Source organism: Corvus moneduloides, chromosome 2 (assembly GCF_009650955.1).
Source record: "Corvus moneduloides isolate bCorMon1 chromosome 2, bCorMon1.pri, whole genome shotgun sequence".
Classification (NCBI taxonomy): domain Eukaryota; kingdom Metazoa; phylum Chordata; class Aves; order Passeriformes; family Corvidae; genus Corvus; species Corvus moneduloides.
This window is the reverse complement of record NC_045477.1, coordinates 19,210,704-19,499,061: the sequence shown is the minus strand read 5'-3', so window position 1 is coordinate 19,499,061 and position 288,358 is coordinate 19,210,704. Positions and strand designations below refer to the sequence as shown.

At 42.3% G+C, this 288,358-nt stretch overlaps 2 protein-coding genes across 27 annotated transcripts; one reads left to right on the top strand and one right to left on the bottom strand.

Annotated features, from left to right (window-relative positions):
- Window positions 1-81,506: 81,506 nt before the first annotated feature.
- BBX (BBX high mobility group box domain containing) lies at window positions 81,507-234,664 on the top strand. Of its 21 annotated transcripts, none has more exons than XM_032098353.1 (18): window positions 81,937-82,038; window positions 85,300-85,372; window positions 98,595-98,651; window positions 159,563-159,733; window positions 161,244-161,486; window positions 167,892-168,090; window positions 173,482-173,549; window positions 179,751-179,831; window positions 182,056-182,136; window positions 187,558-187,638; window positions 191,022-191,102; window positions 193,239-194,154; window positions 195,043-195,172; window positions 198,355-198,503; window positions 205,601-205,687; window positions 212,740-212,937; window positions 213,620-213,812; window positions 216,493-234,664. In XM_032098353.1, exons 4-18 carry the CDS (start codon window positions 159,572-159,574, stop codon window positions 216,578-216,580), a joined length of 2,757 nt encoding a protein of 918 aa, XP_031954244.1. In that variant the 5' UTR covers window positions 81,937-82,038; window positions 85,300-85,372; window positions 98,595-98,651; window positions 159,563-159,571; the 3' UTR covers window positions 216,581-234,664. The 21 variants fall into 21 exon arrangements, with proteins under 21 accessions (XP_031954236.1, XP_031954244.1, XP_031954242.1 ...); XM_032098351.1 differs by having other exon boundaries at window positions 98,562-98,651; XM_032098352.1 differs by lacking the exon at window positions 81,937-82,038 and adding an exon at window positions 82,527-82,602 and having other exon boundaries at window positions 98,562-98,651.
- Window positions 234,665-250,980: 16,316 nt separating this feature from the next.
- CD47 (CD47 molecule) lies at window positions 250,981-272,867 on the bottom strand. Of its 6 annotated transcripts, XM_032098357.1 has the most exons (12): window positions 272,475-272,593; window positions 267,515-267,865; window positions 266,177-266,215; window positions 263,892-263,981; window positions 262,156-262,257; window positions 261,677-261,769; window positions 261,067-261,162; window positions 259,981-260,073; window positions 258,282-258,313; window positions 255,950-255,974; window positions 255,245-255,272; window positions 250,981-253,339 (listed from the first exon to the last, which is right to left on the bottom strand). In XM_032098357.1, exons 1-11 carry the CDS (start codon window positions 272,518-272,520, stop codon window positions 255,247-255,249), a joined length of 993 nt encoding a protein of 330 aa, XP_031954248.1. In that variant the 5' UTR covers window positions 272,521-272,593; the 3' UTR covers window positions 250,981-253,339; window positions 255,245-255,246. The 6 variants fall into 6 exon arrangements, with proteins under 6 accessions (XP_031954248.1, XP_031954251.1, XP_031954252.1 ...); XM_032098360.1 differs by lacking the exon at window positions 255,950-255,974 and having other exon boundaries at window positions 272,475-272,867; XM_032098361.1 differs by lacking the exon at window positions 266,177-266,215 and having other exon boundaries at window positions 272,475-272,867.
- Window positions 272,868-288,358: the final 15,491 nt, after the last annotated feature.

Here is a 288,358-nt window from a genome sequence, read left to right as displayed (position 1 = left end):
GTCATCCACTTTTTTTTTGAAAACTCTGCCTACATTTGAACTATTCATTTAAGACTCATTCTGACTGTAGACAAAATGTACACTGATTTATTTTTCTTTAGTCAGCCTGTTCCATAATCAAATTCATATTGCTCCATTTTTAAGCCTTTCAAGCAAAATATAGAGAGTACATGAGGTTCATCAGTAGTATTCCCAAAGATTCAAGATCCTTCCAACAGATCAGTGAATATCTGAGTGACTTATGAAAAGGGAAAATATGGTTATAAGACCATTGCAACTTATTGGAGTTTTATTCTTTAGGACTGAGAGTTGACTGAATAATGAGTCAGTCATAAAGTTTGTGGCCTGTGCTAAAATCAGACAGGGATGAGTTGCCTGCTCTAATGTGCTCATTAGGGACAGAGTAAGTACATCCTGGTATGCTTGAATAGAACAATTATTTTCCACTGCAATTGAAATGAATTATCAAATGCCAAGTGAAGAGCTCTGTTCTGAGTCATCATTCATCAGGAAAGATTTGTTCACAGCATTATAAAAGCTTGCAAGATCAAACATTTATATAGGACTGCATTATTCGTGCCAGCAATCAACACTTGCAGCACTTTCACATACCTAAATGAAGTCTACTTTCATCTATCCTGCCAGCATTTGGAATATGCTTCAAATTATTGTTATCAAGACATAAGTATGGTACCGTTGCATTCACAGGTATTTACTTCACCTTTTTTGAATTTTCCTGAGTGGCAAAGTTGTGAAAAAAGAGTGGACTTGGCAGCGTGCATCCACTGGAAACCTCAGCCAATGCACCCCAAGGAACCCAGACAGGAACCCATGTCCAAGACACCATCTACAGCCAACTGCAGACCTATTTGTGGTAGGCTAGGAAATCCCAAGGAACTAAAAACCATCTGCTTCTGTTCAAAGGTTAAAGTGGCCTTGCCCATCCCTTAAAGGTTGCAGGGCAAGCTGTAGTATGTGTGGCGTTGGAAAACAAAATTAAACTTACGCTCCTACAAGGCCCTTATTTTCAAAAGACAAAAAGAAACAGCAAAAGCAGGCTAAAAGTGAATCATATCAAATTTACCATAATTCTACTGGATTCCTTCTCATTTAGCTGAAGACAAAGTTGATACTACTGCTGAACTTATAAGCTTTTTAAAGTAAATTATGTTGAAAGATAAGAAGCTATGTAAAGTAAAATTTAAAAAAAAAGAAAAGAGGGTTACATTATACTAATAGAAGTAAATCCTGGGAATTAACATGCACAGTTTAAAATTTTATCAAGTACAAATAATCCAACTTGTTAATTCATTTCTTCTAGGCAAAAAATTGCAATTAAACCAAAATTATCTCCTTGGTACATAGTGGATACACTACCAGAACTAAACTGGTGGATCACTTTGCACCATTTTTTGCATGTGAGGCACTCACAGGTTTGCACTACCCAGGAAGCAGCTTTGACTGAGACACTGTTCTATGCCTAGTAAATAAACCTTACATTAAAAGCATGTACATATGCTACGGTTTTGCTACTAATGCTTTCAAGTCACATACCCAATGGTTACCTGCTTCAGGCAAATCCAGGCAGGCACTCAAGAGCCTTCTAATCAATCTGGGCAACACCTAAAGTGGCCTCTCACATTTTGGTGCCGTGTGGTCATCCTGTGAGCCTCAACCCTCTCCTGTGAGTCTGGTGGAATGCTTTGCCTCCAGCTCTTGCACTGCCCTGAGAGTCCTCTTGCTGCCTCAGGCTATTCTTGGATTTTCCACCATAACATGGCCACTTTTTTCATGCTTTGCCTTACACTGCCTTAAATGCTGTTTCACTGGCTGGTTCACACTCACTTTTGTGGTGCCCTTGTACTTGCCCCAGAATTTTTCTTTGAAATGAAAGACTCAGTGTCTGAGCATTGGTTTGTTGCTACAAATCTCCATTTAGAAAACAGTTTTGAGGTAAAATTTGTCCGTTCCCCACAGCTGTGGGTCCCCCACTTAGCATGCTGGCATGCTCTACCCAAGGGGCTCTCTCAGCTCTGCTCTAACATGGTGAAATGAGGGAGAGCAGAAATGGGTAAGGAAAAGAAAAGCATCAAGTTTCCTTCCTTGTTTTGTAATTATTTTCCTAACTTCCTATCACCCATTCTACTAAGGGTTCGTTCTCAGCAGAAAAGCATGAATCTTTCAAAATACCCTGGAATTTAAAGACGATAATGAATAAATAAATACATGAAAATGGTTAAGGTGAGAAGGCAGTTTCAGAAATTTTGGAGAGAAAATGAAGGAGAGTAAGTGGGTAAGGGACTAAGGAAGCATTTCCCCCCCAAACCCCTTTCCTGTCCTGCCTCCTCCTCTGGATGCTGTTCGTGGGAATGGGAATCCCACGGCTTAAAATGGTCGTGATCCTGATATAGCGCCAGATGTTTCGGTCGAAAACTAAAGCTATGTTCTGGGCGGCCAATACGTCCCCAGCTGCTGGAGTCAGGCACGGCACGTCCAGGAGGAAGCCGCTCCCGCAGCTCGCCGGGGCCGGGCGGACGCTGCAGCCCCACGCCAGGCCCCGCGCCTCAGCACGGAGCCGGCGCCATGCGCGGGGGGACGCTGCCACCTGCCGGGCGCGGCCGGGATTGCAGCGCTCTCGGCTGCCGGGACTCGGGGCCGGCCCCGAGCGCCAGGAGACATTTGCTGGAGGGTTACTGGGCAGGGATTTCAGGGACCAAGGTGGGAGTCCCTTGTGGGGGCATTCCTGCGAGGGAAAAGAGCTAAGCCCACATCCGACACAGTGGGATGCCGCTGTTGAATCGTAGAATGGTTTGCACTGAAGGGTGCATTGAAGATCGTCTAGTTCCAGCCCCCTGCCGTGGGCAGGAGTACCTGCCACCAGACCAGGTTGTTTATAGTCTCCTCTAGCTCGGACTTGAACACTTCCAAGGATGGCATAGCCACAACTTTTCTGGGCAACATTTTCCAGTGTCTCCCGACCCTCAGAATAAAGAATTTCTTCCTAATATCTAATCTAAACCTATTCTCTTTCCATTTGAAGCCTTACCCCTTGTTCTATCACTGCATGCCCTTCTCCAGATGCCTTGTAGCTTCCATTCCTACCTTCCAGGTCCTAGAAGGCTGCCCAGCTACTCTTTCTCTATGTGCAAAGGAAATACTGTAACGTCACTTTGATAAAAGTCAAACAGAAAAACCAATCTGTTCACCTCCTTATCCATCCCTAAGCCCTTGGCTTCATCTCAGGGACAGCTGAGGTCATGGAGTGCCCACAGCCCTCCCACCCCAACCACATGGAATTCCCAGCACACTCCTAGTGCCTAAGAATGTTTTGCCAATCCCTGTAATGTCTAGTGTCCACAGCAGGAGCTGGGGTTTTGCTTGGGATCTTCTACCCTTAGGAAAAATTGAGATAAACATTTAACGTATTTTCTGTTTCCATCCGGAATTAAAAAGTGACAGAGAATAATTGTTAGCTGGAGCAAATGTAACCTATCCAAGTTGTTGGAGGAGGGAAAGTAATACCACACTGCTCAATATTTTTACAGATGGAAGAAAAATTTAAAAGGTGCTTTAAGGTGATAGGTAGAGCACTGTGCATGGCAAGCTGTTGTCTGGCTTAAACCCCTGTACACAAAAATTGCTTTGACAAACAATGCTTCTTAGGAACTGACTGCAACACATCTCTCCTCATCAAAGTCACCAGCGCTTCTATTGGTACTTCTCAGAACAAGCATCAAAGCTAAAGGACTGTATATGATGTTAAGTAGTTCAATATTGGATATAAAACAGTGGTGCGGGCGCTGGGAAAAAAATGCAGCTTATTTGAAGAGTTGTATGAGCTGAGGGAAGTCATGGGCAATCGAGTGGGGGAGAATTTAATATTTAACTTTCTCATCTGCAGTATTTAATCACTTGATATAATACACAAGTCCTTGATCTTTGATATTTGGAGTACCACATAGATTTTCTGAAGCATTCATTTGCATCCAAAGGAATGTTAGGTAGAAAGGATCCATTGGTTATTCTCTGGCTAAATGAAATGCTGGAGGAAAACTCCAATAAAATAATGTAACTACACTACACAATACAGCTATTTTCTAGTATTTGAACTCCAGGCACTTTTATGTGCTTATACAACTACTGATAATCCATTCAAAGTGAATCTGCAGAATGAAGTCACAATATTCAAAATCAGCATCTTCTGTGCATTTGCTATGAATGCTAAAATTGATAGTGATCTTCAGTGCTGCTGTCTAACTTAAGCCCTGCAAGATTTGTGTTTTCACCAATTTGTTGGCTTAGCATGAGGTGTGTTTTCATGGCAGATACAGATTTATTTAGAGGAAACAGACACCTGAACTGTCAATTTATTTATATACTTTGCTGGTTTCCAAGTGCTATTGAGCTGGCATTTTTTCCCCAGAGCATTTCTTACACTAAACAAGCCTTTTTGTGCCTCGCTTCTGCCTAGGTCTGAGATACAGACAGACCACAAACCCTCACCCTCAGCAGTTACACACATCTGTGAACCAAAGAGAGTTGAAAACTCATGTGGGTATTTGGAAGACTCAAGTCTTGTTCTCCAGACTGTGCCAGGACATAGATGGAGAGAGGAATGTAGGACACCGGTGAAAAGCTGGGGTAGGTGACACGAAGCCAGTTCTCATTCTGCACTATAACCCTGTCAATGCCAGGAGCATGAGGCTGTTATTCCTGTCTGTCCTGAGACAGGGAGACATCTGCCCCTGACAAGGAGGAGGTTGTGGGTACTCTCTAACCTAAGCACTGGAAAAGGAGAGCTACTTCTTATTCAACCTTAAGTCTAAGAGGGTCAGATAAATGGTGGAAAGGAGTCTTTCACAATGCAATTCTTAGTCTGGATCAACAAAGCTCCATCCAAGTTCATTAATATTGCTGCTCCTGGGGGCTGGCAGCAGTGTGTTGGGAGGGGAGAGGCTTTCTGGTTGGAGTTATAAAGAATAAATGGTCTCAGTGTCAATCTATCCCCAGTTTAAAATCAATGAACAGGATGCAGGCCAGGGGGCTAAAAATACCATGAGTAGGAGCAGGACAGGCAGAACAAGCACAGCTCATCTCAGGCCATCCTGCTACCTTGAAAATAAGTGATTCTTCCTGTTGCAATTGTTTTAGGCATGAAGGAACCCTCCATCCCCTTAACACTATTCTGACGCTTTCTTTCCTGTGCATTTTTTGGTTCTCTGGTGATCTTTGACTCAGCAGCTGCTTTAAGCTCTTTGTAGATATCTTTGCCACAGTCACTCCTTCAGACTTCTTGCTCAGCACTGACATTAGCAGAGGACGTATAAAAGTTACTGCGTATCTTCTGAACCTTCCCCATAGAGAGCTGACCCTGCCCAAGGGTAGGAGTTGAACTGTGTGCGCCTTGGGTTGGTGGTACTCTGTGTCCCACGTGCCTTTGCAGCACAGTCAGACAATCTCATTTCTTTCAGATGAAGAGCATTAGGCCATTCCCACAGAAACATGTAAGACAGAAACTGCAGTTCATAGGGATGCTGGGTGCCAGCTCAAAGAGTTGCAGAACCAGAACCTGTCATGTTTAGATGAAGGAGATATCCTTTAAAAAATGTGAGGAATTGCAAGAAATCCTTCACTCAGTACCACCATGTTTCTCAGCATTTTCAGCTAAGGCTTGATTTCTTTCAGCTTAGTCAAACATGGAGTACATAAATCTGAACACCTTTTCCAGGAAGATAACAAAATGTGCAAACTCATAACTGAGATAGTAAGAATGCCTAGCTCAACTATTATGCAGATAAGAAAGCAGGCATCAGTGAAAATCCATTTCATTCTGATAATTAGATCCTGCTGACATTTTCTGTGGGAGTAAGTTGAGGAGAGCCAGTGATTCTAGCTGTTGTTCCGATACCAAGGAGGAATATGAAGTAATTGCAGCTTGCCATAAAGAAAGCTGGCATGGAGCAATGCCTATTTTAGTCATGACTTTATTTTCCAAAAGACCGTGAAGATTAACTTTATCACTGGTAAAAATCATTCTTCTTTAGATTAACCTAATGGCTTTGGGGGAGCCATGTTGTTGCACTAGATAATCAAGCTACATGGTACACCAAAACCAGGTCATAACAAATTTCAGTAAGCCAGAGGGGAATGGGGAGCTCTGGTGGGCCAGTTTAGTGTTTTTAAGTGGCAGGTTAGGGAGGCTGGAAGAGTGGTGGGTAGTGCTGGGTAGGTTTGCCAGGGGGCCATGTGTTCATGAGACACAGATTTCCCCTGCAAATTTGACAAAGACCTGTCTGCAACAGGAGCATTGCTACAGCTTTCAATCAGTGCAGCCTACAGTGGTGTCTCTCCAAGGACAGAATGACACTGGGACAATCACTCTCACAGTATTAGTTTTCCATATGACCAGGATATTGTCTGGTGGTTGCTGCACACAACTGACTGCCAGGACCCCTGGCCCCCAGGCTTGTCCTTCACTCACTAGCTTGGCACACCACTTTCTCAACTCTGCTTTCTTTCTACAAGGAAAAGTTATACAAAAAGTTGTGAAACTTGTTATTTATAAGCTACTTGAGATCCACATGCAAAGACTCTTCCCAGGAGCAAGGTTCTTGTTCAAAACCCTAAATGTATTGTAGATATTGTGCAGGGTGCTGCTTTTTTTTTTTTGTGAAGCCATCAAAACAAACACCGTAAACACTACACTATTCCTTGTAATACCTTAGTCAGATAGTGTAAAATTGGGTCCATGTTTAACTTGTTTGGGGTAGGAGCTTTCAGCAGCAGGAATCTGCTGGGAGTCTTTGCAAATCTGTGCAAGGACAATGCACAGAAAGTAGTTGGTGAATTAGGCTGGTAAATTAGGAAGTAGCTATTATTTTCTTCATGTAGTTGCTAACAAAGATATGTCTTGTCGGTCCCAGATGCAATAACATTTGTCTCTGCAACTGTATTCCAACAGCAGAATTGTGGCACAAATCTTTTTTTCTTTTCTGTCTACGTATTAGAGAGCTGGCAACAAACAAAGGTGTTGGGGGAATATGTAGCTTCACACAAAGAGCTAGGGTACACATCGGGAGAGAGGAAGAAGGCATCATCAAGGATACTCTCAGACTTTTCCGTGCTGGAGCATCAGAGATGCTACTGGCCAACTTCAAGCCAAGCCATGGCTGGGCTGGAAGGCCTCCAGAGTTCAGGAACAGACCCTGGATCTCCCAGAAGGATCCTGCATTCTCCCAAAATAATTAAACTTCAGCATGAAGACTGCTTCAAAGTGCTGGGAAAACTGAGGCAGAAATACAACTTTTTGCTTTATTGTTCTAATCATTTCTGTATTTTATTAATTGTGCTGCTAAATAAAGAACAACTGTGATTTTAAAAATTCCATCCCTTCCCAATAAGCATTGGGATAATCAAAAGTTATCTAGCATAATTTGAAAACAAGTTTAAAATGTGCCAGTCTCTTTTTATGTCCCAAGTCCCAGGCACGGATTTTGACACACTTTCCAGCTCTCTTAAATGAAGCACACTCAAATAGAAGAATTTCTTGAAAATTTAACTTAGTATTCTTGCTGTTTAACTCCTTGGAGAGATCACTTCATTATAGTGCTGGTCCTTTTCTATGAGAACACTGACTGTGCTTGCAGAAAATCTTTAACTGGTTTTATTTGCAATGTTAAATCACTGAAGGGAAAGTTAAATACAGAAAGAAAAATTTGTGTGCGCAGCATTCTAAGGCATGTCTGCAACAGACAACCTCTGCTTTTTTTTTCATCTGCCTGTAAATTTTTGAAGGTGGAATATTACTCTTGGGCCTCTGAAAAACTGTGTTTCACAGATGCAAGAAAATGTTTCTAGAAGATTCACCATCACCTACACATTAACTCTTCACCTTGCATAGTAAACTTTAGAAGCATATTTTCATCTTTTTCATGCTAAGTTTTCTGAATAAAATAGCAGTACATCAAATTCCTTTGATTTGTAGCTTGTATATTTTGTAAACAGCTTTGCCACAAAATATCTGACAACACTAAGGTAACAGGACGTTCTTTTCAAAGTCCCTAGGCTTACAGTCTTTGCTATTATTTACACATACCAGCTCTGAAATACTGCAATTAGTAGGATGAATTTTGGAGGAATACATCCAGAGGAACAATCAAGGCTGATTGTCTTGAAAGATGCAAAAGCTATTAGCGATCCCATGAAGTATTAGGAATGTTGATCCTGCTTCACTAAACAGCTTGGCATTTCCAGCTCTTGCTTTTCACTGACAAGGCTATCAGAAATGGCACATTTGTCCCATATAATTGAAAAATAGCTATCTGCCTTCTCAGAACTTCCTTTCATTTAGGTTTGGTGTGAGATATGCAAAGCATATTTATGCCTGGTATATTGGAATGTTAAATTCAATTTTCTAATGTCTGCCACTAGCTTGGGGGAAAATAACACACAAGTTCTTTCATGTACCCTGGGGACCATCAAGGAAAAACAACAGTCCCAGAAATCACTTATGCTGCTGTGTTTTCAGGGCATTGGGGTTAAGAGGTATCTGTGTCCCAAAAAAACCAATTACAAACACACTTTGAGACAGTCAGCTCCTGTAAATGCTTCAAAAGACAGTTGCATGAATTTTCAAAGGTAAATTTATGCAGATATTTTATATGCCTATCCTGTTTTTACCTCAGGTGTGAGTCATGGCCACACTGTTCAGCTTTTTGGCTAAGTTTCTGATGTGCTGCATCAGATCACTACATGCAAATATAGGCATCTGCAAAGGGTGTTAAAATTGTGAGGCTCTAACTCCCTGTAATCAGCATGGGGCCCAAGGCCCCATCTCAAGCTGGCACAAAACACTTGAAGGAACAATTTTATTTCTATCATTCACCACTCTACCACATCAGTGGGACCGGTTGCAAATTCAGGACAGAAAGAAAAGAGGACTGGAGCCCCATGGGAATACCCACATCTGTGATTCTAGTGCCAAGCAGATTCATCAGCTCAAACAGATGCTCAATTTGGGGTTATTTTTTACAACATGCTCTTGAAGGTAACTGACTTGTTTGTGACAGAGCCCTATGGCATTGAGCCATGGATCGCAGGCACTGCTCTTCATCATCCCTTCAGAAGGGCTTTTGCACCTCTCCAGGTAGAGATGAGCTTTCTGTCTCCACATACAGCATCTTCCCTAAACAATCAGGCAGAGGAGTCGGCATCCGTTGTTGTGTTTGAGAGATGGTGAATCACTGCAGGGGGAAGGCAGGAGACGTTGCCAGTTCGGCACTGCAGGCTTGTGGCAGGACGCGGAGAAAGAGAAAACTGGGATGCGAAAGGGAAAAATAAAACAATTTTCTTGCATGTGGAGAAGAATTCTTCCCCTCTGCCCAAATCTACCATCACAGTGTAAACCCATCTGAGACTCACTGCCACCCATTCTACCACACAGCAGCATGTCAGAAGACCCCAGAGCAGTTTCAGCAGTGTCAGTGAGGAGGCAGCTACAACTGTCCCTGTGTTCCGAGGGGCCTTGGGAACACATGGTTGCCCTTGCCTTTGGTCCTCACCTTCTTGTCTCTCCCCTCCTGATCCATGCCTTGGTGGCCTTGGTGGCACTTAGCAGCTACAAAATAATACTGGAGGGTGATAGAAGTTGGCTGCTGTGACAGACCCCTTTAAAATGAGGATATTTAGAAGAAGACATTCTGTTTCTTTTTGGAAACCTTTTTCCAGCTGCCAGGACATTTTTTTCGATGTACTTGGCAGTGTTTGAGGATGAGAAATTTATGAAATCAGCTGCTTCCTGCTGGTATAAATGACAGCAAATCTCTATGGAGGAAAACGGCACACAAGTTAGGCTCACTAGTGGGGCCAACTCATCAAGTACTAGGTTTTTGGGGACATTTTTTCCTCTGAGCTGTTCTGCTCTAATGAATGCCATGACACGACCTCAGACATCCCTGTCTCCTTTTCTCCTATTTTACCTCATATTTGCTGTGCACCCTCACCACTGCACGCATTCAAAGTCATTCATGTACATCCATCCAAAGAGATCCATAGGAGCTGTGCATCCAGCCCATGAGGTACTCAGGTGGCCTGAAAATCCAACCCAGCTGTGCAATAGCCTCTATGAAGCCTTGAAGGATGTGTCTTCAAGGTCAGACCCATCACCTGCAAGCACAGCCACAAACACAGCCCTGTCACTGGTTCCTATGAGCATGGCACCACTGTGCACACACAGGCAGTATGATTCTGGGGCAGAAAGTCGTAGGGCCTCTCAAACGTAGCCTGAACCTAGCCCTTAGCTTTTCCACTGCACCATTTTTTCCCATATTGCATGGTACATAGTGCAGGAGGAGCAATCAAGGTATGACAACGTAGCTAAGTGGAGTGCAGATCTGATGATCTCCATCATCAGATGCTGAGATACAATTTTTTTAAAAATCATGCTTTTAAGGTTCTTTAGAACTCACAGTAGTCTTTTTCTGGTTATTATGCTGATGCAAAAATGATGTGAAATAGGCTGTTGTTTCACAGTGATATTAAATAGGATCCTGTATGTACCCCAGAGAATCCTGAGTGCAGACAGAAAAAAAGCAGCACAAAGAGAAATGTGACTTTCCAACCTAGCAGTTAGGATATTCAGATGAAAAGGGAGATGTTTTGCCTGCTTGGTTTTGCTCCCAACACCGTGTCTGTAGTTTGCACAAGTATTGAATGAATGAAAAAGCTTCTACTGGAGCCTGGATCACACAATTTGTGAAGAGGGTTGGACCCACACCTGTTCTTCCACCACTGTCTTCACAGCTACCACTTGAAAGGGAGTGAGTAAATCCCCCGTCATCCCAGCTACCTTTGACTTGACATCCCCAAACTCACATACTGACCCTTTTACTTTACTTTAACTGTCTGATCTTTCAAGGAAGAGGTTCCAGGGGAGGATCTGGTCTACCAAGCTTGGTTAACACTGCAGTCACACCACTCAGTCAAGGCAGAAGCCAAACTGGGTTGCCCCAGGCAACAGTGATAAAAGGAATTTAGTATAAAAGGAGTGATGATGGCCTGTAGTGCTGCCTAGGATGGAGTAAAATCTACCTAAGGATATATTAAAATATAGCCAAAAATAATATAGGCTTCTCCTTTCTCTTCTCCTTGAATGCTTTCAGGTAGTTAAAGTAATGTGTTTGAGGGAGCTAGAGATTCTGTAATAGGTTAGTGTTTAGGGACTATAACTTGAGAACAGAAGTAATAAAGTGGGGAAAGGGATCCTTAAACAGAAAAGAGGTTTGAGATTATTAGCAAACAGCATAGTGACACACAGGGGCTGGGAAGGAGCTATCTGATTGCAGTCACTATTCTGCACTTGAGGTCATACCTGTTGCTTCAAAAATGGCCCACAGAGGAGCCACAGGACCCACTACCACTGGGTTCCCAAGTCTAGAGATTTTCTCTCTTCCTTTAATTTAAATAGCCACTGTGCCTGTCAAATCTCCAGCTCATACGGTTCATTGCACACCACCACCATCTTCTTTCTGTAAAATACAAAACTGCTTACCGATGGTGATTTTCACTTAAAAAGCAATTAAGACTCTCTTTTTTCACCTTGCTTATTGCTAACTACTAAGCTAGCCTAATTCTACAATAATGTAACCCCTGATGATCTTCTACATCATTAAAAATATATGCTTGGTCCCTTCTGAATGTGCACCATGTCATCTTAAAGAAGGATGAAAGATCTTGATTATTTTTCCCCTGTGGTGTCAAGTCCTGTTTATAGATTTGTCTTGTATATTCCTGCAAGCTCCTCTTCAAATCCAGCAATGAAGAACAGCACATGCTCTCCTTATTTCAGCACCCAGATCTGCTTGCCAGGCCTAATGCTACACAAGAGATGGGAGATGATCTCCCTCAAGACATCCAGCCTCCCATTTCCTGAAGTTGGGCTCTCCCTTTCGCAGGGAAGGAGGGGGAAAGTGTCATTTAACAACATGGGAGGAAAATAGAGCCTTAGCAGCCCACAGTAACCTTCAGTAATTATATCAGTTACCCGACACCGACTTCTCGCACTACTACAGGAAAATTTTTGCAGGCTATAAAGAAAATTGCTTGCCTATACCAATGGTTTTTGCTGTATCAAGATAACCCACTGGGCGTCTGCAAACCTTGATGCCGTCACAAAAGTCTCATATGTGTGCAGAACTGACTTAGTGGCTTCAGCTGGTTTATTTATTCCTCAGAAAAGGAAGGCTTTTAGCTAATAAAAGTGGGGAGGGGCAAAGGACTTTGAAGGCATCGAAGAGGAGGAAAGTAGAGAGCGTTGCTCTTTACTGGTCCTATCTCCAGTGAGACAAATATGCTCTTTATCAAATACACTCAGTAAAAGATTTCTTCCAGAAATTATAAGAGCATGCAAGTTGCTACTTGATATTTTACACCTAGAAATGTGAGTATTTGCATGAAAGTAGATGTGTCATATGAGTTATCCCAATAAAGGAAAAGTATTGTTCAGCTTAATGAAAAGCAAGCATAAAAGATAACATAAAAGAATAAACCACTGCTCACTTATCGTTCCCTGCCCTGGAGAGGCCATGGCTGCAGACTCTTTCCCTGCTGTCTATTGCCTATTTTAGAAGGGGCAATTTGCAACCTAGAAACAGATGTTCTGAGTGAAGAGACAAGATGCTGAAAAGCTGAGGCTGGAGTTTTTTCTTTGGTCATGAGGCTGTGAAAGGGACTCTTTCTGCTTTGCAGAATTTTGCCCATTTTCAGATGAAAAGTTGAAGAGATTTTGCACCAGTCTATGAAACAGTAAAAGGTTTCCAACTAAAAGGCAAGGAAGAATATAAGGTACCTTGTATGAACCATACAAATGAAGTATGTTGCAGAATTAGCAGTAGCACTGTCAAACCAAGACCACAGAGACAACACAGATCACAGCTGTTTACCTATGCCACAGGACCTGCCCCTAAATGTTTATAAAAACAGTTTTTATTCTCCTTTACAGAAGTTGCCAGGTTAAGTTCTAATTAAGCTTTTGCCTTTCGAAGTTTTTTTCTGCATGACCTAATGACATTCTTAAACACTTCCTGAATTGCTTGCCCCCTTTTCCAAAGGTGATACACCTTCTTTTTTACCTGAGTTCCTACAAAAGCTCCCTGGTCCCTACAAAAGCCCAGCAGCCTGGTCATCTTCCCTGCTGGCTCATCTTTCAGCACATAGGAACAGTCTGCTCCTGTGCCTTCAAGAGTTCTTTCTTGAAGCACGCCCATCCTTCCTGGACTCCTTTGTTTTTAAGGGCTGTTTCCCAAGGTACTCTCTGAATAAATCTCTTGAACAGGCCGAAGTCTGCCTTCCAGAAGTCCAGTGTGGAAGTTTTATTGATGGCCCTCCTTGCTTCACCAAATATTGAGAACTCTATAATTTCATGATCACTGTGCTCCAGACAGCCTCCAACCACCACATCTCCCACCAGCCCTTTTTTGTTTGCAAACAGCAGGTCTAGCAGAGCCTCACCCCTGGCAGGCTTGCTCACCAGCTGTGACAAGAAGTTGTCCTCCATAAACTCTAAGAACCTCCTAGACTGCCTCTTCTCTGCTGTGCTGAGTTCCCAGCAGATATCTGGGAGGTTAAAGTCACCTACAAGAACAAGGGCTGGTGATCTTGAAACGTCCTCCAGCTTCTTATAGAATAATACATCCACCTCTTCATCCTGGTTGGGTGGTCTATAACAGAATCCCACCAGGGTGTCAGCCTTGTTGGCCTTCCCCCAGGTCCTTACCCGTAGGCACTCAACCTTATCATCACTGACCTCAAGTTATACAGTGTCAAGAGACTCCCTGATATACAGAGCCACCCCTCCACCTTTTCTCCCTCTCCTGTCTCTTCTGAAGAGCTTGTAGGCAACCATTGTAGCATTTCAGTCACGTGAGTCATCCCACCACGTTTCCGTGATGGTGATTGTGCCATGGCTTTCCCTCTGTACAGCGCCTTCCAGCTCCTCCTGTGTGTTACCCACGCTGTGTGCATCAGTGTACATGCACTTCAGCTGGGCTGCTGATTTCACCCCTGACTTAACCATCCTTGGGCTCATCTCTGGAGGGCCTGGTTTCATCTCTTTCCCCCTTCAAACCTAGTTTAAAGCCCTCTCAATCAGCCCTGCCAACTCAGGGGTGAGAATCCTTTTGCCCTTGCTAGAGAGATGAAGCCCATCAGACTCTAGCAGGTCTGGTGCCATAAAAATTTCCCCATGTTAAAAAAAACCCAAAAATTGTGCTGATGGCACCAATCCTTAAGGCACTTATTGATTACATGGGTTTTCCCATTCCTTTCATTATTTATTCCTGCTACTGAAGGAAATTAGCAGAACACCAGGTGTTTAGGGGACAGGGAAGTTGGAAGATAAACTGATTTTTCATATGACATATTTTACATGCAGTCCATCAATCTTCTAAAAAAGCTTTTTGATTTTGGACTGAGGTTTTCCTTGTCACTTATTTCAGTCTGTCTTTGCTAACAGTGGTTTGATGTGATCAGTCTCTGTCATGTTTCTGGACAGGTTGACTCAGCTTCCTCAGAAGAAATACACAATTTAAAGAAGGAGGGAAGGAAGACCATCCTCTCTGCCTCCATCATGCATCTGAAGACCCAGAACAGACTCTGACATTACCTGCTGATGTCAGTTTCTGATGCTGCAGTGCATTTTTCCAACAGGCTGATTATAAACTCTGTAGCAAGGTTCCCTTTCTTAGAACTAGAAGTCATATTTCATTTCTCAGAAGTCATATCCTCTCAGAAGATCAGAAGAGGATTTGACTCTCAGGCTTTACTCTCACTTTTAGCTTTTGACCACCATCAAAAACAGGATGCAACATGAAAAGTATTGTCATTTAAATCAAAGGACTGTTTGTTACAATGAAGCAGAAACAATACATCAAGAACAACTAATGCCTATGCCTCAACAGCATTGTTCTCCATGCAGAGTTTTTATTTATTCAGCAATGCTTGCAATTACCAAAGAGAGATCTGCAGTTCACTTTATAACCCTGCCATTAGTTCCTAGTCCTATGCAGCTATTACTCTCCATACCCCGGGTTTCCAATGCACGCTGCCTGCTGAGCTTGCGAGGAGGCTGAGATGGTGTGTCCTGCTCTCTGCTTTCTTCCCAGGTTTGGTGATCATGCTTTTGAGATGAAAGCATTTGATGTATCTGAGATGCAGCCTCTGCTCATCCATTCATCTTTGGCAGCTGCAGTACCATTTGTGTTCTTGGGTCCATGTTTCCAATTTATCTTCGTTTCCAGAGCAAACAAGTCTCATTCTTAGTGCTTCTTGTCAGGTGATTTGGTAATGCCTCTGCTCTCTACATATTCTGTGCCTGCGTTCTTTTTTTTTTCTTTATTTTTAATATATATTACCTTTTGAGTTTTCTTCATTCAGTGTTTGTCACTGTTAATGGTGTGTTCAATGGCTAGAGCCTCATTTTACCCATTAGATCTCCCCTTTGATAGGGTCTCTCTGATCTTATTCCACTCTCCAGTGGAATAACCTCTTTACTGTTATTTGGGGATCATATTGATAAAAAGATACCATTATCAGATGCGGCACTGTACACATCTTTTCATTTCCTGACACCAGCATTTCTGTTGCTGTCATTTTCCTTCCTTGTGCATGTAAAAGACTCATAGGATTTTTTTCAAGTGTTAATTTTATGGCTCTCCTGTCCTCCCATGCATCTCCCTGTGAAGCCAATCACACTGGGTAGGTAACTGCTCCCCTGCTCCATGTACACACTTGTCCCTTCCTTCCTTTGATTGTCTCTGCACTAGTTTCTTTGTGCATTTTGCACTAAAGTCAAAGCTATCAGACACCCAAAATTATCCATAGATCGTGAGGATCTCCAGAGTGATATGCTGCGTATTCAGGCCACATGGTATGCAATGCATGCAGCATTAGGGACTCAGCTTCAAGGGAACACAAGGTCAGCTTGCTCAGAGGTTATTCAGCACAATTTTGTACTCACCCTCTTCATGCTTGACACTCATTTTCTGAAAGCTCAGACCATGGACTCTAAACCAGATTTGAACTCCAAACTGTTTTTAATGCTTAACATGTTCATCTTTTAGTGTCCATACAGATCAATCGTAAAATGGCCAAAGAGCCTGTAAAACATCTGCAGTTTTAGAAAATAAGCATAAAGCCAGAGTGCTTCAGAACAATTTTTCTTCAGCCTTACAGTAAAGCTGCAGTAAAGTCTGTCAATAAAAAAACAAATGTTCATTTTATTTGTTTTACACTAAATTCATTCTTTGTAAACAGCTAAAGTTCTTAACAGTGTTTCACTGGAATCTAAAGATTTCCCCTCTCCTCTCCTCCCCGTGTCCTTTAAAAATACCTGCACCTTTAAAAATCAGATGGCAAACGTAGGGACACCAGGGAGAGCACTGGCCCACTTTGCTGCTGGCTTCCTTTCGGCTCCCACTGACGCAGGTAGCCCTCCCTCATATTTCTCTAAGGTTATTTTCTCCCATATTTGCTCTATTTCTCCTCCTCATTCCCAGGGGTGTCTCAGGAAGCCCCTTGCCTGGAAAGAGCTGGTTTGGTGTCAGGTGAGTAGTGGGTGAGTTCTGTTTTGCTTTGGGAGGGAAGTGATGGATTCCCTGTGAATCAATGGCACATGTCCCTGCCCAGGCCACTGAGGGGATGTTTGTAGCAAGGGGCCAAACATGAACCAAGGGCTTCCCCTTTAGCAAGGCGAGGCTGTACAAAGCACTAAGGTTTTATGCAAAAGAGGAAAAGTCTGCAAGGATGGGCTGATTTAACAGAGCAGCCCAAACCATCTGAGAAGTAGGATGAAACACCTTTAAAATTCAGGGTGAGTAATTTGTTAACGACTTGATCATGGCTAGAAAGATGAGCAGAAAAGAGACAAGGAGCTTAAATCACTTAAAGATCAAATGATTTTTTCTAGAAGTGTGGTGCAAAACTTTTCCTGTCAAGGTCATGCAAAAATACAAGGCTTGAAAGACTGGTTGGTGAGCAATCTGGTGAGCAATCTGGTGAGCAATCTGGAGAAACTAAAGTTTTGCTTCTGGAGAACTTCATAAGGAAAAACATGTCAACCAGGCACATCACTTTTTAAAAAATCAAATTCAGCTGGAAAAGCAAAGCACTCTCACAGTTTGTCCCTTGCTAGATTCCAATAAAATCCCTGGCACAACTGGGGCTTGATGTTGTGTCTTGCAACAGCAACAGTGCTGTCCCAGTGTGAGCTTGTTGTGCCGACTGAGGGGGCTGGCAGAACATGGGCAAACACAGCCAAAGCCAGTTAAAAGGCAAAGGTGAATGAAGCAGTGAATTAAGTTCTGAACATCTGTTATCCAATGTATAAATATGTTTCCGTGTATAATAAGAATGAAATTAAGATGCCAGCAGAGTTTTACTTTACTTTTCCTGGCTTTGATTTGTTTGGGTTTTTTTTTTTTTGAGACGAGAGGAGCATAACTATCCCTTTACAAGGTGTTTGCAAAGTTACTCAACTTTCTCCTAATAGTAAGTCATGATACTGATGCCACCTATTCCCAACAATCCGTTACATCTGGAAAACTTTTCCTTTTAATGTGGTAGATTTCTGCTATAGAAACTCCAGCTGGCTAAGGACATCACATTATGCTTTGTAGCGGGCTGGATGCATCACCCCTAGAGGGAAGCAGCACCCCGCGCCCATTTTTGCCGCGCTCGTTGTCGGCTAATCCCATTCTCAGAGGTCCGGGCCCGGCTGCCCCGGCTGGGGACGCCCAGCCCCGGCTGTGTGGCTGCTGCTGGGGGCGGCTGCGGTCCGGGGAGGCGCTGGGCAGCTTTCCCTCGGCGGGGGCTCGGCGCTGGAGGACGGACAGCAGGGCCGAGAGCGCTGCAGAAATGCTCGCTGGTGGCCGGGGAGGGATCGGCGGGGCCAGCGAAGCCTCCTCGGCCGCTGCCGAGCCCCGACCCCGCAGGGAGGCGAGGGGAGCCCGAGCCTGCCGGGGACGGGAGGGCCGGAGGGCTGGTGGAACGGGGGAGGATGCGGATGTCCCCCCTTATTTCGTACCTACTTCTCGGCATGCAGCTCGCCTCTCAGCCTCCTTGCTCTCTCTGCTACTGTGCTGGCATGCAGGCTTTCTGGAGCTGCGCTTGACAAAGGAAGGCGCTGTTGGAAGTGTTTGTAATTCCAGGTGTCTTGAGCTGTTGCGTCCCCACCACGTAAGGGAAAGCCCTTCTGCGCTGCATAATTTTAAGGCTGTAGATAATCCCATTCCCTTCCGAAGGCAGAAAAATCAACCCTTAACTGAGGTATCCATCCTCAGGCTGTTTGCTTGTAGAATCAGCTGGGCAACAGAGATCACATTAATAAGTCTTCCTGTGTTCGTTACAGAGCATATTTTTAAATTCAATTACTGCAATACACCTTCCAAAAGAGCATAGCCCGTCTCTCTGTTAGTGAGACTTTTATTGTCATTCTGTGAATTGCTGGAATTTTGCCTTTGCTTTTTCCTAGCTACCTGATTGTGGTTCAGTTTGAAATGCCTCTAACATCTTTTTCCAGACAGATTTTCAGCCGGAGATTCTCTTTCAATTTTCTTTTTTTTTTTCTTTCTTTTTTTTTTTTTTTTTTTATCATTGAAACACCTCTTAAGTGGAGGAAATATGGGAAGGGAAACAGAAAAAAAAATTTTGGTTTGCTTGAGGCAAGCCAGAATCTTGCTCTTTTTTGGAGTTTGCAAACTGGAATTTTCACAGACATGTCCCATTTTCTCATGCATCTTCCTTTAGGAAATTAATATGCAGAGAAGTTTAGGAAAAGTTTAGGGAAATAAGAGCAAGAGGGAGGACATTATCCTGTGCCTTTTCAGGCTTCAGTATTGATGGAGGGAATAATTCCCCATTAATTAGATGTTTACAAGTTGTTTAGTTCAAGGACATGGAAATTATCGTATACATCACTTGTTATTGTACTTACTTCCTGACTGGATAACTGAAAAAGGAAATTCAGCTGTGCTGAACGGCATGTGTTACTGATAACACAGAAGAAGAACAAACTTCACAGAACGACCCTAAACAATTATATGCCTATGTTGCTTAAAGGTAACCAGATATTGCTGGTAGACATGCTGTGTTAGCAGTGATAAAAGCCTGAAGATACAAAAAAGGCAAGTTTGGTAAGTAGAGGTATGTAGTAGACGTATATATAATATGCTCTATAAGATTAACTCATAAAACAGGAAAGTTTTTGGAGCTCACAGGCACTCACACAGAGAGTCTATAAGCATATCTTTGCTTTTGCTGTGCGAGCTGTCACATATGGACCACATGCTTTTTAAAGGAGTTTGCCATTAATGCTGCAACATCCCAGCTGCCGGTGGTGTAACTTGTGTGGAGTTCACTGTAGCGGAAAGTGGGAGCTCCCAGGTTGCTGCAGCTTACTGGAGGTGTTTGTGCAGCTGGGAGCTGCGTGCTTTGCCCATCTTGGCCTGAACATGCACATCTCCTAATCCTGAAAACCAGGCTCTTCCCCTTCAGCCAGTATTGCTCTTAGGAAGGCCTGCAGTCAATTCACAATCCAACGCCTGCATCCAGTTTGGCTTCCCCGATGAAAGACTGAGAGCAGAAATTATGCCTTCCTGTTATGGCGCTTTTATAAATATTCTCTGTTAAATTTTTACCCGCACAACTTTGTCATCCACTTGGATTTGGATTTATATTACTGGAAGTTGGTTTTGCCTTTTGCACACCAATGCACAAACCTATTTTTGGCAGATTCATTAAAATGACTGAGGAGAGAAAAAGGAGGAAAAACACTTTGATACCATCCAATACTCAAAGAGGACAACTGGATATTTTTGTTTTAAGAACTTGTATAATTCTACCTTTATGGTCCCTGTTCAATGGCCTTTGGAGTGGGTAGTGTTCTTTAAATCAAGCTCTAAGGCTACATAGGCTTTTAAAAAGCAACTCCACACATTACTGTAGTTTGGGATAGAGACTCCTCTTTTCCAAGCTAACTTGCTGAATGCATCTTCTCTTTGTATTAATAAAGATATATGGGAAGACAGGAAAGCAAGCTCCCTGTTTCATGCTAGGAGTTGTGACATTCGCAGGCTGCACATGCTCCTCTAGGAAGCCTGCCGCTGCTTTTCCTAGCTGTGGGAAAAAATTGGAGGCCATAAGTTGATTCTATTTTTGTTCAAACAGCCTGTGGAAAGCAAAATAGAGTCTCCTGTGAAAACACAGTTCTTCCAAAGCCTTCTGAGCCTGCCAGTGACTATGGTGCAGTGTCACACAGCCAGCCTTCCTCGCTTCTTCCTGTGAGAATTTACATAGGTGAACAGCAATGCTGCTCCTTAGGGGCCCGTTTCTCACACAGACTGGTAAGTAGAACTCCACAGAGGTGACATTTATAGCTCTGTGTTTCAGCAGTGGGGGAGAAGGTTGTGGTCATGATGCTGATGCTTATTGTTGCATGCTTTCTGCTTTCTGCTGGCCAGTCATCAAGTGTTCCCTGAACAAAATTGTTCAGACCTGTCTCATTAAAACGCTTTCCTCTAAAATGGACAGGGGTTGTCGCCAGGTTTTTGTAGCCTCATCATAACCCTGGAATCCCCCATAGACTGCAGACACTTTCAGACCAAGAAACAACAGCTGAAACAACACCTCACTTTCAGTCAAAGTTGTAGACCAGAAGCAATTTCATTCACGTTTCCCAGGTTTAAATTAATGGGCTGCCCTTTACCTGTCAAAGTGAGATTTTGAGCTACTGCTTGTCCTTGCTCAAAACACACATTGGAGCAAGACCCAGCACCTGCAGTCAGACAGAGACATTTGTCCAACTATCCTGAGAGGTTATGCAAACCAATATGCTGACCATACTTTATGTCATGCTAAACCATGACAGAGTGTCATAGCTAAATATCTAATTTCATTTTCTTTAATCACTCTTGTTCCTTTAAGTGTAGATTCCCAGGAACAGCAGATAATAATTTTGCTTCTCTCCTGGCACTAAGTTAAAGTAAGACCTCAACAGCACACGGTCAAAACAAGAATGATTTCATAAGTCAAATACATGCAGTGCAGTGCTTCAAACTAGCACTTCTCTCCTTTGCTCACCAGCTTGCTTCTCTGTGTTACAAGACCTGGGCATACCCCAGAAAGTCCCAGGTTTCTTGTAGAAACTCACAAGTCTGCATTATTTTTTCAGTCACTAGCTTTTTCAAATGTAGATGCTGTAGTATTTTGACACACCAGACAGAATTAGTAGCAAAGGGCAGAGTAGTCCCTTGCAGTTATGGACAAAAACCTCTGTAATGCCCTTCCCAGAGTATCAGATTACATCTTCACAGCAACTAGCAGCAGAGAGCAAAGAAAGTTAGGTATCTTCCAGTTCCTGGTCTAGGCACAGCTATGGATCACAGGTATCTATTTGTCCTCATCTCTGCAGCTTAAGCGGCTCTTTCCCTTTTTCCTTTCTCTACAGCAATCAAGCTATTCTCTTCCACTTTGCTAAAGTGGCCAAATCCTTCCATCCTTCTTCATATCTGCAGGACAAATATCATTGCTCTTCTCTGAGATAGTGGCTGCAAATGATATTTTGGATCCATCTTTCCTAAGATTCAGGGTTTCAAATCCATAAAGTCTTACCAGAGGTACACCGGCAGCTGACTCGAGGACAGTGCTTTCTGACCAGAGAGGGTTAATCATCGACAGTATCCAGATGGTTTGTGACTGGGCCTGGTGATGATGCATATACTTGGGGAATTTCCAGGTTTTGTTCATGATTCATTCAGCTTTGACTTCCCTGGCTGAAAAGGGAAGATCTCACAAAACACAGTAATAGTTTGCATTATAGAGCTTTTCACACACAGCTTTGTATGAACTGAACTGGAGATTTTGAGGTGACTCTTTCATGGCAAGGTTGTGGTATTACATCATGAGGCTGGATATGTACAGTTTTCCTCTTCTGTTGTGTACAAGCACAGTCTCCCAGGGACTTATTTTAAAGGTTTTTTTAATCTGTCTCCAAAACCATTTACAGTGGGAGAGGCCTTAACTACCCTTCCAGTCTGCCGTTCTGCGTGTCTCCCTGCTTTAATAATGACAGTAATGCAAACTGTCACTCTCCTTTTATTCCAAAGGCAGCTGACTTTTTACAGCCTGACATTGGGCTGGCATCTTAGAATATAACTACAGTCATTCAAATAAGTGATAAGAAATGCAGGAGAGCATCCTTTTAGCACAAAGAATATAGGCATTTACTGTTGGCACTTCAGTGATAATGAGATGCACCTTGTCAGTGTGTTGTGTGAGCATCTGCATCATCCTTAAGATGTTGATCCCACTTCATCTAACTTCAGGTCCCACTGCAGCTAACTGCCAAGAGTATGTTTTCATTAGAGGATGTGGTAGCAGTTTCAAGGTCAAATTATGCATATTGCTCACAATCTCTGTGCCTGATATACTCTGAAGAGATTTATGTAATAGGTTGGGCTTTGTTCTTCTGCTTATGGAGCAGAAACTTGCAGAACCTTCCAAGATGCTGCTTATCAAGAATGTGCTCAGCAATGTGAGCATTGCAGCACTGCTGGCAGCCATGCATATTTAGCACAGGCTGGTACCCACCCGTGATTTCTTCTCGTCTGACCTCACTACACTCACACTCCCTGCCTTCCATTGTGGGCTGATGGCTGCTTTAAACTCCCACAAGCTCCTGCCCCTCCAGACATCCCCTGCTTTCACCTCTGGGATGCTGGGCGCTGGGGACATGGTCTCTGGTGGTCCCAGTGCAGTAAATCCCCCCCAACACCTGCCAACATCCCGGCCGCAGACTGCATCCCCAGACAGCATCCCCTGCTCTCCACCTGTGCCTGTGGGAATGCTCAGCTTGTATGGGGCAGCAGGAAAGCCTCCTGAGAGCTGTAGTACAGCCTGTGTTCTTCCCAATCACAGAAGCCTGTTGCATGTCCTTTCTGTGGAAAGCCCCTTAACCAGTGAATGATCTTCCCCATCATTTAGTCTAGCCTGCAATACTCTGCTGAAAAGGCAGATCCATTTCTCCACTGTGCCATTCCCTCCTTTTTCCAATGACTCATCCTTACTGTGATTCCTTTGAGAAGCAAGCTGATACCATCAATTAAAAAGAGAAAAAAAGAAACGCAAAAAGAAAACAAAACAGTCTTTCCAGCTTCTCAGCTACTTCCTTTGTATTTCGAACTGCAGGCTCTCCGAGACATCTCATTTTGTGTGCTGAACTGCATCAAGCACTGGTGCCTCTTTCCCAATGATCTATAGAGAAATTAATTTGGATCAGTGTGGTGTTCTGTGGATGGCTACAACTTAAATTTCAGAGAAATGTGTGGCAGTAAGGATAGAGTTGTGTTTTACACACTCTAGAGATGTAGAATTATTTCTTTACAGCATCCTGAGTATCTCAGGATGTGCTGCTGAGTGATGTAGCTTTCTGGCTCCTAAGATAAAGATGCTCTTTCACAGATATGATGTTTGAATATTGTAGTGATTCAACATTTTGGGAGTTTGGAAAATGTGTCATTCGGATTTAATTCTGTATTGATATCAAACCACAGACCTAGATAAGAAAGAGATTTGAAGTAAGAAAAATAAGGCAGAGCATATCAGAAGTTGAGGCCAATTCACACAAACCTTATAAGACTTAGAGGGAGAAAGCAAAAATACCAATCCCATATTTCCTAGAATTTTTTGATAAATCTGTAAAGATTTTTAAGCCATAAAGGACTTGCTGTCAAACTTCTGACACTTTGAAGATTTCTTTTCATGAAATGGCAAACTTTTTGTGCCGTCTGCTTACAGTGTCACAATGAGGACACATTCAAGTAAAGGGAAATAGGAGAGTTGGTTCTTCAACTTTGGAGTCTTTCTAAGTTTCTGGGGATTCAAAGCAGACAATCAAGTAGTTCCCTCTGCTGAAGTAGCCTTGGCCACCTGGAATTTATCCTGCAACAGTGTGACATCGCTCTGAATTACTTTGGTAATCCAATAAATGTGAATTCAACCCTGGGGAAATAAAGCTGTGCAAAAATGTAATTATAGGTTTATAAAAATCATACTTTTCTGATATTGCATTGGTTTCCCAAGAGAAATATATTACCCTGGGGATTGAAATGGGCGTGTATTTGTTTCATCTGTCATTACAATACATGTAATCTACTGCCAATTCTACCTACAAGTACAAGATGCAAGACTCTGAGGTCCTTTTACCGTAACAGCTCCAGTGAAATTAGAGTACTTATGTCAAAAAAAATCTGCATGGCTTTAGATGAGTATTGGAGCCCTTCAAACAATTTTGTTTTAGTATTATTTCCACTCTTTACTTTACACACACTTCACCTTTTCATAGAGATGTGTTGGCTGCAGTGGACCTACACCAATGTACGCTAGCTAAGGGTCAGAATACGTGTGTTTAAAACTGTCAAAAAGCCCTTGAGAGGATCATGTCATCAGGAATATGCTTTCATGGGGTAAGGACTGCTCTTCACCATTCCAATAAAGCAATACAAATCAAAATCCTTCAACCACCCTGACAAACCTTGACACAATTACTGCCATCATCCCAACTGCTTGGAGGCAGACCTTGAGATTGAAGAGGCACTCTTGTTCCATGATGGCATTCACTTGCCCTATCCTTCAGCAGTGGAGATAGATCAGCAACCTTCTCCTGTGGGAATTGCTATGGTGATTCCTCCAAAAACATGCTTGGTTTGAAAACGAATCAGGATTTTTCAAAAAAGATGTTTTCCTTTGGAAAATGTTGATATTCTACCCGTGACCAAGAGATGAAAATCACTCCTGTCTCCAGCACCTTTTTCCACCCCAAAAGTCTGAGTTTAGATAGCTTGCAGGTTAAGGTGTTTGAGAATTGAGACACTCGAGTGAGCATCTCTGCTCTGTGACAGCAGCCAACCTGTTCGTGGTTGTTTGAGCATGAGTGAGTCTCACTTTCTGCTGTTCTGTGTACCAAAATACTAAAGTCTACTTCATTCAGTCATGGAATGGAAAATGGTTGAACTCTTCTGTCTTGGGTGTGCTTTTTCCCCTGTGAGGAGCAGCGAGATCTGACTGCGGTACCACCGCAGGGTGGCTCCTCTGAACTGACCAAGGGCTCTTCTGTGAAAACATATTTAATGAAGGTTGGTAAAAGCTGAGAAAGAGGGAAGAACAAGGCAGAGGAGTAACAGGTACTGCATGACAGAGCTGGTAACATCCCCCAAAAGTGACTGTGGCCTGTGGTTAATCCATGACAGAGCAGATCCTGTAGCCCATGAAGGACCCTGTTGGAGGATAAAAAAAGCAAAAGGAAGGAGCAGCCAAAGAAAAGAGTGAGAAACACAGAATAGCAGAAAGAAACTATTGTGCTCAGACCCACAGCTCCTGTATTGCCTCATGAAAGGGAGTGAGTGCAACCTGCAGCAATAACAAGGGGAGTGGAGACAAGAGAGGAAAGAGAAGAGGTGTCTGGAGTGAAGGTGACTGGGAAAGCAAAGGAAAAGCCTTTCCCCTAAGTATTGAAATGTTTGTCTGCTTTGTTTCCAGTACCTGGATAAGCAATTAAATGTTTATGTTAATTGGCAATAAATTAATTTCACAAGTCCTGCTTCTTTTGCCTCTAAGAGTAATTGCAGGCAAATATGAGTGTCTTTATATATAAATACCTGTCTTTACCTCAACCCACACATTTTATCACTCTCATTCTTCCTGTTCTCTCCCTGCTGGGGAGGGTGAGCAAGTGGCTGCTGATTTGTTTGGCTGAGGTCAACCCACCACATCTCCCAAATATTTGTAGCATGAGAAAAACAATTCCTGTCCTCTTTGACAGGTGCAGTAACGGGTGGGGATTATGAAAGATGTGAAGAGGCTGCCTGAAACAGCTTTGAAGTCTCAAAATCAGGTTTTTACAGATCTGTAAGTGAACTATCTGCTAGGAATGTCATTCTAACCTGGGTGAGTAGGTGATAGATGAGGTGATCCTATTTCCTATGATCATATGACCTGTGGTGCTTTAATGCTCTGGCTACCACAGATCTGATCATTGAAAAATGGCAAATGAAAGTCATCTACCTTCACATTTTAAAACACACGCAAATGGATAATTATGCTTTTATCATGAATAATCTCCTTCAAAAATTATTTTATTTCATTATGCCTCATATAAGAAGAATTCAAGGGTGATTAACTAGCAGTGGAGCAAAGTTACTTCTAATCTCTTGGGAATATTGGTGCATATCTTATCTCACCATGCCATCAGCAGCAATTCAGACACACCACGTGGGCAAGTGCTTCCTGGAGTGCCAGCAGGAGTTATCCAGGCTGGGAGAATTCAGGCAGAAGTCCAAGGATGGTACTGAGGAAAGGGAACTACAACTTGTTTGTTTGTTTTTGTTTGTTTGTGTCATTCCTAAAGGTAGTAAATTTGCCATCCAAGAGAAGAGGATTGTTAGTTATTTCTGTTGTCTAGCCAGAATGTTACATACTTTTACTCCAAGTTAGTGTGAATGAGGAAATTCAGTTTCTAAAAAACCATGCCACATGTGGCCTCCCAGCAAAGTCTGTTGCTCCTTATAGCCTGGATCACATCACTGGAATGAGGTCACCCCAGACCTAATGTGCTGTGGTCCTGATGTACAAGTGTAAATCTGTGGTGCTAAAAACCACTAATAATGATCTTTAAAGAAAAAAAAAAAACTGGTTGTCTTTTTCCAAATAAGCAGTGCAAAGAAAATCAGTACAAATTGAAAATTACTTTCTTTGTATTTTTCCTACAGTCAGCAAGAAATTCTCAAAAATATCCACTGGAGGAGGTAGGAGGATAGGAAGTATTCAGTAATTTATTTGGTCTACAGTGGTTTTTATCACAATACTTCACTCTCATCCTTGCACAGAGAGCATCAGCCAACCGTTGGAAACCCATGCTGCTCCTCAGAGTCCTACACACATGGGTTTGCAGCTGAGCAAAGGAGAATAGCTCTGTCACAGATTAACCTCTCTGTCAGCTTATTATTTAGAGCACTTCTCCATACTGTGCCAGTCTTAGGCCACAAAAAGATCTTCTTCCTTGGGTTCTTCACCCCACAGAAATCGTTATCTTAAAATGCTCCCACCTCATTTAACAGTAATTACTGCTAATATACTTCCATAGCAAAATATTGTAATGTAAATTTTGCTTGACTACTTCATGCACAGGGATTTGCAAGTGTTACTGGAAGTGTTGCTGTGGGAATCCACATTGCGCTGTGAAAGTAACATCCTACACTTTATCTATAATAAAGCAAAAGGGCTCCTGAGACCTTCCACCTTATCCTCCATCCATGCCCAGCCTTGAAAAACCTGGGTAAACCACAGCATGTAACTGAATCAGTCAAAAATGGGATTTGTGCCGGAAAGCAGTGGCAAGACCTCTGGAGGGAGCCCCTTCATTTGTGTTGAAAAGATCGCATATGTAAAGCAGAAAGTCCTGGAGTCCAGCAAGTGCCATGCTGATCTCCTGCTGCTTTAAATTGTTTGCAGACTAACAAAGCTCAGCACAGCTCTGAACAAAAATGTATCTTTGGTGCTATTGCAACTCACAACTCAACACTTTTTCCCATCCTGATGGATTCCCTGTGTCCTGTCCTGGGACTGCAGGAGCCCCGAGGGGTATGGGATGTGAACAAGCGCACTCCGGCCAGGTCTGTGACACCGCAGCACCGTGTGTGACTGCTGTGGGTGTGGGCTGGTGACAAGCACAAGCACAAGGCATGTCCAAGCCCCATGGTCCAGCAGAGGTCCCAGGCTGGCACCATGTGCCCCTGTCCTGTGCTGGAATAGGGCCGGCCAAGCTCCATGTGCTCCAAGCAGGGCAGTACTCTGGCTTTGCCTTTGGCTTCGAACACACCCTCAAGGAGGAAAATGCCCTTCATTTTTTTTCCAAATGAGATTGGCTGCAAAAAGCATCACATGAGAGACGAAGGCAGCAGGGAGAGGGGAAAGTGTTTTATCACTGTTTTCACTCCTGAGGTCAGGGAGTTGCTGTTTTGCCTTCTTCTCCCTGAGGAACATTTCGCCATTGCCCAGGTGCACTTTGAAGAAAAGGGCCAAAGCAGCAGCAAGACAAGGTATCAGCTCCAGACACACTGCAAGGTATGGTAAGCCCCATTTAAGTGAAGGGAGGCCTCTTGCCATGTCGCTGAGATCTATAATGCCCAGACATTAGGTCATCCTGGCCTTTCTTAAGAAAAAGCATGTGTTCAAAGAAAGCAGATTGTCTTGGCTGTCAGTTCCTGAATTAGTCCCTATTAAGTATTTCCTATCTGAATTTGGCTATCCCAGCCAAACCCTGCTTGGATGACTGACATTTTTATAAGAGACTAGCAAATAGCAGATGACAAATGACTTACATCTCCTGTAGATTTATGAAGCTTTGGATTTATAAGCATTTTCATGACTATGCCACAGCTATTTAAATGTTTGCAAACAAAGAGAAACAGAAGTTTCCAAGCAGAAAAGACCTAAGTATTAGTTCATTATTCCAGAAACTGGAGTTTTACTATGGAACCAGCTCCAGCACTTGACCTGTCTTTTACCCTTTACTCCATCCTGTCACTCTTTTGTTTTCATTGCCCGCTTCTCATTATTTATCTTCTTCCTTGCCCATGTGCTCTCACCACTATGATTTTTAACCAAAGTATGCAGAGATTTTTTCATGTTATGTTGATTTCTCAGATATTCAGAAAGCTTAAGGATACCGGTTTTTTAACACTTTGAATATGAAAGCAATCAATTCATTTACAGGCTGTGACTTGCAATGAAATGCAAGTATTTCACTTTCCATGGGAGTTTGCACTCCCTCCTCCCTGAGCTTTACTGATAACCATATGCTCATACAGAAAACAATGAGATTATTCCATTTACTCAGATGCTGAGCTGCAACCAGAATGAAGTATTGCTCAGTATCCAGAGTCCAGAAGATACCTTCCCACTGCTACTTCTTCTTGAACACTGTTAGACTTTCCAAAGTCACCACTGCCACCCAAGCCTCCTCTTTTGCACAGCTCAGTATTTCCCCTTGCCAAATCCATTGCATGTTCACTACAAAGCGCCCTTGGCTGGCCAGTTTTAAGTTTTGGACAAATGAGTAGGCTCAGTGTGGTGGCACAAAAGGTGCCAGCTGAGGTTGACTCTCCTGAATGTAAAGCTTTAAGTGTAGTGCTGCAGCAGCAGTCATGGCCTATTTCCACTCAAGCACAAACCTCCCATAACCTTCCTTTCTTAAGTTCCTTGCTCACTTAATTACAGCTGTAAGCCTCTCTTTACCTTGTCCCTCTGCTAATCTAATTCACTGCAACCTCTTCGAAATGAGGTGGTTGGCTTCATCATTGAAATTCATGAGTGAACTTTTAATCTCATTTAGTTGTCAAAATAGGAGGGCAGAGGAGCCAGCGTGGAAATTCTCAAGTCCTGATAAAACATTATTGCAGCTCATTGCTCAGTTGTAGAGAGCATCAGAGTATTTTATGAGGTGCCCCTGAGGTATACCAGCCTTTTCTGCCCCAGGACTCTGCCCTCACTAAGCAGAGAGACTGTGCTCCCAGTACAGACCAGGTCTTTTCATGGGCTTTATTGGACCCCCTATTGGTTATAGTCACTAATACCTGAGTAATATCTCAGATTAACATCTGGCAGGATCATCTTTAGCCACATGATTTCTTGGGAATACATTTCAACCCAAAGCAAACATGTTCCCCTCTTCAGACAGCTGCAAGTCTCTGTTTGAATGCCCTGAGAGAAGAAGGGGTTGAAATTGTTGGACACGGGTTTATTCTGGGTGAGCAGTTCTGTAGTTTTCTCTCACACAGTGCTGGCTGGGAACCACCTTCTCACTCAGCCATGTAAGACAGAGCCTGAAGGGGGTTGCTGCAGAAAGGTAAAGCGTTCATTCTACTACAAGTGGAAGAAGTCACCAGGGACCTTGCTGCTGGAGCCTGATCTGCCCACTGCTGTATTTTAGAGTTGCTCTGTTCAGCTGCAAACAAGCACCATGATGCTGAGGAATCTGCATCCTGGCAACTCAGTGAGTGCCACATTAGCAGCACTTTCCACTCAGAGCTCCACATCACCTCCAGAATTACACCTCCAAAGATCAGTACCACCTAAAATAAGTTTTTCAGAAGGTCTTTCTGAAGAGAGGAATGCCTGTCTTTTGGAACTATTCCATATATACACACTAGAAGCAAGCAATGAGTTACTGAAGTGCACGCTTTGTGCACATACACATACGCATTGTAAAGAGATTTTTGTTTTAAAACCGCAGTAAGGCACAATTGCCAACATATACACTAAAGGCAAGGACCTATATTAGGCAGGGGAGCCAGAGCAGACACCTGCAGGGAAACATCGCTCTCTCATTTGAGTAAGAGAGTCTGCTGATTCCTGAAAGCAGCTTTCTCGCTCCTCTAACACAAAATTTTCTGTCTTTAAAGGCAATCCACGAGGATTTGCTGAAAGGAAAAAAATGTGAGGGACGCATTCCTCCTGCAGCAATGCTGCTGAAGCCTAATAACCTTAACCGACCTTAGGTGTCTCCATGTTCCAGCTCCGCTCTCAGCTCATTCTGCAAGAGCTACTTAACCTAACTACAGAGGAGAAGACACCTCAAGACTGGCGTGCGAGGAAGTGGGGGAGGGTGGACAACGTATGGTTTTGCCATGCGTCCTCAGGCATGGTTTGTAGAGGACGAAAAACATTCCTCCCTGCTTTAAAAAAGGATAAGCTCCGCCTATGCGAGCACGGGAGAGCCAAGCCGGGAAAGCCGCGTCCCGCCGAGCGGCTGGGCTGCGCTCCGCGGCAGGCTGCGCTCCGCATCGCCCAGGGCTCTGGCGCTGCCGTGGCCTCACTGGGGACAAATTCTGTGCCACATGTAGGTCTGCCTCTGCGAGCGCTGCACCGGCCCCTGCTCCTCCTGCGGGTGAAGTCTGAAGGCAAACCGTGAGAACGAGTAGAGGATCGCTGTGAATTTCCTACACGGAGATCTTGGCAGTAGGAGCGCTGGGCTGGAGGCAGTGTGGCAGCTGTGGAAAACAGTAAATGATTAAGAGAAGAGTGAGCACTTTTGTCTTTAATTCTTGCAACAGAAAAATGGGAGAGCATCTGTGAAATGAGCCTGGCAAAGCTTTCTTTCCTGTTTTTTCTTGATTTGCCTATGGGACACCGTGAGAGCTGGAGATAGGATGAAATAAAGTAGTTCAGTAGTGCTTCAGGAAACTTTTGCTACATAAGAAAAGAAAAAATATACATAAAAAGAGGCAAATCCCTTCTGAAGTCATATACTTTCCTGTAACTTTCAGTCATTGTAAAGAAAGTTCTTCAAATGGCAACTTAAGCAAAAGGAATAATTCTCCACAATAGATTATATTGACACCTTTTTCTGAAATGTTTATTTTAGTCATTCAGGGAAAAATATAATAAATAGAGGAGCAGTAAGAGTCTGTATGATAGTAGCACTATCCAGACATTTCTGAAAGCAGATCATTGGTAAATGGTACAAAAATGATCACTGAGATCTAAGCCAGGCTGACGGGCTGTTTTCTGACCAGACGCATACATTAATTTGCATTCCTGCCTTTTGCAGGAGGATAGTGGTGAACTACTTCAGCCACTGCTGCCTGCAGTTTTGAGCATTACAGGAAGGCAGAAGAATGTTTTTTCTGTTGGAAGATGAATGGAGTGTAACGAGAGCTGCAAATAGTTTTTCATGGTGACACACAGAGCAAATCATCAGCAGGAATCCTGCCGCTTTGCCAGGCAGAGAGGAGCTGTGCAGTGCTCAGTGGGAATAGCAGTGCTGCTCTCCCACCCTGCTGTTGTGCTGCCTCAGGTCCCCAGCACGGCAGAGAAGACAGGCTTGCCCCTTCTCTGCCCCCTGTCTGGTGCCACAGGCTCCAGAGAGCCATGGGGACAGAGTAAGGACACGACAACTCTCCAGACCTCTGCACATTCTCACTTGTAGCCGAACCAAGTCTCCCAAGCATTCCTTTGTGAAATGGACATTTTTCAGGAGGTGGTTTTCAGAACGTCTCTGCTTTTCAGCTGAAGTGCTGCATGCCATCTCCCATGCACCATCCTCCTGCCCCAGGCAGTCCTGCCCGGGGAGTCCCACATGTGATACACCCTTTCCTGCTGAAACCTGGAAGGCATTGCAGCATACTGCACTGACAAAAAACTTTGGCTTCAATAAACCTGCAAACTGTGACACATTTGCATTTCAACAAAAGAGTCCTAGCTAGCTGTAACCCCAAACAGAGGTGTGATTTTCAGGCCCAGTACAGTACAAATAATAAAAACAACAGCATGTCTGATTGTTATATAGCAGAGTGGAAAGGACAGCAAGAATGCAGCTGTTAATAAAGTGAGTCCTGACCACACCACAGAGTGCTGAACAATGAGACTTGACTGCATTCCCAAAAAATTGCAAAGCAATGCCTATAGGAAGCTTTACAGTAATTCCCCTGGGACAGCATCTCTTCCACAACATCTGCCTTTCAGATCTGGCCCATCACCAACCTCTGGATGATGTGTGTAAACCACCAAATATGCAGAATGGGATTTTTGAAGCAAGCAGTAAGCAACGGGTTTGTGTAGGGGTGAATTCCATTCTAACTTAACTCTTCCAAGTTGATTTGATCTGAAAAACCCTACAGGCATGAAAGCAGGTCCGGGAAAACCCCCAGGTCTTGGCACAGCACTTCTGTCACTGCTGTCAGCAGCCCCGAGGATTCAAGGACATCTCTGCAGGGTGGGAAGTCCAGAAGAGATGTGGACTCTGAAATTACGTATAACTAGAAGAAAGAATCAAATAAAGGGAAAAATCTATCTCCTCTTTAGTTTGGCAGTTTAAATGGTACAGAATCACTCCAGCCACAAAAGGGAAATAGCACCAATCATGTCAGATTTGCTACTGGTAAGTGTATTCCACCATCTGCAATCCTTCTCCTTCAGACAGACAATTGTGGAGATCCATTCTCCCATCCGCATTTCAAACCCTGACTTCTGCAGGTGCGGCTGTGCCCCACTCGTAACCCTCTCAGTGCCGCCCGCGCTTTTCGTCTGAGGCTTTTACTGAGATCCCGCCAACCACGGGCTCTTGTCTAAGCATGCCCGCTCCGAGCGGGGTGCGAGGCAGCCCCGGCGAGGTTCGTGACTCGGAGCGGGATCCCATTCCCAGAAGCGGGAGCTCTCCGGCGGGGCGCGCGGGAGGCGCGGGGGGCGCAGCGCCGCGCCCGCTCTGCCCTCTGGCGGCCGCCGCGGCACCTGCAGGGCTCGGCTGCGCGTTCACGGCCGGGGGCGGGGCAGCGCCGCTGCCCGGAGCGCGCACGGGCAGCGGGGGGACGAACCTCGAACCGGGGAGTGAAAGTGCCGCTGCCTGAGTAACTACCCTCTGGGTTTGGTTTGGTTTATTGCAAAGCAAAATATATTTAAAAAAAAAAAAAAAAAACCAAACAAACAAAAGAGGAAATTTTTTTCTGTGAACTCTAAAAGTAAAGTCTTTTGCCTTCAAAACAAATTGAGATAACACAAATTTATATATTTAAAAAAAAAAAAAAAAAGAACCAACCAAAACACAATTTAACTTCTTAAAAGCCTTTTTTAGTCTTTGGTTGGGGTTTCTTTGTGGGGACTTTGTTTGTTTGTTTGTTTTTATGTGGAATAACTTGAAAGTGTAATTTGAGCTTTTTCTAGCTTGGTTGAGGAAGTATTGTCCCATCTTACCTGGAAATGCCCCAAATGGTTCTGTTACATACACTTACAAAAATTCACATTTGTCCAAAAACTTTCACAGAATCGCAGAATTTTTAGTGTTGGAAGGAACCTCTGGAAATCTTCCAGTCCACCTCCCCCTAGAGCAGATTGCACAGGAACTTGTCTAGGTGGGTTTTGAATGTCTCCAGACAGGGAGGCTCAATGACCTCCTCGAGCAGCCTGTTCCAGTGCTCTGCCCCTCTCAACATAAAGAAGTTCCTCCTCACGTTAAGGTGAAACTTCTTGTGTTTCAGTTTATGGCCATTGCTCCTTGTCCTGTCACTGGGCACCATTCAAAAGAGTCTGGCACCACCCTTCTGACACCTTTGAGATATTTGTATGTGTTATTAAGATCCCCTCTCAGTCTTCCCTTCTCCGGACTAAACAGCCCCAGCTCCCACAGTCTCTCCTCATAAGAGATGCTCCAGACCCCAGATCATCTTTGTGGCCTCCACTGGACCCTCTGCAGTGCTCCTTGTCTGTCTTGTCCTAAGGAGCTCAGAACTGGGCACAGCACTCCAGCTGTGGCCTCACCAGGGCTGAGTAGAGGGGCGGGATCCCCTCCCTCGACCTTCTGGCTTTCACCAACTTTCAGAAGGCAGCAAATAAACAAAGCTTTGGTTGGGCAGGCAGAGATTCATAGGGAGGTTTCTTAAGGTTGTTCTATAGAAAAAGTGTCCTTAGAGGAAGGGAGCTCTGCCCTGCCATCATTGTCCCTCTTTGATTGCACTCAGTATTACATTTGGAGTGAAATTACCAAGCATAGGAGACTAGAGATTAACCATCCCCCCCCAAAAAATTTTAAAATTTCGAGAATATTTTAGAAAGAAAAAAGAGAGGTATAAGAACTACAGATAAGGGGACTATGCTTGAGTTTTCCCAAGAAACTTCGCTGCTTCAGGAACATGGCACAGGAAAGAGAGAGGATCTCTATGGGGCGAAGTGCACTTGTCCCTCCTAAAGGTAAAGAGGTTTTTTCCATGATCCAGAGAAGCTCACAGTTAATGCTGTTAAAATATCCTAAGCTCTGCGCTCAACAGTATCCACATGCCAGGCTGCTCTACAGGTTGTTGATGTTAATACATATGATCCCATCTGACTGAATGAGTTGTTTCTCAATTTGAAGCAGCAGACCAACTTCGTTGCACTGAAACACATGCATACTAGACTGATTAGATACAGCTGAAATTTCAATAATGTGTCTAATGGACCTCAGTGTAGCTTTCTTAGTGAGAGTTTCCAGAGAACTTCAAGCAATTTAATTGATTACACTTTCTTAATGTTATTAACTAATAGTTTCTGCTTATAAAAACTGCAAGGTAAAATGTCTGAGACACTATCTCAATCTTGGAATCAAGCTAGAAGGATAAGGATTTTTGTGGCACAGTTACAAAATACTGGAAAAGTGAAGTGCACTAACTTCTTTTTCTACAAATATAAAGTAGGGTAGTTTTTCACTGGAAAGCATCGATTGCTTCCAAATAAATAGATGTAAGTAACAACAATGGACACCAGGCACCCACCAAAGCCTCTGTCACTCCCCTCTGCAACTGGGCAGGGGAGAGAAAATATAATACAAGGTTCATAGGTTGAGATAAGGACAGTGAGAGATCACTCACCAAATCAATTGAGGCAAAACAAACTCAGCTTGGGGATATTAATTGAATTTATTACCAACAAAATCAGAGCAGGATAATGAGAAGCGAAATAAATCTTAAAAACAGTTTCCTCCCACCCCTCCCTCCTTCCCAGCTCTAGCTCCTCCCCACCAGCGGCACACGGAGACACAGGGAAACGCAGAGGGACACAGGGAGACACAGGGAGGCGCAGGAGTGTGGGTTATGGTTAGTTCATCACATGTTTCTGCTGCTGCTCAGGGAATTGAGTCCTTTCCCTGCTCCAGGCAGTCCCTCTCACAGTCAACAGTCCTCCCCGAACTGCTGCAGTGTGGGTCACTCTTCCACGGGGTGCAATCCTTCAGGCACAGCCTGCTCCAGGTTGGGTCCCCCACACGGTCACAAGTCCTACCAGGAAACCTGCTCCGCTGTGGGTTCCTCTCTTCACAGGCCTGCAGGTCCCTGCCAGGACCCTGTTCTGGCCTGGGGCTCCCACGCGGTCACAGCCTCCTCTAGGCATGCACCTGCTCTGGCCTGGGTCTCCTCCATGGGCTGCAGGTGGATCTCTGCATCCCTGTGCATCTCCGTGGGCTGCAGGGCACAGCTGCCTCACCATGGTCTGCACCACGGGCTGCAGGAGAATCCCAGCTCTGGTGCCTGGAGCACCTCCTGTCCCTCCTTCTCCACCAGCCTTGGGATCTGCAGAGTTGTTCCTCTCACATATTCTCATTTTGCTCTTTCCTGGTCACAGTTACTTCTGTGCAACAACTTTCTTTTCTTCCTTTGCGATCTGTTATCACAGAGGTGTTGCCACCACTTCTAATCGGCCCAGCCTTGGCCAGTGGCAAGTCTGACTCAGCCAGCAGGGACTGGCTCTGCTGGACATGCAAGAAGCTTCTGGCAGCTTGTCACAGAAGCCACCCCTGTAGCCCCACCACTACCAAAACCCAGGCCATGCAAACCCAATACAAACGTAAATGCAGAAATTACTGGGGTGCTTTGGACCAAATCTCTTGCTTACTTGTGGAATCATCCTCTGACTTTTCTGAACTGCTTGAAATTCTGGCAGGTCTGTTCCAGGCCAAATGACCATAGAATCTTTTAATAAATAAACAAACAGCCCTGCATTTTGTCAGATTCAGGGCTGCAGGAATACAGCCTTGGCTTTCTAGAAGCCTGTTGGATAATGCTTGGCTGTGAAAAGGAAACTGAGCAAAGAGTGTGTCTATTATATGGAGTTTCCTTTGATTCGTTGTGCTTGAATAAAGGAATTATTATTTTTCTTCTGAAGGAGGAACAAAAACTGGGTAAGAGGCAAGTGGAGGTGCTTCCTGGATAATCAAGCCCTCCTTTTGTCCTTTCCAGCAGCATTTTATTTTCAATGCCTGTTCTGCACAATCTGTAAAAGGCCTAGCATTCTAACAATGCCGTGTCCTCATTGAGGCTGGCCTGGAGCGGACCTCTATTTACCAAACATAAAGATGCTAATTATTTTGTGTATAGGCCTTAACATGATTACAGAGAGCATGGACACTGGTTGTTGTTATAGCAATCTGAATTAAATTATGCTCGTGCCAGCATAATTAGGATTCCCCCCATCACTTTATTGGGCTGTTTTTTTAACATGGCATGGTAAAAACAATGACATAGTAAAAACAATGACAATTTCACTTTTGCACCACCTAAAGCATGCAGGCAGAGAGACTGAGAAAAGCAATGAGGTATCTTGATCAAACCCTGGCAAGGGAGGTGGTCAGGGTTTTATGCAAAGCCCAAAGATGTCTTTCCTGCCCCTCTGAGCATTTCAATAAAAACTCATTTAAAAAAAAAATGGAACTGGAGTTATAAAAAACAAACTTAGGCCAGGCCTTCCCTGTTAAATTCCTTGTTTTCCACCCTGCATTTGCGTGATGGGAACAATTGCAGCATTCAAGCCCTGCAGCACAGTGAGGTAATGGAGTTACAAGGCTGGGCCACGGGAGCATGTCGGGGGGCACGGGTTGCCCAGGCTCCATCGGGCCCCGAGGTGGGGGAAGCCGAGGTGGGCGGTGGGTGGCGTGGCCTTTTGGGAAGCAAGGCAGAGAGATGAATGCAGCAGGAGGCCAGGCTGGTGCCTTGGCCAGCTCTGGTCCCGCCATGGCCAGAGGGCCTCAGGGCCTTCACCTGAGGCAGGACATCCGAGGAAGCACAGCAAGGCTCCAAGCCCCTGCCCACACCCCTCAACAGCACCCATCCTGCACCTGCCAACAGGACAGGTCTCGTCTGCTGCTGTCACCATCTCTGGGGCCACAACTCCCTCTGCCTCCATCCTGGGAAATCATGCTGCGCTGGCTGCAGCTGTATCACACAGCTTTGGGAACAGCTGACGGTGAAAGAGCATCTCCTGCCTCCTTTCTGCTGATCCAGAGGACACTTTGTCGAAGCGTCCTGAGGGCCAGGCTACTGATGCTGATGCAGTCAGGAGGAAAAAGATGTTCGTTTCTCACAGGAGCTACAACTCCAGCATGAGTAACTCGGACATGCGGTTTGGCTTCTAAAGGAGATGTTAGTCCATCAGAGTCTGGGTCTTGTGGTGGCAGCAGAGATGCAAGTGATGTGTTTAAAGGCTGTGTGGTTGCTTCCACGGCAGAAAATCACTGTGGCAGATACTTGGTGGGATGCTCCGCTTCCAGAAACACAAATGCACCAGAGTCTGGGAAAAAGTATCATAGCCTATGGGATGACACACACATATTTTGTATTACACAAGTTCTTAAAGAATTTATGAAACCAGGGATTGTAGTTTGCTTTCATTTCCAGCACTTTGCATAATTTGATTTCCTGAATATCTTGTGAAGGCAGAAACAAGCAATAAGGTCAAGCTAATATACAGACAAGTGGAACACATCTACTAGATACCTTCCAAGAATCCACTTGGAAAGTTTCTGAATATATGACCCTGTTAGACAGGGCTTATGTTCGCTAGGATCACAGTGAGCCCCGAATGTGAGAGAGGCTGTGAGGGAACCAGTTCACAGGGGAATTCCCATGCAGCAGAGCTCACTGATCTAAATGGTCTGACACTGTCTCCAAAACTGTGAAAGACTGTGATAACAGCAGAGCATCAAATACCAGCTTCCTTGGTTCTCACTACATTCCATCCCCCCTCATGAACAGTAAAATGAATAAGGAAATATGACCTTAAAGGCTGGTGCTTTGAAGCATGTATTTACATCATACAATTGCTGTATAATCACCAGCAGTAATTGCCATAAGAATCAAGTACTGTGGGAGAAGAACTTTGCTATCAGTAAGTAATTCCTTTTGGTGGGATTTGGTAGGCTTAATCAAGTCTTATCATAACTGCCCACCTGATGGCTCATGTTAGATTTTGCTCCTACTTCAGAGCACTGCTGGGACAATGCCAGTGGGGAAATGCTCAGGGGCCTTATTCAGATCTTGTATGGCTTCAGTGTTCAGTGGAAAGCAAGAGCTGGGGAAGACTTTTCTTAGAAATGGGATCACCACCCAATACATTCATGTTGTCAGTAAACATCCTCATCTGTCCAGCTCTGTTTATTTTCTCCACGGTGACCTGTCTTGCTACAGATTGCATCCATTGCAGGCTGGAGTGACAGACCTGCTCACAGGAGGCTGCCCCATTGTGTGGGAAGCCCACACACCCTATGAGAATCTCAGCAGCACCACCAAAAATTATTTTACCCTTCCCGGTATAACACTAACTCTGGTGTTTCCCACCACCCTGTGTGTGTAGCTTTATTCTCCTAGCAGTCCAAGGAAAGTTTCTCCATGACCCAAGCAGGCCCAAGATCCAGACTGCCAGGGCTTTGCCTCCTCTGGATGATGAGTCCTCTCCAGCTCCAGGCAACAGGATCTTTTGGCCCCTGGCTCCTGTACTTGAAGGAGCCAGTCGAGAGGTGCTTCCCAGCCTCTCACTTAGGAGCAGGGAGGAAGAAGGTGGATGGGGGTGGAGGAATGCACATTGTGGGACTAGCTTTACACTGGCAGCCAAGCTACAGTTACCCCCTTCTAAGGCAACAACCTCAGATTGTGGCCAATGTCAGCCCTGTACTCCAGCAGCAGGACCCAGTCATGAAAGCTGATGATGCAGATTAATGATCATAGCAACTGGAGGGGAGACAATAACTATTCGTGCAAATAAATTTTGGTAGATTGTTTTTCTATGTGGCACCTGAAACAGAAGTGCCTTCCTTCCCTCCCTCCCAGCAGCACTATTTCTTCCATACAGCTGCATTCCAGGCAAAGCATCTGGGACATGGGTTCACCTGCAATGGGTGTCTCAGCACAGCAAGGCAGGGGAGATCTTCTTGCTGTCAGCAGTCACAGTGACTGCATTTTATCTAGATTCAGTCTATGGATCTTAATATAGATCTTTGTTCCATGAGACTGAGTACTGTTTCTATGAAAGCACTGCCTTTTGGAACAAGTTTCAATGTTTCAATGAGTTCATTATAGGAGCACTCATCAAATGGAGGGGTGGAGGGTGCTGGGTGGGGACAAGCTATTTTAGAAATTTTAAATGAACTCATATTTAGCATAAAGCAGCCTTATAAGCACCTTCAGACTTAAAAACAAAAAGAAATAAAAGCAAAGACTCAGGCTTTGATAAAAAACAAATGCATATCTTTATGTGATGTATGTCAGTTCCCTGTGCCTCTCAAAGACAACTCAGCATAAACCCACCATGTGAACTTATGAAACAGCTTATAAACTAAGCTGATACTTTAGGTCCTGGACTAAATGCAAGTAGTTTACTAAATGATGTCACACAGAAATATTGGGGGGCCACACATAAGAGTCTAGCTTCATTTTCACATCAGCAGGGCGTTTCGTCTGAAGCAAAGGAACAAAACCAGTTCGTGATTTCTGCAAAGGGCTCCTGATAGTAGAGCACTCTGAATGCCATTAGTGTAAGTATCGCTGGTTGTTTTGAACTGACTTAACTTCCACTGTTTCTTCCTGAAATAGGGGAGAATTATTTACTTATAACTCTTGTGCCGGCATGCAGAGGCTGTACCGAGGAGGCAGCGAGACCGGGAACTGAAATGAGAGATACTCTCAGCTGTGAATTTCTCTCCCCACTAGATGGCCCATATCCCTACCCATGAGCCGGGGAAAGGAAGATTTCTTCCTCGCATGTAATGCTAGCTACAGAGCGATCCCTCGCCGGCAGACAGGCTCTGCAAGCTGACAAACCTACTGCCCTACCCCGGCATCGCTGAGGGCTCCGTTTTGGAAATCCCATTCTCTGTATCTAGGTGGAGAGGAATGGCTCCCGAGCCCTACTGTACATTCCATTTCACATACAACTCTCCACTGGTGAACCAGTGCCAAATCTGATGGTGTTTTTCCAGAAAACTGTATTTGGAAACTCAGATCCTGAATTTAAGGCGACTCCCCTGTTTCTACTGCACACAGATATTTCACCCACACGTTGATATTTCCCTAGCCATTACACAGGGACATTTACCCAGTGTTAAGCAGGTCTGACACTGGCAACAGAAAGTAGGGTACATCCCCTTTTATATCTGTGTACTCACACTCTTCAATACCTAACTCCCTCCATGCATTGAGGAGGAAAAAACTACCTCCTCCCAAAAAATCTCCAGCTACATTTTTCTCTGAAGAGAAAAATAATATATGTAAGTTCCTCTTTGTGCCCCAATCAGGCCAGGAAATAAAACAGCCCATTGTAAACATATTTACTTACAGTTACAGAGCAGGAAGGACTGGCATATTTCAGTATGTATAATTTGTTCAGAAATGAGGACCTTTGATATAAAAAATGGGAGCAAACTAGCACGGCAGCAAAATCAACATTTGTTTAAGCTCAAGGAATTCGGATCCAGGTAACTAAGAATATCCCCACCCCAAATCCAGATACTTCATGCTAAGAACGGAATCAGATGCACAGTGAGGGAAAAACTCTTCTGTTACAGATTTTATGACATGACCATCTCATTGCATTACATCTGCACCACTTTTAACTATATGTCAAAATCATATAGCCTAAGGAACCCATGTCCTTATGGTGAAGGCATAAAATATACATACACATTATTAAAGTTGCATTAGCTTTGTTCATTCTGCAACGCAAGGCCTTGGAGGCATTGTTGCCTTGAAGAGCAAAACACCAGTTTTGGTAGTTAGGAGAATAAATACTAATCCCTTCTCTGATATCCACCTAGCTTGAAACTTCAGTTATGTCACTTGTGCTGCAATTTCCTTCCTTGTGAAGTACGAAGGAAATAGTGTTGTGTTTGCCTTGCAGGACTATCTTGGAATGGCTAAAAGTTGAACTCTGCTTTAAATGCATAGGGTACTGCTACTTAATAGCTCAGTATTGTTAAAACCCACTTCTTTTTCAAGAACTCTGAGGTCTCTTTAGTGATTCATCTGGTTTTCCCTTGGTCACCCTTATGACAGGCTGTGAAGATGTTCCCAGCGGAGAGAAGGAAGGGACACTGAATGGCAGAGTGCACAGCATGCTGCCTTTCAGAGGGACACCACAGCTGCCCATGTAGAACTGCCTGGTGATGCATCCAGCCTAGCACATATCTCCCACGGCGGCCCCTGCCATGTGATCTGGAGAAAACAGTAGACATTCCCCCACAATTCAATCCATCAGGTGGTCTTTATTATACTACAGAACAAGCTCTGCATTCCTGACTGCCTCTGTCACTCATGCCAAGGAAGAGGATTAGTGAGCCCTGTAATGACCAGAATACAAATGGTACTAGCAGATATCAATCTTTCTCCTTTCTGTACTATCCACATTTGTACACTAGCACAGACCAAGACTGGTTATGAAACTTCCCAGAAGTCCTAACAAAAAGTACCAAAATCCTCATGCAAAGATTGCACTATCAATGTAATGTGCTCCTATCTCCCCTTGGTGCTCTGGAATGCTGTTTCCCTCTCTTGTTGGGGTGGTTATATGCCATTGTCTTGCCTCCCTCAACCATTCTGTCAGACACAGCACTACTGTACTCATGACCCCCAAGGAAGAATTATAGCCATCTCCAGACACCACGTGTCCAGAGCATTTTACCCTGACCTTTGTTACAGAACCTCTGTATCTCAAGATACTGAAGACATGAACATCTCAGGTCCATTCAATACAGGCAGCCCTAGAGTGGATGTGTCCAACCATGGCTAGTCCATGGAACACCTTGAAATTCTTGGGTCTTAGGAATAAAGGGTTGCACTAATCCGATAGACAATAGAAATACAGTGTATAACATGTAAGCAGTCTGCTGCTGACCAGAGCACAGGGAGCCTGAATGACAGGTAAAACCTCATCAGAGCTGATGTAGGGCTGCAGCCTTTCTCCCTTTCCAATATATGTGAGAGAGATCTCTTTTTTTTTTCAGTAATTAGAAGCAAGGCCTTAAAATATAAAGCATTCGGTGTAATACAACTGCAGTACCGATGTCAGATGTGCTTAACCCAGAGCATGGACAAAGAAAGAAAGAGCACATTGCACATGAATAATAGCTGGTCTCTGTGAAATCATATGACCATTCAGTTGGTGGATTAACAATTTTAGCAGCTGTTGCCACCAAACTGACTGTCCTGAGGGAAAGCACAAAAGAAAAGTTTCCCTCCCCACCCTCCTGAGACACCCTCTGCAACAGAGTCCTTAGTATCAAATAATGCATTGAACTAGTACTGCAATGTTGAATTTTTTGATGTCTCCCACACAGCAAACAATCCTCTGAGCCACCAAAGTTTGGTCACTGAAGAAGTCCAGTGTAAGATAATACAGATGTACTCATTAGGACGAATGACTGACACAATTGAATTCCACTTTCCCATCATGCTAGGCTGTTGAAATTTGATAGAATCATACATTAGTAATGGAACTGCATATAAGCACTTAGAGGAGAAATAAATTTCATCTTTGATTTTTCTTTCTAAAATAGCCAGAAGATTTAAATCTGGTCTCAAACACTGATATTCCCTTTAAGCTGAGATTTTGAAATTCATTCTGGTCCTCTATGGAAAAACACAAACTTCAAACTTTAGTATTTCTGTCATGGAAAGGTCATCACTCTAATGTTTTATCATTGTATTTCATTTTCCAGCCATGGGACATGTAGGACATGAAACTTCTGACTTGGAGAAAGTAGGGTCTGTTGAAGTCACTTGTTCAGTTTTTTAAGCTTTAGGCAAGACACCTCTCAAAATGGAGCAAGTGCATTGTAGACATTGATGCTGATTGTCTCTGTGAGCTAACAGGTCAGCTGTGATCCATCAATAAAGCCTTGAGGTCTGTACAAAGAGGATCCAGATTTTGGATGAATCTGAGCACACAGATACAGGAACTTCCACGGTAAATAAGAGTGTGACAGGTATGTTAATGTACCTATTTTGTTTCTCCTTAGTAACACTACTTAATGTGCTAGGACTCAGAGCCTGAAATTTATTTAGCTGTCTAATGAAGAGTAAAATCATTGGAAGAAAAATGTCTTAAAGTGCCATGGAATGTGCTTTAGGTGTCATATTTCCACAGAAATTTCAACTTGCCAAATATCAGATTACTGACACTTCTTTCTCTCTGAAAAGCACACCATGACTTTTTCCAATCCTCTAAGAAGAAGAGTTTCCATGTTCAGAAGCAAGAATCTCAAGTCTGCTATTGCTGATAACTTTCCAGGACAGGTGCTCAGAGCAATGGCAGGCAGTTATGGGTCTGCGCTTGGGCGTAAGTGCTTAAGTCTCTCCTGTAGTTAAGTCTCTTCCTAAGCCAGCCTGTGATGTGCCAATCAGAGGACAAGTCAGAGCTGATGGGATGTCTCTGCAATGGTGAGGAACAGCGCAGTGATTGTGAAGGCAGTTTAGGTCAATGATCATGAAATTCTGCCCCCCAAAAGGACATACAGGTTATCTATATAAATCTTTAAAGCCCTCATAAGCATTAAATTTAAAATTATCAACTATGAGATTAATGCTTTGCTCTCAAAGAAGAGAACACACTGCTTCTGAGCAGGAGCTGTAGGCAAGCCTCAAACCATCTTTTTCCAATGAGTCACAACAAAGCGGGTCATTAAAGTTTTGCTTCCCCTTCCTCAAGTGTCCACCTGACAAAACTCTATTTCCAGGACAGAGAAGCTAAAAGACCAGAGGAATGCAAGCATCCAACATCACCCATGTTCTACATGTTCTTGGACAGAATAGAAAAAAATGAGATGAGTCTGAATGCCTTTAAGGAACTGGTGCTTCATTTAGAAGTTTGAGACGCTTTGAAATATAACTGAGGTGAGCTTCCTCAGCACACCTTGACAGAAAGCTGTTGCTTCTCTCCTACCTACCACATTAATTCTGAGCAGGAGCTAGATTGGCATAGGTTGGAAAAACGACAGGTGTTGAAGAAAAAGCTGGGATGATGAACATCCTCTTCAGCAGAAACTATGAAGCACTTTTCTAATCCTGGCGGACATTCTCTGTAGGCTCCCTAAAATATCCCCCCTGAAAAGATCAAAATATTATTTGCTCTTGCAACAGCTCCTTCACAAAGTGTAACATAATGCCTGGCTTTCCTCTAAATTCTCTCTATGTGTCTGTCCTTTGACTGGGTGCTTCTCTGATCAGAGCATGATTGGCACAGTTCTAACATGTACTTGTGATTAATTAATTGTAATCAAAGAGAGACCTGTAGGCACAGACAGGTTGCTTTCGTCCGTGGAGAAAACGCTGCCTTTCTCATACCCCATATCTGCAAAGGAAACAAGAGCCCTAAACACCACCCATTGTCATCAATCTGTTGGAACATTTACATTCAGGGGCTAAATGATGGGAAAAACAGCAACATGTCTTACCCAAGGGCTCCAGGTAAACTTCCATCCCCATGAGTTCACGAGGCCATTCAATGTCCAGAAGACATTCATGTCTCAGCTACTGGAGATAACTCCTGGTGAGTTCATTCCTGCCCATGGACAGCACAAACCTAGTCCTCCCATGGAGTAACCAAGAGCCCTACAGCAATTTCTGCCTCCCAAGAAACCCTCTGCAATCAAAGCACTCTCCTCCCTAACAACCTCTCAACATGAAATGCAAAAGCCAAACTCTAGAGGAAAGGAACAAAAGGAAGGAGGCTGAGGGGGTGAGCCTAGAGGAGATTCCTCCATCTATCCATTTCCACACCTATGTTACCACAGCCTGCATCACATGAGAAACTTTGTCTGGGTATGAAACCAAACCTTCTCTTGGAAGGTTTCTGGTGCAACAGTGCACTCTGACCAAATCACAGAATCACAGAATTACAGAACAGCCCAGGTTGGAAAGGACCTTGAAAGGTCATCTGGGCCAATCTTTTAAGGGAAAGGGAGCATAAATAGGATTATCTAGCACCCTGAGCTATCACATCTTGAAAAACTCCAGTGATGGGGGCTCTACCACATTCTTGAAGAGACTAGTCTTCTTAGATGTTTATGTTCCTTAGAAGCCACCTGGTTCTGAGGCAAATCAACAGAAAAAAGAGCCATCCTCCTGCCGATTGCGGCAAAGAGTTTGACAAGACAGCAGGTATAAGTAGCTACTCATGTGAAAACAAAAACAACTGATCTATGACCAAAACCAGCCTGCATGACTTGGACATGTGAGGCATGTTAATATGACACACTCAGATGTGTACCTTTTCTGCCCTTAGTGAGTGCCGAGTGTAACAGAGGATATTTTCAACCCCTCAAGAATCCAGTTTCTTCCAGAAGAAACAGTATTAACATGCTGAAAGGGTGATGACTAATGCTGGACAAATTAATTTTGTTGCAACATTTGTTTTATGAAAAGCCTTAAATGAACCTGTTTATTTTATTTCCAGAAAGCGTTGCTCTTTACTGATGACTGACTTTTACTGATGGCTTCCTTAGAAACCCACAAATGATTGGTTTGGGGGTTGTCAATGTGGCTATTTGCAGGTGATGAAGAAAGGAAGTAAATAAAAATATGATTTGACATTTCATTAGTAATGCTAGAGATGGCTGTGCACGGAACAGAGGCAATGAATATTGCACCTGCTGGAGTGCAAGCAATAAAGGCAAATTCATAGCCTGCTCTGACCTCTAACCTTCATTACCCAGAACAATATGCCATTCCCTGTATCCAAAATCATACTATGCTTGTGATAGCAGCAACCAGTGGCTGGATTTACATCTACCCAGCCAGAGTTAAATTGCTATGATTCAGCTATCTCCTTCCTTTCTCTCTTGAACATAACCTGTCTTCTAGCTAGACTGCTGCCTTTCCAGTTGGGAATAAGCCACTGTTTTAAAGAAAAAGAACTGTGTGGGTGGAATGAAATACTTGCAGGATACAGTGCTCTGCCATTTAGATTTTTTTCCCCTAATAAAGAGAGGGTGCAAAAAGGCGCCGGAATCTAAAGCACAAACCCAAGTGTGCAACTGCATCTTTGAGCTTCTTTCTTGATCATTTAGCTAACCAGATAAAAAGAGACTGAAATTTCAAGACTAACTACAAGAAATCTATGGTGACTAGTTTAAATATTTTAATGATAACAAAGATTAAGAGTAAAGTGATATTCCTCTATAAAGACTGCGGCAATTCATGCAGTTTACAGGGGTATAAAGAAGATGAGACTTTGACCCTGTATGAACACATAATCAATCAGTGAGCTACCCTGTGAACAAAAACCCATTTCCTTGTACTTGATACTTGAAGACATTATGAGAAAATGATATGTTTTGTATAAAACAGAGTGCAAAGGCTTGTGCCTGGAAGGAAAGGTTACATGCACAGCCCATTATTAAGAAAAACCTTATTTTTCTGCTGGTCATCTAGTTCTTAACTCCAAAATAAGAGAATCTATTAAACATTGTTAGTTTTCTGTCTGGTGGAGGTGATAAAAATTCTTTCCCAGCTCCATTCTTGCACAAGGCATCCACATTTGGCTCTAACAGGACCAATGGTCAATCTCAGTGAGAAGTGCAATAGGACAAGCTGGCATGTGGAGTTCACCAATAGTGAACCTTCCTCATTTCTTCTGGCAGAGAAAGCTGAGCTCAGCCAAGTAACACAGTCTCCCTGCCCCACAAACCATCACAGCTGGAAATATATCCTCATGGAAAGTATAAAGGTGTTCATGAAATGGCTGAGGCTTTGTAATAGATCTGAGCTTATCTCAACTAAGGAAACAAGCTTTATGTTTGTGCAAATCTAGAGAGAGAGATACACAGAGAATACACTTATACGCTTATCTATGTATACATAAGGATATATATAAAGATATAAAATACACAAACATGATATATCCTTCTTTGGCAGTGGGCTACAAAATATTTACTCCCATCTCCCTTTGGAGAGCTGTCCAGTCTCTGACAACATCTGCTTTCTGGATTAGTCGTCTCTCTTCCTCTTTTGGCCCCCTCCTTCCAAAGAACAAATTACTTATACTGGTTTATGCCTGGATTAATTAATGCCTCATTCCAGCGTGGATGAAAGCCAGTTCTCTCATTGACTTGGTTGTTCACACGCACACAAACACCTTCACAGGACACAATTCAATGGCATCCGGGAAACTTGTTTTAAGGCATGCCCTGATGGTGATGACGAGAAAATGAAACAGTCCTTCACTGGAAGCTAGTGAGGAGTAACTGTGCTGGTGGAAACACTGCCTAGGTGCTGCATGAATTTCACAGTCCTTCCTAGAGGCTCAGGCAATGCTCAAAGCATTTGGCACAAGTTTTACTACCTGGCCATGAATTCAGATCCAAAGTTATTCTATTGGTATCTCGCTTCCAGCTTAACCTTGCTCTCAGCTTAACCTTGCTGTGAGGAACAGAGAGCTACCAGCAGGGATCAGTAAGGCTGCACTTAGGGTACCTGGTAGTACAGCATTTATGGCGCTCATCAGATGGGTGAGACACACAAACAAATTCACTCAGGTAGAAAGAGGAGTTGAACCACTGTCCCTGTAGGTAGGTACAAGCTGTGACCACCGAGCTCTAAGATGTACCAGCAATAGTCTCACCGCCCTTCCAGACTCTCTGCTGCATGACAGATGGTCAGTGAGACATGTTAAGTTGTTATGAACAATGGGTTTGACAGTAAATAAAACATACCTGTGGAAAAATAGTGCTCAGCTGTACTCCAGTGCCATTTAGCTGTTTATGAAAATGTTGGCCCAACCCAAAAGAAGCCCTTATCAGGTTTCAGTATAAAACAGAAACAGAAAGATAAATAAAGAAAATGAAACCTTTCTGAAATGATTTATCGTTATTAAAGCATTAAGAGGGCAAGGGGCAGGTGGGGCATTGAAAAGAAAGGAAGAAGTGTCACAATCACCTAGAAAAGTGAACTAAACAGTCCATCTTACTCTCAGATCTGTGCAGAAATCAGTCTGAGAAGGATGGTTTCTGATCCCTTCTGAATCACACCTTCACTCTACAAGGCAGTAACAGAGACAGTACCTAGTCTTACATATCACTGAAAATATGCAGCAGTTGAAGTACAGGACTCATCCTTTGAATGACTTACTCAAATATGGAATCAGGAGTTCACAATTTGTTCTCACAAGAGGGAAAGGGAAGCAGCGACCATGTTCTTGTTTTGTCCAGTTAAAATCAAAACTTTCTGTGGCACTGAATAATCTGAGAACCACAGGCTTAGGCTGCAATGTCAATCAAAACATGGTCAAGATGGCAAGCACGGAGTCTGAGGACTGCACATAAGCATGTGTTTACAACCAAAAATGCACCTGTGCTGCTGCATTCACCCAGGCTAATGTCCTTTGAAGTGCTTCTTTGAACCATAGTGACTGGATGTGGGCCCAGAGAGAAAAAAATTCTTGGCTCCAGTGAGCTTTGCAACCTGCTCACAGGTGTATAAATCTCAAGGCACCTCATCTAATTACAGTTTCAAGCAAAATATTGGAGGAAGTAGTTGTAAAAAAAAATGTTGCCATCATTCCTGCCACATAGATATTTATGATCTCATTTCTGTCTGCAGGGTCAACACTTCCACCTAGAGGTGGTTTTCCATAAGAATGTCAAATTTATGTTGACGCTTTTGTAGAACCACTCTGCAGAAATGAATGAGCCAGAGACTAGAGAAAGCTCATGCTTGCAGCCAATTATTCCTGTTTGGCAGGACTCCTTCCTTCTGTTTTTAAGTTGTGGCCTATCATTTCCCTGTGATTCACTCACACTTCAGTGCTAACCCAATGTAGAGATCCAGTGCAAAGCTCAGAATACTGCAGTGGGTGAAGCCAGCTGGCAGTTCAGAGGAGCTAAAATCTGACCTGTTTACTCTTAAACTGTTTCTTCCCTGGGTTGCTGGAGGGCTAGATACAAGGTAAAGCGAGCTTTCTCACTGTTTTATTGATGATCACACCTAAAGTCTCTTCTTGGAGAGGATGAAATCTTCCTTCCTGCCCAGTTGGAGACATCTGCAAGACTTCATCCTTAAAGCACACTTCAGAAGTGTTGCATGGGGCCCTCTACACAGAAGTGAATTCTACAGAGCAGTGGCACATCGATTCCTTTAGCACATGCATGTTGTCTCTGAAAATCCAGCTATATGTTCTTATGGCAGAAATTATCAGTTAGCATAACATTTTTGCATTATGTGCTTTCATGAGCATATCTTGTACATTGTTATAACTTTAAGAATATTCAGATACAGTTTTTCTAATTGTTGACAGCAGAAGAATTGTTCACATTTATTTCATCTTTGTGACTTAATACAAAGGCAAGGGGTCAGAGTATTTGTTTTAAAAATAGCAAATTACTTTCAGCTTTAAGCTTTTTTTAAACAATTGGCATTTTATTATTCTGAATTGTGAAAACCTCAACAACAACACTGTTCTTGGAATACCAGGAAAGCTATGTCTGTCAAAACCAGTGCTGTCCAGACCATGAGTCCAAATCGCCATCTCACTGAAATCAGTTGTACAATTTAACTTCAGAGAAGCTGAAAACTTATTACCAACTATAATTACTCAGAAACTGGAAGAAGCCCCACCTTCACAGGGGCTTTCTACAGAAAGGGTTTTTCAGAATTTAACGGAATGTAAGTTTTCTGAACAGTCTTGATGGGAAACAGCCTGCTTTGACATCTCCATGTTTACACTGCCATTCTTTTTTATTTGAATGTATTTTATAAAACAAGTTGGGTACCTAAAATTCATACATTTTAGAAACTTATAAATAAACAGCTTGTTGGGTCTTTAGATGTGGTTTGTTTTCTTATGTTTTGGGGCTTTTTTTCAGAACTGCTGTTCAGTCAGCAGCTATGTGCTGAGGGGGTTAGAGAGCTGTAGCATGCCAAACAGTTCCCACCAGGCTTCCTGCTTGTGCTGGGCACAGCACAGGTGCCTTTCCCTCACCAGGACCTGGAGTCATGGCCAGATCACACTCCACAGATGTTCCCCCAAGCCAGCATCTTGCTGCCGACCGTGGAGCACTGCCCCTGGGGCTCACAGAAGCTCCCGTGCCATGTTTCAAAGTTGGTGTTGGTTTTTCTTCTGGTTTTCTGAAGGGAGACGCACAAAGAACACAGGCACTCAGCATCCTGACATCCTAGCTGTTAGAACCAGGATAACTGTTGCTTCTACCTTTCAGAAACCCCATGAAGACGCACCAGGGCTGTTAAAGTCTGGCTGAGGTCTGAAACTTGCTGACATGCAACATCCAGAAAGCACAACACAGAAACAAGCGAGATCTCTATCACAGAAATTAAGCTTTTGTCTTGTTGTCTGAGTCCATGAGGCCTGTACTCTGACAGCTGTGCAGAGATGGAACCACCACCCAGGACCTAGACTTCTACAGGAGTGGAGAGGGGAACTTTCTTATTCTAGCTGTGTAACCTGTCTCGGGAAGAAAAGCACGATCACATGGGGAAAAAAGTTGCTACTATGTTTGGGTTTTTTTAATGTTCTGTTATGCACAAAGTTAATAGTTACCACCTAGGTCCACATGTTATGTTTGATAGTAGGGGGAGTGTGAATGAGGAAGATTAAGGGTTGTAGAAACACAGTTGTGCAACTATTCAGCTGATTTATATGAATGTCCTGGTGGTTTTACCCATGCTTCTTCCTTTTTGTCTTTTTTTTGAGAAAATATGTTGGATGCAATCCTGGTCTCTCTGAGATGAATGGAAAAGAACATTGACTCACTTTGTGTGGGCACTGTGGAAGAAAGTGGTGGGATTTTTTTCAGGGAGAACTTAAATAACAGGCTGGATGGACCAGCGTAGTGAAAGACGACCGAGACTGCTGTGCAAAAGTGGTTGGCGGTGTTGTGATTTTTTTTAAAGAAACTAGGGCAGAAAAAATATTGTAGGTGGCTTGATACTTCATTGGGGGCTGGGGATGGCAGGGTGAGCACAGCCATTTTGGAAAGCTGAGCAAATAGGACAGCGTCATTGAGTAATGTGCTGAGCTAGGAATACGAGGAGCTACATTTCATTCCCACTTTTAGTGGCAAAGGCAAGTTCGTGCCAGGCAAAACAATTTACCTGTGTTGCCTTCTCCAAGTCCCTTTTCCATGGCTGTTCCTCAGGACTGCCCTGCAGGGCAAAGCAACATTTCTGACTCTGTATTTCTCAAAGTAGAGTTTAGCAAGAAAACCCTAAATTGTTCAGACTCTGTCCACCTTTCCAGCAGCCACCCTGATGCTGGTGCTTTCACCTCCCTGCTCAACGATGTGGCTCTACCCGTGGCAGCATTGTGCACTCAGGGATCGTGACTTTGCTCCTGGAAGCGTTGACTTGGAGAAGACCTCAACAATTGCCTGGAGCAAAGCTTTTTATGTGCACTTCTGGCAAATCCATCTGATGTATTAGCTGTCCAGTTCTCAGACTCTCCTGTTGTAATATAAGCAGTAAATAATGAATACAAATGGCAGACATTCACTATGGCTAAATGCTATCCAGACCATAAAACTCGAACAGAAACAACAAAGAAATGTTCCACTTCATAATTACAACTGGAAATATTTCAGGCATTTGAAGTGTGAAGTAATATTAATAAAAAGAGAAAGTGCACTCAGAAGCCTAAAAATAAATAAATATTTACTTGAAAAGTGATAATTTCATAAATTATGTTCACAGTCTCTTCAAAAGAGGCTGAGTATTTACTGGTTAAGCCAGAGACCTGTGACTTGGCCGTGGGCAAAACTGCTGAGTAGGTGATGTGCTGCAGGCAATTCATACTTTGCTCTTAGTCCCAGTTTTAGGACACAATGATGCCTGCAAGCCATTGCCTCAGAACAACTTCTTTGCACCAACATTATTCAGCCTTTTGACCTGAACAGACCAAATCTCCCTCTTCCATCAAATAAGCAGAAATTTCTGTCCAGTTTTCCTGACCCCGTGCTTTCCCAACACTTGAGGAGCATGTCATACAGCCCCAACAAATAACTTGGCATAGCTCCACAGTCAGCCATATGAGTAAGGGAACACCTCTGTTTTGGTCACTTAACATATCTGTGTCTTGTTAGTATAGTTTCAGGTCCCTGAGAAAGAAGGGAGCAGGAAGAAAGCTGAGAGATACCAAACCTCTGAGCTTTGTTGAACAAACATTGTTTGCTCCCTCTCTATGTTTGACAGGCTTCAGCAAAAATCAGGAGCAAACAGTGGACCGGGTTATAGCTTGTGACAGGGCTGAACTCTACCTACTGGAAATTACTACATTTTTTTACAATACATGTTGCGGCAATTTATTGGTACCCCATATTTGATCCATGCATTTTTCATGGCCACAATAACAGTTACAAACTTGTAACTTTTTTTTTTTTTTTTTTTGGTCAGAGCATTGTATTGGGTTTGCAGGGCAATGTTCTGGTAGAGGGGGAGTTACAGGGTGACTTGTGTGAAAAGATGCCAGAAGCTTCCCCAGGCCTGACAGTGCCAATGCCAGATGGCTACAGGACAGGTCCACCACTGGCCAAGGCCGACCCCATCAGCCATGGTGGTAGAGCCTCTGGGATAATGCATTTAAGAAGGGAGAGAAAAAAGCCTGGACAACAGCAGCCAAGGAGTGAGAACGTGTGATGAAAACTGCTCTGCAGACACCAAGGTCAGTGCAGAAGGAGGGGGAGGAGGTGCTCCAGGTGCCAGAGCAGAGATTCCCCTGCAGCCCTTGGTGCAGCCCATGGTGGAGCAAGATGTCTCCCTGCAGCCCATGGAGGATCCCGTGGCCCAAAGGAGGCTGTGACAGCACTGAAGCAGGCTCTGGGCAGGACCAGTGAACCTGTGTTGAGAGGAGCTGTGACCATGCTGGAGCAGGTTTGTGGGCAGGGCTTGTGACCCTGTGGCAGACTCACACTGGAGCAGCTTGTTCCTGAAGGACAGTAACCTCTGGAACGGACACATGCTGAAGCAGTTCATGATGAACTGCAGTCCTCAGGGAGGACTTATGTTGGAGAAGTTTGTGGGGGATATCTCCTGCTGGAGGGATCCCACAGCAGAGTAGTGGAAGACTGTGAGGAGTTCTCCACCTGAGGAGGAAGAAGCAGCAGAGACAACATGGGATGAACTGACCACAGCCCCCAATTTCCCTGCATCTCTGAGAGGGGAAAGGTGTAGAAATCAAGAGTGAAGTTGAGGCTGGGAAGAAGGGAGGGGTAGGGGGAAGGTGTCTTAACATTTGGTTTTATTTTCCCCAAGTCAAGTCTGTTTTGCCCACGATGGTAAGAGGTGAGTGATCTCCCCCTGTCCTTATCTTGACCCATGAGCCTTTCCTTTTATTTTCCCTCCCCTGTCCAGGAGGGAAGTGATAGTGCTCTGGTGGGCATCTGGCATCCAGCCAGGGTTAATCCCACACACACATAATAGAACCAACACTATCCACCCGTGAGTGACACCAGCAGAGTCTTGCTATCTTAACCGCAATAACACCAGAGATCTCTTTCGCTGGATAGGTCAGCAGTCACATCTCTTCAATTCCTACCACAGACTAGGGTATGATCAATTTATTCAGGTTCCAGCAAGTCATCTTCCCAGGAATAGTAGATATTTGTCATCACAACAGAAGAAATGTAATTCCTTCATCCCAGAAGATAGGCCAGCCTGTGTCTTAGAGATTAGTGCTATGATGATCTCTACACTTTAATATGAACCAAGATATCATGTCCATCCTGAAAATATATAAATAAGATGTAGGAAAAGATCCTTAGCAGCTTTGAGCATTGTAGCTTTGTCGATTCCTGTGAGCTATATTAATTTGCATGAAATGTAGGTCCAGGCCTGAAATTCCCAGTGAATCCTTCTCAGATGGAGAACAGAAAAAATGAAGAAAACACAAGAGGAAACACGGCTGATCTAGTCCTTCAAACTGAGTACTTAGCAAGATTACAGAGACATAAAACAGAGAGGAAAACATGGATCTTGTTTCTCATTGTGTGTATTCTTTTCTTGGGATTATTTTTTATTTTCTCCATTTGGGTTAGGCACAGATGCATAGGATGTAGGTCATATCTTTAAGGCTTCCTCTGATTCTGCATCTAATAATGCTTATCAGTTGCTGATTTAAAAGGGGCAAAAGTCATCAAGTAATTGATGCCTTATCTGCAAGAAATGATACTTGATAGTAAGTATCTGAGCAACACAAAAACAATTATTATTTTCAGTAACTTTTAGCTAAAGAACAATGCAATCTAATTTCTAGTGATAAAACCTCAAAACTCAACTGTTTTCTTCATTTTTAATAATTTACAGCCTTTCCCCAGTAGAAAGCTATATGTGGTGATCAGAGTGGCCGTTAAATGAGATGAGGGGAACTTTCTGACAATCTTAATTAATTGTCCCTTGCGCATTGGTCTGTGCCTAATACGAGCTTGTGGTGGCCTCGTGAACAAGGATGATGAAAAATACAGTAAAACAATCACTGATGCTGATAAACCTAGTCTGTTTTCTGAAGCTGTTCTTCCTCCTTCCCTGAAGAGCCAGATCAAATTTTCTGGATTCCAGCTAGAGATTTGAGTCTGAGGAACAGAGAACACAGAACCACTGTGGACACCAAATCCCATCCACCGAAACCACAGACAGCCGTTCTTCTGTCGTCACTGGCTGCTTATCCCACATTCTCAGTATGCCTTGCTTTTCCATCTACCCACTGGAAATCTTTGATTTACAAATGCTCTAGAAGATGCCCAAATCTTGAAAGTGTTCTACCATAGTTCAGTGGTGAATCATGGAAAAGGCTGGTAAGAAATAATTTTTGAATAAAGGTTAACATCATCATTTTTCTGTAAGAAGCTTTGTGATGATAACATGGAGGGTGGTTGCCCTTGCCCATCTTCCCTGAGTCCTCAGTAGTGACAGCTGTAAATCAGAAAGAGCAATTTCGAAGAGGAGGTGCCACCATTTCTCCTCTTTTTCTCCTTGAAAGCAACAAATGACAGATCTGACTTGCCTTTTCCTAGAGAGGTGAATGGCATGATTTCTTGTGTAAATGAGGAAACCTTGGTAGTCTAAACCACAGTTGTAGCAGCTAATGTTTGAAAAGTCAAACAAATTGAGTAGTCTCACTCTCAATAAAAATAAATTATCTAAAACTGTAGCCAAATCATGAAGAAAAGAGTACTCTGGGAAAATGGGTGTCAATAAAAAAAGCCATTCTGGAATTATGAAATTCATTGAGAGGTTTTATAGAGAAGAACACACAGTAAACAGCAATCGGTCCAAACTGAAACACAAATTAAGACTGAGTTAATTATTTTCTGAAAGAAAATCTATTGTGAGTACTTTTACTTTTTGGGGGAAAACAAGTTAAATGTCTTAAGATAAATTCAAGCTTCCCTGTACTTTTATGTTACATGACATCTGTGCAGATGGTCTGAAGGCATTTAAAAACAATCCAGTAGTTTGCATTAATATTTTCAGAATCCTGCTAAGGCTGTTATCTATGAGATAGTAAATTGCAGGACAGTTCCTTAATTAATAACCCATTTCTTTTTTCAGACTTTGGGCCAAATTCAGTGGTGAACTCTATGACCCTGTCACACATACATCAACAGCCGCTCGCCAGTCTCCCTTCCAAAGGGACCTCCCTGGTGCCACCACCCCAAGAGAAGCAAAACCACTTTTGGAAAATAAATGACTAAAGAACCAATGTCAAGGCAAAACTTGACCATGGAGGATTTACACAGATCAAAAACTGTACCTCCACTGACTTCAGAACATTTTAAATCCATCTAGCTGTGGGGTGGTTTAACTTGCATTGGATCAGCTGAAAACACTCTGTGGATTCAGTAGAGAAGCAAAATTTTGTCCAAAAAGATCAAATTCAAACTTTAGTTAATTCTTGCCAAAAACACTAACAAGGTGAAAGTATGGCTGCAGGTATGAAGGAATGTATGGGCATGAACTAAATTAGGGAGATGCTTGTTTTGTAGTCTTTTACTAACACTGTTCTTCTGTCTCCTTAGTACGTCCTCATTTTGTACAGTCAGATGGTCCAAGATGCAATGCCTTGCAACTTATGTGTTTTTTCTGCCTAATCTGTGATCAACCGGATAATGTCTTCAGTTACCTGTCTCAACATTTCTTGCCTATATTTGATTGCTTTCCTTGCCCCCAGATTTTCTCTCTGAATCTCCTTGTACTTAAGCACACTGTGAGTCTGAACTGACACCCACTCCGTGTATCTTCAAAGGCCTACAAGGTACGGATACCTACATCTAGACTAGTTTTCCTTTACAGTCAGCAGAAGGAATCAGGCACTTACAGGACGTGATTTATATCACATATTTTAGACCTACAGTAAATGCAATTAATCACAGCCTCAATGTGCCTATTTTGCCTTCTGTGGCCTCAGAGGAAGCCTGGAATGACTTGTTAAGCTGTGGATATCCGCAGTTGAGATATCTACACCTACATAGATATCTATATAATATTAGATAGATCCTATCTTAAATTGATAGCCTTGTCATAACAGCAGTGTAGCTTTCCAGAAATTTTTTTATTCATCCCCAAATATTCTTCACTGTTAAGAGGAACATGTATTTTTTGATGGTTTGAGGTATTTTTGGAATTGCTTCTTACATGTGCTTTTCCTTTTTCCCTTTTATCCTTTTTCATTCTTCCTCTTAGTAATGTTGCTAAACAATAAATTGAAAAGAAAGAGCAAAAGCAAATCTCCATCTTCTACCAAGGATCTGATGATGGGTTAGTCAGACAAATGCTGGGTTGGATTTGTATACTAGGTGCAAGGAATTTTGCTGGAAAGTTGGTTTTCCATTCTAAAATACAACTGTTCTTTAATAATTCCTAGCCTTTTTAGAACGAGAAGGTGGGCCTGTGTTTTCCTGTGATTCACCATTTTTTAAATCCTGAATTTCTTTTTGGCACACTCCAATTTAGCAAAATTTTCTGTTTATCTGTAGCTTCATAACAATTTTCTGGGGCAGAGCTCATAGAGTCATGGACACACTCCATAGTTCAATACTTGTGTTTTACAGTATCCAAACTGAATTGATGATGGAGTCCAAGGAGTCTACAAAGAAGATGGGAGGAGAGTTCAGCAACACCATGAGGGGAATAGCCAGTTGTTTCAAAGAGCAGATTGGAGACTCCTCCCCTTGCCACTCAGACATGCTATTAGAAGGCAGAAGGAATACACGAAGTAAATCAAATCATCAGCGTTGCAATGTCAAGGAAATGTCCAGTGGAATAAGAAATAAGGGAGATATACTCACCTGCTTACATTGGATTTGGTCAGAAAAAAGTATACCAAAGATCTCTAATGCAAAACTGCAGATACTCAGTGCAAAAGCTACCTCTATCTCAGCACATTTCTAGTGAGAGCTAGAAATCCATCAAAGGCATAGACAGAAAACAAATAACTTCAAAAGCAAATTTCTCAGAGAAAATACTGTGTATTAGATATACTGAATTTCTAACAAATGCCAGAGCAGAGAGCTCCACAGGCTCTTAGGTCATCCAGAAAAAAAGGAGAGAGAAATAACTGGAGAGCATACTCAGAATGAATCTGTAGCATGTCTCAAGGCAGCAGGATCTCCAAGTTAGCTTCAGAAAGCCTCCACTGAGCAGCATATAAAGGGGGCTGTGGCATTTAACTACTGTGAGGACACACAGAGGGCAATCCAGGGGAGACAGGCAGATCCCTCTCTTGTGTCAGGGTGATGGAGGAAGGACACTGATTCAGCCTGAAAAAATCATAATCAGAGAGCAGGATGACAGCCATGGTAATCCCAAACTCCTGCAAGATCTCCCTTTTGCCATCTCCCATGGAGGTCTAAGTAGTCCATGAACAGCACAACAGAGCCAAGAACCACTACACAGTTTATACCTTACCTAAGCCATCTAAACAGTATTTAGCTAGAGATAAGGTGAGCAGAAGAAAGTTGGGTTTTTGCCCTGTGTTCTTTAGACTAATGCATTATATAACTTCTCTTGTTCAGCATAGCAAATTTAGGCTTGTAGGGGGCATGCACTGAGAGAAACATAAAACTTAGGAGTGTGTTTAAACCAAAGGTCAGTGCTGGCATGGAAACAGATGGTCCAAAACTAGCTATGAGTAAGCTGACAACAGACAGTTTCTACCTCCTGCATCAGAGAGGCTCTGGAGCAACCTTCCAGAAGGAAGATGAGGGAAGGAAAACTCTCTGGTAAAGTGCTGCATTTATAAAAGAGATAGTTTGCCCATGATAGAAGAGAGCTGAACACAAGGATTTTTATGCAAAGCAAGGTGATGAATACATCCCTTAAACCCAAATGATGGCTTTTGTTTATTACAGCCTTCAGAGTACTTTCCCATTGTCAATCACTGCTTCCAGCAAATCCTTGTAAAAAATTATCACAGACACAGTAAATGTGGGAGGAGAGGAAAAAAGACAGCATGGGACAGGGTGGGGAGGATGTGCATGCACTCTGACTGAATGCTGCACTCCTAGCTCCAAACTATCTGAAGGAAAAAAATATATATATCAACTTGTGAAAGCAGCAGGACAGCAGCACCCATGGGATCGAGTGCTGGCCTAGCTCCAAGGAGAGCAGCGTGCAGTTCAGGTCTTGGCATGCTGGATGACCTTTACTGAATCCCTTTATCTACTGAGGTTCCCCATCAGCAGTGATCATCAGTGCTGATGATTACAGCCCCTTTCCTCAAGGGCTTTGAAATTTACAAATTTAGATTACTGCATGAAATAGATCTTGTCACTTTGCCACAGATTTAGTGACAGGAGGTTTCATTGTAAACTTTATCCAGTACGATACTGTAAACTCTGATTTCTACATGAAAAGCAGGATCTTGGATATGTTTTTAAAACTGTTTAAGAAGTAAACACTTAAAATGTCTTTTTAAATATCAGCCTTGGCTAATAAAAAAAAAAAAGCAAATTGTAATCTAAATTAGGAGCAAAATTGCTCAGGAATTCTGAAGTGTAAGTATAAATAGAAAAATGGCAAAATATTTTGCCTTGTATTTTTAAGTCTCTACAAATATGTTACCAATATTTTTGAGAATGTACTGACTATCATTGGGGTTAAGACTCCCACAATGTCCTTTTAGTAAAGGAAGTTTTGGTTTCAGCTGACTCTAGTCTGATTTAGCACCCAAGAGAAAACTAATCATGGTGGTTCACCTTACTTAATTTTTCTTTAAAGGGCTACCGAGAGCCCATACACAAGGGAAAATATTAAGATTTCTAGACTGACATTAACTGTCACACTATATAGACAAGGTACTGCAATTCCTGTCTCTGGGCATTTCCTTTGTATATTTTCTCTCTTCATCTTGTCCAAATACCCTTGCCCCCAACAGAGAGCAAGATGCAACCATTAGAAAATACTCACACAAGGAACAACTGGGCTACTCACACTTCCCAGGGAAAGTGCACCCATTAGAACTGCATAATTTTCCAAAGGCTGAGCCAGTGGTTGGGATTATAGCTCTGAAGGTGGCTTCTCTCTCCATTTACCTTACCTTTTGTCCCATGTGTTTAAGGCTGAGCTTGCACTCACTGCAATGGGCTTTGTTTTGTAGGAACTTAAGGGCTACGTTACTTACTAAAAATAAAGCTGACCTGGCACTACTGGTGAGCATATTAATCACCTAAATTTGTTTTGGCACATGCCTTGTTTTTGGGATGAGGAAAACATGGTGTGAATTTGACTTTGTTTCATTGCATTACTGAATGACTGCATTTCTTCTTGGCAGGTTTTACCCCAACTGAATTATTTTCTCTAACTGCTTTTGTTATAAAACCACTTTCTTCTTGTTGAAGAAACAATAAAATGATGAAAAGATGCCAACCCAGAATAAAATGTTTTGAGTGAGGTCATATGAAATATATTTTTAATATAGTTCTCTTTGAGATTTTGTTAGGATTTTTGGGGTTTTTTTGAATGACAAATTAATGCAGCATCAGTCAGTTGTAAGACTCTGCTCCCACTCCCTGCATGGGACTGCAGACCAATGCAATCAGACCTGTGGCATTTTATACACACTTCTGTTTGAACAAATACAACTAGAGGGCAGAGCAAGATACAAGGCAATGCCCTATCAGGCCTTTTGTCTTTATGGGTGATATCTGTGCACTGCCTATACAATTTGGGCAGGAGTCCAGCAGCAAGAGTTGACACAGCTGGCCTCTAGAGGTAGTCTTGCTTTTCCGTAGTGTAAACTACGATAAGGTCTATATTGTAAACCTATGTGGAGACTGAAACAGATTATCACCATGTATTTGGGAATTAAAACTGACACCAGTGTAATTCCTGCTATTTGCTGCACTGAGTAGATTTAGATACGGCTGAGAACATGGCCTGGCATTATTTCCTGCCTGGGAATTTCCTATTTGTTTATCTCTTTATGCCTTCAGAGAGAGCCTAGAGCATATTAAGAGGTTTGATAGATACCAGCAATAACAGGTTTCACTTATAGTAGTTTACAGGTTCTAAACAAGCTTCTGCCAATAAATTCCATCAATTGATCCTAACCTCCTAAAGCAAAATTCACTGCCGAAACCAAAATGTTTTATTTTTTTCTTGCACTCTTAGTTGACTTTTTTCCAACTTCTGGCCCTTGCTTTTAAAAAACAAGAACATGTGTATGGTGGAAAATGCACCAGAGGCGCATTTTTGGTTGACATGAAAGAGCTACATCATCTTGAGCTGCAGACACACAATTTAATTCATAAAATGCACAAGTAATTATGTGGCAAAATTACACAGTCTATCCAGGTAATTGCAGGTGAAATTAGGCATGGTGTCATGTGCTAATGAGGATTACAGCTACACTGAAAATTTTGTGTGTATGATTGCATTGATTAAGATATTTTAAATCTGCTCTTAATAGTAAGGATTATTCAATTGTCTGGTCTAAACTACTCCCAGCAGGGCAAAAGTCTACCATCACAGAAGTTTAGCACAAGGCCTTTTCATCACTGATATTTTTCAAGCAGAAATTAAATGCAGGCTCTTTCTCCTTCCACTGTTGGTCCTTTCACTCTGTAAAAAGCTGCCTAGCAATGATCCATTTCTCTTGTGCCAGTGGAAATCAGGGATAAACAGGAGAAATCAGGAAAATTGCTGAGGTCCTGCTGCCACTGTCATGTGTCAATAGGCTGTGTACAGAATGGTAGATAAAGCGTGTCATGTACAAACTGGGTGTTTAGTGCTGACATATCAGAGTGGCATACAGATGGTTATCCTATTGCCTCAGGGAGGGAGCAGGAGGAAGGCCTGGTAGACCTGCCCGGGTATGGTTTTGCTCCTTGGGGTGATGGAGGGTATGTTCAACATCTCTCAGAAAGCTGTTGCCTGCGTTTTTTCAGTCTATTGTGGAGTCCCAAGGGTTGGTTTGAGGCTAGGTACTCTGCATAAATCCTGCAGAGGCCACTGTCCCTGAAGAACCTGCAATATGCCCTGCTTCCCGCTGGCTGGGGTCTCTTGCACCAGATCTCAGGGGCCTTTCCCCCTCCATCAGTCCCCAGGCAGGAGTTGCATCACCACCCATGCGTGACAGCAGCTCTCCTCCACGCTCACCCGCCCGCCTGTCTTCCCTGCACTCTGTCACCAAGCACTGGAAAGCAGGGGAGGGTCCACAGCAACAGCAAGGAACGGTCAAGTGACCCTTCTTGCATCCAGTATTACCCATCCTTATCTGTCTGTTATCCCTGTCTGTGGATATGGCAAGGCTGGATAGTCCAGAGAGTGGGTGGAGGGAGGTGTGCCTGACCACAGAAATCAAAGACACGTTAAAGGCTCATTTACAAGGAAGGTGAGATCATACTGGAAGACAGCACCTGGCCTTTCCTGCAAGTTTATAATATTAACATCTGCTAACATTAAAAAAATACACCATTAGGAAAATTATTTCACCAACACTGTCTCACAGTAGTCTTTTCTTTCACTGAAAAGGATACATTAGCAGCAAAATCTTCTGCTGCTGTTTTCCCACTGGCTACAGCAATACTGGAATCAAGCCTAAATGTGAATATAATTGAGAACTCTTTTGAATAAAATTATCTCATTCAGACATACTGGTTCTAGGAAGCCAGGCTAATGTAATCATTACAGTGGGAGTCTAGAAGTCCAGGACTGCTTACTTCTCCTCCTGATTTGCCTACTGACTTGTTTTATGACTTTAGAAGCAACTTAACTTTTCTGTGATTCATCTCCTTCAGCTGGAAGATAGATATGATAATGTTTGTTTATTTCAATTAAGTCTTGAGTGGTTTAAAAGGGATTAATTAACCTCCATCAGACAACTTTGAAAGGTACTAATTCATAGTGTTAATAATACCACAATAACCCTAAAAATGAGGAGGGGGAGGACATTTTAGAAGTTGCAGAGCTTTAAGTTTAGAGGTGCTGTGAATAGGAAGAACAGAGTATTTTGGTGAGTGGGAATAGAGAAACTACTGCCATCTAGTCCACTCTTGAGCAAGACATGTTAGATTTTGTGCATTTATTTATCAATGAACCACATGTCTTCTGATTACCCCTTGGGTGCTAATTCATTCTATTTAGTTGGGGAATGTTTACATCTGTTCTCATAAAATCCCATTCATACCTTTCACTATTTCAATTGAATTATCCTGGCTCAAACTTGGGTATACAATCTAGAGTTAATACTTCCAAGAGTATCTTACACTGTTAATACATCCAATGCACAGTGCTTGGGATAACACCACCTAGAAATAGCATTAGATTTGCAGCATACACCCAGCCAGCGTGGTTTTCTTCCCAGTACAGATTTGCATTTTGGGGGCTGAAAGTCTGAGCTGATAGTCTAAGTGACCTGAAGCAAATCACTACAATTTCTCTGGAGACAATTGAAATAGATCCCTTCAGAATAGCCAAGGCTCTAGTCATGCTATAATAATTAAGAGCTGTGTCCATGTCAAAAAATGTACAATCTGAGTCTGTACTTACTTGTGTATTTTTAACCAAACAATTTAGAGCTAAACCCAGTCCTTACATACAGCTGTGAATAAGCACCTGAGGGCAGAGTTGATTCTTGTCATCATAAATGTCATCGGTCTTTCTCTGTAGCTTCCAGTGGAAAGCATAAATCTGAGGGGCCTAAGGCTACAAGGTCCATCTCTTTCCATGAGTAGGTGGGGACCAAATGGTGCTCCAGAGGTAGAGTTTGTGAGTCCTGATGTGTGTCACCAAGTTACCATGTAAGTTCGCCAGTGTTTTCTGAGGATGTTTAGGCAAGCAAGTCATTGCATTTACCAGCTCTATCCATAATGACTAGTGCCTTGATTCAGTCCTGTTTGGAATAGAAGCAAATACACAGCAACACTAAAAATTATCACCACTGTCCATGCAGCTGACCACTTTCACCCCATGCCATCGATAAGTTGAACTGAGTGGCAGCTCACTTATCAGTCCTTAACCATGGAAAGATTGTTTGTCTCTGTCATAGTGTTGAACACCTTCTACATAATAGTTCCTTTCCCTGTGGAGGAGCTATTCCTCTCCAAATATTAATTTATTACAATTAGACTCTCTCGGTCCCCAAATACACCACTTGGTCTCATATGTATGCAGCTTCCACACTTCTCCTTGGTGGATTTATTACGAATGCAATATTGGTATTTTCGTCTTCACAGCCAAGTAGCTGTTTCTAAGTATTGCTCCTAGGAAACCTGTGGTAATGTTTCAATGTCACCTAAGAGGCCAAGTTCCACTTTTAATGGTGAGCAAAGTGACCATGTCTCTGGCTGAAGCAGAGCACTGACAGCCAGATGGCTGTTTCAGCCCAGCATTATGGAAGTGCAGAGAACTCCCATCTTTTGGTCACACTGGGCTGCCTGAAGAGAAACTCATGTTCACAGAGCCTTCTGGATATCTCCTACCTCATCTGCATTCATTCAGTATCCCTATGGCAACTACAGCAGCAATTGCTCACTTAGAATAGTGATCTTAGGACAGTGTTATATCATTCCTTCTTTTAACTGATTTAGCAACTGAAAATAAAAGAAAACAGCCAAAGAGCATCCATGACCCTGTAGGTCTATGGAGACAACATATAACTACTTAACAGGGCCAGAGGATGTCCAAGCTGCTTAGAACAACTGGACTCAGCAAAAAGCTACAGCCTTCCTCTTTGGCAGCACAGCACTTTTCCTTGGCACTAATTAGAATGATGACAGGGGAAATAGCCCTTAAATAAGGAAGAAACCTCAAAAGTTACATTTAGGAGAGGAGTAGCTTTTTTTTAGGTCAGTGCTTCTGAGTTGTCTAATTTGTAGCATCACTCTCTTGAAAGGTTTTTGCACCTGTGAACAGAAATTCTTTATCATGGACTCTAAATGGTAACAAAAATTATACCGTGAAGGGCTCAGTCAGTATTGGGACATATTTCTCTGCTCCGTCTTATTATTGATTAGAATCCATATCAATGTGGTGTCTCTGGTTTCATCCAGCTACTGCAGCAGCATTAGACTGTCTGTGCACCGATACCTACAGGATATTCTTCTTGTCTCCATCTGCAGACATTTCATGGAAAATGTCTGCTAAAATTTTCAGGTTTGCATGCTTTGCAGAGGTTTATGATGCTTCATTTTGAAAATTCATAGCTCAGTGTCAGCAAAGGTGAAGTCAATCAGACCGTTTCAAGGCCCTTACACCACTTTAAATCCAATTTAATGATGTCAAGATATTTTAGTGATGTACAATACTTGTGCTGGGCCCTCTTTTGTTCTTTAAGAGCAGATATAAAAACATGTCTACATTTTTGAGGTCACTCCCAAACTGGGTTATTCTATGATTTTGATTTTTTCTAGGTACAATTTTCCAAATTGGTCTCACTTGGATTGGCACATTTGAATTGCACTCCAGTCTGCCCAGCTTTCAAAGTGAGTACTACAACATGTGAACATGCAGCAGGTCACAAAATTGTAAGCTTACCTTAAAGGCTAGAAGATTTTAAACAGCAATATATCTATTCCAGAGAAATTATGGCTTTATGCAACAATGACCTTTAAGAGCAAATTTGGCCGTAAGTTTCTAAAATACTGACTGGTGTAGGACTAAGAAATGAATTAAAGTTTCTATGTTTAGCTCCTATCAAAGCTTCATGGGAAAATTTAACTTCACACAAGTGAGACAGTGGTCCTGACAACACGGTCAGAGACAAGCCGGGGAAAGACTTCTTCTTTATAAAAAAGGTTTTGCATTGGTTTGTTTGGTTTTTTTTATCTGAGTGAGAGCAAAAAACAAGGTGAAAATTTCATTGCAAGTTATATCTGTATTTAGAAATACAAAAATAACCAAAGAACACCATCCTCATGCACTCTTACTTTGAGCATACCATGTGTTCTTCCATATTAAAAACGAATTAGAGGAACCTCCTGTGTATGTTTGTATACATCTAATCACACAAATCTTTAAAACACTACTGAAATAAAACATTTGAGGATGAAATGTGTCCCCACTAAAGCCATAGGCTTAACACCAACCTCAACATATCCATCCTTGCCTGTAATTATGTCTTGAGACTGAAACCTCTAACTTCAGGGAACTAACTGGAAAAGCTATATTTGCTGCCAGTGGAACCAGTCTCTCTCCTCCTAGTTTATTATGGATGGTTCTTCCCATAAAGAGCAAGAGAAATTGTAGAAGGCAGGAATAGAAATCAAATTTTTCATTGGTAAATGGGAAATCTGGCTGGCAAAAACATTCAGGTATACCAAGATGAAAATCTGAAGATAAAACTTGGAGTGAGACTACTGGAAATACAAAGTTTGAATGATTCAGAAGTGAAAAATGTTGACAATTGTAACTATTTCACACATTAACTCTCATTATTTCTTTAGTTATAAGTAAACATTAAAAGTTACAATAGAGAAATACATGCTTTTACAAGTTTATTCTTCGATATATATTTCTGATTAATTTCCTTTTCCATACTCTGTTAAACATTGTATTTCCATACAAGCCACAAAAATCAAAAAAGAGAAAATAAACATATATGGAGATGTACATACTTCTAAAATAAACATATGTTTAATTAAATTGTTATTTTGCAATGAGGTCAGTTTTCTGCTTCAGAAGCTTTCCTGAAAAATATATTTGTGTGGATGAATCATTTTGAGATTCAACAGTCAGTGAAGTTGACAGACTCTTTTCATATGAAATATTACACAACCTTATGAACATCAAAATTATATGGCAGGAACTGTTCTGTTGAGCACTACATTCACTTTCCCAGGATCAGATCAATACATTTTCTGTCAAAGAAAAGAAATCTGCAAAAAACAACAGGAAGTTTTTTGCAATAAAAGGTTATTTTTTATACAGCTAACAGTATAATTCTACAGCAATACAGATAGACTTTTTAACACGGTTTCTGGTTGAAGTAAACTGAGGAGGTACTAAACAGATTTCCTGCACATATTCACAGCATCAGACCCTTCTTGCAAAAGCTTGTGGACATGCTTAACTTTTCACAGAGGTGTGTTTATTTCAATGTTAGGTCTCCACCTGCAACGTGCGCACACAGGTTAAATCTTTCCAAAATCAACCACACAGGGTCTTTGGTTCTGATCATACAGGCAACTGCATAAGCTCATCCCTGTAACTGGCTAAATCCCATTTACAACACGTGAAAGGCTTGTCTTCACAAACAGCTCTCAAGGTCTGGCCAAACTCTCGAAACATTCTACCTATCCATAGCTTTTCGGGGGGTATAATTAAAAACTGCCTTATTCAATCTCAGCAGATCTATCCACAGTTACAGAATTGTTTTTAAAGACTTTTTATGTGTCAGCTGCAGCTCTCTATGCATAAGTCAGGTGGAAGCTTCTGAGTAGCTTTCAAAGAATGTCAAGACCTCTTTCTGTATGATATGATGCAAAAAGATAAAAGAAAGGGTTGGTATTTCTTTGCTTTTTCAGAAATTAGAATTATCACTTGAAGGACCAGTTGCTATTTGCTGACTTTAGTTTGATAGACCTTTATTCCCATTCTCTGGCAGTCAATATCCCACTGTATCAGTAAAAATAATTGGTATCCTGTGTTAGATTAAGCATAATTGCATTGTATTGATGGTTACAATGATTGTAACAGGGTGAGGAAATAAAATAGTTGTTGAATTGGGTCTTGGGTCAAAGAATGTGTTTGAACTGTACAAACTAGATTATTTGAGGCAGTCATCCTTGTATGCCTGATTTAAATCCGGTAGATAGAAATTTAAATACGGTAGGCAGAAAATTAGCATTTTTTAGGTTCCCTGTTCTTCTAAATCTTCATCCAGGAAAGCTAAGTGGAACTGTGACACCAATCACTTCAGGCACACACATAACTCTGAAAAAAGACACTCTCATCAGATTCTGTATGTAGACAGTAAGGGGAGCTGAGCAACCAGCAAAAGAAATCCAGAGTGGGTCCAGGTCCACAGGCAGCCTGTAGGTCACTTCACCACTTACAGAAGGAGCTGAAGAATATCCAGCCTAAACTGAATCACCACCTAATTTTACTTGTTCTAGGCCTTATAATCTATTGTTTACATATTCGAAAGACTTACCACTTAACAAAGAGAGCTACAATGCAACTTAATCTCCCCATTCACAAACCTTTTGGTTATGAGCCTATACACAGACCCAGTTAGTCATTCATAGATTCTCCTTGAAAAACTGTGCCCAAAGTTCTACATTTTTAATCCGAATTAGAGCACATAACGGGATAACAATGCCTTTGTTTGTCCTTCACCTCTTGCAAGATGCTTAAGATGCCTCATGGCTGCTTCTTTTAACAGGTACTCAGGGAAAGCCATGGAGTGAGTACTTGTGAAGCAAGCCCAGAAGATGGCAATAGCTGCAGCGCCAGTCGTCTCAAGGGGGAGTTGCACACGAAGCCAAGATCGGAGCTTCCAATGCCCTCCTCCACTCTGGTGGTGCTTACAAGGACATTGAGGCTCTGGGAGGGTGCCTAGCCTTGCTTCCTGATGAGCTGTCATCAGCTATACCACTTTCCATGAGATAACCCCAACATCAGTATCTGCTGCTGTCCATGTCTGAATACCAGCTTGCTCCTCTGCCTAGGAGTAAATTTCCCTGACAGGAAGGACCAGTTGTCGGGACTGAAGGCTGGTTTTCTGAACTTCTGCCAACGCCAGAATTTTTTCAGTTTCTTAGCTACCATGCAGACTCCCTGGAGATTGGGGAAAGGTACATTCCTTTTTCTTCTCAGAGGTCATAGGAGTCCATACCTTCAGTAATGTCACAGTCATCTACAAAACCATTCTAGTGTCTGGGGGATGCAGGCCATGGTGTGAGAGTCTCCATCCTCCACTGGCTCACACTCTTCTTGGGTTATTGCAAGAAAGAGAGAAGCAAAGAAACCAATCCCTGGGATTTGCCCCCTGTGGGGACATCAGGAAAGCCATAGTTCACCTCGGGCATCCTTGGACAAGTTGCAGCCATCAGTCTGCAGTACTGTTTCATATCAGCCCACATACAGATGAAGACTGGCTCTGGTAGAGACAACTATCCCCACCTTGAGGATTTAAGTGGTCCTGTGTTTGTTCCTGGAGTGCCAACAACAGTGAATGTTTGTGTTCAATTTCAACTCAAATTCTTTTCAAAGATTTCTTTTTGCAGAACTGTGAGGCTTCAAATTTTCTTTGTCTCCAGCCAAGAGAGAATGTAAAATGGCCTCAACAGGTGCAACAAAGAAGCACTTCAGAATCCATTCATAACCCAACAGACACAAAGTAAATGTATTCAATAAATATTTTATTTTGACACATAGTACATATTTGCACTTTAAGAAAATACTATAGCCAAAGGGATGCTTACAAAGACATTGTTAAAAAAAAAAAAAAAAAAGCATGAAATTATAATTTTCCTGAACAGAAATATTTTTGTACTTAGAAGAACTTTTATATTATTCATTGAGTACCATTTATGTGCTCTGTACTGCTGAGAATATAAAGCCAGCCCTGGGATAAATATTTTCAGAGTCATCCAAGTGATTTGGAGACTAAGACCGACTGTAGTTATTAGGTGCTTTTGATGGTGTTACCTGCCCTGTGCAGTCTACAGGGCTCCCTATCTAAACCCTTGAGGTCACTGAGAGACTTTCTGTTTACTTCAAACACTCAGTGTCAGGTCTGCAAGGTGATGTAAGCTCTCTACAAGGAGATGGGAACCTTTCTGGAACAACAGATTGCTTTGGACTATGAGAGGTCATTTACTGAGAATAATATCAAATATTTTAAAGTAGGCGACACACTGCTAAAACTCAAACAGCTGAGGGAGTAGTACTAGCACAGTACTACTTTCCAGTGACAATTAAGAAGAAAACCTACAAAACCAACACACCACTTTGCTTCACAGTACTGCAAACTGCAGTCTTCACTCACACTTTATCCATGGAAACCTCAAGTAATCTTTGGCAAACCTTCAGCATCCCATCAAGATTAGCAAGGAAAAGAAAATTACTCACCTTGCTCTCTTCTGTCTATTCAAATTTAAAAGAATGAGGGACACCTTTTGTTATGAAACCCAATCTTGTGGGGACTCCAAGCTGGAGAGCACGAGTGCCTGAAAATATCAGAAAACTGTGGCTTAGCAAGAGAAACAGGGAGTAAGCAAAGGAGCCATTCTGTTGATTCTGGAAGGAGTTGCAAAAGTTCCCCTGACTTCAGCTGGGCATCAGCCAGGCCCACTGGGCATAAAACTTCTATCTTCCACACACAATACTGACAGGGGTCCTACAGACAGAATTTAATTGACTGTGGCACACAGACACCACCAAAAATTGTTTCTTTGTGGTAGAGTTTACCCGCGTGTAAAAAGTCAGCACAAACAGGACTATGTGGGACTTGGATGGTACATAAACCTTGTTTTGTTCCTCTGCATAACTGAATTCCATCCTTGGAGAATAAGCTAGGAAGTCTGCTTCTTGATGGTTAGTTTTCTGTTACAATACATGATGGATGACTGTTTTTAAAATATTTGCAAAAGCATGTATGTATTATACTAAAGAAAGGTGTTAGTTTGATAGCATTGGGGAATGAAACCTTAGATGTAGCCAGAGGTAAGAAATAATCCTTTAATACTTCCATAAAATCCCTGGCTGAAACAAAGACACAGTAGCATCCTATGCCTTCCTCAGTCCCCAACCCTATAACTGTTTCCTAACAGCTTTTTACAGAGCCTAATAACAGAGGGCAAAGATCAACAGGATGCTATTATCAAGCACCATGTGTTGTGAAAGGCTAAATGCTGAAACAGTCTGTGCTAGCATCCTTGTTGTATTATCTCTGAATCCATGGATAGTGAGAAAATGAGGGCTTCTTAAAGAACACCTGAAGAAATTGACCTTCATCTTATTATTATGCTAAAATACTACATCATACATAAGAGTCCAAAAGTGGTCTAGAACAGTTGCCATATTGAAACTTCTGAATATTGTAGGATATCATTTCCCTCCTTTTTCACACATACACACATTCCTGTTCAGCGTAAAATTGACTAGCTAGCAATACACAAAATTTCTCAAAGCACACAGAAGTTTTGCAAAAGAAATTAGTTCCATCGTCAACACATGTATTTGGTTACTGCCACAAGAAAGCAGGCTACCCCTACAGATCTCTGTGCCGGGATGACAATCTGACAAAATCACACTCTGCACTTTCTTCAGTGTCATTGTAAAAGCTCTGAATAAACCTGGAGAACAAGAGGTCAAAGCAATATTTTAAATGAGAGGTTGTATTCTAACAAAAACAGCAACAAGATTTCACTAGCTAGGCCTTTTCTTGGGAAGGTGATGAACAGTAACAGGGAAGGTAGCAACCACACAATTTTCTAGCCAAAATCTAATACTACCCTTACAGAAAGTGCATCATTATTCATGGTAACAGGAAAATGCCTGAAAAGTTTTTAGGCCTTTTCATTAAACCATCACAGTTGAGTAGATAAAAATGACTTTTGAGGAAAGATTCTCTATCTATTACTGGCCCTAAATCATAACAGAGTATAAATGTGAACAAACTCATTTTTCCTTGATTTAAAGTGCTGCAGAGGCTGTGTCCAGCATAAAGAGAGATTCTGAAATATGAAAAGCAGTAAAATAAACAAGTGGGAACAACAATGGGCAATTTCCACCCAAGTGTGAGCAGGGTAAAAAACCATTGCAGAGAAAAGATAGAAAGGGAAGTGAAGGTGGTGAAAACACATGAAACAGAGTGTGCCCCATACTCCTACTTGAATGTGTCTTGGAGGACAAGGGGCATTCCAGCCTTTCCTACCGTGATGGAATAACTCAGCAGAAAACACAACATATCAACAGTCAGCAAGACTTTTTCCCTCAGGGGGCAATGCTCATGCTCAGAAATCAAACCAAGTTAATACAGAGGAAACACTTGCAAAAGAAGAACTAAAAAAATCCCTAGCATAGAACTATCTACTTCAATAACAGAGTTTTGACGTATGGTGGCCCTTGCATTCTCATTTTCCTAAAAGATACTTTCTTATAGGACTACAGACAGACTCGGCCTAACCTGAGCATTGAAGGAGAGGTCTTGTTCTCTAGCCATTCTGCTAGCAAGGGCCATGGAAGCCCACAGCCTCCCAGGTATATGCTGTCTCCTGATGCTGAACCGTTTAGAAGCACTGACGTTCAAAGTAGCTCAGTGAGGCACCTGTGGAAAGAGGCTCTTCCATCTAGCACTGTTTCGAGGCCATTGCTGCCAGTTCACTTGGATTGGCAATACTTCATTCGAGAACTTATTATTGTAAAACATCTCAAATTATTAAACTAGCAGATAGCTGAAGAGATTATTGTCCTAGCTCCCAGTAAGTTTTTTCCCAATCATAACTGATGTCCAATAGTTTCAGTCCACATTTCTGTTTCTGTACACCATATGTTAATGGTGTCTTTGTTTTCCCTGCCCCATTTCAGAAACATGATAAAACATTCTGGAAATGGGTTTGCCAATTAAATGTTTGAATCCTTAGGGACATATTTTGTTTTAATCATGCACTTTCCTATGTTGAAAGGCACAAAGTTAGGAAAAACTGTTGTATTTTGCTCATGTTTGTCCTTGTGTACATGGGATGAACCCCACAAACATGCTGGATGAATGTATGTTTTGTGTAACTGAACTTACCCCTGGCAATAACCTGTATTTAGGCTTGCATGCTTACCCCATTTCCATGTATTTAGCTCTTTCTGCTTGTAAACTTGTGTGTACAATGGAGTTCAGTCCACTATTCACTCTGTAAGTATATCAACAAGCAGGTGGAACTGTGAGGACCTTTTTTGTGTTGGTGGGCATTTACTTAGGTCATTTTACCTGCTGAGAAAGTGCTTGCCAACATGTATTACAGCTCCACAATCCAGCCTCACATAATCAGGTTCTGCCTGTATGAGGTTAGAGGCCTCCACAATGAAGCATTTCCATTCCCTGAAAAACAGCTGCATGTGGAATCAAGCAAGCAGATATTTTTACCCATACAATTTTCCTCTTGCCAGACAGCTGCTTGGGTTTTATTTGCTTTTGGTTTGTTTGCATATTTGTTTGTTTGTTTTTATGAGAATGTCCATAAGGAAATGTCATTTACACTTAATGTTTTTATTTACTTATTTTGATAGCAAATTTAAACAATTCAATGAAGATAAAGGTTCTACTTGATACATGTTGCATAAGAAATATGAAAAGTTTCTAATGAAATGTATTCATTTGAAATTGGAAGGTGAAGGGGTTCCTGTCAAGTAAAATACTAGGAGGATTTGTCCTTAAGGAAATACTTCCTACAGCAGTTAACGCTCTGTGTGGTAAGGAAAGGAAACAGAAGAAGGTGCATGGTCACAGCTTCTGCTCCACTCATCCACACACACCTGTTACACCTGCATGTGTGGATACAAAGATGCTGAGCTCTAAATTACACCCGTGCCGGACCAAGGGCAGAGTTTGAGGGCCGGCCTGCATTGATTGACATGGATGTGATCCTTTCCAATAACTTTGTCGGGGTTTAGTACAGCCCTCTTCTTAGAATGGGTTCACAGAGCATTGCTACTTTGTGTTTCAGTTTGTGGGGGCAGCCAGGGAGAGGCTTCACCTTTTTGGACAATTAATTCAACATCTTATTTCAGGCTTATCCGTGAAATAGTGAAAGCACAGAGAGCATTGCATACACACTCAGAAGCACAATGAGAAAAATATAAATAAAAATTATCATAAACTTAAAGCTATATAAGTAAATGTTACACAAACTAAATCCCTCAATTCTTTCCATTAACAAAAATTTGGTATGTAGCACTGGCTGAATGAGAAGTCTCAGACCAGGTCTTCTGTCTAGCTGTTGCCATCTGTATTGCAAAATAAGAGAACCTGGCAAATATTTATAAACTCATGATAGCAGGAGAATATTCTGTGGTAGTGAATGAGCTCTATCACTGCTTTTCACACTGTCAGGATTTTGCTCACTGACTGTAAAGTTTTGAAGCAAGAAATGTATCACAACACAAAGCTCCAGTGTCAAAAGAAAGACGAAGAAGTGACAGACCTTTGAAGCCAAAGTCACTTGTTTCTGGGCAGGTCTTCTTGGAAGAACCAAGATCATGCACAGGTTTAAGCTTGCATGCATGAACAGCTCCCTCAAAATCAACAGAAGATATATAAACCTCCCTTTACCTGGGACCTAGGTTTGGATGTAAGGAGCTCTAGTACTTTTCAAAATAAGGCTTTAATATGTGCAGAAAAAGTGGAGTGGAAGCAACAGTCAGCTGGAAATTTAAAAATGAAGGGGAAATAATTATTAATCTGAGCACTGCTGAGCATGCATGACTTGAGTTCTTCTCAGTAGGACTTCAACAGAGCGACAGATTTAAGGTTTCTTTATGAACACCCAGTTCATCACAGACTGTAATTCTCACCACAGATCTCTGCATGCCTTCTACAAGGGAAATTTTCAGTTTGAAAAAAATGCAGACATAGCTATGCAAACCACTGACTTTTCAAATTGCTGGAAGTTAAAAAAAAAAAAAAAAAGGCAACAGATCGCTTGTATTAACCTGCACTGATTATGTTTCAAAAACTTTTGTTGAAGAAAATTGACATTGAAGGCCAGGAAAGTGCACTAAAAATGCTATGTTTCAGGTGGGAGCATTTTTAAGGATTTTTTTTTTTTTTGTAATTTGAAACATGGAAATGCTTAATTTCGAAAGCATTTGAAAATTTAAACTTTTTCATGCAAATATAGGCACTTCTACCTTCCCTTCACAGACATAAATATAAACCCCAAACCAGCAATTGACAAAACTCATAATTCGAAAAGAAATGGCCTAGAATTATCAAACTGATTTTTTGCTGATGGAGTTAAAATATGGATCAGCTCTACCACTTACCTTTTACAAAATTTTAAGGAGACACAGCATTACAACCAGTGATGTTGATGTAACTTCTAGTGATACAGAGATTTCAACACGAATAAATGCTTAAGCTAGAGCTGCAGACAATCAGAACAAGAGAAATGCACACCCACCATGGGTGTTTGAGGGCTAAACCAAGCAGGGCTGGCAGACAGACAATGTGGAATTTGCCTGCTTTCTAGAGTAAAGTATCTTCCTTGCTGCAGCACTTGGCACTAGGGGAAGCCACGAGAACCTGCTGACTTCAGGGAAAAGCCCCATTAAGAAGGCATGCAGGAAGGCACACCATATATTTTCAAAAGAGCTAGTTCTTACAGGCTGGCCTGCCAACGATTCTCATGTTGGAACAGGGAGGAGCAGGAGAAAGTGCCCTTCTTAAGTTTCACCTTCTTCTCCATTTGAACCTAGTGGGACAGAAACAATGCAATGTTCTGATTTAATTTCCTCTCACAAGGCCTCTCACCTGGATGCACTGAAGCAGTGCGCAGCCTTGCTCCTGCAAGAATATTTATAGTAGGTGCCATTAGTCCAAGACATGAATTTTTATTCCTTCTTTTTCTTTTTTTTTCCTCCTAGAAGGCCTCAAGATCCATCCAGTTTTGCTCCCCACCCTACATCTTCCTTTAAAGCCAATAATTTTAATTTCAAAAGCAATGCTTCCAAAAGGAAAGGCTAGACGTGGTCCTTTGCCTTTGTGTTCCACTGGATTGGGTGCTTTTAGTCTCTTTGACAGGAGTTGAGCCAGGACTTCTTTACTGTGTCCACTGTCTTCACTGTGTCACATAGCCACCACCTGAAGGAGTAAAATTCCGTTCTCTGCCTCTTTGAAGCCTCTCCCTTGCAGAGATGAACAAGAACTCTAATGTTACATCTGCAGTGCTCTGTATTTCCCTAGATATAACAAGTTAAGAGAAAAATACCTTGTCTTTGAGTAGTACAATGACTAATGTATGCTCTTGTTATTTAGGGTCAAATGGTCACTTGCTTTGTTTACTTTACAAATGGTAGCAGCGCTGTGCGGCCAAAAAAGTGTGCTGTGGTCTCAGAATGAACATAACTCCAGGCGTGGCAGTGGGACAGTGAGACGCATCTGGGAAGCTCACCAAGCTGCGAGGATTCTTGCTCAGACCTAATGGGTGCTCCTCTTTTACTTGAGTCACTGCAGGCACTTGTCACTTGTCAAGCACAGACTCAACAACATCCTCTTCAGCTAAGCAGTGGCCCTACCAGTCTAAGAACTTTTTGCTCCCTGATTGTCCTTGTTCTTCTAGAAAGAAGTAAATACATATTTGTGAGGTAGCTTCGAAGTCTCTGGAGTGGTATTCTGGAGGCTGAAGAAAGACTAGAACAGAGCTGTAGTTTCTTTAAAGCACCATGAACATTTATAGAAAAGGAAAAACAAGCAAATAAGCAAACGAAAAAAAAAAAAAGCTTGAATAATACCAGAAACAGAGATAGGAAAAAAAGACCCTTGGGTGGAGGAGGAAGAAACCTACTTGATAACATTAAAATGTAATAAGGGGCAAACAACCTAAAATTGAAATATGAGTTCCAATTACATTTTATGCTTAAAGCAGTTAGATATTATTGCAGTTTACATGAGAGTTAAAGCAGAATTGTAAAAATTGGAAGTGTGGCATTGAGGGAAAGCTCCTATGCTTTGGCCCAGCTTTTAACAGGGACTTTGTCAGTAAGTGAAGGAATCCCAAGTTACTGGATGTGAATGACAAACCCACTGCTTTCGTCTGTCATTGGCTATGGAAACTGATTTGCTTGCACTAGACTAACTCAAAGAGCTACACAACATCAGGCAAGCAGGTCTGACCTGATTTACATATTTTGTGTACTGCAGTATACTTGTACAAAGACAAGAAAAACCTACTAAGTTTAGAGATTAGCAGACAATTGCTTCACTATTCTCAACATTATATACTTCATGTACACTAGTATAGTTAGTTACATATTAGTTTAACGTATACCTAAATGTCTTGCAGAGTCAGACGGAGTTTTTTACAGCGGTGATAGACTCAAATGGATGTGGATGTTCAGGCTAACCTATTACTCACTTCTGAAATAGGAAAAAATGGTAAAGAGCAACAGAGAAAGAAATGGATGGAGAAATGCACTGGAAGTTAGGAGCCCAGATTTGATTTTTGACTTTGCTGCTTCCATACTGTGAGACTCCTGGCAGGTCATTTCACCTGACTGTTCCCCTTCCTAGGCTCTTGTCTAACTTGTCAAATGAAAGTGCTAGCACTTTGGCCAGAGGTTACTTGTAGGATCTAATGTTCTTAATGTCTGGTTCTGTTACAGGGTTGCAGTTACTAATGCTCCACTAGCACAATGAGGCATTAAAAAAAAAAAAAAAGGAAAAACAGTTGATAGGAGACAGTAGGGATGAGATTATTAGATGCACCGGTATAGAAAAAGAAAACTCAGAAGCAGAATCTCAAAATTATGAAGAAAATACCCAGATTATTTTAATGTTGTGAAAGAACAGGAGTAAGGAATAGGAACAAAGAAATATAGTCAGAGTATAAATGTGCCCTCCTACAGAGAAACCAACAGAACAAGTTGGCCCTTTCTTTGACTTCTACAAACTTCTGTTGAGTTCTCAAGAAACTGAAAGTGGAGCTGAGGTGGGAACAATAACTTCCTAGAAGTGTGGTTCTTGAAGAATGGCTATCCTGCACTGATCCTGCAGCTCTGTTCCTACTCTGCAGCGAATATTCTGCAGCTTTAGTTCAGCTAAAATGCCTCCTCCCTTCACTGCTTGCACATAAATTGCTATTAATGTTACCATGTTATACAAGTGCATTGGGGAGGAAAATAGGCCCACTAATGCATTGTCCTGCTCCAGTGTTTTTTAACCTGGAGGATGCCACGCTATTCCATGGACTGTGCGTGGGCACAGGCCACAGGAAAAAAGCAACAGAGGCGGGACATGCTCCATAAGGCTGCATCTGCCTCACCCTTTCTACCCCATGCTTCTCCTCAGGCTGTGTGCAAAGCTTAATGCAGATAAAGCATATGCTCCCAGAGTTGCCTTATGGCCTTCCTTCCCTGCTCACATGACAACCGTCACTTGTAGTCAGCCATGGTAGCAGCTCAAATGGATCCAGGGCCTGCAGGCTCAGGCTGCAGCTGCCTGGTCCAAGCTTCCTTTTTATAATCTGAATACATTTACAATGGCCATGGAAGCACACATCTACCTCAGCCCGGAAGAGCTACCAGTGGACAGGTCAGCTCCAGAGGCGGCAGGTAACTTCTGCCCTAGACAGGAGGAGAAAAGAAGATGGTAATTAAGGATCCAACTCAGCCTCCTCCCCAACATTACTGAGCTCCACGGCAGGCCCCAAGAGAAGGGAGTAAAAAAAAAAAAAATCTCCATTACTATTATTTATACCAATGCTACTATTTTTCCCATTACTATTAAATAAGAACAAAGATAATGGAAATATTGTTGCCCTCTTGACAGAGCATAGACATGTGGCTGCTTATGTCTTTTATGTTGTGCCATGGATTAATTAGGAGGGGACGTGCAGTTGGGAGGGAGATACTCCACCGCCAGTTGAGTGCAAAGCAGGCAAACCCAGATGAACTCACACAAATGCCACGGATGTGCAACTTGGAAGCCCCAAATCCCACTGCGTACGCAACTGAGCAAACGCTTTATCTGAGCTGAACTGCACCGACTTCAGTGCAGGCTGGCTGTGCACAGCAGCACACAGGAACCTGCCACAAGGTAGGGTCAGGCCGTCACTCTCAAAAACTAATACCAGTTACACACAAATGACAGAAAAGTCCCATCTGATGTCACAAGTTTTTGCAGAAATATCTAGAAATGCAACTTGTGTGTAGTTCTAAAATAATAATCAGCAAGCAACTTAAAAAATTTCAGCACTTCTTGTCTTGCTTTCTTTGAAAAATTCCTCACAGGCACTTGCTAATACCTTAAAACTCTTGGTAACAGTGGCTAATGAAAGCCAGAAATATCTCCAAGTGGGCATGCAAAGAGATTAATTTGCTTGGAATCATATACAGAAAAATGGAAACCCAGAAATATTTACTATCCTCTCCCTCTCTCCTTCATGACCTCAGTGTTTGCAAAAGGTCCTGGATTGACAACCCAAGAAAATGCAGTTCTCTCTTTCACTATAGGCAAAATAAATCAAAGGCAGTGGAAATGCAAGCATTCTATTTTCTGAACATACCAGCATACCTCAGCTTACTCATCTCTCTTAAAGGGTGAAAAAATCCTTGTGCTTCTACACGCCTAATAGGTGGCTTGCCTTGCAACCAACTCACAAGCCATTTGTAACTGTACGAAGCAGACACAAAACCCAATTGTTCAATTGTTCTACTCAGGAGCACTGTATTTTCATTTTGTACAGCTGCAAAAAACTACATTACACACAAGGTGCCCTAATCTTGGCCTCTTTTCTGAAGTGGCCAGCAAAGGTATCAAGTGTAATAGAGGGATCTGTTAACAAAATGAAATAACCTTTAAAATGAAGTTCATGTATACTATCGAGTGTCTACATAACTTATATTGCTCAGTAATTACCTGATTTGACAGGATTTTGGCAATGAAGAGGTATGAGAGGCTCCATGGTGTGGTGTTATTACTATGGGTAAAAGAATCAAAGAAACAAGGCACTAATAGCACTAATACTGACATGTAAGAAACTGTACCATGTAAATTTTAACTGTCTGGATTAGGCCTCTTACTCTTAACCAGCAACTGCTTATGCATACTGAAAAGATGCTGCTTACCCACTACTGCAAAGCACTTCACAATCTAGAAACGATAGGAGGAAGCTCTGCCTAAAAATTAGGCCAAACTTTTCAAATGTGACTAATGAAATGTGTGTGCCTTCAATTGCCAGTGTCCCAGCCTCTGACACCTGACATGCACCTGACTTCTAGTGGATAGATGGTCAGCTCTGCCTTCTTAGCAATGAAAATGAAATAATCAAGTAGAACGCATTAATTACAAGAATATGTTTATGCTGTTATTTTTGTATTATTCAGGCACTGACAAACCCACCCTGCTTACAACAAACAAGAGGGTGAGGCAATTACAATACTTTTCTCACATTGTAAGAAAAAATGTGCAGGCTAATTTAAAATGCTTTCTCAGAAACATGGATACAATTTAGTTTTCTTATATAAGCTTGTACTTTACTGCACTGTATTATTCAGACATAAGAAGTATTATTTCATGGTTATTTAACATAATTCTGCCATACTGAAAAAAGGGGGTGGGGAATGAAAGAAGAGTAGACAAGCCATGGGAAGATGCTGAAATTAACCATATCACAATGGAAAGAAGCTCAGGACTGAGAACATATGGAATAAACTCTGCAACATCCTTGGATGTGAAAAGCCATCGTGAAACACAAACATTGCTCTCTTACTGGAAAAACAAAAAAAGTACATTTCCATTTTTTTTAAACTATTATTTCTTCAGACCTTTTTTTTTTAATGACAATTGCTGACTGGAAGTCAGCGTCCCACCTAGAGACACTGCCACACAAAATATTAGTTCTTCCTGACCCTAAGAATAAATGCCACGTGTCTTCTGCTTAAAAACCATCAAGGTCCCATGTTGCATATATTCAAGCCCTTGCGAACATTAATACACAGGGTCAGTGTACATCACACTGTGTTTGATTTCTGTAGTGGAAGGGAGCTTCTCCCAAAAAGTTAGACTACATTTCCAACACCCGTCAGCACAATCGCCAGGCAGCCACGCAAAAGCTGTTGGCCTCACACAGTCGCTTTGTGCCTATCAGCCCGTGAGCCACAGAAATTCTCAAATGAATTTCACATCCATGTGTTTGGTACGGTCCGCGAGGTGCAGGGCAGAGGACCGGCCGGACACGGAGCGTGGCGCAGACCCCAGCGTTATACTCGGCTAGTTCTGCCAGCCGAGCTGTCTTTACGGGAAGCCGATGTGAAGCCGGCCGTGCTGTCGATGCTGGCCCGGTGAGGGCCTCTCCGCCACGCCTGGGCGAGGATTCCTACGGCAGCGGGCACCGCCCGGAGCTCCTGCGCATCCCCGCGCGGCGCCGCTGCCCGAGCCCCCCTCTCCCGCTCAGGGGGCAGCGCCGGCCCGGCCCGTCCGCCCGCGGGGGTGGCTCCCCGTGTTTACTGCCCCAGCAGGGGCTGCGCGGATGCGCTGTTGCCTCCCGCAACTTCTGGCTCGCCGTGCTGTGGCCTCTGAATGAAACCCGCCCAACTCGGCCGAGTAAGTTATCGGGGGGATGCTCGGGGTGTGCCGGGCCGGGCCGGGCCAAGCCGAGCCCGCACCCCCCTGCCCCGCGGCGCTGCCCAGGGCAGGCGTAGTTTACTCTCGCGGCGCTGCCCGGGCGGCCAATGGACAGCGGCTGCCGGCGCTGTGGTCGGCACGGCTCCGCGCTGCCCCGGGCAGCCCCCGCTCCCTGCCCCACTCCGGCACCGCCGCCGGGGGCTCCGCGAACCCTGCGAGGGGCAGCGCGGCGATCTTTGTGTGAGTGTGTGCGGGGAGTGTGTGCGCCGGCAGCTCCCTCGCGGGCCGCGGGTGTAACGGCAACGCTGAGTGGCCGGCGGGCCCGTCGCTCAGCGCGCCGGCCAATGGCGGGGCGTCTTATATCGCGGGGAGTGTTGTGGCGCTGCCCGGGTTGCATGGCTCTGTGTGGAGCCGCGTTCCGCGGGCGCCGAGGCGGAGGGGCTGCGCTGCGAGCCGCGTCCGGCCCAGCGGCGCGGTGCGCACCCCGCCGAGGTGAGTGCCCCCTCCCGCCGACCCGCATCGGGCGGGCGGAGATGAGCAGCGGCAGGCAGGGAGGGAGACAGAGAGCGAGAGAGATAGGGAAAGGGGTGCCCTCGCCCCACACTTTACCCTCCGCGCCCCAGCGACGGGGCAGCCCCCCGCGCCCCTCCTGCGGCTCTGGCGGACGAGGAGGTGCGGAGCTTCCCCTGCCCGGCGCGGCGGCTGCCGCGGCTCCCAGTCACTTTTCCTCCCTCTTGCCAGCCCTGCCTTCGTTTTGAAAGTTTGGGCAGCGGAGGACGGGTGGGTTGGTGTCGCCAGCCCTCCTCCCGGCCGGGAGGGCAGGGGTGACTTGGGGGTGTTTGACGGGGAGGGGGCCAAGTGGATCGCGGAACAGCGCAGGGCATTTAAAACACCAGCGAGCCGAGCCCGAGAGGCGGCGGGGGTAGGCCAGCCAGTGCCAGGCTGCGTTTGAAACCAGGCACCTCTCGCCGCCACAGAGAGAGGCAAGAGCAGCGGCGGAGAGAGGAAGGGGAAGGAGGGCGAGGAGGAGGAGGGATGGCCACCGGCCGCCGCTCGGTGCGTGCCTCCGGGGGGACTTGACAGGGAAATCGCGGCAGACAGAAACGAAACTTCATCCCGAGGGGCGGCGAGGCGCGGGGGAGAGTGCGCGGATCGGTATCGGCTGCCGCCGGCCTGGGGGGCTCCGCGCCGCCGCCGCCGCGAGAAAGGGCGGGGGGGCATATAAAACCAGAGAGGGGGAAGCAGCCGATCCAGCGGCCGCACGGGGAGCAGGAGGAAAAACCCCGGCGCCGACCCCGACAACAACAGCGGCGGCCGGGCTCGGCCGGAGAGTTGGGCTGTGCGTTTTCCGGTAGTCATCGGCGATGCACCCGGGGCGGCGGCGGCCCCGGTGGGCAGCGGGGGGGCGGGCGGCCGGCCCTGCCGGAGTTTCGCGTGGATGCGGGATTATGTTGTGTCAATAAGTTTAAGGTGGAGAGGGAGAAAGGGAGGGAGGAAGGCGGGCGGGGGCCGGGGGGAGGCGGTGGCAGGCCTCGGCCGCGCGAAGTCCTATTTCTGAAGGTAAGTTGTGACATTGGGTGGTCGCGATGACAGAAAACTTGGCGAGGGGCGCCTTGGGGAGGGGGCGGCCGCCTCGGGGGGGGCCTCTCCCGGCCGCCGGGAGCCGGATGGGTGCTCGGCTGTTATTTGCTGCTGCGAGATCGGGTCGCTGGTAAATTACAGAAAGCAGCCCTCCTCCTCCTCCTCCCCCCGCTCCCCGCCAGGCGCTTCGCTCTTCCTCCTCTCGGGTTTATTTGCAATGTATGAAACTTGCATGGCTGTGAGGAGAGCCGATCCAGTGTGGGTTTGCGAGGAGGAGGAGGAGGACGGGGAAGGAAGGGTTGGAGGCAGGGGAAAAGGAGGCAGTCGCGTTAATCCCGGGCGCCGCACGGCAGCAGGTTTGCGTTAGGAATATCGGTGGCAGCCCGCTGCCGCCGCTGAATGAGGAAGGTAAAACGAAGCGATGCGAGAGCCGCCGAGGCGACATGCACGGCGGCGGGGCGAGAGGCACCGGCAGGCGGCTGCCCGCCCCCTCCCTCCCTGCCTGCTGCCTCCTCCCTCCCTCCCCGCCGGGGCGGGGAAGGACCGTGCCCGGGTCTCCCCCGCTCGCCGCCAGCCGAGCTGGGGGGCCGCGGGGCTTTAACCGTGTGCGGGGCGGATTCGCCACTTTTTCCGGGGAAGGCCCGCGGTTAAAAGTTTTCTGCGGAGGTGAGTATGTGCGGGGAGGCCGGGGCGCCGCCAGGCCGGCGGTGGTCACTCGGGCCTGGGGCGCCGAAACCATTGCCCGTCCTGCTGGTGACACGTCCAAGTCCCGCAGCCCGGCGGGGCGGCGGAGGGGCCCGGCTCGGCCGCCGGGGCAGGGACGGGGTGCCGGTCTCCATGTGGGCTCTCCCGGCGGTGGCACCTCCTCCCCGGTGGCAGCGGCGGCGGCAGCAGCGGGATCATCGCCCGGGCCCGCGGGGAGGAGGAGGGGAGCAGCAGGGAGGTGTTTGCTGCCAGCCTGCCTCGCCGGAGCCCGCCGGGGAGGGCAGCTGGGAGGGCCGGGGAGCCCCCCGCGCCCCCTCTCCGCGCCGCCGCCCCTTCCCTGCGCGCCCGCCCGCCCCCAAAGGTGTTGTGCAGACTTTTCCCCCGGGAGGGTGAGATTTATGCGCTGCATTATTGCTCCTCTCCTCCCCCCTCAAAGCAAGATGGACTCTCTCTTCTCTCTCTCTCACTCACTCTCTCCCTCTCTCTCGTTCTCTCCCCCTCTCCCTGTGTCTTGTCAGCCTTCAAGATCGACATTTTGTAACTAGGATGCAAACTTGATGGTGACCGGGGGCGGGGGGCGCGGTGGGGGAGACGGGAAAACCCTGGGTCACGGCGGTCTTTCTCCATATTTAATACCTTTTCTTTCCACCCCACCCCGGAGCCCGGATTCCGGTGGCCCTACACTTTGCACGGGCGGGGGTGGGCGGAGGGCGGGCGGCGGCTGCGAGCGCCGCTCCCCCCGCGGCGGCCGGGGGTCGCTCCCCGCGGGCTGCGGTGGCGGAGGGGCGGCTGGGCGGCCGCAGCGCTCCGGGCGGCTCGGCCGGGCTCTGCCGGGGGGCAGCGGGCATTACCTGAAACTGTGCTCCAGCCTTGCAGCCTTCGTCCGTCGCTCTGTCTGTCTCTCTTCCCGGGTGGATCTCGTACTTGCGGTCTGGCGGCTTATTCTTGTTGTTAATTTTTGCGTTGTTTGGCTTGTCCACGCGCGGGGATTGATCGCTCACTTGTGTAAGTTCCCGGGGGTTATTGTTATGTATGCCTCCTTGCAGATGGTGGTCAACTTTCTGTCTTTTATTTTGATAATACATGCAAGTATTACTGTGTGTCCATGTAAATAATTACGTGATGCATCCCTGTGTGTATGTATATGTGTCTGTGCACGCTCATAAACATGCATCCGTGTGAGAGAGACAGACAGAGGAAAAATTACCCACCCTGCTGATGCACACTCAGATTATTTGCTCCATTTGCCCCCTCCTAATGCCCTTTAAAGACACGGTGCAGCTTTTGTTTGCTCCTTACGGTTTCCTGTGGCTGTCATCTCGTTTTAATGACAACTTAGCTGAGGTGGGGGTGAGGAGGAAGCAAGTTTCAAGTTTTGGGATCTCTCCTCTTGTTGGTGATGTGGTGAGTTGCAATATTGTAAAATCATGGTGTGCTGATGATGTGCCTTTATTTGATACTTTATAGGTCACTATCACATGACAAAGGGTTTGAGACAGCTTCATCTTCGTCTGTCTGTAATTTCCATTTACCTTCCTGGGTAAGTATGTAAACTGTACACATGGAAAAAGAACTTGGTTCTTGTTGATAAGACAGTGTTTCTCGTGCTGCCACTTTTTATGAGGAAGATGCTTGTTCTGGTTTTAGTACTTCAGAAGACATGTCTTCTCCAGGTGCTAATACTAGAATACAATGTTTGTATGTAGAGGTGCATCCAAATAACCTGGGAGTTAAGAGGCTGTGCATATTCAGAGCTCTCTTCACTTATTTTTTTTTCTTGTGTTTTTCTTTCCCTTAAAACTTTGTAAAGATAATCAGCTGACTGACTTAGGGCAAAAGTTTTAAACCAGAGTAACATTAGAATATGCAAAGTGCAACACACAGGTCAAAAATTTAATGAGCGTGTAAAGCCCTTTTAAAATTCAGTGGTAGAAAACTATGAGAATAAAAACTGAATAGGTAATTAGAAAACTCTGGAGGTCAAGAATCAGTGAGAAGTTTAGCAGAACTGTAATGCCGCTGCAACAGGAGTTCGTTCACTTTTAACATGTAAACTGAGAGCTAATTAGAATTCCATCCATGCTCTTTCTGTGTTACTGTTTTTTCTTTTGGCATTGATGAATGCAGATACCAATCAATTTGGAAGATGTGTCTTTGTGGCTAATTTACTGGTATTCCTAAGATTTCAGGTACACAACAATGGTTTTTTTTAATCTGCATGCTGGGAAAAGTTATGATAACTTTTGAAGGGTTTGACACCTTTTAAGCTGAAGTGATAGTTTAAAGAAGAGGTTCTAAATTTTTGGGGTCACATTCATAGATGACATAAAATGAGTGGCACTTGGAGCACTTCTCATACGATTGCTCGTGGTGTCACTGACCTGCGTTTCGCCCAAAATAGGAAGTGGGAGGTAGCATTTCTTTTTGGCACTATTCTGTACATAATTAAAAACAAGACAACACAAGTATTTGGGGTAAGCTTAGTACTCATAAATGCAAATGATCAGTAACATACTCTTGACCTTTTGCAGGCAGTGTATAGCAGACTTAAGATAGATGATGGTTCCAAACATGCTGACTCGAAGGGGGCTGTTGGGAGCAGCTGTTCTGGTGTGATGCTATGACCACAGAGCTAGTGTTAAGGCTGGGATAACCACAGTGGGCAGTTGGTTTGAAGGGAGTATTCTACTGTTCTCCAGTTCCTGCAGATTTACACCCAAATTTCAGGTTTTTGGATTTTGTGTGCAGTGTGATTGGTATGTGTAGGTGTCAGAGTATATACACCAAGTTCAATTACTGAAATTCTTCATGACAGGCTAGTTGCATAGAAGAATATTGCTTTTGGTTTTATGGCATTACTGACAAGGATCGTGTTCTGTGAAGAGTAATTGGTGCAATAATTTTTTCCAAGTGAAAACAGGTTTGGAAATTCAAAACTGGCAGATAGGGTTCAAAATGTTGATCAGGGCTGAATACAAATGTACTGATTTCTGAATTTAATTTTCTGTTTTCGGGTAAGAGTCAGATGAGAGTTCTGCAAGTGCTAAGGACATTTTCTTTATTTCGAGTAATAGTAAAGGATACTGAGCAAGAATAGCTCAGAGACCTTGACTCAGGTCTTGAGTCACTATCTGGTTTTTACTTTTGTTCTGAAGTCTTTTGGATGCACAGAATGTTGATCTGGCAGTGAAGTGGTGATCCTAATCTTCCCACACTTGGAGAGGAGCGGACCTTGGTTTTGTGCATAGTGCTAAATGTATGTCAAGCCTGATGTTGAACTGGCTTGAACAAAGAAAAGGGTAGGGTATCTTTTTTACAAAAAATGTGTAATAGGAGTTTTAGAGGAGAAGAAGAAATGCATTTCCTTGTAGCTTAAAAAAAAGGCAATAAAAATAATGTGCCTAGTTAAGGTGAGAATAGAGATTTCATTAGATTTTTCCATGACTTGAAATCTCCATTTGCTTTAGGGAGCTTTTATTTTGGTAAAAGGGAAGATTTCTTTTATTACACAGTTATCACTAAAGTAGCTGTTCATGAATGGATTTTAGTAATTCAGTCTTGATGTACAGGAGTTCTGGTCTTGCTTGGTGAGTGCCAGTGCAGGGCTGGTGTGTCACAAGATAGAAGGTGATGAGCTGCTTTAGCAAGGGGTCTTGTGGATGCTTCAAAAACTGGCCCATGCTCTCAAAAGTTTTTTGCGCACTACTGTCCCTCTTGGCACAGCAAGCTGATAAGCCATGTCAAGCAGGCACGTAATTTAGCAGAAACGTAGCTGGTTTCTGTGTGGAGGTAAACTCAGAATAGTTAAGAAGCTTGAACTTGACACTTTGGAGTTTTTTGGGGGCTACTTGCTGTAAGCCCATTGCCTGCAAAACTTCCATTGGCTTCAGCAGGAGGTTTATTTAGGAAAGGAGTGTAGGAGTGATGGTGAGAGGAATTTGTCCGTGTTTATTTTTCCCTTAAAGGAAGAAAACCTTTCTCTTTTATAGCTGTTGTGTGAATAATTAAAGATATTAAATGTCAGTTTTCCACATAAAATATCAGAGGTAATCACGCAATTATTTTATAACTAATATTTTTCCTGTTCATCCAGAATGCTCTTAATACACTTTGTTCATAAATTAGTGGTTCCATAGCTGGTGATCCTGTAAGCATGTGAATATCTTGAAGCAGATGACAAGTCTTGTTAAAATCACTGATACGATTGCTCACATTCAGAGCTGAAAGTTTTTCCAGGTTGCTGCCGCTTGTGGTCTGTGGGCTGAGGAAGCACAGCGCCTCTGGAGCTCATGAACATGGCGTTAGGCAGGGCAGTCTTCCAGCAGAGAGCTGGGGAAAGAGTGGTGTGAAGAGAGGAGATCTTGACCAAGTGAGCTGGTATGAGTTGCTCTTCCACCACGTGTGGTGGTGGAAAAAGTGCAGGTAAGGTAGATGAGGCCTGTGGTGTGCAAGGCTCTGCTGTGGTGTGAAGTTTGTAAATGTACCTGCAATGAAATGTGGACACCTGTAGTGTTCAGATCCCCCTCTTTATCTGAAGGCAGCTCCTTGGTGGAGGAAGATACTATAAATTAAAATTGGAACCGAACTGAAACACTGATTTTTGAGTGTGTTGCAGGCTGTCTCTGAGCTCTGGCAAGTGATGTAGTCAAAACCAGAGGCGCTTTCCAAATTTTGGACCCAAGTCGGACTTCCTGTGCCTTGTTGTGGGGGATGGCCTGCTGTGGCCACCGGTGGAATCAGCAGCACTGCTATGGCCTGCTGGTGGCTTCCAAGGTCTTTACCTTTGGAAGCATAGCCATATGTCCCTTTGTCAGAGTGACAGTACTTCCCTGTATCATTAAATCATATGGCGCCCATATATTGGGACAGTTTTCATGAGTGATTTAAGTTTTTCAAAGCAGTATAGATACTGTTGCGCCTTACTGTAAACTTACTAATAATTTATGTTTTCATTATTACTTAGGGGTCTATAAAGATGGAACAAACTTCTAATCATATGTATTTCAAAATACTCTTGAGTAGAAATAGGTAGAAGTCATCCTGCTGACTTCTGTCGTATTATTTCTTTTCCTTCTCCCTTTCCTGGGGTATTACTTCCAGAAGCTTTTTCGTTTTGTTTAATGTCAAAAGATTATTAGGGCTTACTTCCTTTTTATTATTTTGTTCTGTTGTTTTAAGATCAGTAATGATACAGTGTGTCTGTCTGAAAGCAGTGGGATGAGTGTGGTACTGGTGGACATGGGAATTTCACAAAAGACTCCCTAGAGCTGTCACCCTTCTTGATAGTTTCAGAAGGGGTAAGATCTGAACCAGCATAAGGATTACTCTGACTTTAAGAATGGCTTGATGGGCTGCTGTTCTGTATTGCTTGAAAAAGTAAAAAGCACATACTGTCCTCGCAATAATAGTGATATTATTAATAATTGGCAGTTGTAGGCCTTGCCTTATTTATGTGCTTCTGTCCTGTCTGGTGAAGTACACAAGCCGTGCTGTAATCACACACCTCAAGATCAGGAACAATCATTTTTTTCCCCTGTTTTAGGCATCTGAGATAAAACGCTGTGAAGGAGCGTAGGCTTGCCTGCAGTCACTTAGCAGGTTAGCATTAGGAGGGAATGGAATAAAATCTACATCTGACTCCTTAGTTTTGTGTCCTTTCCTTCGGTGTGTGCTACTGCTCTGAAGCTTTCTTAGTAAGAGCCTGTCTTGAGATGTGAGTAGTCTCACTGAATTCTGTGCCACTTGGACATCTTTTGCTAATACTCCACTTTCATTCATAATGGTGCTTCAAACAAAAAAAATCCCACCTTCAGAATGTTGTGATGTTACTGACTTTGGTTGTATTTATTGACAAGACGGTGTAAAGTATGAGGAGAGCTTACTTAAGAGGTTTTGCCAGTAAACACGGTATTTAAATTGCTGTTTATGGCAGTATTTATTACCCTTATTTATTTAATACTAACTTCGTAAAGTTAATGCAAGGAATAAAATGATTCTTCATAGCGAGGTTTTTAAAATGTGATTCATGTGAAATAGTTCCTCACAATTAAATTATTTTTTCGTATTCATAATCTAATGCAAAATTACAACTGATTTTCTTATAAAACATGGAATGGAGCGAAGCAACTACTTTGTTACTCTGGCAGTATTGTGATGAATAGGGTAACTTGCTTACTGAACTTTAATTTCTAGGGCCAGTAAACATATGTAAGATTTTCAGATTTGCTGTTTACTGGTGTTTTGTTACTTAAAGTAAAAATTTGATGTAAAAATCGGAGTCGTATTTGAGGAGTAAAGCACACTTGGCTTAATGCCTGGGTGTAGACCTATTAATAGTATTCTCACAATGGTAGCAGCATTTTATTATTTCTAATATTTATAAATTTGATTACGTGAAAGATGAATCAACAAAGAGGAAGAGCATGGTTTTGACACTTTCAGTGTTTGTACTTTTTCCTTTATAGCACACAAATGCATAATGTAATAGCAAGTCCTTATGAGCGTGGACAATTCAGCATGTGAAAATAAGCTAGCTTCAGGCATATCTGAGTACAAAGAAACCTAGTACAACCAAATTTCAATTTTTAGCAAGGGGAGGAAAAGTTAACAGGATTTTATGAGAGTACACTAAGAAAATCAGTTGCTTAGGAAGCATGGAATTTTTATTGTCAGAAATCTTCCACGTGGGTGTCTCTATATAAGAGATTTTATAAAATGTAGCAAATGCTGAAAGTAAGAAGCAGCATTTTATTGACCCTTAATGTCACAGAGCCTCATTCAGCAAAGATAAAAATAATTCAGTGGACTTGCACAACATGGGATCTAGGGAACTTAATGCAAGTGGAATCTGTCTTGACAAGAAGCTTATCAAGTCCTGTCTACACCTTCCCTTTTTGCGGGAAAGTAGGAAGGTGTCTTCCCTCTGGCTGTGTGGTGTTTTGTTTGGGGTTTTATGATATTTTCTTTCTGAAAGGCATTATGTGTGTAGCAAATTGTCTGCTTTGAGACATTGTGGAGCCCCCCTGTGTTCCTGGCTGTGGGATCCCTCTCCCCTTAAACAGGTATAGCAACAGGAAGATTTCTGCCACCTGCGCTCCAGGGAGGGGCTTCATCCTGTGCTTCTGAAACCCAGAGGTCCCCGTGACAGGGTCAGGCACACGCATTAAAGGCCTGCTCTGCAGGATTCAACTGAGGAGGTCCTGTGCTACTGGTGAGCTGGGTGAAGGATTGGTGACTGTACTGTGCTGCTGAGTGTCAGGCAGTGCTTCAGTGCTTGATGGCTTTCAACCAATACCTTTCACTTCTTTCCCCAATATGTTTTTTCTGCTGGCTACATAAGGACTTCTAAACTTAAGCCTTGTTAGAAGTTGTCCGTCTTTCTGTTTTGAGTATTTGTTTTTCATTTGTACTCATGCCTTGCACAGATAAGAGTTACCCAGCAATGGCAGTGGGGAAAGCATGTCACACAGTAATAGTTAGGATTGTCTCTCTGGCAGTAGAATAGTGCATTTTCCCTCCGCAGCCTGTGTGTTCTTCTATGCAACAAATAATTCTGAGTTTTTGTTTTTGTATGCGAGAGAATGCATTGTTTCGTGGCTGTCAAAGCAATATTTAAGAGTGACTTCATGAGAAATTTGGAGGCGAAGCTGGACAGAGAAATCATTAGGTGAGAATGGAAGGGGAGTGAGGGAGGACTTGATTTCTTACCTCATTTCATCCTCTTCAGTGTGAAGTAACTCTGTTAAAATTACTGCAGCTGAAACATTATTTTCAGCAATAAAATCTGGCCGTGAAAGTTGGAAGGAACTGAGGTTTTCTTTGTCAGGTTGATGAAAAAGCCATTTTTGTGGTTGGCCGTGTTTGGGTTTGCTTTCCCTAAGTGGTGGTCTTTGAGCCACATCCTGCCTACAGTGAACTGAAGTTAGCAACATCATGCTGACTTACGGGGTGAAGTACAGGTACATCAATTTGTCTTGACCTAATGGCTGAAGAGCCCAATCCTGCAGTTACAGCTGTGCAGGTGGATTCCTGAACAAAACGCCAGAACCAGACCTGCATCAGCAATGTGCACCCGTTTGCAGGTTTGCTGGCTGAAGTTCCTGGTGGCCTGTAATTCCTCAGGAAAGCTGCAAGTTTCACATTTTTCTTAATTACTGATGTGCAGATAGTCCTGCCAGTGTCGTGCACCTGTTGTACTCAGTGTCCAGCTCACAAGCTTACAGGCCATCCCTGACCTGATGGTGAGCCATGGAGGAAGAGCAGGGAATAGAGAGAGACATTGCTGAACCATGCCGAGTTCCTGTAAGTGAGAAGAGGGTGGAAGAGCGTGAAGTGTGAGAATGCCATTTGGTAGATGATAAGTCTTCTGGCACGTAAGCCATTTTGTTCAAGTATGTTTTGCTTCCCAAGTTGGCTGTCTGGCTAGGGAAAGAAAGCATTCTGATGTACTGCGAAGTGATGGTCAGAGATGATAGATTTGGAAAGAAGTAGCATTTACACAGCCACTGTGTTGGTAAATCTGGCTTCAGGTGTTCTTTCTCTTTGCAAAAGGTTTCTTTATATCCGAATTTCATGTTGAATAGTGTAAACTTCCTGCCTGGCTCATTTCTAATCAGTGAGTGCTCCATGCCACAAACTTGTGAGTTTCAGGGTTTAGCTCTTGTTTGAAAATGTGTGTAATTCTTTTTCTTTTTTAAGTTTCTTTATTTGTATTCCCTTTAATTTGTTTGAGATGCTCTTTCATACATTGTGTTAAAGATCAATCATCAAGTACTCATAATGTATTTTGAAACAAGTATGCAAAATTGCAGCATGATCCTGCACTGATTACATAACTATAGCATATGAATTAATAAGAAAATAAAAACAGCATAATTAATTTCCAGCTGCTTTTGGAGAAACAGAGGTGTTTATAAGGGGAAATTTGGTGTGTGCAAATTAGAAGAATGACAAAGCTGGTAGCAAATATATTAATGCAGGCAATTATTCACAATTTACTTCCTCTGTTGTATTGATTAAAAATGTGTTTTAGTGCTGAAAGAGTAAGCAGAAGCTCCGGTGCCATTCTTTTAAAACTGTTGGTCTAAATAAAGAGTACAAGTGTCAGAAGTAGAGCAAGGGAAGGAAGTTTTAAACTTTATTTCTTAGCGTAGAAGACCTTAAATAAGGGAAGTGAATGACAGAAAACTAAGTGTAATGGTTGAATTTGTCCATTTCTCATTACTATGAGATTTCCATTAATATGAGAGAATTGCTTCTGTGTGTGTGTAAAACAATTTTTGAGTGTTAAGTATTTTCCTTGCATCTCTTGTATGTGGTTGTGCTCATCTGTCTTGCCACAGCACTGTGTACCAAAGCAGCAGGGGGTAAATAAAGTCCATGGTTAAAAGTGACCCAGGCAAAAATCTTGCATGGTGGGGACCCTCACCATCGTTTAGTCGTTCAGGGTCCTTTGGAGGAAGCTGTGGAAGGGATCTGGATACTCAGTTGCAGATTTTGAAATCACTTGATTTGCTGCTGCTCCGCTGGCCTGTTGTTCAGGTGAGAGCTCCAAACAAAGCTTTCCGTCTGTGTGCCTGTGAAGTCTTCCTGGTTTTTAATCAGTGAAGGAAGATCCTGCCCTCCTGAGAGATCCGTGTAGAGGAAATGGATTATTTATTTATATAGTGAAGTGGACTCTCGAGGATGTCCCTGTCGAGCTTTCTGTTTCACTGCGCCATGTGCTGATGGGGCCGAAGTGAGTGAGAGGACGCTGGAGTGCAGGGAGGGAAGCACCTGAGGAAACTGACCAGATAACTGTATTTTGTCTAAGAAGTGTTCCGCTGGTTTCTCTGCCATGGCTGATCTGGTTTCTGCGTGCAGTCTTGCTTTCCTGGATGGACCCACAGGGCTGCGTTTGACGTTTACTGTTACTCTTCACAGAAAGAGGGAAGTCAAAACGGGAGGTGAGGCTGTCATCACAAACATCCCCATGCAATGGGTTACATGAGAGAAGGGCACAATTCAGGTCTACGGTGGGGACAGTACGTGTTTCTCTTATGCAAGGATCCTAAAGGGAAAAAAAAAATCTTTGAGTGGGGGATGGTGTTTTGTGGAGCTCTAACAGGCTTTGCAGAGATTGAGGCAGGGCTGAAGGAGAGAGTGGGGGCAGGCATGTTGGAAGCAGGGAGGGTTTTATGCCTCGTATTCCTGGCCCTTGTGAGCCCCTATGTATGTACGCTCACGTGTCTGCTGCCTTGAATTCCAGTTACACCTACTGAACTGATTTAAATCAGGATTTTGGTCAATAAACACTTGGTTTAAATTGGTGCTTGTAATCTCATTTTGCTTTGGTATTTTTGTTTTTTCAGAAGCAGTCTCTATTGGTAGACAACCATTAAAATACGTTGCTAAATATAGCCTTTACACTAAATTAGGCACTACTTTTTTTGTTGTTTGAGAGCATGCACTGTATGCCTGCACACTTTCTAAGTGATTTCGTGGCCTATGTGCATTTATCTAGATTACAACAGTTAAGAAAGTTTTTATTTAGGACATGATAAATTATGCCTTTTTTAAATTATGGCCTTTAAAAATGTCCTACTTAATAAAATTACACTCATGCACAAACACACAAGTAGATGCAAATAGAGTTTGCACTTAAAATAAAAGTAAAGTATTATCCCTAATAAGGTAACTGATTCTTCTTAACCAAATGCAAGCTTTTAGAACCAGTAGAACTCAAACTTCTTTGTTTTCTCAAACGAGAGGGAAAACAAATGATCTTACTTTTTCAATTCCCAGTTAGTTTCCCAGCTTTACAGGACATGCCATTAAGTGACATATGAAGCAAAGACTCTGCAGATGCAATGGAAGGTACTAGTTTCAGGTAACTTAGTTCTAAACCTAATACTTGTTCTTCGTACTTCAAGGAAGACTTCCCTGTTGAGTATTTGAGCTTTGTTTACAGTTTTGACATCAAACATTTGCAATTTATTTTCATTTAATATAAATGGAGTTACATAATATTACAGTAGAATTTAACATTGGTTCGTAATAATTTAAAGGCAAATTGCAATTAGGTATTTTTTTGTTAAAATACATCTAGCACCAATAGCATCTAAAATGTGGATATGATTTCTTTGTTCAGAAAGAGTTCATTTGTAACAGTATCTGTTTCTGTTAAGCAGAATATATATTTTTTAGATGACTTTAGCATCTATTATCCAGTTCCTATTTTTAATAGCAGATGCCTTGGGCAGTATCTTCTGCCATTAGGGAATGCAGAGTAGCTCACTAGGTAACACTGTGGCCATATTAATATTCATTTTTTGTTGTGGGTGCTAGACTCTTCTGTAGCTTCTAAAGGATAGAGATCAACAGATCTCTGTTTACACAGATACTATTTACACAGATAATGTACTTAACATTAAAAAAAATAATTACTTAAAAATTGCTGTTACAAGCTTTCCTTTTGACTAAGTGGCATGTGAATGTGACTTTAATGGTTGAGGGGGTATTTCACAGCATGCATGAAGGAATCTAGCACTGCTGGTGAGAGAAAGCAAAACATGAAACCAAGTTGTTCCTGGATGCTGCATGTATTGCTAATGTATTAGATGGAAAAGAAATAAGGAAAAAAATTGGTATATATGCCACAGCAACTCTGTGCCTGACAGGAATTCTAACCCCCACCCTACCAAAATATTAATAGCATCTGAGCAGTCAAAGAGCTTGATAACATGTATTGACTCTGCAGCTCCACTTGTTTTTTCTGCAGCAGGGGAACTGTATAGCAGTATTTGTGACCATTAAGGAATGCAGAGTTAGAGTTCAGGTAGGAGAAGGGTTGTGCTCAGAAATGCAGAGTGTGCCTGAGGCCTGATAGTACAGTTACACAAACTGTGTACAAATTCAGTTTTGCCCCTGCCACCCAAAAAGGAGGAGTTACACACTTCAAGAAGTGGTTTTATGGCCTTCACTCCCTATGTGCAAACATAGGTTTCATGGTCCTGTCTTTGTCCTGTTTTTCTATATTCTTTTGTATGAATGTATAGGGTATTCAAAGTCTCAGCAGTAATTGTGTCTAGTATAACTAAATATGAAAAGATAAGATTAGAAAGCTGAATAGAAATCAGAAGAAAATTGAAGCAAAGGTCAAAATGCTATTGCAGGTTGCAAATGTATAAAATGGTCAATTTTTATAAAGAAATAAAAAGAAAACCTTCCTTAAAAAAATGAAATGGGAAAATTACTATTTCTTACTCTTAAAAGAGCAAGCCAAAGTAAGATGAATCACTCATCCTGAAAGGGTCGTCATTTTCATTTTCACTATGTTTGATTCAAGATCAGTAAGAAAATATAGTAGTCACATATTTAGGCAACTTTTTTAATAGGAGCTATTTATTGCTGAAGCATTCAGGTTTTTAACTGCCCTAAAACAATTAGCTGTTGTTTAACATAAGGATTTCAGGAGAATGCTTTGCTTCTCACCCTCTGTGCTGCTCTTGTGGCACCCCACCTGGAGAACTGCATCCAGCTCTGGGATCCCCAGTAAAATAAAGGCATGGACCTGTTGGAACAAGTCCAGAGGAGGGCCATGCAGTTGATCAGAGGGCTGCAGCACCTGTCCTATGAGGATAGGCAGAGGGAGTTGGAATTTTTCAACTTGGAGAAGACATGGCTCCGGGAGGACCTCCTAGCAGCCTTCCAGTACCTCATGTGGCCTATGAGAGAGATGGAGAGGGACTTTTCACAAGAGCAGGTAGTGACAGGACAAGGGGGAATGGCTTCAAACTGAAAGAGAGTAGATTTAGATTAGATATTAGGAAGAAATTCTTTACTGTGATGGGACAGCTGCACAGGCTACCCAGAGAAGTTGTGGCTGCTCCATCCCTGGAAGTGTTCAAGGCGAGGCTGGATGGGGCTTGAGTGACCTGGTCTAGTGGAAGGTGTCCCTGCCCATGGCCGAGGAGTTCAAATTAGGTCATCTTTAAGGTTCCTTCCAACCCAGACCATTCTGTGATTCTACAATGTGTCTGATTTTATAATTATTGCATTTTCATAGGATTCAATTATTCTTGTCCTAACTTGCTTCTTCCCCCCTTAGACATGTGAAATGTTGAGGCTTTCCTTCCTTTCAGAAAATAAGTATTGGAGCCAAGATTTTATCAGGAGAATTGGTATCTTTGACAGTGTTCTGTCTGAAATGTCTCAGAGAAACCTGTTACTCTGCATGTGCTTAGCAATGTTTTCCTGCTAGGTTACATTGAAATGGGCTACTGGTCAGGCTAAAAAATCTGGATGTAAAATTCACTTTGGTCTGAAATCAGAATTGATGTGAGCTTCTGTAATTCCACTGAGGCTGCTGAACAGAATTTCGTTGTGTTAGTCTGGGGGATTGTGGCAAAACCGGCTAGGAGCAGTGTGTGTTTAAAACATGGCTGTAACTACATCAGTAGCACTCGATCAGAAGAATGAGACACCCTCACTCCTTTTTATTTTTTGCTGGAGGGCAGGGGAAGAGGTGGCAGTCGGTGATGGTGGTGTCCCATCACTGCAGTTAAAACTTGCTTTTTTCCCTTTCTTTGGAGAGTTAGTCAGATAGATTAACTTAGTGAAATAATCAACCAGCAGTCCATATTTAGATGATGGGCCAGTTTTTTTTTTGAACAGTTTTAAACTGAGGAACCAGAAGCATTTCTGCTAGTGCTGAACCGAAGTAGAGTCTCTGCCAAGCAGTCTGCTTTCATGGTGGCCCTAGCCAAGCATAGAGGGAGTGGAAAAGCAGGTGCACTGTTTTAGCCTGAGCACTCCCAAGTTTGTGTAAGGTAAACTGCAGAGGAATGTCCTTTGCAAAGTATCATACATGTTATGCACTGTCTGCAAAACAGACTTTGTCACTTCCCCGAGTACTGCTTCTCCCACACACCAAAAGTGACGGGGGCAGCTTACCATATGTGTGATTCCCCCATCTCCCATCCACAAAGGAGCTATACTGTTGCCCCGGAGCTGCACCCCATTAGGTGTAATCACTGTCATGCTGAGTTCAGTGAGAACTTTGTTATAGACTTCAATGGAAATAAATTTTGACTTGCAAGAAAATCTTCATGGATCTCACTGAAGTTTCTTGAAGGATCATCTGTACTTTACCAGTATAATGACGCTGGTGATTGGCGTGAATTTCCCAGTTTTACAAATGTGATTGAAATGTGCAGTAGCCTTAGAATAAAGGTAGAGTATGCCATGACTTCCTTTTCAGCTATGGAGACCAAATAAAGCAGTTTCTCCACTTACAAACTTGGAATGGTTATGGCTTCTTCCTGTGTAAAGTGTTGTGCAGTCTCTGAAAGAAAAACTTGGTAGTGAGTAGCAGGGCAGAAAGTTGAGAAGAGTCATCCACAGTTGTTAGTTGGGGTTTTTTGTTAGCCCTGTCATAGGGTAAAATGGCAGTTGCATTAACTGTAGTTGTGTTATAATACTTGGGGAAAATTTTACACTGAGGCTCAGTTTTGTTTGATTATGAAGATCTAGAAAAAGACTGCCTGCTTCTTTCTCTGGAGAGAATCTCAGGTTCATCCTACCAGAGAATCAAAACAATTCACTTTCTAAACAGATGTATAAACAAAATCTTTTAAGAGTGTGTGTTGTAGAACACAGTTAGTATTGTCATTTATATATAACTTATTTTGTTAAACAGCATGTTTTTAGGGTATAATAACACTTTGCTCTTCTGTTGTGTGCTTTTGCAGGCATCAACTAACTACATTTTACAAACATTTCAGAACCAGTGTTCCCCACCTCCATTTTGCAGATGGCAGAATAGACTCAGGGATGTTCAGGTAAGACCAGATGACTGGTGGCAGAATAAAGTACAGAATTCACAAACTTCCTGCAAGTTTTTACATGACTCTTAAACTTACTATACCAACTACCTCTTTGTTACTCAAATACCTGCCCTATGCACATTACTTTCCCATATTGGAAGGTGAAAAAATGGTGGTGAACTGTTACCTGTCGATTTGTAGATTACTGGTTAGGTAACTGTGATCTTACAGACTTGAGAAATCTGTTAGCATCCAAGTTCAGTTGAGGATTCTTCTTCCACATCTAAGAGCTTGTGCCGCCTGATAGGAAAATATCCTTGCAGGTCAGAGCTTTTGGGCCTGGTCTTTTGTTCTTCCACACCAAGGTCTCTTCTTAATGCAATGCTATGTGAATATTGCCATCTGTTCTTCCTAATTCTCTGAAAATGACTTTTTCAAAGATGCATAGGCATGTTTTGTTTGTTGTACAAGATGTGTGAAGGTGATAGAAACATATTTATGCTGGTTCTAAGAATGTGCTAAAATGTCCTATTGCTCAGAAGGACTTCATAAAGTCAGGCTTTGTCTCTACCTACATATTTCAGTGTGTTCAGCTCTTCAGCCAGAGCTTCTTGCTCTAAGGATTGACACAAGTGGCTTGGAAGGAGGTCAGCATTGTGGCAGTGTGGGGTTTTGTGGGGTACTTTGTAATTCAGGTCCCAAGTTGGAACTTGTAGTTTCATATTAGGTCAGTAACAAGCAAACCTAGTGACTGTCTTTCAGAGCAGATTAGACTGAGAATCCGTGGATCTTGTGCTTTTGTTTCTTAGGCTAGTACAGTTAGAACTGTGGCTTTGTGTGCACCTAGGGTTTTAAATAACTTCTGTTTTCTCAGTTGGTACACAGTCTTGATCATACAAGAATCTGATTTACAGAAAATTCTTAATATCTTCTGTTCACCTATCTGTATGCTATACTGTGAATCTGTAGATCCCAAGGGAGTTATCCCCCATCCTTGCTCTACAGTTCCAGCCAGCACTGGTTTTTTAACTGCTGACCTTTTTTTAAATGTGAACAAACGTGCATCTTTTGGACTGAGTTTTTTCCTCTGTTGGGCTTATCCTTAGGACGGGGGTCTTGCAGAGTTTTTATCTGAGAGAGATGAGAAACATATTTTTATTCTAGTAATTCTGTCTGCAAGAAAAAACCCCAAAACAATTGAAAAACGAATTCTAAAAAAGAACCCCAACAAAATAAAAAAAATGGGAAAACAGCCTATAGATTTTAAGGAGCTTGGCCTGAAGAATGTTGGTCCTGCTTGTCGTCCAAAGAACTGATTTTTATTTCACAAATACAGAAGTTATTTGTTTCATTCATTTTTAAGAATTGTGCTTCAGTTGTGGAGAGCACAAAGATCTTTATATTCTTGATTATTTTAGGGCCCATTACTGCAATGCCTCTGTCATAGCTGTCTCCTTGAGCTACTGCAGTTGCAGAATTGAAGCTGTACATGCAGCTAATCTTACAGGGGCCTGATCCTGCTCTGAGATATTTTGGCACAGATTCTTGGGCACGTGCACAGTTCTGGGTAAGCTCTTGTGGCTTGGCATCAATGAAACAATGGTGAAGATGGATCTGATTGTGTATTCTGGTTTATGAATCAGCGAGGTTCCTCTTGGAAATCTCATAAAGCAGGCTATGTACAGAAGTTTGTAAGTTCTGTGACCTGGGTGATTTTTAGAGGTGTTTCTCAAGAAATAAGACAATTAGATTCAGAACTTTTCCTCATTTCTCCTTAAAATGTAAGGCTAAATAGTTGACAGTGAAAGTAGATCAATAAGAATATAGATAAAATAAAAAACAGGAGTAAGTGGCCCAGTAGTGTTTGTTTTGTTTTGTGGGTTTTTGTTTGTTTTTAAATACTTCTTTCTCCAGTAAGTACATGAATAAAGTAATTAATTTATATAACTTCTTGGAAAGTTCCCTCAACAAAAGTTGGCAAAAGTCAAATAATGTTTTTGTAGAAAAATAAATATTCTGAGAAAATGTAAAACAAATCTTATCCTGACATCTTGGGAGTAGTAGTCTCAGATGGGAACCAGGCTCAAGCCATGTCGTGACTCTTCCTTGACCTGGACCAGATGTTTCTGTCTCCTTGGAGAACTCACAACTTCAAGCAAAGTTAATGCTGGTCAGTTTTTGCTGCTGGTGTTCAGAATACTGTGCAATACTTTGAGGAAGAACTGAAAAATCATCAGGTACTTTCCAGTCTGCTGCTGCTTGGGAATCCTGTTTGGTCAGGTCGAACTGAGCTACACTTACCAAAGAGAGGATGTCTAGTCAGGGTATGAGAAGTGTGTTTATGCTTCCACTGGTTTCAAAGCATCCTGAAGAATAAGGTACTAGCTCAACACTCTGGTACTGCAATTAGACTGCCGTGGACATGTGGACATGCAGAAAGTTAACTCAGAGATCTTCCTGCTGGATTAGTAACACTGCAGAATATAGGAGTAGTAGAGAAATAAAATGAAAATAAAAAGATATGGCAGGATATGATTCACTTGCATCAAGTGAAATTTCTTATAAGGTCCTAGTATTTACTTCTTATGCTTTATGTTGTTATTGAGACCTGCAGTGGGTGTTGGATCTCATCCATTCTGTTGCTAGAGCATGCTATTTCTTTTTCTCTGTAGCCAAGGACTGAACGTGGCTCTTAGATACATGTCTGCAGTTACAGTGAGACTGACATAACATCAGGGCACTCCAGAGCAGGGAAAAATCTGAAGCAAATAAGCTGTGGGTAAGGAGGTGTTTGTACTCCGAACACCCACAGTGAGGTAGAGAATAGTGGTGCATGTCCTGTCCTTGCAAGGTGCTGCCTCTGTTGGGGTCAGGTAGAATATGCCCTGCAGTTCTGATTCCCTCATGATCCAGACTGCTGACTCTTCTAGAGCTCCCTACCAGTTTGTCTGTCTGGATTTCCTGTAGTGGAGATTAGGATGGGTAAGGACAGCTGTGAGAGGAACATTTTGGTGCCTTCCAGACAGTCAGGACACAGACATACCTCAGTCTGGGAGAGATTCTCAGTGTTGGAACAGAGGTGTGGTCAGAGATTGTCATGGACACCTATGAGCTTTGCCTTGTAACTTAATTGTGTGGCTACTAGGACCTTAAGAATATATTAAGAAGAGATGAGGGGTTGTGTGTGAGGGAATATGATGGCTGTCAGAGACAACCTCACTTCTGAAGTTACAAGGGAAGCTAGTGAGATCCTGAAACTTTTTATTTAAGAACATACAATTTATGTTCCTTAGGTATGCTGTGCCAGTTGATTCATAGCCTGACATTTTGTTACTGTTTCAGTCTTGAGCAAAAATTCATTCTGTTTATGGATTAGAAAAAAGACTATCTTGCTGTGCTCCTTTGGCTGGGGATCTGTAATTATTGTTCTTGAGTCCATTTATGAACTACCAAGGCCTTTAGTAGAGATGATTTGCTTTTGACATCAGGAAGAACTGTTCCTGTTTCAAGTGTGTTGACAGTTTTTTCTCTAGCAGAAGGAAGTTCCAAGGAGTTAAGTTTGCTGCAGTTGGCATCAAGTACACAGCATGATAGATCTCCCTAGTTCACTGAAGCAGTTGTGGGATGATGGAGGGGGAAGAAGTGCTCCCTAACTGCTCTTGCATTTTTGTGCATCTGTAACAAAACACTCGAGTCCAAGAACAGACAGGAGCAGGTTCATTGAGGCTGTTGATCAGCCTTCATGGAGTCGCATCATCTGCAATCTTCTGTGCTCTTTCAGTTTTGATATCTGGAGCAGCAGAGTTTTGGCTTAAACAAAAAGAGAACCTCATCCCTTTCCAGTGATTGCAGCTGCTGTGGTCTTTTGTGTCTCCACGAAGTAGGTGTGACAAGTTACCTGTCAGAGGGGCAGTAGACAACATGTAAGACCCAAGGATGAGGATCCATGCGTCTTCACCTTCTTGTTACTATGGTGAAAAAGTTTTTCCATTCCAATTGTCTTACTCTTCTTTGGAGAACTTGAATCATTCATTAAGTTGGCCATATATGATAGAGGTGGAGATGGATGAGGAGAGGAAAAACATAAAACAAGAAGTCAAATTGGAGTTTAAAAGTAAATACATGGAATCAGATCTTTTGGGAGAACTAGACATGTTATCACCATATTAAAAGTTAAGCGTATGCATAATTCTTATGAGACTGAGGTTATTATTTGGTTTCAGAATTGCACTGGAATGAAGGGATTTTCAGTCTAAATTTGGATTATTTCTGTGTAGAATCTCTTTCAAATATGTGAAATTTGCTAGTGGTGACAAGTATTTGATCATAATGTTATTTTAAACTTGGACGCATCAGCTTCCAAAACTTGGGATTCTTGACAGATATTTAAATATTTAAAACACCCTCCGTAAGATTACTAAATCCAGCAGTTCAACTATATAAACAATGCTAGGGATAATGAACCAGAAAATATTCAAAATGGCATACCCTCTCCATAAATATTTCTCTCTTATTTTAACATTCACCAGGGTGAATCACAAGAAAAGTAACTCCCAAATGTTAATTTTTTTTTTTAACTCACTAGTTTACTGATGATCCAAGCTTTCAGGGAAACCCATGAAGTCCCACAAGGTGGCAGGAGCTAACTGTTCTATACTAGACCACTACATGGTCTGAAGGAAAATAAAGGTAACTTATTTTAAAGTTACATATATATATATATATATATATATATATATATATATATATAAATAAAACTTATTTTAAAGGTAACTGATTTTGCTAGTGGTATGCATTCAGATCATAAGCCAGTTAGGCCAAAATTTCAAAACCCCACCTATGTGTTTCTTAAACTTCTGAATAATTTTGGCAAATGAAGAAGGTTCTGTCCTCAAGAATCTTACTTCCAGCCAGAAGATTCAAGCTTTCTTACTTTGTCAACAAAACAGAACCTTTATTTTCAGTAGATGGTGGTAATTTGCTTATAATGTGCACTGTCACTATGAATGGAGAACAGGGGTAAATCCATTCAGGAACTTCATGGTGTAGGAGGTTCACAGTTTAACAAACTGGCAGTGAGCATCTCTAACTTGCAAACTTATGTTGACTCTGTGGTAATGCTGATCATGAGGTGGGACACAGGGCTGAGGAGCTGCCGAAGTGAAGGAATTCTTTGCTGCTTCAGTGAGGCTGAATAGATACGTGGAAACTGAAGAATCAAAATGTCATTAAAAGTGTTGGGGGATTATTGGCAATAATTGAAGTAGCTTATCCTAACTAGTGAGACTGTGTTGGCTAGTATATTTATTTTTTTCTTTTCCCAGCGCCCCAGTCTTTATTTAGGCTGCTGGAGTTCTTGTTGCACTTTCTTGCTTTTGTTTCCATGTACCTGCTGATGGTCAGCACTTCCCTGAAACATTCTGTGAAAGATGTAAAGCACTGCAAAAGAGCAAGGGGGTTAATCAAGTATGTCTCCTCAAAAGCATGATTTGAGACCTGTGGTTATATCCCCATGCTTGCTTAACCTTGCACTTTGAGTTCCAAGTCTGATTTTTGAAAAATCTCTCTGGCCTGCCTTAGAAATCCTTGGAGTTGAGGGTTTTAGTTGGCAGAAGTAACACTGAAAGAAGCAGTAATAAGATGAAGTGATTATCTCTGATTCAGTGGACCACAAAGTGTTGGTTTGAGACTTGTGAATCTCTTTGATTTGTGTTACAAAATTTTACTTTAAATCAGCTAATGTTCATTTTTGGGTTTTTTGAATGAGAGGACAAATATGTGTATTAGCCAGGTATCTTTGGGAACATGAACACTGCTGTTTATGTGGACAGACAATCCAATTCAGTAAGACTAAGGTGAAACTGAGATTAGGTAGCTTTCTTAATCAGTAGACAGATACTAGGAGTAAAAATAATTCAACTCTCATAAGAAATTTAAGTTTTTTCCATGCCTCTTCATGTCAATTACTTGTCATGATGTAGGAAAAGATTCTAAGCCTGTGTTATGGGGATATTTGTAATAGCTGTATAAGGTGAATGAAGTGAAAATCCTTCTATGCATGTATGTGAAATAGTATTGATGGAAGGAACTTGCTACACAATTGATTTTAAACGTTCTTGATTTACAGAACTGTTGCACTAGTGTGTGTTGTCCAGTAAATTACCTACACCCCACTAGTGACAGGGGTGATGGGAGGAGATAGAGATGAGTGTTCTCAGCAGCTGCCACAAAGAAGTAGCATAAGCCATTCTCCTGCCAAAATATGTGAGCTTCAGAAGCATTTCTTTTTATACCCCTGTTTGCAGGAATGCTTGAAATTTAGAAAAATCTTTGGGTTTAGAGCTGACCTGAGTAATTTTACTGGCTGTAGTCAGATGATAACAGAATTTTCACTTTGAAATTCTAAGTATTTCCAATGGTTACACCTTTCATTTGCCTCTAATTTGAAAGAAATTCTAGTTCTTACATAAACATCTTAAAATAATGGTTAGAAAGTAGATAATTATCAATGATTTGGCATTTGATGAGTATACTACTCGAATTTGTTCAATGCAGTTGAAAAGGTGCATGATTTACAGAGTTTTATACCAGTAGGATCAGGACTCTCAGCTGTGGATTATTAAGTAATTGTTGGTTATTGAAGCAAGCTCAGCTATATCTGTGATTACTTCTGTTTGAAATTTTCAGTCACACAAGTGAGATAGATGCTTCGCTTCCATTGCAACTCAGAAGCAGTGGGTCACTTAATGTATGTGAAATAGTTGAAAAAACCACACGTACCTCTATGTAAATATGATGAAAAAAAATGAGTTTCAGACTTTAAGATGGGAGATCATGTATTACTGTGGTGTCTGTGTTCAACAGTGTTCTTTAAGTGTAGTCCCAGTATGCTGCAAACGTGGACCTTAATGTGGCTTGCAGACAGTTTGCTACTGCTGCATGTTCCGACCACTGCATCAGGGTAAAGTTTGATTCTTAACTTTCTTTATGCACAAAAAGTCAGCGATCATGATAATACCAGGGTTAGAAAGAGTAGTGCAAGTAGCTCATTTTAATTTGGCCACACAGTCACTACAGAAAAAGGCTCTGGAATGTATAGTGACATACATCCCTTTGGGCAGAGGAGTAGCTTTCCAGAGAACTGTGGATGCTGGGGGATGGTGTTTCTCAGCAGTGGCAAATAAATGATCATGAGAGATACCTGCTTTGTGGTGTAGTTAAAATTGTTATAGTGAACTGGGAGACTTAGTAAAAATTATTGAATAGTTTGGCTATTGCTGGCAATTGCTGTATAACTCCAGATTAATCACAGTATTACTAGAGGAAACAGAGGTGGCAGGTGAAGAGGACTGCACAGGGCATGTGCCCCTCCAGTGTAAATATCTTCTTCCAGGAAACCAGGGTCTTCCCTCCCTGTCTGCCAAACCCTGTGTTAAATGCCTCAACTGTTGCTGACTTTGGTTAATTCAGGGACAATTGGAATTGTCCCATCCACCACATTCCCTGCTGAGGTGCTGAGTGCTTTCTCTTCTTCAGGACCAGTTTGGGAATGCCGGGCATCACTGGCCTCTGGTAAATGCCCAACTCAAGAAAGAGTCCAGCCAGACAAACAGGCAAATATGTACTGCCTTTTTAGTAACAAAGCTAAGAGTTCCGTGCATCCCTCCCAGGTCTGATTTGAGGGATTTTGAGGTCTAGAGATTTGGTTTAAGGGATCTTTTAAAGAAAAAGTGGAAAGATTTTTTTATTATCAACTTTTTGGAAACACCTTACTAAAATGTAACATTTAAAAATGCATATCGATAAAACCTGGCATCATCTCAAATCTTAAGAGTATGTCTCTACATGGTTTTGTGGTTACCCAAGTGTGCTTTCAATAAGGCAGAACAAGTATAAGAAGGGGTTTGGCAGTGAGAGCATGGAGCTCTGTGTGTGCTAGTTTAACTTGCATTGAGTAAGGGGAGGTTAGATCATGCAGAGTGGGGCTGGGCTGCTGCACTTAGAGCTCCTGGTACTTGATTAGTTGGTTTAAATGAGGTTGCTGTGTCTAGGAGTTACCAAAACTATCGAATCTCTGGGGCTAGTCACGGACAGTTGGTGCTGAAGAGACAAGGGCATGTCCTGGACGTTCCTTCAAGAGGTGAGATCTGGTTAGGCTGCAGTAACAACTCTCCTTGCACTAGGAGGTTGCAAATCCTGTTTATGGATTTGGATTTCTTTTAGAGCACTGGATGTTGAAAACCGTACTTTCTCTTGGGAAATGATTATTCAATTAACTGGGTATTTATTTTGATAATAAGTTTTGTTGTTGTTGAAAGTGAAAACTAGTTGGGGATAAGATCTGCTTATTAAAGGGCTTGTTCTTGGGTTTTATAGGAGTGGAGGAGGCAGGGGAGGATGAGCTTACTGCCTTTGGTGCTCAGGGTAGGATTTTTGCCCTGCTTTTCTGCCCTTCCTTAAAGAAGCTGTCATTGAAAACTAGAGTCCTTGGCAATGTATATGAAATAGGGAAGTGAGCATTAAGGTCTCAGCGCTGAGACCAAGTTACCTGTGTTTATCTAAAGTATCTAGTGTTTGCCAGCCCATTTAGTATTGAGGCTGTGTTTAACATTCTCCCTAACCCTCCCTCCACTCTCTGGTTAAAAAAGTAACATTAAAAAAACCTAATAGAACAATTAGAGTGCTGAAGATTTACATAGGTATCTGTTGACAAGGAATTAATGTGTCTTTGTGGCTTATATACTGCATAGGTTTACAAGTGATGCTGTTAAGTTCACAGGCCATATGTTCGCTCAAGCAGAACATCAAATTGCAATAGTGGAATCGCTTCGATATAAATGCAAATGTTGGAGAAGATGTTGAACTCGAGCAGATCACATATTACAGCAGTCTCTTCCTCCTAGAGGAGCGCGCTTGCACTCTCAGGTCTTTCCAGCACCAAAGCTAACAGTTGCTTTTGTTCTCCTTCCTTTTCCTGGGCTGTACCAGGCAGGGTCCCAGAGAGCAGCAGTGGTGGTCAGCTAGTTGAGAGATGCAGGGATGCAACCAATGGCTTCTCTAGAGTTTAACAGCAGCCTCTGGGAGTTTTATGGTCTCCTATTGTACCTCTCTGTTGCAGTTCAAAATGCAGTGGTAGAAAAGCAGTGGGTCAGCCCTGCAGCAGCTGCATTTCACAGCGGAGGTTTTTGTGTAAATAGCTCTCACTGCTAACCTGTGTTTAACTTAAGGGGTGCAGGACAAGTGCAGGAATAGGAGAGTTTGTATTACTGGCAAGCCAGTGTTGTACCCTGACAAGTATAGTGTTTGTGGCTCTTCTGCTTATAGAGCAAGGACACGGTTGGGATCCATAGAGCCTCCTTTGGTAAAGACTAGCCTGTCTTAAACCTTTTCTACCTGTCAGTTAGAAACGAGCAAAAAAAAACCCCAAAAGTGCTTGTATATATTACTGCTGTTACTGTGTTGTATTTATACAGGCAGCTATCTGCATGTAGATTGGAATCGTTCCTTGCATTCATGCTGGAGTGGCAGGAAGAGACCCACCCTCTTCTGTGGTGTCCCACACATGTACTTTAGACTTGAATGCAAGGAACCTGTATGATTTTTCTGGATGAAGAGGTCTGCTGTAATTCTGTGTGCATAAATCAGTACTTCTCATACTGAATTAACTTCTGGTGAGTGAACCTAGAATCTAAAAAGAAAAAAAAATGCTTTTGGAGGGTTTTTTTTTTGGAGGGGGGAGCTGCATTTTTGAAGTAAAATACGGATTTTGACTTTTGCTAATCTGTTTTGTGTTCTGTTACAGTAAAGTGAAATGTTGCATAGTAAAAACTTCTTTTAACCCTGAGTCCCGCACAAACACTGTGGAGAAAACAACAGACCAGAGGATAAAATAATGCTTTTTTTTTAATTGAATGAGAAAAAAAGTCGCATTTAGTTTTAGATAATATGCGGACAAAACATAGAGAAACGTGTAGATGAGACCATGTAATAGCCACTGATTCACATGTCTGTTTTTGATGTCAGGTCTTTAGACAGGAGTGGACATCATCACAAATGATGTTTTGCAGATATTTGCTCTGGTATATGAAACAGTAAGCAGCACTTACTACTGGAGATGAAATGACACTTTGTTTTTATTTGAGCGAGTTTGCAGTTTGGAAACTTTGCTTTGCAGAAGCACCTTGAGTTCAGTTTGTTTGCAGTTATTCAGAGGAATTAATTGTTGATAAAACAAAAGAACAGCTAAAGATTGGGTGACATCTCACAAATCCATAGACATAGTTGAAAATTTTACTTTATTTGCTGGATTTTCATGTTGGCTACTGTATTTCTATGGTGCTTTCATGCTGGCACAACCCCCCCTTTCTCATGCTTCCAGGGAGGAGTCCTCTGTCCTTGCTCACAGCTGTGGTGGCCTTGGCTGGGGCCAGCTCTGCTTCCCAGGGATGATGTGCCAGGCCTGCTGTTTCCAAAATCACCATGTGTGCTGAAGTACCCCTGTGGGCACCCTGGGGCAGGGTGGGTGCCCGGGCCCCCTCTGCCCCAGAGGGCAGGGGAGGCTGTGGAGGTGGCAGAGCAGCCATAGGTTAAAGCAGCATAAGGACAGCTAAAGGTCAGGCAGGGTTTGCTCTTAAGTAAAACTGAATGAAAACTATTTCCCTGCTGCTTTTGCTGCCCTGCTCGCTTTTCCAGCAAGTGTGTTTATGGAGGAAAATACAACCTGAATATGCCAGGAACGGGATGGCAACCCACCTGCAGGGACCTGACCTCTCCTCCATGCTTGCTCCCTCTCTCACTCGGTGCTGCCACAGAGACTGATCTCATCTCCTGCCGTGGCTGGCACAGCTGCCAGCTGTCCACAGATGCAGACAAAATGTATTTCTTTAGGTCACTTCCCTGTTTTCTGAAGCTTGCCCACTTTGTTCTCCAACTTCTTCCAGAAGCCTACAGAGGTCTGTCAGATTTTTGGACCTTAAATGTAACAGGAAATCTAAAGGTCACAGATTTCATCCCCAAACAAAGCTAAACTTCAGAATTTTTGCAAAAGTGATTACCAGTGGGATTGAGCTCCAAATACCTGAGCTCTAGTTCTGATGCTCAAGTCTCAACATGGCACTTGATCACTGTCTTAATATACAAATTAGGTGCCCAGCTTGGGCGTTCTAATATGCAAATACTGAAACCTGAAGAAAATTACAAATGTATCCTGAATGCAGAACTCAAGCTGCTGTAATGGTTTTTCAGCATTTCATTAAAATAAATTTGAAAGTTTTATTTTTATATGTATTGGGGTTTGAATTCAGTGACGTACTTAGTGAATGAGATGTGAAACTGGAGGGCATGTGGGGATTTTTTCCCTGCAGAAAAGATGACAATATTTGGCCCAAACACTAGAGGATTCTGTAAAAACAATTACATGTACTATAAAGGAAATCATTCAAATAAATAGTTGTGTGTAGTGGCTGTTTCTAATTGGGCTTAATGTTTTATCACAATTAGTTTTCCATTTAGGAAGGAGGACAGAAACTGTAAAACTTGATGCAAATTAGCAGAGTGAAATGTCTTTCTTTTCAACTGCCCTTTGAGTCTTTGCATGTTTTTTAAGAATATGTTTACAAAATATTGTAGCAGTACATCAAGGAAAAAAAAACTGTGTTGTTTTGGAAATCAGAAGTATATGTCCTAATAAATTGTTTCTGATAGAACTAGAAAATAGAGAAGATTATACTAATGGAAGTTTCTTTTTAAAAGTTTGGGTTGCATTTTAACCTCATGAAGAACAGCTGTCATTCTTAAAGCAAAAACTAGACAAAACCCTCCTAATTTTAAGAGACTTTGATACTGAAAATGTATTGGGGTTTTTTTTGCTACAAGTAATACATGATTTTACATTGTGAGAAGTAAAGTTCTGCATCTGTAAATTTGCCAGTAACTTGTTCTCATAATTCTAAAAGGGGGGCAACAGTGATAGGATTTTATTCTGCCACATTGCATGTAGTATCTTGAGTACCTTCCACCTATGGCAGAGAAGAACTGGGATTTAACTTCTCAGGATAGCAGTGTGGGGGAGGGATAAGAAGGGACATCATGCTGCTTGTTGGTAGGATTTTTGGCTTGGGTATTTCGTGCATTATTTAGGTATGACGTTTGTACCTGAAGTTTTTCTGACGCTTGAGATGTGTGGGTGTGTGCAGTAGGTAACAGGGCAGTGGCTTTCTGTGATGGAAATGTGCTGTTGATGTACTGCATAGCTCAGAAAGCACTGGTGTGTACATGTGCATATAGGAAAAGATTTGATACACCTTCTCAGAAGTGCTGAGATCCAGGAATCATAAAAACGGTGATTCTGCTATTCCTGAACACGCAGATTGTTGATGTTTTCTGGAATGTTTTATGAACTAATGTATCTGTTTAGTGTTATATTAATTGTGTGGTATTGCAGTGTTATATAAGCATTGGATTGGGAGATTGCATCCATTTTGAGGTGAATAGTGACTTTGTTTAGATTTAGTAATTAAAATTGTATTTTGTCATGGAATTGGAATAAAATGTGGGGCTTCAGTGCAGATGCTATTTTATTAGTATTGCTGCAATACTCTCTATGTATATGTGAGCACAGTTCTGGTGTTAATTTTACAGGAGGCAAGGTTACAATAGTAGACTGAAATTGCAGATTTGATTGGAGAATTGTTTGGCTGTCTTCACTGGTAGTCACTTCCAGGTTGAGTTTTGGAGTGTTTTAAGCATACTCTCAAGATACTTGTTTGTTTCATCAATTTGTTTGTTTGCTGCTGTATTTCCTTGCTATATAGCAGGAGAATAATCTTGCCTGGCTGAAGGCTGTCAGTGTTACTTTTCCCCTTTCTGTCTTCTTTGACCAGATCTTCTCCATCTTGGTCACTTACTTATTAATTTTAACGTTCATAAAGTACCAGAGCAACAAGCCAGGAAAAGTCATCCTGTCATGTCAGTTCAGGACAAAATAGATAAACTGATGGAGTGAGTAAATGTGTGATCAAACCACCTCTGGCTTGGCTTGTTTTAAATACATGTAGAGACAGTTTGGTGCCTAATCTCCACCTGCCGTTAATATAGGGAATGAGACGTGAGAAATTGTCACATAGAAATTTATTTTGACATCTGTAGTTTCAGCAATACAAAACTTAAAGTTAGTTTTAAAACAGTAACTGCTTGACTGAAGGTGCCTGGACTTGTGAGTGTGTATGAATGAGTTTAAAGCACAAGAGTGCTTTAACCACACTTGTAGGTGCTTGCTCCATCCTTCCTTATGCCTTCTTCTGAAGTAGTTTTTTTGCCGAGTAGCTAAAGGATGATCCCTTTTGACCACGTCAAGCTTTAAAAAAATTTGTATCTCTCTGCAAGAAAAAAGCTATTATATATATACACAATTTAAAGTAGTGGGTTTTCAACTTTTTAAAAATTACTTTAAAAACATTAAAACATTGTCTTGTAGATGATACAGATGCCTGAAAAATGAATGTAAGCCTACCAATGGACTAATCTTCTTAGTTCCATTTGCAGACTTGTAGGAGGTAATGACTGCAGTGTTAGAAACTGCTCATGTACTGCTGTATCTATACTGCAGTTGGAGACCTCTGGACAGCATAATAACACTAGTCAGCAAAGATAATGACACAAGTCTGTCTGGTAGTGTTACGCTCAAACTGTTTCGCTTTGACAAGAATGGTGGCATAACATGACTTTAACAGCCCTGGCTGTGAAATCCTACTGAAATGGTAAACTTTGATTTTAAAATGTACTTGTCAAGGAGACTTAGGAGAGACGAAGGAGCAGAGAGTAATTATTTGAAGTAAGCAGATGCTACTCTAGTTTCTCAAGGAAGTTTCCTGCGTAGAAAGGCAGGGTTAAAGAAATGGAGCTTTTTGTACTGAAAACAATGCAATACTTTAGCCTGTCTTTCCAGCTTTTCCTTTGTATGGCATGTCATCTTAAGGATGAAGTGCCTTTAATAATAAAAGATTGAAGTTGGCTGGTAGAGGAGAGTCTTTCAGAATACTTTAAAGTTATTTACAAAATAAATAATAGCAAGTTACTTAAAAAAATGTGAGAAAGTGTTTTATTTTGTTACCAAGTCAAGATAGACTGAAACTTTTGTTGTTAAAGATGTGCTTTAAGTGGTTTGTTAGTTAACCTCATAACAATGGTCATAACAATATTTATTTACTTCTAAAAGTACTTTTTTAGAAAAAAAAAAGGTGTTTCTGTTGCTTTCATGGTTGCTGGAATAAATTGTCCTTGTCTGTCATGTAAAGAGGGCCAGAGATTGCTCTTCTGTATCTAGTGAAATAGTCTCTCAGATGTACCTGAAGTGAAGAAGTAGCGAGGAGGGAGGCTATACTGTGCACTGTACACTGTAGCAACACATACCTGTCCAGTATTGGTCAGGACTAAGAAGTGCCCTTTCAAAACTGAGTATCAAATTGAGAAGCAGGGGGAAAACAGCACTCATTGCTGTAGAATCTCTTCTATACAGCAGGTAGGAAACAGCTTCTCTGAAATACACAGAATAACCCTGAGATTGGTGGTGGGCATGTGAGCTCATTTATCTCAGGTGTTGTGGACTCCCAGAGCTGTGAGTGATGCTGTACAACTGTTGGTTTTGATTTGAAGAGAAGCTCAGGCGTTTAGCAATAATAATATCAGAAAACCTTTGGGAGTATCTTTGCTCTTTCTCTTAAGTTGTTTCCTCGTAAGAGCTCTTACCTGCATTTTCACTTTGTCTACTGTTGGTCCACAGAGCACCGCAGCACAATATTCCATGCAGGTTCTGTGGTTTCTTGGTTTAAATGCTCATTAAATCTGTTCAGCTGAGTGTGTAAATCACATTTGCAGTTTTGATACAGTTCTGGCTTTAAGCTGTTTGTTTCCTTAGTAAGGAAGCAGCTGTATATCTCTCCAGTGCTAACAGTTTCCCCCAAAAAGAATCATTAAGTTCTCATGGGATTGAAACTAGTGTCTCGGTTTATGATTGAAAAGGGTTAAAGCTGCCAGACTACAGGGACACTAGTGCAGAAATGGCATTGGTATTAAGGTGGATAGGATGTGGTGTGTTGCTGTTCATATGCTGGCTGGCCTAGCCTGCATGCTGAGATTTAGGCTGCCTTTAGTCTCCTTGTGGCTATTGTGTTGTTGCTGCAGCACCTGAAGATCGTGCTGCAATGAGGCTTTGCATCCACTCTGTCGGAGCTGACGGCTCCATCCGAGGAGCTGTAGATAAGGATGTATGTCTGCATCAGTGACCTTCAGCTTACAGCCTGAGGATTCAGTGTAACTGCAGTCACCACAGGTAGGCTGTGAACTGGGAAGCCTTGAGACAAAGGCATGGGTCCTGTCTGTCCACTCCTGGAAATGAAGGCCACAGGCTTTGGAGAGAGGCCAGGAGAGAGGTGTGACTATGTCTCTAGCTCAGTCTGGATTTGTCTGCAGACTGAGTATAGGACATACTTTGAAACAGTGTCAAAAAGTGAACAAGCACAGTGAATTTAAAAGGAGTCATTAAATGCTTTCTTAGAAATTGCTGGTTTCATAAGCTGGAATGGAATCTTCCAAATGTGAGTTAGACATGCTACAGGTTCCTATACTGAGCAGACAAGAGAAAATATATGAAAGAAGTGGTAAGAATAAAATTGGTTGGCCACCTTGCCTCTGTTTTCTGTTCTCCTGTCAGTATAATGTAGATGCCATCAGATGGGATTTTTGAAAGCGTAGGAACTTTGCTTAAACTGATCTACTGTTCTATTTTGGCCCTGTATCTGCTCTGTACCCACCAGTACAAAACACTCTGCATCTTGCCATACAGAGCTAATGGGGCAAAACATTCAGACCTGAAAAAGGGCAAGACAAGTGTAAAAACCATGCAGTGTTCCACCTCCACGGCCTCATTTAGAAAAGCCTGAAATGCTGGGGGATTGTCTGCTTTTGGCTGAGAGGTAGAGATCAGATCCTGGCTCTGCGAGTGTTAGAAAGATCCACTGCCATGCTGTTTCCTGTTACAGATGTTAATTACTATTTTGAAACACTGGCTGATGGCTCTCACGGTAGTCAGTCCACCCTCCCTTGTATTTTTTTTGGCTTTGTTTTCCAAGCTCACGTTTGTTTAGAATGTTACATATCACTGTTTTCTGTGGGGTTTTGTAACGCTTGTCCTCATGATACAAACCAGCCTTGCTGCTGAGGAATGTGGGGGACAGGCAAGCAGCAGAAGCAGCCCGACCCTTGCAGCGGCCAGGACTGCAGCGTGTCCGTCTCTGCAGGAGCAGAGGCAGCCTTCCTGGGGGAGCCAGCTCCTGCACGGAGCGAGCTTCCCTGGCCTGCCTTCTCGTGGGAAGGGCAGCCCTGTGGAGGTAGAGAAAGTTCTTACAGCGTGGGAGATGCTGTCGTCGAGGTTAAGCCCTCCTTGGAGTCAGTTTGAATTTTAGCATGAAAAGCCTCTGAGTTCTTGAAGTTGTTTTCCTAAAGAATCCTCCCTCCCCCCCCCCCCCCTTTTCTTTTAAACTTCATCAGAAGAATGTAATTTCGCACTAGACACGGCAGTTCAGTCTTTTAGAAGGTCCCATCATCTGTTGCTTTTAGCACGCCGGAGGAGTTCCCCGCAGTTGCAGGGCAGGAGCGTTGAGTCCGTCCTGCAGGACGTGCCCCCTCAAACCAGCTCACGCGTGACAGGGGGCTCGGCGCCCCGGCAGCCCTCACCCCGGGCCGGGGCGAGCAGGGAAGCATCCGGGGCGAGCAGGGAAGCACCCAGGGCCGCTGTGGGGCCGGAGGCTTGGCGGCAGCGGGGCGGGCGGCGTGTGGGGGCCGCTTGCGCAGGGCCGGTACCTGTGCGGCGAGTGCCGCTGCGCGGGGCTGCCGCGGGCCTCTGCCCCCGGGCCAGGGGGTGCTGGCGTCCGTGTCAGCCCCGGCGCTGGTATTTCAGTAATGCGGGGCTGGTTGGTCATACTGCCAAAGCCAGGCTTTAAGCAGCGAGTCTTGCTCCACTTTTCCTCGCTCCGTGCCTCTGCTCCGCCCCGTCCGTGCTCCCCGCGCTGCTGAGATCAGCTTCCTGCTTTTCGTTTCCCTCGGAACAGCGCTGTTACTCCTCCCCCGAAAGTTATTTTCATCGGTCCGGAGTTAATTTCTGTGTGTGGCTGCGGGCTCTGTTTGTGACAGGCGAAAGCCGGGCTGGAGAAGCGGTGTCACGGTGGTCGTGTTGCGTTGCAGCACACCAGGGCTGTAGGCAGGATGGCAGAGTGCTGCACAGAAAACACTCGTGTGCCAGCTCTGTGACCGGGAAGGCAGAGGAGGTGAGTGCCGCTTTTACCTCGCGTGGGTCCGGGCAGCTGTTGGAGGAGGAGCCAAGAGTCACAACCTGCCCAGGCTCAATAACAAGGAAGGAGCAATTATGTTGTTATGATCTCTGATTAGATGGTTTTGCTCCTACTAATACGGTAATGGAGTATACTCAGGAAATGATGTATTTTGCTGTAGCAAAGATCTGTAGTCAATGAAAGGTTATAGCTTGTAAATTTTGGGGTTTTTTTCATTGAAAAGTATAAATAGATATGACACAAATACAGCCATAAAGGACAGATGATAAAGGTAACGTTTACTCTAAACAACTTTAAAAATCCACTCTTGTTTCAGAACTTCTAGATGGATTGAGTAATGCAAGAGAAGAGACTTTACAGTGGTTTAGTAGTTGTGGATCTACATCAGTGTGATGTATTTGAGGGAATGATGTGATGTTAAAACATGGAAATAAAATTATAGACATGAAAAGGAAAAAGTACTCTTTATACCAAGCATCCCTCAAAAAGGAAGCCAGGTTGGTTGAGAGAAAACAGTGTTTGGAATAATCTCAGTTGAAACAAATGGGCAACTTCTATGGAAAGGTGCCTTCTTACATTGTTGCATTGGGGTTTATTAATTATTTTTCTTTATGGACTGAAGAATGTAAATATCACAGGTTCATTAATCAATTTTCAGCTTTTTAAACAGATGAGCACCATTCTCCGTATTCCCTCTAATGGAGTTCTGAAATTGCTAATCCGTAACTGGTGGTAGGTTATACAAATACTTTGTGTTGTCATATTCTGCTTATGGTGTCTTTTTATTACTGCCTGTTAACAGTCAGATTAATGGGACAGCTTTGTTTGCTCTGCCTGTGATGGCCTGAGTGATTTTGCAGAGGACTCTTCATGGGAAGCCACTCAAACACGCAGCTGTGGTGGGCCAGCCTGGCATTGGAAGCTGCCACTGCAGCTACAGGGCACTGCTGCAGGTCTGAGCTACTGCCCAGGTAACAGGGGACAGTAGAAACAAATCAAAGATCTTGATCAGGATCATGTGAGGCCTAACCAGAATTGCTTGTGCTCTTGATCCACACAAGAGTGTGTAGTGAGTAGCTGTTTTCTGTGCTGACAAGTTTAATTTACTGATAGTTCTATTAAATGAAAGATGTAGAGCCTTGTAGTACTTCTTACAGTGAAGTTCTCCAGTAGCTTTGCTGAAAGAAGTTCTGGAGAAACACTTACTTTAAAGTTTGATGCATTTTGGTGAAAGATGAGAGAGGTACAGTAAATTAGAAATTGGGGGTTGATTTCTGGTTATATTTTTGGTTATGACTGACTTCCCATTTTTCCTTGGTGGAATTTGGCTTTGCTTCTTTCCAGCAGCCTTCTTGTACTTTAAGGGGGCTCTCAAGAAGGCTGGAGACGGGCTTTTCACAAGGGCATGTAGTGATAGAACAAGGGAGCATGGCCTTAAGGTGAAGAAGGGTAGGTTTAGATTAGGTATTAGGAAGAAATGCTTCTCTGTGAGGGTGTTGAGGCACTGGAACAGGTTGCCCTGAGATGTTGTAGACCCTCCATCCCTGGAGGTGTTCAAGAGCAGGTGAGATGGGGCTCTGAGGAACATAGTCTGGTTGAAGGTGGGGGGTTGAAGCCAGATGATCTTCCAGATCCCTTCCAACCCCAACCATTCTGTGATTTTATGCTTCTGTGATTCTTGTAAGTTTCAGGGCAAGCAGAAGTCATAAGGGTGTTGTATGCTTGGCTCACACTTATTGCTTGCCATTGAACAGCTTTGAAGTAAAGGTGTAAGGCCAAAATAAAAACAACAAACCACTTTTATAGCCCAGTCTGTAGCTTCCACTTGAGTATTGGTGGAGGAGCATTGTATAGGAAGTAATAATAAAACTTCCAGTCATGTGTGGCCTTGCGTCTTTTGTATTTATTTTCATGTGCTGGGTATACTACCCTGCGTGGTTTTGCCTCTATGCAATCTCTAAATTCATTGCTGCTAAATCTACTTCTTGGTATAGACTTGTGCTCAAGAAATTAACCCTGTGTTATGTCATTATTCTGAGGGATAAAACAGTAGCTAAATAAATTTTATGTGCTGTGCGCATTTTATCAGTGTGTTAAAGAGACAACACAAGCCTGTTTGCTTCAGTGTGTATAATGTAAAGATAATTCTACATGCTAGTGTCTTCACAAGGAATGTGTGGTAAATGTGCTTGTGCTGTAGATGCAAATGTATTTCCTATGTGGGCCCAAGTATCAACCCTTATTTGCCAAAGTTACTGCCTTCTCGCTTGCATTCTGCCAGTAAAGAAACTCTGTAGCACTAAGTACCTGGGCATGACGTGAAGCGTTTAAGCCCAACAGCTGTTGGACTTCTGTGCTATTTTATTCCGTTTGTACCTATTTTCAACATTTCAGTTATAATTGATAGGAGGCTGCTGTAAAAAATCCAACCTGTATCAATAAAGGGTTCCTACCAGTGGCTCTACATTTGGTTCTTACAACTGATTTTCCTCCTTCACTGACAGCTGGAGTCAAAGCATTCGCAGCTTCTTGTCATATTTTGGCAACCTGGTTTTCTCTTAACTTGTAGAAATTTGTTAGTGTATTTTGGAGTCCACCAAAAGGGGATGAGAAGTTGTGTCTGAAAGCTGGATACTTCTTCACTGGCGAGATCACAAGGGTACTAGTAAGTGCTCTTTATTTGTAGGCATGAAGAGAAGAATGAAGGGTACGGGTCCCAGAGTATTTTTTTTCACCTTCAACATGGGTAATGTTGTCGTGTCTTCATCGTAGATAGGAGATACAGACATTATTTGAATGACAGCTCCCTGACTAAGAAGTGGAATAAAACTTAATTGACAGAAGTAACAGTGAATCACCATATTTAAATGGCAGCACTGTTACTAGAAGAAACAGTCCAAGCCTCAGACACTTGCATCTTACCTTATGGGGCCACACTAGTGTTTTTGCTGTATAATGAGCAGGACTGGAAGAATGATCATAGCGAAATTGTTATTATTAGCTTAACTCTTTCTGCCTAAAGATAGGACTGACCATGACTGGGTAGATCATCTAATGTGTTGTGAATCAGACTTACGAACTGAACAGCTCTAAAAAGGGGTCCAGGAGTGCATAGTAGAAGCAGGACAGGGGACAGGACTCCTTTTGGTTTCAGAGCTGACCTATGCTTACTGCTTGTCAAGCTAGAGCCTTGAGGGCAGGCTAAGTAAAGTGCAAGAGGAGGAGGATGTACCTCCAGAAACAGAGCACTGCTGTCTATTTCTTCTGCTAGGGACTTCTATGTATCTTTTGTACATGGTTTTGCAGTCTAGATAGTTTCCAGAGCAGATAGCATCAGTTAGTTACTGATGCTGAAGATAACATGTCTTAATTATAATGCTGCTTATATCTTTCTCCTGTGATACTTTCTGAAGTAGATCCCCTTTCCTTGCATAGCTTGCTTCCACAGGACCCAGCACAACATGTTACACGGCAGGCTGTTCTTAAAAATTGCATGGGGCTTTCAGTGAGTGTGTTGATAGGTGATTTTAGCAAGATAGCTCTATCACTGTGCAGAATGCCAGTTTGCTACAGATTCAAGGTGCCAGTTCAGTTTTTAAGTCTGGAGTTGGTGCTGTAAAGTGTTAATTTCATCAGTTACTCTTGAGATTTTCACTAGTGGTGGACTACCTGAGAAAGAGATGATAGCTTCTCTTCCAGTGGCCTGTAAGAAGAGTACGTTTCTCTGGCCAATATTCTAAATTTTTTTGTTTGTTTTTTTTTAACTAGCAGGGCGATTTTAGTTGCTTGTGTGAGATTTGTGGAGTTCAGGAAGTTATTGTTAGCAGTTTTCAAGCTTTTGTCATGTGTCAGGTGCTGGCAAAACCAACAGCAGGTATTCAGCATGCATTCACTGGGGCTGTGTTTTGGATAGGGAGGTTGAATGTTACATCCCAAGGTAAAGTTCCTGTTCTGAGATTTGCTAATGTAGACCTGTGCATTTTGTTTGGAGCCTTGTTACCTTCTCTGAGACTTCATGCAAGTACAGAAATCCATGCTGGTGGATATTGACAAGGGATAAAAGGATCAGTGTTTACTTTGCTTGGAAATTGCTCAGATGTTAGAGTTTAGAGTTGAAAATGTCACCTCTGCTCCTTCCTTTGCCCTGTGAAAATAAACTGAAAGCCGTAGAAAAATGTGGCATATTCAGTCTTCAGATTTTTGAGTAATATTTTAGAGTACCTTAAGCTACAAAATTATACTGTTTAATGAAAACTTTATGCAAAACAAAAATCGTATTTGTGGGAGAGTGACAAGAGGAATGATAGTTTCAGGAGGAGAAAGAAAACTTACTTGAATGTCCCTATCAAGCTTGCACAGCTTTTATAAAGCCAAAAGAACTGAAGCAACTACCTAGAAACACAAACATGACAAAAAATGATAAAATTCGGCAACTTGGTTTGATTGTATCTTTTAGAGGGAAAAATAAAATTCTCTCTTTTGCTGTAAATGGAGAAGGTACTTATTAAGAGTAAACCACAAAAATAATGCTTTCTTTGGTAGCCAAGTTATGGCAGAGTATGAGGGACCTCGAGAATTGATGCAGCTGGGCCATGACCGTGGCTCTGGGAGTTCACAGCTTCTGCTGGTGAAGACACAGGGGGTGCTGCCCCTGCTGCAGCACCTTCTAACAGTGCAATGTCCACCCTCCTCATGGATGTGGTGTAACAGCAGCAGCTTGGATCATTCTCCTTGGACTTCTGTGTGGGATAATGCTGGAAGAACCTTGCCAGGAGGCACGGTCACAGCAGCGGAGGGACTTTGCAGGGAGCTGGGGTCATGTGCTGCTTTGGGACCGTCTTCCCTGATGGCCAGCTAGCCTGAGCTGAAACCCTGGCAGCATCTGAGATTCTTCAGATGTAGAACTTGAGTATGGAAGGGCATGGCTTTTGTAATACTTAACAGGGTACTTCTTTTTTCAAAAGCAGTCACAGAAGGTGCTGCCAGAAAAACCTGTGCATTTCAGCTGAAGATGAGCAGGATCGTGCTGCAGGGGAAAGCTACTCAAAATGTATTCCTCCCTTTTTATCTGTTAGTTCAGTACTGTACAGTAAAATGCTTTTTTCAGGAAGTTAAAATACTTTCAAATTAAAGGGTTATCTTTATGCAGATGTTCAAACAAAATACTTTTTTCCCAAACTAATTAAAAAGTTAAACTGTCTTTAGAAATCAAAATAATTTGAGTTTTCCTGTTCTCAGCTATCTACAAGAATGTATGGGGTTGTTTTTAAATTTAAAATTGTAGTAATGTAGCTGTAAGTGTTCTGTACTTGACTAAATTACTTTCTTTTTGTAACTGATGCTGCCCCTTGAGGCTTGTTAATATATGGAGTAACTTGTAAGTAGCAGTCAGGTGTGTAAACACCTGGAAGTTCTTTGGGTAAAGAGGCAGGCAAGTTCCACATGGGCCTATTGTGCATTGACAAAATCTCAGTAAGAAGAATTTTGGTGGAACTCACTCAAGAAGCAGGTTCTTGCTAGTCAGGAGCAGTAAAGAGTTACTAGAATTCAGGTATTTCCTTCTCGCTTCAAGGCTCCGAAAAGGCAGGCAGCTAGCCAGGCCCCATTTGAAAAAACCTGTGGTATATTCTAACAACACAACTGAGGCCTTCCCATCTGCAGCAGTTCTCATGGTTTATTTAATAAATAATTGAATAAATTACCAGGAATAAGACTCTGGTAGAGCTTTTCTGAATCAAATGCTGGGCTTTCACCAAATGTCTGACTTGAGTCCCTGCTCTGTGAATTCTGAATTTGCACCTCGAAATGTTTGCTGCAGGTACTGACATCTGCTTTCTGGTGGACCTCTAGTGAGACAAGGGATCCAAATTGATGTGTTGAGGTGGTGGTTAAGCAGAGGAAAAATAGGTACTTTCCGGGTGAGCTTTCATAAGAAGCAAATATATTCTAAATATTATCATCAGTTTTACACTGTTGCTTGTTCTAAATTTTCTGCAGTATGAGTTGACAAATGCACATAAAAGCAGATAAATCCTTTGCTATTGGCAGTTCTAAGAGGTATTTCAGCTTGTCCTGCAGGTCCTTAGAGAAAGGCATCTTCAGTTGACTGATAACTCTTTAGCACATTTCTGCTGAGTAATTAAGGTGCAAATAGAGGCTGTGGAGACGCTTAGGCTTCAGTCAGTAATGTGTTTGTTTCAAGATGGTCAGCCTCCTTGATTTATACCTAGAAATAATTAATTGAACATTGTGCCATCTCTTGAAGATGGTTAAGGAGCATAATGTGCTCCCTTTGTCAAACCTGGTGGGGGAGCAAGGGGGCAGGCAGCTACCCAGCTAACCAAAGTTCCCAGGTAGTCTGTGGTAAGACCTCTAGAAAAGGCATATTATGGCTCTCTTTTGAGGTGATAGAAGCCTGGTCAATATCATAAACCATTTATCAAACGGGAGTATGCCAACCTAGGTATTTGCAGCACTAACAAAGTACATGTGTTGTACGAAGTACCATGCTTTGGCTGATCTGCATATTAAGAGGCAATAGAAGGTTCAGAAGGAGCTTCTCATTTTAATTTTAATGCGCAGAGAGAGGGGTTTAGAGTGGCTGTGATATTTTGCAATTTCTCGTGTTTTTAAGTCTGCCACTGATTTTTTTTTCTGCACGGCACCTTTGCAAAACAGGCCTACTGTGTGGTGTTCACTTTTATCTTGCATGTGCCTGCAGAAAAGTATGTATAGATACTTACATATGTATGTGTACATACGAATATGTATGGCATAGGAAAACTTCGTGCATCTTCGCTGTAGTAACAGGACAAAATGAGCTTTGGTGGCCATTCCTGATGCTCATTCACTCTTGCTGTTCTCTGAAAACATGGTGTGAGACAGTGCAATGTGGCTTGGCCTAACACAGTAGACATGAGTAGACCTCTGCTACTGTGTGCTACTCATTTCATTGGTGACATTTTTTGGCATGCTATTTTAGGCCAGTAGTGAACCCTCTCTTTCATTGCTGTTACCAGAGTATCTTATTTTTAAAATACATAGATAAAAAAACCAAAATTAGCGTGAGTTAAATTTGTATTTAAATAAAGATTTAAATAAAGTCAATGTTAAATAAAATCTTAAGAGTGGCCTTGCCTTTCATATGATTCTGGCCAGTTAAGGCTGCAAAATACTATTTTTATTGACAATACAAATTAGGCCTGTTTAAGAACTAGAGAAATAGATCTGGGGAGTGCCTGTACAAACATCTTGAGCACTGCAGAACTGTTTTCTCACTTGCAGACACCTCTGCGACTGGACCGCTGTGGAGGGAGTAGCAAGAAACAGCTCTTGGTGATTTACTGACCTAAAAGGATAAGGTGTCCCTCATCTTGGAGAAATACTTGTGATTTAGAGTCAGTCTTTGTGCAGGTCCTCCACATAGGGCGAATCTGACCAATACTTAATTAGTTAGACATGTGAAGGAAGGTGGAGGTGTTGTCCGCTGGGATCAGAGGGTGGCTGAGCTGAATACTAGCTTTAAACATCACTTAGCTGCTGCTCGTGCCCTCACCATTTTGAAGGAATCTTCTCTGTACTTAATTCTGACATTACGGCTTACAAGGGTCATTTTTCTTTCTTTCATGTCTTGGTGTAGTTGTGGTACCGCTGTTTTCCACCTTCAACTGCAGCTTGAAATATGTTGGGCCTCCTTAACTGTACTAGAGTGATAATTTGCACTTTTATAGCATTTTTCACTTGCTTTACCCAACTGATGTATAGGATTGATGGAAAAAGCTAGGTGGCACCTTTGTGACTGAGGTAGGTAGAATATCTGAATCACAGGGAGGTTAAGCATGAATTTAAGGAAGTCTTTTGGCTTCCTTGAAAGGTTTGGAGAACCTATAGTTCCTTGTTTTGGGGATGGGGTGGGGAAGCTGCTGCTGCTGGGATTGAGTTATAGATGTTAAACCGCATGGTGGGGTGTAAGGGGGCATTATTATAAAATGGTGTGGAAGTTTTGTGTGTGTGATGGTTAACACCTGACACTCACCGTATTAGATTCACCTCTGATCAACAGTGCAAACATCTAAAAATATATGCAAATAGCAGTCTCTACGCTGGGAAAGAAGAATAGAAACATGTTCTTCCAGAGTCTGGCATTAGTGTGGCAGCAAACTGATTTCCAGGAACAAAAAGAAACGCTTTAGACAATCTTGCCTAAGGTGTGTTCCGGTGCCTGCAGTTCAGTCACTCAACAGGTAACACAGATTAACACAGAGTAAAAAAAATGGATCTGAGTTTGTTTTAAAACTAAGGTGTTGATAGGAAAAATCAGTACCAATTTTTCACTTTCTTATATAGTTGAAATGGCCATTCTTTTGAAGAATGAATATTTGATGCTTTCATATAAAATTATATCGCTTAAATTTCTGGAGCTTACCTGGCTGGAGGGGTTGTATAGAGAACTGATAGTGCATTACAAATATTTATGACGCTTAGTAAGATTTTTATAGATGTTAATACTGTTTATCAAAGTGTTATTTTAACTCATATGTCAGATACCTGCTTAATATATTGTGGTTCTGTCTTTTGCATGTTGTTAGGCAGATGGTTCTTCCATGAGTGAGAGACCTTACCTAAATACCCCTGTGCTTTGTCCAAGCCTACTCAGCGGGTCTGTGGTAGAGGAGGGATGTGGGCCAAGGAGGATCCCTTGGCTTGCCATGCTGCTGCTTAGCAGTTTAATCCATGTCACTTGAACTGATGCTTTCCAGGGGTAGTGACATTACTCAGAAAAGGTTTGCCCACCCCTGAAGAGGAAGAGAGGCAGCTGCATAAGGGTTAGAAACAGCACAGCCGTGTCTACTCCCAGGCATGTTTAAGGAGAGGACTTGATTTTGGCCTTGACATGGGCTGGGAAACTAACATCTAAGGCACGCTAAGGAACATGACCAGGGAACATTATGAACGAGGTTGCAAGGACCATGTCACGGTTCAGATACTGGACCTGCAGTGGACCCTTGTCAGTGCTGAGTGTGCTTTAAGGGGTAAAAAACCTTGTCTTGCCCTGGCAGCCGGACTCCAGAAGCTGGTGAGACTGCAGGAATTGTTTGTGGCCACTAGATGACTCCTTCAGCCTGCAGGTGGATAAACTCAGAGCTGAAAAAGAGTCTGAAGAGCTGATGCAGGAAGGAGGGGCTGTTCTGTGTCCGTTCTGACTGAGGTGCACCTAAATAAACGGGTTATGTATCTCCCAACTGATGGAAACGTTAACATGGTTTTTAGTTTGATTTGAAGTAGTTCAGGGTAATAAAACTCTATGGATCACTAATTTGGGATGGTTTTTATAAGTTTGCATTTTCAAAACAAAGGTCCTAACCTCTGTAAGGTCAGGCCGGATTCACTGAGGCAGTGAACATGTGAATGAATAAGCTAATTTTACAAGTTGTACTGCTTGCTGACTAGACTGCTAGTGACACCTGGGTTTGTGAGAGGCTCTGCCTGTTACTTTGCAAGCTTTCATGAAAGAAAACTCATAGAAAACTCCATCCAAACGAGCAGCAGCATAATGCTATCTTTGCTTCTTATTTGCATCTTGTAGATGGGCAAGACAAATCCTGTTAGGCCAGGAAATACGTAAACAGACTCTACTGAAGTTAAAGCCTAGACAGAATTCCCACAAACTGGCTACAAATTTCATTGTGTATGTAGAGGGTCCACTCACCTTACGATGCTCGGGATCAAACAATCTTCCTGTCATTTAGAGAGTGCAAACAATGCTTTAGTTTCATAAACATTTATCTGGCAATGTCTGTACTAAGTGTGTAGTCCCTTTATCAAGGTAGTTAGGTGATGAGGTGGTTTTGATGTTGCTCCATGTGTTTCCTCACATCCGTTTTTATTTCTGAGATGTAATAATGAATCATTAGTTGCCATTAAATGTGACCAATTCCTGGTGCAGGGTATGTGCTGGATAAAACAACAGTGCCCATGGCTAATTTTTTTTTAATTCAAAATTGCTTTTGTAAGCCAGAAATCCTACGGCAATGAGACTTGGCCCTGAACTGTGGCTTGATCTGTAAAGGTTTTTTATTACTCTTTAAAGCTGTGAAGTCTGAGTGCTTCAGTGTTTGTGGTAAGCATAGTAGTAGTAGTCTTGTTTTTAAACTTAATACATGGTGGGAGTGTCATGTTTGGAAGTTTTCTTCAGCTAAAATTCCCCCTTTTCTCTCTTGAAGACATAAGACCTGTTGGTAAGTCCAAAACCTCTTCTGAATTAGCTTCCAAAAATGCAATTCTGGATTGAGTCTTTACAAACCAGGACTAGAATTCTCTTGACGCAAACTGTATCTCTTTTGAGGGTTATGTTTACCCAGTGGCATATCGGGGTTAGTTCTTTGGATGTGTCACAATGATACAAAAGCAGCTGTTCTATGAGATTTCCAGTTACTTTCTATTTATGCGTGTAGGATATGTATGTAATGCAGTTCTTTGTATGAATGTATGCAAACATCCCTTGTCTCTTGGCATTCCAAATATGCATACCTTGACGCATGTGCACAGGCATCCTTCCCTTCCTCCCTACCTTGTTTTCTGCCCCAAGACCCTTTTTTCAGATTGTTTAAAAGCCATGATACAGCAATCTTGTAATGGTCTAAAGGGAAACTGCATAACCTGTAATTTAGACTAATCATTTGTAAATAAACTATGACAGAACCGATGAGGAGAAATACTGAAAAAAACTGGTTTTTGGCGTTTTCTTAAATACTTTCCATCTGTCTTGTTGCTGTGTCATTATTTTGTTACACTAAGTGTTTTGTGAGATTTCCATGTTTTTATCTGTTTACTTAAAAGCTGTGGTTCTAAGGAGATGCTTTGCTTGGTTTAATTGAAAGGTCAAGAAAGATCCAGGGGCAAGGCCAGGAGTAAACCTAATGACCATCTAAAACTTAAAGTTACTTGGTTTGGGTGTGTTCTGTGTGTTGGTTTCTTATGTGCTGCAAGAGAAAATAAAATTGTGCTCCACCATGTTAATATCAGGCTAATAAAATGTAAAGAAAAAATTAAAGAAAAAAACCTCTAAATCTGTAGTTCCCATTAGATTCTCGCTCTGAAAAGTGTTTTATTGTTGGATTTATGCTTTTTCTGCTGCTGTCAGTGATGGTTGTAGATATGAATAGAATGCAGCATGTGTAGCATGGATCAAAGTGAGGTGAATGAGCTGAATTGGAAATCTACCATGCTTGAGCTAAGCTGGCAGTGGAAAGGACATGAGTGGCTTAATTTTATTTAGAGCTGTGTAAAGGGAGAGGCATTTGTGTGTGTGTGGGTGGGTGGATCCTATCTCCCCCAGCCTCTGCCTTGTCCTTCTTGTTCTCCTGGGCCCCAAGTGACATGCTGGGATGTACAGGTTATCAGTTCTGAGCACATCTGGCATTTCAGGAATTAGCTGGGCTGCTGCAGCAGTTGGGAGCACAAGGGATGGTGGCATATTTTATGTTCAGCTTCCTCTCTGAAGTGGCTGAGCTGAGTCAAGCAGCAGGGAAAAGGCTGAGCGAGGCACCTCCCTGCAGACTGCTCAGTGTGCTTGCCTGCCTGCCTGCCCTGTTCACTGACTGTGATCTGGTGATGGAATAGCCAGTCTCTTTAAAATTTCTTTGTGGCAGCCCTTAGCATAGTCAGTGTTCAGAATGGTTAATAGATATACTTCAAAGTGTTACGTCTGTTGTAGAAGGACCCCAGGAATGGAGTACTGAGAATGGTCAGGCAGAGACAGATAATGAACACTGCATTGTGTTTATTTAGGGAAGGAAAAAAAGAAAACCGAAACTCAAACTCTCTCAGAGTCTGAGAAACTTGTGAATGAAGAGAATTCGGTTTGAGACAAGGTCGTGTGGCAATTTTACTTAAGCAAGTCACTGCATTTAGGATTAAGAAGGAAAGCTTCGGATATTTCTTACCCACTCCTAACAGTTTTCACTTCAAATACAAGCATTTGATTATGGAGCAAGATTTAATTGGGAACTTGAAATCCTGTTGAGGACTGTTTGCAGAAAGTTTGTCTTTTTCATTTATGCATTGAATTACATAACTGTAAACTGAATGTGTCTTAAAACAAGAGCTCCTTAAACTTCTAATCTGTCCTGCAAAACCCCAGGATATTTTCATCCCCTAACATTGTATTTTGCAAAGGTTTATACCTTTATACCTATATTACCATCATCTGAAGCACAGGGAACATTGCACTAGTGCTCTCATGAAGTTTCTGTTACCTGGAGTCTTTCCCAGCATCAGTTTTAGAAGTCAGGTTTCGTTTCCTAGTGCCAATATTGACACAGTTGTGATTCGGGCGTATTTAGTGTTCACTCTGAAGAGGGTATATTCTTTGATGTGCATCCAGAAAATTGTTTTGCTGTGGGTGGGATTTCTATTGTACATGGGCACCGGGGTTCCCTCTAGGATTAGATTTCCTCATCCTCCCAAAGCTGCTTTGAGAAGAATGCTTTTTGTACTGCTGGGAATTGGATTTGGCATAAAAGCCTGTTCCAGAGCATTGTGTTCCAACTGCATAGGCCACCCAACAGTGCACAGGGATCCCCCCAGCCATGGTGACTGAACTCCTGCTATCTTCTTTACCCTTCCTGACTCTCAGAATGGGAAACCTGTGGGAAAAGACTGCTGAAATGCAGTTGTTAGTACTAATACCTCATTTTAGTGCTAATTTCACTGGTTTATTGGGAATCTTCTGAAGTCAGTCGTAATCTCAGTTTGTCTCCTTTCCAGCATTGTATTTCCAGGTAATTTGCCACTTAACAGTCTATTCATGGGTTGTGCCAATGCATCATGCTGGATAAGATGACACATCATTTTTTGCATGTGAATTAAGGAGAGGCTAAAGAATCTTTGTTTATTTAATAGGGCTTGGTTCCCTAACTGAGTTGTGGCAGAAACTGCATGAGGTGGTACTAGAGACCTAAAAGTAACACCTCACACTGGCCAAGCCCTTTGAGAGCAGCTGAAAGTTGTAGATCAAGTCTCCAAAGAGATGGACTGTCTGTGGCAGAGCTTTTACAGCCTGAGATGGGCAGATCCTGTGTGAAAGTGGGATGCCGATGGTAACTAGTTGAAACTTATTCTGGATTTCTGAAGTGTTACTGTTTTTCCCTCTCAGTTGTAAAGAAGCATCAAACAGACTTCTAATACAGTGGTAGATATTTATTTGTTTATAATAGCCATTACATCCAGGTAATTTTCGGGTTATCTCTGTTTATCTTGTGGTATATTTCTGCATCAAGCACTTGCTTTAATTTGATAGAGATCTGTAGCACCTCAGTTTGTGATAGACTACAGAGCAAGATCCATAGATGTGATTGCACAAACCTGTTAGGTGCTATTAATTACAAATTTTTTTAAAAAACTAACCCAAAACTAAAGAAAACTAGCACCACAAAACCAACCCCCCCAAACAGCCAACAATTGAATATTCATAATTTTGTGTATACAATGGTTTTCCAGTCATCCTTGATGTTCTGCTGTTGGCTATCTATACTGCTAGAATGGGTAAAAAAAATACTGAATAGTTGTTCTTTACATTGGATTGTTGTATTATTATTTTTTCACAACACCTGAATATTACTGCAGTTGCTTTAAAAATGTGGTAACAATACATTAGTTATTATGTGAAAACCATCTAAATTACATTTATACGAAGTTGGAGACTCAAAGTATGCTCTTACTTTGTCTATTAGACATGTACATACACAGATCAGGCATAATAAGGAAATCCAGGCTTGAAGAGCTGTCTTTATGCCGCTTTTTCCTACGCTGGTGTAGGCACAAGGACTGAAATTGGGGTTTGGAGTGATTGAGCAGTCCCACATTCAGTTATTTCATTTTCTGATAAAACTTTATAAAAAATTGTCATTATTTTAAAAAGTTCAAGTAATAACAAGATATTTGCGTCTTTTCTTCCCACCCCCACAAAAACTGTTTCAGCATTCTGATAAGGTCTGTAACTCCATGATTACACAGCACTGGGGAATGAAGGAAAGTACCATGCTGTTCAGCAAATACAGTCTACAAATACAGGTTAATGGTTAACTATATTTAAGTCTGAAAGTGATTGTATATTAATTACAGTTAATTATGAGATGATACAAGCACATTGCCATGCAATGTGCTTAGAACACACTGTAACTTCAGAGTGTGCTTTAGGAAAAGGATTTGGGTATTACCACATCATTTAAGACAGAAACACCATTCTTCACTACAAAAATCACCAAAGAACCTTCATGGCCCTGCCTGGTGTTAACGTGCCGGCTCATGTTCTTCAGTGAGCATTTCATATATGTACCTCTAAAGAAAAATTAATCAATTTCTATTTGAACTGCAGTGATAACAACTTGCCTAGCTGTGTGGTTTGCTGCCTGTGATTGGTCCCATAGAGCAAGGGTAGTTTCTCCTGATGGATTTTTGGAACCACTTTGAAACTTGTCCCTGTTAGAGTTGCCTTTAGGCAACTCCTAGCATGCTGTGTTTTGGCTTCTGCATATCTTCTGGCTGCACACCAAAATACGATATTTAAGACTGTGCTGTGCTCCTCTGGAGTAGCCTCTGTCAAATCAGGATTTTTATAGCCAGTTTTCCCTTATTTTCTGCCCTTAATTAGAGGCTGTGACAGAAAAAAGTTTCCTTTCCAGATTATTTTTTTTCAAGACAAAATTAATCTGTTTTTCATCCCATGGTCTTTATCCTTTTTATACTACTAGTACTACTAATACTTGATCTTTCTGGCTTGCACCTTTTGCTGAAAGTCAGATTCTAAAAACAAAAATGTCAGCTTGTATGACAAGGGACTTCTGTGTACAACCCATCTCACCAAAGTTTCACAAGGTCTGCAGCAGTGCTGCTGCAAGAGGAAGCTCAAAGGCCACAGCTCTTAAGTCTTGATCTTGAGAATATTTACAGGTAGGCATAACTTCTCCACCAAAGCTCCTTTCTGTTGACCTCAGGGATGACTTGTGTATTTGAAATGGAGCCCAAATATTAACGCTCGCGAGTTGGTGACAACAGGAAGGGGGAAGGCAGGGTGTAAATGCACTGCTGTGAAGGGTGGCATTCACTTCCCTTCCCCCAGGCTATCAACTGCCCATCCTGGTGGTCTGCCTACTGTCCAGGTACTGCTCCAGAAGGATGGGCTTCTTCTGGGGCTCCACTGGCATTTTTGCCAGCCCTTGAAGACATCCCAGGTACCCCAGTCCTTTACATGCTCACAGGTACTGAAGGACAGGTTTTAGGAAACAGCATCCCGTCCTAAGTAGCTTGACTCTTATTTCAGAGTAAAAGCAACTTTTCTGAAGATCTTAATAAAAAAGCAATAATTACTGAAATCACTGTCAAGGTCATGGCCAGATGCTGCATCAATCTCCCAAGGCAGTCATGATTACCCTGTTTTCTTTAGTACGCTGGGGATGCTCACGGTGTTGAAACTCATGCTGAGGAATAAGTGCAGGGCTGATGGATGATAGTGGTTGAGTTGGTCTGTGTGTGATGTTGATGGAGGGCAAAACAATGCTGTGTTTTCTGTCAGCATTCCAGTTAATAATATTGTTTGAAAAACAGCTCTGTGGTATCTGTAAATGCCTTTTATGAGGCAGGGAGAAAGTATTTACATAGATGCTTTCAGTTACCACATATTAATATAAATACTTGTACCTCTGAGTGGTTGCACAAAGCAAGTAGGCACCTAAGATATCAACACTTCCTAAAAAAAAAGTGGATTTTTTTTCATCTCTTGTAAGTTTGATTTGTTTGCAAGTGGTTTGTAACTGGCCACTCGCTGTTACAGTGCAACTAATTTTGAGTACCTAAGCAATGAATTTTTTACATCATGAACAGCTACTCGTGCAGTGAATTTAAAGCTGGTTTCTGCTGTATAGTAGAGAAACAAATATGTTACTTGGCACTGGGGAATAATAATCCCTGGCTGACGCCTAATGCTCCTTATTACTGCATTAGTATGACACTTCACAGGGTAGTTCATAGGTGTTGCTCCCTGTTTTTCAGAAAGCTGGAATAGGATGTATGTCCTGGGTTGCCAACTAGATAGATAATGGAGTAGAGCCCTTTCAACGCCTTTAGTCCTCTCTTCAGTCTTGCATTGGCTTCTCAGTTTTTACAGGAAAAGTCAATATGACGTGCAGCACTAGACATAACAAACTTCCCTAATTAAGATCCAGAATTTGGGAATGACTGTGACATGGTGCCTGTTGATAGGCATACTTCTTAAGGATTCCTGTGTAAGAAGATTTTCCTCATACAGCTGTCTTTGCAAAAGAGTGGACATTGTCACTAACCAGCATCCAGACAGATCTGTTTTCATAAATCTAAATGGGAAAAGCTTTTGGGAAAGCCATGAGGCCCTGCATAAGCATATAGGCTGCCTGTCTTCTTTGTCTTCTTGCCAGCAAACTGCTACCTGATCCACAGTAAGATGATGCTCCCATCCCACCACACTTCCTTCTTATTGCACCCAAATATATATGAGGGCTGCCTTGAAGGTTGAGCTTTGGCATCTTCTGCATAATTTCCATGAACCTGAAGAGGAAGGATAGGAATGAAAATGAAGGCACACTCTAATCAAAATTATCAAAAATCACAAAGTATCACAAATCTACATATTTATAGCAAGTTTATGTAATCTGTTTGTAAAACTTGGTACCACAGTATAGTTCTAATGCTGTATTCCTGAGACGAAACAACAAAACCAACTAGGATTATTTTTACCTTAAACCTGCCCCCTCCCCAGCTTTGTTTTAAAATTCTTCTAAGTCTAGTTTTAAATACATCTTTGTGGACTTGCAGTCATACCTAGTATATCTTTAATTTCCTGAATTTAAGTGCAGTGCCTCCCATTTTGAAACAAAATCAGACTGGAGAAGGAGTTGTGAAGAAGGCAGCCTCACTGTGAGAGTCCCTACGTTCCTTCCAATTAGTTTGAAAGAGAAATTTCACTCAGGTGGTGTTTTTCAGTAAGACCATTGACTCTGTCAGAGCTGATAAACTGAAAATGTATATGGATACAAATGCACCAGATACATTTGGAAAAGGATTGTTTCTTTTCCTGTTATTTACCTTGATTGTAACCTCTCTGTCTATGAGTTAATCTCACTGCTCTCAGTGTGGATAGCTTTAATGAAAAGCCTGATAGAGGGCATGCATGCAGTCTTCTAAAATGCACACAACAATGTGGGTAAATGTAGACCTCCTGAAAAACAAGTCTTGTCTGTACTAACTAGAAAAATATTTTTTCTGCCATTTATTTGTACATATTTCTGTGCTTTCCCAGATTCTCAAACTGCCTAAGGTGTAAGTTTTTCACTTTTTTTTTCTACTTTAGGACTTCTGTTGGGAGTCAATCCAATAAAAGTTGAAGATAACTGTTAGAAAAACAGTTCTGAGATTTTATTTATTTTTGTACACCAGTAAAGAAGAGACTGCAAAGCTGTTGACTGATATTGGAACAGCATATATGAGGGTAAAATAATTTCTTAATGCTAAATTGAAGGTGCATGTACATAGATATTTTTAATATCTGGTGCCCATTATTTAGATTGCCTTTATAATCTGGTTAATCACAAGGTGTGAAAATAGATGCAGCCACTCCAGTTGATTTTAGAAACTGACAGGTGCAATTTAGGAAAAACTATTTTAGTGTTGAGTATTTTGCTGCACTATGGTTTTTGGGGTAGAGGTTTTCTGGTATGGTGTTTTGGATGTTGTTTGCTTTTTTCCTCAATATTTTACTGAGAGAGATTTTAGCTTTTTTTTGTTTGTTTCTTCTTCCCTTCATGCATCATCATTCAGTATTTAATAGTGTTCTGTAGGATTAAGAAGAATTAATAGCCATCCTTTTTTTCTTCACTGTACTGTTTTCCAGTGTCTTGTAAAAGAGCTGTAGTTTTTTAATACTAAAATCTGTCAGATGTCTTTAAAACAAATGGAGAAGATTTTATAATTTTATTTCTTTCTTTCTGAGAGTGTATTCATTTCCAATTTATTTTTGGCATTAAAAGAAAATCGGATCAAGATAAGGATCCCATTGAGCTGAACATAGCAGACCTCGAAAGATATATTGTACTCCCAAGCACTAACCACCTGGAATCACAGTTACTTTTGGCTATTAAATGCTGTGGTTATAGTTCCAGACATAGGAATCCTGCAGTGGTTTTGGACACCTGTCTGTCCATTCCACCAAAATGCTTCTGCAAAACTAGAAACGTGGCTTGAACGTGGCTGGTGTGTGGAGTAACTACAGGAGCACATTGGTGGGAGGTGGAAGAGAGTATTCAGGAATTCCTGGTAAAAATCAGGTTTAAAAAAAAAAACAAGACAGGTTTGGCTGCAGGCTGGTTATAGGGTTTCTGTGACAAATCTGCTGAAAGCAAAAGCTGGAAGAATGATAGGAATGTGCATTGTTTGTCCTGCACAATTCAGCTGGGGGAGCAGAGTTAATTGGGTTCTTCCTACGGTTTTACTGTGCTTGATAAAGTTAATTTTAGGCCTGATTCTGCCTTATCTGGCTGCTCTGCTATCCTGTTGGGCTGAGTGTGGGAGAAAGGGAAATGGGTCACATGCACAGAAACTGGTCTTGCAGACAAAACCTGGCGGGCAGCTTTGGTGACGCAGAGCTGAGGCTGCGATCTGTTATCCGCTTGTTGTTCTGCTGGCTCGGCCCTGGGAGCAGGACTGGGAACTAACAGGACTCCTTCTGTCGTTAAAGAGAGCGCTGACAGGGAGCCTGTCTGCTGAGTCAGGAAATGTCAGGTTTGCATCACTGCTTCTTTGGAGTGCCTATTGAGGGAGAGGATATTTACTCCTAATGCAATTTTGTGTACAGACACCTTCTTCATTTTTCAGTAGTAAATAGCAGATTGGCAGTGCAGAATTTTTAATTTGGAACAATCCACTTAATGTATGTAGTTAAATAAATCCAGGTGAGACTTTGAAATGGTTCAAAATAATAAAAGGGTATATGTGCATCCATGCTGGAGTTGAAATGCTTCTCATTACTACTGTTTGCAGAATTTGAGACACCAGTGTATTGATTTATTTATATAGATATATATATTTTTTTTTTTTAAATAGCTAATAAGACTGGAAAATTTAACAAGAAAATGTGTCTTGTGAAGTATAAAGTAGCAGTATAAAAGATTTCACAGAAAGCTTGCATTTCCTTTTTTTGTGGTCTCTTGTTTGTTCAGGTTATAGTTCGGGTATATATATAAAAGATAACATATATATGAAGTTGTTTACTATATACATTTTCCATCTTGTATATTAAATAGGAGGCTTGAGAATTTCTCCTCTGGGTGCTGAGCTTACAGAAGTAAAATCTGAGCTCTTTCCAATGTTTTTCTCTATCTTCGTGGTTCTGTCAAACTCTGGCCAGGGGGTTTTTCTTGCCCAACACTTCACTATAGCAGGTGGCCAGGAGTTTTCACATTGTTCTTTGATAAGTTCTGGTCCTTCCTCAGCAGGCAAGGAAGGCAGTTACAGCTGCTTAGATAATTTTATTACAAATGGATCCAGGTGCAATAATGTATATGACTTGTAAGCTGTATAACAGCTTCATCCTAAACTCTGGATGTCAGAGTGATACAGTGGGCAACTGAACCTCATTCTAGCACAGGATCAATTCCAACCTTTTTGAAAAAAAACCTAGCAGCTCAACACAAAAAACCAGATATCCAGTGTTGCTTACGGAGGAGTCTTTCTTTTTAAGAATGGTGGGCAAGGATGTTTTTTTAACTTTGTTGGTTTAATTTCCGTGCATGAGACTTAGTTTTAAAACATTTCTCCTCAGCTGTGAACTTTGTCATCTTTTCCTGTGAATGAAAGCAGAAACCAGTGGATTTCAAGAATTTGCCACATGCTAATGGAATAATGGTACCATCTAACTTTCCATGTCTGTGTACCTGACTGGAACATAGAACATGGTTTGGAGGTATGAAAGTCTACTTCCCCACAGAGCGATCTATAAAGATGTTGGACCACAGATTATGCTGATGATCTACAGCTGCTTCCAATGGATACCTTTTTGGAAACACTTCGAGAATAAAGGGAATTAAATTTTGCCTTACTCTCCTTGACAGATATTTATTTATAGTTCCCAGAAGCTTATCATCCAGAAGTAATATATTGTATATGTGGTACTGAATAAATACCAGGTACAGTACCAAGACTGGAGAGGACACTAAGATGAACATACTAGGTATGTTGGAATTGGACTGACCCACCTTCAGGACCTGTCCTCCCATTCATCAGGTGTCTGTGCACAGGCATCTTCCTCATCTCAGTAACTGGTGTCCGTGCACAGGCATCTTTCTGGTCTCAGTAACTTCTTTGCTACTGGTTTTATAGTTAATGTGTTTCTGTGTGGGTAACTGGGAGCTCTTGCTGTTCTCTGTCAGACCTTCTCGCCCAACAATCGCAGTATGTATAAGAATTGCAGAATCAAAGTGTTCTGAGCTAGAAGGGAGCCATAAGGATCATAAGTCCAACACCTAAGGGAATGGCTCGATTCCATGGCTCTGCTGTGCCCAATATACAGGCAGACTTGTGCAGTGTCAACCACAAGAGTCCTGCATCTCTGGGAGCAGCTCCATATGCTGGCTTGGGAAAGTTTGGCAGGGCAGAGAGGCTGGGCCCAGGAGTTAGAAAAGTCTGAAAGGGCCCAGGAATACATATAGGGAAATATGAGAAAATTCCTTTTCACAGCTGTGTTTGTAAACTTGTCCAACCATATCAACCCTCAAGTTAAAGTAACTTCTGCTTATATAGACAATATTAGGAGTTACTATGCCTTCTGACAAGCTTTGTCTTAAAGAGAAATTCTGTTGCATGAGAGAATTAACTTATGAAACTCACGTTTTTCCTTTTGAAATTCGTTATCAATTAGATATCTGAGCAGCATTTCTACTTCTGATTGTGTTCTTCCCAAAGGGAGAAACTGTGGAGAAAAAAGGAGGAAAATTGCTTTTGAAACTCAGAATAAACCCACTTTGTTCTCAGTCCTCTCTTCCTCTCTTTCTTTGATGTAGTGTAAAGCAGGTAGCAACAACCTGTCCTAATTCTGGTAGATCATGAGCAAGTCAGTGGGTGTTCAGATGTGTTGCCATGCTTTTGTTGCCTTCCTTTTTTTGTTTGTTTGTTTGGGGTTTTTTTCCCTCATCCTCTTAGATTTAAATTATCTTAGGAGGTACCAGGCAAGACTTGGGATCCACTGGGGTGGAAGAGGGTGATGGTGAAGAGCATTTCACTTTCCACACTTGCATACTCTCTGATTTTCAGACAGTCTCTGTAGATAAGCCACTTAGAGTTTAGGGGGAACTGCATTTTCTGTTCTGTATAATTCTGAGCTATACCCAGTATCATAAGATACGCTGTGCTGAGTCGGGATAGTTCTCAGATCTCTGGCTTACTTGAGAACCTTTTCCAATTGGAGGTTGGTTTCTTTGTCAGATACTCTTTTAAGCTGTGAGATGCTTAGGTCAAGGATTTTGTTGCTTGAGTATTTGGAGAAGACCATATGTGAAATATAGAAAGGTTTGCTATTGTACAACTCTCTCCTGAAAAAAGCTTTTTACTGGGGGATTATGCTTGATGCACCAGTGGCTCTTAGTGAGCCCATACATGAACCTAAGTCTCTGCTGTGACACTGGCTGTTGTGAGTTGTAGGGATACACCTGCGGGTCCGCTTGCAGTTCCCACGTGCTTGATGGCACTTCTCAAACTTGATCTATTTCGAAGCAGGCTTGGTCCTTGCTTCTGTGCTAAGCAAACAGGTGAGGAGCATTCTGGTGAGCCTTGGAAGTGGCCATTCCATTCACAGTAACTTGTGTCTCCATGGTGTTTCTGTTCCCCTTAGAGAGAGTGGCTGCTTGGGTCCTGGGGGGCTCCTGAGCCCTTGTCTCCAGCCTTGAGCAGGCATCTCTGGCTTGCAGCGTTTGCAGACTGTAATGTCTTCACCAAGAGTAATCTCTTTTTTAGAGATTGATGGATACCCCAAAATCATGAAATATTTCTTCTCTCTAATTAGCACTGGGTTTAGCAGCATTTGCCATTCATCCAAGATTCCTGATGTGGGGAAGAAGGTGGGTAGATTTTACTCCTGTCAAGCCAGAGGTCATGGTTTTAGAGCTCAGGGGGTACAAGGAGTTCATAGATAACTTGGGTCAGATCCTCTAGGTATGGTGAATCAGTGTAGTCAGCTGGAGAAAGTGGCCTTGCTGGGGTTGTGAGCTGTGGCTTAAAATAGGTAACAAGATTCAAGAGCGTGGTGGTTAGTTACAGCATCTAATACTGTCTCACTGTTCAGGAAGATGCCTGCTTCCCCATTTTCCTCCAACTCAATATATTAATACTATCTTAAATTAATTCTCAGCCAATCCAGTATTGTGCTTTCTCCTCTAAACATAAATTGAGGTGTGCAGGGCACACACAGAACTCCAGATAATCCTTGTTTGCTTTTGACTCTGGGCAACAACTTTGTTGAGTTAGGATGAATTGGATCACCAGTATCTGGCCACCATCTGATGATGTGTCTGAGCCTTTTAAGAGTGTGTTCAGTCATGAACAAATGGGTTGTGTAATGTGTCGCTGATCTGCAACCCCGTATCTCAGACTTCAGCTGTAGTAGGAGAGCTTTCTGTTTCTACGGCAGTGGGCAGCCTACTGCAGTCACTTAGCAGGTGCTGCTGTGTCCCCCTTTGTGTCATCATGAGAGATGCATTAAGAGCCGGCTGTTGTGTTAGATATGTGGCCAGACATGTGGTGGGACACACCATGCAGAGTTTTCACATGTGGAGAATTCTTTATGGTCAGTGCTCTCCAGAATGTGGAGACCTGGTGGGTGTTGTGGTGTGAACACCAGTCTGGTGCTCCCGTGGGATGGACCTTGCAGCAGACCAGTGGATAAGGATGTTTTGTTGATTGGGTATCTGCAGCTTCTGCTGCGAATACTCTTGTCCCAATGGTGAGGTAAAGGGAGTAGACTCCATAAATCCCCTTTCTTTGAATTTTCTCCATTCAAATCTCCTATCATTTGACTTTCATAAGGCAAAAATGTACTTGACCTGTAGGCTAAAAGTGCACATGTATAGTCAGCTACACAGCTCAGCTGCTGAAATTACAGTAACTTAGTCCTGTTTCTAAGCTCATAAATCCGTTTAACCTAAATCAAAGTAGTGAACTCTCTAAATGTTTTGTCTTATGAGGCTTCAGCTTTGTTGCTTCTTTCGTCAGAAATCAGCCTGGTTTTTGTGACACACTGACAGTCACATGTCACGGATGTAAATTCCAACATTTGGTACAGCTTTATTCCCCTGGCATCCTCTGAGCTTTGTGGTGTTGAGGAACAAGCCTAAGCTATCTGAGAGTAAACAAGTCTGCCTGAAATATGAACTGAAAGCATCTGAGTTAATTTTAATTTACTGTTATGAGTTCCTGCATAAATAAGCGCTTGTTGTTGTATATGTAAGGTAACTTCCATAGCCTAAAATGTTGGAAATTTTAAGTTCTGTTTGCTGATGTGAATTTCTGTAATGGCCTGTGAAAAGTTATGTGACACAGGTAATCCAGAGAAAGCAAAATGTCAAATACCAAACACTCACTGAGTGATGTAACTGCTTTCTAATCTGAAATGCAGCTTGCATATAGTGCATCTTAACACTGAGCTCTAGCAGCATAAATGGTCTTCTGAGATGCATCTTGTTAGGATTTAATGTCATAAAGCAATTCATAACTCAGAAGAGTCTCTCTCTCTCTACAAGGGTAAAATTCCCCTTTCCTGGTTCTTGTGAATATGTGTATACGGTAAAATAAACAAGTTTGATAGGGGCACAGAATGCAAAAGTTGTATGTGTTAAACTGTATCCCAACTGTTTCAGTTTAGTAATTTCACTGTGTGTATAATACAACAGAGTAAAAAGTATGACTTCTGGCAAATTACTTATTTTTTACTTTCTCCACTGAGACCATTTTAAAACACTCCGCATTTCAGTATGCTTTTACTGTGCAAAGCAATAAGAACTGCATTAGAACTTTTTTCAGACAGGAGTAAAAAAACCAGCAAAGTCAGTTTTTCTTCACTAAACACCCATTCAAAATGATAATAAGGTATATAGGATGCTCAGTTAAATTTTAGAGTCTACAGAATATGAAATTACAAACCTGAATGTATTTATTTTATTTATCCTAACTTATCTATTTTATTTATCTTTGGCTTTGCTGGGGACTTTCTGTGGTGAAGAGCTGCTCTAGAATAAAGTCATAGAGTGGTTCAGTAGAGGTGTTCAAGCATTATATAAGCTGTCAGTTTGTTTTCGCTCTTTCTGGATCTTTCTCCTTCATTAAGATTTCATTTCCATAAGCTGGTATAGGTATTGTAGGTCATTATCTGCATTGTGAGGGGTGCTTTTCCATGAAGCAGGGAAGGCACAGTCTCCAGTCGTCTAAGGTTGAATAAGAAAACCCTTTGAGTACAATGGTGTCAGTAGTTCAGTAACGGTCTGTATTCCTACCTCTCATGCACACTCATTTAAATAAGCTTTGAGTTGAAGCTTGTGGATTTGTATATGGTTTCTCTGGTATCATAATAGAGACTTTAGGGCTTCCTTAGCAAAACAAGGCAAGGAGGGAAAAAAAAGTAACTTGGGGTTTTTGTTTGGTTTGATTCCTTCTCCTCTCCAGAGAGATGGCTTTCTGGGGCTGGGTTTTTGTATGTGATGGTTACTGCACTCAGCTTGTTTATAATCTTGTCCGTGAGGATACTGTTGTCTTTTAATGAATGTCTCAGGAAAAAAAAACTGATTACTTAAAAGCAGCCCTTTTAATAAGGAGATATTTTCCCATGCATCACACTGCTTTCTAAAGATGTCTCTGAAGTTGAACACAATAAATTCAAATCTACAATGCTCTGTAACACAAGGACCTAACAAGATCTTGGGACTTCAGGAAACATCCTCTGGAGTTATGCCTGGAGTTGTCCCGAGTATTTGCAGATTTGAGTATACTTGGTGTGCTGTTACTTGCATAGCAATAACTGATGGCAGCTTTCATTATGAAAAAGGTGATCTCCAAGGTGTGCTGTCCAATATATCTGCTGTCACATCCCCCCTCTCCACAGACATTCTTTTATCAATCTCAAAGCAAACATCTGCATAATAACTGGAAGGAGTTAGTCTTTAGGGCCTTTTTTTGGTTTGGAGTTTTTTGTGGATTTTTTGCTTACTTACTATGCAGCTGCTTCTCTCTCCTGATGATTTCAGGCTGCTTTGGAGTCAGTTCACCCCTGTTGTAGGTGTGAGTCTTGCAGATGGGAAGGTGTGCAGAAGCCCTAGCTTGAAGCCCTTGGAGAGGAGGCTGGCAGTGCACTGCGAGTGGGCTCTGTGGAGCAAATGGGACTGTGTATAGCCCCAAGCTTGGCATTGCTCTGGAGGCAGCTGAGGCTGTTTGAAGTGAAATCTCTGCTGACTTCGGTGACGTAGGAAAAGCACTGAGTTATGTAGTGAGGAAAGAAATCCGCAGCATAAAAACCCCCAGTGCCTCGAGGTTGATGCTGTAGCTGGAAGCACTTGTCAGTCCTGCTGCACAGATGTCGCTCTTGGACATCGGAGCTTCGCCCACACTTGCCTTCCTGCAGTCCCTGTGCACAGAAGGGAAGAGCCCAAGATGCTGTTCTGCTGTCCTGGTGTCTCTAACAGTGTGTTTTGCCCAGTGGTAGCTTCAGGCAGGGATGTGGGTGACAAAGCCACTCACCTGCCATGAGGTAGAGTGATTGAAGGAATGCTGAGATGGCAGCTACTGCATTGACCCGGGTGTTTCCAAAGAAAGCTGCCTTCATAAGGACACAGGCAGAAATAAGGACACTTGGCAGTTGTTGTTTGGGTGCGTTGTGGGGTATTCATTATTCTTTATTCATCGTCACTGGGTGGTCAGTGTGGTGTACTCCTGGCTTCTCCTCCCCTCTGTTCCAGGTGATGGGTGAATGTTCTGGGCAAGGCAAACTTTGAGGGAGGGTTGATGGGCAAATAGTTTCCCTTCTGCAACAAATGAATTCACTGCAGGAAAGTGAAAAGGTGGAAGGTGGCTGTTACTGTTCTGCTCTGTAGTTTAAATCTCTCTGCTTTGGTTCCTAATGCAAACAGAAAAGGGAGTCTGATCAGCTTTCAAGAAAAACTAAAAGCAGATTTGCCACATTTGAGTAAAGCAAAATTACAGAAAATAGGAAGTATCCTGTGATCTGTGACTTCATTGTATAATTTACAATTACTTGGACATCAATTCCTTAATTGAAAACTGACTGCAGCAAATCGTTGTTAAAAAGACCTCAATGACATTGCTGTGCCACTCAACAGAAAAAAATGGAAAATACTCCTCTACTCAAAGAGATTCATTCAGAGGAAGGGATTTCATCAGCAATTATTCTCTTTACATGAATAGTTTGGTATTGATAGTTTCATTTCAGTAAACTATATTTTGACTTGTCTGCGGGCACAGCTGCCACTTCTCCTGTAGCAGAGCAGCTGGATGTGAAACCTTGAGTTTATGACCTGACATGTATACATAGTTAGATGTAGATAAATCTTGTCTAAACCTGTATCTGTATTTCCATCTAGGAATATCTGCATAAGCATAATAATACAGTTTGTAAAGCTCATTAAAAGTTTGGAGGCATTCACAAGTACTCAATTCTACATGTGTTAAACAATCAGTAAAGATTCCCAGTAGTGATCAAAAGAACTGAGAAAAAAAATATTTCTATCTTTGTTTCTCTGTGGTTATAAAGATAGGAAGATAAAACCCGTAAAGCCTACCTGTAATCTTAACTATCCAATCTTGTTTGAGGTGTGCCTTACTTGTGAAGTGGCTTTTTTATGTTGGCTGGAAGTTTATTGTTTTGGTTTTTCTCTGCTGGAGAACTACAGGAGTAGTTTTCACCACCCAGCTGGAGCCAGACTGTTGGGAGTTTTTTTCATGAAGTCACTTCTTCTTTGACTGTTGGTTAAGAAATGTGAGTTTTAAGCAGGTGATAATATAAACAAAACAAGAACCCAAAGTTTAAATAATCCATTTTACTAAGGGAACTTCTTTCAGTTTTTATGGGCCTCTGGTACTTTCTTGATGGTTCTCCAGAAAATCTTGCCAAAAGGAGATCTAATGAAACAGTACGGGCCTATATTCTCTATTCGTGGCGACATTGTTTTTGACTGCAGCTCTTCCCGTTCACAGTTTTACTCCATGTTTTTGAGGTGTGCAAGGCATTATTAAAAAAGAACAGCTGACAACAACAAAACCCCAAATTAAAAGGCAGATGTTTTCCACACATTTCATATTCATAATGCACTCAAAGAGCTGAATCACAGACCATAGGACTTGGCAGCAGAGGGAACCTGTGTTTTGTGTTAGTGCTCTCTTTCCAGACTTCAGTGTTTCTTGGGAATGCCTATGTCAAATGTTCTCCTACAGTTCTTCTTTTGCTTTTGCTTTTTTTCCTTAAATCAGCCTTCTCTTTGTTGTGTTGTACTGGAAGTTACTGTTGCTGCCATGGGTGGTCTTGAGGCATCCTTCCTTTCAAGAAAATATTCAGTGCGTAAATGTTTTATTGAATACTTTGCCTTTACATTTTGGGAATCTGCCTGTGCTGTCTTACGCCTCTGGATTTCTTCTGCAGGGATAAGCCTGTGCTCTGGAAGTGTGAACTAAAGATAATTGACTCTGGAAGTGGTGTACTTTTTCCTGTGAGCTGACTTTGCCCTTGTACTGAGAATGTTTACAATGATGAGAACTCATTCACGCTTCCTAAGCTTTGGCCAAATGTTTGACTTGTCATAATTTAACTGTGATATAAAGCAAACTGCTGAGGTATTTAATGCCAACATCAGAAAGAGTTACCAAGAGCCAGTTTTCACAAATCCAGTTTTAGTCATGGACTGGGATGAGTCACTTTATCTGATGCAATGAAAACAGAAAAGATGTTGAAGCACAGATGTGTGAGTTCATCTTCCACTTTTCCTGTTCCAGAGGAAAAATTTTCCGATCTGGAGGAAATTTTTAAGCTGTGTATGGTGTAACTTGTAACTTCATGAACATCCCAAACAGGAGGAATTCAGGACAGTGTTAATATTGATAATGGAAAAATAGATCCTTAGAGTCCACTGAACTCTAAAGGGGTCTCCCTTCTGAGTTCATACAGTAGTATGAAGAAGGTGGGGTTGATGAAATAACCTGGTTCATCCACAGTTAAGTCTGCTTCTTTCCTTCACCACAGCATTGCAGTTTACATCAGCAGAGGAACTTGGGTTATAGGTAATGACCATAGGTGGTAGGATGTACTCATTCCAGGAGCACAAGGAATAGTAAACTTCGTAAAAAGTATTTGCTTGTCCACAGAAGCCTGCTATCATTGATATGCAGAGTATTCAGGAGAAACCTGTCTGTTTCCCCAGTCTTTTGAAGTTGTTGGATACACAACATGGATACACATGGAGATAATTTTTTGAGAGTGATGAGAGCCTAAATGAGTTGTGGCTTGTTGGCTCATATTTTAAAAGCTTTTTATTAATGGAGTTTGGGTTTTTTTAAATTTGTTTATTAAATGACAAAAAGGGTCCAGCATTGTGACTAGCACTGCACTGTGAATGGGCATCAGAAGATAAAGACAAAGGACCACTCAGTGTTTCTGAGTTGCTGCTTAATGATGGGCATGTGTTCGCGTTCACATAAGCATGAAATCCACCCATTCTGAGAGGGCTTCATTAAGGGCCCAGCATTTCATAAGCAAGGATCCACAGCCATGTTCAAGAGCTTTTTCTGTTCCAAAGTGCCCCTCCAGTTAAAATCTCTTTAAAAAGAAAAGAAAAATCTTTCCCTGCTTCCTGCAGAGGTTTCAGTGCAAACCTGTACTACTTGTAGAAGGAACTGTCACAGATGTTTTCAGGTGTTTGATTATTGAGTGGCTGAGGAGTCTCTTGCAATGAGATTCTTTGTGTCACCACTTAAGGCTTGTGAAAGACCCGTGCACCCCAGAGATTGCTGCCAAATTAATGTATCCTACCGCTATTCTAGAGTATTGCAAAGGCCTTCCACCAGTTTTCTCCTAAACTGCAAACTCTCTCAAACAGAGCAAGTTATTTTAAAAATTAGATTGGAAAGTGCTGTCCAAGCTTATCGATGTCCTTTGGAATCTTCATTGTTTCTGGTAAGTTTTTTTGAGCAAATTATGTGGGGTTGTTTGTCCAGTTGCTTACCAGCTCATCAGGGACCTAGACTTTCAGGAAAGACTTGTTTATGTTTAGACCCTTGAGCCTAGAACAACAGATTTGTGAATGACCTGTCCACTGCAGACCTCCCAGGATGGCAAATATCTGGATTTTAGATTTTTTGTTCGTTGGGTGCCACACATGATTTGATGAGGAAGCTCATTTGCTTCCTCTTGCTCTCTGCTTGCTGGGGTTTTTTTTTTTAGAGCTTGCCTCAGAATCACAGTAACTTCTTGTTCTTCCCCCTACTGAAAAACAAGCGTTTTAAAAAATTAGAACGTAAAGAAAAGCTTGGACTAAATTGGACTCTCATTTTCAAACACAGTTAAAATACCTTGCCACGTTCACCTTTCATGGATTTTAAATTTTTTTTTTTTTTAAGTGGGGCAGAGATGTTTGCAAACTTTGGTTTGTAGTACTGGGTAGCTTCCTGAAAGAAACAGGAAGGGTTGAGGCAAACTAGCTGTGCTGCTTATACTCCACATACCAGTATTTCCAGCTCTTCTGCATTTGGAATTACTGGCAAACAGGTAGCATGGTTGTAATCTCAGGTTACCACAGGTCAAATGAAACAGGGTCATCATTCTCAGGGATCATGCAGACAGAAGAAATCAGACCCTGAGGTGTTTAATTGTGCTCTATGGCACTAAGAAACATCTGGGAAACAGCAGGCTGACTGACCTCAGCTTGGTCACTGAGAGGACTGCAGCACTGGTCATTTCTAGGCAAATGAAGAGCAAGAAGGGGACAGGGAACAGCCAAACATGAATTTACCAAGGGCAAATTGTTCCTGAGTGTGAAAAAGTGACGGAGAGAAAAAGCTGTTGGCAAAGGAAGAGCAGAGGACCTTGTTTACTTTGATGGCATCATTTGACGCTTTCATTAGCATCCCTGGAGCCAAACTGAATTCCCACTGGATAGATTGTTGGATAGACTGCAGTGTGTGAAAAATGGGTTGAGCCAGCACTGAACTGCTAGAGAGTTTTTGGCAGTGTTCCTTGGGGTCCGATAGTGGTGCCAGTGTTTAATATTTTCATTGGTGATAAAAATGATGGGTTGGAGTGCACCCTCAGCAAATCAAAGGGGACACCAAATTGGTGGAAGTAGTGGATTACAGGAGCTGCCATTCAGAGGAACTTGAGAAAGTTGGAGTGGGCTAGCAGGAACCCAAGAAGTTTAACAAAAATAAGGGCAGAAAACAGCTTTGCAGAGAAGACCTGGTGATCCTAATGGGCAGTAAGTGGACTAGAATTCAGCAGCAAGACCTTGTAGCCACAAAAGCAAACTGTAGGCTGGGCTGTGTGAGCAGGAGCGTAGACAGCAGTTTGAGGGAAGGGTTTTCCTGCTCTGAGCTTCTGAGACTGAATACCCATACGGAGGGGCTGTAGGTATCATAGGCAAGGACCACTGAGGTGGTTGGGTCAGAGCACATGACATACCAGGAGAGGCTGTGAGAGCTCCTTGTTTCACCTGAGAAGGCTGAGGGGATGCTGCAGTTGACTCCAACTATCTGTAGGATAATTACAAAGAAGAGGGACCTAGACTCCTTTTAGAGTTGCATAGTGAAAGGACGGGCACAAGGTGATTGTCACAAGTTGCAGGTAGGGAAATTTGGGTTGAGCTTAAGGAAAAATAGCCTCCATTGTGAGAGTGGTGAAACAAGTGCTGAAAGAAGTGCTGGATTCTCTATCCCTGGGTGGGGTCCTGAGCAGCATGGTTCAGCTTTGTAGCTAGGTCTGCCTTGAGCAGGACTAGAGACGCCCAGCTGCTGAATTTAGTATTTAATATTGCCCTTTTCTTGAAATAATGGTTTGTAAGTGCATGAAAATTAGTAAGTATATTATGGCATTTTAAGAGGAACAATGCAAAAGTGTCTTTTCCCTAAATCTTTCACATGCAGCTCATGTCACATTTCTAGCTTTAGATCTTTTGAAGTGGACATTGCTGAATCCTGTGATTGTCTTTCTATGAATTAAAAATAGGCCAAGTCTTTTTCTCCTTAAAAGAGACTGTTATGTTCAGCAGAACTCGAGGTGGTGATGCATTTTTGCATATGAGCATGCATATGGCTTGAGAATGGGAGCATTGTCTACAGCCCTGCTTACTTTTGATGGTTTAGTTCAAAGCTTACTTGAGAGGCAGATTGTTAGGGAAAAACTGAAATGTCTTACAGCATCACACTACCTCGCTGGCAAAGAACACATTTTCTTGGTAGGTTGTTTTTTTCCAGGAATTTGAAATCATTCATACTCAACATCCAGGGAGCTTCAGGAGAATGTGGCTATAATGCTACAGTGAATTGCTGTCTATGAAATATGGGCCTGCTCAGTTACACACTTAGATATTGTTTGCCATTATACAGGGTTTTCTAGCTCGTACTGGTACACGTGTAGCTCTCAATTAAAGCAATTTTTAAATCGTGGTATGAAAGTAAAATTACTTTTTTTAAGTTTTGTAAGCTGTGTGGGTTTGATCTTTAGACCTTTTCCATCAAGTGAAGCTCTTAAATCTGCATGCAGAATTTTAGCTTACATTTCACCTGCAAAAAGAGCAATACACTTAGGCCTGGTGTTGTTTGGCTTCCTGGGGGAACTGCTTTGCTAACTTGGCTCAAATAATTTTAGCTCATGGGCTCTTAGAGGGGACACACCTGAGGGAATACACAAAATGCTCTTATCCTAGAAAGAATTTGAAGCAGTGTAGGCCAAAATTTCCATGCCTTTTTAATGGATTAACTGAATAGCTGAGTACGACAATTTAGGCAATGGGATAATGGAACTATGAAACTTTAAATTATTTTGATTATTTTGTTAGGTGTTTAAGGGGGAGTTTAATATGCTGAATAGCTGAGACTGCCTTATTGAGGTTATAAATAGAATAAGATAGCATTTTACCTTCTGAGGGCTTTTTAAGTACATTGTTTATTCTATTATCTGTGTGTTATGTAAGGGTTTTTTACTCTTTCAGGCACTGTGTATGTAGGCTCTGTTGTATTCAGGGGCAGATTTGTGATTTCTTGCATCTCTAGATCTCTGCATTGCTTTTTATCCAATTGCCCAGATGTAGCTGCGCTATCCTGTAAGTTTTCCAGGATCTGTAGGTGGATTATTGCGCTGAGGATGTCGGATAAGCCCCAGATCAGGCAGGCTCAGTGGAGTGTGTAAGGGTTTGGATGCATTAGGGGTGAGAGACACGGCTCAGGTCTCCAGTGAGGTGTTCCCAGGGCTGTCCACTGGAGTGTTGGGCCTCACGAGCAGGTGGGGTTGCCCAGTGAGCTCCTTGCTGCCTGTGCCGTGCTGGGATGATGCCGCTGGCTCGGCGAGGCTGTGCTGCTCCCCGAGGGCTGAGCAGGGGCTGTGGAGTGCAGGGGCAGCAGCGTGGCCCTGCCAGGGGGATATGAGCCGCCTGTCACTCCCACTGCATCCTCCGAGCTCTGCGGCTCCGGGGACGCCTGCCTGGAGCTGCATCTAAAGTGTGCCTCACCGGGCATGTGTAGTGTCTCTCTGATTACCCATGGAACAAGCACGCAAAAAGATTGCTGAATGCAAAAGTTTTCTTTTCAGTTTCTTCATTTTCTGGAAGGGAGAGATGGCAGAAGGGAGCAGGGGCTGGGATCGGAGTTAAAAGCTCTCTTCCCAGTTTGACCATGAATTTATTTCTGACCTTTTGTCTAAGGTTTTTCATCTCTTTTACACTCTTTCCAAACTGCAAAAGTTAGGAAGATAGCAATGTTCCCACCTTTTATTAAGGTGCTTTCAATTCAAGACAGAATGAATAAGATCTAAGCTTCCCTCCCTGCCCCCCTCCCAATAGAGTTTATTTCTGCCACAGCTAACAAGTCTTTCAGTAGAATAATAGCAAAGATGATGTTTGTTAAGAGTACATTTTAACTCTGGCTCCATCTCAGACTCTGAGTTCTAATACTTCTTCTATGGGCATATGTGGGCACAAAATTATTTGTATGTTACTGTACCTCTGTGGAAGTCCATTACAGAAATGGAACCATCTTACTTTTAGGATCTCAGAGGTTCATTGTAAAGAAGCCCAGATACTTTCCTTGATTGGTTGGCTACCTGACACAGTCTTCCATAAATTTCCAGGTGGAATGGAAGCACATACATATCTTTCCATACATACCAGTGATATTTGATATCATTGATATCAAAGATTTGTTATGCTCTGCATGGTTGTCTGCATGGGATGCACTGCAGGTTTGATGCTCTCTTGGGCACACTACTGCATGTACACATTTAGCCCTTTTTTGGGGTACCTGGTGAGCCAAATTCCTTACACTTGGAGAAAAATAGGATATTTGAGATGAGACACAGAAGACATGAGCTAATTGTTCCCATCATGACACTAATAATGTTAAGTGGCCAAACTTAGCTGAGTATTTTAAGTTTTGGGCCTGTGTAATATCACAGGTTGGGTTGAGTGTAAAACAGAAACCTTTTGATACGGTACTGTGGATTTTTGGCTTTATCCAGTATGAGGAATGCTTAGAACATGCTTTTTTCTCCAGGATTTTCTTGTGTGTTTAGTTATTTTACAGACTTTCTAACAAGTCAGAATTTTCTCATGATAAGAAGTCATTAAGTTGATTGAAAAAGCTCTATATAATGAACTGATATTTGTGCCTTGTTTCCATGGATAAGATGTATAAGGCTTAGGGGTTTCTTCCCCTTTTTCTTTGAATTTTTTAGTTTGAAATCAGCTGTTTTCTGGCCCAAATTCAGTTAATCAGAATGCTCAAACTTAGGCTTAATTCAAGCATGTATTTACCATTGCATGGTCAAGAGTCACATAATAAAATAACAGGAAGTGATAGAAATAACAAACTTTATAAAATTTTTAAAGATAAGGGAAAGGGAAAGATTTTAAATTTCAAATTGAAAAGAAAATAACCACTAGATGGCACTTGAAAATTGTGTATTAAGATAATACACCTGCTTTCAAAATCATTACAAATGTTCATAGACCTTCAATGTTCAAAGGCTTTTATGTGGATCTGCTTAGTTCTGAGAGGCAGTGATGCTTCCAAAAACCAGAATTAGAGCTCCTTTAGCTGTATCTCTTTCTGTGATCAAATTAAACCACTGCACTAAGGAATCTAGTCTGAATTGAAAGCTCATTCCTGTGTCTTAAAATGCTGCTTTAACAAGATGATAAATACAAATATAACTGATAAATGTGTGCACATTACTTTGGTTTCCAGTTATTGTTCATGGAATTATAGAATTGTTTAGGTTGGAAAAAACCTTGAAGATCACTGAAGTCCACTACTAAACTGTGTCCCTAAGTGCCACATCTGCATTTCTTTTAAAAGACCTCCAGGGATGGTGACTCAACCAGATCCCTGAGCAGCCTGTTCCAATGCTTGACAACCCTTTTGGCAGGGAAATTTTTCCTTATATTCAGTCTGAACCTGAGGCCATCCCTTCTTGTTTGGGAGAAGGGATTTATAGCCATTTGTTTTAGCAAAATTCTGCTCTGCCTCGGCATTCTGTTAACCTTCTTGGGTTATGCCTAATTTGAGATACAGTGTGTTTTGGCAAAGTGTTGCTGCTTTAATACGGTGAATAGCTTGGAAATTAACTGAGAGTTTGGTAGGGAGGGGTTCATACAGGGAGCAGACTCAGAAGGGTTCACTTTTCATTTTTGGCTTTACACACTTGCCCCTCTTGGTAGGGGGAGATGATGAAAGGTGATAGTGACAATTTGATTCTGAAGAAAATGCTTCAGTAGCTAGGAATTTATTATCAAGTCAGTCTTGTGGTATTTCCGATAGTGAACATGGCACAAGCCCCTTTTTATTTGAAATTCTTGTGTAGCCTCTTTATTGTTGTTTCTGAGATGCATAAGAGTTATGTGTTACCATGATTTATGGGCTTTATACTGAAGATGCACAAAGCTGAGTAAGTACTTTCTGTAGCCATTAATTTGATTATTCTTCCATAGGACTAGTGGGTTGGGTAGTAGCTCTTCAAGGGAATGTTTAGACAACTGCCTTAGCCTATTGCACTTGAATTGAAGAGAGCAGAAGTAGACAAAGTATAATATTGGGTTGTGCAAGGATATTTTATGGCCTATTAAATATGTATTAAGGGAGTAATTCTTTCATTTGCTCATACAGCTGTATATGGTCCCCCTGACGCTGGTGGTAATTTTGAGTGAATTTTATTATGAAAGCTCCGTTACACACATGGTAAACCTTAGAATGGGTTACAGTAGTGATGGACACAGCTGCACTGTCCTGGTTTTGCAGAAGACACTGGGACACAATCAACAAGAGGTGAAAAGGAGAGTTGAACAATTTTGCCATTCAGCTGTGCTCCCCCTGCGATGTCTGCTGCAGGAACGTCTCCTCTTTGTGCTGCTCTGCGCTGCACAAAAGCACTTGGCCGTGTTTCCGACATGACTGCACCCTACAGCAATTTGTATGCCTGCTAATCAAAGATAAAAACGGAGCTTTGGGAGTGGCAAGTCAAGAACGTGGACTTTTTTTCTTTTTTTTTTTCATTCATAGGGTCTCATCCTCTGAAGGCTGTGAGCAGAACTCCAGGCCACTCTTCTTGTTCACAAAAAATTCCAATTTGACTTTGATTTTTTAACCTGAGAGGCCCTTCAGTGAGGAAGCCATTGCTGAACTGCAGATGCCCTCCTGGGAATGATCTGATGGAAATATCCATGCAGTGAAATGCATTAAGTATTTCCTGTGGCCATCTTACCTGTGAGCTCACTGGCTCTAAAAAGGTCTTTATGCTGAGATTGAGCACTTATAGTGACTTGCAAAAGCTAGAGAGAACTCCTGGTGATCCAGTTGACAAATCACATTTCAGTCTTCATTTTGCAACATTGAAATGATGGGAAATGCAGGAATGATACCTGTCTTTTGAGAAATGCTGCTCCCCATGCAGGCTCAGGTAGTCCTGCTCACACAGGAACACAAACCAAATTTTTCATGGTGTGCTCTCTCAGCTCTTAACTTGCTGAAAGTCAGTGCCTTTTTGGATTGTGCTGTTGCTATGGTCTGTGATGCTCTGCAGACAAGCACTCATCTCCTGTCTGAGAGGTGGTTGCATTTTACAGTCTACTCTGTGTTCCTGGAGGAGAAGTGCTCTGTTGATAAATTACTCACTCCAGTGTCAGTAGAGGGCTCTGCAGCGGGCGTTGTCATTATCTCTCTGTGGGAGGAAGTATTGCAAAGTAGGTGGGGCTCTGCTGCCTCTGTATTTTGAATTTCAGGCATTTATTTTGCTCACCTTCCCACGTTTCTTGGTGCTCTTTCCTGTTGTGGCAGCAAACGTAGAAACAAAAAGAAATGCAGCTTTGGAGCAAAAGGATGCCAGAATTTCCAGGCTCTGTGGGTTACATCTCCTTCACCTAGGAGCAGAGCCAGGTTTGGTAGTGTGGGTGTCCCAGTGTGTCCATCCCCTGGGTGAGTGACCTCACCTACCTGTGCAGGACGCCTTGCCCTGCTCCCCAGCTTGTGGTTCCTTTGTGTTAGCAGTGCACGGAGCATGCAGCAAGAGAACCCCCTGCCTGCTCTGTAGGAGCTCCAGGCAAAGGAAGTTGCTAGGCTAATAATCCAGGTGCATTTTTCCAGCAGATGCACAGGCCTGCAGGCAGACCTGCTGGTGATCTTCTGGTGTGTGGGGTGGTTAGCACCTGCTGTCCAGAAAGGTGGATGTAACCCTAACACATGCTTGTCTTCTGCACTTTATTATCCAGAAATTGTGGCTAGCGGAGTGTGTCACTGGAGTCTTACTTGGTGAAGTAAGTATAGCTGTAGCCTGTGACTTACTGGGTTTCTGGTTTTGGTCTTTCTGCTTCTGCAGCTGCTGAAGTCTGAAATGAGTCCTGCAATAGCAAATGTCCTACTATAACTTAAATTCAAAGACAAAAAGTCTTGCTATGGTTAAGACCTGAGTCTTCAGACAACTACTTTTTCCTAAGTGACTCCAGGCTCCTGTTCATATGCTTCTGGTTGAGTAAAGATGTTAGTAATTTACAGCCCCAGACCTGTTTCTGCAAGGCAAACTCTTGCATCAATTCTTTCCCTTCATCTGCGCCAGCAAGCTGCTTCACAATTGTTCAACATAAAGTGGTTTTCATACTAGACCTTGCTTGATTTCTTTGCATTAAAAAATGCCAAAGAAAATATTTCTTATTTTGCATGTCTAAATGAAAAGAGAAAGAATAGAGTTTAAGTTTGGACTCTGTTGACTTGTTTTATATGTTGCTTTTCTTCCTCTTCAGTAGGTATGAAAGGGATACTTAAGAAAAACTCCCAAAATTTTAAAAAAGTGCTGTTGACATTTTTCAATGATCTTGGGGTTTAATTTTAGGTATTAGAGAACAAAGAAAGCAAGCAATTGGGATCTGAGTTTGAGAATAAGGAACAGTTTAAAATCATTTCTGAAGATGGAAGAGTGTGTCATTAAAAATTAACTAACACTTGTAGCTGTGTTGCTAAGTGTTTCGTGTGGTGACAGTCTCTCCCAAACCTCCGCTGGCAAACAGGACCCCATTGAGCTCAGCATGTCCCCCATTAAACCATCACATCTCTGAAAATTAGAAAGCTCATTAATGGCTTTCTGCTGTGAAGCAATAAAGAGTATATTCACTGACTGGTCAGCAATTAGTGCCAACTAGTTTTTGTCGTACATTATAGAAATATTCTGGTTCAGTTATTCCAGAGCTAAAAGAAACTTATTTTTTTAAAAAACCACTTTTTGTATTTGTGTAGGTGTATTTTACAGCCAGAAATCTCCTTTTACTTTCATTTGAAAATTCAAATACCTCTTCAGCCCACTAGACTGCTGAGAACATGAACTCATTTCCCAGTCTCCTGCTTCTTTATTGAAACAGCTCAGGTCACTGACTCAGTAGTCCCCAAAACAACAAGCTATTAGTGTCATAGTTCAGTCCTCTCTTTTCTCATTAGCATTTGTTTTTATGATGTAGTAGAGAACTTAAATCATGTAAAACAGAGCAGAAAGTGTGGAAAATCCACTTGAAACTCTGCCTTTGCTCCTTTGCACCAGTAATCTTCATTGAGTCAACTGGGGACCCAGCTGGGCTCCAGGAAATGTGGGGTTTTTTTAAGGTAATGGGAAATCAGAAATTAATTTCCACTGTCCTCATGGAAATGAGAGTTGCTGAAGCTCAGATGTTGTTCCGTGGAGAATCTTCCAACAGGGACTACACCATAGTCACAATCCATGTCTGTGGGGTTCTGCTTTTGCAGGTCTTGCATTTCTTTCTAACCTGTATTACAACGTGTGCTTTAGAGCACCTGGCTGCTTTTGAAGACCTTTATAAGTATTTTGGTGTTTGGGGATGTAGTTTATCGGGTGTAGCTTATTTAGCACAAGCAGCATTCTCAGTGACAGATCAATACTGGGATGAGATAGTCCCAAAATTAGGACTGCTGAAGTTGGTCACCTGTGTATATAAGGTTTTGTAAATAACAGGGGAAGAAGATAGGAGAAAAACAAAAGTTAACATTACCAAGTGTAATCAAACGCTTGTCATTAATGAACTCTTAAAAAACAAAGACTTGTAAACAGTTATGTAATTGAAATAGAAACATAGGCAGTAAAAAGCTAAATGATGTTTTCTCCCCTGCTTTCCCTCCACCATCCACCTCTTAAGGAACCTTTTTTTTTTTCCTAAGGAGCTCTATTAGCTATACATATTTATAAGACATCCAAGAAGACTATGATTCTTAGATTAATGTTTCTAGGACCAGAAGGACAGCCAGCACACAGACACACACACACACAAGAAAATTCTTAAGTTTTTAATACTGATACAGTATTTCTGTAATGTTTGATCTGTATAGGCACTAAAAGATACCCTGAAGGTATCTTGCTGTCAGTGGAACATGAATGTCAGCCTTGACAGGTATCCTCTAGTGATGTTACAAAGCATATGTGGCTTATTTTAAGCAAAGCTGTCCATACCTTTGTCTTGTCTTCTTGAAATATTCCTACTTTCTCCCTAGTAGCGGTCACTTCGTTTTTGTCATCCTTAAGCTGAGAAGTAAGTTGTAAAATCTTGTTGCCTGGTTTTAATTATTTTTACTCTTGCAAACTTCTAAAACCCATTACATCTGCCTTAAAAGATACATAATATTTTTACTGATATCTGTAGAAGAAATTACCTTTTTTTTGTGATATGGTTAGCAAATTCCAGTTACTGCAAACTTTGCACTTCAGGTGTTGCCTGTCTTTTCTACTTTTAAGCCCAAATCTCTCAAAGATTGCCCATAACTTGTTCTGTGACTTTCTATGGAACTTTTCAGTTGTCAAGCTTAAATGTGTGCTTCAGTTCTTGTAGGGTCCAAGTCCAGCTCTTTCTTTAAAAACATGCTGGTAGGGATGCTTGGCAGCGCTCGGGGATCCCTGAAAGAGAGAGAAGCAGCTGGTATTTCTGCTTGCTTCTGTCTGCCAGCTTCCAGTCTCTCATGTAAAACAAGCAGCTAACGTGCTATTGACGATGTGTCAAGGGGGGAAAAAAAACCAGATAAATAAATAGAATCTCAAGAGTCAGGTAACTGGATTCCATTGATGTTTTGCCATTGAAGAAGTAAATAATGCCAGTAAAACTTTCGCTGTTGTTTAATCATAATCATATATGCATTCTGCTACATCTTGCGAAAAGTAAGGGAAATGTCCACGTTAGCTGCATTTTGCATTTGTCTGGATGTATTCTATGGGTTTCTCTCATAATTATATGAGTATGTGAATATATCAACAATTATGACACAAATGCCCATAAAGGGGGGGGGGCGCGGGGGGTAGTAAAATAGAAGATGAAGCAATCCAGAGGAAAACAAGTTTACCACACTATGTTGGCATCCATTTTTTAAGAGGAAAAGTCCCATGTGATATAATAGAGACTTAGAACGTTTTTCATTATGCCAATTCTGTGTTTGACTGAGAGGGGCATCAGCAAAAAGTGCACACCAAAGAAAGTCTCTGAAATGTAGGTCAAAACGTATAGGGACCTGAATAAGTAAAAATGGGGGAAAAGGATTATGAAACACAAAAGTATTTAAAAATAGAATGTGACCCATGCTTAAGGGGAAGGAAATAATTTTATGTGTTCATGTTATGAATGACCCCCTATTTCATAGAAAAGAAGAGCGGGCATAGAGGATAGAGTATATAGCTTGACATACTTAGAAGTGAGGGACTTCCAGGCCATGCTGTAAACGTAAAGTTTTGAAGTCTGTGGCCTCAGTCCTTCCATCAGTGGGATCAAAATCAGGAGGGTTTTTGTTGTTGATTGCAAAGATTCACTTCGAAGCAGAAGCAAAGAATGACTTCGTGTTTTTCTGTAGTAAATGGTGCTTGTATGACAGCCAGGATCTGACTTACTCTGTGTCGTAAAATGGTTCACAATTTAAAAAAACAACCTAATGAACATCCCGTGAATTCCTGAAACTGAACATACATTTTTATTTTAGCACTAATGTGTGATGAGCTTTGATTAATTTATTTTAGTGGTGAGTGTTTAATACCTAGCCTTCGTGCATGGAAAACAAAAATTATTTGTGAGCTCAGCTGTGGTGCCAAGGTGTAAGGTACTGAGAGCCCTTTTGGGATTTGCCAGGTGACTGGTGCCTGGCTCTGTGCTGCCTTGCCAAACTCAGCATAGAGCATAGCAGCATAGCATAGCATAGCAGGGCCTCAGGGATGATGGAGAGCACATGTAAAATACATGGTGGGATCATCTAAGTCCTGTGAAGTCTTCCCTTGCTCATTCTTTTAAGGGCAGCAGGCAGAGAACTGCCAGCTAAAGGCAGTGCTGTTGTTGAAATAGCTCTGAGACTTCAGCTGAACTTTGTAAAGGAGGATCATGGAGCACTTCTCAAAACATTAATTTAGTTTCACACTAACAAGGTAGAAGGCTACTAGTAGTACTCATCATACCTAGGACTGACTGCAGACAGAAGCCATATGATTAGCTCATGTACACGAATGAGTGGTAAGGCTGGAGTAGCTCTCCCCATTGTACTTGTAGCGTATTTATCCTGCTCAGAAATAGGCCACATGCTTTATTGACTACAGTAATAGGCAGATCTGTATCACTTAGCAATCTGAACGAATCTCTGCTACCCACGGGAGCTGAAGTTCCTGCTTGAACATTAACTCAGCTTTGTTGATTTGTGTCTGAAAATACCCCAAACAAAAGCAAATGGTGGTTCAGCACTTTAGGAAGAGAGACAGATGGAGAGCACAGTGCAGTGTGGTAAATGGCAGAGGTCACAGTGGGATAAAAACAATTTCAAACATACATTTTATGAAACTGGATTGTGGCTTAATTTTCCACACTTGAATGTTTTTTTTAAACCAAAGTGGTTTGTGTTTTTGGATCTGCTTTGGAAGTAACGGACGAAGATTTAGGTGAAATGGTGCATGGTTATGTGCTGTATAAAACTCCCTGTAACCTACAGGAGTTGGTTACAGAAAATGAACAGAAGAGCAGGTGATATGAAATCAAAGTTTAAATGTCTTCCAGGTAGAAGTGGCATTATGTGGATAGCAAAGTATGTAATGGGACAAAGTTACTGCAAAGTTACAGGGCTTTGTTAATTAGTCCGGGGGGCAGGTGGCGCTGACAAGTGGGGAGGAGCTAACAAACTTCCACATACATCCAGGAAAATGCCATTTTAAAATGTAGGTTAAAATTTCTGAATCTCCTTGCTTCAGGCTTCAGTTGTTCCTCCAGCAGGCAGTGTCTGAAGGTCCTTCAGCTTTCTGCACTGTTGGAGTCTGCAGAGGAAGCAGCTGCTTATGCATGTTTCTGGTGCTAACAAGGGCACATTGCCAAAATGCCAGTGAGTTAACCAACAAGAAACACCTGGAAGAGATCATCCAAAACCAGAATTAGCACTCACTAAATGTAGGAGTGTGGCTGGAGCTGTGTGAGATAGTTCTTGTGGGGTATTTGCCCCAGAGGTGGCACAATGGCTCGGGCAGCTGGTCTAAGTCCAAGTGTGGCAACTTCCTCTTCTGGCGCTGTAGGCTGAAACATTAGCCTTGTACCAGGCATCTTAGAGAAAGCAGCTTCCTAAAATGCACGGTGGCCTTGCAGTTACAAGGTTTGATTCTTTCCATGCCCTTTTCCTGAGAGTCAGCAACACAGCTCCTTCTGGCTTTGCCTATGGGACCAGGGCTTAGTGCAGCTGCTCTGTCCTGCTGGTGGGAAACCCCTGTGAGACTTCATCAAATTTATTTGCTTTATAAAGGTGTAGCTGGCTGACCACTCTCCAGGTTCGGTTTGTTTTGATGTTTGTGTTGTGCTCTTGGAAAGCTAGCCATGCTCCTGTCAGGATTGCCACTGATATTACACAATACTAACAGAAAGCTACAAGGGATCAGACTATGTGCCAGCAGCACTTACTTGCTGTGCGCTGTAGTATTTGGATGTGATGTGCTGGTTTTATTTCTTTATATATTTATTTGTCCCTTAGTTGAGTGGCTAAGGGACAAATCTGAAGTCAACCCTTAAATACATGGGATGTGGTAAGCATGTTTTTTACTAAGAGATATTTCTGAGGTACTTTTTAGGTAAGGATGCACACACAAGTAAATGTGATTTGTCTTCTGCATGCACTTGGCTCAGCACATGGTTTTTGTTTCCTGTGCAGTACTTTGGAAATGTCAGCATAACTACCTCTGATTGTTTACTTCAAATCTGTGTATTAAACTTCACTTCTCTTAGGATCTCAGATTTCCCTGTTGCACCTTTTAATGGCACTGGACAAATCCTAGCTCATAGTATCATGGGGCTCTGTATCAACATTGGTGCATGTAAGTGCATGATTAACACCTGAGTGGCTGGTGATATGTTCCACTGTGATAAAGAGGGATATCCTGACATTGACATTTTCAGTGTCAAAATACAAAAAGCTGTAGTGGATATAGGTGTGGGAGAGCTGTGGAGTCTCTCACTCACTTGGCTAGTGAAGGGCTTGTCTGCTGTCCTCAGACAGGAGCACATTTGAGAGCTGGACTAGCTGGCATCCTTACTTCATGCTCTTAAATTGTGTATTGCTAGTTACTCTAGGCATTACGTGGAAGTGTTAAGATTGCATAAAATACATCCATGCTTATGTTGATAATTGGAATAAGTCTCTGCCTAATACCTTGCCAGAAACTTCGGAGAGTCTTGGATTAGTTCCTCATATATTTGTCACTGGTTTGATGGTCAATTATGCCTATGGGTTTATTGTGAATTTATCAATATTTTTGCATGACAGGTCACAGTAATGAAAGGCAGTAGTAGGAATAAGGATCACTCAACAGAAGGTGAAGGAACTGGGAAGCGGCCGAAAAGGAAGTGTCTTCAGTGGCATCCCCTGCTTGCCAAGAAACTCCTTGACTTCTCTGAAGAGGAAGAAGAGGAAGAAGAGGAGGAAGATATTGATAAGGTATATTTAACTGGATGCTTTGACCATAGATGGTTAACGGTGGATCGGATTCTCCCTAGCTGTGGTTTTTATTTTGTGTTGTCTCGTTCTCTTTTGTGAAGAAGCACAGCCAATAAAAAGTGATGCGGTGCCTGTCCGGCTGTAGAGGCAGGTAGTGACACAAGAAAGTGAATTGTCAATCATTCCTTCAAAATAGTGGACAAATTCACACAAACTGTGATAGTTTTATCTGCTCTGTTTTAATAATGTGTTGCACATCCTAATCTTGATTGCTCAAAGTGGGTTTTTGATGTGCTTTTTTTTTAATTGCTTATTTTAGACATGAGGTTGGTTTGTGCTTGGTGTCTGCTTCTAGTGGCTCTGAAGGGCATACCAAACTAAAAGTTTTCCTTCTTCTTTTCTAAAGATAAAAAACTACAAAGATTTAAAAGGGAAAAAGAAGGAAAAAGCTGTAAACAATTTTTACTATCTTTGCATGTGAAATTCAAGTTATCCTCCAGAGTACTGACTGCACAGCTGAGGTAATCTGTCTCTGGTTTGACACTTGGTATTTTGGTACTGTTCAGTGCCTCTGACCTTAACCCTTTTTTCATGAGGACCCTGCCATGTGGCACCTCACACTTTTACAGTTAGACTCATTCTCCATAACAAGAAGTGGGAATTGTTTATGCAGATGTGATGATTCCATCATGTGAATAGCATTCATATCGGTATCTCCTTGGTGCTTTCCTAAGGCAGGAATGGGAAGGTCAGTGCTGACGAGACTGCCTTGAGCCACACACTGATAAGAGAGGGTGACCTTGACAAGGATGAGTCTGATTCTCTGATGGTGCTTTCTGTTGACCTTACAGGCCCTTTCACAACGTGGGTATAAAACAGTAGCGTCGCAGTTAGGTAGAAGGTGGTTTTCTGTCTCATGCAATAAGTTCTGTGGCTCGTCCCTTGTAGGAATGGTACACTGGCCTGTAAGTGGAGAGAGCACATTTTGCAGTGTATTCTGGTGAGATTTGCCCTCTGCCTCTGCTGGGCAGCTGTGTGGTGGCTGCACTGCTGTGCTGCTGACAGGCTGAGCAGTGACCAGCAGGAGATGGGGAAACAGCTGACAAACTAACAAACTGTTACCTGTTCCTCCTTGTGTGCTCTGTAGTTGCAAACACAAATAATCAAGGTCCAATCACTAAGGTGATTTCTAGGTTGTCAGAAGGGGGTAGGAAGGATCTCCTCCCTCCAGCCCCTTTAGCACTGTTACTAGAGAATGGTCCTCAGCTTAGAAATTGTTCCACTTGGAAGTCGGTGTTAAGTCTTGCAGAGAGCATGAACAAACCTTGGACTGTCAGGTGAGGAGGTTTGATGTAGAACTCTGCACTGTCTGGATGGAACAGATGGCCTTTGGAGACAGCTGTGTGCATCCATGTGCCTCTCCCTCACTCCCATGCAGCGCACACAGTCTCAGTCTTTGTGCAAAGCGCGGGTAACTGAGCTTACACCCCTTCCCTTTCGGTTCTGCCAGGTGCCGCTCCTTGGCCCTGATGGTTTAGAGCAGGATGCTGATGAGACTGAAGATGACGAGTCCTCAGAGCAACGAGCTCGCCGACCAATGAATGCATTTCTCTTGTTCTGCAAACGCCACCGCTCTCTTGTGCGGAAAGAACACCCTCGCCTCGATAATCGTGGCGCAACCAAGATCTTGGCAGATTGGTGGTCTGTTCTAGATCCAAAAGAAAAACAGAAATACACTGACATGGCCAAGGAGGTATGTTCTCTCTGAATGGTGGATGTAAAGGGAGTTCACTACATATTTGTCTTCTTTTTCTCTGTGTATTAAATGTTTTCTGTGGGATCTTTCTCTTCCCTCCGTTCCTCAGCTTCACCAGTGGGATTATGGTGCCCAGAGCAGCTGCTGTTCTTGCTTTAATTCACTTGATCCTTTGGACCAGCATAAAAAGCAGTTGGTCTGTGTACACAAACTAACCTGGCTCCAGTAGTCATTGCTGTAAATATATGCACTTTGTGATTGTATCGCGTGATAATTTCTGCAGTACAAGCATTAGCGTAAGGATAGTGGCCATTGTAAACAATAACATACAGTTCAGTGTCAGCTGACTAGTGATACTTAGCTGTGCATTTGATACCAGTGATGCCAGCTACTGTAATACAGGTGGACTAAACCAAAGGCACAGTCAAGAAATTTAGTCCCTTTTTGCCTTTGATGCTAAAGAATTAAAAAATTACTAGTGTTTCTTGAAGTACATTCCCCATTAACCACTTTCTGGTACAGCAAGATTTGGTGAGTCCAATACCAGATCAAAGAGCAGTGCTTAATCAGAGTCTTTTAACTGGGAGCAAGGAAAGGAGATTTATCCCTGTATTTCACAAAGTATCTGTATGTCAACTTAAAATTTAAATGAGCATTTTTAAGAAATAGCTTTCTTGATAAGCTGTTGCCAAGAAGGCTATGGTTATTGATAATAGAGTGAGAAGGACACAGCCAATTACTTAGGCGGATAACCTGACCCCAGAACTGATCCCCATGATTACCTGTATGATACAGATTGCGGGTAACCTTTGAATCCAATCTTAATAACTAATGGAACACCAGTGAGAAGGAAAAACATCTCTCTCTTTTGTTGAGTATGGTAGCACACTGTGGGAAGTGCAGATAGCTGTGAAACAATTGGGAAAACTATTATCCATGCCTGCCCTGCAAACTCAAGGTGTCTGCTGCCATTAACACGATCTAAGATCTGTCTGTTCAGTAGATGGTGTGAGAATGGAAAGGCCCACAGGATAAACAAAGTGTTTAGCATGGCAGGTCCTTTTTGAAGCAGGGTCTGTAGTACCTCTGTAGTTCCTCCTCTGTGGCACAGTATTCAAACGTTTGAGTCTCAGCTTTGTCCAGCCATTCCAGTTTTGTTCTGCATTGCCGTTTACAAGTTAGTGATACTTCTCTAAATGTGTGGGGAAAGGGCAATTACAAGGTTCAGTACAGATGCAGAAGAAGGAAAGATGAGAACAATGAAATGATTTTTGGAAGAAACAAACCCTGTGTGACTGTTTTTCTTAGCCTTTTGTCTTGCTGAAGGCAACTTGTTCATTAAGAAGGAAAATAATTGCAGAACTTCTGTATGAAGTGACAGATCTGAAACTATTAATCATATTGTTATAGAAATCATTGTTCCTGTAGTGATTTTTTTTTGGCATGAAGAACAAATTGTATATTCAACGTCAAAGCAGAACAATAAATCTAAGGAGTTTACATCATCATAAGTAGTTCTAAGAATGTGTAGAAGAGAGATAGTGTGTAATTTTTATTCTTTAAACAGTGTATGTTACAGCAATAATTAGCAGCTATAATGTGCTGTTGAATATATTTGGGCCTTCTTCGCCAACAAGCCTATTCTCTGTGTGTGGACTGATCGTTTTATTGTAGCACTTGCTTTTCACAGAACCACAGAATGATGGGGTTGGAAGGAGCCTCTGGGGAGATCATCTAATCCAACCCACTACTCAAGCAGGTTCACCTACAGCAGGTTGCACAGGTTCACTGTAGGTAGGCTTACTGCTGGGACTGCCAAAAAGAGGTTAATGCAAACTGTAGTGAGAACTGTTGTTGGCATTTTTCTTTTTCCTAAAGAGAATTTATTTAAAAATCAAGGAGGTGAATGCCTTTGGAAGATAAAAATGCCATTGCACCAATGATCTGTTTGAGTACCTATATAAGCTCGCTGAGGTTTAAGATACAGTGAGTAATCTTCTGTTACTTAAATATAGCTTTTCAGTGTCCTTTGACTTCATATTTCACTGGGCAGCCTCTAGCCACTGTCCTGGCAGGAAACACATCTCCCAGAGGACGCTCTATCATGTCTGTTCTCCATATTGTATACCCTGGGCGTCCAGATCACTCTTTCAGAGAGAAAGGTAGGCCTTACAGAAGTGGTCTCTCCTGCAGTGGCTACAGTCCCTGTTCTTCTACGGTCTCTAGAATGTTTTTTACTACTCGTTGCTGTAGCTTCCAAAATCATTTGCGTTTGGTCATGTGCCATGCAAGAAGCTTTCAGTTTCTTACCTGCTTACTACTAGCAGTGATTTTATCTCAGCAGTATGCATGTCAATGCACTTGTTTATTTATTTACATGTGTCTAGCTGTATGCAAGATCTGGCATTTTGGAGGATAGTGAGGCGCCCAAACTTTTTGCCAACTGGAATTATGAGAAGTTCCCTAGTAGACTGGACATATGTCCCTGACTCCCACTGAGAGGCTCATCAGGTCTCTAGTTCATTCAGGCACTTTGGAAAATCCCATTATGTACCTGTCTGCACCTTGGGGTGCTTTAATTATCTGGAAAAACTGGCCCCGCACTCCCTCTATTTTCAGTCTTGTGGTTTATGGTCTCTTGTAGCAACAACTGCCCTGGAGACCTGGTGCTGCACCTGCAGAGCTTGATGTCTGCTTTTGCTGGTGTTACCTTTATGAGTAGGCTTTCTATTTCTATCCTGCAGAGTTCCTAGGTCAGCTTAAATCTGAAAGTTTCCCTGCCTAGGATATAAGCCCTGTAGCTGATAGATACTCAAAAAGGAACCAGAAGTGTTGCTGTACTTTTTAGCATTTTCCTTCACTGAGGGAAATTAATCTGGCCACTCATAAATATGCACCAGCATTTTTATTTGCTTCAGTAATAAGGGTAGTGTTCTTCTGTTAACTCTTACAGGATTTACTGGGAGTGTTCAGCTGTTTTAGAAAGTATCTGGTGAGATTGATATTGTTCAATTCCCTTGCTAGAAGACACTTCATTTTTAAATACATCTTTGCATCAGCAAGATCCAGGCAGTCAGGATTGTGTCCTGTAGGGAGCAGCCTGATAAATGTGATTAGACATTGGAGTAGACTGACCCTTGAGGTGGTGGAGTCAGCATCCCTGGAGGTGTTTAAGGAAAGACTGATGTGCCATGGTGTAGTTGGTAAGGTGTGTTGGTCCACAGGTTGGACTTGATCTCAGAGGTCTTTTCCAACCTCACTTACTGTGTGGTTCTGCTGCCATTCAGTGGCCGAGCTGAACACTTCTCCCAGCTGGTCCTCAGCCAGTGTTGCCTCACGTCCAGTCAGCCAGACTGGGAACTTGCTGGCCTTGTGGTGCCACTGCTTTGGCAGCTGCCTCAGGGTAGGAGGGGACAAATGTCTCCAGCTTGCTGGCTGGAGTTTGGCAAGTCCACTGGCTGACGTATGGACTGTAACATGTGTAATGCGAACCCTGCATCCTTCAGGAGTGAAAAATGGAGTGTTGTATTTTCTGGGGAATTTGTTTTTAATGTTAGATCTCTGGAATTCATGTGACATTTAATAGCATACATTTAAAGTTAAGCACGTGCTAACAGCTAGCCTGAGGTGTAGCTGGAATCCACTTGTGAGCTGCTGTTCCTACCACAACTAGAGAAAGCCAATCTTTTTTTATTTGGTGATGAAAGCAACTCGGGGAGTTTTAACGTCAGTTCTGAAGTGGCACCGGTCCCGCTGCATAACACAACATTCTCCAGGCTTTCACAAAACAGAAATAAGGCATCGGACCAGTCCCACAGACACATCTTGTTCTATTTCTTACCTAGAACTTTGGGACATGACCCTGCCAGGCAGTCTCTGCCATTTGTTGTGGAAAGCAAGGTGGTGTCTTTGCATTCCAGGTTAGGTACTTATGTTTGGGTTGGGTTTTTTGTGGTTTTCTTTGGTTGGTTTGGTTTGCCTGTGTTTTGGGCTTTTTAAAATCAGTTTTAGACATCTGCTTAGACTGGCTGTGTTAAGTTGCTTTATTGCACAGTTGGTCAAAGGGAGGAAAACAATAAACTCCACTATTGTCTTTGACCTTTTCTTGTTACTGTGTAGCTCAGTTAAGTTACTTTCTCATGACCTGGTAAGCAAAATGTATCTGGTTTTTTTAGGCCTTGGTCTAGTAGTCACAAAAATCAATAATGAAAGGCTTTTTGAGATTTGGATCAGGCCCCTGTATGCATTTATAAAAAGTACTTCTTGGCCATTGTTTAACTTCTTAAATTTTCTTTTCCTTTATGTGTTGAAACTGAACTGTTCCAATGAGTTGTCCTCCCTCAGTTTGCTCCCTTCCCTTCAGAAACTGCAGTTAATGTTCACTTCTTGGCTTTGCAGAGAAAAAAAAAGACATTAATGCAGCTCACTTGAATTGCTCTTGTTGAAAACTGATTAAAAGCTTATTGCAGCCTCGTCTCACAAATGGCATGCATTCTGGTTCTCTTTTGATGGGCAGCCTGTCGGCTTGTCAGATTACTCAGTAGAATAATTCAATTACTCAAAGCAGCATTGCTGATATGAAGAGCTTATGTAGCTCATTGCTAGCGACTCTGTGCTTTTCACTCTGCAGGCTGGAAACATGATTTGTGAGTGGGCTGTGGCTTTAACAATGGAAGGCAAAGCTGCTTCGTCGTGTATTTCCTTTCCTCCTCTTCCCTTACCCTCCCCTTCCTATCCCTTCCCTCCACCAGGCTATTTTTGTGGTCTGTTGAGCTCCCAAAGCAAACTGAGGGAAAAGGAAAAGGAGTGAGGTGAGCGGTGTCGCAGTCCTTCCTTTGCAGATTTAATACATACACCCTATTCAGAAAATACAGTGTGTATGTGGGTCAGCGATCCCTGCAGATTTTTATTATTTATAGCCATTTCTATAAATACAGGACTTCACACAGCAGGGTTCACGCAGTGCTGTGTTTCTTGTAAACCGAAACGTTTTTATCTGTGCTATGGTCTGGAGGTAGCAAGTGCCAGCTCAGAAGGGGAAGATGGAAATGAAAGAAAGCAATGCACATGTGATGGTGACCCTGCCACAAGGCAGACTGTTGAGCTGGGAAAACACCGTAGTGGCTCTAGCAGAGGACAAGGCTTTCAGTGCTGTTTCTGTATTTGATGCCCAAGAGACTTTTTTTCCTCTCTGTATTTCTGTGCATGCATGTGCATGAAACATAGGTGCTTCTCTGTGCCATGACTGGGACTGATGACAGCTGTGTGGGTGGGGAACATGTAATCACAGAACAAACTTCCTGCGTCTGCCCTGCCACGTACTTCCAAGCACAAAAGTGCTCTTTTGGTTGTTTGCTGCCATTGAGAGCTACCCAGCTGTAAAGGGGTGTTGGGTTCCTTCTCCCTGTGGTGAGCACTGGTACTTGCTGGGTAGGCTCCCACAGCAGCAAGTTCTGTACACCCCTATCAGTTGTTAGGCAAACATCTGCAGCTGGAATGTGTGGCATGTTCCTCTGATTTGCCAGTTCTCAACCTTGCATAGCAACACATGTAAAATACTGAAACGCAGTCTTTCTGTTACTGTTAACATTCAAAAATCTTGGTTTAATGTGGGCAGTAAGATTCTTGGAAAACGGTGGTGGTTTGTTTTGTGAATAAAATAGATCCTGGTCCTTTCCCCCATCCTCCAAACTGTGGGATCCAGACCCTTTCCCCCATCCCCCCATGTGTAGTTTGGCTTCCTTTGTTTTGCTGCCTCATACCAAGAACACAGCAAACAACTGAGATGTGTGCTTGGGTGCTCAAGGCCAAAGAATGTTTTAAATGGTCACAGTTTGTCTTATGCAGCCATACAGCATGGTACGTTTCGGAAGGAGCATTGGGATAGTGTATCACAAGACACTGAATATGACATTATATTGGTTGTGATTTGTTTTCGCTGCCTGGTTTGGGAAAGCATATTCTCAAATATTCTAAAATACAGAACTATTAGAGAAGAATGAGTGCAAGGTAAGGCATCATACTGCGCTTACTGCTAAATGTGTGCTTTTAATTCAAACTAGAAGGTAAACCTGCAAAAGAATTCAAGTATCTGTTTCTCAGAGCGTGTGCATACAAGTGCTGGGAAGCAGTTTGCAGGATCAGAACTTCAGCCTGCTCTGGGTAATAGACCCTCAGGAGAGGAAAGAGAAAACCCACTTCTTTAGATACAATTCTACTTATCTTAATATTTCTTCTTAGCAAATTGTGTTGGTGGTTGAACTCTAAGCATGTGATTAAACTGTTAAAAAATCAAGGTACTTAAGGATTAGTTACTGTATTAAATCCTCTTACATGCAGTGTTCTGTGTTGCCCTGTTTAGAGTATATTGTCATGAATGGTAATTTTTGTTTTCTTTTCTAGTACAAGGATGCATTTATGAAAGCAAACCCAGGGTACAAGTGGTGCCCCACAACCAACAAACCTGTGAAAACCCAGGCATCCAGTGTTACAAACAGGAAAAAGCTATGGGCCATTGCATCAGAGTCTGCAAAAGACTTACCGAGCCCAAGGAAAGTAACCAAAAGTGAAGAAATGCCACAACTTAACTTTGGGATGGCAGGTGAGATTTCCATCCATGTTACTCAGCTGTAGCATCCTCATTTTGTCTGGGGATGTGGTATTGAAATTGAACTGGGATACCAGTTTTCTTTACTGCACATGGTACTGTAGTGTCCCAGATTAAGTTTCCAAAACTGTAGTTAAACCTCTGTGTAACAACATTCTAAAATCTTCCATAGTGCATGATTTATTTTCCGGAGTCAAGTCCAGATATGAGGCATGCTAACTCATACCCCACGCAGGGCCCAGATTTGATAGATTTTTGATTCCAGCTTATCTGCTGTTAGAGACTTTCATTCTCTGGTCAAAAAGGAAAGTACTGAATGTGTGCATTCTGTTTCTCTGTCATAAAAAGCTTACTCTGTTCAGTAATTTACTGTTTGCAAAAATAATTTTGGTGGTGTCTCTGAAGTTGGATATGTTAATATTCTTGTAGATTAATGTACCAGTGGGGTTAACTTTTCTGTATTTAAATCAAAGGAAGCATAATGTAATTGCACTTAAATGTGCTCTTTTGCCCATTATGTCTTGGAGAAGCGAATTCTAAACTTCTCAACATTTGAAGAAAAAAAAGAAGTATGTGAAGAAGTGTAGGTGGAGTGTCTGAACTGGTGAAAAGCAGATAATCTCTCACTGATAATCCATAAATAGAAGGACTGTTGTAATCATGACCTTGAAATACAGGGACAATAATGTTAAATACTGGCACCTTAGGAACCTAACAGTAAGGTAGAAGAAAAATTTTTTCCTTGACATTCCTTTTTCCCTTTTTTTCCTTTTTTTTTTCCTTGTTTAAAGTTTCAGATGCATCAATATTTATAAAAATAGGAACATTCTTTTTTTTTTTTTTTTTTTTGTCATATCCTACCTGGTTTATGACAGGTGTGTAGCGGATAGGACTTTCCTGCTTAGAGAGAGCTGGAGAGTAGAAAATGGTTTTATGGAACAAGTGTAAAAGGATGAAAAGGGATAAAGAGGCATGTATACCTTAGTATAGTGGTATGAAAATTCCTGTAATGAAATTCCTTCTGGCTCTTCAGGAACTGTGAAATGTGATCAAAATAAAAGTTTTTCATGCTGCATAGTTCCAGTATATAGGAGACCAGTTCCAAAACTCACAAGCCCCTTCAGACCATTCTGCTTTTGCTTTTAGAGGAGTCATTTCTATGCTCCTTAAATATTTGTTGATTTAACACAAAGAGCAAGTAACAAGCCTTAATCTGCTTCTCATTCAGCCCCCAATGCTCCTGCTGGGCTATCCTAATGTCAAGTTTTAGAGTACAGAGGTCTTGAATCAACACCTGTCAGAGTAGGGGACAGAGAAATTAAGAATTAATTAGAAACTAATCCATTGTTTTATCTATAGAGCCTTTCATTTCTGAAGAAAGTCCTTTTGTGCTACCTGTGATCGTTTTTATTTTTTTTTCTGCAGGGTGAGTAAATGAGCATAGTAATTCATAAGGATCTTGCTCCAGTCCTCATGCCAGTGGAGGCTGGCAATATCTTGGGTATAAGAATAGTTCATAAAAATGATGACAGCTTCTGACAGAGATGTTAGCAGCATCCACATCATGGCAAGTGTGCCATGCCAAATGGATTACTGCTTTGTCAACTATATACCAGTTTGTGCTAAATGATGTTTACTGTGCTCCTCTCCGCTTGACTTCACATGATAGTTCAATTCAACTTTCACTCTTCTACCCAGTACAATCTCTTTAAAATCCAGGCTGTATACTAGCTAATGAACTGAAATGTAGCTGAACCACCTCAAAAACACTCCTACCTTTGAAATACCACTGATTCTCTTGTATCTTCAAGGCAGGTAACTTCCTCAGGACAGGGTTTGTATGAGTCCAGAATCATGCCAGGAAATCTGTTTCATTTGTGGGTTGTTGCTAATTGTGGCTTGATTGCTTTTTGTATATTACATTTTATTTTGGATAATCTGATATGTAGAGAGCAAGATCTTACTTTGTTTTTTTCAGTTCCACACAGGCTGTTTCTGTCCTCTATTTTTTGGCTTTACAAGAATAACCATCCCACATTTAAGTCTCTCATGCTGACCTACCATTATGTCAAGAAGGTGAGGTGTGGCACCAACATTGGGCTTCTGATCTGCAGACCCACTAGTGGTGTCCTTGATCATCCAGCCTGGAAGCTGTAACTGAGCATGTTTTTCTCATGACATGGCCCACCTGTGCAGGGTGTAGGGCAAAGACAACTGCTGTTTGCAAGAGCTTTGCCATACAAGTGTGCGAGATTCCCAGTACTTGCATATTTTTGCTTCAGAAGAAAACCATCCATGCCAAAATTCTTTTTAGTGAGGCAAAGGGTGGAAGAAAGACTCTTCTAGAGTAGGCTATATTCCTATAGAAACGCAGTTTTTGTTTTTCAGGAAGGAGCTTAATTAGGCACCCAGGTAAAAGTTAGTTGAAACTGGTTCCTGCTGGCCTTCTTCCTACTTAGTACTTCCTCAGTTCGTTGTTTCCTCTGACTGAGAAATGGCAATGATGAACAAGCCAGCCTGCTGAGTCTGTAACCAGCCCAGTACTAACAAAGTATGTCATTTCTAAACAGAGAGATGGTTTTAAGTTTCATCGATATTAAAAGCTGTTGAGAAAGTCACGAATCGCCTCCCATTCTGCAAGACAAATGTGTGTGCTATTTTCCCAGTACTGTTGATTTAAGAATAAATTCTGTAGAATACCCCTTTAAATTCTTCTTGATACCAGTAAGCTCCTAGTGCCAGAAGAGAAACATTATTGTGCTGAGAAGGCACTACAAGCATATGGCAGTGTTTGGATATGTACATTTTGTCTTCCCTTAGGTGAAGTTATTTTGTAATTGGAAACCTTAATGGAAGGATTTTTGTTTTTATCATGAGCAGACATCTAAGCATCAACCCTCTGCTACAGCTGCAGCATAAGTGTTCAAGTTGTTCAAGCATCACATGAAACTTTTATTTTCCATTTATCTGTCATTTTTTCCTTCCTCTTAATTTTTCTATTTAAATTAACAGTTTAAGTATTTGCTTACTTGGGGAGAAAAACACTAACCCACACTTCCATCTTTGTCCCCTTATGATAAGCTACTTACTTGAAAGGCAGAAAGACAAAACTACCAAGATGATGTTTAGAAAAGGGGCAAGAATTCTACAGTCTTAAACTGGGTATTCTTGAGATGGCCAAAACTGGGGAGGGGGAAAAGGACCAACAGGTAACTAAAATAAAGTACAAAAGAGCTGCTGGGAGTCATCAGTGTGATGTGGACATAAGAAAGTTCTATACTGCAGTTGGTCAGGCAAAATGTTTGCAGGAACCCCCTCATCTGATGTGGTTGCCCTGCTGGTCATCCAAATACAAGAAAGATGAACTCCACCTGGGGTAACTGCAGAGGAGAGCTTTAGGAGTGGCTGGAATGAGGGAGATGGATGTGCTTGAATTGTTTAGACCAGGAAGATAAGTGGAAGAACAGTAGGATGAGTCCTTAAATGTAGAAAAGGGAGATACCATTTTGGGAAACTGTTACTAATCATAAAGATGTGAGTACCAGAAAAACCATGTACTACCTGGCCCTGAGTATATTTAAGCTAAAAACAGGAAAAAAGCCCTTAATGCTTAGAAGATTTGGATCCTGCAAGCGCCTTCCAAAGGGAGTAAAGAAAGTAGAAAGCAACCAGCCAAGGCCTTACTGTTTAATATGTGGTTCAGTAGGTTTATGGTAAGCCTGGAGATCTCTTCCAGTCTCTCCTTCTTCCAAATTAACTGCTTGCTCAGGCATTATCTTTCAAGATATATGTTCACTTTTCACTTCCTAATTGCTCTGATGTCCTCTGGTTTGAAGGACTGAATGGTTTCTGATGAACTACTTGGATGGCAAAAAGTGCTGTTGCTGACAGGATCGCTTCACTTACAAACTGTGCTTAGATACTTACTGGCCCTTCACATTTTGTGTGTCTCTTCTTGTTACTAGATCCTACACTTTTGGTAGTGTCTTGTCTTTTCATAGAAGGGTGATTTTTTTTTTCTTTTTTTATTTAAAAAGCCAAACTTTCTAAACAAAACCAAGCCTCCCACATGCTTTCTATGAATTTATTACAGTGAAGGAAAAAGTTAATTCCAGTTGGATATATGGTTGGATATTTGGATATTTGATATTCCTATCCAGTTAGGATGCCTGTTTAATGCTATTTTATAATAAGCCACTCTTCTATCCATGAGGTAGTAAATGAGCCTGGTTTATTTACATTGTTTTTCTCTGCTTCTATTTAATGCCCTTCTCAAAGACTATTGAAAAAACTTAGCTTGTGAATGTCAGTGAGAGATGCTGTGTGCAGGAAAACTTTGGGCAGCATCTGTGGTATTGCATTAAACAGCATCGATGAGTACTCCCATGAATTGGGCTGTGATCATCAGTAGCACTAAACTGTTTGGAGGTTTACAGGTACAGGTTTGGCCCATGTCAGCTGAAAAGATCAAAAAATTCCACTCACATCGTGGCTGTTATTTGAGACATTTGGCCACTGTCTGTCTTCTTCTCTCTACATGGCACTGTTAAATCAGGCGCCTGCATTGCTTCCAAGGCATTCCCCCAAAATCAGACAATTAGTCTTCATAGTGATGAAGAGCAACCACTGTTCTGAGTGGAAAAGCTACTCCATGAGTAATGCAGTGTCAGAGTTTATTGCTTTCAATTCTTGTCATTTTCTGAGCTCCTGAGGTGCAGGAAGGCCGGAGGGGAAAAGCTGTCAGTATCAAATATTTGGAGAAAGAACATTTATATCTCAATTTTACATTCCTCAATTATATATTGTATTGGCAGGGCAACAAGTAGGCAGGCAGCTTGCCTGGCCAGTGCTTGTGCTGTTCTGGCTTCATGCTTCAGAGCTGTCAGGCTGGCACTTTTCACCACTAAATACAGCTCTAAATTAAAGACAAATGAAAATAGAAATTTTACTTCAGAGCTTGATCGTGTTGTTTTGTTCAATCCTTTTATTTGTTCAGTTGCCAAGGAAGAGCCCCCTCCCTTGGTGGGAGCATCCATCGACTTATAAACCTGTGCATTATGAGAGCATCTTTGTGTATATTTATGTATGAGATCATTACAGTTGCTGTTTTAAAGATATTCATCTCTGTAGTACATAAAACCTTTGGCAGTAAAATTGTAAATCCATGCAATGGGGTGTTAAGCACACAAATCCAATTAAATCCTTCAAACAGCTTTGAAAGCCTTCCCAGAGGGTACAGAAATGGTTATTTGTGATTCTCTTGAACTGCCTTTTATGGCAGCTTGCTGAGAGTGTCTGTGACAAGTAGTCTTCTGGGGCTTTAGTGGTGCAAGTGGTAGATTTTTTAAACAAGCAACTTAAGACTTGGTTTTACTCTTTTAACAGATCCTACACAAATGGGAGGCCTGAGTATGCTGCTTCTAGCTGGGGAACATGCACTTACTGCACAAGAGGTAAGGAGCTCTCTTCTCTCCCTTAAACACAAGTTGTCAGTTTAAAAGGCTTTTAAGAGTAATATTTGACCAGTGGGGAAGGAAGGTTAGGACGCATCTTCAGGTAACCTCAGCTGGGAATGAAGTGTGTCTTGTATCCCAACTGTGAATGTAGAGGTTGGGCACAGTTCAGTATTAACTCTGCTGATACTTGATCACACCAGTCAAGCCTGCCTCATGAAGAGACATTGTCAGAGGTAGAAGGGTTGAAATACAGTGACTGTGTTAACAAACAGGTGGTTTGCAAGCTTTTTTGGGCAAGGATTTTATATGCTTGTGCAATGCCTCACATAACTGTGGCCTTGGCACTAACAGATAAATAAATAATTTCCTACAAAGTCAGCATCACTGTATATGCATTCTGAAACCATGCAAGTGCTAACCGGTAATTGAAGTATTGCAGTCTACTCCTGTTCACTAAACCCTTAAGTCTGAAAAGAAGTTTGTAGTTCAGTTGCCATCACAAACATGTTTTACATTTTTACAAAGAAGTCTAGTAAGTGTTTGTGCATATCTCCAGTAGTGCAGAGATCTCAGGTCTTTCTTCAGATTGATTATTAATATCATCTGTTTTATAGGCAAGCTTTGAAAATTGTTCTAAAGGTGGCTTCTTTGTTGAGTATAATAAATAGTCACTGCCATAAATCTCTAGCTCTAGGAGAAAGCTCTCTTCTTGTTGTTGTTATTGGAAGGAAAAGCAATAATTAACTTAATCTATATGTGTAGTGCATTTGAGATGCATTGTTCCTGTAATGCCTAGACTCTTCAATGCTGTGCACACCAGTTTCAGCCATGGAAGTTTTTGTGGTGTGTGGGTACTGGCCTTCTGTGCTGCAGCATGAAAATAAGAAACACTAATGCAAAGTGGACAGAAAAGTGAAAAGAAATACATTATTTTGTGCTAAAATTTTACTGTCCTATATTTCTCAAACTTGTAATCTCTCAGCTTGGAGCATAGAAGCTGTTTTTATATGCTGTTACATTTAAGTGTGAGGGAAGGTATACTGTAGTCACTGATACTACATTTCTTTAAAAAAGATCTTTGCTATGACCTTGAGAGCTGAGGTGTCTTGATTTTACAAATGCCTCAAGTAGTATGATTTCAGATGGCAGTGTAGGAATTATAAATCTGCATGTAGGTTGAGACACATCAAAAAGCAGGTTGTGTCATTGTTTTAGTACATGGAAGTTCTTTGAATCAAAACTTTCTAATTTTGAGCAGAAGACATGCTTCCCATGTGCCTACATAATCCCCATTTTTTCTGATAGAAGTGTGCGATATGACCTGTGATTAAATATTCACTCTATGTATAAACTACACTCTACTCTTCTGGGCCTGTACTCTTCTTTTGAAACCTGACCCTCCACATCAAAGAAGCAAGCTGTGTAATCTGCTTTCCCCGTAAATGCAGAGCAAAATAATTGTCATGAATACAGCCCAGACAAAACTAGTTGGGGGATTTTTTGGCTGTTGTTAAAATCATGACGGGCCATAACTTAGCCCATACTTACTAGTGAGTTACCATATTGTAATTGTCCTGCCCTATCTGACAAGTGGTTAAGGGACAGAGCACTTTTCCAGGAAACTGCACATCTCTGATTATTTTTGAGGGTCTCCTTTGTAAAATACCTCTTCCAGATCCATCAGGGTGATTGGTATTCTTAAAGGGACCCAAATGAACAAAGTTCAGTGCTCCTCATCGCATGTTAGCAGGAGTTAGTCTCCAGCTGTGTGTCCAGGTTCTGGGAGACTTTCTCACTTTCTTTTGTGTAGCAGCCCTAGTGTGTCTTTCATTTTTTCTTTATTTTCTTATGTTTCAGTGGTGAATAGATACAGAACAAATATTTCTTAGGCATGTGTTTTCCAAATGCAGTAATGATCCTAAACGTATTTAGAGTTGAATAACTGGGCAGCTCTTCTGTCTTTCCACCCTTGGGCACAGGAGATGTAAGATAGTCATCTTTGCATGCTTTTAGGAGAATTTATGGTTGGATTTCGATGCTTATGGTCTCACATTTAAATCAAGATCTGGGAGGTTAGAACATGCTAGGAGGTAGTATGACAGGCTCAGAAAACAGCTCGAGAATTCATTGTAGAGTTAGGAAGCTGCATTCCTCTTCAGTGGAGAGGAGTCGGTTGTGTTGCATTAGAGTTGGTATCCTCTTGGGGAGAGAATTACGGTGTACTAACGTGACTGCTGAGGTATGGTTAGTGAAGAGGTTCAGAAATTGGCTTTATTGTGGAGAATGTATGTATTGTTTTTATATGCATATAAGTATATAAATACGTGTTGTACATCCGAAGCCTTGGCATTTCTATTTAAAAAAAAAGGACAGACTGTCATTTTTTAAGGAATGCTCTAAATTATATCACGTAGTCTGCATTATCATTAAAGTGTGTGAATACACTTAAAATGCATGTACACATATGTGGTTCTTAAACTGGGGGTCTGCCAGACACAGGATTACCTGTCAGCATGCAGATTGACTGCTGTGCATATGTATGATTATGCAGGCTTGGGTGGCCTTGTAAGCATAGATCTTATATAGCCTTACAATCTTAAAGTTGTTAGTGGAGGGGAGGGCAGCACTGGCACAGATTTGCTCAGCGCTTGAGAGGATGAAGGCCATTGTACTTAGAAGTCTGCTAATCCCAATGAAACGTATTCAACACCTGCTGATGTTCTGCCAAGTGTATGCTAAAGAAATGGATAGGGGTTTTTCAAGTGAGGTGTTTAATCTTCAAGTTGTCAGAAGCCCAGATGTCAGGTAACCAAGTGACCTGCCAGCAGGAGGATGGGAAGAGGCACAACAGTGATATTTACAGAATTGTTTTGAGACTTCAGTTGCAATCTCCTTATGTTGCCAGTATGTTTCTATTTTTGCAAATTTTTGCAATAGACTAGAGAGTTTCTTTTCTGATAACAGAATTCAGTGTCGGGAGGTGACTGATTTCTAGACAGCAGCTGGAATTACTAAGCAGATTGTCAGGAGAAGCTACAGACCTTACAGGTAGTCAACAAAAGTCTTGGCTGTGCAATTCCCCCTGCATTTTGGATGCTTTCATCAGTTACACAAGACAGTGGTGTATGAGCATATTTTATTGAACACCCGAGCAGATATGCCGGACGGATCTGCTCCAGCTGCTGTGGTTGTGGCCAGGCAAAGCCTGGTCCTTGCCACAGGTTGATGGCAGCAAGGCTGAAGCTGGGTGAGCAGCGCTCCTTACTTGCCCGTTTGCCTTGCTGCACATCTCCCTTACTTGTTCGTCAGGCCCTTTCCTTGCCTTACAGCAGCACCTAGTGGACTCTGTGAAGGTTAGTGCCCAGAAATCCCGAAATCCGTAGCGTCATCCAAAGCCTGCCTGTCTAGCAGCACTGATGCCTCGCACTAGTCAGAGTGAGGCTGTCCCAGGGGTTTTCTGCCACCCTTGTTCGGTGTGATTGTTTTAGAGCAGGTAACCCGCAGGCAAAGGAAGGCCACAGAGGTATTATCCTTGTGGTTTCCTTCTTTTTGAGAACAAAGTCTTGGCATGTCATACAGGGTCTGTGCAAAGTGTGAATCAGAAGTGAAAAATCTCTCAGTGCAGCTTGAGGGAAGATTGGGAGGAGGAAAGAGGAGAAGAAATGGGATGTTGAGGACATTTTATTAGAGCAGGAAATTAGATGTATAAAATGGCACTATTTGTGCATCTGTTCCCCTGCTTTGATCAGGTTCAACTTGGCAAAGGTTAGAAGTCCTGGAGATAGTAAGTTTCCCACAGGTCAAGAATGTTTGGGGAGCAGCAGAGTAGAAGACACAAGCTTAAATTAGTGCTCTGTCAAGTAAAGGCAACAGCATTAACTTTTTAAAGAGTAGCAGGAGTTGATAGGAAAAGCATAGTGGTTCCAACCACAAAATCTCCGCTGAGTTACTGAGCCCCAGCAATCTGTCCTCTGCACACAAAACTGTAGAAAACTGGGCTTCACGCCTCCCTCAGCAAGTGGTTCTTGTACCGCCAGGTGTACAAGCTGTGCCCAGCCCCCAGCACATGCCCTCTGAGGCAGCAAGAAGGCTCATCCTGAGTGTCTGACAGCGCTTGTGTTGTGGGGGCTGAGCCGGGATAGCCCCTCTTGGAAGGGCATTGCCGCTCCAGCATGGTGCTCTGGGGCTCAGTGGCTCAATGGCTCTGAACTCAGAGCTGCTTTGTGCCTTGCCAGCTCAGGCTTGTGCTGACACAACCATGTGGATGTGGCCCTAGATCGGCAAGGGAGCTGGCAAGCTGCGGTCTCTTTCTGGCAGGTGGGCAGAGTTCAGGTATGCACGGCCCTGATTTGGGGGCAGGGAGCTTCCACATGGCTTCTCTAAGCAAAGCAGTGCCCTTTTCTGTGCTGCATTGGAAACGCTCCACTTACAAACTTCTGCAGTAGACACTGCAAGCTAAGCTGTATAAGGCAGCTGGTTGAACTGCAGAAAATTTAAGTTAGATGGGAAACCAAGTCCAAATTTTGGTTATTCCTTTAAGAATCCCACCAGTGCGGTGGCCTAAAATAACTAAATGAGTGCTCAGACATGCAAGCAGCAACCCTCAGATACTCTTCATTTCTTCAGAGTCCCAGACCTTCAGAGATGGGTCGCTCAACAGCAGCAAGATGCTTTTCCCATACAGTCCAGAATACTGCTGAGACACAGACATCTTAAACAGACTGTGCAGAAAGAAGATGAAAGTCAGTAATAAACATTACATCAATGAAAACAGTAGCACAACCTAGGCAAAAAAATGCAAAAGATAGACATTAAAAATACATTCTTTGTGGCCCTTTGGGTTGCTGTACTCCCATGGCCCACTGATAAAACATCCTGCTCAGTGTTTAATAAATACAGGGGAAATACAGATGGCAGGAGTCACTGTTGCTGCTCAGTTTTATGGCAGGGAAGAAACAAGTTTGTTTGTGTATGTAAGCAAATTGTCATGTTCCCCTTGGCCTGTGGGTTGCTACACTTGGATTTAGTGTTTCCAGGGGAGCATGGGTAGCAGATTCCTGAAACCAAATGCTGCTGTTGCTATTGCAGTGCTTCAGGATCTCAGACAAACCAGCAGCAGGGCAAGCTGCACATGCTGGAGGCCTGTGTGTGTTGTGGGGCTTTGTGCTTACTAACAACAGGTGCAGTCAGTAGCTAAATATTAGGTGTGCTTTCACCAATAAAAGCTGTTGATATACTTGTTTAGGTAATGTATAAGAAAAAGCCCCACATTTATTTTTTAATCTTTTAAATAAACTGAAAATTCAAGGGGAAAAAAGTTGTTGGGGAAAAAATTTCGATCCGGTTACTTCTTCGAAAATCTTACAAATCCTCCTTCCTTTTTTTCTGTTTCTTACTAGCCATGTTACATACCTTATTTTATACTAACAGTACCCCAGTTTCCTAGGAGTGACACATGTAAATCTTTTACACTCAAATGTGACACTTAATGAATGTATCATATTTGATAGAATTCCTTTACAGAATAATGCTTGATTAGCACATTTCTGGCTAATAAGAATACCATGGGTAAGATCTGTGTTAATTCAAATAAGGCTTTTGGTTTTGAACAATCCTTACTTGTATTTTGTTTTCAGGTATAATGACTTTCTTGCACTGCTTCTCAAAAGCACCCCTAAAATGTATGTTTAGGTACATGTTTTGAGAAACTTTAGGCTTGTGCTACCCTTATCTACTCATTTTCATGCTGTTACGATTGGAGATTATTTTTCTAGTAAGTATTCGTGTCAGCAACTGTCTCAAAATTTCTTTTAACCTTCTAAGTAATCTTACTCAGAATGATTGCACAAAATACAGATATAGCAGTGTTGATAGCATCACCAAGACTAGATACTTACGTGCATAGTCCAGTATAATCCGTTGAGTATTCTGTTGCATAAAGCTATTCTGACAAGTTCAGAATTATAAAAGGAGAAAAAAAAAAAACTGGTATTTTTGTGGTCTGTCTTCTAAGACAGTTTTCAAATGCATTAAAATGGGTACTAAACTGTGTTTTCATCTATAAATATGATTTAATTTTTCCAGGACTCTGAAATATTAGCTTGTCCTTCTTCTCTTAAATGGTTTGTTTTGCTCACTGTTGTTTTTAGCTTGAGAGAACCACCTTTGAGGTCTTACTCTGCATACTCCTTTTTTCAGGTTTCCTCCAGTACTTGCCAGTCTGATGCAGCTAATTCTACAGAGGCCTGCCAGAAGTCGTCATTGTTTCAGTTCGCAGAGGTGAGTTTCTTTAAAAAAGATTTTCTTTCCAAGTGTTTCCTTTTAAGAAGCATCTGATGTCTGGCTGAAAGAAAAATCAAATGTCTTTAACTAAAATTGATACTTTTATTCGTTCCCTCATTTTTGGGTTTATGCTGTTGAATCATTTATCAGTTTGGTCAGACTTGAAGTGCAGGAGAGTGTGTTTAGTACCATGGTGGAAACCCAAGTGCAATAATGGAGCTGTGGTTTAAGCTGTAATTTGGAGATACGTCATTCCTGCACTTAGTTTTAAACTAGAGCCTTATTAACTAAGGTTTTAATGTGTATTTGAATGTTACATTATGTTTCTAATCTGCTGTGGCTGCTTTGTCAAAAATAATTGTAGTTCTTAAATTTCCAAAATTTTCTTCTATAACCACCAAACAGCTCCATGCAACTGTGCTTTAACTTTGCAATGTACAATACTTTTGTCAACATACTCCAGTTATTGCCAGAAGTGCAACTGTGGTGTGTGTTGTTGTTCTTTTCTTTGAAGTATACGGTTTCTTCCAAGTCTTAATGGGTTTCATTGATATAAAATGATAAAAATGAGATTGCAAGGAACTCTGGCCCTCTGCAAGCATCACTTGTTTGTTGGTATTGTTCCAACTTCTGAAATAGTCATAATAATGACACAGAAATATTTAGTTGTATAGACATTGATTTTACAGGACACTGGGTAATTTTTAAGTAAGTGTATATGGAAAAAAATTTTGTCATAGTGGGGGTTATTTATTACCTGTATTCACACCAGCTGTGAATCTGACTTGTGTGTCTTTAATACCCATTGCCTTGTGCACCCTCATATTCCGCCTTAAAACATCATCACTTCTGGAGCAGATACACTGCAATCCTAGCGCACAGAAGATGGGACCTTTTTTTCAGTTAGTTTGTTTTAACATCAGTGCACAAGCCCTTGAGTTGCAGCTTAAGATCCGAGTCCTTCAAATGTATTAGAAATAAATTGGAGCACTGATTCTTTATTTCTGATGAAAGTTAATGGCCAGAGTGAAGTAGATAACCTGTAATTGGGCTCTAAAACAGCCTGCTGGCTTTTCTTGTTAGGAAGAGGAAATGCCTGGTGTGCCAGCTATGAAAAGGAATACTTAGAGGCTTCTTAGAATTGGTTAATTCCAGTATCACTTATGACACTTCTGTGGTAATGACTCAACGTCCATCTTCCCGTATTTCTGAGATGCTTCTGTGTGCTTACGCTGTCAGTAGAGCAATGTCTTATATTGTATAGTTCCTCCTGATAATGGTCTGTTTCTTGAATTTCACTGCTGAATCTTTTAAAGTGTAAGACAAATACCAGCTCACCTAATTGTTTCAGTTCATTTTACAGTGCTGAAGGAGGGAAGTACCAGACCCATGTGATAGTAGGCAGGAACTGTGTGCTGCCAGATATGCCCTTGCTAAGGGCTTCTGACCTCTGGCTTTTCCTTACCCATTGAAGAAAAATTTCAGTGGGCACCAGGAAACAAGCTCACCAGCACTGCTAAAACATGTGGTTTAGAAGTAGCTTACTGATGATCAGTAATTAGAAAATGCAAATTAGCTAGTCTTATTTTTCGAGGATGTTAAACAGCCTGTAGTAAGGGTGCACCTAACCAGCGCATGGTAGGTATGTGTGTCAGTGGCAAAATAATTGGTACTTGGATTGAAGTTTAACATTAATCAGAGGTGTCATTTGCAACTAAACTAATTGACACAAGTTAAAAAGTATGAAATGCAGCTACCTTAGTGTCTGGGATAGATCTGGTATCTCAAAATGCCTGCACACATTGTGTTGCTGTCCACACTTACCTTCTGTGCTAAGCAGCAATTTGTGCTCTATCATCACCACCATCCTGCAGTCTCAGGTCTTCCACTGTACTGTGAAATACAATACAGTGTTAAGTATTCGTTGCTAACCCTTCTTTGACGTATCAGCAGGCAAATAAAAGCCATTCAAAAAAAACCTGTTTTGTTGATCCTAGGAAAGATTTTCCTTGTGAAAAGTAATTCAAGATTACCATTTCACAGATCACTTGTTTATCTGTTTCCTGGAAAGCAGATACTGTTTGTTCTAAGGGTGTGTTGGGACTCGTTTGCATACTCTGGGGTACCAGGAGTCTGTTTATGACATTATAAATTTAGCATGTTGAAGTGTGATATTAAACTGAACAGTTAGGTAATACGAGCATAATTGTTTTCCTGACAGATCTCTTCAAACACATCACAGCCTGGAGTCCTGGGGGCAGTAAAACAAACGGAGGAGTCTGCATTGTTTCAGTTTGCTGAGGTATAATGGCTGAATGTGGTGGGGGGAGGATGGGAGGAAGCAGGGAACCGGTAAGAGTTGTCACTGAATGGCTAAGCACCCTGTCTTATCAGGGATTCCCATCAGGAGATGTGTATCTTCATGACAGCATTGTGTTAGGAAACCCACGGGGTGAACAATCAGTGATTGGATAAGATGTTGGCCAGTTCTACCAGCTGTAGCATATATGAGGTACTGAACTTGTGAACACTATTGAGCCTTCCATACCCAAAGGATCACTGCAGACTGATTATGCAAATGGCCTTTTAATTTACGTCTAGGAAAACAACAATTAAAAGACGTTCTGAAATGACACTGTGCACTGCCTGTGGAAGAGGCTGCAGCAGTGCAGAATGCTGAGTGCCCTAGGGGCACGAATCATTTGAAGAATCCTTGCAGGTCAAAGGAAGCTTATCACAACAGCTACAAGGATATTTAACAGCATCGTTAGGTGGTGACTTATCAAACCTATCAATTACCCATAAGTATGTAACCTGTCTGCCTTCCTCCACATATTGAAGATTTGGAGTTTATTAAATGCTGCTTTTAAGAATTTCTTCTCCCATGTGATGAATGTGCGTGCCTCTGTGAATTGATTTTCTACACAATATACCTTTCTTGCCCATTTGGGGGAGTCTGATACTGCTTTGCAGAATCAGCTATGCCACAGGTGCATTCTGTGTGTGTCTGAAAAGGCTGGGATTGGAGCTGGTGCTATTGCAGAGAAGCATAATGGGATTAAAAGATACCCTCTTTGTTATTCTGGGTGTTTACAGAGGTTTGGCTACATACCTCACACTTCGTTCTGTTAAATTTTGAGCTAGTTGTCTACTGTGTGTTTTTAGCTTGGCTAGAATGGGCCTTGGTGTTTTCCTTAGGAGGGCCAAGGAAGAAAAATCAATTTACTGATTCTGGTGCCAGAAAATATCTGACTACAAACACCCCTATAAAAGATACAGTAGAGTTAATATCACTAATCATGAAAGTGTTTTTATATGTACCACATTTTTGAAAGTTAGAAGTTAATTTGCAAAGTTCTTTTGAGAAAATAAGTAGAATTGAGCAGGATAAAACTAGGTGCTGGAGCCAGACTTTTAAACCAAGTTAAAATATACAAACTGGGGAACGTTTATTGTTAATTTTTTTGCAAAGTACTGGAATAATACTGCAAGTGAATCTGCTAACTTAGTGTAAAAAATCTCAGTCATTCTGGATATCTGTAGAGTTGAACAGAGCACGTATTGCATCCTAGTACAACATTCTTAAATTGTCACATAAAACCCAGTTTAGCCATACTCAGAATTTCACAGAACCTAAAATCACTTCCTCTTCTAGTTGAACAAACAAAATGACAAACCTGAAAATTGTCATACGGATGTGACAGTGCATTGAGTTGCATTCCACTATGCTGAGTGAGCTCATTTGGCACATTGGAGTGCACATATGAATCATCAAATGTTAGGCAGAAGAGGTGCTTAGAAAGTTAATTAGGATTTGCTGAGGACAGTTTTAGAGTCAGGGTTAATCTCCTTTTATTGTAAAAATATTTAAATGTGTGTGCAGTCTGGAGGGGTTGGTTTTGTTCTGGGGCTGGAAATAGGGGACAAATCTAGAAAGGAGGGAAAAAAACCCAAAATTTAAAAATCCCACCTTGCTGGCCATGGTTATTCTTCCTGTGAAACCTTAATGACAGTGATGAACATCATTTGTCTATAACAGTAGAGAAATGGCATTTTTCTGAGCTTACAGCCTGATGATTTAATTTAGGTTGTACAGGGGAAAGTATTGAGCACGTTACAGAACCTCTTTAAGCTTTCTCCTCTGCTATTAAAGCTGCTTGTGCTCTTTCAGCTATAAGGGCTTTCATTTGCACAGGCTGTCTTTGTCAAATTTGGCAAATGTCCTATTCCTTTACTGTGCCACTTGCTGCGTCCTGTCTATATGAACACGTTACTGCATTTAGAGAGCTAAATTATGGCAAGCAATTTGCAGTGGGCTGCTGTCAGCAATGTACAGTGCTACAAAAGAAAAAAGAGAGGGAGAGAAAGTAGTTATTTTACCAGTAGCCAAGTAGACCTGTGAAGAAATGTGAAGTGTGCTCTGGTCTTATGTGCCTGGAGACTTCTGGCAGCCATCCCAGCTCAGTTTTGGTTCTGGCTGGGTGTTCCTCATATGTTGCCTTTCTCTTCACCGCCTTTGCAGCAGGGTGAGTAAGAGTGCCTCTTTGTGAAGACAGCGATCCCATTGAGTAGGTTTGTCATTTAAAACAGACACCTTTACCCCAGGAGTACAAGTGCCCTGTCACTCAGAAGCAGCTAGTTATGTGTAGCGTAGCATGGGATTTTTTTGTCCTTACAGCCTCAGTTAGTCTTTCATCGGGTTGTATATCCCAAGTGCTCTAGTTGTCAATTAAAGCTGCTCAGGATATGGCTAATGAGGCCTGCCCAGTGACTTGCCACAACAGATGATGAAAATCCTGGGAGCAAGACCTCCTTTGGTCCTGTGGGTGCGCAGGCAAGTGCCTTGGAGGTCTTCAAAGATGATGTGATGTCCTCCTAAGAGTTTTTTGAAATTTGGGTTGTTGTCAAGTTACGCTTTTGGCTGCTCTGACCTTGCAAGTACTTGGCCGTACTTTTGTCTTTCTCATTTGAACCTTTATGGAAAGGCATTCTGTAGGCTGTGATTTCTGAGCAGTGGGCCATGTTCCTTAGGGCGGTGGCTGTTTGCAGGCTGTCTGCTCACAGGGGCTGGTTGCTGTCCCCTTCCTTGCCATGAGAGGGAAGCAGAGCAGATGGGACCCCTTTGTCTCTTGGTCTTACTGCATGTGTGTTTGGCAAACTTGAACAGATGATGGTGATTGCTTCCTTGAGAGGAAAGAAGAGTGCCTCTTGGATTTACTTACCTAAACTCTTACTCATTATTAAAGAAAAGGCTTCTGGGGTATGGAAGCAAAAGAATTGCTAGTTCAACCATCTTAAAAATAAAACAAATCCAAAATCACCAAACTCTGCTTTCAGCAGCTTTTCTAAATTTTTTTCTCTTGGTGATTTAATTAACAAAAACCCCAAAAACAGTCACGTGTAGTAGGCAACAAGGGGGAATTTTTTTGCTAGTCCAGCATGCTGTTATCATTTAAGGAAAAAAAAAAAAAGCATGCCTGAGGATGATTTTGTCCCTGCTGCATTCTCACCTACTCACTTTGAGAAGGTTTGCTCTCTGTTTATTTCTGTGCAGAACAGGAAGTTTGAATCCAAAACTTCTGGTCAAAATGCCTTGAAATTGGGAGTGTAAGAACTAGTGAGTGTTTTGTCTTCTAGCTTTCCCATTTGTAAAGCTGTAATCTTCCCAGGTAAAGGCAAAGGTACTTGCTGTTTACCCACATACTGAAATTATTAAATGTTTGTGTTGAAATGAAATGCCTGTTCTAGGAGGAAGATGAAAAAGTTAGTACCATGCTTCTTTTGCAAACTGAAATGTAATAAGGTAGCTAAAATCCCACCTGTATTTTAATAAAAGATCCTAATGATCCTCCAGTTAAACCTCTGCATAAGTAAGGGGCTGTTTGTGGCTGTAGTACTGAAGGTTCTGATTTTTCTAATTAAGGCTAGAAGATGTTCTTAAAACAGGGAATGGGATCTGTAATCTCACTGAGAGCTGATTGATCAGCCATTCTTTCCTTCTGATACTTGGCCAGCAACTTCATCAGAATGAGTTACACATTTGTGTCGCTTGCTGTTTGTTTTCTTAACTCTTAAAATATTTTTTTTCTGATGTGAAATGTTAGCTTTCTCTCTTTCTACTAGTACTACAAAGATCTCACATTTTATTAGGAGCACCTATTGTCTTGTCAGAATTCCTTTACTCTTTCCTTACTTTGTGCATCAGGAGGCAAGATACGCCTGTATGTTCTCAAGTTATAATTCAGGTTGTGGGGGTGTTGTTCTATCCTTTTTCTGCCATTCATAATGTGCTGAAAAAAAATAATTGAGATGAACATTTGTTATGATAGAAAGATAAAAATGTTGAGACCATCTTCCTGCAAAGTGCAGTGTACAAGATCACTTAGTCAAGTGGGGTCCTGAGCAGGTTCACTGAACTGTCTCAAAGCAAAACTAGGATGTTGAAATACTTTAGTTTAATATTAAAAATTATTATTAGTGCACGTTTGAGTATTTTAAATAGCTTTAAGTGAAATGGATGTCCTGGATTTTGGTGGAGGGGGATGTGGTGGGGAGTGTAATAAATTGTTTGACAGGTAATTGAAAGGTAAATTCTTCAGATAACTTAGTTCAAAAGAAAGCATTAAATACAAGGAGAAGGGCAAACGTGATGATTTTTGCATCTGAAAGATCATAGAACCATAGAATGGTTTGATTTGGAAGGGACCTTAAAGCTCATCTCGTTCCAACCCCTCTGCCATGGGCAGGGACGCCTTCCACTCGATGAGTTTTCTCAAAGCCCCATCCAGCCTGTCCCTGAACACTTCCAGGGTTGGGGCATCTCTGGGCCACCTGTTCCAGTGCCTCACCACCCTTTGAGTTAAGAGTTTTTCTTAATATCTGCTGTAAAACTGCCCGCTTTCAGCTTAAACCATTGCCCTTGTCCTGTCACTACCTGCCCAGTCATGGTCCTTAGTGGTTTTTTTTTTTGTGGTGAGGGAGATACCACAGGAACACTGGTGATTTTGCCCCAAGACTTTTCAAGGCTTCCAGGTCGAATACTACCATGTAATGCCATGCCAAAAAAAAAATCATATATCAGAAATAATAATCCTTGCATTTCTGAATTCATAGTGCTGCACTGGGAAGCAGGTCTGAAAAAATTTGGCTGTAAAGGCAATTCCCTAAAGTGGTAATGGTAGTTACTTACTCATCACAGGTGCTGGCACACCAGCAGCTCTTTGGGAGGCTAGATTTGATCTCCAAACATATTTCCTTTTTTATGACTAAAGAAAGTGAAACAAGAACTGCCTGTGAGGACAGATGGTCCTCTTCTATATCTAATTAATGAGAAATATTGCCCAGGCTTTTCTTAATTTTATTTAACCTTAACAACTAATAGTGCGTATTTTTAAGCAAAGGTATGATTTGTTCACTTGGTCATACAAAACAGACATAAAACACACGGCATGATAGAATATTAGCTGTGGACAGTACAATCGTAGAGTATCCATGAGCATAATTTAAGGAAGGAATGCTGTATTTGCTTGTAGTCTCCTGTTTTCTACGTATCTGTTAAGTGTTTCTTGGGTGGGGTTGCCTATCTGAAGAAGGGCCTTTTGCCAGAAAGAACTAAAAGTAACTGATTTAACTAATCCCTTATTTTCCATTCTTTTTCTCCCTTCCTTTCTGTCTTTCCTGTGTGCCACTGAAATATTTTCTCCTCTGTTCATTTGTAACCTAGATCTCATCAAATACTTCCCAGTTGCCAAGTCCTGAGCCAGTAAAGCACTGTGGGAAGTCGGCACTCTTCCAGTTGGCAGAGGTAAAGTTATACTCAGTAGTGTCACAAGGGGAAGATGTGTATAACTTTCTCACCAAAACAGTATGAATTGTTTAAGGTTTGCTCTAGTATCAAATTTGGTATTTCCAGAAACACAGATTAGTAAATAATGTAATATCAAGAAAAGTAAGCAGTGGCTGTGGTCCCAGGGACCTAGTCTTTTAAACACTTGTGAATGTGTATATTTTCTTAAAGATAGCACAGAAAGTTACACTTCTTTTTAGGAAAATTAGCTTTATAACTATAATAAAAACAGTGCTCAGGACAATAGCAAAGACAGGAGATAACAGTATTCTTCTTAATGAGGAGCTGGACACCAGGATTTGAAAAATAAAGCTTTCATTATAATGATTGGAAGGGGCATTGCTTAATCAGGGGCTGAGAATAGGAAAAGTAGACTTTGAGGTCATCAGGAATCTATATGAAGAGTTGGAAGTTGATGCAGTATATTAAATTCTGAAATTGGCAGCTGTCAGCAGTAATCAAGAATGCTGGGTCACGTTTCCCCAAAGTCTTAGAAATTTTCTGTGAGTCTTAAATACAACCTTGTAGGGGTCTCCTCTTCGATATGGATGATTCACTCAAAAATCTTTGAGGTTTGATGTGCAAATACTATTCTTTGTGATGACTGAAAGAGGAAGATACATGCTGTATTCCAGATAAATAAGGGACTATGCTAGCACATTACTTCTACACTTTTTTTGCTTGGTTATTGTTGTGGTGTTTTAGATTTTTATTTCAAATTCACATCCTATTTCAGTAAGGAAAATGGTTCTCTGTATCCTGTGTATTTGCAGCCAGCCCTATATTCTTGCTGGTGAGGTCAGTCCCTCTCAGGAAAAAGGCAGAGACTGGAAGCATTGAAATGAAAATATTTCATGTCTTGTTCTATGGATACTCTTGCAAGACTGTGGCTTTATAGGAACTTACATGAGTGGAAGAAAATCTGCCTTACTGTACAGGCAGTCTCTGGCAGTGGTAGAGTTTGTGGCTCTGTGCTCTATTGCCAGCAGCGCCTGTGCAAGGGTGATTACACCTAACTGTGATCAGTGATCCATAAGGTTATTTGGCTGTTGCAGCTCTGGGACAGCAGAAGGGTATGTAGTGCTTACTCAGGGACACCAGAAGTTTTTAACATGGCCTCTAACAGGACAGCAGCAGTCTGAGTAGTAGTGTTCTGGAGTAAGGCTGTTGTCGAGTGCAGCCTGAGTTTTAGAAGTCAGCATTAGAAGTTGTGATGTGACTGTGAAGCTTGTGAAGCCCTAATTTAGTGGAAGGACAGATGCTTGTCCACAGGAGTGCACAGTTTGTACTGCAGGTGGCAGAAAAAGTGAAGCTAAGTCTGGCAGCATGACATGGTATCTTGGACAGGTTCTGTAATTTCTCAGTGATTGCTTGGATGGATTCTTGCAAGCCTAATTTAATCCACAAAATGGATGTTAAAGGCTCTGATTCAAAGAGGGAAAAACACAGCAGATGTGCTACGCACATCCTCCATGTCTCTAGGTCTTGTAGCACATCAGTGCTTATTGATTTTTTTCTTCTTTTTTTCCCCAGTTTTGGAGAACTCTAATTTTGTATTGCGGTTGGATAAATTATATGTGGGAGGTTCAGCTTAAGTTTTCAGATAGCAGTTCAGGATCTGGTTTGGAGCATCCCAAATAAACCATGTTCATAATCACCTCGAGGGTGTCTTAGGTTTGCAAATGGATTTGGCAGAGAGCTGTGCTATGCTGCTGTAACTCCCAAGCTGCAGATGCTGTGCATGGGAGGGGATTGGACTACTGTTTCCATGCTGCTGGCATGGCAAGCGTCTGGTGCATGGGAGCCTGTCTTCTTCATCATACCACACTGCTCTGCTCCTCCTTCATCTCTTTGCTATGTGGATTAACCAATTTTATCTTCTTCCCACCCCCCCCCCTTCCCTATCCCTTCATTTTTGATATTTCACAGTATTTCACAGATGGTGATCAAAATAAAATGCAGAAGGGGGGTTAAATTATTTTCTAAAAATTCTGAGGATTTCTGTGTTTCTGCGAATGGTTGGAGCAGCCACTCTGCATTCTGAAGCCTGGGAGGCTGTTGGTGTTCAGCTCTGCTGAGTCTCTTGCTCTGTCTTTAGCCTTTAGTGCGGAGGCATGAGAGTGAAGGGAGGCAGTGCAGGGGTGCAGCATCACCTCACTGAGGCAAGGAGGCCACAGCACTAACAGCACTTGGCTGTAAGCAGCATGTGGAGGCTTGAGCTCTAATGGTCAGAGCTTGGGAGATGCTGTGAAGAGCTGCACCTTCCAGGAGATGTAGAGACAGTGTTGTTTTTTTTGTTTATTTCTTTTACGGCAGTGATAGGCCAAATTCTGCGGTCAACTTTGTAGTCCTGTGTCAATTGAGAGCAATGAAAACTGAGTTTGTGGGGATAGGGAGAGCCAAAAGGGTGCAAATACATTACTTAGTTCCCCAGTCCCTTATAACATGACTTTCTTATGGAGGCTAAAGAAGGAGGTATAAAAAACCCACAAGCCTGGTCAGAGATGATGGGATATGTCATTAAAAATAGACCATTTTCTTCATACTAGTGGCCAATCCTGATACTTGAAATTTGTTTAGAAAAATGCAAGGTGCATTTCTTTGCACCTAGCTCGAAACTGATACAAAACACTCTAAAGTACAGAAGAGTATCAAGGCCTGATACTGGAAAATGATTCTGGAGGATAATCATCTACACGCTTCCATGACAGCCTCCTTTTACTTGAGGAGTACTAAAGATTACCAAAGACTTGAGGGCTCCTACTTAACTTCGGGTTCATAGCATCTCTTTTATAAGAGTCCTCTAGGACATCAACAGGCAATGCCATAGCCTGAAAGGAATAGCCTCCTTAGCCTATGATAACTAAATAAAATATTTTTGGAATTGGATAATAAATAAAATAGCCTCCTTAACCTATGATAACTAAATAAAATATTTTTGGAAAAAAATTTTGGAATCCGATGTCCTACTGAGCCTTCAAAAACACCACCAGCTTGGTTGCATGCTGGTGTAAATTGTTGCTCAGCTGCTGGGGTCTGTTCTGTGTGAGAGAGCATGTGCTTCAGTTCATCCTGATCTTCAAAGGGAGTCCTGACAAGAAAAACCCCAAATCTGCAGGAATCTTTTAGTGTACAGTGGTGTTACCCACCAGAGTAGTGTTGGAGCAGGCTTTTATTTATACCAGTGTGTACAGGTCTGCACTTCTTTTTCAATATATAATCTTAGGAAAGAATTTTGGGAAGGTGGGGAGAAACAATCCATTCAAAAGCTGTATCATAAACATAAAAGAATTGGTACTGATAAAAGAATGCTTTATTTGTGTTGGTTTTTCTCTTCATAGATTTCTTCGAGTACATCCCGTTCAGGGCCTTCCGATTTAACGAAACAGTGTGGAACATCAGCATTATTTCAGCTGGCAGAGGTAATACTAAAACACTGGTGACTAATTGCTCCAGGTGCAGTGGGGTGGAGAAGTTAATGCTGTTAATGCCAAAGTCTGAAAGGCAGAACGGTGCTACAGTTATAATTACACTGCTGCTTATAGAACCATCAGTTATCATGGCTCAGATGCCACAAGTCAAGATTTCCCCAGACTAACCATCAACTTAGAGGTTTCTAAGTGGCTCAGAAGTACCACCAGTTCCTGGCAGCAAAGGGACTTTGCAATTAACTTGATTCAGTTTCTTGGTTTAGGCTTTGAGGTTTTAGAGTTTGGCTGAGGGGCACAAATAGTTGAGAGAGAGGACTGGATTACTGTGTTACTCAAATTTGGGCATTGCCATAACAAATTCATGTTAATGGTCAGGAGCTACTAACAGGTCAGTGACTTCTATAGAAATTCTACTATGATACTCAGCAGATCTTCCTTCTGGGAACAGTTAAAACCAATGGCATTGTATTGAAATTTTGCATTTATTTTGTTTCTAAACACTTTTTTTTTTAAGCTTTCCCAATCTCGAAGATTGTTTAATTACAAGTTTATTTAGTGCTCACAAGACAGAAGTCACTTTTTTTGTAGCCACATCTATAGCTCTGTACTATTGGCTACTGCAGAAGAAGTGTATAAAAGGAAAAAAATAATCCATTGGCTAGAGGGACGTATGTTGAATTGACAAAATATTAGTCCAGTGAGTTCCATTTTAAAGATTGATCTTTAGCTTTTGAAAATCACAGGCTGTGCTTAACATTGCAGTGTAATAAAAAAGTCACAGAAGTACCTTTGTACCAAGAACCCACGTCAGCAGAGTTGTGGAGTTCTCCTTTACCTAGTCTCACCTGCTTCCTAATAGATATTGCGTCTTGCCCAAGCTCAGGTGCTTTACAGTGCTCAGTCCAGCTTGTCCTGAACCACATCAGTAGTTTCTACCCTGTGCAGCAAGAATTTTGGAAACCTGCTACAAAAACATTCTAATCATTGGTGTTACGCTCTTACATAAATTGGTATGTGAGAGACTTTTTTAGTTTGCAAGGAAAAAAAGCCTTGTCAGGCTGAGAAATCTAAAATGGACCTAAAGAGAACCCAGTGGTCTGCAGGAGGTACATCCATACTGACCACATGGCCTGTGGGCTGAGCTGCAGGAACCTTCTGATGTCTGGTTCAAAGCAAGCATCTTCCATCTGGTTTTGCTCCAGGTGACTGGTTGACATTTGTTCTAGAAACAAAACAGCACTGGGAATTCAGCTTGGGGGCTTTGAGAGGGGACAGTAAGAACAAAGCATGTCTTGCCAAGGGCAGCTGGTTGGTGCCATGAAGGACTACCTTCTGTAGAGGTGTAAGCATGGCTTACAGGTGATCCAAAACAGAGAATCTCCCAAGTCAGTGCTGCAGGAACGTGGCAGTTTGAGGACCTTCTGACAGCTCTTTTTTTGAATATCGATGTTCCTCAGATAGTATAAGGATTTTGGTTTCCATTAGTGTTATCTCCAGGAGGAGATAACCATGGCAACCACTGCTGCTTTGCAGTTCTTTGCAAAATAAGTCTGTGACAGGAGAAGAAAGATTTGGAAGGCTTTTGTACTACCTTCCAAATTATTTCTTACATTCAAGTAAAAGAAAATGATCTCAGTTAGTGAGATTCAGTAAACGTTTTTTCTCTCCCTCCTTCCAGGCCATTTGGAAAATGGAGAAAGGAATTGTATTAGGGACATTTGAAAGTTGAAAGGGGAATGGATGTGAGATTTCAAGTAGCATGTCTGTGGCAATAGTCAGAGATAACTCTGTTCTGTTGCATTTAGGATATTCCGAAAATCTGTCTAGCAGTGGGTTTCCAGATTATATAAAGACACTTTAAGGAAACACCACTGAGATCAGTTGGAGTCTTTTTCTATTAGAGGAATCGAACCCCACCAGTGTTATTCTAGCACTTAGCCCTCATCCCATTGCATTGGTTTCAGCAGGGCTTCAGCCTGTTTTTCAGTACTGTCCTGTAGCACAGTTTGCTTTCCTAAACGAAAATGCCAGAGAGATTGATTCCCTGTTTAATGCTCCTGTTAGTATAAGTAAGTATTGTTGACAGCTGATGTTTGTTTCATGGGACTGTTTTTAAACTTACTTTAGATGTGCCTTGCTTCAGAAGGAGTAAAAGTGAAAGAACCTGGGAAAACAAAAGTGGAAACACTGGAAGATGAGGGAGGGGAAGTTTCAGAGGACATGGAAGTAGAACTGGAGAAAACAACAGTGAAGGACTCCAGTAAAGGAAAAGTAGAACAATCAGAGATAGAGAAAATGCAAAACCTGGATGAAACAAAAGCTGAGGAATCAGAAACTGCAAAATGCAGAGATTTTACTAGTCTTGCAATGGAAAACAGTCCTTTTGAGAGAAAGGATAACACAAAGGATCACATGTGCCGTTCTCCAGAGCTTTTCATGGATGACATGACTATCCTTGGGCTAAAGCCGGAAAAGATAAAGAAGAAAAAGAAAAAAAACAAGTTGGACCGGCACACAAATGAAAAATCCACCCCCAAGAAATCTTGTAAAAAGAGGCAGTCCTCTGAGTCGGACATTGAAAGTGTAATGTACACAATTGAAGCTGTGGCCAAGGGGGACTGGGGTGCTGAGAGACTCGCGGATACTCCCCGCAAAAAAAACCGCCCTGTCTCAAATGTGAAGGGAAGCGTGTTGGATACAAAATCACCAAAGAAAAAAGTGAAATCGAAAGAGAAGAAGACATCAAAGGAGAAACTGATGGAGACCACCAAAGAATCAAAGCCTCCCGATTTCCTTAGTATTGGAGCCAGGAAGGAAGTTCCATGTGAGACTTCTGATAACGTTAAAGTGGAACCACTGACCCCAACAGAGGAGGTGGTACCCCAAAGCTTACCAGAACAGGTCAAAACTGAGGACAGTGACTGTGTAAAAAAGATAGAAACCTGTGGCTCCAGGAAATCAGAGAGATCTTGCAAAGGTGCTCTTTATAAAACTCTGGTGTCAGAGGGCATGCTCACATCTCTGCGCGCTAACGTGGACAGAGGTGGGTGGCTTTGAGTGTTTTGTTTACAGCAGGAACTGCAAAAGCCTTCCTGGGATGGGAGGAAAAGCAAAAGTCCATGTTTAAGCTGGGGTTTGAGCAGTGTGTGATGGGAATGTTGTGCCTGGCCACCCGAGATGTTAGGGACAGGTGGAGTGGACTCCGTGTTCCGGGGCAGGTCTTGTGAAGTCTTGTGATCTGTGTTCCTGCTTACCTCACAGACTCTTAAATGCTCTGTTTTTGTCTTTCATGATTTGAGTTTTAACTTCTTGACTGAAGGCTTTGTTGCTTAATTTGTCAGCCTGCTGATAGATGTGTGCAGGACTTGTGATGTATGTAACCCCAAACAATTACCTTGTTTCTATATAAACAGCTCTTGTGGTTGTGAGCATAGTTCTCAATCCTGCAAGAAGCAAATGTGCTCTGGTTGTGCTTTGGTTGTTAGTTTTGCTGTAGGCGGTAAGTGAGAACCCTTTATCTTGTGAAAGGACAAATTTGAGATAATTTCTGGAAGCTTTCAGTGAGATGTCTGGAAATGTATTTTTCCAACTGGTAGATTTATATGCGTAATTAGAACAGTCAGAAAAGATAAAAGATGTTTGTAATCTAGGGAAGCTTATTACTGTATATCTCTTCATCTCTTTCTCCTTCGTTACACCTGAAGACATCCTGACTTTCGAGGTAGTCCAGGAAAAGACAGGACAGGGGATGCAGAATAGTTGTTAATATCATCATTGCCCAGCTTAAAATGAAAAATGTTTTTTAACTGCCTTCAAGAAGGTCAGACTTCATAAGTTGCAGTACTGACTGGGTACACAAGTTTCTTCTGAGTCTACTTTGTCTTGGGACGTTTTTCTAAAGATGAGAAACAATTTTCTGCCCTCATCACAGGAAAAAGAAGCTCAGGAAAAGGCAATTCCTCAGATCATGAAGGATGCTGGAATGAAGAAATCTGGGCCTTTTCCACAAGTGGGAACAAAAAACTGAAAAAGACTAAGCCAAAGGAAGAGTTTGTTTTTGGGTAAGTTGTGGCTTAACTCTGTTTGATGTTTTAGTTAGGTCAGCCTAATATTTTAAGAGTGAGTCCTCCTCACTGTGGCTAAGTGAACTGCATCTACCACCCAAAATAATCACAATTCCTAAAATTAAAAACCCTGTTGGACTGAGTCATGCTCTAAATACCTGTCTTTTATATAGCAAAGTAATTCCTTTGAGATCTTTCCTGGTTTACACCACTGTAAATGATTTTGAATGATGTTATATGCTCAATTCTGAACAAACCACATAGTATTTACCTGCTCAAAAAGTGGTGAAGAGGGTTACTTACATTTTCAGAGTACTTTGCAAGCAGTATTTAAAGTTCTGTGTAGGTGTTCAGTCATCATAAACCAAATTAGACTAGAAAGAACAGATCTCTTTGCCCACTTGGAGAGACTGCTTACAGAGGAATAGTAAACAATGTTCTTATATTGGCAAATAATTATGATAAATACATCATTTTTCCATTGTAGAGAAAAGATATTCAAACTGTTTATGTCCACCATGAAGAAATTCAATCTATCTTAAAAACAATTAATGAGTATAGATGCATCAAAATTTAGCAAGGCTGTACAGAATTACTTTTCTAGTATACAAGTAATGATTTTTGTCAGAGTATTACAGATTTATTTAGCTGCAAGTGCAGTAGTTAAATCTGGGTAGCCATTCATATTTGCAAATTCTTGCAGATGGGAAAATGAATTTAAAAGGGGGAGTTTTTCCATATTTCTTGCTTAAAATTACAGTGTGTTTGGTTTTGCAGGTTTGCAGTAACCCTTTTTATAACCTAGTCTATCTGACATCTAGTTGCAGCTCATTTTCAGCAAAGATACTAAATCAGTGGGAATCCCCAAGTCTTGTTTACGGGATAGTCAAGAAAAATTAGTCAAGAAAAAATGGAACACTTTGTATTTTTAGAGCTTTGTATAAATTTTGGAAATATTTTTGAGTTTAAGTTTGAAGACTACAACTTTTCACACATAATGGTGGGAAAGCTGATCCCATCTTGCAGCATAGAAAAAAAAGTAGTTGTAAATTATTTATTCAAAGTAGCTAGGAAAATTGTCTAAATCATTCATTCAGCACTGTTCTACCCTTATTAGCTGGCTGGATGAGGAAATGCGTATTTTCCAATCTCTCATCTTTATTCAGTTGCATCATTAATGAATATTATTTAGTGAACTCTGTAAAGGCAGAATTAAGAATGTGTGAAGCACAAGTGCTGGAGAAGGTATCCAGTATCCCTGCTCATTGTATTACCTCATCTTCTGGCTACTTGGAGAGCCGGTTTTACCTCTACCTGCTCTGCTTAACTCCCTCTGCTCCCTTCAGCATCACATTTCAGCCTCATTTTGTATGTGTTGGTGAAGGGGTGAGGACACCCCTTCAGAATTATGTCATTTTCCCTGTGTCCCCTTACCTTCCCCATCAGTAGCTGCCTGCCTTTCCCTGATGGTCGAGGTCAGATCTGCTTTCCCCATGTACAGCCAACTCCTTTGCCAAGCAGTGCTCTACCTGCATGTATCTCCTGGCAGGACTAGGCTCTGCAGCATGAACACCTCAGCTCAGCTACATGTGTCTAACCAGGCTTCTGAGAGCCTCTGAAAATTCATGACAGTGTGGATGGGTTTTATTTTTTTAAATAATTAATCGCTGATGTAGAGATGGCAGCACTCCCCAGTGCCTGCATGTCACAAAAGTTATAAATTACTAGCCAGGATGGCAGCTCATCTACTGTCAAATGAGGTGGGGCCTTCCCAGTTAGAGCTGCAGCCCCTCACATGCCCTCGGGGCAGGAGATGAGGCAAGTGGGAACAGGCAGTGGGAGAGGAGCTGAGTCAGAGGATGGCATTGCATGACAGCTGTCAGAGCAGAAAATTGGATGGTTTTGTGGTTGTCAGGGAACATCCATGTGGAAGAGATAAAGGTAGCAGTACCAAGCACTACTGATGTCAGATACCTTTGTGATTTAACACCAAAATAAAACGTGTGTACACAAACAAACAAACAAACCCCACCATGCACCTGGTCTGCAAAGAGCCAGGGCTGTATTTTAAGATGGCAAACTGCTTACTGAGAGAAGTAATAATTACAGAGATAAAATGAGGTATCATTCTGTGTACCAAAGCTTTCAGAATGCAGTTTGTTTGAAGTGCTGCTTCAGAAAGCAGAGAGAAGCACCATGTTTCTTGTGATATTTCCAAGTGTATAAGGGTCATCCTTCCAACAGTCACGCCAACTTCTGTCAAGCTGAGGTTTTTCATAGCAAGGAGAATTAAAAACAAGTAGAAAATGTCATTGTTCCCCCACCGCTGACAGTGCTATTTATAACCTGCCTAACTGTGTGCACTGCCTTTTACTAAAACACAATTCCTACTTCTACTCCTGCCTGGCTGGAAAAATTTGCAGGAACAGAGTGCTTATGCAAGCCAGTGTAGACATTACAGCCAGAAATGCTGTGCCATCATCTTCGAGTGCTTTGTTTTCTTCTGGCTGTTAGGAACAATCATACCTTGTCTGTGGATTTCTTGAGTTGTAGTTAATCTGCTGACAGTCATTCAGGTTGAGCTGAAGTATGAGGCGCATTGGGTTTCATGAAAGCATAAGCTAGTTGCATTTTTCATCTCACAGCAAATAAAATATGAGGGGAGAAAATCTAATCACCCAGAACAAATACAAAACTAATTTCCACCCCAAAGCTTCATGTTTCAGAATATCCACAGAAGACTGATTAGTTTGACATTCTTCTTCTGGTTTGAAATGCTGTTTTCATTCTGGTGTAAGAACTTCTATGTGAAGTTATTTTATTGGTTTATTTACTGGTTTTACTGTCTTTATTCATTCCCCCCACAGAACAGACAAATCTCTTGTATGAATTTGTGCAGCAAACAGAGCTAAATGTCACCAGTATGACATTATTTTTTTTCTAATTTTAACATATGCTACTAAGGTAATCAATTTGTACTGTTACAAATGCAGAAGCAGAAATGTACATTCTCATTCCAAAATTAATATATACTGGTTTGCTGTTTACAGTGTGTGCACTTAAATGTTTTTCCTCACTGTGTAGAAGGGTGTGTGTGTACACACGCACACTCTTAAACAGTATCGTTTTTTCTCCTGACAGAGTTACATTTAATTTGAATGGTTTTGTTTCCCATTTAGCTTAGCAAAATTGGAAGAAGAATTTGCAAAGAAATTCAACAGCCTCCCTCAATACAGTCCTATTACCTTTGACAGGAAAAATTCAGCTGTTTCGAGGAAAAAGCGAAAGGTTGGAAGCGGCTCATGTGAACTACCAAAATCCAACAAAGGTAAATTGCCATGTGCAGTACATTCTTAAACAACAGCAGTGCTGTGACAAGCTCAGGAATTTATACATCCTTACTTTACTGTTACCTGTGAAAAGTCTGAAGTCAAAGAAGAAATTTCCTAGCACTGAAGTTAGTTGGTTCTCACCTGGATTAGTTTTCAGGCTGTACTCCTGATTCCTGATTTTAATGATAAGTAGAACTGGGTAGAGTTTGTACACGAAATGTATTTCTGTAGCAAGAAAGTTTTCCAAAAACATGAATATTTGTGAGGTAAGTGAATTTGACAAGCTTTCCCAGGAGAAAATGGGGAAAAAAGGGCAGATGATCAAAGGTTGCATTTTGACATTTTTCTAAGCTTAGTTTTATGCCAGTTCTCATTTCACTGTAATTTTAGGATCTGTAAGTTAAAACATAAGATAACAGAGATGTCTGAAGGAAACTTTTGTAATTTTTCTTCTATCAAGAATATAACTGTCATAAGTTTTGAGCAAAAATGTCCTGATGTGATAAAAAGAAAGCTAGAGGATGTGAAAACCAATTCCATACCCAGCTCCATTGCTGAGGCTCCTGGAGGGAGAAACTCATGACACGCTTGGCTATTTCTTTATACAGACAACCTGTAACACAGAGATGGTAGAGAAGTGACAATGTGGTAAGGTAAAACAACTTTTATACTGTGGCAGAAATACTGATGCATACGTACAGTATAGAAGCATCACAAAATGAAGGCATGATCTACCAGTAATTCCGGAAGACGAAAGGATGCTCAAGAGGATCCTCATCAGGCACAGCTTGCAATGTGAAGTTGGTTTCCTTTTCTGCAACAGTGGTAGTTCCACTGACTGACAGGTTTTAAGATCTAATGCGGCTGTTTTAGCCAGGTGACCCTGGATTAGATCTATGCCTTTTGAATGCTTCACAAATAATCACATTAGAGTGTGCAGGATTGAGCAGCTGTTCTTTTCTAGTGCATGCCAATTTTGGTATTGATTTCTGTAATTAGATGTGGAACAGCCACTTTGCAAAATTAGACTTGTGCTCATACCGAGCTACTTCTAAATTTCAGCTGCCTTTAATTTTGTTTTATGTATGTATTTGACAGAACTTCTTAAATGAGCATGAATGAATTGCTTTACAGTATGATAACACACTGGTTAATTAAGCAACATCTGTTCGGAAGAAAATCTCCTCAACTACAGTGATCTAGCAATTGAAGTTGGAGTAGCAGCTCATTGGGTTTCTCGCTGCCTGTTCGTATTTACCTGTTCAAGTGTTTGTATGTTTTAAAGTTCTGCAGGCCCTGTGTTGTTTGGGAATGGTGGACTAGAATTCTGCCTCAAGCCAGGTAGCCCAGAACTGCATTCTGCTTTTGGGTGGGCTCATACAGGAGAGTTTAATTTTTTATCTTTGATAGCATCACTTATAGAGCTTTGGAATATATTCGGCCTTGTCTCAAGGGAAGGTCAAAAACATAACTGCAGGCAGGTTACAAGCCTGATATGAGTAGTTTTGGTACAGCCCTGTGGGGACAGTCGTGGAGCATTTGCCTCTGGCTGACAATAAGGGCTCTTTAAATTAAGCCAGCTGACTTTGCACTGAGCAGATGGTAAACAGTCACATGAACTTTTCCACCAACTGAGCTGTGGGGTTGCAACAAGCAGCCCCAGGGCAGGAATATCTGATAGTAACTCTCCTCTTTCTGTAGTGAACATCTAACCACAGCCCCAAACTAAATCCAAGCAGAGCTAGTGATACCTGCTCCTAATTCCAGCAAATGTTGAATTCACACACTTTAGCTGGGCAAGCTGACCGCTTGTGTCAGTCATTCCAACCCCCTGAAGAGCAAGGTTCAGTCAGCTCTCGAGAGGTACTTGAAAAACTTTCCAACAAAACATTTTTCTTCTGGAAAAAAAAGATTGCTAAAAAGTAAATATTTCATGGCAGCAGGTCAATTTTAAATGTGTTTTATTTTCTTAGGATGTGTCAAATTAGGATGTGAGTTGTGGATTTGAAATGATCTGACCTAAAGTGTATACAAGCGGGCTTACTAGCTTAGTAAGGTCTGTTCCAGCTGAGCCAAACATTTATTAAGCTGAATCCTCAATTTAATTTGTGATGCACTGACAGGGTATTGAGCCTCATCATGCTCTTGGCCTGTGAAGTGTGAGGAATATAAAGACTCCTAGAGAACCCTGGCCTCCAAAAACATAGCATGAGCAGGCCTGTGTGCTCGGCTACTGCAGGTATTGCAAGAAATGAAACTGGCATATCATGCAAAATAATAGAGCTTGGTTTGGAATGGTTTTGGGTTTTTTGAATTGTCCTGGTTTTTTACACCTTCAGAATTAAACAACAGTAGCATCTTATGCAATGTGATGAGCATGAGCCATGAAGGGTCAATATCAATACAGTCTTATGGGTGTGACTGTGTTGGGATGTGGGAGACCTTAACTTTGCACTGCTCTGTGATACTGTGTTGTGTGGAGTTGCTTCTGCTATGTGGCTTTTCCTTGGGTGTGTCTCTGTCAGTTAATTAGAAGAGATGTGCAGCACAAGCAGTGTCTACAAGTGTTTGGGGCCTCTGGGTGTTTCCAAGTGATAATAATCAGTAGGGTTAGGTTTAGGTAAGCACTCTTTGAAATGATGCCCTGATTTTTGAATAAGCATGTGCAGGATCATAAACTATCCACACATTTTCACTCAGCATGGATAACCACTTGATTTTTGAAGTCTACAGATCAGTGTCTACTAAACATGTAAAATTTAGAAAATATGTTGGAGTGTTGCACACTGAACCTTCCTCAGGATGTTAGGTGAATAAAAATGGAGAAATGTTTTTGTTTGTTGTGTTTAGGGTATTTCTCTGCACCCCACCCCAACTGTAACTGTATGCTTTAATAAGTTATCTTTTGGAGTAAATGGTGCTGGATTGATTTTCTGTCAAATGTCATTAGTCTATGCCTGCAACAAGCTTGATATGCTGCCTGAGAACACACCCAGGTTTGTCAGGATGTTTTCCTACTCCTAGGCGAAGAATCAGTAGGGCAGTGGCCACTGACTACTTCTGTTGTGCTTGTCATTTCCAGTCCACACTTCAGCCAGTTCTTTCATATAAAAACACCTGAAGAACCCTGTAACACAAAAGCTGTTACAGATCCGCATGTATGAAGAAAAATTTGAACCTTTTCTTAAATGAGAGGCATTTTTTTTTCCCCGGAGTTTCCAAATTGTCTAAATTCTGCTCACACTGAAATTAATGGGGGTCTTTCTTCAATGGGAGCAGGACTAAATCAAGCCATAAAGCTTTGACAAAATTCACATCAAGCATTTTGAACTGGGAATGTGCGTATACAATAATAATGTCACAAAATGGCTGAAGAATACAGCTATACTGAATCTGTGCAGATGGCCTGCTCCAACATTTACTGGAGCTGTGACTGTTTCTTTTTTTTTGTCTTTCCAATGGCATATGTGCCAAAATATCCCACCACGCAGAAGTCAGCTGTCTGCAGTGAGTCACTAATCTGCTTGTATCCAAAAGTGAGCAACAGGCAGAGTCATTATTTCTGCCTTGTACTGTGAAGAAATGCTCACTTATACACCAAGCACTGCACTAAAGCTTTCGTTTTGGGAAGGCAAAGAGGGGAATGCACAATGTAGTTTTATTTGGGGAAGAGATTGTCTACAGGGCTTTTTTTGTCTGTGGCCTCTAGGACTAGAAATAAAGCATCAGCTTAAAACGCATGCTGCTTTGTGGCATTCCTCTTGGTCTTAGATCTGGGGTTCTTTTTGGCTCGGTTCAAAGCATTCAGATGCTTGGAGATTGCGTGCTGTAATTTTCCAAGGATCATGACCTAAAAATACAGCACCTTCCTCTGGGAGATGCAGAAATGCAGAGGCTGTTTGTCCTGATTTTGTTAGGATCTTGTTGAAACGTCCTCTCTTTGATCAGATCCGTTAAAACAGGGACCTTTTGGGAGCAAAGGAGGCCTATCCCCAGAAATTTGGAGGAAATGCAGATATGGTTCATTTTCTTGCCTGCTGCTTCCCCGAGCAGCTGCCACTGGCCATAGCAAGTATTCCCAGGAGGAGTCCCTGCTGTGCTCAGTGAGCACAATGGACAAGCCAGGGATTAAATCCTGTGGCAATTGCTGAAGTGCCAGGGAGAGGCAGAGCCATGTAGAATATTTCCAACAGTGCAAGATGAGCAGATGGCTGTGTAACAATAACAAGTAAACTAACAGTAAAAGGTTTTTTCAGCTTTCTATAGGAAATCACATCCCGGATCCATTGCCTAACAGCAAGACTTTTAGGTTAGTTATTTCAGTCATGGATTGTCTCTGGATTGAATGTTCACAAGTGGCATTTGTTCAAAGTCTTGGAATACTTGCCTGTTGTCCCCATGAAACAGGTCCAGCCCAGCCAGGCATCCTGTCAGCTCCTGCACAGTGACTGTGCCTACGCTGGTAAGGCAGAGTGTGTGGATGAAGTTTCTCATGGAGTCAGAAGTTACATTCTCAGGTCCAAGTATGTTGACTTATTGAGGTATTAGCTGATGTTCTCTTTCAACGCATTTATGGCCAAAGGGTATTCTAAGTGTCACTGGGCACTGTCTCACAGGAGTAACAGCTAAAAGGGAAAGAAATAGGAACTTTCCTTAGTGAAAGGCAGCTTTTCTTTTGGCCCCACCAAAGTCAATGTCCTTGGATTTTCCATCTGGGAAAGTGGCATGCCGCAGAAAGAGGCTGATGACAAAGGCCCCTTTGGATGGGGGAAAAAGAGATGAAAGACACAGGTTTCCTCCTCTGTGCAATGCTTGTCATCTTTCCCTGAGTTTCTAATCTCAGTTATTCTTCTTAGAGTTGCTGACACTGGCTGATTGTCTGGGACAGTGATTGAAATGGTTTGTAAGCTGCAGATTGAGCTGTAGAAATTGAGACGGGGTGATATGTAATATGTTGTTTTTTCCAAGCACCTGCAAAAATCACTGATCTGCTAAGTAAAAAATAATAGTAAAAATGTCACAAGAATCATGTAGTTATGTGCCTCTCAGTCTTCTTGTGGAACTGGTGGGAAGACTTGTTTCTGTTAGTGTGGATGACATATTTGGGCTTAGTCTCAAGAAAAGCTCAGTTATTTCATTTAGGCTTTTGCTTGAGCTCTCTGAGCCTTTTCATTCCTTTTATTACATTTTTATTGCACTGACACTAGACTAGTTCTCTGTGATACTTGGGAAGCTGTTGTAACAACACTTCAGTAAGTTTGAGTGACTATGGACCCTTCTATTGTACTTTCTGGTATTTTCTATACAGATACTTGGGAAGCTGTTCAGATTCAAGCTGGTGTTGCCTAAGATGATCTCTTGCTTGGACTTTTATTTGGTTTGTTGTTTGACTTCCAGAGTTTTGGAAGTTTATTAATCTTCTTCCAAAGTTTTGATTTTTTTCCATATTAAAAAAGAAGTAGCAGTAAGCCACAAAGCCAACATGTGCCAAGATGTTAGGGTTTCTATGCCTGCCTCTGGCTGGATTTTAGCTTTCTCTCAGTAGTGTTCAGTATTGATCAGACAGCCTAGTGTCTGTGAATGGCCTTTACCTCATAAGACTAAATACTTCTTCCATGTGCTACACACTTTACTCCTCCTTTCCTCACATATGGAGTCTGAGACGGCAAATTGCAGATGTGTAATGTAGACATACCCTGATTGCACGTTTCTGTATGGTTGCAGTTGTGTCCCAGTAGCCAATGTATGTGTCTGGTTCCTTTTAAGGATGAGGAGGAGTGAAAAGGCCAGTATCTGTGGTGGGTAGAATCATCTTCCAGGTGAGATGGAGATGGGAAGGACACACTCTTGTTAGTTTGTAAGTCTTGTCAGATGCACAGCATCTCGTTTTTGTTTGGGCTGGTCTGTTCTGAACTGGCCTGAAGACTTGCTTCTCCACTGTGTCTTTGGACATGAGATTTTGAAGTGGAGTTTCTGTAAAATCCCTAAAAATGGCTTTTCAGTGTGGAGATTATGCATCTCTTACACCTGTGTTGCTGTTATATCACTGACAGCTCCCCTAATGAGGCAAAGACTGACTTCTTGATGACCTCTGATAGTGGCATATTTTGTGGTCCAGTGTCACACAAGATGTCTTCTGACTGCTCCTTGCAAAGACTCTGCTGGTAAAGTAGGAATGATACCATGAGCTGGACATAGCCTCACCTTCCTTCTCTGGAAGCTTTTACTTTTCCACTTACTATATCTCATCTCTGGTCACCAGAAAGTCAGTGATAGCTCTTGCATCTTGTGGTGGGTTGGCCCTGGCAGGTAGGTAAGTTCCCACCCTGTTGCTCGCTCCCACAGTGGGATGTGGGAGAGAAGAAGGGCAAAAGCAAGGAAAAATACTTCCTGGGTCAAAATGAAGACGCTTTCCTAAGTTGGAGGGAGGGAACAAGTAATGCAAAAGGCAGCACTCATCACTAACAAACCGATGCCCAGCCAGTACCCGAGCAATGGACAACTTAAAAAAAGATTTCCCCAGTTTTGTGCTGAGTATGGTGTGAAATACCTCCTGGCCAGTGTGCGTCAGCTGTCCCAACTGTGTCCCCTCCCAACCTCTTGGAACACCCTCAGCCTACTTGCTGGGGTGCCAGAGTGAGAAAGAGAGATCTTGATGCTGTGTAAACAGTGCTGAGCAGTAACTAAACCATTGGTGTGTTACCAGCACTGTTTTGGTCACTGATCTAAAACACAGCACTATCCAGGCTGCTATGAGTGAAGTTTACTCCCTGCCAGGCCCAATATACGTGCAAAAGAGAGTATATCTTTAAACAAGCAAGAAACCCCCATGTTCTGTTGTATGGCTAAGCTTTCGCAAAGGCTTTGTTCCCTAAAATGCATTGTATGCACTTAAACACTGGGAGGTGGTGGGTTGAAGTACAGCTTGCTGAAAGCCTCCAGAGTCCCCTCTGGCAGAAGGTCAGGTTTTGTGCTTCCCTGTGAAATGGCAACTTGTATTATAGGAAGGGGAAGTTGTACAGTACATACTGTGACTGTTGCACTCTTTTTCAAGGTTCTAATTGAAAGTATGTATTATTAATGTTGTCTGTAGGTTCATTCCAGTCTCAGAAAAAGAACTTGTTCCACAAAATTGTCAGCAAATTTAAGCACAGAAAGAAGCTTAATGTTCCGGACACAGGTACTGGTGCATTGCTTAATTAAGGTTTTCGGCTGCCTTCTTTCTCAGTTCAGTCTTGGGGAAATGCTTCTAGACAGAGACAGCTCAGCTCTCTAGTCTTTGATCGCTTTGGCTCCTTATTTTCCCTGTCTGCTGTGATTCCATTGCCTCCTGGCTCCAGTTGATACTACCTTACTCCAGTATGATGCTGTTTTCTTTTTACTTGGCATCTCCCTTTAATTAGTTTCCCTGCTCCAGGTGCCATGCAGCAGAGCTGACAAAGCAAAGGCAGTTCTGCAGTTGGCCCTGAAAACTTTATCTTCCACAGGTCATAGCTATGTTGTCCTTTGGTTGTCCTTATCTGCATCCTTCTGTATCAGTGACCATATTATTTTGCCAGAGCATTTATGCATGTCCCTATCTCCTGTTCCCTGTGATTTCTTGCCATCTGGAACTTTGCAGACTGCAGCTGGTCAAGGTGTAAGAGCCTGGTCGGGATGTAAGTGCTTGTTTCTGCACCAGATCTCAGAAATACCAACCTCCAACCCTGCCTCTGTAGAAATCTTAACCAACTTTCTGTTTGCTTCATATTGAAAATACCTTCTGCAGTTTTTCAAGTTATGTTCTGGAGCTTCTCTGCCCGCTATCCGCTGTTAGCTCTCCAAAGTCTTTTTCTTGTTACAGTATTGTAATCCTGCATGCTACATACTCACAACTCTGAGGGGCATTTTCAAGTGTACAGTATGTACAGGATTATACCTTAGCCTGCTTCCCTGGGCCCTTTTGTCATCATGTTGCCCACACTATTCAAGTCATGTCCAGGCTGTTCCTTAGCTGTTCCACAATGGTGTTCTCTTCTACATTCCTGTTGTGTAGAAGAGCCTCTCTGGTTTTCCTTACTTAACTCCATTAATTTTGTCTGTTTTTTCCCCCATCCGTGTTCATCTCTAAGATAATAAAATTGCTCTTCCCATCTCCAGTTTCCCCAGCTACTTTTATGGTTAATATCTTTCCCTAAGACTTGGCCATGTAATTTCCTCTCCTTTCCTGGTGCTGTGTTTTCTGTCCTCTGTGATGCACGTGCACTATTTGCCCACATAGGCTCTGCCTGCTCTTCTGCATTCCCTGATGCAAATAATTTGAAATTACTTTGTCTTGTTCTTTTTGTACAACAAATATGTTGTGGGAGTTGCTTATGAGAAGTAACTATCTTGCTTCCATGTTCCATGTAAAAAAAGCATCATACATTAGCATTGCTTTTATTGGGTGTCATTCAGATTTTGTTCCTGAATTATTAATAGACCATGTAGACAAATTATTTTTAAAAATGAGTGTTTAAATTCTCCGGTGGGAAAATAAATAGAAAGTGTTTAGTAGATGATTAAATAAAGAGTAAAAAATATAAATAGTTTAAAATCTACAGATAAAAGTGTGGGTAAACAAAATGTCAAACCCTGCATTTGTTTAAAAGAAGCCAGCCTGTTTTGATGCAAAGTGAAGTGTGCACTATGATCAAAGATTCAAGCCTGGCAAGTGTTGAGTACCCTGGATTTTTTCCAGCACAACACAGAGGCATGTCCTTGGAAGTTAAATGTTATGTGAATAATGTCATAGTGTCTAAACATTAAAGATGTGTCTGTGCATTTGGGGCAGAGCCAGCTTGCTAAGTTCCTCCCAAGACTACAGCAAGACATGAGGAACTTAGGAGCCTTACACAGCCCACATGTAATCATCAGAGGAAAGGCAATGGATGTCTGTATATTGGTGGGGAACTGCATTTTCCCCTGAGTTACAGAGGGGAGAAAATCTGGGGTCTTGCCTACTCTGAAGTGTACCCTGTAGTGACTGAAAGCAAAGTGTTGATCAGCAAAGTGCAGTGTGGGTATGGCCTCAGTAGGTGCTGGGCAGCCTTGCCCTCATGTGCTGCCTACAGATCTTCATCCTCCATCCAGGAGTTCCTAGGCAACAGGCTCGAAACCGTGTGACTGAGCTGTCCCATATTCTGCAGCATTCAAGATGGGAATCCCAGAATCTTCATTTCAATTCAGATATTTATTTCAGCATTTTGTGAATCAAACAATAGATGAAAATTTTGACTCCTTTTTGTGGTTAGTCTATACTTATGGTGAGTCACAAGTCTACATAATGTGCAGTTTTGGTTTTTATGAAGTTAATTTTGCAGTAAGAAGGAGCTTGAATGTTTTTATAGCTGCAGAGGAGACACTTGGAAGGATTGCTGTCAGCAGAGGTCATGCTGGCTTCATGTTTTGTCATCTTGAAAAGTGTGTGTGCCTGTGCACATCTCTGTTAGGAGTGAAGGAAAGTAAGTACAGTAAAGGCAGATTTAATGTGGTTGAGTTGTGTTGTCCCGTGTGTCTCTGGTATGAAAATCTGAGTGAATTTTGACCACACTGTACATGGCAGCACCAGCGCACGTCGCCATATGAGGAGTTTGCAGCAGTTCATAGAGCAGGATACAGCCCAGTAAAACACCAGTAAAATGCTGCAGAGAGCACACAGTAATGCAGTTGAATGTGTCAAGAGAGACATCTTTTCCTTAGGAGGGCTGACAGAAGCACAGCTGGACCGATGCCTGTCTAGGGAAGTTAACACTCATCTGAGAGTTGAATTTTTCTGCCACACCAACAAGGCTTTCTCCTAGGAAGCAGTACTTAAAATACCAAGTCACAGTGATTGCCTCTTTGCAGGTACACTTAGTGAGCTATGCTGAGGGCTCTTGCATGGTCTGTGTAGCAGCCAGCTGTAGCAGTGGCCTTGGCACAGGAGGGGGAGAAGAGAGGATGAACACATACACTGGTCTCAGCACCAGCTCATGTGTGAAGCAGCCCTGTCCCTGATTCTGCTCCTGCAGCAGCTCTCCCACACACATCAGGGCCCGTCGTGTGGGGCCTGCAGCCCAGAGGGAGCCAGTAGCTCTGTGCCTTTGGCAACCATTCTGGCTGGAGGAGGGCTGGATCAGCATAGGCTCCTGCAGCAGAGCTTCCCACCCAGGCAGCTGTCTCATACACCTGGTTTGGCCATCTGCTGCTGTGTATCTCTGCTTGTTAGTCCACAGCCCTTGCTGCATCTCTGTGTGCTGCCTGACCCCAAAGAAGTATTGTAGCAGTGTCCTGTTGTCAGAAGAGCTGGAAATTCTGCCAGGTCAGTCTGTTTGGCATCACTTCCTTCATGAAGTGGTTCCCTAGGCACTGGTGACTTGAAGCTATGCTCCGGCTAGCTTTTCACTGTTTAACTTCATAAAGACTATTAAAGCATTACAGCCCACCTTTCCTCCTTGATACCAGCACGCTCACACTCACAGAGCATTTGTTTTCCACTAATTGTGGTTAAACTTCTGCAGCTGTATCTCACAACAGGCATCATTAAAGAAAATCTTTCAAATCTGTGTTTTGTTGGGGTTTGGTCTGAAAAGCTGTGGTGTGCTGAGCCAGTTCAATTGACTTCATTTTTGTTGTTCACAGAGATGGGGGAAGTACGACTACAGGTCCTCTGCATGCCTGCAGAATAGGATGAACTGTCCATGCAAACCTTTACAAACCTAGCTGAGGAAACCGTCTGGCATAGACCTCCAGATACATCTCTCTCAGAGTCATTTCTGCCACTCTGGTGTAGGCATGCCCAAAGGTCCACACCTTCATGCCATGTTCTCAACTCAGCTTGCAAAAATAGCCCAGTAGTTCTGCCCATGCCACTGTTGTGGAGAGCTGAGCATGAAACTACCTGTTGGCAGGACTGCACAGTAACTGCAGAACCTCTTATCATGTCTAGACAATGTTCCCCTGAAAATTAGCTGAGCTCCTCATGGGACAGCTCTTGAATGCAGGACAGTGTGGAAGCAGAATGGATGTCACATAGATTAAAGAAAACTACAGGGAATTAGACCTGGCAAGCCCTATCCTTCCTGCAGAACAAAACCAAGTCCTGATTTGGAGCATCTGTATGGATATACTTTTGTCACTTGAAACAGTGGGATGCTGTTGTTCTTGAAGCAGGTGCAGGAGCACCTAGTTTAGATGTAGAGTTGTTGAAACACGGACTCCTTTCTCCTCTAGAAGTCAGTGCAAAGGGTCTTGTGAGTGAAGGTTTTGTGTGGTTTCCTCCAAGTTAAGTTTTATGTCTGCTTGAATAATAACTCTGTAAAGAAAGCAGTGAAATGATATCTAAACCCAGTGTCCACTAAGACTTCTAGAGAAGAGGATGCTCTTCCCTTCTGCATTCACTCTGCACCCACACACAAAGTACTCATTGTTTACCTTCAATCCTTCCTTCTTCAAGACTGTATGACAGCAATGTTATGGTGAAGTGATAAAGAACTTATTTTAGAGCTAGAGGAGAAAAGGAAGGTAGACAACTTCCAAGTCTCATTTCAAGGATTAAAAAAAACCTTGGAGAGGGAATATAAAACAATATAAAAACATGGAGAGGGAATATACTTACTGCATCTGAGTTTTTACAGCTACCTTCTGGTATTTCTTAGTCAAACATGTCAACATCATACACTCCTTATGTCTCAAGCTATTGCCTATTTTACCTTTCAAGGTTTTTGTTTCTCTTTATTTTTTTCTCATACAATATGAGAAAGAAAAATGTAAAAGGGAACCCTCAGCTGTACTGATCAATCAAGTTAATTTCTAGTGACCTGACACACAACATACATAATTAAATACATACCAAATCAAGTTTCTTTTAATTGTATGTTGTTCATTGTTTGAAATCATGTCTTAATTTTTTTATTAAACATAAAAAATGAGCTGTAGTACTAAGAATAAAACCATTATAAACTCAATCAAGCTAGAATTAGACAGCAGTGTCAAAGTGCTAATTAGAGCAAATCAGAATTAACAAATAGTGTTGGACTACAACCAGACCATTACATTAAAATATAATCAACGCATATGAATTCCCAGATACGAAATCTAGAGAGAAAGCTGCCTATTTAATTACACATTCCAATTAAGATCCTGATCTCGATGCACGAAGCTTATCCGAACATCTCACTGTTGGCCCAGTTGCATTAATTGAAAGTCACATTTGCAGTCATTGGTGCTTCTACTTAATTGCACTGTTACAGGGTCAATCTTGTCCTGTGCTTTCTCTTGTGCTCTTTACAAAACATCAGTTCTACAGCAAAGCTCTGCTCTGGAAAGCTTGGGAGCTAGAGCTAAGCACTTAGAAATGCTAATTGAAGCTGTGTGCCTTTTTTCCAAATAAAGAGCCTGCACAAGTTCGCAAATGTTGTACAAGAGAACATAGGTGAATTAAGATCATAAAAAACCTAAAGTTTGGAATGTTTCAAATGTTTTTACGTGTTCATACTAGATCTGATTTTATTCTTACACAATAAAACATTAAAAGGTCCTTCCCATTAAAACAGAAGAGCAAAGGGCAACTGCTAACAAGATAAAATGTGTTACAGCTGTTCTCTTCATCTAGTCCACATCCTCACACAATGAACAGTCACAGAAGCTAGCAAAAGATAAAGGTTTTATTAGCTGTTTCTTTGAATAGAAAGCTCATTAAATCTACAAAACTAGTACTAAACAGAAATACAGACTAAAACGAAAGAGGGCAAAGGCCGTGCAGAATGTTTGGCTGTTGTGCAGAGTTTCTGGGGCTGGGTGCTCCTGTGTGACACCACCAGTCTCTGTGCAGGAGATTGGAATTGTTCAATTCTTAGCCCTTCTGAAAGAGCAGTTGTTTGCACTCTGGCTTCAGTTCTGTGTGTGTAATTTTTGCTGGTCAAACCACCCAAAAAGTGACAAATGTGTCTTAAGTCTTTAAAATGGGGAGAAAGATTAAAAGAAACTGGAGGGAAGAGTAAGCTAAGTGTAGACACAGTAACAGCTGTGGAAAATACATCATGGACTATTGCAAAGAGACAGGGTATGACCTGAAGGGTATTAAAGAAAATAATGAGTTGAAAATGCAGCCGAGGGGATGTGGTGCAGGCATTAGGAAAAAATGTGTAGTCATTCAGGATGGCAGTGCACTGGGAAAAATACCTCAAGGACTTGGTGCAGATATCATGAGTGTTCCCAATTTCAAAACAGGTTAGACAGGCATCTGTAAAAAACTACTTGGGCATTCCATTTGCTACCTGTAGCCTCTTTTTAACCCTAGCTGACAGTGATCACAGATGGGGCAGGCTTCATAATACTTTTATCACAGGAGGGATAAAGATGTCACAGATTGGCTTTATGGACTAGTGATACCCTGTGGGATCAGCAGAATGGTATATTGAATCAATGCAAATTCCAAACTATTGACTACTAGGCACTGACCTCAGACTTTGGAAGCTTAAATATGTTTTGTGATTGCTGTCTGACCTATTTCTTTGTGAACAGGATCAAAGTAAACTCTTTAGTCAAGTGAAAATTTGGGATCATGTTCAGTTCGAGGCAAAAGCTGTGTCAGAACACCAACACTGGAGCTGCTGAGAAAGATTTAAACTCTTCCTTTCTCATTGTCTGACCTCACGTGGGCAGTATTTCTGTCATGGTATTCTATCCCATGCTTACTTCCTTTTTTTAGCTGTGATCCAGTTCTGTTTTTGTATTTGCTTCCTTTTGGGGTGGTTTTTAAGGTTTGTTGTTTTGTAAAAGGCAGTATTTCCTTTGGAGGAGTTGATGTAGAGTGACTGAAGAGATAAGACTGGGTTTTAGTCAGGAACTGCTGAGTTCTGCTTGTCAGTCTGTCTGTGAGCTAAGATCAGCTTGTTATTCTGTAAAAACATTTTGTCTCTTAGCCACTCGCCGACACCTTCTGTGGCAGAATGTTTTATACAGACTGATACCCTGCTCCCACTCAAGGGCTACTGCTGATCTCACAGTTTTCTTTGCAAATAATAAAAACTTGAACCTTCAGTATATCTTTAAGGTGGATTCTGTTACTTCCCTGCAAACATCTGTGGCATTCAGGTCATATCTTGCCATGGGTTGTGCTCTAAGTACCTGTGAGGAACGGTTTTATGCAGATAGATGCAAAATGGTAAATGAGCATAGCTAGTGGCTGAAATATTCTACATCTAAAATTATGTTTTTATTCTCTTCCAGCCATACTATTAGAAGACAGAAATTCCAGTGAGTCTGCCTGGAAGAATAAAATTTCTATATCTGCCCTAAACACTCCAGAGCCAGCAATGATGCATGAGCCTTTAGTTGGCAGCCAGAAAAGGAAAGCAAGGAAAACGAAGATCACACATCTTGTCCGAACAGCAGATGGGAGAGTTTCACCAGCAGCAGGAACACTGGGTAAGGAAATGGGAGTTAAAATTTTATTAAAACTGAATTGTTGGAGAAGGTTTGAGAGTACAAGCAACTTATCAGGGCAGTGTTTCTAAATTAGCTTGTTTTCATACCTGCTTAGAGTGGTCATTATTTAAAATACAGGTATCAAACCAACTGGGAAATCACTGAATCCATAATGGCCAACTTCTTTTGTTTGAATGACCAAATCTGTCTTTTCTCTAGATACTTCACTCTAAGAACTGTGAGCTGATGCAGAGGGAAATGGAAAATGGTTACCTTTCGTAATTTGTTTCCAGTCTAGCAAAGAAATTACACTGCACCTGGTTCTAGTTTGTAAAACTGAATTCCATAGTATGACAGTTAATGCCAGAGTCCTTGTTGGAGTTCTCCAGTAAGATAATCTTTCAGGACTGCTGTATCTAAAGTATACACAAAAGCTCTCTTGCCTGACCTAAAAGATCAAATTCAGTTGAATGCAAAATCAGTAAACTGCTTTATAAACCTTAGTATCGTGCTTCTGACCCGGTAGCTTGGGTCAGAAGAGGTTGTAGCATGAATCAGATGACACTGGCAGAATCAAAGTCCTAAAGGTAAAGGTTCTGTTAACACCAGGCTAGTCAGCATATCTATAGGCTGCGGTGAATTTATGGGCTAGGTCTGCATGCTTAACTTTCTTTCTTTGCAGAGGAGAAGCCGAAAGAGCTGCCACAAAGTACTCTTCAAAAATCATCAAGTGCAGAAACAGATTGCAACAGCGAATGCTCCAGAAACACAGAGACAGAAGAAAACCATAGTATTACGTCAGATATGCCAGCGGTGTCTGCATTTTTTAGCTTAGCTGCTCTGGCAGAAGTAGCAGCCATGGAAAATGTACACAGGTATGGTTTTCTTTTCTTCTTGGTGTCTTAAGTAAATAGTATGTGGCTGACAGCTTGTTCAGAAAGCATGTGAATAGCAGACTGTTTAATTTGGCCTGTGTTTCCTCTTCCCCAGCTTTCTATGAATGTGTGCTTTACACCACTTGCTTAGTAGTGTTAAGTCTTCACCTAAATGACAGTGTAATCTATTTAGCAGTTAGTAAAATGATCCTTCTCAGTAAACTTACCTGCCAATTTTTGTATGTAAACAGGTTCATGTGCTCCTTGAGATTGAAAATTATCAGATGCTATTTGTCAGATAATAGCAGATTTAAATAGCTACTGCACTCTGATTTGCATTTTCCAGTGGCCTGAAACCTAAGATGGTGGAGAGAATTTCATACATTCTGAGATGGAGTTTTTATGCTGAACATGGCTGAGGGAAGCTAACTTGTTATTCTTACTCTTTGCTTTCCTGTGTAGAAGGCAAAGGAGCTACAGAATAGCATGGGGCAGAACAACTCTGGGTGATGGAAAGCCAGGGTAGTTTGGGTTGGTCCTCTCAGTTGCTGAGTAGGCTATCCATACAGACAAGGTGGAGAATGTGCAGGTTACTGAGGGCTCTTGAATCAGTTCAGCATGGTCAGACCTGTGATGGGAGTAAACAAGAAGTCCTCCTTGGCTCTTAATTATCCAGTGTTGTTCTTTCATGGAACTTACTGGCTATGAAACCACATCCTCTCCTGCAGTGGAAACTCAGTGAGGAATCATTGGGCCAGTTTGAAACCATCACAGCCTCTGCCGGTGCCATTTGACAGGTGGCTGGCTGCCTAAGCAACTCCTCGAGGCAGCAGTTCATGAAACCATTCACAGCCTCAGTTAACTGTTCTTCTCCTGGGCCCTATTGATGAACCCAGTCCTTTGTGTTCAGGCTGCACATCAAATGCTCAAAGGCTTTTTAGAAGCTTAGGACCCCTACAAGAAACAGATCTGCTGGTTCCTCTCTGCAGAAGCTGTTGTCTTGCTTAAGCAGCATTGTGTTGGGTGAGAAGTGATTTCATACTGCAGTCAGTCTGTCTGTCATGATAAGCCTCAAGATGGGACTTGTGGAAGGGCTGTGCTAAGCTCTGCTTTCGCTCACACCGTTGTGGTTTCATTGATTGCCATTAACATTGACCAGAACTGCACAAAAGGATTCACTCTGCTGTGGTTTTTCCTCCTTGTTCTTCTGAGAGTTCTTGTCCTCCTCTTGTCTCTGTTGAAGTGAGCTAATGCTTTGCAGAGCTTTGTGCTCGGGTCTTTCTCTTTGAATCTCATCTTTCGTCATGTCATTATGTAGCTCGAGCAATGCAGCACCTTCCATAAGGCCTGAAAACACTGGATCAGCAAACATACAGCAACTATTGGAAATGCCAGCTTGTAGTCATCCCGAAGGAGGTGAAATGACAACAGGGGAGGACTCTCCCAGCAGAAAGTTTGCCACATCTCTCTCAGACTTGGCAAATGGAAGTCAAAACAGAAACCTAAATCTTATGGGCTAGATGCTTCTCTGTTTTCTGCTCTGTCAACTGTTGTTATCTCTTGCAACTCACTTTATTTGCAAATAGCCAGGAGAAAAGAATTGGAGGTTTGCTTGATGTGTTTCCTCAGTGTCTGAATTTAATTTATTAAGTAGTTTCATAGAGCCTTGGGACATGGAATCCTTCTGGCAGCGTGGTTTTCATTTGAAGTCTTCTGCTTAGCTTTATTTACCTTGTGCGTGCCCTGGTTAAGCACTTGCAAGTCTGAGCTGCATTTTGTGCCAAGGCCACTTCATTGCACTCCATTGTGTGAAGCACATGGGTACCTCTGCTGGAGGTTTCTACTGGGGGTCTTAGCTGGGCCAGAGTGAGGGAGAGTGACCTTGGTGTACATAATAATCAGGCCCCAGATTTTCATTGCTACAAAGGACAAATACTGGTACAAAAATAGAACCTCACTTGTGAGAGTACGTAACAGGCAGTGACATGCTTGGTGTATGTATTTTAAAAGGCAAGCTGCCAAGGAGGTCTCCCAAGTCAATTTATGGACCATGACTGATGCTGATTTCCAGCACATAAATCTGGCACAGTTTATTTTTATGATACCCTGTGCTGGGGGATCATTTGTAAATTAACATTGCTGTAGTAAGGAAAGAGATATGCTAGGTTAATGTAATGATAGGTCATGTAACATGGAGGAATCCCAATGTGCAACTCTGCTGATGAGTATACTTCCGTATTGCTTAAAAGCTGGCTATTGACTCACACTAACATGATCTGTGCCTCTGTGCATTTACCTTCTTTTGCCACAGGGGCTGTGTGCTCTGCTTCTGAGGGCTGCAGCAGCTCCCTTGCAAAATGAGTAACAGCACTTGTGCATGCTTAGCTTACTCTTAGGCTGTGCACTTTGCTTTGTGTAGTCACATACCGTCACATCTTGTTTTTTCCTGCCCTTGCATTGTGCTGTAGGTTGTCCTCAGGATACTGTGTTACTGTTGCAGGAACACCTCTGAAAGCATATGTAACCACAGTGTGTGAGCACCTGCAGCAGTGAGCAGCTGCCATGCCGCAGTGTCGGGTGTTAGACCATGCAGCTGCCACTTCCTCTCCTTTCCAGTCTGGTAACAGCACCTCCCATGCTCCAAGTATTGATGGGTGGCTTTTCTTTTGTTCTTTTTCAGAAGTCAGAGGGCCACACCTCTCCCACATGATGGACAGCCAAATGAAATGTCTCAGGCTCCAGTGCTTATTTCCTGCGCTGACCAGTGAAGCTCCACTTTATTGTAAAACATTGTGCTTTACCTAATATCCTAGCCTTGTCTTTACCAAGGGAAGCTAGTCAGTCCATATGATGGAACTAGAGACTGCAATAAAGTGCTTATTGCTCTGAGTGGCCCAGAATTCACTGGAAGCCAGATGTTAGCAACTTGGGCCAGGTCCTCAAATTGGAACCCAGTATGTAGGCGGGTGATATTGTCTGTTAAAGAACTGAAATGGAGTGGAATGATCCCAGAGCTTGCTTTCTATTGAAGGCTTTTAAACAGTAAACAGGTGGTTGGTGTGAAAAAGGCTGCCTTTACTGTTAGCTCACACAGCATCTCTTTTACCAACCAGAGAGTACGACAACTAGTTTCATATAATACCTAGTTATTCTAAATGAAAATGAAAAAAAAAAAAAAAAAAAAACCAACAAAAACACTGACGCACTGCACTAGTTACTATTAGATATTCTTAGTCATTTTTGTACATGAAGATTTAAGTTCTAAGATGGTTTATATTAATAGGTTATGCCTACGTTTATATTGTAGAATGAATTTAAAACCTGTTCCAGAGAACTCAAGGCAGCCTGGACAGATGTACCATTGTTAGCGGTGTTTGGGCAGCCACGAGGTCCAGATGTTCTGCACTTTTATATTTGCCACCGGAGTGGTAGAGTTTACTGGGAAAAGTTCTGACAGGCTACGTTTGGGTTTGTTTCTTTTTAATTTAGCTTTGAATAACCAGGATGATGTGCATTAGAAAAAGGAGTGGTGTATGGAAAAGAAAATACTGCAGATAATTGACTTGTCTTTCATGCCTTGGAGGGTTCCTTTATTTTTGCATAGATATCTGAGCGACTTGGTGAAACTTTCCTGTAAACAAAAAGTACTGCAAATGCGTTTTTCAAAAGTGACCTTAGTATTATTTCACAGTTCTGAAAAACTTAAAACCATGACTTTTCGATATAGTGTACACCAATACACATACCTTTTACATTTTACAGACACTGGCATTGTTGTAGTTACTATGCACAGTCCAAATCAGCTTCAGAGTTTGCATAAAGGGCCAATTACAGTTTGTGTTGGTAAAGTGGAAAGCTGTATACAGTGAAACTAAAGCTGAAGAGTAGCGTTTGACTGAATTCAGACTACCAAACAGATCCATCTGCCAGTTTCTGTCTCTGCTTGTGTTGAATTTTTGTGCTTTGCTCTCATAAATACATCCCAAAAGCAAGCCAAGTGTATCACTTGGCCTGTTACTTTCACTATCCTGACTTACACTATTGTATAACCAAGCATTGATTCCTACCAATAGATGCAAAATGATCACTAGTAATTGATCTAAAGCTACAAATTCAACAGGGTACTTCTTCTATAGCACAAGATGTTTCCCTACTTTTTGCATTGTAGCACAACAATTTACCAAATTGGACTCCAGCAATAATTTTCTATTAGTCTTCGTCATACCGGCTGAACTTTTGATAGTATTAGATTGAGTTTGAAGTTCTTTGAATTAAGTCTTTAAATGATGCGAGTTTACATCATTCTATCAGGCATTCTTATTTATACTTGACTGAATTGATAATGTGTTTTGGGGTTATTTTGTAACTAATTTGATGTAATAGCCATATGGACAGTAACTATTAATGCTTGCTAGGTTTAGCCTTCCATTGTAGTTAAGTGAAAGTCTCTGGTTCAGTGTCAGGAAACAATATACAATGTACCACATCAGTTTTAAGAACAGATTAAAGGTCTGACAAAAGGCAGGTAGCTGGGGAAGTGTCACTGAAACAGCACCATCAAGGATGCATGTGTTGAAAGGAGGGAACAACTGAAGAACAAAAAAATTTACAAACCAATGAGTCAGTGAAAAGGCTTTTTAAAAAATTCAGGTGAATAAATATCTGAGTCCCTAGAATGCCATTGCAGCCTATGGTGGTATTTTAAATAAGATTTTATTAAAGTTTTATAAGTTATTTTAACAAGACAGGAGAAAACTTAAAGACTTAAAACTTGTGGGTCACAGCAGGGTGGCTGTTGGAGTTTTGGACCACTTTATAATTAGCTGAAATCCAAATATGTTACAGTGCAGGCCGTTCACGTTGACAATGGTACTAACTTATTTCTCTAGAAACCTTTAGAGTAGATATATTTTTGTCAGAGCACCCCATCCTTCCTCGATTTAAATTTCAATATTGTTCCTGGAGATATTTCTGTATATTAATGGTACCTTTTTTAAAAGAAACAGAAAATTACTTTTTTCTATATGAATTAATATCTTACTTGATCTGCTTTTCCTTGACTTTCCCTTAGAGAGGGGGTAGGGTTGGGTCAGTTTACTGGATATGACTGTTTTCAGATACTTATAAACCTTTTTGTAGATATGCTTAATTTTTAAGCGATTAGGCACTGAGAGTAGCAGAAATCCTGCAAAGCTTTATAGTTCACTAGGCATTTGCCTTTGTTGGTTCTCTGAGTGATGTCTTGATTTGAGTAGCTAGAATTTTCCCTGAATCTACTAGAAAGGGTATCAGTATTTTCAGGTAACAAAGTCTGTTAGCACAACAAAAAACTTCAGACCAATATCTTACTGTATTGGGGTTGGGTTTTTTCCTTGTTTGTTTTGTTTTAATTTTTATTAATTTCAGCTGCTTTCATTTTGGAAACTCTTATTGCTATTGTGTGTACTTCAGTATACCAGCAAACACTGTTACCTGTTAACACGTTGTCCACGAATGCCTCTAGAGAAGAAATTGTTGCACCTTATGTATATCTCAAGCAAACCAAAATATGATGCTTTTCTGCTTTGTTTATTCTGAATATGTTGTATCATACTTTACTGAACCCATTTTAACTTAGCTAAAGCTATCAATATTTATGCATTTCACATTATTTTCTGGATCTGAACCTGTGTATAAATCTTTCTTTAAAAAAAAGACAAGCATTTACTGTAGTTGTGCTCTGTGACTTATCCATGGGAGGGGGGAATCTTGTCTCAAGTGTAAAATGCAGTACTGTCCCAGTTTTCCTTGGCTTTTATTTATTTAGTCATCTTTGATATTTCATAGTTCTGAGGCATACAAAATGCATTGTTGTAGCTGAAGCTACACATCTAAGCAGCTGGGAGAAAATGACTGTAATGTCTTCTTAATTGTTCTAGTACTGTATACAAATATGGGAAAAATGTTCTGCAGAACATTTGAGATGCAGATTCTTATCCCCACAGTAGGCTATTTTCCAGGTATTAGACCAAATCAATCAAAACTCCATGATCTTACAGGTCTTTTCTGACTAAATGATTCTGAAAACATCTATGGAGATTACTTAGTGCTCTGCTTATGGCAGTAACTACCCCTTGAATGTGCTGTGATTTCAGAAAAGAATATATTTATTTAAGATGACTGAATGCTCTTTTATACTAATACAGTATCCCAAAGTCATGAGCAAGAGACTTCCTGGTAGTTTGGGTTTCTATTTTGTAGCATTGGTGCATGACTTTTGAAATTAAAGTGATAAGCATTGTTGGAATGGGGCACAAGAACAAGGGACTGGTAGAAGTGTGTGGATTTGTGGTGTTTAAATTCCAGCTTTGGTCTGTATTATTTGGATGAAAGCTGCCTTTGTAGCACAAGGCTGAAGAGCATTCTGCAGTTTGTATCAAGTAGAGAGTTGTAAGTTATGTCAGTACAAGGGAATGCCTTATAGTTCGGATGCTGTCTTTTGCAACAGGATATTAATTGAAGCAGTTTTAATTTCCACTGCCTGTTTAGCTACTGTACAGATACTGAACCAACTGAAGGCAAGTTATAGACATGGGGCAGCTAAGAGAGCATGGAAGGAAAGCTGTCCTTTATTCTCAGTATGGCAACATTATGGCAACAAAGGGGAATTAGAACAGAATTTAGATTTGTATATATGTGTGTGTGTGTGTGTGTGTGTGCATGTGTGTGTGTGTGCCTGGGTGTGTACATTCTGCAAAAAAATGATGTAGGAAAACCAGAAACATGATGGGTCTACAAGACACTATAATGGATGTCGACCCTTTTGAGTGCACTCCCTTTTTTTTTGAATGCTGAGTCTAATATGGCTACCTCTCCTAAAAGACTACTTTTGTTAACTTCCATTTGCTTTCAGGCTTGATCATGTAATCTTCTTCGCCATTGATATCATTTGTATATTGCTGTGTGCTTTATTTTCCAAGAGCAACATTTATATAGCACAGACACCATAAAGGCTGAATATACAGCGGTAGCCAAACTATGTTGCTGGAGCATTTTTGTTTAACCTCTGCCACAGTCCTAGGGGTTGCAGGACATGGCCCGCTAGCTCTGCTTGATTCAGTGAGATCAGTTTCTGTAACAGCAGAAGGTGCAGTGCTCGTGGGGTGGTGGACTTCTGATGTTTCCAGAGGTGTCGAGTAAGCCACGTGCTGCTCTTGAAACTTACTCTGGAGTTTATGTTTGCAGTCCTGATTTCGCAGGGAAACGTAACTGTGCAACATATGTGTTGTATGCCCTACGTTATCCATTAGATGCTGTTTGTTTGCTGTGCTTGTTTGATAGATTGTAGACCTCCTAGGTAACTCTGCCATGTTTTCCGATACTCATGGCATTCTCCTTACCTTGTACATATTTTCAAACTGTCAACTACAGCTGCCAGGATGCTCAGGCACTTCAGGACACTGAGTGCCATGAACAAGTACATGTTTAGGCTGTGAAAGCGTTGCCTCCTCCCCTGAACTCCCCAATAAGAAGGCACAGTGAAGTTCATGCTCTCACTGAAGTACTACCATAGTCATTTATATACTCAGTATTTTATAGTGAACTGACAACTTTGAAGAAGCTTATGAGATGGATGTCTATTTTATGTTCCCCCACTAATTCTTTTATGGCAGAAATCTAGGAAGACTTGACATGAGATCTCCACTCAGCAACACACCCTAAGCTTAGGCTGGAAACCCTCCCGATCACGGACCACTATGCTCTGGGAGTTAAGCTTGGGCTTGCGTGATGTTCGTGGGGGAGGCACATCATCATCATGACCTAGGGCCTTCATTGAGGTGGAATTTTAAAGCGACTGCAAATAGCTTAACATTTTGTTGAGTTTTTCCAAAGACTTACATTGTCATTTCTGGGTCTTGGCTGTTAGCGTACACCAGCAGACCTGCACTGAACTCCACTGGAAAAACCACGGTTCAGGATACCTAACCAGGCTCCCGAATGTAATGGTCTAGTTTGCTCTTTTCACGTCCACAGCTGAAACCTTGTTTGCCCCTCATTACTGCTGTCCTCAGTGAGTGGTTGGGTCTTTGAGGGCAGCAAAAGCAGGAGGGGCATGTATGTGCATGTGTCTGCACGTGTGTGTACATATACATGCACATGTCAGAGTGCAGTGACTTCAGCGTGTACTCTGTACAAGAGCATTCCCATGTTTGCTCATAAAACAACTTGAAGTTTCTCAGACGATAGTTTTCCAACTTCCTTGCTAGATTTTGGTATCTTTCCTTCACATTACACACCATAAGGTGTGAGTTTCAAAAATCACACCTGAAAAAAACAGAACCTGTTAATCTGGATGCTACAAAAACCTTCTTTCTCAGCAGTGCTTGCTTTTAATAACCAGTATCTGTTGACAGTTTTAACACAACTGATTTGCTATGATCTTTCTTCTTGGAGCCCAATCCTTCAACTTCTATTCTCACATGTATTTCCACTGAATTTTGACCTAGTGTTTGGTTTTATTCTCTCCAAAGTTGGTTGTAAACATGCCTTACAATAGTTCATCTCCATCAATGGTGTAACAGAGCTACTGCCTTCTTAGTTGTGTCTAGTTAAGTCAATAAGCACATTTATAGAATGTCATATTTTATTCAAGAACCTCTAATTTGAGATTTTTAAGTGCACATGTTAAGTCATGTGTATAACATGCTAAAGTACATTAAACTGTGATAATGAAACTGAATAAAAATATTTAATAAAATATTTGAAATATTTGATAAGGACCTTTAAATAGATTTCTTCATGTTCATTCTATTTTGGTTATCTAGCGTGTGCCTGTAAACAGTTTCCCATTTAAAACTAATGATTGCAAATAAATACTATTCAAATGGAGCTTCTTTGATACTTCACCTGCTTTTCCATCAAATGATTGTTTACTTTAACATATGGCTGAGTTAGCAGTATTGCAGAATTTGTTTTTAGCTACAGTATGAACTTGTTGGGGTTTTTTATATTTAAACAAGCTCATTTTCACCTGAAAATGGAAGATGCCAAAACCCAGAGATGGATCCTCAGAACTGTAAGCGGTAGTTTTCTGTCAGATCATCCACTCAGCTTCTACACAATGACTGTGAAGATGTCACTTATTCTGCAAAGAACTTCTGCTCAAGTGTTCTTCCTTACATGTGTCTATACTGGGAGCTTCCATTTTATTGTTTAAAACTTCTGAGCCCGGTTCAGCACTGTTGACATTGTTTAGAAGATCCACAGATCCATTCAAGTGCCCCAGAATTCTTTGGACTTACATGAGATGAAGATGGAAATTGTGGGACAGAGAGAGCCAGGACTCAGTGCAGTTAGGCTTTGGGAGAAAAGTTTGCCTTTTCTTCTGAGCTTTCTAGGTATCTACTTCATGTTTCTGGATTTTGTCTTCTTTGCACAACTGGGAAGCTTGTTTATAGTCAACAAAGATAAACGAGAAGTCATTCCACAGTAGAAGACCTTGCTATGTTTTCAATCTTTGGACATAAGAGAACTTAATTCAGAAATGGTTTCTCTTAGAAGTAAGTATCAAGTGACATCAATGTTTAAACTTAAAGGTAATAGGTTACCACTACTTCGGAAACTTGTTTAAACCAGGAATCTGTTCTGCCCATATATTTTACCCTCTTGGGGCTTGAAAATTAGACTGTTGGGGATCTTCTCTTTTTCTGTCCTTGGATGCCTGAAACCTCCTTGATTGCAATGTATTTTTTGATCACAGAAGACCCCATAACAGACTTCATGAAGCCAGTAGACACTGGCTGTTCGCATGGGAGCAGATCTCCTGTCTCTGAATCAAAAGCAGCAGAAGGGAAACTTAGGTTTGTGGCTTTTTTTTAACTATGTGCCATTTACTCAGGAAAGAAGAAATGTATGCAATCTTGCAATGCCTTCACTAGGTGTGCATCAGTAGCTCTGCAAAGAAACGCCAGGAATGGAAAAGCTTCAGCCTTTAAGGCCTGTAAAGGTCATGGGGAAGGGGAAGGAAAGTTCTGATTCAGTGAGCAAAAAAAGTGGAAAAAATTTTGAGAAATACATGTTCTGTCAATATTGGATGCGCAGTCAGGGACCTTGAAGTCACTATTCACTTTTTTTATTACTAAATTACCTTAAAACAGTCATCTTCATTCCTCAATGCCCCATCTTTTCTCCTATGCTCTCATTTTGTTCTTCCAACCAAAGACCTGCTGCATTCAGCTAATTCTCAGTGCATCTAGATCATTTGTTACCCAGCTCTCACTCAGGTTGCTTTTTGCAACTGGCATTACACTGACTCTTAACTGTCAGGTAAGGTAAATTTCCACTAATACTTCTGGAAAAACACAGGGTGGAAATTCAAGCGATTCAAGCACCATGCTTTGCTAGACACTGGTGTTCTCCCCTCAATAGCATTTGTTGGGTCCCTTTCTTTGTTCATCCGGCAGTTTTTTAATGTGCAGCTAACCCTGCTTTCAGAGAGACTTTTTGTTCCTACAGTGTGACAGCATGGAGTGAGACACACAGTATACTTGGGCATACAGTAGCCTTGCTGTACACCAGCTCATGGGGCTGTCCATTCTCCAGTAGGACACTAGCACTTTGTAACAAAATACGAGATGCGTTCCTATCTCTGCTGCAAAGTTCTGTTTTGTTTTGTTTTCTGAAATAAAACCTGTAAGATACAACATCTACCTTCTTATCCAGTGTCAGATTCTTTTGTGTGGACTGTTCTTGGCCCAGCAACAGTAAGAAACTGAGCTCTAATACAGTTGTATTTAAAATATACTTGAAATTTCATCAAGGCTTTATTGATTCTTTTCCTGATCACAGAATCATTAGGTGTCCAGCAGAAGTGCGCTGGACTGTGGTGTCGCTGCTGCAAGCCCAGCTGAAACTCTGGTTGAAAATCCAGCCTATATAAAGTACAAAATACAAAACATGTATTCCATATGGAGCAGCAGTTTAGCTTATTCGTCAGCCTGTGAAGCAAGATGAGCTAATTGAAATAGACTCAAAAATCAAGCTAGCTGAGTCAGAATGACAAGCTTAGCATTGCAGCACGCTAAGACAAGGCAGGTGTTGCCATCAAACAACATCCAATTTAAGAGAACAAAGCGGGGTGGAAAGAGAAAACCTGAGCTCCTTCCAATCCAAAAGAAGTTTTTGGAACACATCTTTGGAGTACAAGTTCCACATGTGGCCCACCAAAGGCTTCCCAGTTGGAGCAGACCATTAGGCTTCAGTCAGACCAATCTGAGTATCAATTCCCTTCCTTCCAAGGGTGGGTTCCCTTAATACCTGGTCAGCACCACTGTACCATTTTTAGGAGTTAAGGAGACTTTGGAAGTCTGTCAGTCCCTATCTGTCAGAGTTCAGGATTCTTGGTTTTGGTGTCAGTGTCAAGTAATAGTTGCTTTTGTAATGGCTCTGGAGTTCATGTGTTTTCGGTCTTGCAAAAGCAGTGTCATTGATTCAGGCATGCCATTGCCATTGGCATCGGTCAGAGTGACGTCATTTGAAGCAGATTCACTGTGCATCTCTCTCTTGACAGACAGACTGCTCCCTGTTACGTTCTGAGATGGTTATCTGGTTTGGGACTCCCAGCTGTGGTGTTTGTCACGAAGCCGGGCTCTGGCAGGGAGAGATTCTTTCGCTACAAGCCTCTCCTCTTCTGAACGGCAAAAAGTTTGTTAATGCCTCAACAGCTTTGTGTGGGATCTGTTCTTTGCTGCAGCTGCTTAGATAGATTTCTGTAATACAAAATGAAACAAACCCAGCTGGGAACTCGATGGTGAAGTTGGACTTTCATGAGCTTCCAGGTTTCAGTAGGCGGCACAGAGATTGACAGGTTGTGGCAACAAGGCTGTGTTTCCTTTTGTTTGGAAGAGCAGTGTTTTCTAACGGAAGTAAGGTGGCAGGGAAATTACCATCACAGCAGATGGACAATTCATTGTCTTCAAGAGGTTCCAATTTCAAGGGCAAGGTTTGCCAAGCAGTCTAAAATAAAGCAGAAATTGCAGTTGAAATCTGTGGCTTGGAATGGATGCTGTGTTTTGCTTCAGTGACTGTAGCAATAACTTTTCATTTAGAAGTAATGTGTGAGCTGCTCAAGGGGTGATGCCGTTCTAAACCATCCCATTCACTCCTAGATGACAGATGTATTTGGCAAGTGTTGCTAACGAGTGCTTCCCTGCAAGTACATCATAAATAATATCAAGTGCTCATCATTATTTTAATCAGTATTTAAGAAAATTCTTCTTGCTGTCTTCAGAAAATACACTGTGCTTGGCTGGCACAGGGCATAGTTTTACACTGGAAAGTAATGGAGGGAAGCATTTGCTCTGTGACTGTTTAATCTTGGTACATAATTTTTTCCAAACATCTTTGCTAGTAACTGTAGTGTACCACATTTAGGACATAGCTAATTGAGCTCTGGGATGTTTCAAAGTGAAGGTATCTACTTACTTCCCATGCAGAAATCCATGCCAGCAAGGAAATCTCTTAGTGATGAAGGGTTGCATTTTTGAAATAACTAATTTATGAGGGTTTTTCTCATGATGCATGTCCTGGGTGAGAACCTTGAAAACAGCATAATACACAAGAGTCAGTATAAAACCAGTAGCTTCATATTCACGGATTCTGTTAATCTGCAACTGGTTTAAAGAACCTAGACAAAAAACCAGATGTGTGCTGTTCCACTTGGACACAGTGGTTTCTCTAGCTAATGGCCAAGAGTTGCCAGCAGGGATTTAAAAGCATCTTTAATGATGAGATAAAAATGTATTCTTAAATAGAAATGTCTGGACTTTTAGACCACTCAGAAAATACTCAGTGTGCTTTGCAAGATGAGCAATTTTTGTGTAGTTTTGATTAATAAAACCACAAACACAGCTATTTCAACAATCTTCAGATAAACAGAAAATGGCAAATGTAGTTTTTTGGATGCTGTGAGTTGCCTCAGACCTAGATGGGAGTCCCTTAGCAGCACTGGCCTGTCACACTTGACTGCTTGTGGGAGGATGTGGTGGCATGGCTGGAATGTGCATCTGTATTCAGCATTAAACCACCATCCCATAAATCTCAGCCGCTGGAAATCTGTTTCCATCAAGATACAAGGGACATAAACAGCATAAAGCTGTTTAAAAATCACAACTTGTTGGGTTTTCCACTTTTGTCAAATCTGCTGCCCCACTGCAAAATGCTTTGTATGTGGTAGAGATGGATCTTTTCCTTGGATCTTTTCCTTGGTTTTCTTTATGTTGCAGGAAGTTGGGAACAAGCTTCACTTGCCAGTCTTTCACCTTGCTTTTCAGTCATCTTGCCTTTCTCGCCTCTCTTTTTTTGAGAGGCTGAACACTTGGTAGACATCAGTAGCAAAACATCCCACAGATTTTCAGTAGGATGGACAGTATCCCACACCTTCCCAAGCGACTGCATAACTCTGAAAAACCCACAGCGTTTTTTTATTAGTATTTTAACGACAATTTTCCTGAGCCATGGCTGTGTGTCAAACACAGCTTCTGCAAAAAGATAGGCACAGGGAGGTGGGATCCTGCTGGGAAGTTGATAGAGCAGCAAAGCTGGGCTCCCCAGGCCGTTTTTGAAACCTTATAAATTATTTCCTCCTCCTAACAGTTTGTTGTGAGAATAGATTCACCGTTTTTGGGAAATTGGCCTGGTTCATTTTTTATTGCATGGCTTAAATTCACTTTTTTTTCTAAAAGCCAAACCAAACCCTCTTCAGCACTGCATATTAGACTACAACGTTCACATGAACTCATGCTAAGCCTTAACTTGCAAAATAAAACTCTTACCACATTTCTAAATTTCTTTATTAGAGGGGGAAATGACAATCCCCAGACAATTACACTTTTTTCTCCATAATTACTGAAGAAATCTTCAGATCAAATAAACACCAGTTACCTTGCTCATACGGCCTCACCTAAGGCAACAAGCACATGTGGGGGAAGCCTGTGGGGTCAGACATGCAGCATTATGGCTTTCCCTCCAGAGAAAGCACCCTGGCCATTGGGAAGCTGTGCAGCAGCCCCACTGCATCCAAAGGGATGGGATAGGGATGCCAGCTGACAGATGCTGCAGACAGCTGCAGCCCGAGTTGCATCTGCAGGACTCACATAGCCAAGGGCTCTTGCCCTGCATGTCTTGTCAGTTCGTAAAATGCTGCTTTTTATTTCTGTGTCTTTCACCTGCTTGTGTTTGAAAGCTGTTCTAGGCACTTTGTATGAGAGAGATCATGTTGGGAGAGCAGTTCCCTGCGGGTTTGAGTTGTTGCAGTCAGAGATTGGCAGTGGAAGCACTGGATACTTGCTGTTGTAAACTTCATCCATCTCCTTGAAATACTGTTGTGGTTTTCTCAAGGCTCTGTGCACAGGGCATAATTGCTGATGCAAAGACATTTTTATCCTCTTGTTGTTGTTACTGAACACTGCTTTCATCAAGAAACATGAATTGGGAAAGGATGCCACAGACTTTCACAATTAAATCTGTCACTAGATAGTCTTTTTTCACCCATGTGAAATTTATAAATGGGGGGGGGGGGATTAACTCAGGGTGCAGACAAGCCTATAAGGAAAGACCAGCACCTCCATAAATCAAGTTCTGCATTTTCTGCTTGTGTTTCTATGGTGAGAGTGGGTCAGCAAGTTGCTGAAGTAATTGCTTACTGCAGAAATGGTGAGCAGATGGATTCCCACTGCCATCCGTAGGTGAGCGTGGCCGACCACTGCACCTGCTGCTGTTTGTTCACTTCCTTTCACTCCTTGCAGGTTGACTGCTGTTATGTTGCTGCATTAATTGTGCACCATAAGCCAGCTGAGAGGAGCTGGGGGTGGGAGGTCAGCTTTGGGCACTCGTGTTAGAAATGCAGCGTCACACATCATCATCGCAGTAGTGTTGCTATTTCCTAAACGTCTTTTGTCTTGATGTTTGTGAGTGCCTGTTTTAAAATGGCCCAGGCTCCAAGCTTGACTTTTTTTTCTTTTTTTCTTTTTTTTCTTTTTTTTTGCTTTGTTTTCTTCTTTTTTTTTTTTGAGACAGAGTCATGTTTCATGTAAACCACATAATTTCTTTGGGCTACTTGTAGCAGATTTTAAAAACCAGCTGCTCTTTGATTGCCCAACCCCTGCAATCCATGGGCAAGAACCAGCAAAGGATATTTAAAAGAGTCAGTGGTTCTTGTCAGTGTGGGGATTTCTTGTTCGTTACCAACTTTTCAGCAGATCAGTCCACATTTTTCAAGATTGAAAAAGGCTGAAGGAAAGCTTTCTGTGACAGCTTTTGAAAGTCAGGGTGAATATTCCTGTGTGTTCTTCTTGGTTTGCTGCTCCCCATTTTTATCTTTTTTAAGGGTGACTGTATAAATAGACAGAGTTTTGGTGGTGTGTGAGGAAAGTGTAAGCTGACTCTTAATAGGATGTCTGAAGTGCTTGTGTGTGTTCCTGGACAAACAGCAAGCTAAGGCAGAAAACCAAACAGCCAGACAGGATATTAAACACATCCTGGGTTGTGGCAGGATGAGATCTTGGCAGGATTTGCTTGGTGCAGAGTCACAGGGCCAAAAGGGACTTGGAGGCATCAGCTAGAGAATTTCCATGGCAGGTTAAGCTATACTTAGCACAGACCTGACAGGTGGATGGGTGGGTGTTGAACTTGTCCTTAAAAGCCTCTAATAGTGGAGAATCAACCATTTCCCATGCTGTTTTTCCCAGTGTTTGACTGTCTTTTTGAGGGTGATTTATTCCCCCAGTGCCTAAGTACAAAATTTTAGGGTATAGGAGACGAAAACAGTGTCCTCAAATGGCATTAGATAGAGGAGCATTTTAACTGTTTTTATAAATGCAACTTTAGAAATAATGGTCAGATAAAATCTGAGACAAGATTTTCAAGGAGCACCAGCCCAACTTTGCTCACCACAGGACTCCTCCATGCCTTTGAAACCCTCTTTCCTCGAATGATGTGTCAGGTTGATGGTTAATAGCCATATCAGAGAGGTTCAAAAAGACCTTTCTCTTCGTGCTGTGTTTTCTATCCAGTAGTTGCCTTCAATTTTTTTTTTTCAGAGTTCAGACAGTGAAAAAACAGAAAACCAAACCAAAAAATCCCTAGCCCCAAACCAACCCAGCGTGCCAGCCTTTTTCCTTGGTACCCTTTTCAAATACTACAAGGCCATCAGTAAAGCCATATTACGAGGAGGAAACCAAAAGAGAACAGCATCCATTTCGTTAGGCAGTGCTTGTGCCAGCCACAGCAAGAGGCTGGAGAGCCAGCAGGGGCCAGAGCCTGCCCTTGGCCTACAGCTGTCCTCTCTCCGCTGCCTCCTGCCTTGGAAACAAGCCTTCTTCCTGATTATCCTCTGCTGGGATGCTGCTAGCAAGGCATCACCTGTGCTTGCATCAGGACCCCTGCCTGGGGTCTGATCCAGCCTCTCCCTGGAAGACATGGGAAAAGCTGCGTGCAATGGTGTTGGCAGTGCAGGGACCGGGACATCCCCGGGTCTCTGCTTTGAGACAGAGACCCATGGCTGTGCCTGCAATCCTCTCTCCAGCTCCAAACTAGGACTAGTGGAATAATTCTGAAACGCTTAGGAGACTAATGGAGCAAGGCCAGTGTGCTGCAAGAGCTATGCACTCCCCTGCTGCCTGTGCACCAGTTTACCTGGGGCAATGCCACAGTTTATTGAGGAGTCTCTGAGGGACAGACCGTGCTGAGAGCCCATTACTGGGAATAGGCATCTAATGGGGAAGCAAAGGGGAGAGCACATACTGCAGGCTGGGCAGTTGCCTTCATTTTCTGTCTGTTCTGGCTCGTCAGGAGGCTCTCTGCCTGGACTTCTGGTCACTGTGCCTGCTGCCAGGGCAGGGGTTTGCTGTACTCACCAGAAGTTGCAGGCTTGCAAGAAATGGTTTGGCAAACTTCTAACACTCTAGTGGTCCAGGCACTGGGCAGAGATCGTCCCAGGCGCACTGGCATGGGCTGGGACCCTTCTCCAGGCCCACCAGCCCTGCTCTTCTGCATCGCCGCACAAAGCTGGAGGTGGGGAAGGCAATGGCAAAGCCCCCCGCTTGGGCAGCATTAGTGCCTCCTGCAGTGCCTGGCACCCCTTGTAGCCCCACACAGCCACAGTCATGGCCAGTGGCACTGCCCAGGGCTGCTGAGGCTGCTGGGGTGCTCCGAGCACCGGCCCTGCACAGCCAGGGCTCTGTGGTCTCGCAGGGAACAGCTGCAGGTGGTGGCAGAGGAGGCGTTCAGTGCCCATTGTTTGCTGTGGTGCCCCAAGGCCCCGTTGAGCTGCTCCATGTGGTGGTACAGAGCTGGGCACTGACACCCAGGGAGTCACAGCAAAGCAGCAAGGGACTGGGTGCTGTGTTGAAGAGCTGAAACAAGTGGTACAACAGGACACAAAGCAGAGGCTTCCTATGGATGCTTGCTCCAGGTGACATCTGGCCCCAGTTATGGGCATGGGTATAGCAAGGAGCTTGGATGGATGGGGGACCCAGGTCTGTTCAGTTCCAGTATGAGCCTTTGATGAAATCCCATGCCAACTGTGTGCTGACCAAAAACTGACTTTTAAGGGCAGTATTGAGAGAGAAAATATTAATGGCTAAAAAGGAAAGGGGGGCAACAGAGCAGTTTAGAAAACGCAATTCCCTCAACAACTTTGTTTTTGGAAGAACTGTCACTATAAAAGGGGAAACCAAGCTTGTGGGAGGGATGAAATTATTTTCCCCAAGCCCAATAATCAACCTGGCAAGGATGGCTTAGTGCTAGGAGCTTTTGCTCCTGTTGTCACACACAAACTGTGAAACAGGTGGATGCCTATCAGGCTGCACTTCAGTTGTGAATTAACCAGCATGTTCAGTAGTCCTCGGCTTTCACCATCAATATAATCTTTAGTGATGCCTGGAGAAGGAAAAGTGTTTTCTTCCATGTTTCACAGTTTCTCTCCTGCTCTGATAGACTCTTAATCCCTCGTGCTGCCCCTCATTTTCTCAGTGCTGCTCTCCTCTGGGAACCCTATCTGGAATAAGCAAAACCAGGTTACAGTGGAGACAAAAGTGACAAAAAAAAGTTGCACTTTGCAGCAGATCAACCAGATCATGATTTCCAAATTACACCCTGTTACTCAGTAGTGAAAAAACCACAAGAGCAGCCAGTACAGATGACTATTCAGCTGATTTTATAGTGTAATTTCTTCTCACTTAAAATTTGTACTTCTTTTTTTCCCTTCTTCTGAGCATAGCAAGGTGCTTCCCACATTTTCCCTGCTGTTGAGTATCAGCAAGTGCTTTGAGTTTTGTAGAGCTGCAGAGGAATTACAGAATTGAAAAGTAACATTGATCCTGTTACCCTTGCATGCACAAAATTCTTAGCAAAATACAAAAAAAGTCATTTCTCTTGTGTTGTGCTTGCTCGGTGTATGTCAAAAGCAAAGTGAAGTCTAAGGGCATAAATAAGGGGAAGTGATGCTCTAAGGTGGTGATGCAGGGACTGAAGTGACTGAGTTTTAAGCAGTGTCCCTACACAGTGTCTTTCCTGATACAGGCAGAAGAATTTACATCATGCACCATAAAGCTCAGCTTCCAGCTTTTGTGTGCACCCCTCTTCTTGTGGTACTTTCCTGCCTGCTCCCAGTGGGTACCTGGATGAGACAAAGAAGGATACCTGCTGCTTGGATAGCTAAGATTGCATCTGGGTTCACATGAAATACCAGTCAGGAACTTTGTAGCTTTACTGTTTTGTAATCAGAGGTGCAGAGGGCAATGCTAAATTCAGCAAGGATGTGTTTGCCTGGTGGAGTGCACATGGTAGGTATGCTCATAGGTACCAGCCATCCTTCCTTCTCTAACACTGCAAATACATCCTGTTCCATCAGGGCATCCTTCTTTCAAATACCTATTTTTAAGCTCCCCTATCAAAATGTCATAATTATTAGGGGAAACTTTATTTACTGCCACACTTTTCTTGACACGTTTTGTGCTTTATCAAAGATGGCTTTCGTTGAGTGTGTGCTGTGTGCTTTTGGCCAGATGTTGGAGCTTCCACTGGGGGTTGTTTCTGCCAGTGGCATGTCCCTGGCTGGGAGGTCCAGGGGAGCAGAGTGGTCACTTGTGCAGGTGGGACCATGCTGAGTCCCACGGGCCAGATCCTGGTTTGGCAGGTTGTCAGGAAATGAGGCAGGCTGTGGGGAATACCCTCAGCACTGGTTTGGTACTTGAGGCAGAGCAACTGCATATCAGGGTGTGATCACTGATTTGGGAAGAGGCTTCTAGAAACTCCCATGGCAGGGAGTGTGTTAAGTGACATCTGTGTCATCAACAAAAGTGGTGTAGTATCTCATGTTAGCAGCCAGGATTGGGCTGAGAACAAAGTGATCTTGCTTACAAGAGGGGCCTTGTCCCTCCATCCCTGTTTTCAGGAGGAAATCCATTGGAAGGGGTGCCTGTCTGCATGTGCGTGCTCCCACTTTGCCTTTGTCAGTGGACCCCAAGACACTAACAGGGAGCACACTGGAAAAGGGTGGCACAAAAGGCACCCTGGGCCTTGCCAGGTCCTCACGGTGCTCCTTGCAAATGTCTCTCCCTTCCTCATCCCCTGCTGGCAGCTTGGGCTTGGCTCTGGGCAGCAGCAACAGACAGCACTCTGCTCCCTGCCCTCTGTGGGGAGCACAAGACTCAAATAGCCCAGTTGGAGATTTGACCAAAACGTGTTAAGAGCATTTCCTCAAATAGTTTTAATTTTAATAAGTCATATTTAGTAGCCTTAAGGACACTGGCTATGTGAGAGGAAAGGGTTATGTCCTGAAAACAAAGTTGGATGCATGGGTGCTGTGTGAAAGGCTGCTGAGAACTTGATGTGGGGTGAGAGGCATCACATCTTCCTTAAGACAGAGGAGCCGTTGCCATGTGGTTGAAAAACGTGGCAGAGCTGACAGGAGAGAAGCACTTTGACTGAGAAATGTTCTTTTAGATTAAACAACAAAACTCTGCATGCACATACAGACTAGATCTTCATAATGCGGCAGGCTTTGACAGTGTACTGCAGCATTATTGCTATTTATAATCGACAATTACTAACACTATAATCCAGTAAACTTAGTGGTAGCAATTACAGCAACATAAATAGCAATCCAGATGACTAAAGGCATTGCTGTCAATGCAGGTGGCAGCTATAGCATTAGAAAAAGAAGCTGGAGGGAAGATATCAGGACTCAATATGTGAGCTTGGGTCTGCTAGTCTTTTATATACCATTTTTAATATACTTCCTGAAATGAAGCTTCAGAAAGGTACACTGCCTCTTTAAAATTAGTCTAGGAACTACAGGTAGTTCACATTATTTTTAAAATAATAAATCTCTATATATATCTATATTAAAATATATATGTATACATAAGTTGGCTAGCCTACCTTGTGGAAAGGCTGCAGCTAAACTAAGTCTGAGCTAATATTGTATTACCATGGTCTTCTGGTTTGTAGATAGCCCTTCCTTATTAGATGAGGTTCTGTTCTTGCTCCACAGAAGGTGCCTGTGTATATAACTCCTTTGTATTGCTTTCTGCAGAGTCCCTTATATATTTCTTACTACTAATGCTGTGTAGAAAAGGAAATCCAGAGATTTTACTACTGATAATTAACCATATAATGGCCATTAGCAAAATAAAGATTTAGTTGTTTGGGAAACAGATTATTTATATTGTGTATGGTTTATTGCCTGATAACTTGTTTGGTGACTGAATATTCTTTTCCTTCTCCTGGTCCTTTTCTGCTTTTTCCAGCTATGGTGTTTACTCCTCACTTTGATTATCTAGCAGGCAATAAAGTATATTGTATGTTTTGAAGCCAAGTGGTGTGCTCCTTACTCGTGCACCGTGGGGAGCAGCTGTCGGTGTTGGGAGCCGGGGCTGCTGCGGGGCAAGAGGCAGCTCTCCAGCGTGGCTGGCACCTCTCCAGCTGGAGCAGCCAGGGCCCAGGCGGGCACCAGGACAACAACCTGGCAGTTCCTACTCAAAGGAGGCAGCTGCAGCCAGGAGCTGTCATAGCCCTGCTTCCTCGGCCGTCCCTAAGGACATGAGGAGACGGTGTGGACACAGAAGAGTCACTGCATGTCTTCTGAACTCATAACCACCCTTTTTACTTCTCTGGCATTGTCAGCAGTGGCAGTGGCAAGTACTGTCACTGGCACTGGCAGCTTCTGGCTCTCTCGACAGCCTCATGCTGCTGGGGTTTCACCCCGAGGAATGGATATGGGCAGAGCTCTGTGCTCATGCCAGGCTCAGGTCCTGTAACAGCAGGGGCACTCTGTGCTTTCCTGCACACAAGGCAATGCCTCCTCCATCCCCAGCAGCTACACAGGCAGGCAGCGTGTGCTGAAACACTCCAGGCAGCACACTCACACACGTGTCAAACAGCCCAGACATACCTGGTCTGCTTGTTTGGGGCTGCATCGCTTTGGTTTGCTTTGCTTTGAAAGGGGAGCCAAGTTCTGCACAGCAGTTCCTCCCTCCTGACACCTGGGGGACTTTTTTCTGTGGTTCAGAAATTTCACTGCCAGATGCAACTGGTGGGAGTGCACCTTTGGCTGTGTTTGCAGGAGGAGCACATCCTTCTCTGCTGCATTCCTTCCTCAGCCTGGCCACTCAGAGGCCACCTGTCACCTCCCAAGGGGACACAGAGCATCCTCCCTGCTTTGTGCTCCCTTCAGCAGCCCTAGTGCAGCACGAGGGGCTGCAGGCAGGCCACTCACCCGAAAGCTGCTCTTCTCCAGGAGCCAGGATGTAGGTGCATGGCCCCGCTGCACTCAGGGGACAGGGGGAGCAGAGTAAACTCACCTTCCACTAAAGCTCCTAAACAGCAAACAGCTTTGGCATCTGGGGAAATGAAGCTGCTAAAAAACTCAGCCTTTATCAGTCAACATCATTTTCTGGTGTTTGTTTTGCCCCATTCCACCCTGAAGCAAAAGGTGAAATGGTGGCACTGCTTGTGCAGAAAAGGTTCCCAAAAAGCAGTAAAAACCTCTCATTTGTAAGTCAAAACAGAATTCTTTTGTTTCAGTTCTGACGTTCACATATTTTGCTGGTTTTTGCATGGGTGTATGTGTGCATGCTATATATAAGTACACCTTAGTCCATCCTTACTAGTAATTTAAAATTATGGAATTATTCCCTGGGTACTGGTGCTCTAGATGGTGGCAGTTGTGATCACAACAGTATTTTTACAGTTTTGCATTTGTGCAGCCCTGCTGGAGCTCCTGCCTGAGCCCCTCTGGTCCCCGCACGATAAGCTGGCTTTCTTGGAGAGAGGGGACAGGCACAGGGTGCTGCACATGACCCCTTGCAAAGTACAAACCCCCAGTTTGGTCCTCTATCATCTGCACCTCTCCTGCTGGGAAAAAAAAAAGTGCCTTTTTTTGTGTTAATGTAAGTATCTAGGGATTTTTTTTTTTAATTTTTTTTTTTTTTTTTGGCATCAGCAGAGAAGATGAACCAGAGACTTGCATCCAGGAAATGCCTGGCTTCATCTTGCTGTGCTTGCTGCACCATGGGGGAAAAAGATCATTCCCATTTCTAAGCTGTGGGGCTTCTGCCTTGGACCTTGACCGCCCCCCAAATGCTGTTCTTGTGTCCTCAGATGCCTGTGCCAGGAATTGGCCTTATTTGCATATCCCATGGAGAAATTAGTTGGTGAAGTAGGCAGCAGCAAAGCTGGTGGCTCTGAGTGGGTACAGCAGCCCACAACATCTATATTCAGCAACTAATAAGTACTGGAGAAGTCTCAACTATGAAGCATATTTTACATGCATGTGTCTATATTGTATATTTTTTCCTTTTTAAAATTGCTTATTATGGCATATTTGTGATTGACAGTTTGGGCGGGCGGTTCTTTTCCATAGTGCAAATTGGAACTCAGAGGTTTTCTTGCCAGCACAAATGAGATGTACAAAAAGAAGGGCTGCTGCAGGTACTTGGGGAGGTTAATGCCTTCGTCTCCAGGTTAGTCCAGCTGGCAATCACAGGGGCTGTTCATACAAACAAAGTGAACCTTGTGTTTGTGCTGGGCCTGGTGTCCTCAGAGGAAGCCCTGGGCAGCAGATGCTCCCAGGTTCGTGGAGGGAAGGCTTGGGTGTGCTCTGGGCCCCTCCAGAGCTGTGGTTTGTCAAACCCCACATCTTCAGCCACAGACTGGTGCTTTTCTGTCATTTGTTTCACCATTTGGTGACCAGTTTGAACCAGCTTGCCAAAGCCAAGGTCTTGCACCCCAGAGAACTAAGAAATGCTTTCTTTCAAGCTGATTGAAGGCTGACAAATGGTGGTGAGGAGCTTCTTGGTTTGGATGAAAGCAGAATGAGTCAGAGAATGACCCACAAGGCTGTCCCAACTCAGTGGAATCGGCAAACAGCGTTGGTTGTCAGCTCAGTGCTCTCAGGACGTGTGACTGGCAGGGTTAGGGAGAGGTGCTTCAATTAAACCAACTGCTTTAGGGCAAAAAATGGGCACTGTTTCATCCTGGGGCTCAACTGTGTGAACATCCTCACAGCTCGTGGGTTTCCATCTGCTGCACAGGGGCTGGGTTGACAAGACCCTTGAGGCAGGGACCTGCACCTGTGGCTCATTGCTGACCAGCTAGGCCCCTCTTTGAGCAGCCAGATCCTCCAGGGTGGTTGGTGCTGAAATGCTTGCACTGAAGGGAAGCTTCGAATCTGTGTCATTTTAAATAAATAAATAAACAAATAAAGCTGGGCACCATGAGCGATTTGGGGCAGGAATCATCATTATCCTCCTCCTCCCCCTTACTGCACATCATCAGCTTCCTCTTCGTTTAGATAGATTTGAAGACACACTTGGGCTGGCACTTAATTGCTTGTCATAAGGACAATTAAATTAATTAAAAGCCTGATACTGCAAGGCACAGAGAGGAGCCCTCAGTGTCACTGGTGCTCATAGATGTAAAACCTCAGCCAAAGTGCTCCACCTTTTCTGGTCCTAATTTCTCCCTAGCTAACCAGAAGGGGTTTTTTCGCTAATATGTCTCACTCGTTGTACTTCCTTGAGCTTCCTATGCTATAAATGGTTGATACAGAGTCTGTTCTGATGGCACACCATGAGATTTAAAATGCCATGAGAGAGGAAATTTGCCTGCAAACTTTCAGCAATTCTTTTTTATTCAGACAGAGTTGGGGAAAGGAAAACCAAATGCAAGTATTCTCAGTGCCAACCTTCCCTTGGAAAGGAAATCTTGTACCAGCCTGGGAAGAGGGTTTTTCTCCCAGGATCTCCAGCAGTTGTACACAGCAGGAGGGATGGAGAGCTCTGCAGTGTCTTACTGTGCTTATGCTGCTTTTAGTTAATGAGTTTTAACTGTGCCAACCTCCCAGGGCATGTCAGCAAGTCATGACCTGGTGGCAGCAGCACGCTGGTACTCATCTCTCCTGTCATCTCTCCTGGTGTCCCTGTTCCTCAGAGGCCAGTTTTGGCCCATACCACTTCTCCACCATTCACCCAGAGATCTGTGATTTGCACAGGAAGGCAGAGTTGCCTCCCACCCAGAGCCCATGAATCACTTTGCCAGGGGTCTGGAGCACCCCTGTGTGAAAGCAGAGTGACAGAAACCCGGCCCTCTGCCAGGAGCCCTGGGCTTATTATGGCCTGCATGTCTCCTTGTCCAACAGTGAGCTGCTGGTCCTTCAGTAGCTGTGGGGTCTTTTTGACAGGCACTATTAAAGGGGATGGCAGGATTGATGGAAAAGCCCCAGCCACGTGGCAGAAGGCAGCATGCCAGGCAGCCATCAGAGGGATTTAAGTCTCCCAGGCATTTCTTACTCCTGTTCTTCCTGGGAGGGTTGCTTTTGCTGCCCTGCCCTAAATGCACTTGCACTCAGTGGAGTTTCACCACAAGAGAAATTGGCCTGGCCTAGCCCCTGGTTTCTAAATCTCCAGAACATTGCTGTAATTAAATAACAGTCAGAAAAGATCTTTACAAGCAGATCCTTTAAAGGCCAACAGGAAATATTCCTATGTATTTATGTGTAATAGAATGATTCCCTTCCTTTGCATGTTACTGAAAAAAACCCCAGTGTATTCCTAAGTCATGGACTTTTAAGGTAAATTTCAGTTGTCTGAAAAGTGTGGATTAGTGGTATACTTGATTCATCCTTTGGGGGCTGGAGTAGGGTTGATTCATCACTACAGCATTAGCTGGGTGTTGAATGTCCTTTTCCTTTTCTTCTTCCCCCAGCTGGCTGCATGTCTAGTTCCTGGTGATTTTAATAGGAGTTGGACCTGCTAATCTCTCTGAAATGTTTGAAAAATCTCAACCTCAGTATTTTCCTTAGGGAAACACGCAGAGCACAGGGATGCAATGGCTGAAGCCAGCAGCCACCCATTTCTGATGTGCTTTGCTTTCTTCTTCCAAAAGCACCAGGGCTGGGTACAGCAGTCCTGGGAAAACACCAGTGAAGAAGAAGATTAAACTTGGAGGGAGGGGAAGATCCCCTGCAGCACAGTGGAGGTGTCTGTATGAGTGGAAAAAAAAGGAATAGGGAAGGGGAAAGGGGAAGAATTCCCCAGTGGGAGTTCAGTAATCCTGATGGAAGGTTTATGCCTTCAAAGGCTGGGACTGCAGAGCTGCAATGGGTGTGAATCCCCACCCCTGCAGGGTGCTGCCACCCCCACTGCTGCCAGCCCCTGCTCCAAGCCTTATCCCTATTTTCCAGGTGCCCGTGTGAGCACTGGCATCTTGTAGAGTAGGACTAATCTCCTGACCGAGCCACTTAGGATGAAGGATAATGCTTCCTGCTTTTCCCTGCTCCCTGGCTCGTGCTCTTGGCCCCACAGTTTTCTCCCTGGTCAGGTCAAAAAGGGTTCTGTGAGTACTTTTCTGGAAAGCTCTCCTGCTTTTCTGTGCTGTGCAAGTTTAATTCAATTGATGTGGGCTGAGGAACCACATCCACTACCTGGAGCAGGGAGTATATTCATGGTCTAACAAAATAAAACCCAACAGGTTCTATTAGTTCAGTAACTGTGTTGCTGAAAGGCATAATCCCAATTATCTAATTACTGCTATTTTTTTATTATTTTACCCTTTCCATGCTTTGGTAGGGAAAGGGTGAAATAATAACAGTCTGCATCCCTGTTTCTTTGGCAGGAGATGGACACCAATGGTGCCATTTCTTCCTCCTTGGTCAAGAGCCCATCTGAGGCTATTTTTTTACTCATTTTATGCAGTCTGGTTCAGCAGTAGTTTTTTGGTGGGTTTTTTTTGTTTGTTTTGGTGGTTTGTTTTTTTTTTTTTGTGGTGGTGGTTCTGGTTTGGTTTTTTTTGTGGTTTTTTTTTTGTTTGTTTGGTTTGGTTTTTTTTAATTTTATTATTCGTCTGCAGGTGTAGTTGCATGCTGATCGGGTGTGACAAATCCTTGCTATCATTTCCTTGCACAAAGCAAGGATAGAGTTAAATGCAAGTTAAGCCACAGTCAGGCAATGTGCTCTTACAGCAAAACACAAGGTGAAATCATGTCCAGACTGCCCAAAGTGAATTTGTCCAAGGCTCCAGGCCTTGTGGCACTGAACTACTGCCTGCCTGGAGATGTATCTTGTTGCAGAGGTTTAACCCAGTTCCTGGCTCTGTCCCTCTGTCTCAATGGGCTCTCACTCCCCAAAATGTTTGACATTAGGGATGCCTCCAATGGTTTCCTTTTGCCAAGCAAAGTGTTTCCCAAACTAGATCTGATTTTGAAGCAGATTTTTTTTATTTTTCCTTTTTATAACTAGCCACCAAAGGTAAACCACCTCCCATTACCCAGAGCACTGAAAGGAGGGGGACAATGACACACCCCTCCCACCTGGCTCATCAAACTTTTATCAGTTTAAATTGCCATAAGCCTGGGGAGATGTTGGGTATTTCTCAGTTCTCACTGATGTTGCTCCAGCTCTCAAGAGTTGTTAAACTGGCACCACTCAAATCCGTGTAAACCAGTTTCCTTCACCCTCAGCCCTATTCCCCAGACTTCTTTCAGCCAGTGAGGTGATCCAGGCTGAACCAGTGCCTGAACATGCAAAGACTTTGCCTGGCTGGTAGGGGCAGAGTTCAGCTACAGCATTTGGTGGCAGTGCAAATATTTACAGCAGCCCTATGGAGGAAGCGGTGGTGCAAGTGGAGCCTCCCCCGACTGAAACACTTGAAGTGTACGTGTACATGCAGCATAAAGAACCCAGGATCTGAGGCTCAGCTCTAGCTTCATCACTTTTTGACACTGCAGTCAAGATTTAGGGGTCATGCTTCTGAGAGCAGCAGCAGATGTCAGGTGTGACACTGGAGGCACCCTGGTGTTGCTGGGAGAGGGAAATGCTATTGAGCACCTTCCAGGCAAGTCTAAAATCAGTGCAGAATCATGAAAAGTAATGCAGCCCAATCCAAAGTTTTCTTTTAATTTTTAGCTATTTAGGAAATTCAGTGGTTCTCAAACTGTGTGCCCGTAGGTTATGGGTCTCCTGCAGACCCAGGCAAGCCAGTGATGCTTTTCATGTAGTACATACTTGTGTGAGTACACTCCCATCATGGTGTTAAAGCTGCTTGTATCCACAGGCACTGGGTGCTGTTGCAAGCTAAGCCACAAGCAGCTCTATCCTGATGTCCACACCAAATATTATTCAGGTTATATCATAGGTAAGCACAGTAGACTTGGCCCAAAACACCCAGTAAGGGGGGGGGGGGCAAATCCCATTCAAACCCAAGGGACCCCTTGCAACCACCAAATTGTACCAGATTTGCTGCAGAACTGGTGCACTCAATAATGCTTTGGCTCATGCTGGATCCTCCTGGCAGGGGGATGTGGGGCATGTGCATTAACTTTTGTCTGGCATTTAATGAGCTGGCACCTCTGGGCCAGACATGCACCAAGGGCAAGCCAGCTCTAAGGAGGACATACAGGATCCTCCTTTGGACATCTTTCAGCCTTGCATCTGCCCAGGACCTTCTGTCATGTGCACAGGGACAGATGGACAGACTACACCCAGTGCTGTGTAAAACCCCTGAAACCTCAGTACAGAGGCAGTGACTCAGCTGTCTTGTTTTAGTTCATTGCAGAAAATTACTTGCTAATGAGTGATTTGATAAATCACCCATATCTGACCTTGTCCTGCTGCTTTGCCTTGCTGGCTGAGTGGGAGGGAGAGGGACCGTGGGGAGAGCCTGCATGGGCTCAGGGCCTGTCCAGGAAGGGCCACTGGGCCCCCAGAGCAGTGTCACTCACCCATGGGTGCAGAGGAGAGCCAGAAGTCCAGCCTTCCCACCCCTCAGCAGGTGCACATACACACACATCTCAGTCTTTAAGTGCAGACTGTGCTGCAGAAAGGGGAAGCCAAAGCCCTGTGTGCAGAGCTGGCTTTGAGCAGTGATAAAACCAAGGGCAAACACTAGCCCAGGAAAATAAAAACAGTGTTTTCTCTGGCTCCTTCCCAGGACGCTCCCACCTCTGTATGCTGGGGTCTGGTGTGCAAGCAGGGAGAGAGGCCCCTGGCTGGCTTTGTGTGCTCAGGTCACAGGGGCTGAGCAAGAACAGCAGCAGTGGTGTCTCCACCAGGACTGTGTCACTGTGGGGCCTTCAGCTGCAAGTCTGGGCTCTCTTTTCCTGCTGCATCCACGTGGTGTTAGCACATGTGGAGTCCCCAGCACTGCTAAGTCAATAAATGCAGCAGTCTCTGGAGCAGCTGCTTTTCCTGCAGCCGGTCTATTGCTGTTCAGAAGAAATGTTATTTCTAACTAACTGCTCTAGGGTTTTCCTACGCTGCCTCCATGGAAGGTTTTTATCAGATCACATATTTATATCACATCAAATATTTGTTGTTTGAGAAGGGCAGGGCTGGTGGTGAAGACCCAGTGTCTAACACCACCACGAACCAGCACCAGCAAACATCATTTGGGAGCCAAGGGAAGAAGATGAAGTTGAGACCACCCAAATGCCCTTGCAATGAGGGAGGGAACTTGCTGTTTCAAGGAAACACAACTATGAACCTTGAGTGATACCCAAGTGCTGCTGGGACAGCAGGTGAACATTTTGAGGAGCCCCCACCCCCACATGATATACCCTGAGCAATCTGCAGGGAACTGAAGAGAAGTTGTTTGCAGCTGCCCAGGAAGCAAAAAACCTTTCTTTTAAAACTTTAATTCGTAGTTTAAACACAGCTTGAAAATCTGCCCACAGACATTGTAATGTTTGGTGGTGTTGAAGCTGGATGAGGCCATGGTTTAATGCCAGCTCATGGAGGGAGGGTGAGAGAGTCAGTGAGAGACCACCCTGCCTTTGTCTTCACATAAACAGAAGAATAAAAGCAGTGTAAGTAAGAAAGAGAGATCATTCACTAAAATATTTGCCTAGAACAGATGGCTCTGATGACTCAGACAAAATACTCCCCCTGCTACAAGCCAGCTGTAAAAGAACCGTGGTTTGCCGTTTAGGAAAAATGACACAGCGTGGTGAAGAGCCTATCTAGGAAACATGGAGGGGGGGTAAAAAGCACTCACATGTCCCATTTAAAAATTAAAAAGGTTTATCTGGATCACTTCTCCAGTCTAGCACCAGCTCGGTAGTGCCTGTGTGCAAGGATGGGGTGTGGGACAGATCAGGGATTGATTTGTTACTCAGCATTTTTTGCTTTAATAAGTTAAAATAAATGAGAATTTCTGAGCAGGTGTTTTTAAGCTGCTTATTTTAATCATCTGAATTTAAATTTTGGCTCTATTTTTCTGCTTCCCTAAAGAAATGGTGGTTTTTCAAAAGCTCAGGGCTTCTGTTCAAATGATTCACTCTGATGCAGATACCATCTGAATCAAAACAAAGCACGGATCCAACAACCACACTCACTAAGGGAGAATTAAACCACTAAAAACAAATTTTAATGGGTCTTTATGAATAATCACGACATTTTTCCCCAATTGCTCTCTTCTAGCTTTTAGTAGATACAATCCTCTGCATAAGAGAATTCATGTCAGTTGGAAGAGCATTATTCTCCAGGACAAACAGCCTCTGGAGGCAAGATGGGCTCTGCTCTCCCAAATGCATGGACTGGTCATTAAAATGTAATGCTGACCATCCTCCTCCTCACAGGATGGCTGTGGGCCTTTCTGGCACAGGAGATACATAGAATTTCAGAGGTTGCCAGGAAACAACACTGTTTTACTTTTCCTTTTGTGAACTGCAGGCTGTACCCAAAAACAGGAGCCACAAACCACTGTCTTCATGATCTCTCATGATCCAGAACTCTATTTGGCCTCATGAATGGGTCCTCAAGTCCCCAGTCTTCTTCCAGCCAAAAGCACACCTTGCCCATCCCAGGAAACACAAGGGGTTTGGGTTTTTTTCCCTTTCCATGACAGGTACTGTATCCTTTCTCCCACACTTCCCCACCTGTAGTCATGTCTATCCCATCTTGACAGGAGGTTTTTCCTGCAGCCTAGCTCCCAGAACAGCAACATCCATCCTGGCAATCTGATTACCATTTTTACAGATCTCTCTGACCTGCTGCAGGCTGAGAGGAAGCCACGGGGCTGCAGCGTGGCGCTGCAGAATGGAGAGGCCCATCAGTGCAGCCCAAGTCCTGTGTCACCAGAGGTGTGCCTGCGTGGGAGGCCCTTCTGCTGCGCTGCTCCCTTGCTTGAGGGCTTCAGTCCATCCCAGCCTTCTGCTTTGGTCCCTCGTTGCGTGCTCTCAGCACTGCTCACGGCAGCAGCCCGCTGTGCTGACGGATGTGACGGAACCACTGTGGTGGAAAAGTTTTCCTTGGTTGCTCTTTTTGAGCTGTTAAAACTATAACATGAGCATCAGCAAAAGGAACTTGAAAAGCATCTGCTCTGTCTCTCCATCCCTGTGCAGACTCAGCTTTTTGTTTGCTCTGCTGCAGGTCTGGGGAAGTGAATCTTGCACCCTTCATTCCTCGTGCTGTCATGCCCTGCCACAGATTTTTTTTTTTTTTAATTAACCTGTTAGTTCCAGTCCTTCTTCCTAGGCCATGTTTTCCTGGACTTTGGGTCATTTTTATCCTGGGCTCCCCTGGATGCCCTGCAGTAAAGTCACAGCTCTGAAAACGCAGCTGTGGCCTGGAGCGTCCATTGGCACGTCCCTTTTTTCTCCTTTTCCTCCATGTGATGTGTGACTTTCTGTGTCTCCACAGTTCCTTTCAGACTCAAAAGCATTAACTGGTCCCAAAATCATGTTTGGGATAATAGCACTGGAAGGGACTACAGATTCCACATTTCTTACCTACATTTTTTGCCATAGCTGTCAAACATCTAGCATTAAAAGCAGTTATGGGTTTTTTCTTTTTTTTTTTTTATTTGCCTTTATACCAAAGTGCAAATTACCTTTTGCTTCTGTCGGCACAGGCAATGCCTTTATGAGCAGTTTCAGTTCACTCCTGTGGTGCTAACAGAGGCAGGCCTGCTATTAAATCAAACCCAGATGAAACCTTGCACTTGTCTTGAGGGATTCTGAGGTGCTTGAACTGGCATTTCAGAGGCTGTACCTCGCAGAATTCAGCCAGCTTGGCTGAGCTGCCCTGGGTGAGGGTTAGAAGTGATGGGACAAAATCTAAACCAGGAACCTGATCCACCAGCCACCCTTTGGAGGCTCATGACTGTGGGCAGGGGCACCCAAGGGAAGTGGGGAAAACACTCCCCCCACTCAAGCTATTTTAGGGTAGAATGCAGGGAAATCTACTAAGGATTAACTCTGCAGAATCAGGAAGAGGAACTGCTTGTTTTTGCCAGGTGATTTGCACAGCACAGCTCTTGCACTGAGAAGCCTGGAATGAGAACTGGCCTTGAGCCACCCACATGATCCAGTGGCAGTACCTTCAAAGCAGTTGTCTTCCCCACCCCTCCCACCGGTCTTGTTTATTTATTTTGGGTGACCTGATCACACACCAGAGTTAAAAGGCCACTTTGCATAATCTGACAAGGGAAGCATGATCCAGTACTACAAAGGAGAGGTCATTAGTGCTGTAGCAAAAAGCTGCTTTTTACTGCATTAGATAGACCATTATTACACTTCTTATGACCCCTGTCGTGGCAGGTGTGCAGAGCTATGAATAAGGTGAAGGACGTGGAGCTCTGCTCCCTGCATCCTCCATGCCCCTTGTACCACTGCAATGACAAAATTCAGCCCTCCTCTCATCTTTAGTCCCTCACTGGCAGAATTGGGGTTACACCTTCAGGAATCCAGGCAGTAAGAGGTGGTCTCAGAGCGTAGATGTTCTCTCCAGACATCCAGATACTTGGATGATACAGACCTCAAGGACTTTCAAACGTCATCAGTTCCTCTTTGGCACTGAGGGAACTTTGGCACCTAGGGATGCTTGGACTCCAATGTGATATGACTATCACCTACATGTATGGCTGTAAAAATCTTTCCCTTGGCAAAGCTACTCTTTCCCCAGGTTTCTTCTCAGACCTGTGAGAGCACCATGTTGAGGAATGTCAAGCTAAAGACATGCTTACAACAGCAAATGCATGTAACATGTGCTTTACTAAAAAATCCAATTTAGCCACAGATTGACTGGGCTGGCAAAGTTACCTATAAATCCAGAAAGCAGCTCCCTTTAGGAATTATTTCAGCCAAACATTCACATGGCTTCAAACTTGTATGACCATCCTTCTAGGGAGATGCTTTCAGAGCTTGCAATCTGGACACTACCCCTTGGTCCTGTGGGTTTAACATCTCTCCAGTTCCCTGGGATTCAAGTGAAGCCTTGTAATGGCCCCTGCCTCACTTGCAGTGTCCCTCCCTGGGAGGAGGGGGCCACCTTCCAAATGAAGGTATTTATACTAAGAAGCAACTCGACAAAAAACCCGGTCTCACTTCTCCTCTTCAGGAAGGCTGAAACCAACCTGAGCTGAACTGGTGATGGCAAACAATTGGGGTAAGTATCAAAGGAAGACAGGTTTCTCTCACCTGCCAAAAGTGTCTTGCTGGAAAATTGCTGGGGAAGTTAAAGGTGTTGGAGCAGCATGAAAGCAAGGGAAGGCTTTGTCCATAGTTTGGTGAACTGTACCAACTACAGCTGCTGCTTTGAACCCTCACAACCACTTCGGCATAGAGAAAATACTGCTGGAGCCTCCCCCTCCTCCTCCCTTTTGCCAGTCTCTGCTCTACTCTACAAAGCCTTGTGAACTCCCAGCACTTTCTCTTTGCTGCTCCCCAACTCTTGGCCTGGCAGTTCCTGCTATGCACTGAGGTAGTTTTGTTCAGGTTTCCCAGCCTGAGGCTGTAATCTGGATTAAGAGCAGGCTCAGGGCATGGACCAGTCCCTCACCAAGTGCACGTGGTAAAGGGGCTGTTTCCTATGGTTGGTAAATAAACAAGTAGTGACTTGTACCCTTCAGCACAGGGCTTTTCTCTTGCACCGCTTGTTTGGTTTTAGCATCTTTTCCCTCCTTGCCTTTGGACATGCCCTGTGCTTCAGTTCACCTGCAGAGCACATCAACAGCTCACTCTGTCACCAATGGAGGTGATGTAGCTCCTTTAGCTGGCCTTGGGGGACAGGAACCACCTTCTCCCCGTCACCTTTCCTGTGACTGGCAGAGTCATGACATTTTTAATTATATGTTAATTGTACCTCCTCACTGATGCTGTAACCAGCTTCACTGCCTGCTCAGTATGACATTTAAAGCTGTTTATGCTTTGGTGCTCTGGTGTACTGCCACTACAGTGCCAACAGCTACCTCATGGTTCAGAATATGGTGATTTTCTTTTATTCCCCAACTGCCCCTTACTATTTGGTTCATACCATTCCCAGAGAACAGGTATGAGGAAAAAAGGGCAGTGTGAAAGGCAATCTAACAGGGCTAGGGTAGTATCAAGTATCATCACCTTTATTAAATAGAGCTGTGAGGGTGGTAGGGTTCTCCAGTGGCCACAGCATCAGAGGACAGGGCAGGTAAGGGTAAAGAAAAACAAGTGCCCTCCTCCCCCTCACCACCTATTTTTACCCCCAATTTCTTTACATTGTTACATTAAATAATACCACAGTCGTTTTCAGCTTGCTCAGTCTATCAAAAAATAACTTTTTTCCTACCTACAGACCAGGTAAGGGAGGACATTTTAGGTTCCTACAGTGGTACCTGTTTATCTGTGCCAGCCAAAACCTCACCGACTTCCCAGAACAGTAAGTGCCTGGCTCTGTCAATGCCTGACATGGTGCAGCATTTTCATTCTTAACTGTACTTCCAGCTCCAGACGGATTGTTTTTGAAAACCTCACTGTTTTGTAATTACAGTGCAGGAATCTATTTCCATGCTGAGCTCCTTTAATTACACTTTATATAATTTTCTTATGATCCTTAAATTCTCAGTGTTTCTTGATGTGGGACAAATCAAAGCTTCCAAGGCCTACCTACCTAGGCTAACTCCCCATAGCTGCAGAGGTCTGCATACAACACAGCGCCTTTACTTCCACTTCAATAGCTGAATTTTCTTTTTCACTAAGCTGAACTAGTACAAAATGTCAGAGAACCCTGAACACCTTTTTCTTCAGTGAAACTATCTTAATTGGCTATGCTTAAACTTAAATTAATTGCAATGAATAGATGTTAAATGTATTTTGATTTATTTATCTAAATAGATCCATTTTCTCCTTTCTGTTGTCTGAACTTCCATTTGTCCTTGGATGAGCCTTCTGGTTAACAGCACAGCGAATCTCCACTGATGTGTCACGTTTTTTTTGCCCTCTTTCCCATGTATCTAGTTTATTAAAGAATACTGCTTTCTTAAACACCAAAAAAAACCCCAAAAACCACAACTTCCCAAAATACAACCAAACGTTCTTCTCTAAAAGCAACTCCTGCAGCACTTCTGGAAGACAAAAAAGAAAGTTAAATGAATGCAACCAAATACAAGTATCCTCAAGCCAAGTTCTGAAAAATATTGTCTCCTTTATTTTTCCACAGGTCTGGTAACCATTCCGAGTTTAACCTGCAGCCACCTATTGTGCAGCCTTAAAAAAAAGGCAGAGGGGGTGAGGGATGCGGTAGGAAAGGGGGCAGACTAATTACTAGAGCCATCAGTTTCAAAATCTTTCATTATCTGCAGGTACGTAAATTGTGAATGACAGTAAAGTTCAGTACTTTAATTCAAGTTGAAGGTGTGCCAGACCTTACTCTGCACCAGGCAGTTGCTGTGCCCAGGGGACATCACTGAGGTGTGGAGGTAAAGTCTGACTTCATGTGACAACTGCACATCCCCAAGGACCTCCATGTGCCCAGATGCTTGGTCACATGCAGACAGCAGCACTGTACAGAATCATGGAATTATTAAGGTTGGAAAAGACCTCCAAGATCAAAGCCAACTTTTGACCGAACAGCCCCCTGTCAACAAAACTGTATCACTGAGTGCCACATCCAGTGACTCCACCACTTCCCTGGGCAGTCTGTTCCAATGCTTAACAACCCTTTCAGTGAAGAAACACAAATAGTCCCATAACTCTGACGGGTCCAAAAGTACCAATTTTAGCAACGTTAGGAGGAACTGTTCACACTCTTCCGGCAAACTTGCAGTTCCTATGCTCTTTAATTCTCCCACCAAACTTGCATTCATGGCAGACTCTCTCTTCCCTTCACTGCACCCACTCTCCAGCCCAGTAATTTCAAAAGCCTCCCCTCTGCAGGGAGGAACAAGCGAGAGAACAGAAGGAAACCGAAACTTGTTTCAACACTGCAGCTTTCCTCCCCCAAAGCAGATGATCCGTGTCTCCATACTATTTACATTTGTGTATTAAAGTTTCTTGCCAATTCATCATTTCATTGAAAAATAATCTGGTTCTGCCCTTTTCTTGTACTTCATGAGTGCTCCTTGCCCTTTTCCCCACAGCCCAGCTGTAGCATGAAGGGTTTGGGGTACACCTACTAGGCCACGCCCTACCCATGCTGGGCTTCTGCAGCAGGCACAGGAGGGAAACAACAGGGAAACGAGAAAGTCTGGTTTACCCCTTTTCATCATGAAAGCTTTGCAAGTCCTCAAGGATACAGGAAGCAAGAGGCACTGAAGTCCAAGACAGTACTGGCTGTATCTATGACAAAGGCAGAGAGCACTAGAGCACAAAATAATTATTTTCCATAGAAAAGAAATATAAATTCTTCTGTGAAGTGGAACAAACCAGAGGCTGCCGACTTCTACTCTTAGGCAAGTCACTTGGTAGCAACTGCTCAATTATGGAGCTCTGATCAAGCACTCTCAGAAGGCTGCTGGACTGGAAGTTCAGGTTTGGGTTGGTTTTCCTGGTTGAACTGACTGGAGCAGTCTGGATCACAGGTAGTGGGCATCTCTGATGGTACTGTGCTGAGATACTCTCCAGCCACATACATTTAGATTAGCACCATTTCTCTCACCCCAAAGTTCAAGCATGCAGTCTTCCTGAGCTTTAGGACCAGTTTTCCTGAGCTTGCAGTTCACCCTGCAGTTGGGTCCCTGCACAGAAAATTCCAAAACTGTTAAAATTCTGTTTAAATAACTCAAATGGTGCTTCATGGCTCCTTTTGAGAGGAAAGTGTGTGTCTAGGAAAGCCACAAAACATACCTGCAGAGATGTTGAAGTTCAAGAGCCACAGTTAAAAATCACCAATAATTTCCACTGTTCCCATCAGCTCAGCTCCACTGAAGAGGCCATGTGAGTGGAAAGACTACCAGGCAGGACTTGCAGCTCCTCTCTCCACAGTGAAATGAACATCAAAGACAACTTCAGGCAATTCAGAACTTCTGCAGCAGTGCTTTAGCAGTAACACAAGGGATCCTCTTCTCACAGAAACACCATTCCAGGGCTGCACAGATGGACTGGACAGAGGTGCTGCTCTGCTGTTTCTAAAGATGCAGTGGCAGCAGCAGCTCGTTACTCCTCAGCTCTCATTTCCTCCCACGGCACACTGGGGTGACAACATTTGATGGCTGATGTTGGAGAGCGTAATTGAAGTTATTACAAGGCAACCTACACACTCACTTCACCATCTGGATGACCTTTTTAAGGAGAAACCCACCCAAAACCATCTCCAGCAGCCTATGTAACACTGAACATTTCTGTAGATGCAGTAAGCACTACATAAAGACAGGGAGAAGAGCAGCTATGACTATGAATTTATGGAAGCAACTACAGAAGCTCGGTGTGTTAGCAACAAGAAAATCTCCTGCAAAAACAACTTAAAATGACTTTATTTTTTAAGTATATTAGCACAATATTTACAAAATCATTTCATAAATAAAAACAATTTCTTGGGTAAAGACTATAGATCTATAGATATTTAAAATGTCTATATATTTATATATACACACATATGTACACACACAAATGAAAGCATACAGTTATGAACAACTTTGGTTTTAAATTACTGGTGGGAAAGAGCTGGCTGGGTGTACTAATGACTTTTTAAACTCTCTTTTAAATTCACACCTACAAGAAATCCAGCTCTTAACAGGATGGTGTGTTTCTCCCATTTCTGGGGCCGTGATTCTGCAGCCCATAGACAGCCGCTGAGCTCCTCATGTTTTGACAATTCCTAGGAACAGCTTGGCCTGATCCCACGGTGACACAGGGGGGTTCTGCAGTTTGCATTACAGAAATTAACATAAAGCTATTATATATGTTTTTTATAAGGCAGAATACCTCAAAAGAACTCAACAGTTGATTTGGTTTTTTATTCCTCTCCTAAGACTTTCATCTTACCAAAGGGAATCACTAGTTAGAAACACGGAGCACTGCACAGTACTTAACTAGAAAAATTTTTATACTGAACTGTAGTGGAGAACCACTTCCCATCTTTATCTAGGTATCACTGAGATTATGGAAAAACCTGTATCAAAAGATTCATATGTAAGAGCTCAAATCTTACATGAACACTCCCACTGACAAAGTAGGACAGTGTGAGCCATACATGCTTCTCCCAGGTTTTATGGCATGGATGACCTTCTTCCCTATGTCCAGTACCACTGATCCCAGTGAGGGCTGGCCCATGGCTTGCTTTAAATGGCTCAATCCTACAGTCTTGGCAGGAGGGACAATTACAACAGCACCTACTGTAAAATGAGACACTCAGTTTTGTTTTGTTGAATTCTTGATGTGACTCAGAGCTCAACGTGCAGAGACCCAAATCCCTACACTATGCACCCACAACATGGATATGAACCTTAGCTTGTAACATTCAACTCTGAGAAGTGCCAAATTACTCAGGATCTTTAAAAACATGGATTTTATTACATGACTGTTTGGCAACAGCTTTCCAAACCAAGTTTTAAATTGTTAGAAGGAGAAAACCATGTGTGCCTTTGAAATACAGTACCTTAGTACAAACAGGAAACAGTGTCAAGGTTTCTACAAAGCATACACAAAGTCCAGAAACAGCCAACTATATTGGAACAACTCTCAAAACAGCTGTAAAACATGGCAGAATCTCATGGAATGTACAAGTCCTAGTAAACTGGTTTTTAACAGTACCACTTAAATATGTACAGAAACTGAGCTTCCTCACTCCTCATCAGCTCCTCCTTTTTGTTTTACATATTTGTGATAAAATGGCAGCAACACAAACTTGGGTCAAAAATTATATAGCTCTTTTCCATTCAAGAAAAGAAGATTTTAAACTCTGTCAAAAATACACTAAATAGGACAACTCCTGTTTTTATGAAGCATCCACGACTTTCACAAATTCACTGAGTCAAGAAAGCCTGAAATTGCTTCCAGTTCCACACACTGCACAACATGAACACACACAAGAACCACATTCAGCATTAGGATTACCAGCTCCTGTGCTCTGTAATTCCAGTGCTGAATTAGGCTCCAACAGCTGAGCAGTTCCTCATCAAAGGATACAGAGGAGGCATGGAGAGCCCTCTCACTAGACAAAAATATCAGCCACCAGAGCACACATGACTACTGTCCACAGAGAGGAATACTAATGTCTCATGGAATTAGAACTCTGTTAATAATTTCAAGAGAGCTGGGAGTAAACTTTGTACTTACGCAACTTTGTGTGTAACTTTTTATTCTTTTTTTATAAAAGTTTGCTGAATGTCAGAAAAGATGTATTTGTACAATCTCTACTTCCTGTTTGTATCACACACATAGACCATACTTTGTCCATGCACACAAATAAAGAAAACAATAGTCTAAATGGTATTGCAATCTCTGGGCTCAGCAGGCCCATTATCAAAGCAGTGATTAATGATAGTTTTTGAAAATAATACCACTAAGGATTACTGCAGGGAGACTCTGTACTGGGCAAATAGTGCTTTTTATATTCTCACCCTCGACCATCCCATATACACCATAACAAAAGAAAATAAAGATCACATGTGGGCAAACACACATGTTCCTTGCTACAGCTGCTGTGACTATAAAATTACGTCATTTATATCAAAAGCACTTTTGCCACACATGCAAAACAACTAGATTCCTGAATTTCTTCTTGTTGAGTAGTGCATCTTCAAGGCCACGGTGTATCAACAACGGTGTACTTTTTATATACGCATCACATAGCTCTGCAGTTCTGGGAATTTAAAAAGAAAGACAAATATTGTTTGGGAAGAACAGCAATGTTCTGTGCTGCCTATGCAAGTTACAACTTAAGAAATCTTTTTTCATTTCAAAATTGAAAGCACATTTAGCATTCAAGTAGTAGAAAAAGGTGTTGCTAACAGCAAGTGATGTTTCAGCCCCTCCACAAAAGAAAGGTGGACACTGTGTTGGAGCTTTCACTCGTGAATCTGAATAAGCTGAAATGGCTCACAGGCTCAGCTGTCTGTCCAACCCTGTCCAGATACTCTAATGCTAGTTTTCTTTCACGTATGCCATTTTGTAAGCTAGTCAGCTTCAGCATCTGATTCATCCCTGCTTCAGTTTGTGTGTCAATTTTCCAGGGAAGGTTAAGGTAGAAAGCAGGTAGAGCTCAAAAGGTTACTGCCTCCAGCATGTGAGTGAGAGCACTTGCCTTCCATCTGTAAAACCTTCTGTCACTGGTTAGGAGCCATCTTTCAGTGCAGAAAAAGCAGACAAGCTTCTAGCTCTACCCTAAAATGAAATGGGTAATTGGCAATTTCTGTGCTTTTGGAAGCTCTATCTCAGCACTAGAAGGCAGGTTTTCATAAGCCTGTATGAGACCCAAGAAAAACCAGGCAACTTATTTAAAATTGGATCTCCAAGCAAAACTCTGCCTTGTTCTTCAGCAGTATGAGGTAACTGCAGTGAGCCCATCCTGATCTCCCTTCTGGTCTGCTCTGAATGCAATGGACTGGCAAGTATCTATCCTTCCCTGATCTCAAACAATTCTGTGAAGAACAAGCAGTGGCCAGCTCTGGAGCAGGCCCTGCCTTCCACTCCATCCAGCTCAGATTATTCTAACTGGTATATATGTTTATCAATGTGTTTATGAGACACCAGTGCACTTGTCCTTTGTACTGTAGAACTGCTTGTATTCCTATTGCTTTAGAAAATAATTAAATGGGATATTTGGATGAACCATGTAGTAGTCCTAAGTAACAAACCAAACAGCACTTGGTATTTGTAAGGAAGCCTGTTTTTAAAAACTAACTCATACACCTTTTTCCAATTAGAGCTAACTAGTACCTCATTTATTTGCACATTGTCAATTCATGCCTCCTAGAAATGGCATGATATAAAAATATTTCAAGTGAGCTAACAGATTTGGAGTGGCCTTACTCTTTATCCCAAGTAGCAATGTTGTAATTGAATGCAAGACTCCCAGGCTAAGGGTCTAGTGATACCTCATGACAAGCTTGCTCAGAATTCAGGAACAAACCTAAGTACGAACAGCATCAACAAGTGCTTTTTTTATCCTATTTCCATGAAAAGTATAATTTCTGAATAGAAAAGAATCAATAATACTGTTTTGTTTTCAAACCTTATCATCTAGCCTAAAATTAAGCTGTTCAATGAGAGCAATCTGATTGGAATAAAATCAAACAAAACCCAGAGAATTCAAGTAATGCCTAAAGAAGGGGGGAGGGGGAGAGAGTTAAATCACTTTCCTGTGAATTTTCATGGAAGATCACCAATTAAATGCATAGAGGAAGCTTAGTTGTATCAACAATAAAACCCAAAAAAACCCCAAACAGAACAACCCACCACCAAGGAAACATTCCAGGCATCTTTAATACTACATGAGCATAAAGGAAACAAAGCTATTTGACCAGAAACACACTATTGCACAGTTCTCTCACTGACTCATCCTCTTCACTGTTTAGGGAATACACATTCTTCCCCTCTGTTTGATATACAATACACATATTCTTTCCTTTCAATAAATATAATTTGAATAAGAACAACACGTGCCCTGAAACTTGTCCTCCAGATTTCATCAGATTAGCACTGGGTAACTGTAAACATCAAAGCCCTCAAATACTTAGCCATTAAAGTAAGTATCTGTTAGACTTACCATCATTCTAACATCACTCCTTTTGCATCTTTAAAAGTAAAAAAAAATGGATTAGTAATGAGTGAAACAGAAAGGAATGCTTCATAATTAATATTCAGGTTAATTCTAAACTTCAGGTTAATTCTAAACTTCAGGTTAGAACTTGCTACTAGTCAGCATGCCAATTAGTGAACATAATAGCAAAAAAAATTAAGTATCAAAGCCATCCCTTTTTCACTGTAAATTTCCCTCACCTTAAGTGCTGTCAGTTTCCCAACACCATGAGAGAGTTTCCCCAACCCAAAGAAGTGCGAAAGAATAGAGTGGCAAGGAAAGATTTTGCTGTGATTGTTAAGTATTTCACCTAAATAAATCCTTATGAAGAATTAACATCAATTTTCAAGACTAGTCCCTCTTTTTCCCTTAAAAGCTGGACATTTTGCAAAGCAAAGAGGGTGGACATATAATATCGTGAGATACTGGATTTGTCCTAAAACAGTCAAACAATGCCACTGGCTTGCAAGCACAGTGGAATAGAACAGGCAGTCTGGAGCTGCAGGCAAAATTTTCATCGAGAAACTAAACTCTTACTGACTCACAGAGCCACATCAGTTGCCACACTGATCTGCCATCTCAGTGCTGGGGTACTGGGAATTAGAACTACTGGCTCCATCTTTATCCACAATTAATCCCTTAATTAGAATATAAACCTTGAATATCACCTACCATTTAGTGGTTCTTCTACAGCTTTCTGCAAAACATTTAAAAATATATATATGTATAAAAAGCCTTCATGTTTACTTCTGGCTGGCCACAGTTAAATTACTCTAATTGACATATACAGTAAGTAGTGATTCTACAAAAATGAAGAAAGCTTTATGTTAATCAAATTAATGACTAAAGGTCTGAGAAAAAATTGTATCAGTCAATAGCTGCATTCTCCAGGCTGTTTTCCCTTACTGTGATGTTTACCCAGATGAAATACCCCTAGGTGGCAGCGGAAGCCATGCAGATACTAGTTTTTAGCTCTAAAAACTAACTGATTATTTCTGCCATTTGATCAATGGTTAGTAACAAAGCAGCAGGACTAAAAAAGAAAAGAAAATTAGTAGCCAAGCAAACCAAGTGGAATTTCCTCAAAAAGAAATACACGACAGTTGTGCATTTAGTCTGGTAGACAATCATCAGAAACAACACACGCAATCTACAGAAATGCTAAAAAAAAAAAAAAACAAAAAAATCACTCCTTGGTTAAGATGGCAGATTTCAAAATAGACACCGTTTCCCTCTCCGACTCAAGAAAAATCTCAAGAGTAATTTTTTAAGTGTGCCCCAGTGTCAAAATGATGCCCTTCACCAATATTAAGTTTTCCATAGTCTTTAGATGACACAGAATCGAAGTGTATGCTTAAAATTACTTCACATCTATTTATTGCCTCAAAGCACAGCAATACAGGCTGAACAGCCCTTGATGGAAACAGGCAGCATATTAACACACTCCAATTTCCACCAGGTCTTTCCGTATCAGCCATAACTTCATGGACACAATTCACATCACTTGCATTCCTCCGTATCTTGCCCTTGGCTATCTGCAGCTGCAAAAAACTTATTTGTACTTGCTGTGGTTTCCAGTGACCACTAAGTTTTAAAAACTTCTTTTGATTTCATTCCTGCCCCCAGTTGGGAGAGTAACATGATGTTCATTACTGTGCTGCTGTGGCTATTTCTTTATTTCTCAAATCCTTGCTGCCATGGAAGACCACCTTGTGAGGAGAGGAACTCATAAAGAGAACAGAGTTCCCATCAAAGGATGCTATTTTGCATGCTGGTTTCTAGTTCAAAGTTTATTTACAACTAAAACTAAGAAAAAAAAGAACTTCCTCTTGCCCCATTTACTTGTAAGTACAAGGATGTTAGATAAAGGCAAGATTTCATTTTGCATGAAGCATATCTTCAATTAATTTCTCAGCTCATTTTTATAACATAACTCTCTCTTAACCTCTTTATCTTCTATTTTTTTTTAACTCTGGGCACTTCTAATCCTTCCATAAAGAAAGGCCAATCCTCTGAAATACTCTTCCTTAAAATGAAAATGGATGAGGCAAAAGGAAAGGAAATAAAAATTAAAAATCTCTTGTCCTAACTGCAGTCAGCTCTCACTGTTAGCAACCATCTTCTTTCAACAGCTGGGTCTCAGGCTCTAGACTGGAGACCTGAAAATGTGTCTCAAATGATGGCTGGCATCTAAGAGCTGGGACGAGTTAATAGTTCCCAGATCCCCCTGCTACAAGGAAATTTTACTGGTATTTTACACCTTTTCCCTTGCTTCTGGAAAACATCAGAAATCAGGCCGTTCACATTCATGGATCACTCAAAAACACTGTGTAAGTCTGTGAAAATTACTGGTTTGGAAATTATTATTCTACAATTTAAAACTGACTGAAAAACCTTCTTTAAAAAAAATCCAGGTATTTTTCAATTTGTTCTGTGTTACCTAAAGACAGACTCTCTCTGTTCAGAAGGTCTTATCAAATTAGGGTGCATTACAAGCAAATCAGAAAAAAGGTCAAGGCTATGCCCTCTGTATAGCCAGGAACTGAAGAGAATACCAAAGGGTTCTGGTGTAGAAGACCATAGGAAAAAAACCTTTCAAGTCTTTCTTACAGGCCACCTGGATGTTTTGCACTCACATTAATGAAAAAGCTTTTTAATAAGGTGAGCAAAATGTCTTTTAAATATTCAGGTGGAAGAGCGCATTGTGAAAGAAGGCCAAACTTCCCTTGACATCCACCACCTTTCAGTGACAGCAATGGAAACTCCATTTGGGCACAACAGTCGGAGCAGCCCTAGGCCAGGGTGGCAATTACAGTACTACAGACACACTCAATAGGGACAATGGAGACCACCAACTCACTCAACATTGGACATCTGTTACACAGCCAGAACTGTTGCTTGCTACCAACCTGGTCTGAATTCGAACTAGTGAAGAAAGGTTCAGTATCTCACTACATTCCCCTGAGCCATCTAGTCACCCCAAATTTATTAATTTTAAGCTTACCCCCGGACGAGGATGATCTTTCATTCTGGAACCTAAAATAATTACAAAAAAGTGACCAGGCAGATGAATGAATGTCACAATCAACCAAATAAAAACACAGAACCGTAGAATTGTTAAGTTTGGAGAAGACCTCCAAGAACATCAAGCCCAACCACTAACCCAGCACTGCTACCTTCACCACTAAACCATGTCCCCAAGTGCCACACCTAAACATCACTTCCAGTGATGGTGACTTTACCATGTCCTGGGCAGCCTGTTTCAATGCTTGACCACCCTTTCAGAGAAGAAATTTTTCCTAATATCCAATCTAAACCTCCCCTGGGACAACTTGAGGCCATTTCCTCTCATCATGTCACTTGTTACCTTGGAAATGGTATTGTCTACTGATAAAACTTGCAACAGAGTAGTAACACACATAACTGAAGCTTCCCCTATCCAAAGGCACTTAATTTTATGATCTGGAAATTCTTAGGAGCCTCTAAGCACTCTTCTGTTTAGGAATCAAATAATGTTATCATGTCCAGTGTGTGAATTGCCTCACTCAGGCACTCAGGTGTGCCTAAAGGTGAATTAGGCTACTTCATTGTGCTTATTTTGGCATGCTAGAATCTACATTAGACTTCTTCAGCCAGCACAATCAAACCAGAAATGCAACATTTATGCAGACCAATACCACACAGCACTGAAGTCAATAGAAGTATATACAAGTAAACCAAAGTCAAAAAAAATGAATTTATTGTTGTTATTAGAAGGCTTGATTCATGTCTGCCATAGTTTTGGCTCATCTTCATTTATCTTGGATATCAAATATTAGGCATTCTGCCTTAATTTCTTCTTTACTGGAAATTCTCACTGTCTCAGGGTCTCGTATTTCTGGCCATGCCCACACATGGTGTGTACCCACCAAATCTGGGAGACTGCATGATTCAGTGCAGACTTGTGACTGCACTCACTGTAAACACTTCAACAGCTGGAGCCTGGAAGAAACATATCCTCTGTGTCCACAGAAGGTGGAAACAACAAGGTGTTTGAAGAGCCTTCATGCACAGCTTGAAACAAATGTCACTCTGACCCAAGCTGTAGAGCTGTGGTATGCCAGCACTCCAATCACACAGAATTTCTGAGTTTTGCTTATTTAGCACATCTTTATGTCTCTCATCTTTTTGAGATCTGATGAACAGACCAGTTTCTGAAACAAAGCCTTGCTATTCTTTTCTCCTGGGTTTTAAAGTTAAATATGAGGAGAACCAGGATTCACTAAAATGAAAGGTGTGCATTCAAACTGCACTTCTTTAACCTACCTCTAACCAGTGCAAATCAGTAGGCAGATTTCACTTCTTTAAATCCATGTTTTGATAAGCTTTTGTCACCAGCATCCCACAACCCACTCTACAGAATCCTTGACACCCTTTTGCTCTCTTCATTCTAAGCTTGCAGAACTTGAACAGCAACATCCTTCCTACAACTGAAATGCTCTTCCTTAAGAAACCTGGCTATGTTGATCTCAAAACAGTTTATGATGATAAACTGTAGGTTTCTTAACTCAAGATTCCCCACATGCTCTATGAAACAAAGCCAACATATACAGACAACTTTTCAGCAATTTTTAAAACTATGCAACTGCAAAATTGCACCTCGTGCTCAAATAAATTATGTCTACTTGAAAGGAAAATAATGCAGAATATTAGGTGCTACTTACCCATAATAAACACGTAAGCCAGACTAAGCAAACTTGCAATAGCCATAATAGCTAAGCCAGCAATCAGAACAGACCCATGTAACTGAGGACAGGCTGGGAAAAACACAATAAAAAAAACTGTATCAACTGACAGAAAAAAAGCACAAACTCTTATTTTCAGATATAACTGATTAGTAAAATAAATAAACCTGATAAAGACAGGCATGATTCATTTCACTTTCAAAGCTATCCCCAAACTACTGCTGCATCTTTCTTTTCTTGTGTACATTCCTTAGTGACACAGAGGCATTTACTGATTTATCCAGCTTAGCTGAACTATTCTACTACTTTAGGTACTCTATTGTAATTCACTGCAATTGAGAACATTCTTTCATCAACTGTACTGCAAGTTTAAACTTACATCTTCAATCCCAGCTCTGGATTTTCTCTGTTGTGGGGTTCTCTGGTGGCACAGGGGAAGGCAGGGAGGGGACAAAGGGAGGCCAGGGGCGAGGATAAGGGACATCACTGTGTGTGGTGTTTAGCTGGTGTTCCTTTACCACAGTGACAGTTTTTCAGTGATGAAACAGAGCGTCAGCCACAACCACACTTACAGCCCAAGAACACTTCCAAGTTCACTATTTCTACATTTACCTTCTTAATGTGCTTTAATGGTATTCATTGAAATATTCATGAGCTCAGTTGCATACAAGCAGAGATTAGCAAGGAATTACTGATTTAATCACTGAACATGAGAAAATTATTATTATTTAATTTCTAAATACCCTAGGCCTCAGAAAGAACAACAATAATAGTCACCCAAAATCAACACTAGCATGCAAAATTAAAACAATTGACTTTTTTTTTTAAAGCAGCTGCTCACAGAATGCAGTCATGAAACTGATGTATGTAATACTGCCTTTGGGCTATTCTTCTTTCACCAGATAAAAAAGCATTAGCACAGTAGTCCTAAACTACATTTATAGGAGTTACTAGCTAACATTCCATGTAGTGAAGCCATTTTCACAAAATTTTAGTATTAGAAATAAACAAACATCAGGTGTAGACGAGTAAAAAGCACACTTTCGTAGAAGACAAACTGCTTACCTGGGACACACAGTGCAAAACCAACCACAGCAATTATATAACCAAGAAGTTTCAAACCTATCAGAGCCAACGTTGCCTGCGGTAGACTGTCAAAAACTAGGAAAAAAGGAACAAAATTATAAAATTTAACTACAGAGACATAAAAGGCAGATAATTGCATAAAGCTAGAAATCAGATTCTCCTGAATTCTAAGCTCAGCCAGTCAGCATGATAACAAAACACGCAAGTCACTGCAAGTCAAGGCTCTTATGTAGACACACACATAAAATTATGTAAATATAAATAACCTTATAAACAAACCACAAGTAGGAAAACATGGAACACACATTCTCAGAGCTAGTTATTCAACCCATTCCCTAAACCCAGGAAGGGAGAGCAGAAATCACTCAGGTGGGAGATGTGCTACCCTAAATCTCACTGTAGCAGGTAACTCCTTCAGTGAAGCAACTCAGCCCAACAAACACAGGCTAAACATTTTGTTTCAAGATACTATAAATGTGATGAATCCCAGATGCTACTGCAGCACCTGTTTATATAAATGAGAATGCGTTGTAGATTATGGGAGGAGCTCAGTTTTTTTCTATCCATATGTAAGTAAATAAATACTCACCAATTCCAAACATGACGTACTGAAGTGGTACCAAAATCACCGCAGGGATTACAGTTAGGCCAAGACCAGCTTGACTCTGTACAGTATAGCCATCTGCAAACATTTAAGTGGGAGTCAGTAAAACCAGAATTGTTAACTGGATTAAAGCACAAAGCAACAAACATAAATCATTAACATCCCCAAGTTTCCTGGGTTCAGAAAGAAATCCCACTGAAGCACCAGAAGTCATTCTCTAGTCCCTAATATTCACCCACAGCAGAAGGATAGAAAATATACATAAATTTGGAGTCTGTATCTTCCTGTGATCACTCGAGGGCCTGACAATCCCAATGCTGTTTCTGCTGTAGTCTGCGTATTTTTTTACTTAAAAATTAGTAGGTGGCAATTAATAGGTGCTACTAACTTCCATACTACAGCAGAGAAGAGATTCTTTTCTGCTCTTATTCCCTTAAATTAAGGGAGCAATTTTAATCACTTACCTTGGACAAAAAGAGCAGCGCCTACACCAGCTACAACTGCAAAGATGACAAGTGCTACAATACTGCACACTTTCCTCTGAGATTCAATTTCATACTTTAATCCTTAAAGAGACAGAGAGGAAAACAATCAGACATACAGACTCTCTCACTAAAACACAGATTTATGATTAGAACTCTTCCTAAGTAAGAAACTCAAACTCCTAAAAATTAAAACTATGTACATTCCTTAGACTTAATTTGTTTTCATTATTTGATATGGTTAATATGGCTTAGTCAGAAAAATGACACCTGGCATTGGTGTTCTAATCAAATTCTTACTTTCTCCTTCCATACAATTCAGGTGATATGTTATCAGAATAACTTTGGGACATGGTACAGATTAATTCGGGTAGATGCACTGCTTTTAAATGTCTTTTAAATGTTACAGTGATTTTGTTACTCAGGTGAGTGTCAGGGATTTAGAAGTTCCAGGTCTCATTCTCTTCCTTGTGACACCTAAAAAGCCACTCCTATAAACAAAACCCAAAAAAACCCTCACCTCAAACAAACCAACACAATACCCCCCAACCCATAAAACTAAGAAAACATACATTCCCAAGTATTACACAGAAAAATCATGCCCAATTTAACAACCTATTTAAAGGTATTAAGTACTATTGGTGGATTCACAGGTTATCTGAAAGAGTACAAATTAAGGGGAAAAAAATGCACCAACACAAACTAAAAAATCCCAGCAAACAGTAAATACACCCATATTTATTAAGTTAGAGGTAGCACAACTCTTCCCCAGAGAGGCCAAGACCTTTCAATTAATTGCTCAAGTGCAAAAACATCCAAGCTGAAATTACTCTTACGAAATGACAGTGCTTCTCCATGAAATGATTACTTTCCCAAAAATGTTGAAGTTCTGCTATGAATGCAGGACAATGACAATTCCTGAACAGGTAAGAGGTTCTTACACCAGTAAAAATATGAAAATCAGGAATACAACAATACAGAAATAAAGTAATTTTTAAAATACATATCATTTTTCAACCTTTGACCATGGATGGACCTTTGAAGAGTCACCTAACACTTCCAGAGATTCATTAAAAAGTAATAAAAGAAGTTATATATAGATGGCTGAATATGTATGTGACTATTACAAATCACTGAGTGCAATTTCTTTCCACTTCTTACAGACTTGACTCTTAGCTGAAATATTTTTTTTAATTTATTTTTTAGAAGTCTACAAATTGAAAAAGCCTGAAAAACCTCAAAGACTGATGTAACAAATTGCATCATCTGAAAGGCCAGGACATAAAACACACTCTACATTGCACAGATGTTGGACACCAGTGTATAAAGAACATCTGAGGATGTCTGACACTGGTGAACGCATGTATTGCCTCCAAAAACATTTAACAAAATCACTAATGTCAGTGTTAAATAATAACTCAGCCAGTGCTAAAAGACTAATGAAAAGTTTTACACTAAGAAGAGAGCACATCATCCTTCTCTCATATCGATTTTTATGGCCATATAATGAAACATTTTTGAATTATTCAATAATGTCATGGTGAATCAACAGTGAAGAAAAGCTTCACACACACCACATCTCTGTGTATTATCTGGATCAATTCCCACACATCTCTTAGATGTGAGCACCATCTTTCATTTTACATGGATGCTTTTATGCATAGAAGTGATTTCAGGACAAATCAGTAACTGCAAAGAATTAAAGAGTCAATACTTACCAATAACACTTAACTGAGCTGCACACAAAACAACAAGTAAGCTCATCAATGATATGATGACAGCCCTTTCCACTAGAAGGAACCATGATCCTAGAGAATAAACAAAGCAAAATAGTAGGAAGAGAACAAAAATTGAGGCTATTGGCTTTATATTTATCATTCTTCTTAGGCTACACCCTAGATTGCCCAATACTGTATGTAATTTAGCTTTAAGAATTATAATAGGCTAAGAAACCTATGTCCTCTACCTATGCATTTCTCTCTCCCTGATCTGTGTGACAACCTACTTTTTCAGTACTTCCCTAAGTTATACCAGTGTTTTCCAAACTGGAAGTCTTAACTTCCACTGGAGCGGAGAATATGTTGGCGCTAATTTTTGGCACTACAAGCTACTGAACTTGTGGAACTACAAAAATCTCTGTAAATCAGAAAAACAGTGTATTTAGGCTAAGCAGAGAAGATAAGAGAAGTCCAATTTGATGCTTCCTCAGCTATTCTATTCTACTTTCAATGGCAGTAACTCCAGAAGAAATCCCAATGTGTGGTAAGGAATACAGGAGAGCTAGCCTATAGTGAGAGGGAAAACACTGCCTTGTTAATTTTAGGTCTTCCCAACATCATCCATTTAGACTTTTTCCCCTGCATTTTGGATGCCTCAGGCTGTTCAGTCATGCTTTAAGACCCTGTAAGCCACCTTCCAACATAAAATTCTGAAAATATCTCCACTGAACTAGAAAATGCAGTTAATTCTTGCATCTCTGCTCATTATCTTCATTTAGGCTCACTCAGTGGAATCCAAAGTCTCCATTTCTTACGTTATACTTGCCACCGTTCCTCTGCCTGCACATTTGCTTCCAAAGAAATTTCTCATCTTAATGAAGATGCATATTTGTTGCATTTTTTCTCCATATATAAAAATTCTATCTGTTGCTCCAGAAATATGTAATTAAGCAGCAATACCTCCCAACTTTCAATGCCAATTAAATACCCTGAGGACAGCTTTTAAGTTTACAAATTTCTCTCCTTCCCGTCCCTCCCCGCAGAAGAGGTCACAGAAGATACAGTGCATACGACAGAAATACAAAGCAAACGCTAAGCTGAACGCAAGAAAATGGAGAAGTATCTGCGAACTTCTTAGCAAAACAAGGTAATTTATTGAATGGTTTAAAGGAAGACTTTTTGCTTCATTTGCAATATTAAAAAAGCAACTAATACTGGACAGTAACTTCAATGCACAGCGACCTCTCCCTAGATAAGCCAAATCCCAGCTATGCTGTTTGATGATTAAAGAAAAAGTGCAAGCAGAGACTCTGAGAACCACTTCCCTTCCTCTGTAGCATCTCCAGATGACTCTATCAAGTATGACAAAAAGAAAGCAGCCAAGAAGCTTGGTGTCTGCTGGGGCTTCAGCATGCAACACAGAACCACGTGTGGTCCAGTCCTGGAGTCTGAAAGAATTTACTGTACAGAAGCGCTTGCAATACTGCAGACACATGCAACATGCAAGGAAGAGGAACTGTTGAATGCATTTTCCTGGCACTATACTTCCCTTACTCTGGTGCTTCATAGTGATCAACTAAACTCCTGGCATAAAGCAGTATTTTGAGAGCCAAAATAGGGCAGTCAGTTCCAAGCTAAGAAGAGAGACTTCCAGACTGGGGGGAAAGAAGAGTGAAGAGAAGACGTAAAAGGGAAAAGAAACAGGAAGAAGAGAAGGAAAAGAAGAAACAAGAAGAAGGACAGGGAAAAAAGAGAAGAGAAAAAGCAGCAAGAAAAGAGATGATGAAGAGAGGAAAAAGAAAAGAAAATGGGGAAATTTGACAGTCACTCTCCTGATCAGGAAAGTGTGTGTGCACAAAGAAGAGAGCGCTTGCACAGAAATCTTGCTCCCTCTGCTACCACTGCCTAGGTGAAACCAGGAATTCTCCAAAGAGAGATGGAGGATAGCTGGCTCTTGTATGACTATCTTTGTAAAAGCATCAATTGGAACATGCTAGTAGTGACAGAATGAATTCATTGCTCAGAAATGACAGAGTGAAGACTGGTATAGGATTTTCATTATCCACTAACCCTTTTCAAAACTCACTTGCTACACTTTCTTCTATTAGCTTATTGTCTCAAGAGCCTCTCTAGAGCACCAAGGAGGAGCGAACAGCAAAAAGTTGTGCAGAAGGACTGAAAGAGAGAGCAAGCGACTGTGTTACCTTTAGCTACCTAAGTTTTGCATTTTCTAGCATATACACTCAAACCTAATGTGACCTCAAAACTATGAATATTTCACTAACCGCATCTTTCCTCTGGTGTTTCACCGCTGCAACTGACAACTAGAAAATGAAATTAGAAAAATTACATCAGTTTCCTGCTTTGTTGTCTTTACACAAATTCCAAAATTATAAACACAGAGAAAATAAAACTTGAAAATGGGACTTGATTCTACTACATTCTCAAGCCTTGCTTCCTCTTCTGAAGCTTAACACTGAATGGCATAAACAGTCAAAAGAGGCTGAGTAAGCTGTAAGAGAATGAAGGAAACAGAAACTGGGTATACCTCTTTCCCTGTTTTTGCAGTGTTTTAAGAAGTGAATGATTTTGTAGCATCTTCACTTTCAGTGGCTGTGCCCCTGTCAGTTTCAGGATCACATTTGCTTTCCAGAGTGTATGGTTAACTCAACAACTAGACCCAACTGAGAATTACACAAATGTCTGCAGCAGGACACAAGCAACATCTGTTTGAGCTTCCCAAATATTTCATATGTGCTACACATATGCAACACATTGAGTGCTTCTGACCAGGTCTCCAGAGATAAGTCTCCCATGCAGAACAGATAAAGAGGGCACACCTATGTCCAGTGACAGTCACATCTGCACAGCACTGGACAGAGCACACATGTACAGCAAAACCCATTATCCAACAGCTGAGGCACTGGAGAACGTGGGCTGGGACGGACAAGATAAAGTAAAATAGCTCTCTAGATGAGAAATTAATTTACTGAATCGCATTCATTTTAACATCACTTTAAACACCATCTTTTGAAGATGACATTTAATGCTAGAAAACCGTAACAAGTTGCCACCTAGCAGTAGCATTTTCAACCTCACTAGAAAACTGCCTACCTTCAGATTGAGTTTTAGAACTCTTAAAACAGAATTTCTATTAGTTCTACCTGTAGTTTTCCAGTAGAGTTAAAGGTTGCAAGAAGCAATTCTTCCAAGAAAAGATTTCTGCAGCCACTGTGATGGATGTGCACATTTCAATATTATGAAGATATCAGGAAGATGATCGGAAATACATAATGCAGTAACATGAGACTGCTGAATATATCAGCATCTATATAATTAAAAAGATGTGGGAAAGCATAGCTTTTCCTATACTGGACCTAAATAACCCTCAGACATTATTACAGAATGAAAAAATGTGTTCAGATCTTTCCCATGGAAGCACTCCCCTCTCATTTAAACCAAAATAACACAAATTAGCTTACAAGTTAGAAGGCCTGGGTGCTACATTTTTTGTGTTTTCACTTTAAAGGAATACATTGCCATGTTCATTATTTTTCTCTTTCCCTTAAGATTTTGCTTGCTTTCCCTCCCAACAGGTTCTGAAACAATAGCAGGCAACTCACCTGAGCTGTTTCTAAGTTCCATTTTTATTTCTCCTACGCTGTTCGATTCTATTACTTCACAGCTGTAATTTCCAACAGTTGCTTGTGCACTGCTGAGCACCAGTGAGGCCACACCCTTGATTAAATCCGGCTGGGATAACAATCTTGCAGATGAAAACGATGGATTAATATTAAACTCCTTTTTTCCTCCATGATAAGAAAAAATTATATCTCCTTGCTTTTTCCATGTAACAAGCATCAAATTCTCATTGTTCTCCTTCAAATTAGTCACGTAACAAGGTAAAACTACAGTTTCATTACAGTCATTTTTTTCTATAACACCTGTCCCAACAAGTGACAACTGGGCAGAACCTATGAAGAAAAATGAAAATTGACACATTCAGAATTATTTCTTAATACTCAAGAACAAAGAAGAAATAATTACAACAGGTGAATTGGAAAAACAAAACAAACTCTCCCGTAAAACCACAAAAAGAAAATCATGCTTTAAGGGATCAACAGAAGATGCAAAAAAGGCATTATTATAATACTACTTACTCCTCTACACAAACTCAGCCATTCTCACACCCATTTAATGTATAGATACCATAACGTATCATAAACTAAAAAAAAAAAAAAGGGGGTTGCCATTTATTTACTTGGGACGCCTCTCCTATTTCACATGCAGGAATACTGCCTGGTTTCTGCAAAGCATACACATAACATTAACCACAGGCTGTCCCACTGATGTTCAGTTTTTTGCTGCTGATCACACAGGTATCTGTGGTCCAGGCATCAGCTCCACACAAGCTTCCTTTACAGTTCATTAAGGACACAGGGGAAAAAAGTCTGACTTTCACACTTTTGAGAGAAGGCAGGCAGGGCAGCCTAGTCAAGAAAGCTCTGTCACTTGTTCCTTCTTAGCTCTGAAGGTGGAGCCAAATGCCCATAGGTTTAGATCACTTCTTGCAAACTCCGTCTCTTTTCCTTTCCATCGGAGAAGGTGCACACACAATACCATGCATTAAATAAGATTACTACTTAGTATTTGACTGCATACACAACAGAATTGAAAATGGAGAACTTGTAAAAATGACCAACCTGTATTACAAATCACTGTGACTAATGTCTCTAACAATAGCGTTCAATGCAGATAAGGAAAAATCAACCTCACAAGATTATGCTACCACTGCTGAGTTTTCCCATCTCTCTCCCACACTGCACACAGTTCTAAAACAGTAGTACTGCCTGACCACTGCTTCAAGAAAGACCTGAACCCTATACCAAGATTTTATCAGAAATGAAGATCCATTCATCATTCCTAAGAGTATCAGAAATTGTAACATCAGTATACAAATTACACCAAGAACCACAAGAAAGAGGTTAATTCAACTAGCTTGGCTGTAAGCTATGAACGGTTTGAATATTTTATTTTCTCTATTTTTCCTTGTTTGTATGAAACCATAACAAAGCTTAATAGCTTTCTTAATAATAATAGCTCCCCCAAAGTCCCAGAGACATTAATAATTCAAAATGCTTTACTACATCCATCTGATAAAACCAAATATGGGAAAGGGTATGTAAAACAAGACAATCCCCTAATACTGTAAGCACTGAAACTTAGAAACTGGAATTGCTCCAGGGACTTCAAGGGAACTACTGGTACTCACATGTATAAAACCAGCTCAGAATGATATGTATTTAACAACTAAACCTAATTAGGGAAGGGGATAGAGGAAAAAAAAAAGGAAAGGGAAAAAAAGTTGTCACTATTTGCAGTAGCTCTTCCCCCTGCCCCCCCCCCCCCAAAATCCCCAAATCAAGAGTCTCAGATCACATTTAAAAAGCACTCCTGTTTTAACTATTGCTTTAATATTCTCACACAGATTCCTGGATTACTACTGAATATTAAAAGCTTAAAATAAACTGATTCTGTATATATTATGCATGACAGCACTTCACAAGGAAGGAAGAAGTATTCTCTGGTTTACTCACTGTGTTGCATTGTTAAACTAATAAAAGCAACAAAAGCAGAACAAAGGGAAACTATGCACAAACCTCAACCTATGCCCTAATAAAAACCACACAATTAAAACCTTCAATGGTTCTTTGTGGAATAAATTTCACACCTGTTTCACACTCAATCATGATAACAACTCTCGGGATTTTTCTTTTTTTTCAGAGCCAGCACATTGACATTTTGTAGGAGGAATTTGTTCACCACTGGCTCCATTTCACCAAGAAAGCTGATTTTCAACTAAAGGAAATACTTCCAAGCATTTACAAAAGTCAATAAAAATCCCAACCATCCTGAAGGAATTAGAACAAACTTGAGAGAAATTTTCTCCCTGTTATTAGCAGAGAACAGCAGAGAGCTGTCAGTTCCTGATTCCAGGGCTCTGCTGGTGGGTAGTCAGTCCATGGGAGCCGGCACGTTCCGCCTGGAGCCGGAGCAGAAGCACTCCTGTGAGCTGCTCCAGCAGCAAGTGCTGCAGGAATGAGGTGCAGCTCCAGCTGAGCACACAGACATGGATTTCCGGGATCGTGTCCTCTGCGACCCGGCTGCTTTCACAGAAGAGGCTGTGCGGCTGCTCTCCCACTAAAGGGAGCCCGACTGCTTCCTGCAGATGGTACTTCCACTGCCAACTTCCCAACAATTCTTCTGGTGGTAAGAGGAAGCCAAGAGAACCCTCTCCCAATAGTTACCAAATCCTGCAGGCAGTGGATTACTGGGTGGGCTATTAGCCTCCAACTTTCTCGTAGATTATCATCTTAGAAGTGTCACATGAAGGTGACAATTTTAGAGCCTTACACTAAGCAGCACGGGGGCTTCTGAAGAACTTGCAGTTGCAAAGCTGCCACAGAAAGGTTGCGGCACATGCAGTGCAAATTCAAAACTGCTGCACACGGTTGACAAAACTGGTTAAGTTTGGTCACTGCACCTGATGGGAGCCCGCCTTCTCATGCAAACCATGCTGGGGCACTTGGTATTTAAGCCAATCTACTGCTAACCCCAGAACCCAGACTGGAATTTCAACACTAACTTTAAACATGCAAGTTTCAATGTGCTGCTTACTGAGAGAACACTACAGCACCTGCACCTTGGTGAAATTTTGTTAGCTCTGTCCCCCCACTGAGTTTCTTCTCAAGGCAGAGAAATAAGAGCTTAATATTGTACAATGTCAACTGCACATCAATGGCACACAAATCTAACGTTAAAGATCAAGAAATACTGTCAACCCTAGACCTTGTGCAGCAGGGGACCAGTTTGACTGTTTCAGGAAAGCACACGGAGCTGAGCTGCCCTAATGCACAGGGAGGTAACAACCAAAGCTCTGGGTATGCTGTCCCTCCTCTCCCCTGCAACTTCTGTAGGGAGCACCCCACCGCCAGCCCCAGGGAGGATGCAGGGAGTGGTGGTGGTAGGGGCTGGATGACAGCGGCTGTTTTGTGTGTGTATTGGTTTGGCACGGCCTGGTTTTAGGCAGCAGGGGGGCCACAAAGACGGCTCCTGTGAGGAAGCTGCTGGAAGCTTCCCACCATGTCCAGCAGAGCCAGTGGCTGATGGCTCTGAAGATGGACATGCTGCTGGCCAAAACTGGGCCAGTTAGAGAGGTTGGTAACCTCTGTCATGACACATTTAAGAAGAAAATCGAAACAAAGTTACAAGATTTTGGATTCTAGTCAGAGAAGAGGAGGTGAGAATATGTGAGGGAAACATGGCGACACCAAGGTCAGTGGAGAAGGAGGGGCAGGAGGTGCTCCAGGCGCCAGAGCCGAGATTCCTCTGCAGGCCGTGGTAATGACCATGGTGAAGCAGCTGTGCCCCTGCAGCCCATGGGGATCCACGGGGGATGCAGAGATCCACCCACAGCCCGTGGGGGAGGTGCCCGTGCCGGAGCGGGTGGATGCCTGGAGGAGGCTGTGATCCAGTGGAACACCCCCTGGAGAGAGGGGGCCCCTGCTTCCAGGCTGGAGCAGCCTGTCCTTGGAGGACTGTACCCCGTGGAAAGAGAGCCACAGCGCAGCAGTTTTGGGAGGGCTGTGTGCCCGTGGGAGGGACTCACGCTGCAGCAGGTGCGGTGTGGCTGCTGCTCCTGAGAGCGGGCCCACGCTGGGGAAGTTCATGGAGAACAGTCTCCCCTGGGAGGGACCCCACGGCCTCACACGGGAAGACTCCTCTCCCGGAGCAGCGGAAGGAAATCTCGGTGATGAACTGCCCAAGCCCCCATGTCCTGTCTCCCTGCGCTGTCGCTGGGAAGGAGGGAGGGACTGGGGAGGGAAGGTGTTCTAAGGGCTTATTTTACTTCTCATTATCCTCCTCTGACTCTGTTAGTAGTAAACTCACTTTGCAACTTAAGTTGAGCCTATTTTGCCCTTTAAGTGTTTCTCCCGGTCCTCATCTCACTCACGAAGCGTTCGTTAATTTTTTTTTTCCTTTTCCCTCCTCTGCCCAGCTGTGGCAGGGGAGGGTGAGCAAGCGGCTCTCGTGGGTGCCTGGAGTTAGGCCAGCATCAAACCACGACAGTGTGTGTGATTATGTGTGTGTCCCCGCTCATTTCCCAAATGATGGCGATCTACCACTACGCACCCGCAGTCCCACACGCGCCTGTTGCCAGCAGAACAGCCGGGAGTTCCGGGTAGAGGCGCCGCGAGTCCCCGCGCCGAGCGGCGGCAGGACGGGCGGCGGCCGCTCCGCCCCGCTGGCCCCGGGACCGGCCCCCGCCCGCCACCACCGCCACTCGCCCCTTCCCTTCCCGCGGCTCGGGGGAGCGGCTCAGCCCTTCCCTCGCACCCGCCTCGCACCCCGGGGGACCCGCCCGAGACACCGCCGGGGCACCCGCCCCGGGACTCGCTGGAGACGGGGGCGCACGGGAGGCGCCTCGGGGCGATCGCTGCGGCCGCAGCCGGAAGAGTCAGGACGACGAGAGAAGGGGAGAGAAGACAGGAGGGCGGGAGCGGGGCTGCGGCGGGCACTCACCTGCGCGCAAGGCGCCGAGCAGCACGGAGACGGCCAGCAGCCACATGGCGGAGCGGCGACGGCGGCGCGGCCGGGCGCAAAAACAGCTCGAGCGGCGCCGCAGCGGGCGGGCGGCGGAGGAGGAGGGGGCGCTCCCGCCGGTGATTGGCCGCGGCTGCTGGCGCGGGGGCGGAGCGCGGGGCGGGCCCGGCTTCACGGACAGCCCCGCTCCCCCCCGGCCATCGCAGCAGCCCGCGGGATGCGCTGCGGTGGGGCTTGTTTTTGGTGATGTTTTGGATCTTTTTAAAGTAATTCGCAGAATGTGTGTCCAACGCTCGCCCGAGCTCCCGGGCTGCGGCGTTGTGGTTCGTGTTTCCCCGCACGCACAGCGGAGAGGGTCGCGTTCGGGGCCGAATAAAATGGCTGCCAGGGGAGGAAGGTGCCGGCTCCAATAAAAGGGGAAGCGTTGACACAGTGACTCCTCCACCGCTTTATTGATTTCGAAAGCTCTTGATTTTTTTAAGGGTAAAAACCCCGTTGGGATAGGTAGGGCCGCGGCCCGGCGGGGGCGGGAGGGGACGGAGGGAGCGCTTTCGTTTCCCGCGTCCCTTCCCCTCAGTCAGCTGATGCCGGGAACTGAGGGCATCCTCCTTCTCGCTAAAAGCCGGTGGAAGACCGGCCCTGCCAGGGGCACGTCTGCTCCTGGCTGCAGTCATATGCACTAAGTGCAAGTGAAACACAAGGTGTTCAAAAACACTGAAGAATTTATAAATGATCAGTTGTTGCACTTCATTTAAAAGCGAGGATAAGTGCTCCCTTTTCCTGCGTCTGCGGTAATACATACATTTGATTATTTCAGCAAATGATGCTTCAACAAGTTTGTTTGTCTTTTTTTTTTTTTTTTTCCAGGAGTAGCCCTCTTTAGAACTTCTAATGTAGAATTGTCTTAAAATTTTGTTCTCAAACATACATGTTGGTGAAGCAGTAAAAAAAGGATTGTTAAATGTATTTGGGGAGCACACATTTATGTACATTTATAAATATGTATATATTTATAATGTTGTTACAAGTCCCAAAGTTCGACAGAGGACAAAAGCCAGGGCAGAATCAAAATTCTGTGGGTTTTGTGCATTTATGGGATTTTGCAACATTTATGTTGGCTTGGGTGGCTCTACCCCACATACACTCCCCTGCTTCCTGAGTCTCTATTCTCTTAAATTCTCCCCCGGCCCTCCCTAAGTGATTAATGGGTACTGATGCCTTGACTGCCACGTTTGTTTCCTCCAGATATTCATAAAGCACTCAGACATCCTCTGGCATTCAAGCTTAGTAAAAAGCCTTGAGCTGTGGGAGCCATCTGACTCCAGAAACGATGGAGGGGGCTGGCACAAAGCTGCTGATCCTGCTCCTGCCAGACTGACTCAGATGATGTTCTCTGGAGGCCAGAAGAGACAAGCTGGAGCAGAGGGTAGCAGGGAAGACATGTCTGCGTCAGACGTAGCTCATATCTGTCTGTGCCCTGCCTGCCAGCACGTTGATAGCCACAGGCTCTGGGGTCCCCTCTGTGGGGAGCTGCGCAGCGTTTTCTGTAAGAAAACCAGGGAAGCTCTCCTGCTGCAAAGAGGAGAAGGCTACAGCTGCGGCACTTGTCCCTGTTGCTAAGGTAACAACGTAGCACACCCACGCTGGCCTAGAAGCAAAACAGCGCGCATGGGAAATTTCATATGGCCGGGAGCCTCGCGTGGGAGAGCGCTGCTCTCCCAGGTGCTGCTGCCTCCTGTACTACCGAGCCAGGTCTCACAAATCCTTCCAAGATAACTCTTTGTGTGCAGTTTCGATTATTGTGTTAGAGGTTGCTGTGCCATCCAGCTAGGTGTGCACCTCTGTCTTGTAATGCTCTGCCTTCTGCTGCTGAGAAACATCTGCAATGCCTCCGCTTGCTGATGGTTTTGGGCAGCAGGATTGTGCAGCACAAGGCAGTTCAGATGCCCACTGAAACAAGGGTTGGACAGCTCTGCTTTCCATTCTGAACCAGGAACGCAGAGAAAACCCTGCTGTAATACAAGAACTGCATGCTTTCAACCCCTTTCCAACAACACTCTTGTTTTGCCCAGCAGTGTCTCTCTTCACCCACTCATGCTGTAGAAGCTCACAGAGAAACACATCTCAGCAGCTGTGAAAAGTACATCCCCAACACTGACTTGTGTTTTAAGTCCAAGTGCTCCAAAAGTGAGAGGTCTTATATTTTGAAAACTTCCTGAGTGTCTCATTTATGACTTCCAAGGCACACTTCTGGTCTTTAAATTAGGCAGCTTATTTTATTACCACTACTAGGCACTGATCTGCCATTTTATACTGGTTTACAGCTCTCTGGAGTGCCATTGGTCACTCTCTGGGGTCAGCAAGTGAAGCTCTGACAGGCACGAATCACATAAAAAAGCCAATGTACAGGAGGCAGAGACTGCTGTGGCTGGCAGGAAACTGCTGGAGAGTGACATAAAAGCCTGAGTGCCTAAAGCAAAGGGTGTCTGTAGCTGTGATCTGTCAAACCAACCGTGAGGGCTGTCTCCCTTGGCAAGAAATACAGTGGTCAGGCCTCCATCTGTGTTCCTGGACTCACTTACCAAGGTACCCTATCCTAACACAGAAACCACCCACACCCAGAGCTCACAGGGCAGCAACGTGATGGGTAAAACCTTGTTCTCCCTCAGGCACCACAAAGGATTCACAGAGAAGCCTTTTGTCCCTTTTGCTTCTGATCTGGAAACCTAAGCATGCCGAGGTTAAATGAACTGACTAAGGTTGCATAATTAGCCAGTGGCAGAGCTGAGAATAGACACCATCTCCATTTTTCCAGGCCTAACATCCAACTCTCAGGCCCTTCTTGGGGCCATAGGCAGGCTAGCAAAACTATATATCACAGCTCTATAGAATATGACATTTTTAGAACAGCCTCAACCCTGAACTTACTACAGTTCTAAAAAAAAACCAAAAATGAAACCAACAAAAACACAGAGGAAAAATTTTAAAATAAGGAAAAGAAAAGCAACAGTATTTTCTTTTTACAAGTGCTCCTGCCTGGGTAAGAAAGTAAAAATGGAATTCAAGTGACATTTATAAATATTAATGGCCTTCTAAGCACTTGCACATTAAATAAGTTCCCAAGGGCCAAAGCCTGAATTAACTTTGAGTAATAGTTGCTGAAGACCTAGGCAAAAATAAAGCAATGCTGTGAAGAAATGTTAACCTTTCACAGCTGTTTGGTAGGGCTAAAATGCAGTCATTTGTACTCCATTTCAAAACAAACTATTTTAGGGAAACAGTGCTTCTTTCATGCTCCCACCCTCCCCCTTCTTCGCTTACTTTCCTTCTACTCTTGTTGTGTATTTTAATGCATTTTTTTGCATTTCCTTTCTTCACCTGCGGCTGTAGCTGCTGGGATTCATCAGGCAACTTAGTGACATTAGTGATTTAGTGGGGGGTGAAACTCCAGCCTGTGAAACTCTGCTGCCATGAGGGCTTCTGAACACAGATTTGTGTTCCAGGTCACTGAACACCAGCTGCAGGCCACAGCTGAGACAGCTGAGTAGAGCGACCGGGGGGTTACCTGCAGCTGCCCTCCACTTACGTGAAACCTGGAGAACTGGACCAGGTTATTGACAAACCAAAAGGAATTACATGTCACGGCAGCTAGGCAGTGAAGATGGTGATCTGCTTTCACCTTAGGCATTTTGCTCCTTCCAAGAACATCCTGTAATGGTGAAGCAGTATGTATCATTCCAGGGAATGGTTCAGCTAAGTTTTTCGGTTCTCAAGGGTTCTAGAAACCTCTCATTTCAGGCAAGATCCATTCAGAGAGAGGGTCAATTCTTCTAAAATATTTAAGGAGAAATGTTCATACCTTTAAAGCTGTTTAAAGACATGACTTCCCATGCAGTGCAAGTCAGAGTCCCTTTGATGTCAGAGAGAATTAGGTTCTACCTGTCTTCAAATATCTGGCTCAGTCACCTAAATGCATTTACAAAGCTGGCCTTAGCAGCTTTCATTAGTGGCTGGCAGGTCTGTGAGCACAGAGAACACACTGTCCCCCACACCACGAGTCTTTGTTAGCAGTGCACCCATTATGTTCAATTAGTCTCAGCATGGAGCACATGCTGACCGCGCCTTGCACTTTGCCTGTCTGTCCTGCCTGGCGGCACCTACCAGCCCAGCCCAGCCACCACCCAGGTTCTGCAGCCTGCAAGTACAGGCCCAGGGCAACACAGTGCCACTGCCTGCATCAACACAAGATCCCTGCATCACAGCCAGCAGAAAGAAGGGCTGTGCCTATTCTCCCTCTGCACCACAGCAGCCACAGCCACAGTGATGTCCCCTATGAAATCACACCCATGAGCAAGAACGGTATGTTTTGTGAGATGTCTGGGGAGAGATCAGGTGCCCACTGACTCTCCAGTGCTGCAGACTGGCTGGCTGGCTGCCTTCAGCCAGGATGGGCTGAGGATCAGCTGAGGCCTCCCAGACTTCCCTGACATGGCACACTCTCACTGTGGTCTTGTGCTTTGTCCTCTCCCTCCTCCTCCTTAGCCCCAACCCAGTCTGCTGCTGTCTTTCACAAAATCCATAGAAATATAATTATCATGGAGATGTCTGCCTCTGGCAGTTCTTTTCTTTGGAAATAATTATAATTGGCTGTGGCAGTTAAAAACTTATCGGTGTAGACAGATGACAGACAGTACAATCACATAAGCTTCCCTCTAAGAAAATAGAGCTAAACCCATTTATCATCCTGGATAGAAACAAAAGGTCTTCCTTTGAAGAGCCAGGCTGCGAAAACACAAAGAGAACACTGTTATGCCCATGGATTAAATCAGTGGTAGGTAACCACGCACAGGCAGTCCATTTGCAGCACGATGGTACTGTAGTAATTATAATATCAGTGCCTTCATCTGAGGATTATCAAGACGGGGACATATCGGCCCACTGAGAGGCAGTAACTGAGGTCCCAAGAGGATAATTAAGTGACTGGAAGCCACGAGGGCCTGAAGCGTGACTGCACCACAAACACAGAAAAATGTAAGCACATTCCCATAGTGTCTATAAGGGCTACTTGCATGGGGATCCACCGCTGAACATGGATCACTTATTCCTGGAGTAAGTCATTAACTGCCCTCTCCCAGAGAACAGAAAAGTTTTGATTCCTAGGTATATCTCTGGAACCACCTTTCATGTGACAGCTCACATGCCATCCCTGGGAGGAGTCCATGCTCTCTTCACTCAGCTTCCTAGTGGAGCCCAGGCAAGGACTGTGCAGCCCTTAGAATCATAGAATGGTTTGGGTTGGAAGGGACCTTAAAGATCATCTAGTTCCAATTCCCACCACACCCCTGCCACATGCAAGGACAGCTTCCACTAGACCACATTGCTCAAAACCCCACCCAACCTGGCCTTCAACACTTCCAGGGATGGGGCATCCACAGCTTCTCTGAGCAGCCTGTTCCAGTGTCTCACCACCCTCACAGTTAGTAATTTCTTCCTAACATCTCACGCAAATCTCTCTTTCAGTTTAAAGCCGTTCCCCCTCGTCCTATCACTACCTCCCCTTGTCAAAAGTCCCTTTCCAGCTCTCTTGCAGGTCCCCTTAGGTACTGGGAGGCTGCTGTAGGGGCTCCCTGGAGCCTTCTTTTCTCCAGGCTGGACAACCCCATCACTGGGGGTCCTCCCTCTATCTTGGTTCAGCAACTCTCTGTTTCCAACTGGGCAGGATAATCCAGCCACCCTACACACAGTCTCTTTTTTTCAGTAGTCATTTTTTGCAAATTATTTTAACATCTGGCCTTTCTTTGGCCTGAGTGGTTTCTAATGGCATGCAGATTGGCATTCATTGATTTTATTCTTAATGCACCCAAATTCAGGTTGGCTGCAACTGGGGAGGCAAGTGAGAGGGCTTCTCTCGGTGCTAATTTAAAACACTTAAACAATTCGTAAGAATTCCTGAGATGTTTTTAAGCAAATGAAAGCTGGGTGAGGAGAATGGTTGTCTTGTGGAAGTTGCTGACTACCCAGTACATGTGAACAGATGATAGCCTCAAATTCCAAGAGAGATGCTTGGATCTAATGGTATTTGCAGAGACACAAAGAAAAATATTTTTAGCACGCAACCAGTTGTTGTAAGGGAGAGGGACAAGAAGGGGATAGAGAGGAGGGAGGATGGGAGAGATAAGGACAGAGAAACACCAGAAACAGAACTGCACAAAATGTTTTCTCCAGGTTTAGTTCTCAGGATTACAGACAGTCCACCAAAAAATTCACTAGTTGACATGCCTCATGTGCAGCCACATTAATGTCACAACTATGTCACTTGGCCAAGTGCTTGATTTCACTGACAAACTCTTCTGCCCTCGGATGAAATTGTGGATGGTTTCTGCTTACTTTTTTTTTTTAAATAGTCTTCTTGGCTTCCAACAGCTTTGCCTGGTTAAATTTCCCCTTCTAGCTAAAAAAAGAAATTAGACTGATCTCTTTTGGCAGCTGTGAAATGGTTGCATATTGTGTATGTTTTTTTGATAAGCTTGCATGAAATGGAATTGGTTTTCTTTTGATGGATACACCACTTTCAGCACAATGTCCCCACAAGACTAGCAAGTGTTTAATTTTTTTAGAGACTTTTTATGTGTGTGTAATGTCATGTATGCCATTTCTATAGAGCATTATGAGTAGCACATGAAGCTGTTTGAACAGGGAAACAGAACTGACTGAGGAATGTTTCCCCAGTGAGCGTGCAACATGATTTGTGATGATGTGTAGTTTGCTAACTGCAAAGCTTCAGTCAATGGTAAGAACTCCGTGAGATTTGGGGTTTAATTTTTAGTACTTCCTGGAGCCAAATTCAGGTGCTGTAGAATATATGAACTGGCTGTGCTGGGTCTGCCCTAAAAGCAGTTTGGCCCCATGTTCTGTGTTGACAGTGCCCAAATGCGGGTGCCTGGGGACAAGGGCAAACATATGCAATAATTCTTACTTTCTTGGGTCCTCAGCTTCCAGTCTATTTTATCTCAGACTCCCTGAGCTCCCATTTTCTGCATATATTAGAGCCCACAATGGAGAGAGAGAAGAGGTGCAACTTGCACTGAAGACAACAGATATTACACGGAAAAGCACTGTGGGTGAATGTGATTGCTCTGGCTTCTTGTGTGGTTATGTGCATGAGCCTCAGCCTATCCTGTGCTTCAGTGCAGTGCTATTATTAAGAATAAAATCAGTGAATGACAAAGGAGATGTCCCAAGACAACAGGGAAAAGGCCAAAATGAGTATAAATGGGTAATGATACTATACAAGATCTTTATTATTATAATAGTATGAGATAAAGTGGCTGGCATTATTATTATAGTAGTATGAGATAAAGTGGCCGGCATTCTGCCATTCTTTTCCCCAATATTTAATTTAGCCATGAAGGTCTTTCAAAATTATATTCATGAGAATCCAGAGGGAAGTGGCCAGAAAGGAATCTATTCTGTCTTGAAACAAAAAGCTTTTATGAGGTAGAGGTAGGATCATTTAATTGTTTCTCTAACAGAACCTCTCAAGAATAAATTCAAATGTAAGAAAAACTAAGTACTGGAATAACTAGCACAGTCTTCTAGTTTTAGTTATTATGTACTGTTTGCCTGCCTGCATGGTGGAACTCTTCAGTACTGGTAGGACCCAATAATGGCTAATGGAGAATCACAGACTGGCATTGCAGGCAGCAACCAGACCGCCAGTGCAAGCTGGTTGTGCACTGCCAACAGAAAATTCCCCACTGCTTTCCTTTCCTCTGTTTCCCATTCTGTGTCTTCCCAAGGGGCTGCTGAGCCGACTGCATGGGGTGGGTGGGCACAGGGGGCTCCTACCAGATTAGTTTTCAGCCTGATCTGGGAGCTGTTCCTGCTCATCACACTGCTGTGAATTGGCAACTCGTGCAGGGAAGTGATAGAAATGTGCAGATGAGGAAACAACATGGGCAGCTGGACACACCCACAGCAGCTTCTCGTTAGCTCAGCTTATCCCAGCAGGAAAGCTGGAGTCCCAGGGCCGTATGTTTGCTTTTTCCCACTGTAACTGTCTGGCAGAGTGCTCCATCTCCAGACAGGCTTCATCCCAACGCCTGCCTGTACAGCCGAGCAGCTCTTGGAGCTGGGGCTGCCGAGGCTTTCAGAGCCAGCGTAGGCAGTCCATGAAGCACTGCCGTCTCCAGCTTGGTGGGTCTCTGTGGAGATAGGAGTCTTCCCAAGCAGACTGGCCCATGCCCAGGGCACACAGACATATGGTTGGTCTGTGACTCTGGGGCAGGATGCCAGGGACATAGGCAGCACTCCAGCTGAACCCTAGTGGAACTCTGCTACTGGTTTGTACAGCATTTTGGCCTCCTCATGTGGTCATTTTTCCACCTGAATTTGGTTACACATGACTATTTTCAACCAACAAGTCTTCAGTTTGGAGTAGGGGCAAAGAAAAAACAAGGATGAAATTCATTTTCTGAGTTATATGAGGCAACTTTAAATTTAGCTTATGGCTCTCTTCAAGGAGCAGATCTCCAACAGATGCTTTTTTCAACTAAGTTTTATTTCACTATAACTGTCTTTAAACCTGCCTGAAGTGATAATTGTGGGTTCTGCCCTTTGACACAAAATATGAACTTGCAAACAGGAAATAAAGGGAAGTGTTCAACAGGAACTCCACTGGAGGTACTACTGGTCAACTGAAAAACCACTAAAACAGCTTTAGTATTCTTCGAAATTTCCCTATTACTTGTGAAAATTATACCAAACAGGCAACATTAAATAATTAAATCCTGTTATCTACCAATTAGCAGCAGTTAAATGTAGCTCATCTCCAAAGAGAAAGAAAAACAAAGCAAGAGGGGAAAACAGAGCCCTGGAAGAGGGTACTTTAAGAAATTTTCCCCTTTCTTCTCAAGGCTGTAGCCAAACAAGGCTTGTAACTGTTACAAGTAGGGCCTTGCTTGTACTACTGCAAGAGTTTACACTGCGCTTAACTGTTTCATGGTGGCTGCAGCAAATAATGCACTATCTCCCTGCAGAACAGTGGGAACTGCTCCAGCTATTCAGAGACCAGAACTGGAAGAGCTGCTAACAAAGGAGGTTTATGTGGAAACCAGCACTATTCCTGCATACTCAGCTCACTGGTCTCTGCCTTCCTACTCCTCCCCCCTTCCTCTTCTTCCGTTTAGAATTTCCTTTGCTTGTGTATCTGTTTCTGAAGTGGCTTAGACTCTTGTCCTCACCTAACCTTTTAACTCCCGCCCGTTTTTTCTCCTCTCTTTATTTCGTTTCTTCTTACGGCTTTTGGACACCCAAGGTAGCTGTGGTAAACAGGTTTGTTTGCTTGGGGTGTTTGTTCGTGTACACAGGCTGGTGGGAATGTCCTGTGACTTGTGTTAGTTTATGTTAAGGCTGTAGAGAACTTCAATATCTTACCAGTCTGTCCTCCCCACTCTCAATACCTCTTTTTAACCTCTTTCTTTCAATGAGCTGCACCTTTTTCCTATTGTGTGCTTTTCTCTCACTTTTCACTCATAGCAAATATGCTCATTCCAGTGCTTTTTTGCTTCCTTGCTGGCTTTCTCTGCAAATGCAGAAATCCCTTCTGCCCCTCTGCATCACAGAAACATGCTCCTCCACCTACTGATGACTTTTCCCATGTTGCAGCCTTACTATTTCTTTTCTGGAATTGTCTCTCTGCATGTGCATGTCCAACTGTTTGTGTTCACCAGCTTTTGTCTTCCAGGGGAATGATCACAACTACTATGTCCTTAACCTTGCTTATCTTCCCTCTGCACACTGGTACTGTTGCAGATACTCATAAGGTCTCAGTTCCATTTTCAGCTCCCTCCAAGGCAGAGAGTGTATGGTCTGCAAGTCAGGCTGGCCACTGAAGGCAATGCCATTCTTTGCCTGAAATAACTTTTTGTAGAAACCCAAAGTCACTCCCTCCTGATAGGGTGACATGTATGCCTGGGAATATGATTTCTGGGTAAGAGCAAGGTGTGGCTCAGTGATATAAATGCCCTGGCTGGTCACGTGCTAGGAACCACAAGCAGCAGGAAAGCTTAAACACTGCTGTTTCCTGCATGTCCTGCTAAGTGTAATGCAAAACAGTTACTCAAAATAGCAATTGTCACTTAAAAATATGACTCGTTTTGACACTCTTGGATGTTTTAACTGTATAAACCATTTGTAGGGCTCTAATGACTCAGTGTGAAGATTTGTCTGAACAGCTTGTGAAAGGCAGGTCAGTGCTAGAATTAGCCTGAGTCCACCACAGCTCTTCTAGGGAGGTGGTCCTCAGTGCAAGGGGCCCCTGAGTGCTGGCAGCTGTATTCCAACATAGGGTGAAAAGCACCAAGAAGAGACTTCCAGTACTAACCTGACCAGCCACTGAAAACAGATGCCTTTTTGTCTGGCTTTTGTTTTGAAATGGCCAATAAGAACAGATCAGCACTGGCACCATTGTCTGTAATAAATGTGTCTTCACGTAGTGGAAGACTGTGGTGTGCTGTAAACAATCATGGCACTGAGTAAAGCATAATTGATCACACAAGTGCCACAAAGGATACATTTGCCAAAGCATGGTTTAAAGATTGGGATCTGTATAATGGAGCTGGCACACTTAAGACACAGTGAAAAGGAGCTATCAGCATTTTTTAGGATGAAATACAGGATGGATTGTCATAAAAAGACTTCATAACCCTTTATCGTTACTGCATTTTCTGCATCACAGTGAAGCTTTATCTGCTGGTTATCAGAAGGTCCCTCACACTGATAAACTGGTATTTTGTATTCCAAGTCACTAAAAAATAAATGGCGTGTTTCATCTCAAATGCAGGCTTAGTTACTGTTGGGCACTGAAAGACCTTTCTGTATGCTATGGGTCTTGCTCATTGCTATATTCCTGATGCTTTATGTTGGGGTCACTCTGCTAAACTCAGGAATGGCGAATTCAGGTGTTCAGGGACACCCCATAATATGTACGCACAGGATAAAAATCTGGGCTCCCCAGGGAATATTACAGCTTTCTAGAAGATACATTGCCTGGCCATGTCTTCTTCCATTTCTTCTTTTCTTCCACCACTGGAGAGAACAACTTTTTTTCACAAATGAAAGGTTCCTTCCTTCTAGCCAAACCTTATACTGGTAAAGGTCAAGTTAAACTGCTTTGAAACTCTGGGTATCAACACAACTCTTCGTGGTGCACATAAAAAGGAAGTTTTTTCCAGAAGCAGGTGGTTTTGAAAGGTGCAATATAAAAATGTCTGTCCTCCAGGCAGAGATAAGGGATCCATCCAAAATTCTGAGCCTTCATGCATAAAGGTTATTGCATATAGAGAAATCTGAAAAAACACAGGTGAGGTAGGAAAGCCAATCCTTACTCAGAATGTTTAGCCCGACCCCAAAAACTAGTCAAGAGATCAATTCGAGAAGAATACTTGAATTTGTGAGCAGGTTCTGTGTTTTATATTCTGCTGTTTGTTGGATTCACTCTAGGCAAAGAAGTTACCACCTGGCTTCTTCACCACTTTCTCTTCCCCCTGATTAGAGCAATCAGTGGGATGCTGAGTTTTGATTAGCTGCTTTTAGCAGAAGGATGACAAGCATGATGGTGATCACCTTCCCTCTGTATGTAGCTGTACTAGTAAATTCAGTCTGCTCAGCCTTCTACAATCTCCGACAAGGTTTTCTTAAGCACTGTAGAAGCTGAGGTTTCTCTGACAGGAAGTGGGACCAGCTTCCTGCTTCTCATCTCCTAACACCCACAGTGGATCAGTGTCAGCAGTGCCTGCTCCCAGGTGGCACTCTACAGATGTCAGTTCCACTCAGCTTAGCATATGCTCAGATAGACTGACCACATCCGTTACGTTCAGGTCATGTTGTCAAACTTCCAATTATTTGGAGGGAAACATCGTCACAGAGGAGTACACTGTGCACTTCAGAGGGATGAAGATCAACTAGAAGCAACAAATGGAATATAACTAAGTGAAGGCATGTTTTTTACATATAAGGGAAGATGGTACAGAAGAGCTTTTTAAAGGAAGCTCTTTCATTCCATCCATATGAATTTGTTACCTGTGTATCAATCCTGTTCACAACGGAGAGAAAACTGAGCTTTCAGTGGTTTATCTTCTCTAGCACAGTTACCTGCAATTCCTTTTTTTGATAAGCGTTCTCACAAACCTGAACATACTAACAGGTATGTTCTTATTCAAACAGAAAAGTCAGTATACTGGACTACTTATAGGAAAAAACCTCCAAACCTGCCGCACCTTGCCACACCAAGAGTATACACTTCTGTCCCAGGAAAAGTCTTCTCAGAACAGTACTTTTTATTCTTCATTGTCAATATTATATCGCTGAACATGATGAACATCTTCAAGAACGTTGTACTTGAGTTTACAGGCACTCTACAGAAGTCTGTAATGAGATGGCTGATAGACAAATTAGTACAAAATGAATGAGTGACACTTTTAAGATCACAGAATTTTCATTGTTTTTACTGTCGTTAGACAGCATTTGATAAACTTGGCAGAAATCCTTCCTGCCATCATACCAGGAACTTGTGCACCTCCTGTAACAAAGGAAACAATGTTCAACAGATGCTGTCAAACCTTTTGAAACCTTCTGCACCATTTTTTTGGCACTAGTTTTCAGGAAAATTTCACAGTCTGTCCCCTTTGATCTGACTCCTGGCATGTATTCTTTGCCAAATAGATTCTTTGAAAGGAGGTAAAACGCTTATGGACAAGCCATGCTGAAGAAGGATATGGAGAACTCTCTAAAACCTTACAAGAGCCCCCCTACCAAGACACAATGAGAAACTTCTGCCCCAAAACTAGAGGAGGGACGGGAAACTTTCTGTACAGGAGATGCCTACACTTCACAGTTTAGGTCTTTGTGTTACTATAAAATAACACTAAAGTGTTGTTTGAAGTATTGTCATCCTTTGAAAACCACAGAAACAGGAAAATATTTTTGAATTAACAATTGCAATTAGTGCATTATCAAGAGGAATATTATTAGAAATAATTATTCTGTCCTTCTGACCTTAAAATGTTCACCTTTGTTGATTTTTACAACAGGTAGTTAGGGCATGTGAGCATCTCAGCTACTTCTGGGATGGAATACTGAGATAGAGCCTCTCCTAAGACCAGGGGTGATAAAGAACATAGTAAAACTAGGCAGTAAGTGAAAGACTAGCATTATTCAAATCGTTACTTACTCTCAATTAAAAGCTCTCAACCCTGCTCGTTCCGTGTTGCGTGGGAATAATTGCAAAATGGTAGAACTGTTACTAGGAGGCTGAAAGACAGACATTTCCAGCAACACCAAGCCCTGGAGCAATAGCTAAGTATTAGCTAATACATGAGAAAGCCCTGGTAATTGCATTTGCTGAATGAAAAAATACACTGAAAGGAGGAAATGGCAGATGAAAATAACCTTTGCTACCTCAAGCCTTCCATGGAAAGTCCCTATCTATGAGTAGTATTCATGCAGAAAAGCCAGTGCTCATATCCTCTGTTTACTTTGACGTCACCAGTACTGATTAACTTTTCCTGAGCGCTATTTCATGCTTTTGCCAGGTATCACCCAACCATTCCCTAAAACAGGAATCCACGCCCAAGCCCACGGCAAGCAGCGAGGCCGCAGGAAGCAGGCCAGGGCTTTCCCAGGCACCTCGTTCCGCCGCTGGCGGCCGCCCCGGGAGGGGCTGTGCGCATGCGCGTGCAGCTGCCCCGCGGGCACACTGCAGCATTGACCGCGCCGCATCACCCGACTCCTTCTTTCTTTAATTAACATTTGTCAAACTTGGAGAGGAGCCCAGGCTGCAAAATTTGGATGCAAAATTCAAAGAGCACAGAAGCTGGAAATGTTCACACACAGGCTCTTCGTTTATGCCTAGTTTTTTTATAGGTCATGCACAGAAGACTTAATTGCTCTTACTGTAACTTACAATTAGCAATACAGTAATTTTTTTTGTATGTCGTAGTGCACAGTAGAGCTGTACTTCCAAAAAAAATGGCAAAGTTTAATAGTAGGTGGACATTTGTTGTCGCTTTCAAGAAAAAATTTCCCCTGAAGTTCGTCTCTTTTGGGCGGGTGAAGAGGGCAAGGCCTTTAACGCCACCAGCAGACAGGAGTGAGAATATTTTGACCAGATCTGGGAGTTGTTTGTAACAGTGGTTTCTCAAACTCACGTGAACTCATTCAGCTTCCTGCACAGCACTCAGCAATGCAAGTTCAAATTATTAACTTCTCGGCATATGATTGAAAGCCACTTCTAAACTCTTGCAATTTCAGCGTTAGTCACCAACTCTATAGAAGGTTATCTGTGAGAGAAATTGATTAAAAGGTAAGAAACCCAGCCCTTTGCACTTTTTATCAGCACAGCAATTCATGTTATCTGATGACATTAGAAGAGAATGGGGATAGGGTATGATATCTATTAATGTAAGAAGGTAATGCATGTAATCACTCTTGGATATCCTAAATAGCCTGTAAACAGCACCTCTAATAGAGTACCTAAGCACTGAGGCTATTTCCAGTTCCCAGCAGGGCACTTACATCCTAGCCTAGACATAAGACAGGGAAATAAGACATTGGGTCATGTTATGAGGTTCAGAGGTATTTCAGACCTCAAGAAACCCTAAGAAGTAATATGCTGCAAGTGGTCCTTTCCTGGAACTTTGAGTACATGCAAGAGAGTGAGCTGGCTACTGATGAGCCTTCCTCAACAACGTATTTCCAAGAGCCAAGTGTCAGCTCTTCCCGGGGCCACATACAAGACTGAACTATTGTAGTCCTCACAGCAAGGACAAGACCATGGCTTCTCTAACCAAAGTGAGCAAATGAATCTCCTTCCTTCTCTCTCTGCATGATTTCTTGGTCTGTTTACAGCCAGCTTCTACTTGGCTTCTAGGTGACACCTTGCCTCCATGCTGATGTTCCAGAGAACTGAAGAAGTCAAGAGACCTTGGAAGAGGACAGCCATATACAAAAGTTAACTCTTGTGAATAATCCTTCTTTCCTAAATCCTCTCCAGAAGAAAAGAGACCCTTTTACCAAGCAGCTTTATGTGCATCCTGAGGGACATCTTTATTTTGTTGGTCTTCCGTTCTGACGCTGCATTATGAGCAGCGCAGGAAGTAATGTGAACCAAGTGATTTAATTTTAATGTGGCTTCTGCTTCCTGCACTGATTCAGCAGTGGAATAATTACACAGATCTTTGCTTTTCCAAGAAGGGCCTTTCAGGCTGCTTGTGACAGGCCTCACTGCTCTCCTCTGCTTTTAAGGAAGGTGCTGTGGCCACTTGCCAGATCAGTAGGGCTGCTTTCAAAGCAGGGTCAAGTGCTTTTACTGTCTCAAGGAGCAAATGCCACTCTTTGCCAGATGACAAAGGCCATGTATCACTCCTGAGATAACAACAGAAGTGTTCTACTTAAATGAAGGCAGTTTCAGACAGTCCCGTTAAAAATAATGTAGATCAATTCCAGATACTTAGCACGCTATTTTAGAATTACTTTGGCACAAAGGAGGCTTTTCTTCCAGAGAGTCTTGTCACATTAGAGGGTTTTTGGCCATGCTTGTCTTAACAGATTCACTTCTAATAGAATAAGAGGCTCAGTTCATAAGGAAAGGTTTTTGATTAATCATGTTTGTTATATTAGCATGAAGGAGGAGTTTCTGAGGAAAGCATTTACATAAATAGCATTTACACAACATTGCAATCCAAAAGCGTCAGTGAGCTGCTTTGCAGGCAATGCAAAAGGGAGTTGCTTTATCTTAAGCTGAAGTAAAGCCACTGTTAAAGTAAATATGCAGTAGCAACAGCACCTAACAAAGGGAACATGAA

Excerpts from the sequence above, each read along its gene's own strand:
- BBX (XM_032098345.1), top strand. The coding sequence starts at position 159,572 with ATGAAAGGCAGTAGTAGGAATAAGGATCACTCAACAGAAGGTGAAGGA. Across the intron at positions 179,832-182,055 it reads CATTGTTTCAGTTCGCAGAG|ATCTCTTCAAACACATCACA; the intron begins GTGAGTTTCTTT and ends TTTTCCTGACAG. Across the intron at positions 182,137-187,557 it reads CATTGTTTCAGTTTGCTGAG|ATCTCATCAAATACTTCCCA; the intron begins GTATAATGGCTG and ends TTTGTAACCTAG.
- CD47 (XM_032098357.1), bottom strand. The coding sequence starts at position 272,520 with ATGTGGCTGCTGGCCGTCTCCGTGCTGCTCGGCGCCTTGCGCGCAG. Across the intron at positions 267,866-272,474 it reads GCTCGGCGCCTTGCGCGCAG|GTTCTGCCCAGTTGTCACTT; the intron begins GTGAGTGCCCGC and ends TTTTCTTCATAG. Across the intron at positions 262,258-263,891 it reads AGCTCAGTTAAGTGTTATTG|GATTAAAGTATGAAATTGAA; the intron begins GTAAGTATTGAC and ends TGTCTCTTTAAG.